The following is a 275,394-nucleotide window of genomic DNA, read 5'->3' on the forward strand; positions in this document are numbered from 1 at the left end:
TGAGAGACGCAACCATGGTGGAGGAAGGGGCCAAATGTTCACCGGGTGTCACGTCCTGACCAGTAAAAGGGGTTATTTGTCATTGTAGTTTGGTCAAGGCGTGGCAGGGGGTGTTTGTTTTGTGTGTTCGGTGTTTTTGGGTTTAGGTTCTATGTTATCTATTTCTATGTTTATATCTAGTTTTCTATTTCTATGTTGGGTTTTTGGCAATGACTTCCAATTAGAGGCAGCTGGTTGTCGTTGTCTCTAATTGGAGGCCATATTCAGTTGTGCTTGTTTCACTTGTGTTTTGTGGGTGGTTGTTTTCCTGTATAGCCTGTGTTAAATTAAGAAGATGAGCCCTATACCCGCTGCGCCTTGGTCCAATCCTTACGACGCCTATGACACCGGGGTACAGGAAGCTGCCATTGTAAACTTGGTTTTCGAAAATAATGAAATCAGATATCGAGAAACTCAAAGCCACATCATCCAAGACAACACCATATTCAACAACATTCAACGAGTCAGTCTGTCCACATTGGCTCGCATTCTCAAGCGAAACCAAATCAGAATGAAACAACTTTATAAGGTGCCGTTTGAGAGAAACTCTCAAAGAAACAAAGAGGTCAGACAAGCATATGTGGATGTAAGTACAATATTGAGTGCAGTACACTACACACAACATTGTTTCCCAGTGTACTGGATAACACCATATTGACTGCTTTTGTTCTTTGTTTTCAGGGAGTACTGGAAATGGATGCTCATGCAATCCCACATGAGTTCATCTTTATAGATGAGGCTGGGTTCAACCTAGCAAAGACCAGAAGAAGGGGGAGAAACGTCATTGGCCACAGAGCCATTATAGATGTTCCTGGCCAACGTGGTGGGAACATCACAATGTGCGCTGCCATCTCCAATACGCGTGTCCTCCACCATCATGCCAACCTTGGACCATACAACACAGCCCATATTCTCACATTTCTGGACAGACTCCACAACATTCTCATACCACCAGAGGGTATGAATGATGCAGACCATCAAAGAACCTGGTACGTTGTAGTATGGGACAACGTGAGCTTTCATCGTGCAGCCCCAGTCCAAAACTGGTTTGCTGACCACCCACCAATTCTCATGCAATACCTCCCACCATACTCACCATTTCTGAATCCCATAGAGGAGTTATTTTCGGCATGGCGGTGGAAGGTATACGACCGGCAGCCCTTTGTGCGCATGCCTCTTGTGCAGGCTATGGAAGAGGCATGTGATGAGATTGATGTGGGTGCAATTCAGGGATGGATAAGGCCCTCAAGGCGCTTCTTCCCTCGATGTCTGGCAAGGGAAGATATTGCCTGTGATGTGGACGAGGCGTTGTGGCCAGACCCAGCTGTGCGGCAAGAAGCTGCCTAATTATTTTTCTTGCCTCTTTTTAAAAAATATATTTTTTCTGCAATTTTCTTTTTCAGTTTACTGTTTTTTTGTGAGCATATTTTTGTTCAGTCCAATGTAAATATATCTACTGTGCATATGTTGCACTGACTTGTTTGGCGAAAAAAAAAATATATATGTTTCAACAGCATGTGGGTGTATCTGCAAATATTTCTGTGCATCTGAAGAATTTTCTACAATTTGAACTATTTTAGTATTATGGCACAGCATACTAAAGATGGAAGCGTACAAGAATTAACAAGTAAAAATTCTCAATATTAGATGCACACATTCATTTTATTTTATGACTGAAAATATTGATTAAAAAAGTAGATTTTGGTTTGTTTCTAGTGTAGCAGGTAGAATGCCATAATGATGCGACACGAATGGCAACACAACGGCTGTAGTGTAATTCTTTGTAAAGTATTTCTACTGGAACAACCATTTCAGTAATGGATTCAATATATCCAAGTAACAGATGAATAGTTTAGAATTTTTATTTTCATTTTTGTGTAACATTCAGTCATCAGCAGGCTTCCAACATTGAAAAAAAAAGTAAGAATTCGGAAGAACCTTAGTCACTCCAAAAGTGAACCACCCACCGTCAAAGGAACCCAGCGGTCGCGCCCCTCCCTCTCATACCCTCACCACCAGCTCCCACCACCCCCTTCCCCATCTGTCCCTCCCGAGCCGCGACACAGGATTTGCCACGTCAACTCACCCTCGCAGGAGCTCCACCCACACCTGCACAGCCAACCAACCAGGTAACACATACTGGTGTCTACCACGACAACAGCCAAAAACGCTCTGTTTATTCACAAACAGCCCAATGGCAAAGTCTGTCTACATCTGCAGGGTCTTCTACCAGTCAGAAGAGTTCTCGGTCCTTTGCACTACAAAGTTCTCGGAGTTTTGCACTACAAAGATGCTTCACAAATTTAACCGTATATCATGTTCTATAACTAATCAGATTGTGGTATAACTGTTATGTAACCAATTTATTGTTCCCCAATTTATCAATAATTTATAGAGAATAAACCCATTTCGATGATTTGTGACACATTTATATATTGCTGACAAAGCTATATATGAATTTATGAAACATTCGTAAGAACGTCAAATAAAGCAGAACCGAGTTCTCTCAGGAACCTTAAGAACTAAGGAATAACCATTTAAGAACCTTTTGTTCTCCAATGGACTACAGGCTAAGAAACCCAAGAGCACAAACAAAACAAAAATGTCCATTTCAGTTGCTAGGTACTGTATAAGATATGAAAATCTGGATAGCGCACAACCCTAGTCTACACTTTCTCTGATCTGCAATTATTCTGTTGTGTGCATAGAACTTTACTGCTCTCCAGTCCCTGTTTACTAATGCTTGGGGAGAAGCAGCAATGCATTTCTCACAGTCTTGTTTTCCAGGTGTTTTTCCTATTCAGATAAAGTTCATCAAGGAATCTTCAACTGCATCCTCCTCTGCTGACCAATACCTTTTCGATCCTTTGGCACCTTTGGAAAGAGATTACATTATACATGACTACATTATGCCACAACAATTTAAATAAAGGTTGACTACAAAACAGTACTTGAACCTCTCTATTAACTCTACAAGGGTGCAACTGTATATGCAGAGTGTGTTGAGGTTAAGTTAACAATCCCAACTAAATAACTACATAGGTAAGTGTGTGAGAGAAGAATGTGCAATGCTGACATCAAGGCAGGCTCAATCTGTATGGAAACTAGGTCCAAAAAATCTGTTTGCAATGTAAACCTTTTAATAAAAGTAACAAGTATTAAATCAAGTTCCCCCCCAAGAAAAACATTAGTAATCCTTCTGTGTTAACATCTATTCTAACACACTAATTCCAGATCTAATGTCTTGACTTGTGTCCAATCCAAACTGAACCGTTCTGTGATGGCATAGTTGGAAATACACTAACTGATGAAGACAGGATTGATCTGTTGTGAAGAGTTCTCCCCTTTCTTGTTGTAAAAATCTGTCTTATTTTACTGCATGGGATACATCATCTTGAGCCATGTTACTCACAATTTTCCATACCTTTTCGCTCAGTCCTTTAGCTCTAGCACAGAGTGCCTGTATTCTGGTTTTGCCAGGCATCTCCTTTCGAATGTTTCGTGCTAGTGTGCACCGTGCTACATGCTTCCACATAGATTTGCGTTTAAAGAGCCCATGGCAGGCAAAACAATGCTGATACTCCTGGTGATTGGTCTTGTCATCACTTGTTTGTTTACATGGTACCAAACCCCCTTTCCTTCTTTAAGTGCCTGAATGTTGTGTTAAACAGATAAATAACAAATAAAAGTAACAAATAATTAAAGAGCAGCAGTAAAATAACTGGTACAGAGTCAATGTGCGGGGGAACCGGTTATTCTCTTAGAAGTATTTGCATATCGCTTCTTTCTCTTGTTCTGATTCTCCATTGTCTTCTGAGGAACTTCTGCATCTCTTGTTAGTCTTCTTGTATTGCTTCTTTCTCTTGACTCCTGCTAATTTATCTAAACTAAATCAATCATCTCGACTAAATCAACGTGTTTACTGCTGTCCCCCCTTGTCTTTGGTTCTGAAAATTCATCCGAATTGCCTTCCTCTAATGATCCTGATGGCCCTCGGACATAATCATCTTCACTGTTGTCAATGCTGGTTATTGAGTCATCAGTCTTGTATCCAAACATATCTTTGGTCAACTGTATTGAAGAAAAAAAGTATCAGAATAACTAGACAGATAACACAAAGTATTTGGACACCGGCACATTTTGATTAGTTATGGCTCTGGGCCCTCTACTTTAGATTTTGTTATAATACAATGAATATGGGATGGAAGTGCAGACTTGCCAATCTTTGATTTACAAAGCTGATTCACAAGAACTTACAGTATGTGTTGGTGATGAATGACACTTTAACCTCCGTATATGCTGGCTGTTCTGATCAACAGCGGTGCATCATCCAACACATGGACTATCGACCCAGAGGTACTGGCAGCCTCGATGTCTGACATCTAAGGATACAACAAAATTATATTAGTAATGTGCAAATTAGGCAATAGGATATGAAAATGATTCAACCATCCCCAGTATCCTCATTCTAAACAACTGACAAACCTGAGCTTCAGGATGTTTTTAAATCCTATTTGCATTTACCCTCCACTAGACCCCTGGTTTCAATATGTGGAATAAAATGTAATGATAAGTGATTTCAGGTTTGTACTGCTGTGACGACATAGGCCTTGACATCGTCATTTTTCGCTTTGCAAAAAGCCTCAAGATAACTCATAATAAACTTGGGTTGCTGATATTCATATATTAAATAGTCTAAAGGACAAGTCCCTATAAGCCTTTGTCAGGAATCAGGACTAGGTTAATAAAGCCAATGCAACTGCATGTTTTACAAATGATAGGCTATCTTATTATAAAATGGCATTATAGGCCAACACTGTAGGCCTATTTCTTTGCCGGATTGGATAAGGTCTGCAATTGTCTTACATGGTTTGGCAAAATGGGCAAAACATGGCCTGGTCATGGATGAAAAGCACATTTTCAAAATGGGGTAGAACTGAGGGAACATAAAGCGAACCCCAGGATTTCAGCTTCCTGTGTTAGCCGTTGTAATCCTCTTGCTCTTGCTGCTTTTATTTGTAGATACTCACCCCAACAGGGAGTTATGGGGAAGGAGGTATAATCAAAATGTAAAAATTGTCTGCTTAATGCTTTTGAGGGAGCAGCAGAAAAGTTTATCCAGCCTGGGCCCCCTTGCTAGAATTGGTAGTTGTAGCACTAGTAGTAGCTATGTAATGGCACCAGTGTTGTAGTCGAGTCACTAAAGCATAAGTCATAGTCAAGTCACAAGTCCCTATGGCTAACTCTAAGTTGAGTCAAAGTCACCAATGTTTGCTCACGAGTCAAGTCACAAGTCCCTTTGGCTGAAAACAGTCCCAGTACTTGAATCCCTGTCCAAGAGTTCAAGTCTTAGACAATGGGTCCACATTAATTTAATATTAAGTTATTAACCCAGTCAGATAGTGGCAGGAGGAATTTGATCAATCATTTTTGATATCCCCTTTCTTTCTGTGCCAACAAATGTTTATATGCTACTGGTAAACCAGATTGTCAGCTAGCTAGCTAATTAGGTAACATGATTGAACATGGTGTAGCTGCACAGCTTCTCTATCTTTGATGTAGTCTAAACAGAAAATGACACACAGACAGACAGACTTTTATAAACTATAGTGAAGTCAGATAGTTGTGGCTAATGTTAACATTCTGTGGTCAACTGATCCTAGATCTGTGAAAAGGTCTATAGCAACATCAACTTGCTTTTTTTTGTAAAATCAAATCAAATTTTATTGGTGACATACATGTGTTTAGCAGATGTTATTGTGGGTGTAGTGAAATGCTTGTGCTTCAAGCTTTGACAGTGCAGTAATATCTAACGAGTAATATCTATCAATTTCACAACATATACCCAAAATACACGTAAATCTAAGTAAAGAATGGATTAAGAATATATATACATATATGTCAGAGCGGCATTGGACTAAGATACAGTGGCATAGTATAGAGTACAGTATATACATATGAGATGGGTGACGCAATATTTACAAACATTTAAAGTGACTAAGATACCGTAGAATAGTATAGAGTACAGTTTACTCATATGAGATGAGTAATGCAAGATACGGAGACATTATTAAAGTGGCTAGTGTTTAATTTCCTAAAAGTGGACAGTGATTCCTAATCTATGTCTATAGGCAGCAGCCTCTGATGTGCTGGAGATGGCTGTTTAACAGTCAGTGGTGTAATATAGAATACAACACAGTATATACATATGAAATGGGTGATGCAACATGTAAACACAATTTACAAGTGACTAAGATACCGTAGAATAGTGTGGACTGCAGTTTATACACATGAGATGAGTAATGCTAGATACGGAACATTATTAAAAAGTTGCCAGTAATTCCTAATCTATGTCTATAAGCAACCGCCTCTGATGTGCTAGTGAGAAGCTGTTTTTAGTCTCTCGGTCCCAGCTTTGATGCACCTGTACTGACCTCACCTTCTGGATGATAGCGGGGTGAACAGGCAGTGGCTCGGGTGGTTGATGTCCTTGATGATCTTTTTGGCCTTCCTGTGACATCGGGTGCTGTAGGTGTCTAGGAGGGCGGGAAGTTTGCCCCCGGTAATGCGTTGGGCAGACCACACCACCCTCTAGAGAGCTTTGCAGTTGTGAGAGGAGCAGTTGCCGTACCAGGCGGTGATACGGCCCGACAGGATGCTCTCAATTGTGCATCTGTAAAAGTTTGTGGGGGGTTTTAGGTGTTAAGCCAAATGTATTTGTTCAAGAAACGCTACACTACAGCAAAAAAATAATATATATATATAATTAACTAAATTGATTTGGAGGCAGCAGCCAATAAACATGTATACGCCCCTCATCCTGTCGCCGGCTTGCTGCCTTTTCTCCAAACAATCGCGCCTTCCAAACCATAGGCCTAGGCTACCACCAAAACATGATATTTTTGAGTATTGTCTAACCAATAAGCCTACAGTATGACAAAAAACGGACACTTGAATATTAGCTAAGAATTAAATTGTTGGTGTGTACTTCTGAATTTATGCTATGGAGAGTGGCAAGACCAATAATTTCAATGTATTAGCTAGAGGAGCCACACTAATGGCAGCTGTCCGAAAGGATCAGAGTGGGAATATAAAAGACGGAGACAAACATAAATGAACAGGCATTGCAAATTGACAAAATAGCTTAATTGTCACCCTAAATTCATGACAATCACTAGTGGAAAGCCTTCTTAGAAGAGTGGAGGCTGTTATACCAGCAAAGGGGGGCCCAGTCCATATTAATGTCCATGATTTTGGAATGAGATGTTTGACGAGCAGGCGTCCACCAATAGGCCTACATGCTGACAAAATGCACCATATGTGTGGCCTGCAAACGTACCTTTCTGGACCTTCTAAGATGTCGGAATAGACCCAAATGGATCAAAATTATAACATAAAAAGGACTAGTCTCAATGCAGTAACAGTGATTTTGGTATTGGAAAAACAATAATGTTTGAAAAACAATTATGTAAATCACCCTAAAACATACAATTTAGGTCAACAGCGTAGATAGTACGTAGACAATACTGTTTTGATAATAATATATTCCTCACTGTGTTGAAGCCAAGGTACAATAATTTTCTGGTCCAAAAATTTGGCCCATACATTTCTTATATGACTAATCAATAGCGAAAGCACAGAACGGTCTTGTGTTATCTCCATATAATAAAGCCTATCAGGCACACTGCAGTAGAAATGTAAAGCGATCGTCTAATCCATAATGTCCGTTATGTGGCTTAGCCCATTGCATCGTTTGAAAATTAGGTGGATACTTTGTAGAACTAGTTAAGCTACATGATTTCGTCAGACATGCCTGCAGCATTGACTGGCTAAATAGGTTGACTCTATAAATGTTACATTTACGCCATTTAGCAGATGCTCTTGTCCAGAGCAACTTAAAGTAGTGAGTATACACATATTTACAGTTGACATTTTTAGTAATTCAGCAGACACTCTTATCCAGAACGACCTACAAGAGCAATTAGGGTTAATTGCCTTGCTCAAGGGCACAACGACAGATATTTCACCTTTGTCAGATAGGGTATTTGAACCAGCAACCTTTCGGTTACTAATGCTCTAACCACTAGCCTAACTCTGGGGAAAAAGACAGTTAACATGGGGACAGTTTTAGAAGTCATCATTGTGAGCTGTACAGTAATGTGGGTTGGGCCTCTGTCGATAAGAGAGCGGCATTCTCTTTTACAAGGCAATTCTGCAAAAACTTTTTTTTTTATATTACTTCAATACTAAACTGAAAATTCAGTAATTACCAGACTCGCTCTCTGGACTGGTTGGCCTCAGAGTTCCGGCGGGTTTCCACCCTCCGGTTCTCCTTGAAGTTAGATCATTGTTGGACGGGGTAAAATGGTCCTGTAATAATTGTACTTGTTTTGATTAATTGTATGTATTATTATTTTTGTATTTATTTTGTAAGTCCTGTTCACAGGGCTCCCTTGTGAATGACACCTTGATCTCAATGGGATCTACCTGTTGAAATAAAAGTGAAATAAAAAATAAAACGTTATGCTGGCTGCTATGTCTAAGCAGCTGTGATGATGATGACTAAGGAATGAAAAATAATAATTGTCAAATGAATCCAAAGTAATCGAATCAACTAAAATATTTAACAGGTACTAAGCAATAAATTGGCACAACTATCATCGGGTATAAAACAAATATTCTGTGTTATTGCGTTCATCCCACTGTCAGTGTCAAGAAAACACAAGAGGATGGCTGAGGGAAGCTTGTATTATTATTTCTTAATGCATTTAGAGTTAAAAGAAATAATAGAAATCTAAAACAGTGATTCATTTTTAAATTTAGAACCAAAATCAAACCAATCCCAAAAAGTGTTAATAACTTTGCACTGGTATTCTGTATAACATGATATGATATTTAGCATTAAACATTAACTGATTACTAGAGTAGGCTGAATTTAAGAATGAAATTGAACATATTAAACTGATTAAAAAAGGATGGTTTTAACGCCCTTCTTGCTTTGTCAGTTGCAGTCAGTGACACACAGAATAAAAAACCCTCTCCTTTCTATGTACATCATTGTTAAATCACAAAAAAATCCCTGAGCCAGCTTCTACAGTCCAATCAGAAAAATCAAGATGTTCTCTGCCATCCAATGATAAAATACTGCATAACTAAATGTTCCCTATAGGGGGTTATTGATGTTCTCTGCTATTCAATTATAAAATACTGCAGTACTGTATGTTCTCCATAGGGGGTGCAAGATGGTTCTCATTTTGGGGCTCCCGAGTGGCACTGCGGTCTAAGGCACTGCATCACAGTGCTAGAGTCATCACTACAGACCCCGGTTTGATCCCGGGCTGTTCACAACCGGTCGTGATCGGGAGTCCCATAGGGCGGCGCACAATTGGCCAAGCGTCGTCCGGGCTAGGGGAGGGTTTGGCCGGGTAAACTTTCATTGTAAAATAAGAATTTGTTCTTAACTGACTTGCCTAGTTAAAAAAAGGTTCACATTATTTCTCTCAAATTAAGGTATAGCAATTCAAATACACCCACCCACAAAAATACCACCTTTTAAGGACCCTGACAGTTTTATTTGATTTACAAACCAAGCATATTAGCATGCTATTTCCAGGCAATTAGTGGTTTTCATCACGAGGACCATTTTTTGGACCTAAATTGTCCAAAGGTCCTAATATGGAAGATGTTTATGCAAGTGGAGGTCTCAATATGGACTCAAAAACAACACACACACACACACACACACACACACACACACACACACACACACACACACACACACACACACACACACACACACACACACACACACACAATCCAACCAAACTCTTTCAACCCAACCAACCCAGATCTTTCAAACCAAGTCAGCCAACCTCTAATTGAAAGCTCTGTCAAGGCTAATGTCTGTGTTGTGAGCAGTGTGTTCAGACTTTACCATGGTTAACCACGGCTCACAGTCTCTTTCTCTCTCTCTGCTCTCCAACAGGCTACACTCGTAGGCTACATTCAGATTTTGGGGGCACTAGAATTTAAAGGACAATTTTAATCGTTTTCCACCATGAGTGGCTGAAAATCTCTTCAACATGTTATACAATCATTTGTTTCGGCACCTATTGCCTTTTGTCAAATCATGTACCTCAGTTGGTCCGCAAAGTTACTTTTTTAAAACTTTTATTTTGTAGGTATGTTCTTAAAACTGCATCGTTGGTTAAGGGCTTGTAAGTAAGCATTTCACTGTAAGGTTCGCTGTTGTATTCGGCGCATGTGACAAATAACATTTGATTTGATTTGAGGTTGTGGCAATATTCTTGTAAGTGTCCGCTCCCATCCAGAAGTAATGGAACTCTACTTCTGCCCCACTGTGTCCCTTGTCACTGGATTAACCCCTGGCTATTCTGCAACAACAGAACTCAGGGAGGGGCTAAAGGGTCAGGATCCTGGACACAAGACTGACCCCTGACCTGTTGACCCAGGGGTGTTCTGGGACAGGGCTGTTGACAACACCCTTGTGGGGGAGGGATAAGTATACTGGTCACAGGGGCAAGAAGGGTTCAAACCAGCCAGGCAGGAACACAAACAGCCATGGAGGACAAAATCAGACATGGCTGATCAAATGGTCCAAAGCCCCTGTAACCAGATACATGCTGTAGTGACTTAAACGTCTTTGTAAATCATGCATTCATGTCATGCTATTGTGGTGGCAGAATTTGACAAGTTTTTCACTGAACTGTGCCATGCATTAATCAAAAAGTCCTATTTTTTTAATAGTGCAGTTCAATGACAAAGAGTGGAGCCATCCATTTGATCCAAACAGAATGGACAACACCAGCACCTGATATAATTGGTGGTATTTCATTCCACGTCAGCCATGAAGTGGGCACCAGATCGTTTATGGCCTCGCCCTTGCCAAAGCATGCATCTCCATAGGTTTTGGTGTTACGTGTGTTTTTGCCACCCCATGCTTCACTTGTGCCTGTGAGCTCTAAAGTGGCGGATAGCCTATCGCCACTGATGAATTTGTGTCCCCTGGGACTGGCTTGTATCACTGTGGGCTGTCAGCGCATATTTTACTCAATTTAAGAGAGAATGATTATCACCATTAACAATTCAATTATCTAGTGTGGTGGGTAGTGGTGGTAGCAGAACATCACTGATAGATAGAGGGTGATCAAATACACACCATTATCAAACACACACACAAGTCAGTTAAGAACAAATTCTTATTTAAAATGACAGCCAAACCCGGACGACACTGGGCCAATTGTGCACCGTCCTATGGGACTCCCAATCACGGCCGGTTGTGATACAGCTTGGAATAGAACCAGGGTCTGTAGTGATGCCTCTAGCACTGAGATGCAGTGCCTTAGACTGCTGTGCCGCTCGGGAGCCCAAATATAATATAAAAGGATCAAAGGATCTGTTACAGTATGGTGGGTCTGTTCTGTTCCAGCCCACTGCTCCCACTCAGCAGGAGAGGATGTCTAGCTCTTAGCTGGTACATTGGAAATCAATACCATACACCATAGATTTAAATGCAACATTGGAAGAAGTCAAACGAGTACGAAGAAAGCTCTGTCTGTGGACACCTTCATCTAGACTGTCTTCTCCTATCCTCAGTTCAGTGGAGATGACGGAGAGGAGGAGATGAAGCCACTTGTCCTGCCCTCCTTCTGGAGCTTCTTGCTGACTGAGGTTATGGTGCCCCCTAGAGGGTGGTAGTAAAAACAGAGAGAACCAATCTGCCTCTACTCCCGGCCTTTGTTTAAATACCACAGTAATCCCGATGACTGATAACTCATCCTCATGAATAATTATGGACAGTTATACTGATAATGACTGGCCTTTCAAACCCACTTTAATCTATGCAAAGAAATGCTATGTGTCTCAGCATTATCTATTTTTGTCCTCATAATTCAGTCCTGAAATATTGTTTTGGCCTGTTGACCTTTGTTTTCTTTAAAGGTGAAACACAATTGTATTACTGAATTGTGCAATACATTTTCATTAACTGTATCTTCATCCTAGCTCATTCCCACAGTTAGAAATATATTTGGATCAATAAAGGGCTTAGCATGTATTTGCACATTCTGACTCAAACTCATATCATTACTTCAAAATTAGCTCTCCAGTCAATTGTGGGAATTATCTCAGTGTTTGTTTAAGTTCTTTGCACACGTCACTCATGTGTTTGAACAAATCTTCTACAGACATTCATGCACAATTATGAGGAAAGTTCGTCATACATGGATTATTATCAACCATTGTCATAAACCTAATTGTATGCCATTATATCACTATATATGGCTGCATCAAAGCAGAATTGAGGTCTAGATACCTACTAGGCTGTTTTATCACTACCCTATAGGCACCTCTCAATAAATGATGGAATGTTTAAAAGTTTACTATTTTTACGTGACTTCTCTTGGAGGGGAGGCAGACTCATATCTACACTGGTTAATTCTTCAAGAGTAATCTGTAGCTTTGAGCTTAGTCGATGTCACAGACACATTCTATCATTATTCCCTCTGGGTTCCCTAAATTAATTGTAGATGTGTTGCCTACCCTGACAGTCACAGCTTTATTCTAAAATAAGATGCCAGAGAAAGGAGAGAAGGCTGCACTATCCACGCTCTCTCTATTTATCACTCTCTCTCTCATTCCCTTCCATCACTCTCCCTCTCCCCCTCTCTCTTCTCCTTCTCCCTCCCTTTTCCTCCTCCCACCCTCCATCCATCCAATTTTCTTCTCCTCCTCCCACCCTCCCTCCCTCCATCCATCCCATTTTCTTCTCCTCCTCCCACCCTCCCTCCTTCCCTCTTTCCATCCATCCCATTTTCTTCTCCTACTCCCATCCTCCCTCCCTCCCTCCCTCGATCTCATTTTCTTCTCTCCCTCCCTCCCTCCCTCCCTCAATCCCATTTTTTCTCCCCCTCCCATTTTATTCTCTCTCGCTCTCGCTCTCTTTCATGATGATGATGTGCTCCGTCCCTGTTGGCTGATGATTATCAAGGCAGTGTGTTGCTGTCTCAGCTCTGAGCTATATCAGACACCTCACCAGTCTCCACAGAACCCCCTAAAGGGGTGTCAGATCCCCCTCCTCCTCTTAGCAAAGATGTCCAATACCTAACCCAACAATCTACCCTCTCTCCATGTCACAAGGGACCACCACACATGCAGTAACACAGTGTTCACACAGAATATTGCCTTGGCTGAGGATTACAAAAGATGTCTCCAACAGTTGAATGTAGCCTAGGTGATATTAAAATATCAAAATAACTAATCTGCTTTGTCTTATCCAACTACCTGGAAACTCATAACAATTTGAAGTGCCCAATAATATAAAAAGTAGAAATGGTCTACATTGACATTTATGCATTATTTTGGGAAAACAACTCATCTAAATGTTTCCCTCTAAGTCAGAGAAAGTGAAAAAAATGTCATATTTTAGGCCTCATAGCATTTGTCTACATAAGATTCAGATCATACTTTGGTCAGCTTTTCAGAAAACCGCTCTTTATTAAAAATGAGTCGATTGAGACTCATAGCTCATAATCAACAGAGTGAACAAGGACAGCAGGCCTCTACTTAGCCTATGTCCCTCAAAACCCAAAGGTTGTTAAGAGGTTTCAAGGCATTCAGAAAATCAAGAACTGGCTCAAATGACTTATTATAGACAGTGTACACAAATCTTGCTTTTGCACCACAGACCCTAGCGGTTTTGGGTGTACCAATCCTGGCTGTAAACACCAGGCGAGCGTTAAACTGACTGACTACACTGTGAATACCATGCTGGTCCTGGCGTGGCTTCAGCTTGCCTTGTGGTCAGAACCTCCGCCCACACACTGAGACAAGCAACAGTTCATGAAGTCCAACTATTGCCACAAGAGGGTGATCTGGTGCCAGAGGCTCAGGCTAAGGAAAGAGTGGTAGTAATGAGCATTGTCCTTCTTCTCTCCCATGGGAATTTTTGGAGTTACTCTTCCTGGGGTCCAAACACATTAAGGCACTTACATTACATATAAAACAAAATATAAAACAATACATCATATAACATTATTACACCACTACATATCTAAAATACAAAAGCTACGAGTAATACCACCATACAAAAATATTACAATGTACGTATGTGTAGAATGTGTGTGCTAGCACTTATATGCGTATCTGTACCTTTGTGTTTGTCTCTTCACAGTCCCCGCTTTTCCATGAGGTGTATTTTTACCAGTTTTTTAAATCTGATTCTACTGCTTGCATCAGTTACCTGATGTGGAATAGAGTTCCATGTAGTAATGGCTCTATGTAGTATTGTACACCTCCCATAGTCTGTTCTGGACTTGGGTATTGTGAGGTGACCTCTGGTGGCATGTCTTGTGGGGTATGCTGGGTGTCTGAGATGTGTGCTAGTAGTTTAAACAGACAGCTCAGTACATTCAGCTTGTCAACACTTCTTACAATAGCAAGTAGTGATGAAGTCAATCTCTCTTCCACTCTGAGCCATGCGAGATTGACATGCATATCATTAATGTTAGCTCCCTGTGTAGTTTTAAGGGCCAGCCGTGCTGCCCTGTTCTGAGCAAATTGTACAAGTCCCTGACCACACTACTGAACAGTATTCCAGGTGCAACAAAACCAGGGCCTGTAGGACCTGCCTTGATGATAGTGTTGTTAAGAAGGCAGAGCAATGCTTTATTATGGACAGACTTCCCACCCATCTTAGCTACTGTTGTATCAGTATGTTTTGACCGTGTCAGTTTACAATCCAGGGTTACTGCAAGCAGTTTAGTCATCTCAACTTGCTCAATTTCCACATTATTCATTATACAATTTAGTTGAGGTTTAGGGTTTAGTGAAGGATTTGTCTCAAATACAATGCTTTTGGTTTTGGAAATATTTAGGACCAACTTATTCCTTGCCACCCATTCTGAAACGAACTGCAGCTCTTTGTTAAGTGTTGCAGTCATTTCAGTCACTGTATTTGCTGACGTGTATACTGTTGAGTCATCCAGTGGCATGTCATTAGTAAAGATTGAAAAAAGTAAGGGGCATAAACAGCTGCCCTGGGGAATTCCTGATTATACCTGGATTATGTTTGAGAGGCTTCAATTAATTATTTAACCTTGTTTCTTAGGCTACATATGTTAATATGGCATATTTTAATACTTTACTTGGAAGCTTATCAGAAGTAGACTTGCTCATGTTATTCATATTGGAGCTGATAGTGCATGGTGAGTTACACACAGTGGACGTCCTACTAGGGCACTCCGCTCAGTGCTAACAGTGTAACTCTGGTTCATATGCAGATGATTACTGTATACAATAGCTATAGGATCAACAGAGGTATACAGTGCTTTCGGAAAGTACTCAGACCCCTTGACTTTTTCCACATTTTGTTACATTACAGCCTTATTCGAAAATGGATTACATAAAATTAAAAATCCTCTTCAATCTACATAATGACAAACAAAAACAGTTTTTAGACATTTTTGCAAAAGTATACAAAATCAAAAAACAGAAATACCTTATTTACATAAGTATTTAGACCCTTTGCTATGAGACTCGAAATTGAGCTCAGGTGCATCCTGTTTCCATCTATCATCCTTGAGATGTTTCTACAACTTGATTGGAATCCACATGTGGTAAATTCAATCGATTGGACATGATTTGGAAAGGTACACATCTGTCTATATAAGATCCCACAATTGATGGTGCATGGCAAAGCAAAAACAAAGCCATGAGTTCGAAGGAATTGTCCGTAAAGCTCCAAGACAGGATTGTGTCGAGCAATCGGGGGAGGAGGGCCTTGGTCAGGGAGGTGACCAAGAACCCAATGGTCACTCTGAAAGAGCTCTAGAGTTCCTCTGTGGAGACGGAAGAAACTTCCAAAAGGACAACCATCTGCGCAGCACTCCACCAATCAGGCCTTTATGGTAGATTGGCCAGATGGAAGCCACTCCTCAGTAAATGGCACATGATTGCCTGCTTGGAGTTTGCCAAAAGGCACCTAAAAACTCTCAGACCATGAGAAACAAGAATCTCTGGTCTGATGAAACCAAGATTGAACTCTTTGGCCTGAATGCCAAGCGTCACTTCTGGAGGAAACCTGGCACCACCCCTACGGTGAAGCACCATCCCTACCATTTTAAAGATAAACATCTTGTAAATCCAACCACAGTGTACGATTTCAAAAAGGCTTTACGGCGAAAGCACACCACACGATTATGTTAGGTCAGCGCCTAGTCATAGAAAACCATACAGCCATTTTCTAGCCAAGGAGAGGGCTCACAAAAGTCAGAAATAGTGATTAAATCAATCACTAACCTTTGATGATCTTCATCAGATGGCACTCACAGGACTTCATGTTACACAATAAATGTGTTTTTTGTTCGATAAAGTTAATCTTTATGTCAAAAAATCTCAGATGAAATTGGCGTGTTATGTACAGTAATCATTGTCTCAAACAAACATCCTGTGAAATTTCAGAGAGCCACATCAAATTACAGAAATACTCATCATAAGCATTGATGAAAAATAGAAGTTTTATACATAGGATTAAAGATAAACGTATTGTTAATCCAGCCGCTGTGTCAGATTTCAAAAAGGCTTTACGGCGAAAGCACACCACGTGATAATGTTAGGTCAGCGCCTAGCCACAGAAAACCATACAGCCATTTTCCAACTAAGGAGAGGTGTCACAAAAGTCAGAAATAGCGTTAAAATTAATCACTTACCTTTGATGATCTTCATCTGGTGGCACTCCCAGGTCTCCATGTTAGACAATAAATGTTTGTTTTGTTCGATAATGTCCCTCTTTAAGTCCAAAAACCTCCGTTTTGTTGGTGCATTTAGATCAGTAATCCAAAGGCACAATGCGCGTTCTCAACATCCAGACGAAAAGTCAAAAAAGTACAATAAAAGTTCGTAGAAACATGTTAAACGATGTTTAAAATCAATCCTCAGGTTGTTTTTGTCACAAATAATCAATAATATTTCAACCGGACAAAAGCTTCGTCAATAGAAAAGGAGAAACAAGAAAGGTGCGCTCCCAATCCCGCGCTGGGCTCATGTCTGGAAATGTCCACTGTCCACTCATTGAAAGTGCTGTATCTCCCTCATTTTTTAGAGTACAAGCCTGAAACAATGCCTAAAGACTGGCCACATGTAGAAGAAGCCATAGAGATACTGAACTGGGTCCTAAGTCTTTGTATGGTGGATAGGCTTTCAATTGAAAAACAGCTTTTCAAAATAATAGTACTTCCTGGATGGATTTTCCTCAGGTTTTTGCCTGCCATATCAGTTCTGTTATACTCACAGACATTATTTTAACAGTTTTGGAAACCTTAGAGTGTTTTCTATCCAAATCTACTAATAATATGCATATTCTGGGCCTGAGTAGCAGGCAGTTTATTTTGGGCAATCTTTTCATCCAAAATTCCGAATGCTGCCCCCTACCCTAGTGAAGTTAACAGCTTCTACCCCCAAGCCATAAGACTCCTGAACAGCTAATAAAATAGCTACCCAGACTATTTACATTGTCCCCACTTAACACTTATTTTTCTTAAAACTGCATTGTTGGTTAAGGGCTTGTAAGTAAGCATTTCACTGTAAGGTGACAAATAAAATTTGATTTGTTTTGATTAGCTGAGCTGGTCTTGGGTCATTGATAAGTAATTGTCTCAATGCAGCCTTGAAATGTGTGGACAGAGTCCAGGAGAACAGATGATTTGGATGGACTCCTGTAGACTATCTTCTGTTTCCAGAAGTTGTCTAAGTTATCTATAAAAGTGATTCCAACAGAGCTACAGTAATCTTTTAGCCAGATGTGTAATGCCAGTAGCCTGCTGAATCTTTCACACCCACGGCCCAGCGATGGTACCGGACCTGAAATTATTGGCCGCTTTTTGGAACCTTTCAGTACTAGAATCAGTTCTTTAAAATCCATTTTCAGAAGTTCTGGGCTAGCCCTTCTGATGTTGTTTGACCCCACATGGACTACGACAGTGTCAGCTACCGGCATCTGTCGTGGAACGGTTGTAAGCATCCTTGTAATGTCCTGTTCTTGTGCTCCTGGGTAGCACAGGGTTTTTGCACTGGGAAACGAGATGTTTCTCGCCATAGAGCTGCCGATGATAACAGCTGGGGAAATAGCCGAGGAGGTCCAGCCGTTATTTTGCCTCGAGTGGTTTAGAAGACCCCTCAAGGACCGAAGGGTGGTGGGGCCCGATGGACCCGAGACGGGATGATGAATGGGCTGGTTTCTCAGGCAGCCTCATGGTCTGATGAGGGTGGGAGTTCTGAGGATCTGAACCAGAGGTAGAAGCCACTGGAGAGGGAGACAGAACAGAGGACGAAGGTGCAGGTATCTCCGGATCCAATCTCAAAACGGAAGCCCCGAAGGAAGAAGGCACCGGAACCTCTGGATCCAGGGTGGGAAAGCCGTTTCTGGTCTGTGTCTGGTCCGGGATTAACATATCCAAGGAGGCCCCTGTTGCCAGAGTATGCTTTCTTTGACTTCCATGGCGAGTGACATATCTCCATGGCTGTTTGGTAGGATTAAGAACAGGAACATCCCCTAATTCATCTGATCACCAGGGAAGGGGTAGAACCCTTCGTGAGGGATCCCTGCAGAGTACTGGCCAGTCGGCTGTGGAGAGCATCTGGCTACTGGGGTAGAAGAAAAATAAAAAGTAGGCGGACGTGGATTCCCCAGTAGCTTGTGTAGGTTCGCTACTTGTTTGCTAAGAGTAGCCACTTTGCCCTTGTAGTCCTCTGCAAGCAAACAGTTGCTACCTTGAAAGTCCGGGCGGTCCACATTGTCCGGGAATAAAGTAAAGTAAACACAGCTCCTGCAGCGTTGAAAACGTAGCGACCTCCATTTGAAACAGCCGAGCCAGCTAGGCCACAGAAGCTGTGTTTCTGTGTCTTTCTCTTTACATGGAATCTGTCAGGATCCCGGGACAGATGGTAGCGTACACAGCAACTGAGCCGCGGGACCCAAAATCCAACCCCCCCCCCCAAAAAAAGTATATAAAGTCACACTGTCACATCTTTACAAAAACAATAAACTGATAAACTGAGGTCTCTCGTTCAGCGTTCAATAGCGAATCAAGACGATACAGGAGGTAAAAGGTGAGAGATACTGACGTACATACTAGAGAATATATAATTTGTGTTATTGTGATGTCGTGTTTGATTGATCACGTTTGATTGAGGCTGTGTAACGGAGGAACAAAACACATCTATCCATCGTGGACAATAAATTAGTCAAACTTTGGACTTCAACCATTACCTCAGAGATTGATGTCTTTCTATACAGCCATAGCCCATTGCAATGCACTAAGACATACGGTAACTCTTCCTCTAATATTTAGCCAGGACACAGGGATACCACCCCAACTCTTATAATGATGATGGATAACCCACCCAGAAACAAGATGAAACATTAAAGCAAGTGGACGCAGACAGACAGACAGACAGACAGACAGACAGACAGACAGACAGACAGACAGACAGACAGACAGACAGACAGACAGACAGACAGACAGACAGACAGACAGAGAAAGACATGAACCACCACACACAAACACACATATCAGGTGGGTGAAGATCAGCTGAGGGGAGGAATGCTCAAAAAGATTATCTGGAACGGAGCAAATGGAATGGTATCAAACATATGGAAACCATGTGTTTAATGTATTTGATACCATTTCACTTATGCCACTCCGGCCATTACCACAGCCTGGTATGGCAACTGCACCGCCCTCAACCGCAAGGCTCTCCAGAGGGTGGTGCGGTCTGCACAACGCATCACCGGGGGCAAAATACCTGCCCTCCATGACACCTACAGTACAGGTGCATTAAAGCTGGGACCTAGAGATTGAAAAACAGCTTCTGTCTCAAGGCCATCAGACTGCTAAACAACAATCACTTACTCAGAGAGGCTGTTGCCTACACTGAGACCCAATCACTGGCCACTGTAATAAATGGATCACTAGCCACTTTAAACAATGACACTTTAAATAATGGCACTTTAATAATGTTTACATATCTTACATTACACATATCATATGTATATACTGTATTTTATACCATCTATTGCACCTTGCCTATGCCGCTCGGCGATCGCTCATCCATATATTTATATGTACATATTCTCATTCACACCTTTAGATTTGTGTGTATTAGGTAGTTGTTGGGGAATCGTTAGATTACTTGTTAGATATTACTGCACTGTCGGAACTAGAAGCACAAGCATTTCGCTACACTCGCATTAACATCTGCTAACCATGTGTATGTGACCAATAAAATTTGATTTGATCCTCCCCAATTAAGGTGCCACCAACCTCCTGTGGTGAAGATCCACCCATACCCCCTGTCCCAACATCCAGCACAATGTGACTGATCCTCCTCTGTTTTTTTTCATTCAATTTTTGGGGCTCGTTAACTGGTTCTGTGAAACCAAGGTTCGGTCCTGCCAACAGTTCCTCACCCACCCAGATTCCACTGACTGTGCGTATGTCACCACCAACTGGGTGAGATCATTGCCCGCTGCCTGCGTAGACTCACATGACATTATTGCCAATAGAAACCAATAACAAAACAAAGCCGTGCGATCCAGACTTGGGTTTTGCTGAAAAGTCCAGGATAAAAGGACTTTAAACTGAGAACAGAGACGATGTCTTTGCTGTAAAGTCTTGGAGTGTCTGGACTGTTTTGGGTGGTGTTCCCTTCTTTTTTGGCTTGACAGCTTCCAATTCCATTTTCTCACCTGCTCTGTAGACGCACACACACGCAATCACACAAGCACAGACGCACACACAATACTTTCACAACCCACCCATGGGCATGTAACACACATCCATATATAATGACCAATTTTCCAAAGTAATGGCATAGGATTGGTGGCCCACCCGAAACAGAACTGGAAACAAAAAAAGGGACATACAACATGGAAACTTTGTTGCTATGGTAAAACAAAACAAACTGTTGTGTGCAAACCGTCTGTCTGCTCCGTTGCCTCTGGCTATTCTCCAGTACAGGCTTTCAAAACACACAGACATGCTCAGGGTTCCTCCTGGAATCTAGTTCAAAACAAGGATGTGGGGAAAAAGAGAAAACAACAGGCTTGTGTACAGCAGGGTATGCAGTGCCTGTTGTGAAACTGATGAGTAGGGTCAAGAGTTTACACCGACCATGTGACCTGACTGGTAAAAACAACCCAACCGATGAGCACGGAGGGACCAGAGGAAGCAGTGGCGTGTTTCAGAGACCTCGTGGCTCCCTGTAGGAACGTGTGGCCGGGCCAGACGGAAAGACTCATTCCTCTTTCTCCTCCGTGTGTCATTCCCCCTCTACTCTGTGCTTTCCATTACTTGACCAATGTTTTTTCTAATAGTGTTCCAGGGGTTCGGTCAGCAGTCCAACCGCTGGAGGAAGTCAGAACCTCCTTTCTCTTTTTTCTTAGACTCCCCAGAGAGACACAGTATGTCCTGGGGGTCTATTCCAGATATAGTTTTAGTTAGGGGAACTACCTACTAAGAAGTTCAGTATTTATCTCAGTTCTTACCATAGTCATGAGCTTACTTCAGATGTACTGTATATACTGTTCCATTCAGCTGTATAGAGGTGTTCTGCATATCTACAGCAGCATGAGGTGAGCATGTCAAAAACCATAAACATAAAGAGAGTCACCATTAATTTCCTGTTAGTATGTCAGTTGAATGGAATTGCACAGGGTGTGAATACAGTATATGACATTGGGCTATCATGAATCGTTGTTAAATGGTCTTTTAAAGATGTCCTCCAGCGATTTTGGAACTTTTAGTTTTGAAAAGCAATATATCAAGTATAAATACAGTAAAGCTTTAAGGGCATTCAAGGAGTTGGTCTGCTGAATTTGGGATGTCATCGACCTCCCCCTTGCTTAAGGAACAATAGAGAACAAAAGAGGAAAGGCCCTCCCCACTTTTGTGCTATGTCATGACTTACCTGGACCACTTACCTGGACCACTTACCTGGACCATGTTCCTTTTATTAAGGAAACCAGGTGTTAAATGAGGTAAAAAGGAGATTGGTGGGTCACCTACAGGACGGTTGAGCTAACGTAGGCTAATTCGATTAGCATTATGTTGTCAGTAACAACAAAACATTTCCCATGACATAATTGTTGCTATGCCGAAACAAAACAAACTTTTGAGTGTGAACCATCTGTCTGCTCAGTTGCCTCTGACTGTTCTCCAGTACAGGCTTTCAAAACACACAGACATGATCAGGGTTCCTCTCAGAATCTAGTTCAAAACAAGGATGTGGGGAAAAAGAGAAAACAACAGGCTTGTGTACAGCAGGGTATGCAGTGCCTGTTGTGAAACTGATGAGTAGGGTCAAGAGTTTACACCGACCATGTGACCTGACTGGTAAAAACAACCCAACCGATGAGCACGGAGGCACCAGAGGAAGCAGTGGCGTGTGCCAGATACCTCGTGGCTCCCTGTCGGAACGTGTGGATGTGCCAGACGGAAAGACTCATTCCTCTTTCTCCTCCTCCTCTTTTCCTCTGTGTGTCATTCCCTCTCTAGAGTGCTCCTGTCTTTCAGGCCAGGAGTTCGGTCAGCAGTCCAACCGCTGGAGGAAGTCAGAGTCTCCTCTCTCTTTCTTCTTAGATCTCTAGTAATGGGAACTACCTACTAACTACCTATTAAGAAGTTCAGTATTTATCTCAGTTCTTACCATAGTCATGAGCTTACTTCAGATGTACTGTATATACTGTTCCATTCAGCTGTATAGAGGTGTTCTGCATATCTACAGCAGTATGAGGTCTTTAGTGCCTTGCGGTTGAGCAATTGCCATACCAAGCAGTGATGCAACTAGTCAGGATGCTCTCGATGGTGCATCTGTAAAACCTTTTGAGGATCTGAGGACACATGCCAAATCTTTTCAGTCTCCTGAGGGGGAATAGGTTTTGTCGTGCCCTCTTCATGACTGTTTTGGTGTCCTTGGACAATGTTAGTTTGTTGGTGATGTGGCACCAAGGAACTTGAAGCTCTCAACCTGCTCCACTATAGCCTCGTCGATGAGAATGGGGGCATGCTCGGTCCTCTTTGTCCTGTAGTCCACAATCATCTCCTTTGTCTTGATCACGTTGAGGGAGAGGTTGTTGTCCTGGCACCACACGGCCAGGTCTCTGACCTCCTCCCTATTGGCTGACTCGTCGTTGTTGGTGATCAGGCCTACCACTGTTGTGTCATTGGCAAACTTAATGATGGTGTTGGAGTCATGCCTGGCCGTGTCATGAGTGAACAGGGAGTACAGGAGGAACAGGGAGTCATGAGTGAACAGGGAGTACAGGAGGAGACTGAGCACGGAACCCTGAGAGGCCCCTGTGTTGAGGATCAGCGTGGCAGATGTGTTGTTACCTACCTTTACCTCCTGGGGTGGCCCGTCAGGAAGTCCAGGATCCAGTTGCAGAGGGTGTTTAGTCCCAGGGTCCTTAGCTTATTGATGAGCTTTGAGGGCACTATGGTGTTGAACACTGAGCTGTAGTCAATGAATAGCAATCTCACATAGGTGTTCCTTTTGTCCAGGTGGGAAAGGGCAGTGTGGAGTGCAATAGAGATTGCATCATCTGTGGATCTGTTAAGGCGGTATGCAAATTGGAGTGGGTCTAGGGTTTCTGGGATAATGGTTTTGAGAAATGCCTTTTCAGCTAGTCCAGTTTAAAAGTATAATTTATTCTAGGATTAGGCTTAATCTGTTCCCGCGAAACCGCCCCTATAGTATAGACTATTTTTTGCCTTTTATGAATGTGTTATTCAATGCATTTCCATTGGCTATAGTAATAAAGGCCAAATTCAATATTTTATCAAATAATTTTTTCATACATTTTTGGGACACCTAAATGGGTCCTAAAATTCTAAGTCAAATAGCTTAATGATCCAAAACAATTCCATATGTCAGTTTAGAACCCCCCCTCCCCCTCTCGACTTAGATTTACCGGGGTTAACCTCTTACATCTAGCGGAACATCTGCTCCAATATCCAATGATGGGCGTGGCGCGAAATACAAATTCCTCTAAAATCCGAAAACTTCCATTTTTCAAACATATTACTATTTTACAGCATTTTAAAGACAAGACTCTCGTTAATCTAACCACACTGTCCGATTTCAAAAAGGCTTTACAGCGAAAGCAAAACATTAGATTATGTCAGCAGAGTACCCAGCCAGAAATAATCAGACACCCATTTTTCAAGCTAGCATATAATGTCACAAAAACCCAGAAGACAGCTAAATGCAGCACTAACCTTTGATGATCTTCATCAGATGACACACCTAGGACATTATGTTATACAATACATGCATGTTTTGTTCAATCAAAAAACAGTTTTTTACATTACCATGTGACGTTCAGAACTAGCATACCCCCCCGCAAACTTCCGGGGAATTTACTAACAATTTACTAAATTACTCACGATAAACGTTCACAAAAAGCATAACAATTATTTTAAGAATTATAGATACAGAACTCCTCTATGCACTCGATATGTCCGATTTTAAAATAGCTTTTTGGTGAAAGCATATTTTGCAATATTCTAAGTACATAGCCCAGCCATCACGGGCTAGCTATTTAGACACCCGGCAAGTTTAGCCTTCACCAAAAATTGGATTACCTTTGCTGTTCTTTGTCAGAATGCACTCCCAGGACTTCTACTTCAATAACAAATGTTGGTTTTGTCCCAAATAATCCATCATTATATCCAAACAGCGGCGTTTTGTTCGTGCGTTCTAGACACTAACCGAATGGTAAAGAAGGGTCGCGCGCATGGCGCATTTTGTGACAAAAAAATTCTAAATATTCCATTACCGTACTTCGAAGCATGTCAACCGCTATTTAAAATCAATTTTTATGCAATTTATCTCGTAACAAAGCGATAATATTCCGACCGGGAATCTGCGTTTCGGTAAAAAGAGGGAAAAACAGAAATGACGGGGGCGGACAGTGCACGAGCATGAAGCCCTTTGTCCTCTGATAGACCACTTAGCAAAAGCGCTCGTGTGTATTACGTCATTCAGGTTTTTCCCGGGCTCTGAGAGCCCATTGGAGCCGTAGGAAGTGTCACGTAACAGCAGAGATCCTTTGTAAAGAATAGAGATGACAAAGAAGGGCAAGAAATGGTCAGACAGGGTACTTCCTGTACAGAATCTTCTCACGTTTTGGCCTGCCAAATGAGTTCTGTTATACTCACAGACACCATTCAAACAGTTTTATAAACTTTGGAGTGTTTTCTATCCAAAGCTAATAATTATATGCATATTCTAGTTTCTGGGCAGGACTAATAATCAGATTAAATCGGGTACGTTTTTTATCCAGCCGTGAAAATACTGCCCCCTAGCCATAAGAGGTTAATGTCTTTTATTGTGTATTTCACTGTTATATTGATTGGTGGATGAGTACACTTCAAATACAATTAGATTTAATTAGAGACAGTGTGAGAAAGATGATCCATGCATCATCCTCATGTATATCTTATGACTATATAACCATGAAACCATGGAAACTCTCTCTCTCTCTCTCTCTGTCACAAGACACTATGATTCGATTTCTTGATATTAAAACCACATGGGTTCCACAGGCTCATCCCTGTCTCATCTGACCCTGAATTTCACATTAACCTCTCAAGCATTTTTTCAAACAATTAACAGGCAATTAATTATGTCCCTCCTCTAGCCTTCTCCGATAGGCTACTGTGCTCACTTACAGTCATTCCAGACACTGAACCAAGCAAAACTGACAAAAGCCCCAGTAAATAATTAAGCCTCCCTCTCTACCAAAACCATGATAGTGAAATGTGTGTTTGATTGAATTGAGCTTATAGCTTCTTTATAGCTCTCTATGAATTTAAGTTCAAAACCCAGGGATGTTGGAGAATGTGTAGGTTACTTAGTAGCGCTTTTCCCCACACTCTTAGAAAAAAGGGTTCAGAAAGGGTTCTTTGACTGTCCCCATTGGAGAACCATTTTTAGTTCCAGGTAGAACCCTTTTTAGTTCCAGGTAGAACCATTTTGGGTTCCATGTAGAACCTTCTGTTGAAAGCGTTTTACATGGAACCCAAATACTTATATCAGGAACCAAAAGGGTTCTAGCCAGAACCAAAAAGGGTTCTTCAAAGGGTTTTTCCATTTGGACAGCCGAAAAACCCTTTTAGATTAGACAGCACTGTTTTAAACCTATTACCATGCTGACGAAAAAAGCATAAACCAGCATATGCTGGGGACTATAGTGCTGGTTTTGCTGGTGACCAGCCTTCATTGTGCTTTGTACACTTGCTGACCAGCTTCACTTGCTGGTGACATCATAAGCTGGCCACCAGCAAAACCACCATCAAACTGCTTAATTATTCAAGACAATAAATGACACACTGAGTGTATTGGGCATGGACTACAATGTGTCAAAAACGCATTCCACAGGGATCGTGGCCCATGTTGACTCCAATGCTTCCCACAGTTGTGTCAAGTTGGCTGGATGTCCTTGACCATTATTGATTCACACAGGAAACTGTTGAGCGTGAATAACCCAGGAGCGTTGCAGTTCTTGACACACTCAAACCGGTGCGCCTAGCACCTACTACCATACCCCATTCAAAAGCACTTGAATATTTTGTCTGAATGTCACACATCCACAATCCATGTCTTAATTGTCTCAAGGCTTAAAAATCCTTCTTTAATATGTTTCCTCTTCATCTACCCTGATTGAAGTGGATTTAACAAGTGACATAAATAAGGGATCATAGCTTTCACCTGGATTCACCCTGTCAGTCTATGTCATGGAAAGAGCAGGTGTTCATAATGTTTTGTACACTCAGTGTATATCATAAGGCCTAGTTTTTCCCTAATATACACTGCTCAAAAAAAGAAAGGGAACACTTAAACAACACAATTTAACTCCAAGTCAATCACACTTCTGTGAAATCAAACTGTCCACTTAGTAAGCAACACTGATTGACAATACATTTCACATGCTGTTGTGCAAATGGAATAGACAACAGGTGGAAATTATAGGCAATTAGCAAGACACCCCCAATAAAGGAGTGGTTGTGCAGGTGGTGACCACAGACCACTTCTCAGTTCCTATGCTTCCTGGCTGATGTTTTGGTCACTTTTGAATGCTGGCGGTGCTTTCACTCTAGTGGTAGCATGAGACGGAGTCTACAACCCACACAAGTGGCTCAGGTAGTGCAGCTCATCCAGGATGGCACATCAATGCGAGCTGTGGCAAGAAGGTTTGCTGTGTCTGTCAGCGTAGTGTCCAGAGCATGGAGGCGCTACCAGGAGACAGGCCAGTACATCAGGAGACGTGGAGGAGGCCGTAGGAGGGCAACAACCCAGCAGCAGGACCGCTTCCTCCGCCTTTGTGCAAGGAGGAGCAGGAGGAGCACTGCCAGAGCCCTGCAAAATGACCTCCAGCAGGCCACAAATGTGCATGTGTCTGCTCAAACGGTCAGAAACAGACTCCATGAGGGTGGTATGAGGGCCCGACGTCCACAGGTGGGGGTTGTGCTTACAGCCCAACACTGTGCAGGACGTTTGGCATTTGCCAGAGAACACCAAGATTGGCAAATTCACCACTGGCGCCCCGTGCTCTTCACAGATGAAAGCAGGTTCACACTGAGCACATGTGACAGACGTGACAGAGTCTGGAGACATCGTGGAGAACGTTCTGCTGCCTGCAACATCCTCCAGCATGACCGGTTTGGTGGTGGGTCAGTCATGGTGTGGGGTGGCATTTCTTTGGGGGGCCGCACAGCCCTCAATGTGCTCGCCAGAGGTAGCCTGACTGCCATTAGGTACCGAGATGAGATCCTCAGACCCTTTGTGAGACCATATGCTGGTGCGGTTGGCCCTGGGTTCCTCCTAATGCGAGACAATGCTAGACCTCATGTGGCTGGAGTGTGTCAGCAGTTCCTGCAAGAGGAAGGCATTGATGCTATGGACTGGCCCGCCCGTTCCCCAGACCTGAATCCAATTGAGAACATCTGGGACATCATGTCTCGCTCCATCCACCAACGCCATGTTGCACCACAGACTGTCCAGGAGTTGGCGGATGCTTTTGTCCAGGTCTGGGAGGAGATCCCTCAGGAGACCATCCGCCACCTCATCAGGAGCATGCCCAGGCGTCGTAGGGAGGTCATACAGGCACGTGGAGGCCACACACACTACTGAGCCTCATTTTGACTTGTTTTAAGGACATTACATTAAAGTTGGATCAGCCTGTAGTGTGGTTTTCCACTTTAATTTTGAGTGTGACTCCAAATCCAGACCTCCATGGGTTGATAAATTGGATTTCCATTGATTATTTTTGTGTGATTTTGTTGTCAGCACATTCAACTATGTAAAGAAAAAAGTATTTAATAAGATTATTTCATTCATTCAGATCTAGGACGTGTTATTTTAGTGTTCCCTTTATTTTTTTGAGCTATATAGTTGCTGCCACATCAGCCTGCAAGTCACATTATGTTGGCTTGCAAAGCACTGTTTAACCTCCCAAGGTCGATGTCCACACACCTGCGGAAATCTAATTAGCATAATACATGCGTCTCAATCCACCGAAACCGTTTGTCGCACTTCGACTTCCGGGACTTGAGATTCAAAATAAAATAACAAAATTATCCTTGTTATGACCTTCTTAAAACAATTCCATATAGTTTAGTAGAACCCACACTCACCTGGCTTAGTCAGGGTTTATGGGTTTATTGCTATTGTAATCCTGCCAGAGTGAGGAAATCCAACAATTGGAACTTTTATTCAGCCACAATCTCCATTCAGAATGACTGCCTGGTTTAGAAAGACAAATTGAGACTACTTAATCCATTGAAATAAAAAAAGTATTAAAATTAAAATGTATTCACTCGCTCTGGATAAAAGCATCTGCTAAATTAGAAATGTAAACTGGAACAACCATTTCAGTAAAAGGTGCAATAAGTCCACCTAACAGATTGGATTAGTTTAGAAAAAGGTGTTATTAATCTTTAATGGATCAATATACATGCAGAAAACCCAGATATTGGTTGCTTGACAACTCAAACCAAATTCTTCTGCAGCTCTATGTTCTCTACTGTACATACTTCAGTCTGAGACTGCCATTGTTTAAGTCATTTGTGGTGGTGTCAAAATGAGGGGTGTTGTACAAACCAACTCATCAGAGTATCAAAGTCAATGACGAATTTTGAAAACTGCACTTTACCCACAAATGTTTTCTGGATCTGGCCCAACCAATCAGTTTCTGGGACCAATCAGAATGGTTATGTGTTTGCGTTTTAGTAAACTAACGTAAAATAATAAAAGAAACACTTCCAACTAGATCCCTTACATATTGGTCTTGACTAGAATAAAAAAATCTGTCAGGGAGGGTCTCCTCTGCAGTGTTCAACCAATCCAGTAATAAAATATATAATAATAATTTATTATGGAAGAGGAGTTAAGATGGAGTGTCGCCCTTGTTAGCGTACCAAAGCAGAAGTCGCGTCACAGTCTCTCTTTCCATTTCCCCTAAAAATCGGAACATCTGTGTCACGATCGTCGTTGTAATCACACTCAGACCAAGGCGCAGCGTACGTAGAGTTCCACATCTTTATTAAATGAAACTCACAAAAACAATAAAGCGCAACGAACACGTGAAGCTATGGAGTGCTCACAGGCAACTACACATAAACAAGATCACACAAAACATAGTGGGGAAATGGCTGCCTAAATATGATCCCCAATCAGAGACAACGATAAACAGCTGCCTCTGATTGGGAACCATACCAGGCCAACATAGAAACAGAACAACTAGATAGAAACACCCTCCCTAGTCACACCCCGACCTAACCAAAATAGAGAATAAAAAGGATCTCTATGGTCAGGGTGTGACAATATGGTTGCTGGGTACTCAGCAGAGGTTAGTACTCAGATCCAGACTTGTTGCAGAGAAAAACGTAACGTTAACGTTCGTATATGTTGCGTAGCCAGAAAAAGATATTGAAACAAACAATTATAAAACTATAACTGCAATAGAGATTGTTGGGAAATGTGAAAATGATGGGTGTGGGTTTGCCAGCTAGACCATGCTGGTCAGACCAGCTTGACCAGCTAGACCATGCTGGACCAGCATAGACCAGCGTAGCTACGTCCAACTTTGTGATCAGAATTTGGGAATGACGTAGAGTAAGGCATTTGAGACAATTCTATAGCAATATAAAGTGGGAGAGCAGCTGTGCATTTGGACAATTAATAGACAATTAATAGACACTGCGGTAAATAAAACTGAATAAAACAGCTTGTCTCTTCCTGGACCGGAGTCTACGCAGACTGGCGTGCCAGAGCCAATCAGAGCTACAGTAGGCCTTTATGCAAATAAGTCATTTGCCACATGGGCCTACCATCATTCACTTTGAACTAGACTGTATGTTTACATGCAGTATCAAGAGTGCTACTTTAGATAATTAGAACGCATTTGCCAAAAGCCAAAAAATACACCTGAATGGATTTCTGCAAAAATTTAAATACCACAGGAGTCCTCTAACATTTGGGAACTTTACAGTCCTATTGATCAAACAACCATGAAAAGGTAGGCTCTCTATCCCTCAGTTATGTACATCAACAACATCAACAACTAATGCTACCCAGCGCAAGATGAGCTAAAATCTAACCAGGGAGCATTAGATAAACCCTCAAATATTTTCAGCTTGTTGGCCTTAAAGATTGCCCTAAAAAAGGATGGGGAATAATCCTGCTCCTCCTTTTGCAGCTTGCCTGCCAATTCATGCATGCATGGAAACTTGCCTGCCTGCCTGCCTATTTGATCATGCCAAATACATTTGATTGACAACTCAGGGTGCATTCGTTAATTGCCTCCAGTGTGTTAAAGTATGCTATAGGTCGTTCATAAATTCAGAGTGTTGTCAGATTGTCTGTTCGTAAATTCAGAGCGTTCTGCTCTCTGAGCTTTCAGAGCAAACACTGCACTGTTGACACTGGACGCTCTGGCCAAGGAGTTCTGGAAAGCCAAAAGGTTCAAATCATCTTACCCGGAACACGTCTTAACACTTGTAATTATCGTTTTTCACTTGTTTTTTTCAAGTGTCAAATGTCATTTTTTGTACAAGGTTTTTTTTCACCTGTCCAGTGTGTGTTTACAGGTGATTAAAACACTTGCTTTTTTAAAGTGTCAAAAGTAATTTTTCCATGTGTTCTGTACACCTGTCCAGTGTGCATTTACAGGTGATTAAAATGCCTGTTATGGTAATTTTTACACTTGTTCATAACACCTGTCCAGTTTGCATTTACAGGTTATTGGAACGCTTGTTATGGTCATTTTTACATGTGTTCATTACACCTGTTCAATGTGCATTTACAGATGATGTTAACACTCTAACTCAGAGACTCTGTCTAGAGTCTAGTTCCAGAGACTGGGTGGGCGCATTACATCCATCCAGCTCCCTTCCCCAGAGATATGGGGAAGAGGGCCAGAAAGGGCTGAGGCTGACCCAGGGAGTGGGGCCGACCCCCACCCAGGGCCACCACCACCAATATAGTGGCGGTGTCCTAACCCCGCCACTATATTTAGCCTGCACCCTGCATGGGCTGGGGTAACCCAGGGAGGGGGGGCGACCCCCGCCCACAGTCAAGGCCACCAGGGGCCACCACTAAATCCAGCCAACTCCCTCTCCCAGCTATAGAGAGAAATAGTGATGCCATATTTTTGTAGGCACTAGCTCCGCCATGGTTCGTTCGACAGCCAATTGGGTAAGGAATGGTGTTTTTGTAGTTGTTTTACGATAATTGCCGAAAATAACTTAGAGCTAACGTCACATTATGATTTTTTAAAGCATTTACAGTGGGGAGAACAAGTATTTGATACACTGCCGATTTTGCAGGTTTTCCTACTTACAAAGCATGTAGAGGTCTGTAATTTTTATCATAGGTACACTTCAACTGTGAGAGACGGAATCTAAAACAAAAATCCAAAAAATCACATTGTATGATTTTTAAGTAATTAATTTGCATTCAGTCAAAGAAAAACTATGGATAGCTAATTAAAATGTGAGATTTTTGTCCATGTGAGAAAAAAACATTATGACACTTTCCATCCACCAGATGGGATTGATTTGAGAAAAGTACCTACTTTTCCAAAACCCCATTTGTTTAATAAATAAATTAAAGCAATAATAGTCACTACACTTTCCAAACCACAAAGGCTGGATTAAAATGTTTTCTAAAAATGAATTTATAAAACTGTTAAGAACAAATTTTTATTTACAATGACGGCCTACCCCGGCCAAACCCTAATGATGCTGGGCCAATTGTGCGCCACGCTATGGGACTCCCAATCACGGCTGGTTGTGATACAGCCTGGAATCAAACCAGAGTCTGTAGTGACGCCTCTAGCACTGAGACACAATGCCTTAGACCGCTACGCCACTCGAAAGGAACCAAAAGGAGTTGGTGGTGGGCTTCTGGAGGGACTGACAGATTGATGTCGAAGGTGAGTTTACCTAGACGTAGTAGGAGTAGGTTTTATTGTGAAGTTTGCTGTCATAAACTTAATTATACACCAATTTACAATCACAGATAATAGTGAACTAGTAAAATTCTACACTAGCATAAAAGTTGTAAACAAATTCAATATGACTTTGGTGACTATGTAAGTACTTTTTAAACCTCCGGCTTTAGGCTGGATGTGTCAATGTGTAGTCCATACATATATAATCTATGAGGATAATTATTGTTTTACCTCAGTTAGCCATTGTTAGGTTCTAAATGAACCGAGTGAAACTCACAGATGATTAGTAAAGCTCAAACCAAGTCTACTCAAGGATCGAACAGCTGAACAGACAAAGACACCCTGCCACCAGCACAAGTATATATACCCCCATTTGGGTGAAGCATCCTCCTTCTCTCTAACTTTATTGCTAGGCAGGAAGTTAAGTGATGCGGACAATAAACTGTTCCTTCTCCCTTAATGTGACCTGACCTGACCTCGGCCCCTATTCTTCACTAAACTACATCTCTCCATCCTTATCAGTGCCTGCAACCATGTGATTGCCTTTTCTTTACTCAATACATTCCAAGCTTAATTGCCTCCACCATATACATTCCTCCTACAGATAACCATTAACTTCTGGTTTAGAAACCAATATTCAATACTCAATACTCAATATTTCAAGTTTAGGAGTCAGAAACCATCACCATGAAATTCCTAGTTTAAAAGGGGCTACCTTCTGAAAGCTGTGTAATTTTCAATACATTTTGACATTGTGGGCCAGCCCCCTAGCAATTTGAGTTACATCCAATGAGCTTCAGCCCCACGTCATTTGAGTAACAGTTATCAAGATGCACACACAGCGGAGAGATAGAGAGAGCAATGACGTCCTGCACATATCTGAACAGATATGACATAATACACCATTTTAGGGGACACATTTAGGCTCTTGGGTGCTACTTTCAGAACTACTGGCAAAAAGTGCAAATCTAAATGAGAATCTCTTTAATATAATAAAGTTTAAAATAAGCAATATATACAAAACAACAATAACACAAAGACAAGGTTTGGAAAATACAAGATTACTTGGGTAGACATTTACCTTACATTTTTGTCATTTAGCAGGCGCTTGTATCCAGAGTGACTTACAGGAGCATTTAGGTTGAACTGTTTTACTCAAGGGCACATAGATTTTTACCTTGTCGGCGCAGGGATTTGAACCTGTTATGTTTCTCTTACTGGACCAATGCTCTAACTGCTAGGCTACCTTCATTTGTTATGCTGTGGTAAATGGTATGTGCATTGATCAGTTTAGTGATGTATGGGATTGGAGAGTTCTGATAGCGGCCTGTCCATGTTATGGGACTGTTCAGTTTGTGGCTGTTGCGGGTTACCAGTCCAGAGACCTGCTGTCTGCTTGGAGAAAGCCATTTTACAACCTGGGAGCTATGCAGGGACTTAAAATGTGAGGCAGATCTGCTCCTCCGTTTGTTATAAATATATGATTGTGTTGAGGGCTTCACGATAGCTGGCGTATCAAATAACATTTTATTGTATTGGTCACATGCACATGGTTAGCAGATGTTATTGTGAGTGTAGCAAAATGCTTTTGCTTCTAGATCCGACAGTGCAGCAGTATCTAACAAGTAATATCTAACAGTTTTACAACAAAAACTAATATCTAACAAATTCTACAAAAAAACATAATACACACAATCTAGTAAAGGAGTGGGATAAGAATACAGAAGTATAAAATATATGGATGAGCAGTGACAAAGTGGCTAAGATGCAATAGATAGTAAAGAATAGATAGTGAAGGATACAGTATACAGTATATACATATGAGATGAGTAATGCAGATATATAAACATTCTTAAAGTGGCATTATGACCTGCCCAGGATTATTATGAGGCAGTATGACCTGCCCAGGATTATTATGTGGCAGTATGACCTGCCCAGGATTATTATTCAGCACCAATTGACCAGTCAAGGTTTGAGTGAGGCCAGGGTACCAGGCAGGGATTAGGTATATTTAATTACAACACAAATCTGACTGGCAGATAGTTTGGAGTTTTGTCTCAGCCATGTGACACGTGATTGAATTGAGATATTGACTGCAAACGAAGTGTTCAAAAAACATATATCAATTGTGTATGTTTTGTACCTCAAAAAGCACTTTACACTGACTGAATGGTAGCTTAATTTATCATTTTTCTTTTGTAGGGAGAGACACATTCATCAAGCCAGATGAGAGGGGAGAAACCATCACTCTAACTCTTGAAGATGTACTGGTTTTTGTCACTGGGGCATCAAAGATCCCACTGTTTGGATTTGATGAAATGCCAACCATCGAGTTCCTACAGAAAGCAATGTTGCGGGAACAAAAAACAATATTCCCAGAGGCCAACACATGTGTGTTAAACTTGTGGGTCCCTGTGCATGCCACTTGTGAGGACTTTATGAAGTGGATGACCTCCGGTATCCAACAGTCACCAACCTTTGGAAAGGCCTGAAAGAGGCACAGACAATCTGGGGTGCCGGCATGCAAGCTTAGGAACAACAGTCTATATAGAGGGGGAGAAGGGAGAAAAAAGGAACTGGAAAATGCGGGGTTCTTCATACAATTAATTGGATCTTAATTGATCCGTTTTCTATAGATTTTTGTTGTGGACTACACAAGATGTAAGTTGTGTGTTAACATTTCTATTTAGAATATAAAACTGTTTCAAAGTTAAAAAAATGTAAGGACCACAAATCCATGTGAGGACATGTATGCACTGGACTCCATCGAGATCTTGACATCAGGTATCCTGTTCAAGAAGGACGAGGACGGGATTTAGCCGTTCTACTTAGCTGAATGGCTTATGACCTCAGTCGTGGTTCTCTGTGAGGGCGTCAAGTGGCTGTCTTTCCACAGCAGCTTTGAGGTTGGAAAGTACTGTGCTCACTCGGACAGGCTAGGTTCAGGCTCTGCATAAGTCCACAATGGCACAGGCAATGCCTACAAGGAGGAAGCCAACAAACAGCAGGCATTGTGATCCCCTCTCTGGATGATCTCTTTCAATCAGTGCAGAATTGGAAGTCACGTTACTATGACAAGTACAATAAAAACAATATATACAAATCATACACAACATTTAATAACGTCTCTCTAAGGTCAGGGCGTGACAGTACCCCCCCCAAAGGTGCGGACTCCTGGCCGCAAAACTGAACCTATAGGGGAGCGTCCGGGTGGGCATCTATCCTTGGTGGCGGCTCCGGTTCGGGGCGTAGCACCCGCTCCGCCCACTGATCCCTCCACCTTTGTTTAACCGGACCATGGATCGTCACCGGAGGAACCGGACCGTGAATCATCGCCGGAGGCTCCGAACTGGAAACCCCCGCTGGAGGCTCCGAATCGGGGGACCGTCGCTGGAGGCTCCGAATCGGGGGACCGTCGCTGGAGGCTACGGACCGGGGGACCGTCGCTGGAGGCTCTGCGCCATGGATCATCACTGGGGGCTTCTTGCCATGGATCATCACTGGAGGCTCCGGGCCAAGGATCATCACTGGCGGCTCCGGGCCATGGATTATCACTGGAGGCTTCGTGCCATGGATCATCCCTGGAAGCTCCGTGCCATGGATCATCACTGGAGGCTTCGTGCCATGGATCATCCCTACAGGCTCTGGGCCATGGATCATCACTGGAGGCTTCGTGCCATGGATTATCACTGGAGGCTCCGGGCCATGGATTATCAGGCTCCGGGCCATGGATCATCACTGGAGGCTTTGTGCCATGGATCATCACTGGAGGCTTCGTGCCATGGATCATCACTGGAGGCTTCATGCCATGGATCGTCACTGGAGGCTTCGGACCATGGATCATCACTGGAGGCTTCTTATGTGGAGCTGGAACAGGTCTCACCGGACTGGGGAGACGCACTGGAGACCGGGTGCGCAGAGCAGGCACAAGGTATACTGGGCCGTGAAGGCACACTGGAGGTCTGGAGCTTAGGGCTGGCACAACCCATCCTGGCTGGATGCTTACTTTAGCCCGGCAAGTGTGGGGCACTGGCACAGGACGAACTGGGCTGTGCAGGCGCACTGGCGACACAGTGCATATAATTTTTTTGGGGGGCTGCCTCGTGCTTCCGTCGTCGCCGTGCTAGTTCCTCATATCGTCGCCGCTCTGCTCTCGCTGCCTCCACCTGTTCCCATGGGAGGCGAGCCCATCCGGCATGGATCTCCTCCCATGTCCAGGATCCCTTGCCGTCCAGGATGTCTTCCCAGGTCCATTGCTCCTGACCACACTGCTTGGTCCTTTGGTGGTGGGATCTTCTGTGACGTTCGTCGTAAGGAGGAGACCAAGGTGCAGCGTGGAAGGTGCTCATGTTTAAATTTTATTTATACTCAGAACACTAAACAAAATAACAAACAAAGGTAACCGACCATCACGTTCTGCAGGCTTTCACTCAGCAGTACAAAAACAAGATCCCACAACTGAAGGAAGGAAAAAGGGCTGCCTAAGTATGATTCCCAATAAGAGACAACGATAGACAGCTGCCTCTGATTAGGAACCATACTCGGCCAAACACAAAGAAATACAAAAACTAGATTGCCCACCCCACATCACACCCTGACCTAACAAAACTAGAGGAAATAAAACGTCTCTCTAAGGTCAGAGCGTGACAGTGTGTGCGTATTTGTGTTTAATATAATGGTGTTTAAATTCGTTTTTATGTAGTCTATTGACATATTCATGGTATTTATTTGAGGTGAAAGTTGTTGGTGAAGTTGTAGTTCTGAATACACAAATCATGGTTGCTGTTGATGAGATGGCAAAAAATACACAAACCTGGCATGCAAAACAACATTTAATTTCAATATCGTTCACCTAATACCTTTTTTGCACTATTGGTTAGAGCCTGTAAGTAAGCATTTCACTGTAAGGTCTACACCTGTTGTATTCGGCGCACATTACAAATAAACTTTGATTTGAACTTCGGTTAAGGTAAGATTCAGGGTTAAGGGTTTGGTTAGGGTAAGTGTTGGATCTTGATTAGTCATTTCTCTGTCCGAGCATGTCCTTATAGTCTCTCCCTGTTGAGACATATTGCTTGATGTTGTTGATACAGGAATGGGGAAAGGACAAAATAAAGTTTGATTTCGATTCTAAATGTTTTTTCTACACAACTGATTCCTGACCTCTTCGAACATCAGTTGTTGCCTGCATGTAGTGTAGAGTGCCACCTAGTTATGAAAATGCCTCATTAGGTGGACTGTTTAATACTCAATCAAGTCTGACATGTTAATCAAATTTACAACACAAAACAGGCACAGGAGGTTAGTGGCACCTTAATTGGGGAGAACAGGCCTTTCCATGGTAATGACTGGAGCGGAATCATTGGAATGGTATCAAACACATGGTTTCCAGGTGTTTGATGCCATTCCATTTGCTCTGTTCTGGCCATTATTAAGAGGCATTCTCCCCTCAAAAGCCTCCTGTGAAAACAGGGTATTAAGCTGATATGCTAAATATGTATAAGGTAGAGATAATGGAGAGAGATAGGAAATTAAGGAGGAGAGGGTATGTCAAGAGAGCATGAGTCGGAGTCAAACCCATGCCGACATGGGCATATGTGTGCAATGTATACTATGATGCTACAGCACTGGACCACCCCGGCCCACAATTAAAGCTGCAATATCTAACTTTCTGGGCAACCTGACTAAATTCACATTTGTATTCTTCCAGTTCTTTATTTTATTTTTGTACACCAGCTTCCAACAGCTGAAAATACAATCTTTTTGGTTATGGAAAATATATTTCACAGTGGTTTAGATGGTATAATTAGACTCTACATAAAAACTGGTTGTTTTGTCACATAAACTGACATTTATGTTAATGTATCTTAACTAGGCAAGTCAGTTAAGAACAAATTCTTATTTACAGTGAAGGCCTACACCGGCCAAACCCAGACAACACTGGGCCAATTGTGGCCACCCTATGGGACTCCCAATCAGTTGTGATACAGCCTGGATTTGAACCAGGGTGTCTGTAGTGACACCTGATGACGCAGTACCTTAGACTACTGCGCCACTCGGGAGCACCAAATAATTTAATTTCAACAACCAGGAAATGGCTGAGTGATTTCTGCATATTGCACCTTCAAACGCATAATTACCGATAGGTAATGGGAACTGTAATATATTATTTTTAATATCATGCATCTAACCTATAGGAATCATTAAGTGGTCGATGTGTATTCTGCAAATGCAATGCAAATATTTTGATAAAGACATGTAAAATCATATATATGGAAATAAAGAAGATGTATAAGGTATACATTAAAATAGTTCAGATTAATATAAAGACCATTAGCTGGTGCTCACACAGCAACACAATATTTGGAAGGTGTCCTAAATGTTTTGTACACTCAGTGTATACTATGTATTCGTGTGGTGTAAGGGCTGGCGGCCAGGACACAATGCTCAGACAATAGGTAATGTTCCTTAGAGCATTTTTTGTCTATTTTCACAAGCATTCACATATTATTCACTCTGGCAACACGTGTATTTTACACACTAAGTGAAATAGACATCAAAAAGTATGAAATAGTCACTAGACTTATATTTCAAGAAATAGTTTAATAAAAAATAAATGAAAGCTATATGTACAGCAAGTAAGATATTACATGTTTACTTCAATATTTAATCAAAAACAGCTATAATAATCAAATCTCAAACCACTTTTGAAATAGTCTATAGAACCATGCATTGCCGGAAGAGTTAACACCATATTAACACCACAGGTGCCTAAGGCATTAACTATTTCCTTGTAAGAAGTGTATTTATCCCCAGTATAAACAGTTGAAGTCGGGAACTTTACATACACAAAACTCATTTTTCAACCACTCCACAAATTTCTTGTTAACAAACTATAGTTTTGGCAAGTCTGTTAGGACATCTACTGTGTGCATGACACAAGTCATTTTTCCAACAATTGTTTACAGACACATTATTTCACTTATAATTCACTGTATCACAATTCCAGTGGGTCAGAAATTAAAATACTGTGCCTACTTGACTGTGCCTATAAACAGGTTGACAAATTCCATAAAATGATGGCTTTAGAAGGTTCTGTTGGGGTAATTAACATAATTTGCATCAATTGTAGGTGTACCTGTGGATGTAAACTGCTCAAAAAAATAAAGGGAACACTTAAACAACACATCCTAGATCTGAATGAAAGAAATAATCTTATTAAATACTTTTTTCTTTACATAGTTGAATGTGCTGACAACAAAATCACACAAAAATAATCAATGGAAATCCAATTTATCAACCCATGGAGGTCTGGATTTGGAGTCACACTCCAAATTAAAGTGGAAAACCACACCACAGGCTGATCCAACTTTGATATAATGTCCTTAAAACAAGTCAAAATGAGGCTCAGTAGTGTGTGTGGCCTCCACGTGCCTGTATGACCTCCCTACAATGCCTGGGCATGCTCCTGATGAGGTGGCGGATGGTCTCCTGAGGGATCTCCTCCCAGACCTGGACTAAAGCATCCGCCAACTCCTGGACAGTCTGTGGTGCAACATGGCGTTGGTGGATGGAGCGAGACATGATGTCCCAGATGTGCTCAATTGGATTCAGGTCTGGGGAACGGGCGGGCCAGTCCATAGCATCAATGCCTTCCTCTTGCAGGAACTGCTGACACACTCCAGCCACATGAGGTCTAGCATTGTCTTGCATTAGGAGGAACCCAGGGCCAACTGCACCAGCATATGGTCTCACAAGGGGTCTGAGGATCTCATCTCGGTACCTAATGGCAGTCAGGCTACCTCTGGCGAGCACATGGAGGGCTGTGCGGCCCCCCAAAGAAATGCCACCCCACACCATGACTGACCCACCGCCAAACCGGTCATGCTGGAGAATGTTGCAGGCAGCAGAACGTTCTCCACGGCGTCTCCAGACTCTGTCACGTCTGTCACATGCTCAGTGTGAACCTGCTTTCATCTGTGAAGAGCACAGGGCGCCAGTGGCGAATTTGCCAATCTTGGTGTTCTCTGGCAAATACCAAACGTCCTGCACGGTGTTGGGCTGTAAGCACAACCCCCACCTGTGGACGTCGGGCCCTCATACCACCCTCATGGAGTCTGTTTCTGACCGTTTGAGCAGACACATGCACATTTGTGGCCTGCTGGAGGTCATTTTGCAGGGCTCTGGCAGTGCTCCTCCTTGCACAAAGGTGGAGGAAGCGGTCCTGCTGCTGGGTTGTTGCCCTCCTACGGCCTCCTCCACGTCTCCTGATGTACTGGCCTGTCTCCTGGTAGCGCCTCCATACTCTGGACACTACGCTGACAGACACAGCAAACCTTCTTGCCACAGCTCGCATTGATGTGCCATCCTGGATGAGCTGCACTACCTGAGCCACTTGTGTGGGTTGTAGACTCCGTCTCATGCTACCACTAGAGTGAAAGCACCGCCAGCATTCAAAAGTGACCAAAACATCAGCCAGGAAGCATAGGAACTGAGAAGTGGTCTTTGGTCTCCACCTGCAGAACCACTCCTTTATTGGGGGTGTCTTGCTTATTGCCTATAATTTCCACCTGTTGTCTATTCCATTTGCACAACAGCATGTGAAATGTATTGTCAATCAGTGTTGCTTCCTAAGTGGACAGTTTGATTTCACAGAAGTGTGATTGACTTGGAGTTAAATTGTGTTGTTTAAGTGTTCCCTTTATTTTTTTGAGCAGTATATTTCAAGGCCTACCTTAAAACTCAGTGCCTCTTTGCTTGACATCATGGGAAAATCTAAAGAAATCAGCCAAGACCTCAGAAAAAAAATTGTAGACCTCCACAAGTCTGGGACTAATTTCCAAACGACTGAAGGTACCACATTCATCTGTACAAACAATAGTACACAAGTATAAACACCATGGGACCACGCAGATGTCATACCGCTCAAGAAGGAGACACGTTCTGTCTCCTAGAGATCGATGTACTTTGGTGCGAAAAGTGCAAATCAATCCCAGAACAACAGCAAAGGACCTTGTGAAGATACTTGAGGAAAACAGGTTCAAAAGTATCTATATCCACACTAAAACAAGTCCTATATCGACATAACCTGAAAGGCTGCTCAGCAAGGAAGAAGCCACTGCTCCAAAACCGCCATAAAAAAGCCAGACTATGGTTTGCAACTGCACATGGGGACAAAGATTGTACTTTTTTTGGTCCTCTGGTCTGATGAAACCAAAACAGAACTGTTTGGCCATAATGACCATCGTTATATTTGGAGGAAAAAGGGGGAGGCTTGCAAGCCGAAGAACACCATCCCAACCGTGAAGCACGGGGGTGTCAGCATCATGTTGTGGGGGTGCTTTGCTGCAGGAGAACCTGGTGCACTTCACAAAATAGATGGCATCATGAGGAAGGACAATTATGTGGATATATTGAAGCAACATCTCAAGACTTCACTCAGGAAGTTAAAGCTTGGTCGCAAATGGGTCTTCCAAATGGACAATGACCCCAAGCATACTTCTAAAGTTGTGGCAAAATGGCTTAAGGACAACAAAGTCAAGGTATTGGAGTGGCCATCACAAAGCCCTGACCTCAATTCAATAGAAATGATGTGGGCAGAACTGAAAAAGCGTGTGCGAGCAAGGAGGCCTACAAACCTGATTCAGTTACATCAGCTCTATCAGGAGGAATGGGCCAAAATTCACCCAACTTATTGTGGGAAGCTTGTGGAAGGCTACCCGAAACGTTTGTCTCATGTTAAACAATTTAAAGGCAATGCTACCAAATACTAACTGAGTGTATGTAAACCCACTGGGATTGTGATGAAAGAAATAAAAGCTGAAAGAAATCATTCTCTCTACTATTATTCTGACATTTCACATTCTTAAAATAAAGTGGTCATCCTAACTGACCTAAGACAGGGAATTTTTACTAGGATTAAATGTCAGGAATTGTGAAAAACTGAGTTTAAATGTATTTGGCTAAGGTGTATGTAAACTTCCGACTTCAACTGTACCTACCAGTGTGTGCAAACATTTGTAGATACAAGCATATAAATCCCTCTGCCGTCTGGTTTTGGAACAACATTTCCCGATATTGGAAGACACAAAGCAACTACTGTAGACTGTTTGGCTGGATGCATAGTCAACAGAGACAGTAGAAATGATCTCAGTAGGTGACTTCCCAAATATGGACATAAGAAAGTACAAAAATCAAGTATTATTAATCAAAAGCCTTAGTTATGTCATATGGGTTCATGATCTAATTGGTCAAGGAAGTGTCTCATTCTATTTGTATTATATGTTATTAGGGTGTTTTAATTCTTTATTTGGTCTACAGTGGTTGCTCCACTAAAAGTTTAGCAATTATGCTGCGGGATTTAGAGGTAATTTGTGGTTTAGTACGGTACCCTGCGTCACTACTTCATTGCTCCAGACCAGCGCAAGAGGGAGTTAGAGCACTGATTATACTTTTTTGTCATGAGGCGCTACTGTGTCTCTGTATTACTGTAGCCTACTCCCGACTAGTCACGTTGTACAGCACCTTAGTGGCGAGGTTCAAGGCACGAGCTTCAAAATACAACACATGCTAATACTTCTCTGACGCAATTGGCATTGTTTTCCAGAGCTAATAGAAGAATGTAGCTAGCTAGCTACTTAAGCATTGACTATAAAACCATAAATGTTATTAAATGAGTAACATTACATCGCATGTCCGCGGTTATAAGGAATATACACAAAAACATTATGCTACAGTAGAAACAACATAACACGACATGCAAAAACTAACGTAATAAGGCACTTACTTTGATAGAAACACACACATTTCCAAAGTTATTATTGGTAATGAAAACAACTTTGATTGCGATGCAGGCAACAGACGGAAAATATGAACACGTGCATGCAGGAAGGGAGATGAGTAAATGTCTGTAGACTTGAACTGCACAAACAATTGGGAAGTGTTTGGGGAATTTTGCCCGGGTCAGAAATGTCCCAAAAATTAATTGGTCCGCAAAAGTAAAAATTACTACTTTTATTTGAATGAATGAGGCGGAACACATCTCAATTGAAACTGTTATTAGAAAATAAAAAACTTGTTAGAAAATAATTTAAAATTGACAAGTTGAAAACAGCCTATAAATGAAAACAGGTTGCGTGCTTTGGTTTGAGGGCAGCGCGGATTAAATGTACTGTTACGTAACAATCACATTCTGGAATGGAGAGAACGTTCTAACATCACGTGCATAAAAAAACTCACGCTGGGGCGACCGTTAGAGATATTTGGAACTCACGCATGAAAGGGTTAACTAGGCAAGTCAGTTAAGAACAAATTATTATTTACAAGGACAGCCTATTCCTTCCTCCCGATCGGCTAAACTTTGAACATTGAGATATTAAATAAATGATAGAGACAAAGTCTTGAATAGAAAGAGTTTGTAAAAAGCCAGAAGGCTTTGGATGTGTTTGATGGAGGAGAGGAGAGCGATGTGTTGATAAAGGGAAGACAGATGGATATCTGTGGGTCAGGAGCTGAGGGGTGAGGTCAGTTCCCCTTAAGGGAGTAATCAGGGTTGCTATCTGGTTACCTTCTTTCCTGTGGAGCCATAAACTGTAAGGAAGAGGAGTGTCTTAAGTAGGATGCATATAAACTGTGATGTCTGAAATGTTTTGCTGTCTGATTTCAGCTGTACAGAATCTTTGGGAAAGATTAAACTTGGTTAAAGCTTCTCTAGTGTCCGTGAGTTATTTACTTTGACAAATAAGAACCTAACAGTTGGTGTTGTCGACAAGATTCACCACAATTTTTAATCAAACCAAAGAGTCCAGATCAGTGGAACAGGACCCGGCACAGAAAATAAGGAAGGCAAGCTCCTACACCTGTTACCACTCATTTTGACATCTTGGGGAGATGAGAATCGTAGGCTGAATAATTATAGAATAATTATTATCCGGGGAAGCCTGAGTTTATTCAAAGGCCTATTGTGTAACGACCGGTCGTAGCTTTATAGTAAATGGTAAGTCCCGGAAGGTAAACTCATACAGGCTGGTACCTGTAGGGTAAGTCCTAGGGGGTAACTCCCTAGTAGGTTGGTTCCTGCTAGTACTATAAAGTCAATAGTAAATCCCAGTGGATTAATACCTGTAATTACTATTAATATAGGGTGAGTCCCAGAAGGTAAGCTCACGCATGCTGGAACCTGCGAAGGGTGAGTCCTAGGGGGTAAATACCAGCAGGGTTGGTTCCCTGCATAGCTATAACGGGGTGAGAGCCTAGTTGTATTGGCCATAAAAGTGTGAATGGAAGGTTAGTTGTGTGCCCTGTTGGGGTGGTGAACCATGGCAGATTATGTGGAAACAGGAAGACAAGTGTGAATAATTTTGGTGATGTGTTATCGATAATAGGGATATTGGAGGAGATACGGCACAAAGACACAAAAACCTGTTAATAAGGGATGACAGTAACCTCAAATGGACTGTGAAATATGTATTGCTATCTTCATGATCTGGTAACCATCCTAGAGGTTGCCAGTAGAATAAGAGAGTATGGACTCATTAAGAAAATGTTTTTTTTTAGCAGTAACATTATGTTATGCTTTTTGACATTTGTCTTAGAGATGGTATGAAGGAAAGATTAATGTCATAATTCATAATGCATTGAGATACAGATTTTTCTTTACCAGGCCACTCATGACAGGAAAACAGGGACAAAGGGGGGCTGTATTGAGAAGACTTATGACCGGCAATAAAAGGTTGTTTATAAATGTATGTTCTAACAGGGGTGATGTGTGCGGAGTTGATAAACTGGAATTTGAGCCTTAGTCTCAAAGTAAGCACTGAGGTCAGTCATTTTAAATTCGGTTTAGATAAGTGCTAAAACATCGTTGTGATTGGGATACTGCGAGAGAGAACGGCTAAAGCACGATGAGGGGATGGGGCGCTGCTAACAGTTATGTGGCCGAGAGAGTTTCAGAAACGTATCATTAAGTGTCATCGTGAGGGGAGGTGCTTTGTTTGGGAGACTCGCTGGATGATAGCTTGGGACGAACATGAACGTTTTTTTTGGTATTACCCTGTATTAAGAGTTTATGTTACATCGCATCAATGAGTGGTGCAACGTTGTTAAACATGTACTTTGTTTCTCTTTTCTTTTGAAGTCAATATGTTTTTAGTTTTCGTGGAACAGGAGGGTGTTCATTGTTCCAGAGGAGGGAACGATTTATATTGACTAAATTGATTTGTGAATGTGTTAGTAGGTTTGTAAATGTAGAACATGCATTTGGAGTATAGTGTGTTATGGGTTAGATGTAATGATATAGGAGTATCATTCCCAGAGACTGAATATTGTTACAGGAGATAGCTCATAGAAGAAGGAGAGCAGCTAACTGTACACAATATGGGGATTTAATTGAATGTTACACATAGACAGATAATGGTGAAAGTAGAAGACATAGTGTTGTCATTTCAGACACTATTGTCAACTTTCAGTAATGAGTTTGTCACAGAAGGCATAACACTTGAAAGAATAGCAACCGATCCCTGTATAGAGGAGGCCACATCGCCAGAAGGGAAATTTGCTGTGATAATAGCATCACATCGCCTGCAGAGTGTGATTAAGAAACATGTGACTCAGAGTTTTGTGCGGTTGGATACTCTTCCAACACCACTTATCTCTCCCCCATTTCTGACAGATAGTAAACACTTGACATACCTCCCAGTAGATTGGGACCGAACCACGGTAAATGGTACATGTCAGAAGGTGGCTGCTTATCAACCGGTGGGGCCCAAAGTCTACACTGTAACAAAGGTGTTTACAAACGGGTGGGGGTAGATCAGCCTTGGGATGAGAGATGTGTACCTAACTTGAGCACAGGGATGTATTATCCGCAGGTACCAAATGTAGCAGAATACAGGAGATCAGTGGAGATGTTGGTGGCTAGAGACCAAGGGATAAATTGGGAAACAGGTAGGGGGTATCTGAAAGTTCAGTCCTAGACTTATCAGTAAAACACAAAGACAATAGGAGAGTAACAGAAGGAGCAGTAGTAGAAGCGTAGAATGCTATATTAATAGCATGAAATTGGACTACTGTGCAAATGAGGGGTATTGTGAGACTATAGTCATGGGCCATGTTGGAAGTAGCAATGGTTACTTTTGTAGCATTGTTGGTATAACAGTAGTGACAACTCATGTCACATGGATTGGTTAGTGGTAACTGGGGGACCGATGGAAGGACAGGGGATGCTGTTATTCAATTATCAGAAATGATGTTGTCAGGAAATAACCCATGTGTTGCAGTGTGTATATCCTCAGGTGGAACCAAGATATAACCAAGGGAATTCTGGAGATTGAGTGTACATCAAGAGACACCAGGCGGGGGTGTTGGAACAGCATTGATTTGAGAGACACACTACTTTGAACAGTACCTGCAGTGGTTAAGATCGTCATGTCTCTCCTTGGGGGTTGCATAGTTTTCACGTGAAGTGAGGTCCAACTGCATAATGGGTGAGTGAAGACACCATGACACAGGAAGCGGAGTGAGAGAGGGACTAGATTCCACTGTAAGACATACAGATGGGTTGGGTCTGGGAACTACTATAAACATCGTAGTTGGTTTGGGGTTTAGTTGTTTTATGGGTTAACGCATCATATGATAGAGGATAGAGGGGTAATTGTACTGTGAACAAAATGTTGAAGGAATTGATGTAAAAGCAGATACAGTGCTGAGTTCCCTCAAGAGGATGGAACGTGGATTAGGGATACGCACTTGCATATCAGGTGTCGTGCCTATCAGGTGAAATGGAGCAGATGGGGAACAAAGTGAAAATGACATGACTCGGGAACACCTCTCGGAACCTGGGGCCTAAAGGGGAAGACTGGGTGAAAGCATGAGGAAGCTTTTTAGAGCTTTCATTTTCGTTGAACTCAGCAGGAAATTATCCTGGAGGCATAGAGTCAGGTGAAGAGAGAGTGGGAATTGTCATTGTTTCAGACTTTGATTTTGTTTTCATGCATATATAAATATGCATAGCTTATCACATTGTTAGTACTGTTATGTTTTATGTTTTTTTGTTGCTTTCCAAGTCTTGTGTTATCACTCTCTTAGGAAAGTGGAGAAGGGGAAAGTGGAGAAGCCAAAGCCGCTCCATCTGACATATAACAAGACCGCAGATTCAGCTGGAATGGCATTTTGTTATGTGATGATAGATGGGAATAAATTGTGTGATCATAGTATAGAGGCCATAAATCTATGAATTTGTACACCTCGCGGTGACTGGTTGTTCATTGTTTGTTAATTTGTTTGTTTGTTTAATTCATGTTTTATAATCATTTGTTTGTTTTTTTATTCATATTTTATTATCATTGTTTATACATTTAAGTAATCTCCAAGTTTATGTAAAGTGAACATTAGGATGCTATAGTTCAAGAGGAAGGACTGTTGGAATCGGCTAAACAAAAAATGTTTTAACTTGATGGGGATAGGGGGCAGTATTTTCGGATAAAAAAACCGGATAAAAAAACATACCCGATTTAAACTGATTACTACTCTTACCCAGAAACGAGAATATGCATATAATTTGTATATTTGGATAGAAAACACTCTGAAGTTTCTAGAACTGTTTGAATGGTGTCTGTGAGTATAACAGAACTCATATGGCAGTCAAAACCCTGAGACAAATCCTAACAGGAAGTGGAAATCTGATTTGTGGAATCACTTTCAACCCTTTGCCTATGAAAGACACCGTGAGTTAGGATTCATTTAGCACAGTCTTTACAAAGTGGTTTGAGTCTTCTCCGGTAAAAACTGACCGAACGAGAGGCCTGGAAAGTTTGTCATAGAGGGAGGGCCATTACTACTATGATGCGCGTGCCCGTGGGTACTCTCTCGTTCCGAAACGTTTAGTAAGACAATGCAATCGTCCGCCTTGAATATTATTGAAGTTCTGATTGAAAAAGGCCCTAAAGATTTATGTTATACAACGTTTGACATGTTTGAACGAACGTAAATACATTTTTTTGCACATTCGTGAAGACAAGTCCCGCGCGCTTCGTACATTATGAGTAGCCATCGGAACGTGCTAACAAGAAGGAGCTATTGGGACATAAATTTTTAACTTTTTTGAACAAAACTACATTTGTTGTGGACCTGGGATTCTTGGAAGTGCCTTCTGATGAAGATAATCAAATGTAAGTGAATATTTACAATAGTATATTTGATTTTAGATGAGTCCAAGATGGCGCTAACCTGTATCGCCTGGCCTATTTTTCTGAGCATAGCACCTCGTTTATTGCAAAGTGTGATTTCCCAGTAAAGTTATTTTTAAATCTGGCAATGCGGTTGCATTCACGAGATGTTAATCTATAATTCTTTGAATGACAATATTATATTTTACCAATGTTTTCGAATAGTAATTTTGTAAATTGTAGCGCTGTTTCACCGGAAACATTTGAGGGAAAATATTTTCTGAACGTCACGCGCCGATGTAAAATGCTGTTTTTATATATAAATATGAACTTTATCGAACAAAAAAATGCATGTATTGTGTAACATGATGTCCTAGGAGTGTCATCTGATGAAGATAGTCAAAGGTTAGTGCTGCATTTAGCTGTGTTTTGGGTATTTGTGATGCATGCTAGTTGCTTTGAAAATGGCAGTGTGATTATTTTTGGCAGGGTACTCTCCTAACATAATCTAATGTTTTACTTTTGCTGTAAAGCCTTTTTAACATCGAACAACGTGGTTCGATTCAGGAGAGGTGTATCTATAAAATGGTGTAAAATAGTCATATGTTTGAGAAATGGAAGTTATAGCATTTATGAGGTATTTGTATTTCGCGTGACGCGACTCCACTGGCTGTTGACTAGGGTGGGACGCAAACGTCCCACGTTGCTCAGACAGGTTAAATTATCTAGTAATGCCAATATTGAAGACAATCAAATGCTTCTCAAAGATGCTCTCTGCTGGTCAAACTAACACTAACTTGCGTTAATGGTAAAAATGTCTGACAATTAAATAACATGCCATAGAATTCACAACTTTAAAGGAAGAACCACTGTAGTAAACAGTTCTAGAATAAATGACCCTTGTATTCGGGGGCAGTTCTCTCCATGCATTCAATAACACTGAACACGCAGTTACCAATGTATAAACTTCGCTATCACTGGGTCGACCTCAGCCCCCTTTGGCACTCCTCTTTACACTTGTAAAACAGACCATAACAAGCGTTCTAATCACCTGTAAATGCACACTGACAGGTGTAATGAACACATGTAAAATGTACACTGGACAGGTGTACAGAACACATGTCAAAATGACTTTTGACACTTGAAAAAAGCAAGTGAAAAATGATTATTACAAGCATTCAAATCACCTGTAAACGCACACCGGACAAGTGAAAAAAACACATGTAAAAAAAATTACATATGACACTTGATAATTACAAGTGTTAAGACCTGTTCCAGGTTAGACGATTTGAACCTTTTGGCTTTCCATAAGAAGTATTGTTGATCCAAGATTTACTATTTTTGCCTAAGTTTTCTGACACCAGTCGGGTGTTGCGTGTTCATCAGTTATTCTGCCCTCTTGCACACTCCTACGAGTGCTCTGAAATCAGAATAGTTAGCCAGAGTGAATTTACAGTTGCAAGAGATATGTTCAGCATAACTAGCTAGCAAAGAGATTCACATTTCTTGCTAGCTAACCAAATTACACCTGCATCGCTAGCTGTAGCCTCCGAAAAATTATATGAGTGGAAAAAGTCAGTCACTCACCCACTCCTCCAATGACATGACATCCTCCCAGCAGCTAGCTAGCTAACGTTAGGCTCCAGGTTTTTAGCTTGCTAAATAGCTACATAAATAGATACACTAGCCTATTAGCCACGTTATAACTGACTTGTGATCATTGCCCTTGCTAGTTTGTTTGTACAGTATTGACATTCCCAGCCTTAGTTACATTTGTCCGTTTTTGTCCAAAATATTGATGAAACTTAAACATTGCATCCCCGAATGGGTGGAGGGAGCAAACAATGTACAAGGCCAGCTGTGATTTACAACCAGTTAGAAATAATTTTTAGACTACCAAGAAATATATCAATCATGCATACTGAAGGACAGCCAATCAATGTAAATAATTTAAAGCAATATAGCTGCGTATGGTCAACTATAATTTTAGCACCATTTTTATTGGGACAGTGCCATGGTTTCTACTAGATAGCACAGCCATAACGTACAAATTGGCTACAGGCTACTGTAAAAATGTATGAAAACAAAAATTTGCGTTTTGGTCGTAATTTAATTTAAGGGTTAGGAATAAGACTAGCAGTGTGGTTAGGGTTAAGGTTAGGGTTAGGTTTAAGATTCGATTTTAAGAAAATCAATTGTAAAAATAGGTGGGTTTATGACTTTGTGTCTGCGTTAACTAATGACGACCCTGCGCCACCGCACTGCTTTGAGACAAACGTGAGGACTTTGTCTTGATAAATCAATCAATGTAAAAAATATATATTTTGAATATTTTCTTACAATTATGGCTGGGAAAATGTTAGCTATATTTAGGTGAGTGCCCATGATGATAATCTTTAGTCTAGTCTGCTCATATATTAGCACTGATCAGAAGATTTTGCTAGCAGGTTAAACCCAGTATAACAACTGGATTATTTTGCTTTTCACTGGCCTAGTAGCCTATATCCCGACCAAAAGCCATAGACTTGTCTGATAATCAATCAATGTAATTTTATTCACTGAATTTCCTTCTATAGGTCATATTTGGTTATTTGATCTCTGGCTGGGCAAATAAGTGGAGGTGGTAGGCCTAGCTCTTCTATTTGTTTGCTAATCTATCACTGATCAGACACTATTAGAATGCTATAATGTAAAATAAATTTAGTGTATTATTTTGCTATTGACTCGCACATAGGAAACTCCAGAAGCTTGCGGATGTTATGAAATATGAACACGAGATGCAAATCCTTTTTATTTTTTGTATATTTTTTAATATTGGAATATTTTTTTATGGGAATCATGTTGAAGCTACCTCCCTACTAGGAGTAGAATCTATGCCTTGTCTTAGCACATAGAAGAGAAAACAATTCAAAACATCTAACTGCAATAGAGCATTCTTGGAAATATGATAATGATGGTGGTGCAACAAGTATAATTTTTAGGTCTGGCATAGAACACATTTTACATCAGACTTAGAGTTACAACCCACTTACGACCAACTGATGCAACCAGCCCTCAAGGGGGTACAGTCTGACCCACAGGTGGTTTGAGTAAAAAAATAAGGGGGAAAATTGTTTTTTTTTGTGGTGGGGGGGCGAACTCAATATAATTTAAAATGACTAAAACCAAATCGTAACTGTGTAGAAATGATAAAGGACCTACATTTGTACAGTTTCTTTGCTGTGTCCAGCTCGCTAATAATCACAGAAATGAAAGCTAGAAAGTCAGGGAGCATTGAAGTTTCCAAAAACAATTTTTGGTAAATCTTGACGGCGAGGAAATATCTACATATCTTCAGTACGGACATCCGGACCTCGTTGAAGACCAATGCGGCCCCCAGGGCAAAATGAGTTGGACTTCCCTGAACGAGACCATGCTGGCCGGCTAGCATAACCAGCTAGACCATGCTGGTTGGCTAGCATAAACAGCTAGACCATGCTGGTTGGCTAGCATAACCAGCTAGACCTTGCAGGTCAACCAGCATAACAAGCTTGATCATGATGGTCAGACCAGCTCGACCAGCTAGACCACACTGGTCAGACCAGCTTGACCAGATTCAAACCAGCATAGACCAGCATGGACTAGCTTGAAAGGTATGCTGGTCTATGCTGTTTTTGTCAGCAGGGTACTACCGTCAGTAGACTGTGTAAACATTGTTTGATTGAATTTCACTTTCAGCGTGTCATTGAACCAGTCATTGAACTAAGCAACTGACTAAATTACTGCAACTAATGAGGTCTCTGGAGCTCTCTACTCAAACCATAATATCACCCAGCATCACTGACTTTCATTTTGACGTCCCAAAGAATATGAAACATTGTACACTGTGAGTTTTATATTTTACAACTCAGTTAATTTGCTACACCCCTGCTGTGTGACTTCCTTTGTTAACTTGGTAATGAGACTTTATAGTGAGATTGGACGCATTACAGCAGCACACTTGCCTTTGGCAGACCACAGCCAGTGTGGCACTAGCTAGCTCTGACCTACAGCCACAACAACAAGCCCTAGTGACATCAGCAAACTCCATTAGAATTAATTGAAAATGATGTCTGTTTACTTCCAGAATCAGCATGGTGGATGGCTGATTAATGGAGCTACCAGCAGCCTCCTAGACTGATCTTCAGCCCCTGCCTTTGTAAGGGAGGCTAGGCCAGGCCAGCAACAGCACAGACAATAAACACAATGTGGGCCAGTGAGGAAAACAACAGAAAAAGAGACACCCATACACACAAAACACAATACAACTGTATAGGCACTGATCCAGTCGGCAGACTGGGCAACTTGTATCCTCCACCACTTCATACTGGATGGGGAAAAATAAGATATGCAGTTACACTTTTAGTATTAAACTGTAAACATAGTCTGCAGTCGAAATATAGAATCTAAACTCTGTTGACACTAGGCCGTGGCAGATGTGGTCTTTGTGTGGGGCATGTTGGTGTATCACCAAGGCCAACATCCAGACCAGCCCCTGAAGCCTAGGGTTACTCATAATAAACCATTATGCATCTGAACAAACAGTAAGGAGGTGGTGGAAGGTGCAGCTATTTCTGATTCTCTCCATGTCTATGTCTATTTCTCTCTCTCTCTCTCTCTCTGGAAGACACTATGTGTTCCTGTTATGGTCTTAGGTCTAAATCCTGTTGTTTTAGGAAACAGACAGTGATATTTAATGCCTTTACTTTGAGTCATCTGATCTGCATTGCCTGTTAGCTATTGCATGCAGTCTGAGGTCCCATGCGTATAAAGTATAAAAATGGTTCACTCAATAAAACACACCCAGGAGAACTCATGAGTTAAACGGCTGGAAAATGGCAATACACTCTAAAACCATGAAACATGTGACACATTTATCATCTAAATGTCAATGTTTAAAACTTAAACATTAGGCATTTAGATTTGCCTATTAAGTGCTGTCATCTTAAACACATTCGTTTAGAATGCAAGATTAAACAAGAAGAACACCTATATCTCCCAAGTGTTCAGATTTTAAAACCCTTTCTGACATATAACAAGACCACAGATTCAGCTGGAATGGCATTTTGAAAGCCGCAGACCATACTATTTACCAAGATAGCTTTCATCTACATTTTTCGTAGTTGTCTATTTACCACCACAAACCGATACTGGCACTAAGACCACTACTCAACGAGCTGTATAGGGCCATAAGCAAACAAGAAAATGCACATTCAGAGGCAGTGTTTCTCGTGGCCAGTGATTTTAATGCAAGGAAACTGAAATCCATTTTATCTAATTTTAACCAGCATGTCACTTGTTTATTTAATTATTTTAACCTTTATTTATCCAGGAAAAGCCCATTGAGTCTCTTATTCAAGGGAGACCTGGCCAAAAAGGCAGCAACAATCAATACATTACAGAATAAAAAAATAGCACAATACAATACAATTCAACAACATGATCTCCCATCAACAATGTAAATTCATTCAGTGGCACTAACATATCAAGATGAAGCATGGATTGTAGACTGTTCCATGCCTCTGGTGCCCAAGACGAGAAGGCAGTCTTGACTAATACTGTAAATGTTCTGGGAACTTTATGTAGCAACCACCTAGCAGACTGGGAATGGTAACTGCTGGTGGTGAAGGAGACCAGACTACAGAGCTAAAGAGGGAGTTTACTCAAAAGGGCTTTGTAAATGAACACATACAAATGTAGCTTTCTGCGCATATAACGTGAGGTCCAACCCACCATTTGGTGTAAGGTGCAATGATGGGTGAGTGACTTAGCATTTGTAATAAATTGAAGGACGCATGAAAAACAGAGTCCAGTCTCTGTAAGACAGAGGAGGCTGGATGCATATACAACAAGTCACCATAATCAATTACAGAGAGAAAAGTGGCCGGAACAAGCTTCTTTCTAGCCATAACCTTGAAGCAAGCCTTATTACAAAAATAAAAAAATATATTTCAATTTAAGCTTCCTCACAAGATTATCCATATGAACTTTAAAGGACAACTTGTCATCCAACCATAAACCTAGGTATTTGTAGGATGACACATTTTCAATGGATAAGCCACCAGATTTGACAATGCTAACCTTCTCTGGCTGAGTGCTAGCTCGGGTAAAGGTAATTAATTTTGTTTTTTGTATATCCATGACCAGTTTGAGACCATAAAGGGAAGCCTGCAGTGACTGAAAAGCAGACTGGAGCTCTTCAACAGCGTGAACCAGAGAAGGAGCACATGAATATATGACTATATCATCTGCATATAGATGCATAGAGAGACCAAGTTCCTGGTGGTATTGTCATGATGGTCTCGTCGGAGTGTTTGCAAATTGTAGGGCATAAGGCGAAGATAATTCATTCACCCATTGATTGTTCAGCTTATTTCATGCAGGATGGCATTGGGTAAAGAGCAGGAAAAGTAACAGATACATAATGCTGGTTTTTAGAGGTCTTTCAGCACAGGTATGCAACAACCAGTAGACGTTGTGTAGAACGATGTAGATTTTCCCACGGGCCACGGTGCATCAGGTTTTTCAATCGGGCAACCGCTTCGCTGCTCCTAGCCTTCAGTGCGCACCTGCACTCGCGTAGCAGGCCTTGTGGGCAGACAGACGCTCCTGATTCGGTGCGCTCCAACTCCAAAAAGGTGTATGCTACAGTTTATGAGCGCCCCCCCCACCTCCCCAAAAAAGGCCTTCTCAACACATTTCGTAAAATGGAGACTGAGATCTAAAAATAATAGTTGTTATATAAAGCATCTACCTTCACATCAAAAGTGTTTGCTTTTGTAGACAGGATCAAGGTCATTAAAACATAAAAACTCAAATCTCAAGGATCATACAAAAGGACAGACTGATTGGCTGCCATCTTGGATTACCTGTGCAACTAGAATCCTCTGAATCCTGAGAAGCATGGGAGTGGGCGTATTTCTTCGTCCTTCTTACCAGCGGTGATTCTGGGCAGCTCCATGGTAAGAAAGGTGACCGTTCAGGGTGCAAAAACAATGTCTTATCCCGGCGCTCGAGTAAATGACATTACTAAGCTGCTCCCGAATGTACTACGCCAGGACATGGAAATTGATTCTATAGTAGTCCATGTGGGTATTAATGACGTTATGAAGGGCAGTTCTGAAAAGTTGAAACTGGAATTTAAAGAGTTGATTGACTCTGCTAAACACTAATAAAAGACCCATCATATCTGGTCCTCTACCATCTCTGAAAAGCGGCATTGAACGCTTTAGCAGGATTCTTTCTCTTCACAACTGGCTATGTGATTATTGCAGCTCAATGGGTGTAACTTTTGTTGACAATTTCGATACCTTTTGGAAACAAAACATGTTTTATAAGGAGCATGGGATCCACCAAAATCATTTGGGATTTTGGATCCTTTCACAGCACTATAAGGCTGTGAAAGGAGACAATGACTTATCAATGACTCAAGCCCAGCTCAGCTATTCCCTACCATTGTGACACAGAGTTGTCATAGTGCTTCAGCAATTGTACATTACAGCAGGGGCGTCAGTATACACAATGTAAGTAACCTAATTTATGTCCCGTTAACTGCCCTGAATGCCTCTACTGTTCCTACAGCTTTTGTATGCAGTCATCATGTGCCTGTGAACCAGATGTATACTATTAGCACTAAGTCGATGTGCCCAAAGAGGAAGTAAGTCCACTGTGAGCAGCTCACCCTGCACTAACATAAATAACATGAGCACATCTACTGCTGCTAAGCTTCCCAGTAAAGCAATGAAAGCAAGTAAGCATTCCAGAAAAGAAAAGAAAAGTAAAGAAAAGAGAAGAAAATTGCTCAAAATAGCCCACATTAATACACATTAATAGCCCACATTGTTAACAAACTATAGTTTTGGCAAGTCGGTTAGGACATCTACTTTGACTGTGCAATTAAACAGCTTGGAAAATTCCAGAAACTGATGTCTTGGCTTGAGAAGCTTCTAAAAGGCTAATTGACATAATTTGAGTCAATTGGAGGTGTACCTGTGGATGTATTTCAAAGCCTACCTTAAAACTCAGTGCCTCTTTGCTTGACATTATGGGAAAATCAAAAGAAATCAGCCAAGACCACAGAAAAAAAATTGTAGACCTCCACAAGTCTGGTTCATTCTTGGGAGCAATTTACATATGCCTGAAGGTGCCACGTTCATCTGTACAAACAATAGTACGCAAGTATAAACACCATGGGACCATGCAGCCATCATACCGCTCAAGAGGGAGATGCGTTCTGTCTCCTAGAGATGAACGTACTTTGGTGCGAAAGTGTAAATCAATCCCAGAACAACAGCAAAGGACCTTGTGAAGGTGCTGGAGGAATCAGGTACAAAAGTATCTGTATCCACAGTAAAACAGGTCCTATATCGACATAACCTGAAAGACCACTCAGCAAGGAAGAAGCCACTGCTCCAAAACCGCCATAAAAAAAGCCAGACTATGGTTTGCAACTGCACATGGGGACAAAGATTGTACTTTTTGGAGAAATGTCCTCTGGTCTGATGAAACAAAAATAGAACTGTTTGGCCATAATGACCATCGTTATGTTTGGAGGAAAAAGGGGGAGGCTTGGAAGCCGAAGAACACAATCCCAACCGTGAAGCATGGGGGTGGAAGTATCATGTTGTGGGGGTGCTTTGCTGCAGGAGGGGCTGGTGCACTTCACAAAATAGATGGCGTCATGAGGCAGGACAATTATGTGGATATATTGAAGCAACATCTCAAGACTTCACTCAGGAAGTTAAAGCTTGGTCGCAAATGGGTCTTCCAAATGAAACATGGACCCAAGCATACTTCCAAAGTTGTGGCAAAATGGCTTAAGGACAACAAAGTCAATGTATTGGAGTGGCCATCACAAAGCCCTGACCTCAATCCTATAGACAATTTGTGGCTGAACTGAAAAAGAGTGTGTGAGCAAGGAGACCTACAAACCTGACTCAGTTACACCAGTTCTGTAAGGAGTAATGGGCCAAAATCCACCCAACTTATTGTGGGAAGCTTGTGGAAGGCTACCCGAAACGTTTGACCCAAGTTAAACAATTTAAAGGCAATGCTACCAAATACTAATTGAGTGTATGTAAACTTCTGACCCACTGGGAATGTGATGAAAGAAATAAAAGCTGAAATAAATCATTCTCTCTACTATTATTCTGACATTTCACATTCTTAAAATAAAGTGGTGATCCTAACTGACCTAAGATAGGGAATTTTTACTAGGATTAAATGTCAGGAATTGTGAACAACTGAGTTTAAATGTGTTTGGCTAAGGTGTATGTAAACTTTCGACTTCAACTGTATGTGGTAGTGGTGTAGTTGCCTGAGGGCACTTGGTCTGCGAATGTATTGTAATATTTTTTAAATAGTATAAACTACCTTAATTGGGCTGGACCCCAGGAAGGAGTAGCTCCTGCCTTGGCAAATACAAACACAAATACTCCACACACAGAAACTCATACAAGGCCCTCCCTCACCCTCCCTTTGGTAAATCAGACCGTAACTCTATCCTCCTACTTCCTGCTTACAAGGAAAAACACAAACAGGAAGTACCAGTGAGGCGCTCAATACAGAAGTTGTCCGATGAAGTGGATGCTAAGCTACAGGACTATTTCGCTAGCACAGACTGGAATATGTTCTAGGATTCATCCGATAACACTGAAGAGTTTACCTCGTCAGTCACCGGCTTCATTAACCTGTTGGGGCTAGGGGGCAGTATTTGCATGGCCGGATAAAAAAACGTACCCGATTTAAACTGGTTACTACTCTTGCCCAGAAACGAGAATATGCATATAATTAGTAGATTTGGATAGAAAACACTCTAAAGTTTCTAAAACTGTTTGAATGGTGTCTGTGAGTATAACAGAACTCATATGGCAGGCCAAAACCTGAGATGATTCCATACAGGAAGTGCCCTGTCTGACAATTTCTTGTCCTTCTGTTGCATCTCTATCGAAAATACAGCATCTGTGCTGTAACGTGACATTTTCTAAGGCTTCCATTGGCTCTCAGAAGGCGCCAGAAAGTGGAGTGACGTGTCTTCTGTCTCTGGGCGAAGAACAGCAGGAGATTTTGTGAGTGGTCAGGCTCGGAACAGTGACACTGGAGATGCGCGTTCATGAGAATTCTCAATTTTTTTCTTTCAGCATTTGAATGAATACAATGTTGCCCGGTTGGAATATTATCGCTATTTTACGAGAAAAATAGCATAAAAATTGATTTTAAACAGCGTTTGACATGCTTCGAAGTACGGTAATGGAATATTTAGAATTTTTTTGTCACGAAATGCGCTCGCGCGTCACCCTTCGGATAGAGACCTGAACGCACAAACAAAACGGAGTTATTTGAATATAACTATGGATTATTTGGAACCAAAACAACATTTGTTGTTGAAGTAGAAGTCCTGGGAGTGCATTCTGATGAAGAACAGCAAAGGTAATCCAATTTTTCTAATAGTAATTCTGAGTTTAGTGAGCGCCAAACTTGGTGGGTGTCAAATTAGATAGCCTGTGATGGCCGAGCTGTCTACTCAGAATATTGCAAAATGTGCTTTCGCCGAAAAGCTATTTTAAAATCTGACACCGCGATTGCATAAAGGAGTTCTGTATCTATAATTCTTAAAATAATTGTTATGTATTTTGTGAACGTTAATCGTGAGTAATTTAGTAAATTTACCGGAAGTTTGCGGAGGTTATGCTAGTTCTGAACATCACATGCTAATGTAAAAAGCTGGTTTTTGATATAAATATGAACTTGATTGAACAAAACATGCATGTATTGCATAACACAATGTCATAGGAGTGTCATCTGATGATGATCATTGAAGGTTAGTGCTGCATTTAGCTGTGGTTTTGGTTTTTGTGACATATATGCTTGCTTTGAAAATGGCTGTGTGATTATTTTTGGCAGGGTACTCTCCTGACATAATCTAATGTTTTGCTTTCGCTGTAAAGCCTTTTTGAAATCGGACAATGTGGTTAGATTAACGAGAGTCTTGTCTTTAAAACGGTGTAAAATGTCATATGTTTGAGAATTTGAAGTTATAGCATTTTTGAGGTATTTGTATTTTGCGCCACGCGATTTCACTGGCTGTTGACTAGGGTGGGACGCTATCCCAGGGAAGTTAATTTACATATACTTGTGATGCTTATAATTATTATGCACGTTATTTTGATAGCCAAATTCATACTATTTCATCCTTCCATCTGGGGACAAAAACCTAAAAACTTTAATCAGTATGCCTAACAAAAATGGTTGCTATGCCGGCTGGCTAACGTCTTCTCATGTAGCCAACTAAAGCTTCAAACTCTACAGGTGGAAGGGCAGCAAACACTTCATTTTCATCTGTTTTCATAGTTTTTGTAATAACATTTAATTGGATATATCCATGATAATAATAGTTTTGCATGATTTCACCTAGATCAGAAAAGTTAGTTTGTTGACAGTATTCTCTGTACAGGGGCGAATTTCAAAAGTGAAACATTGTTTCCGAGGCTTTTAAAAATCCACCTTTCCAGAAACAAGTCTCTCACCATTGCTGCTTGCAATAGACCACCCTCTGCCCCCAGCTGTGCCCTGGACACCATATGTGAATTCATTGCCCCCCCATCTATCTTCAGAGCTTGTGCTGCTAGGTGACCTAAACTGGGACATGCTTAACAAGCGTCCCACCTAGCCCAGGGAAGTTAATAAGTGCATTGACGATGTGATCCCCACTGTGACCGTACTTACATACCCCAACCAGATGCCATGGATTACAGGCAACATCCGTACTGAACTAAAGGCTAGAGCTGCCACTTTCAAGGAGTTGGAAACTAATCTGCATGCTTATAAGAAATCCCGTTACGACCTCCGACGAGCAATCAAACAGGCAAAGTGTCATTACAGGCCTAAAATCAAATCCTACTACACCGGTTCTTATGCTCGATGGATGTGCCAGGGCTTGCAAACTGTCATGAATTACAAGGGGAACCCAGCCGGGAGCTGTCAAGCATCGCAAGCCATGCAGATGAGCTAAATGCCTTCTATACTTGCTTTGAGGCAAGCAACACTGAACTATGTATAAGAGCACCATCTGTTCCCGAAGACATTCACAAGCCGTGGGGCCAGATGGAATACCAGGATGCGTACTTAGAGAATGCACTGACCAGCTGTCAAGTGTCTTCACTGACATTTTCAGCCTATCCCTGGCCCGGTCTGTAATGCCAACTTGTTTCAAGCAGACCACCATAGTCCCCTCGCTCAAGAACCCCAAGGTAACCTGCCTAAATGACTATCGCCCTGTAGCACTCACATCTATATCCATGAAATGCTTTGAAAGGCTGGTTATTGCTCATATTAACTCTATCATCCCAGACACCCTGGACCCACTCCAATTTTTATACCGCCAAAACACATTCATAGATGATACAATCTCTATTGAACTCCAACCTGCTCTCATCCACCTGGACAAAAGTAATACTTATGTAAGAATGCTATTCATTGACTACAGCACAGCACTCAACAGCATAGTCCCCTCCAAGCTCATCACCAAGCTCAGGACCCTGGGACTGAAAACCTCCCTCTGCAACTGGATCCTGGACTACCTGACGGGCCGACCCCAGGTGTTGAGTGTAGGTAACAACACATACGCCACGCTGACCATCAACACAGGGGCCCCTCAGGGGTGTGTGCTTAGTCCCCTCTTGTACTCCCTGTTCACCCACGACTGCGTGGGCGTGCACGACTCCAATACCATCATGAAGTTTGCTGATGACACGACAGTGGTAAGACTGTTCACCAATGACAATGAGGCAGCCTATTGGGAGGAGGTCAGAGACCTGGACGTGTGGTGCCAGGACAACTACCTCTCCCTCAATGTCAGTAAGACAAAGGAGCTGATCGTGGACTACAGGAAATGGAGGGGTGAGCACGCCCCCATCCACATCGATGGAGCTGTAGTGGAGCGGGTTGAGTGCTTCAAGTTCGTCAGGGTCCTCATCACTAAGGAATTTACATGGTCCACACGCAGCCACACAGTGGTGAAGAGGTCATGCCAGCACTTCTTCACCCTCAGGAGGTTGAAAAGATTTGGCATGGGCGCTCAGATCCTAAAAAAGTTCAACAGCTACACCATTGAGAGCCCAGTACATCACTGGGCCTGAGCTCTGCCATTCAGGACCACTATAAGGGTGCTCTAGAACGGCTAGATGTTCTTTACTATTCGGCCATCAGATTTGCCACCAATGCTCCTTATAGGACACATCACTGCACTCTATAGTCCTCTGTAAACTGGTCATCTCTGTATACCCATCGCAAGACCCACTGGTTTATGCTTATTTATAAAATCCTCTTAGGCCTCACTCCCCCTTATCTGGGATATCTACTGCAGCCCTCATCCTCCACATACAACACCTGTTCTGTCAGTCACATTCTGTTTAAGGTCCCCAAAGCACACACATCACTAGGTCGCTCATCTTTTCAGTTCGCTACAGCTAGCGACTGGAACAAGCTGCAACAAACACTCAAACTCAACAGTTTTATCTCAATCTCGACAGTTTTATCTCAATCTCTTCATTCAAATAATCAATCATACACACTCTTACTGACAGTTGTGGCTGCTTTGCATGATGTATTGTTGTCTCTGCCTTCTTGCCCTTTGTGCTTTGTCTGTGCCAATAATTTTTGTCCATGTTTTGTGCTGCTACCATGTTGTGCTGCTGCCATGTTGTGTTGATACAGTACCATGTTGTTGTCATGTTGTGTTGCTACCATGCTGTGTTATCATGTGTTGCTACCATTCTATGTTGTGGTCTTAGGTCTCTCTTTATGTAGTGTTGTGTTGTCTCTCTTGTCGGGATGTGTGTTTTGTCCTATATTTTTATTTAATTTATTATGTTTAATCCTAGCCTTCTGCCTTTGGTAGGACATCATTTTAAATAAGAATTGGTCCTTAACTGACTTGCCTAGATAAATAAAGGTTAAATTAAATTTAAAAAAACAAATATATATTTACCATGCGGGGTCAGAGGAAGGCCCAAACAATTGTCAAAGACTCCAGCCACCCAAGCCATAGACTGTTCTCTCTGCTAATGCACGGCAAGTTGTACCAGTGCACTAAGTCTGGAACCAACAGCACCCTGAACAGCTTTTACCCCCAAGCCATAAGACTGCTAAACAAGACTGCTAAATAGCTAATAAAACGTCTACACGGACTACCAGCATTGATTCTTTTTTGCAATAACTCTCTTGCACTGACTCACTGGACCCACACACTCATACATACTTACACTGACACCCCAACACACACTAACACTATATATGCCCACACACAAATAACATGCGTACACATGCATACTGACGCCACATACTCACTCACTCACTCACACACTCACACACTCACACACACTCACACACTCACACACACTCACACACACACACACTCACACACACACACACACTCACACACACACACACACACACACACACACAACATACACTGCTGCTACGGTCTATTATCTATCTTGTTGGCTAGTCACTTTAGCCATACCTATAAGTACACTACCGTTCAAAAGTTTGTGGTCATTTACAAATTTCCACAAACTTGACCATTAAAATAATATAAAATTGGTCAGAAATACATTGTAGACATTGTTAATAATGTTGTAAATGACTATTGTAGCTTGAAACGGCTGATTATTTATGGAACATCTACATCGGCATACAGAGGTCTATTATCAGCAACCATCACTCCTGTGTTCCAATGGCACGTTGTGTTAGCTAATCCAATTTATCCTTTTAAAAGGCTAATTGATCATTAGAAAACCCTTTTGTAATTATGTTAGCACAGCTGAAAACTGTTGTTCTGATTAAAGCAGCAATAAAACTGTCCTTCTTTAGACTAGTTGAGTATCTGGATCATCAGCATTTGTGGGTTCGATTACAGGCTCAAAATGGCCAGAAACAAAGAACTTTCTTCTGAAACTCGTCAGTCTATTCTTGTTCTGAGAAATGAAAGCTATTCCATGTGAGAAATTGCCAAGAAACGGAAGATCTCGTACAACACTGTGCACTGCTCCCTTCACAGAAGAGAGCAAACTGGCTCTAACCAGAACAGAAAGAGGAGTGGAAGGCCCCGGTGCACAACTGAGCAAGAGGACAAGTACATTAGAGTGTCTAGTTTAAGAAACAGACTCCTCACAAGTCCTCAAACTGGCAGGTTCATTAAATATTACCCGCAAAACACCAGTCTCGACGTCAACAGTGAAGAGGCTACTCCGGGATGCTGGCCTTCTAGGCAGAGTTGAAAAGAAAAAGCCAAAAGATTAAGATGGGCAAAAGAACACAGACACTGGACAGAGGAAGATTGGAAAAATGTGTTATGGACAGACAAATCTAAGTTTGAGGTGTTCGAATCACAAAGAAGAACATTCGTGAGACACAGAAAAAATTAAAGATGTTGGAGCAGTGCTTGACGCCATCTGTCAAGCATGGTGGAGGCAATGTGATGGTCTGGGGGTGATTTAATGGTGGTAAAGTGGGAGATTTGTACAGGGTAAAAGGGATCTTGAAGGAAGGCTATCAATCCATTTTGCAACGCCATGCCATACCCTGAGGACGGCGCTTATTTGGAGCCAATTTCCTCCTACAACAGGACAATGACCCAAAGCATAGCTGGGGAGCAGGTAGCCTAGTGGTTAGAGCGTTGGACTAGTAACTGAAAGGTTGCAAGATCAAATCCCCAAGCTGACAAGGTAAAAATCTGCTGTTCTGCTCCTGAACAATGTAGTTAACCTGCTGTTCCTAGGCTGTCATTGAAAATAAGAATTTGTTCTTAACTGACTTGCCTAGTTAAATAAAATAAAAACTATGCAAGAACTATTTAGGAAAGAGCAGTCAGCTGGTATTCAGAAAGAGCAGTCAGCTGGCACAGTCACTGGATCTCAATCCTATTGAGCAGTTGTGGGAGCAGCTTGACCCTATGGTATGTAAGAAGTGCCTATCAAGCCAATCCAAATTGTGGGAGGTGCTTCAAGAAGCATGGGGTGAAATCTCTTCATAGAACCTCAACAAATTGACAACTACAATTGCTGCAAATGGAGGATTCTTTGACGAAAGCAAAGTTTGAAGGACACAATTAATATTTCAATTAAAAATCATTATTTATAACCTTGTCAACATCTTGACTATATTTCCTATTCATTTTGCAACTAATTTCATTTGTTTTCATGGAAAACAAGGACATTTCTAAGTGACCCCAAACTTTTGAACTGTAGTGTACCTCAATTTCTTCGTACCCGTTCACATCGACTCAGTACTGGTACTCCCAAATATAGCCATGTTATTTTTACTGATTATTGTTATTCACTGTGTATTTATTTTTGGAATAGGACCAGTAAGAGAGCAGTGGCATTGTCTGAAAAGAGGAGCAGGGCTGTTGGAAGCCCTTCCTGACTGGAGCTCCTTACCAGGCTGGGCTGTAACCTGAAGCAAAGGGGGGAGGGAGAGAGAGAGAGCGAGAGAGAGAGAGAGAGAGAGAGAGAGAGAGAGAGAGAGAGAGAGAGAGGGTGGAAACGATAGAGGGGGAAGAAACAAAGTCAGAGAGTGAGGGAAGGAAAGAGAGAGGGAGGGAGAAAGAGAAAGCAACAGAGGCAGAGGGAGAGAGAAAGAGGGTGATGTCAAACCAGCTGAGCTCAGAAAGTAAACAGAGCTCCAGAGTGCAGCATGCTTTCTGCGGTACGGGGACTGCAGCTGGGGGAAAGCCATGGGGGGACACCTACGCTCCCTCACACCGGCACCCACCACTCCCCCGGGACCCCTGGATCTTCCCTCTTCATCACCCTCTTCATCCTCATCTCCCTGCACCAGGGGCTAGCATGGCCCTACGGTAAGAGCCCCTGCAAAATCAGATATGTCTCTCTCTCTCTGTCTCTCCACCCTTCCTCCTGTCTTTATTTCTCCTTCTCTCTTTCTCTTAAAGGGCAGAAAGGCTTTCAGAGTGCCTTGTGAAAAAGAGCCATACAGTGAGATGTTAAGTAGAACATTTTGTAGAGGGAGGAAACAGAGTTTGTTGTTGGTTTGACTTAAAGAACCTGCTGTGGAATCCTGCTTTGGGATCCTGCATGAGTCAACCTCTTGGTGTTTTAACTTGTTATTGTCCACTTAAGAGTCATCACGCTCTTTCTTTCCTCACCCTTTACTTATTGTGAAACATGATTTCACATCTGCTGAGCGCTTTAAATTATTTAATTTCAACTGACCATCTCTTATCTGAGATATGTGCTGGATCCCAAACAAAGCCACACATTCCTTGTAAATAGATGGGGCCGTTCCGAGCCTGCTTATCATCCTGTTAAAAATTTGGCAGTATGTGTCTATTGACAGAGTGTTGTGGATGAGGTCTGCTCAGAAGCATCTGTCTATTGGCCCTCGTGACCATTTGAACCGCTGCAGGGTGTGTGTCATATTGGAGTGAATAATGCAGTCTCTGCTGATGTGTCTACCATACAGTGTCTCTCAGAACTTTCCAGTGAACTACACAGAGACTTACTAACTATAACTAGCACCTTCAGGTGTTATGGCAGTACAATAAAGCCTAATGTAAAACATTTTACGAGGTAGACTACAACCGTTTTAAACGCCTGTAATGAAGATACCTCCCTTCGGCGATGAGAGATGTGCCAGAGTTTACTACTTGCCTGATATTAAACAGCAATTACAGCAGTGAGGCTGACTCAGGCTATTTATGCACCAGTCGCTTCAAATTCGTTATACAATCAGTTGATGAAGGATGAAATCGGTTGAGCAAAACAGCAATCACTATGGAACTGTGCCTAGAGGGAAGGTTGTGGGTTTGATGGTTTTTCTTAAAGAGCAGAAGTGATTACACACTGGAGCCAAGTATATGGGGTAAGGGCAGTGCAAGAGAGGAAGTGTAAGAGAGCAAGAGACAAAGAGAGAGACAAAGAGAGACGGGGGGGCAGGAGAGAGATATAAAAACAAAGACAAAGACAGACAGATAAATCTTGTGAGAATCCTTAAGTCTGAGGCTCAAGCTGAGTTCAGTCAGCAACAGGCTGCAGGCTGCCTGGACATTCTTTCCTGTTAAATGTGGGGTTCTCTCTCCCCTGTGCTTCCAAAGGACCTCTGTACTTCTTACATATTTCGTACTCTCCAGTCAGTCAATGATGTCTCCTCACAGCTTATTTGGCTAAGATCCCCAGGAGCCTGGTTTAGGCTAATGGGTTGTTAGCAGTCATAAATAGAGACCAAGGTCACTGGCAGATAGAAGAGAGGGAGAGGGGAGAGGGATAAAAGGAGAAAGAAGAGTGGAGAAATAAGAGGGAATAGTGGAGAGAAGAAAAAAGGGGAAGGATGAGGGGTGAGGAGAAAGGGCAGAGTGGAGGTGGGAGATGTGAGAGGAGAAGAGTGTCACGTTGGTATACTGTAAATGGGTCGGGAGACAGGCACAGGAATGCGTAATTTGTTTTTTTATTAAGGCCAAATTACGGCGTGCCGTGTAAAGGCACGGGGGCGAAGACCAAACAAACACGTGACAAAACACAGGGTAGAAACCCAAAACAAATGAGCGAGGAGTACCTCGAATAAATAACACACGCGCACAATGATTAACACACGGGACGAGACCCGTAATCATCTGCGCAATCCACAATGGCACGAAAGCCAAAACGCACAGCACAGGTACTCACACGCACCAACGGACATTGTAACAATAATCGACCGCACAATGGAAACCAAAGGGCACACTTATACAAGTACTAATCAGTGGGAATAGGGGACAAGTGTGCGTAATGAAAGTTCCGAAGGGATCTGTGACAAAGAGAGAGCGATGGGAGAAGGATATGGAGAGTCTGCCATTGATGAGACAATGTTGGGGAAATTGAGCGTTTGGAAAATAGAATTTAATATTGTCTGAAAGAGTTCAGTTCAAGTCTCAAGTTAACGGAACACATGTTTAAAACAAATGTGCATATTTCAGGCTCCTGTTTGACCTAGATTTCAGTATACATTTTTAAACACGATACACCATTTAACAAAAGTGGATAATAGAGAAACGGGTGTATGTATTCAAATGGGCTTGTAGTTTCCTATCGGACAGATGTTTATTTAAAGCATTGCAGAGGTTGTCCATGGAGACCTATATTTGGGATCAGGATCCATATGTGTGAACAGAGCTACAGTATCCCCAACACACTCCATCCCACATACTGTACACCACACAGGAGGATGGTGGCACCTTAATTGGGGAGGATGGACTTGTGGTAATGACTGGAGCGGAATGAGTTGAATGGCATCAAATTCATGGCTTGATACCATTCCATTTCCTCCGTTCCAGCCATTATAATGAGCTGTCCTCTCCTCAGCAGCCTCCACTGGTACACCACAACCCCCAGAGGAGTTTCCTGTTCCACCGCCGCTAAATCGCTCAGACCCCAAAATATTAGTCATCTGCAGCCAGGGAGCACAGAGAGTCAGCATGCACACACACACGCACAAGCGCACACACGCACACACTACAGCTATTCTGCTTTGCGTACGGGGACAATTTGTTTGGTAGCAGATGCAATGTGTCATCTTATTGATAGTCAATGTTTCCTGCCACAACTGCTTATTTCATACAACTCAGACAAAAAGCCTGACACAACAGTGGCGAGGCCACAAGACACACAGCTCCTGAATCACAACACTTTCTGTGACATAAACACATGTAGCCATCAACAGGCAGAGAAATATGGAGATTTTTAACAGCTATGACAGAGCCCTGAATGCAGACGGCATTAATCTCTGATACGAAGTTAACTCACTGCTCAGTAAAGCTCAGCGCATCAGTTCTCTCGCTCGCTCACACGCATGAACACACGCATTAACACACGCATTAACACACGCATGCCCACACACTAGCTCTCTGTGGTTTCTGACTCTATTGTGATCTTAATGGTCCTCAGTTGTAGTAGCGGGCTTTATTTAAGGAGGTAGTCTACGGTATGGTGCCATTTTTAGAGTAGAGGACAGGACATATTTTTTTTGAGGGGGGGAGGGAGTACAGTACTCACAGCTGTGCCTCAAAGCATTTGGATGTGAAATCAGAGATGAGAGGAATGAAAAGAAGTGTGTGGACTTTTTATACACAACAAATAAAGAGACTGTAGAGCAACCATGAGTTTGACCCAAAAATTGACATTTATAGGGGGACTGCCATGAGTTGATATGAGTTGGCATGCTGCCAGGGCTGGAGTGCATGCTCGTTTATGGTCAATATTAGGATTTTGGCCAACAAAATTCTGCACAATAGGCATATTTTGTGTATCAGTAAGAGCAGCTACATATTGGACATGGTGTATCAGTCCATATGGTTTGTCCTTTATATACTACTTGTGTTTGTCTGATAGTGTATAATATTTCTGAAGGTCTTGTTGCTGTGTGAGACCTGTGGCATGGAGGGGGCAGTAAGGCAGCAGGGTAGCAGGGCAATAGGACAGGGCTCAGATACAGACATATCAGCACCTCTGTAGGTGTCACGCCCTGACCTTAGAGAGACGTTTATTTTCCTCTAGTTTGGTTAGGTCAGGGTGTGATGTGGGGTGGGCAATCTAGTTGGTCTATTTCTTTGTGTTGAGCAGAGTATGGTTCCTAATCAGAGGCAGCTGTCTATCATTGTCTCTGATTAGGAATCATACTTAGGCAGCCCTTTTTTCCACCTTTTGTTGTGGGATCTTGTTTTTGTGTTGTGCCTGTGAGCACACCATTACTTCACGTTTCGTTCGCTGCTGTATTTGTTTTGGTGAGTTTCATTTATTAAAACATGTGGAACTCTACGCACGCTGCGCCTTGGTTTACTCATTACAACGACGATCGTGACAGTAGGAGGACTGTCTGAGTGTATGTTCTGCTCCCAAAAACAATGATGTCAGCATCTGGATCCACATCAAAGCCGGATGGCACATGTTAACAACCTTACAACCTGTCTCTAAACCCAGCAATGGGATGGGGTGGGGGATGGTGTTTTAAAGGGGGAAAGGGGGTCTCCTCTCTCCACCAGGAGACAGGGTTTCTTTGAAGAGGCTCAGATTATTGCTATTTTGGTTTCCCCGGCTCCTTGACGTTCTTGTCGGAGCATATCTCCCACAACATCTGGGATGAAAAAAACAGATACCAATACATAAGGCAAGAGAAGCCACACAAACTGCACAGAGATCTGCATGCCTAGCCAAAAGCCTGGAAAAATAACTTACCGGGGAATTTTCTATTTGTTAGTGTGTTTTTCTTTTTTCTGTTCTAAGCTGTGAGCAGTTAGCACAATTGCATCGAGCTTGCAGGGCATGTTCACAAGCAACCCAATCAGAAATAGTCTGTAGGCTATGTGAGGAAAGAGACAAAGACAATATCACAAAACATGCAAGCATTTATTTCTTAATCAAGCTTGTTGTGTGGTAAGGGGTTGTGTAGGACTATCAGTGCCCTGTGCAGGAGAGATTGAGCCAAGCACAATCCATATCAGGTTGTTACAATGCACCGGTGTGGTTGTTGGCAGATCTGCATAATATTTGCATACAGATAATGGCCTCATTCTGTGATTGCCTGTGCACATAGAAAGGGAGCCAAAGAGACTATACAAGATTATGCAAACACAAACATGAAACCTGTGCCTTCAATTCAAAAGAGGGCAAACAAGGTAAGATTGACACATTGAAAGCCCAGACAGACAGTCTCAGGTTCAATATTTGATACCTAAAGAAAAGAGCCAGAAGAGAAAGGAGTATAGGAAAGGATTTGGTAAGTCTGTGCTATTTCCCTCACACTCTCACAATTATGTTGTCAGACTTGGCAATTGCAGAAAACACCTAATTTACAGATAATTAGTAACAAAAATGCATGCCGTAGGAAATTCGCACACATTTTTGCAGGGGTGAAGGTAGATCTAATTTCTACCCGGTACGGGGACCTTCTAAGTGTACAAAACATTTTTATAGGCCTAATCATAGAATTAGGCTATATAGAACCCTATTAATTAATTAGGAACTCTGTGGGCCTAAAAGTTAAGATTTTTATTAGATTAAGTTTTAATGTGTCATAAACACAACCAGTCAAGGTTTTCATCTGATTGTCAAAGAATTACTTCAAAAGCCTCATGTAGGATACCCGTGCACGGAGGTGTGTTCAAATATAGTTGACATTTTTTTATTTAACTAGGCAAGTCAGTTAAGAACAAATTCTTATTTATAATGATGGCTTAAGAACAGTTGGTTAACTGCCTTGTACAGGGGTAGAACAACAGATTTTTACCTTGTCTGCTTGGGGAATCGATCTAGCAATCTTTCGGTTACTGGTCCAACACTCTAACCACTAGGCTACCTGCTGCCCCTAATTTAAGCCTCATTTAGATGTTTTTGTGCTAATAAGTTCTGACACTTGGTAGGCAATTTGTTAGTCAACTTGCCTATAATTACATACATCCAGTAGGCCTACAGTTTCTCTTCTGTCATTAGCCTACTTGAAGCTAGTCTAGAATACTACGTAAATAAAGCCTTGCTCACCAGAATAATGTCATAAATCAATAGAATGATCAATGTATCATCAACAACCTAGTTGACATCTTTAGCCTGAAGTTTTCCCTTTCTCTGCTTCTCTCACGGAGCAAGAACGTTTAGGGAATGGGGAGATTTCCCTTGCAAAAATCTGTTTCACTGGTTTTAATAAAAATGAAAAGCCGTGAAAACGATCCAACATGTTCCTGATAACATTTCAGTTTGTTTTGGATGCATATTTTCTGTGGTTGAAAATGCAACAGCTTTTATGTTGCTGAAAGAAATTGCACATGTAGGCTACACAACACTAGTGCCAGAGTGCGAATTTCACCATGACATTCAGGACCTCTATTGAGACATGCAGTTTGGATGCTGGAATTCTTTTGGAGTGGACCAACATGCACAAGTTAGCCACATTTTTAAAGTGATTTGTTTGACAATTAGATGAAAATATAGGCCTATTAAAAAAACATGTTGGAACGTATTCACAGCGGTAAAAACAAAAGTTTGCTCCCTATACTTTCAATGCATTTTTCAGAAAAACGTGGGTAAATGGCATTTACTTGCATTTACCCTCCACTAGGCCTATACCACTACAGGTAGCCTACCCCTCTTAGACGAGGCAATTTTACACACATGAACACACGCAGAACAGGTAGCGTACATTCAATATAATACATTAGTTGAATCAAAACATGTTTTACACCCTAGTTCATATGTTGTCCATAATTCATGAATTACTGCTTGGAGTCCTCACAGATCGTGTGACATAAAACACTACTTTTCTTTCCTTACATTAATGATATGTACGACAGTATTGTTTGTCATTATTAAGCATTTAACAATTGAAGTAGAACATTGGACCCTGTACGAATCATATATCTTGGATATCTGGGAAAATGCACTGTAAGTGTATGCTGACTATGCCTATTTAACATTTCATTATGTTTCGCCGACAAAACAGTTCTCAAGGGCGCACAAATCCAAAATAATGTAGACCTATGCCATTGCAAAATCGAATGCTTCTAACAGAACATTGACATCTTCTAACTGAAAGAGTCACCTTATAGGCTTACTGTCATTAACACATAGCCTACTTGTTGGATAGATTGGATGCACATTGGTGTCTAGCTGTAAGCTAGTTGTGCAGTGATATTGTCGACCATCATCAGCTGATCCAGGAAAGAAAATAATAAAGCTAAATAAATGGTCTACTACACTGAACAAAATAATAAACGCAACATACAACAATTTCAAAGGTTTTACTGAGTTTCAGTTCATATTAGAAAATCTGTCAATTTAAATAAATGGATTTCACTTGACTGAGAATACAGATATACATCTGTTGGTCACAAAAGGTAGGGGCGTGGATCAGAAAACCAGTCAGCATCTGGTGTGACCACTCATCTTCGCATAGAGTCGATCAGGCTCTTGATTGTGGCCTGTGGAATGTTGTACCACACCTCTTCAATGGCTGCGCAAAGATGCAGGATATTGGCAGAAACTGGAACACGCTGTTATACAAGTCAATCCAGTGAAAATCAAAATCAAATCAAATCAAGCTTTATTTATACAGCACATTTCAGACTTCGAATGGAACGCAATGTGCTTTTTACAGGAAAAAATAAAAAACTATGAAAATAATAGCTGAAATATTTACTACACAACAGACATAACATAAAAAACAAAAGAATGACACAAACTTAACAAATAAAAAGAACCCTAAGGAAAGCAAAGCAAAAAAATACGTGTTTTAAGATCTCTTTTAAATGTGTCCACATTTTCAGCCCCCCTCAGGTTCTCTGGCAGGCTATTGCAGAAGCTGGGGACATAATAACTAAAGGCTGTGTCACGTCCTGACCAGTAAAAGGGGTTATTTGTTATTGTAGTTTGGTCAGGGCGTGGCAGGGGGTGTTTGTTTTGTGTGTTTCAGTGTTTTTGGTTTATGTTCTATGTTATCTATTTCTATGTGTTTATCTAGTTTTCTATTTCTATGTTGGGGTTTTGGCAATGACCTCCAATTAGAGGCAGCTGGTTTTCATTGTCTCTAATTGGAGGCCATATTTAGTTGGGTTTGTTTTTACATTTTACATTTTAGTCATTTAGCAGACGCTTTTATCCAGAGTGACTTACAGTAGTGAATGCATACATTTCTTCTTTTTTTTGTACTGGCCCCCCGTGGGAATCGAACACACAACCCTGGCGTTGCACACACCATGCTGGTGTTGCAAACACCATGCTCTACCAACTGGGTGGTTGTTTCCAGTATAGTCTGTGCACCTTACTGGACTGTTTTCGTTGTCAATTTATTTTGTTTAAGTGTTTTCTTCAATAAAGAAAGAAGATGAGCACTTTACCCGCTGCGTTTTGGTCCAATCCTTACGACACCCATGGCAGGCTGCCTCTCCATGCCTCTTGGTTCTTTGGGATAGTTAATAGGCCAGTACCAGAAGACCTGAGGAACCTACTGGCTACATAACTTAAAAGCATGTCTGACGTATTGGGGTGCCCAATCGTGTATGGATTTAAAAACCAATAGAACATATTAAATTGAATTCTAAAACTTACAGGCAGCCAGTGTGCAGAGACCTTAAAACTAGTGTAATGTGTGCTCTCCATCTGGTCTTGGTCAGTGCCCATGCTGCAGCATGATGTATGTTTTGCAGTTGACCAATGTCTTCCCAACAATGCTCAATTGGTGACATGTATGATGAGTATGCAGGCCATGGAAGAACGGTAATATGTTCAGCTTCCATCAATTGTGTACAGATTCTTGCGACATGGGTCTGTGCATTATCATGCTGAAACATGAGGTGATGGCAGCGGATGAATGGCACGACAATGGGCCTCAGGATCTCATCATGGTATCTCTGTGCATTAACATTGGCATTGATAAAATGCAATTGTGTTCATTGTCCATAGCTTATGCCTGCCCATACCGTAACCCCACTGCCACCATGGTGCACTCTGTTCACAACATTGACATCAGCAAACCGCTCACCCACACGACTCCATAGACGCTGTCTGCCATCTGCCTGGTACAGTTGAAAGCCGTGATTAATCTGTGAAGAGCACATTTCTCCAGTGTGCCAGTGGCCATCGAAGGTGAGCATTTGCCCACTGAAGTCAGTTACGACGCTGAACTGCAGTCAGGTCAAGACCCTGGTGAGAATAACAAGCACGCAGATGAGCTTCCCTGAGACGGTTTCTCAGTTTGTGCAGAAATACTTTGCTTGTGCAAACCCACAGGTTCATCCGCTGTCCGGGTGTGCTGGTCTCAGACGATCCCACAGGTGAAGAAGTCCGGATGTGGATGTCCTGGGCTGGCATGGTTACACGTAGTCTGCGGTTGTGAGGCCAGTTGGACTCGCTGTCGAATCTATAAAATTAAGTTGGAGGCGGCTTATGGTAGAGAAATGAACATTATATTCTCTGGCAACAGCTCCGGTGGACATTCCTGCAGTCAGAATACCATTTGTACAATCCCTCAAAACTTGAGACACCTGTGCATTGTGTTGTGTGACAAAACTGCACATTTTAGAGTGGCCTGTTTAATCAGCTTCTTGATATGCCACACCTGTGAGGTGGATGGATTATCTTTGCAAAGGAGAAATGCTCACTAACAGGGATATAGACAAATTAGAGAGAAATACTTTTTTTGTGCGTATGGAACATTTCTGTGATCTTTTATTTCAGCTCATGAAATATGGGACCAATTCTTTACATCATGCTATTATATTTTTGTTCAGTGTACTTCGGGCCACGGATGGCACAGAGAACACCAGTATCCGTGCTCCAACCTGAAAAACAAAGCAATGAGCGCTCTAAACATTTGACTGACAAAAGCAAACAAATCAATGGATTAATCTAATGCATTGGAATAAAGGCATAGACTATTTTTATCAAACGCATGGCAAACAACTGTCGAAAATGTGTAATTGCAATAAAAATCTATGCTAAAGGAGCTCAGCTGAGGCCGAAATGAGGCACTACTGGGATCCCGAGGGGCGCATTGGTCTAAAGTACTGCATCTCAGTGCTAGAGGCTTCACTACAGACACCATGGTTCTAATCTAAGGTGTGTCACAACTGGCTGTGACTGGGAGTCCCATAGGGCAGTTCACAGTGTTGTCCGGGTTTGGCCAGTGTAGGCCGTCATTGTAAGTAAAAACTTGTTTGTTACTGACTTGCCTAGTTAAATCAAGGTTAAATAAATGTGAAAAACTACTGAGTAAACAGGTTTAAACCATGACAGAGAGGTGGGGGTGTTCATTTCACTTGGAAGCCTTACTTTTCATATTTGGTGCACACACAAGAACACACACATACACACACACACACACAGTGAATTCACACCAGCCCTAATTTACATTTTACATTTACGTCATTTAGCAGACACTTTTATCCAGAGCGACTTACAAATTGGTGCATTCACCTTATGATATCCAGTGGAACAACCACTTTACAATAGTATATCTATATATCTTATTTATTTATTTTTATTTTTTTGGGGGGTGGGGGGGTGGGTTAGAAGGATTACTTTATCCTATTCCTTAAAGAGGTGGGGTTTCAGGTGTCTCCGGAAGGTGGTGATTGACTCCGCTGTCCTGGCGTTGTGAGGGAGCTTGTTCCACCATTGGGGTGCCAGAGCAGCGAACAGTTTTGACTGGGCTGAGCGGGAACTGTGCTTCCGCAGAGGTAGGGGGGCCAGCAGGCCAGAGGTGGATGAACGCAGTGCCCTTGTTTGGGTGTAGGGACTGATCAGAGCCTGAAGGTACGGAGGTGCCGTTCCCCTCACAGCTCTGTAGGCAAGCAACATATTCTTGTAGCCGATGCGAGCTTCAAATGGAAGCCAGTGGAGTGTGCGGAGGAGTGGGGTGACGTGACAGAACTTGGGAAGGTTGAACACCAGACGGGCTGCGGCGTTCTGGATGAGTTGTAGAGGTTTAATGGCACAAGCAGGGAGCCCAGCCAACAGCGAGTTGCAGTAATCCAGACGGGAGATGACAAGTGCCTGGATTGGGACCTGCGCCGCTTCCTGTGTAAGGCAGGGTCGTACTCTGCGAATGTTGTAGAGCATGAACCTACAGGATCGGGTCACCGCCTTGATGTTAGCGGAGAACAACAGGGTGTTGTCCAGAGTCACGCCAAGGCTCTTAGCACTCTGGGATGAGGACACAATGGAGTTGTCAACCGTGATGGCGAGATCATGGAATGGGCAGTCCTTCCCCGGGACGAAGAGCAGCTCCGTCTTGCCGAGGTTCAGCTTGAGGTGGTGATCCGTCATCCACACTGATATGTCTGCCAGACATGCAGAGATGCGATTCGCCACCTGTTATCAGAAGGGGGAAAGGAGAAGATTAATTGCGTGTCGTCTGCGTAGCAATGATAGGAGAGACCATGTGAGGATATGACAGAGCCAAGTGACTTGGTGTATAGCGAGAATAGGAGAGGGCCTAGAACTGAGCCCTGGGGGACACCAGTGGTGAGAGCACGTGGTGCGGAGACAGATTCTCGCCACGCCACCTGGTAGGTGCGACCTGTCAGGTAGGACGCAATCCAAGAGTGAGCCGCGCCGGAGATGCCCAACTCGGAGAGGGTGGAGAGGAGGATCTGATGGTTCACAGTATCAAAGGCAGCAGATAGGTGTAGAAGGATGAGAGCAGAGGAGAGAGAGTTAGCTTTAGCAGTGCGGAGAGCCTCCGTGACACAGAGAAGAGCAGTCTCAGTTGAATGACCAGTCTTGAAACCTGACTGATTTGGATCAAGAAGGACATTCTGAGAGAGATAGCAAGAGAGCTGGCCAAGGACGGCACGCTCAAGAGTTTTGGAGAGAAAAGAAAGAAGGGATACTGGTCTGTAGTTGTTGACATCGGAGGGATCAAGTGTAGGTTTTTTGAGAAGGTTAAAGCTAATGTCTCCCCTTGTAAAACCCACAAAATTGTTAGGCTACTATCCAATGTATGGTCTTTGCAGGTGTTGAGCTTCATGCCTCACGGATCTGTGTTTATAGGGCAGTAAGCCATATCTCTCTGCTTTGCATAATACCTGCTCATCAGGCACATGCCAAAGCACCAACTAGCAGATGTGCTGCCACTAAGGCCTGGCAAACAGTCAATAGTAGAGGAAGGGGTTGGGCTCCCCTCATAGATATGTGTTGTGCATTCCTGCATGGTCCAGCACTGACAGAAAGAACCCTTTTAGTCACACTCTGAGAAAACACAACACATTTATCAGCAAAACTCTGTTTCAGTAAACACAGTCTGTCTCTTTACACAGTATAAACGCAATATAAAGGAGATAGAGCAACTAGCTCTCACAGTCTCACGTGAGAATTAGACGTCATGTTTCTCAAACAGCAAATTTCAAAATGGTTGCAAACGTCAAATTTAATGTTTAAGTTTAAATGTATGCATTAACTATGACATCTTAAGTTTAAGCATTAACTGGTTAATGGTTAAGGTAAGGGTTAAGTTTTGGAATAGGCTTAAAATAAAAATCTCAAAACAACATTCTATCACTCGATTCCAATTTGCAACCTTTGGAATCAGAGGCAGATGCTTACATCCATCTACAACGCCCTACCAAAACCGAAACCTACTTGAAGGTAACAGCGCTCACTGTTACCCCTAGTGGCCGGTTTCCACGTCATCTCCCGACATCCTCAGACATGGATGGACGTCGAATACTAACTTGTATCACAGGTTATGTGGCTGGATAGAGACCAAAAATTCACAAGTTCGGCTTCTCACCATCTAACGAACATGTCGGAAGGGGTAGTAGTTGATGGAGTTTGGTATGAGGGTTTTGACGTGGATGGTGGTCTGTTAAGCCAGCCCCTGGTTTGCCCTATTGCTGGCGGGGACAGTCCCCGGTAGTGGCCCGAAGTGGAGCTGGCACCCCGAAAATGAACATCCAGCCAACTGGAGGGGTAAGTAGGGATTTTAGACTTCTGTTTGTTGAATGAGCGGGAAAGCGGTTGTGGGCGCTTTCCGGGCATGAAGATGTCTGGTGGCTGGATTGTTTGGGTATCGGCCAGACGGTGATGGTGGAAGTTAGCCTTGTTGTGGGGGAAAGAGGTGGAATCCCGTTGTGATTACGCCTGGGGCGACAAAGGGTTTGTTGGACATATCGGACGTGTGTTGGGTTTGAGCGGATCCAAGTGTTTTGGGCTTCAGATGTCCAATGGCCGAGGTGCTTGATAATGGCAGCGGCGAAGCCATTATGTCGTGCCATGGTAGCAGCTCTGATCCAGAAGAATTGGGAGCAGTAGAGGTGAGCAGGGTAACCGGCATGGGAGATGGTGGTCTTCAGGTGTGCCTGAAACCAGTGTCTGGTGATGGGGTGGCCTCTGTCTGTTATGAACAGAGGCTCATAAGGGGAAGAGTAAAGGGCGTAGTAGGAGGAGAGGGAATCAAAGTGGTTGAATAAGGAGGGTCTGTCTTGCTGTACTTGAGGTGGTATCGTATGGTTTCTGGGTCGAGAATAGTGAGGTCAGAAAAGCAAGGTTGGTGGGTTGGACTGAAGATGCATGCAAGGGTTGTGAATTCCGAGCAATGGAGGAACCCAAAGAACGCAAGAGTGAAGATGGCTTCCAGGGTCCGGTTGGTGTGGAGAGAAACGAGTCCTGTCCTGAGAGTGGTGATGCAGGCAGAGAGGATATCAAAAGGTGATGGGGAGCGGTGGTTGCCTCTTGCGGAGGCCCCTCAGTAGAAGTGCAGTCTGGGATGTGTGATGGCTGTGCAGGGGTATGAATGATGGCTGTGCAGGGGTATGAATACTTTGAGTATGAATTGCAGACCATTGAGTCCAGGTTCTAATGGTGGTGTAGGGGCAGAGGTGCTGGTGGGCGTACGTGACATAGGATAGGATGGTGGGAAGGTTGAAGTTGGGTAAGCAGAGTGCGTGCTGGTGGTGGAAAGTTCTGAAGGAGTTCCATGGAGTCCTGTAGGTTTGTAGGATGCTGGAGGCGAGGCCATGGAGGATGGTGGCTCTGGTTTGCTGGGTGAGTGTGTGGATGTCCAGTCTTGGATATCGGAGGGCTCTGACTTGAAATGGCGTGGTGGGAAGGGGGCTCAGGCATTCCCATGATGAGAGTGGTCACAGCAAGTGCAGCTTGTCCAGCTGGCAGGGACCTGGGCCCGGTTGCATAAAACAACTTAAGTGTTTCACTTAAGGATATAGCTTTCAGGAATGATTTCAGGGAATTGTTTAAGGGCGTTACATAGAGCCCATCAAATGTTTTCCTTAGGAAAGGGCATACTTAAGGGGTTATATGGTAATTTGAAGGCAGAAAGAGTCTCTGGTTACCATGGATACAACCTGATTCACTGACTGAAAGTCTTATCAAAGAGATCATATTTATTTAATTTACAGAGTAGGTACAGTACATTTGGAAAGTATTCAGACCCCTTGACTTTTTCCACATTTTGTTACATTACAGTTTTTTTCCCTCATCAAATTACACATAATACCCCATAATGACAAAGCAAAACAGGTTTTTAGAAATGTTTTCAATTTGAATTTTACAAAAAGCAGAAACTTTTTTGAAGCACCGTTGACAGCGATTACAGACTTGAGTCTTCTTGTGAATGACGCTATAAGCTTGGCACACCTGTATTTGGGGACTTACTCCCATTCTTCTCGGCAGATCATCTCAACCTCTGTCAGGTTGGATGGGTAGCATTGCTGCGCAGCTATTTTCAGGTCTCTCCAGAGATGTTCAATCGGGTTCAAGTCCGGTCTCTGGCTGAGAGACTAGTCTCAGAGAGACTAGTCCTGAGAGAGACTAGTCCTGAAGACACTCCTGTGTGGTCTTGGCTTTGTGCTTAGGGTCGTTGTCCTGTTGGAAAGTGAACCTTTACACCAGTCTGAGGTCCTGAGCAATCCGGAGCAGGTTTTCATCAAGGATCTCTCTGTACTTTGCTCCATTCATCTTTCCCTCGATCCATGATGCTGCCAAAATCATGCTTCACTTTAGGGATGGTGCCAGATTTCCTCCAGTCGTGACGCTTGGCATTCAGGCCAAAGAGTTCAATCTTGGTTTTATCAGACCAGAGAATCTTGTTTCTCATGGTCTGAGTCCTTTAGGTGCCTTTTAGTACACTACAAGCGGGCTGTCATGTACATTTTACTGAGGAGTGGCTTCCATCTGGCCACTCTACCATAATGGCCTGATTGGTGGAGTGCTGCAGAGATGGTTGTCCTTCTGGAAGGTTCTCCCATCTCCACAGAGGAACTCTGGAGCTCTGTCAGTGACCATCGGGTTCTCCCCCTATTGCTCAGTTTGGTCAGGCAGCCAGATGTTGGAAGAGTCTTGGAGGTTCCAAACTTCTTCCATTTAAGAATGATGGAGGCCACTGTGTTCTTGGGAACGTTCAATGCTGCAGAAATGTCTCGGTACCATTCCCCAGATCTGTGCCTTGACTCAATCCTGGTTTTTGCTCTGACATGCACTGTCAACTGTGAGATGTTATATAGACAGGTGTGTGCCTTTCCAAATCATGTCCAATCTATTTTCTTTAGCATAGGTGGACTCCAATCAAGTTGTAGAAAGATCTCAAGGATGATCAAAGGAAACCTGATGCACCTGAACTCAATTTCGAGTCTCATAGCAAAGGGGCTGAATACTTATGCAAATAAGGTATTTCTAAAAACCTGTTTTTGCTTTGTCATTATGGGGTATTGTGTGTAGATTGATGAGGTTTTAAAAAAATCAATTTTAGAATAAGGCTGTAATGTAACAAAAAGTGGAAAAAAGGGAAGGGGCCTGAATTATTTCTGAATGCGCTGTAGCTAGCTAGCCAGCTAGCTTTGTACCCATGGAGTGTGCACCTTCCATTGTTTAGCTAAGTAGCTACCTAGCTAGCTATACACCTAGCTAGCTGGTTGATGTTTTCCTTTTGCCACCAGGGCAGAGGAAAGCAACATGCAACTCCACAAATGCTGATTACATTGATATCCACACTGAATGAAGCACTTAAGGGACTGCATGGGCACCGTTAATGTAAGGGAGGAATTTGACTTAAAATCTTTTGTGCAACTGACTTAAAGTAAAAAATGCACTATGCAGAAATCACTCCGCCCTGTTTGCTAAAATTCGAAAAGTTTGCCTAATTTCAGTTTATGTGACAAAACAATCAAGTATAGTGTGGAGTATCAAGGTACCATCTAACCTGCTGTGAAATATATTTTCCATAACCAAAAATATAGCATTTTCAGCTGTTTGAAGCTGATGTACAAAACCGAAAGTAAAAAAAGCAAAAATTGGACTTCAGAACAGGAAGCACAGAAATAGTGCCCATAGAAAATATCTATCACTTCTTAGACCTGCTTTCAATGCGAATGAGAGATCTATAACTCACATTTTTATGTGAATTTGGTCAGGTCCCCCAAAACATTACATGTGGCAGCTTTAAGTAAATCTTAAGGGAAAAGATAAGGGGGAAATTTACTTAAGATGTTTTATGCAATCGAGCCCTGATAGTTTCTGGGATGGCTATGTCAGAAAATTCATCCCCTGAGGCAAAAATGTCCTCCTAAAAAGATTCCTCCTCATCCTTCACCGCCATCACCACCACCAACAGGATTTCCTGCTCTGGCTGCATTCAAATACTGAAGACAAGCCCATATATTAATTAAATGTGTCATCTGAAGCTTAAGCTCTCCTCCCGAAACTGTGTTATAAACTACACTAAATGGGGCAAGAAATAATATACTGTACACCCATGGCACTCCTGAGATCGTATTATATGATATACTGACATATTAAATCATATTATATATATGATACACTGTGGTATATTGTTTTGATATCACATGAATGTGCTTGGGGCAGCTTACCATTTGAGACCACAAAGCATGAATTTCAGCATCTCTAGAGGCCGGAGACGATGTGTCGATTGATATGATGACAATGCCAGACCAGCCATTAAACCTGTTGACCCTTTCTTGTATTTGCTGTAATGGCCTTGTTTATAGCTAAATCAAAGAGACTTTTATCTGTAGGTTCTTTTCAATGTGTTACCACATTTAATAGCATAAATGGCATGTTACAAACGACATCCTAAGTAGCCATGTTCCTAGTGCAAGTAACAATATTAATTAACCTATTCATCCCAGTTGCCCTGTAGGCCAATATAAATTACAGTATTTATAAAAATATGAATGGATTTTTTACCATTTAAAACATTATTTTAACGAGTAAATTAGTTTTTGCATTCTGAAGTTGCTACCCAATCAGCTGGTCGTTAAACTGTTCTCTTGTCATGTTTTGACCCAGTCGTTAGTTCTAATCATTCTATTCATTCGACGTTGCTACGCTGAACAAATCTTTGGCATGTAGCTAGCTAGCAGAGATTCATTGATGATGAGAGAATTAATGAAATTCTGAGAGTTTACAGTTTCCGTGGTGAATTATTTGTTTCCTGTTTATTTTTGGGATAGCTATCCTACTGGCATTTGTAAAATGATACTTTGCTGCACAGGTCATAGAGGCAGACAGGTAGGTTTATACAACCCCCAACTGTTGCAAACCAAACAGTAGCATGGAAAAATAATGTGTACAGGCATTTTTCCCCAAGGAAGATGAAGTTTATGAATTTCCTGCCTGGGCTGTGGGACAGTGGAATTATGAGATTAAAGGCCAGTTTATAATTGGTCTAATGACATGTCTGTAGACAATTAGAATACAAGTGTCACTGGTCAAAACGCATTTAATGTATACTCCGGAATGTCTGTAGACCGTCACTGCAATGGTCTTCCTTGTCACACAGACATGAAAAAGTATATTGTTGTGGTTATCGGACGGCCACAGCAACCAGAACAAATCCTCCTGTGCAGGCATTCTAATATTCTCAGATATAATTATCCACTTTTATTTCATCACAGTGTGGCAGTGAGTTATTTTCAGGAAGCTCGACATTACCTTGTAAATAATTATGATGTTCTGGGTTTATTTTCCTCTAATAATGAATAAAAGTAGCTTAGGTTAAGACATTGTCAGCTATGCTCATTATTTTAAATGGCTAGCCAAGTAGCTAACTAGATGGACTGTTAACCAGCCTTAACACTTCATGGTATTTTGCGTCCAGGATCCAAACAATCCATTTTATAATCTTGTGTAATTCACTTTATTCTTTAATCATATCAACGAGGATGACTATTTGACCGTTTTTACCGCCCTAGCGTCTGTACTGCTGTACATTGCTGTAGATCAGTGAGTGTAGCAGACGTTAGTCTGGGTGGAGTCCAGGTCCATAACCACGGGGGCTAGATTAGTCTACACAGACACTTAAAAGGTGCCATAGAAATCACAGGCTCCAGTCACTGTCGCCTCCATCATGGATCCCCTCCAGACTGCTGCTGGTAGTGAACTTAGTACCGAGCTCTGCAGAATATGAGACAACGACAAAGTAGACCTTCTACTGTGCTTCTTATAAAGAGTTCATTGTTGCTACCTTGCCGTCTAACCTAGATGCGTGAATAGAAAAACTGACTGGATATGTGAAAAGGTATTCAGACACTGCTGGAGGATAAATGGAAGTTGGTCAAATTGTCAAAACTGAATGCTGTAAGGCTGAGACGTGTTGGCTTAAACAAAATACACAAACAGGTCAGAGACAAAAATATTTAACATGGTTATTATGTTCATTCTGTGGAATGTGGTAATTTACAGTGAGCATGCCTCTGATGCGGTCTGGTTAAATGTATGAGTAATTGACTCCAGTAACAATGCTGGTGAGGCAGGCTGAATGTGGAGCTTTCTCAAATATCTCTACATGCTCTTTAACCATTTATGCTGAAGTCTTAAATGCAGGGAGAGACAGGGAGGAAAGATTAGTTAAGAAGAGAGAGAGAGAGAGAGAGACACGGTGTGACTGTGGTGAGGGTCATACAACCGGAGCTGGTGTAGAGAACTCCATGCTTCTGCTCCTCGAAAACCTGGCCCAGGCGACCTCTCCCTCCCCACATCCCGGTCCATCAGCCACCCTGGGGATCGGTCGAGGCGTGGGTCACTCCCCCTCTCATTTGTACTTCTCTTATGCTATCTCTCTCGGTTGCTCTCCCTGTCTCTTTCTCTCTCTATTCCCCCCCCCCATCCCTCCAAACGTGGCCATGCCGAGGAGGATGCTTGTGGTTTTCAGACTAGGAAATCCACAAAAATTTCAATATAAATAGACACTATGAGTTACTCATTTTTAGTAAGGGAGAAGCAGACAGCCAGTCAAATCTGAAGACATCATACAATACAGAAGAGACGAGTATGGATGAGAACAAGAGTACTGGGCCACATGTGTTTTGAACACATAAAACCATCTGGGGGTTATTGAAGGGGAGAGACAGGCTTGTTGAGCAAGGGGCTGGTGTTTACATGAGTAATAGCATCATACTGGAATTATACTGGAATCCTGAGGTCATAGACATTATGTTAATAATGCATGCCCTGTGTAGACTACGCCCTGTTTAGGCTACCCTCCCTGTTCTCACTGAGTAGAACATATTGTTTTGTTGTTTTACATTTGCAGTAACCCTTCTTTTCAGGGTTACCACAGCAATAATACGTCAGCCAAAGAACAATGGATCCAAAACAAAGAGTATTGCAAAATCACTCATTGATTTTTCCAAACAAAGTATGAAAGCAGCACCATTAACTGTCTTCACTTAGCACTGATAATACATTTGACCTGGCCTCTTATGTAATCCATTCTCAGAGTGATTAATATAGAATAGTATGCCATTCCTAAACTGTTCTTGGATGGCAGAGATTAGATTCTTAAGGAGAAGTGCAGATCTTCCCAGGAGTAGAATATAATTTATGAGTTAATTAATGTTACATGGCCAGAGAGTTGTGGGAACTGTAGGGAGTGATATCTAACGGCATTCCAGGACATCTGTACATCCTGTCCAGCTGACTGTCCTCAAACAGACTCTCACAGATGAATCAAAGCCTCAACACTAAGTCACATACTCTGGGTGTGTATGGGTGTGTGTGAATGTGTGGACTAAAACATAATAACATACTGCTGAGGTTGTTACCATGACACACCTGCACAGCAACAGGACTTCGGGTCAAAAAGAGGAGTCAGAGAGCTTCTTAATAAATTCAACAGTTCAGGCCTCATTTGCTGAATTTACACCTCATATGAAAACTGGAAACATTTATGTTGAAGTCTTCAATGCAGGGAGAGACAGGAAGAGAAGAGATGTTAGAGAGAGAGAGAGAGAGAGAGAGAGATGGTGTGACCGTGGTGAGGGGCGTGTGACCGGTGTGGAGTCTCTGGCGAACTCCAGGCTGCTGCTCGAAACCCCGGCCAGGCGACTTCTCCCTCCTCATGTCCTGGTCCATCAGCCTCTCTGGGGAGCGGTTGAGGCGTGGGTCCCCCCTATTGCCCTCTCATGTGTACTTCTACTTTTTCCACACACAGCACACGCTCTTGCACACATGCAGGCTTACTGAGCGGGCCCTAATGGAGCCAATAAGTTGTGTAAGGTGCGAGTAGTTGAATTCATCTGTGAGCTATTTTATCTTCATTTATAGGCTATTTGATATTTTTTTTCGAGTGTATCGATCGACCGACGGCCTGTACAGGTCCAGACTGATGCACTCATTTTTTTATTATTTTTAAACATAGTTAATAATTTAACATTTTAAATGTCTTTCTCTTTTGAGACTTTTGTGTGTTTAATGTTAACTGTTAATTTGTGATTGTTTATTTCACTTGATTTGGCAATGATAACATGTTTCCAATGCCAATAAAACCTCTTTGAAAGAGCGAAGAGAGAGAGAGAGCAAGAGAGACAGAGAGCAAGAGAGATTCTTTTTACTAAATTAATGTTCCTCATCATTTCTGGGTAACAATTAAGTTTCTTACTGTGATTGTTTTCAAATCAAATGGTTAGAAAAAAACGTAAATATCTTCTTAGCAAAGAGCAATTTCTCAAGCAAGAATTTGCTACGACTGTCTGGGAGTGGTCTGAGTGGGGGGGCGACTGAAAACTAGCTGTTATTACCAAATTAATGATGTCTGATGTAAAAGAAAATGACAAAACACACACAGATGAGCAGGCAGAGGTGGAAAATATGGATAGGATGTCCCCATTAAGTAAATTAATTGTGTAAATACAACTCCGGATCCAGTCTTCTCCATCACCCTCACTTTAATAAATACCAGCTATAGGCTGACAGGATAATGGAATAGTTCCAAAAACTCCAAGCTAAAACTTTAAAGTATTTGAAAGTGTCTGACTTATGTATTTGACCCTGATGTACTGGTTGGTTCCCAGACTACAAGTACCTATATAACCACTGTCCGGGCCCAGAGTGGAACGTCATGTGTCGGAGCTGCTGTGAGTACGACGTGATTCGCTGTAAGTGTCCCCTCCAGGGCACCCCCGTTGGCTACGCTGTGCCTTGCTGCCGCAACGCCCTCAACGAGTGTGACCCCTGCATCATCCACCCAGGTAAACCTGTCCAACACACCACCATGCTGGCTCAAAACCTGGGATGTCCATCCATTTTGGTTCTTTTGTCTGGTAAACCTGTGGAGGACTGGTTGAATGCATTCCTGCATGCTGTGTATTCGATTTTTTTGACAACAACATGGTCAGATACATTATACCTTGGTGCTGGATTTGTTAATACATGTTTAATTTGCAAAAATACACAGTATATGAGGTCATTCTACCAGTACATTTCTGAAATGTCTGCCCCTACAGTACCCGTTAGATCCAGCATCATGTCTTGACTGATGTTGTAGCCTCTATGCCATCTGCCTCCAAGGCTCTGTTATAAGCCTGGCAGACATACAAGAGCAGTGGTATGTCACCTAGATTGAAATGCAGTGAGTTTCGGCCAACCACATTAGAGAGCAATGCCTAAACCCAATTATTTTCCAGAAAATAGAGAGCTACATATTGAGAGACATTGTACAATCCATTAAATTTACTTTTACTTTCGTTGAGTGCATCCCTCTGTCGTGGAAATTACCACCATTGACACCTGAAGTCAATCTTAAATGAATCATTCTTTATTAACAGCAAGCTGGAGAGGTTCCAACAAACTCAATGCATGCACCATAGTACACGTCGGTCAGGAGCTCCCCCGGGCAGTCCCGTTAGTTCTCTTATATACTGCTTACACAGGCAAGTTATATTTGCATGATTTAGCTTATTCATTATTCATCATTAATTAATCATTAACATTTGGTTCATGCATGTGACCGACCAATACCTCATGAGCAGTGCTTAATTTGAGTCGGATCCTGCCGGAACAAGATCCGGCACCTCTCCGTTTTGGACTGTTTTATTCCGGAACCTAATTGGCCGGATCCGGTACCACTTGTGGCATGAAAAATTACTATAACTTTTTGCAATGTACAAGACCAAAGTTCAAGTTGTGGTGCCTCTTCGTTAATTCTCCTGCCCCCACAAAAAAAAACGTAATGTGAAAAAGTTGATTTTCAGCCTGGGCCTAATATTCTATGAGTTGATTTGGGTTGGGCCGGCCCGGGTTTATGGTTTGCGAAACATTGTAATGCTTTTTTCTGATAAAAACTAGTTCATTGCATCCGCCATGGAGCCCAGTTTCATAATATGACCATATTTCCCAGCTGCTTGCCGTCATTTTGAAGTAATCACAAAAAAACAGGCCTTATTTTAGGGCCTTTTTCACCATGCCAGCTCCTATTAGTTCTATTGAGCACCGTGGCACCAACTCGCCTTCCGAAAGTTCTATTCCCTACTTATTGTTCTACGTTACAATCTCCTCTTTGTAATTATGTAAGTGTGAGCAGCGAGCTAATTTGTAATCAATCACTAAACCAGAAATAGTCAGAAGTTTTCCTTTTTTCCCAACTTTCTCATTACGCAGACATAAGCACAGTTGACACCATCGAGGTGCAGATGTTTACTTTCTACACTAGTTGTTTTTTACCAGTTTCGTCCAACGAACAGATTGTAGTGGTAAAATAAAAAGGGATAAATGTTTTTGTGCCATTTAGGCAAAATGGAATTTTAAGCATCACAAAACAGGCTCTGCGAATGTTCGATTCAATTCATTTGCTATGGGCTCGCGCTAGTGTTCCAGTTTAGCCAACATTATTTTGCTGTTTTTCAGCCTTGGGTGAATTTTGACTCGTTCTATTGTCCAGCCTATTGTGTGAGAAGCGCGGCAATATCTCTCACATAACTAGAATGAGATTCACTGTCTATGATCTCTCTCTGCTCTGATAGACATGAGCCTGCAACTCTCATCCCTCCAGCGTTGCACTTCATCTTTATTTCCTTATAGAATCAAAGCTGCGCGAACGGTTCTGGAGGAACTGCACCACCCCCTGATAAATTCAAATAAATTCAAATACAAATAAAGTTATAGAAGTATTGCTGTCTGTTCAGAATTGCTGTCTGTTCAGAATGAAATCATTCAGAATAGCCTACAACACCATGAGAATCCCTGTAATTTAGCCACAGAGGATCAACATCTTGTTTTGAAAAATAGCCTAGCTGTGGATTGTAGCGCAATAACAAGGAATAGCCTACAGTCGGGAACACGCGGCAAATCTGTCAGTGAAAATACAACATGCAGACAAAACAGGCCTTTCGCAATATTTCAAATGCAGTCGAGGGAAAACACAGGTTGGAAAGCAATGACTCCTGCTGAAAAGAGAAGACTATGCTGGAACACTACCGAAATATTTGATCAACTTCCAAATATTGTTTTACAAAAGAGAGGGGGTAGGCTTTTGGCACGAGCTCATCAACAATCGGCAGTGAAACTGGAAAGCATTTTTAGGACTATAATTTCATCCTCATATTGTAGCCTACAATATAATGTCTCCACACACCTAGGCTTAGGCTATTGATGGATTCAAGACAAGGTCATTTTTATTGATCTCAGATTTTTAGATTGTCAGTGCCATTTCGATCATTTGTGCAGTATTAAAAAAGATTCTGACAAAGTCTAAAGTAAGATGACGTAGAATTGCATGAAATGTGTTTTTAAAAGGCCAACAATTTCATGGACCCTAGGCTACTAAAAATTATCCCCATGTGTGCAACTTCTGTAAGTGCCTCTACTGTACTCTACTGCTCTATGCCACTACCACAAATGCAATGATATGCATACAACGCTATACAATAAAGGAGATTTTTTTCTTATGCTTTCTGATACCTCAGAAGTCCCTAGGTCACCCCCCTCTAGCACTCACTTTTGTTCCGCACCTTCTGATTTACAAATTAAGCACTGCTCAAAAGGCTTCTTCTCTCCAAGCTGAGACCTTGAAACTGAGACACCCCTTTTGGTTCTCAAAACAATGTTCTGGGCGTACTGCCAAATTGCTTATACTGATTGAGAGGATTCCTCCCAGGCACGATCAATCAGTCAGTTGTATGCAACCCAGTCAAATTGGTTATTAGAAAAGCACAAACATAACATTTTCCTTCACACCTCTATGTTTGCTCTTCTGTTGTGTATTTACTCTGTGTGGGAGGTCTGTTGGCAATAATAAGGTTAATACAGCATAAATAACCTAAGAGGAAACATATTGCTGAAAAAGCCCAATGAGTAGATATAATATTTCACCACAAGTTGTTGCATGAATTATTGACCTATGGGAATATGCTAATACTTTCTCTTTATCAACATATATTCTTCATCTGCTTCATCTTCACATCACATGTACTCCTCGGCCTGAACTATTGGCCAGACACCCACACATTATTGACACAAACACACGCATGCGCATCCCTTTCCACCCTGAGGATACTGTATGGAGGAGGAGACATGGTAAAGTCATGTGATGTTTACACTGATACCTGTTGGTGTTTATATGTCCTGCTGCTGCATCCCTGACACCCATATCCCTGACTCCCAGCCTGTCCTCAGGATGTCTGCACTGCAGAGCACCACAGAACCCCCAAAGTGAAAATACATCTGAAACTCAGTCCTTCTGGGGGTTTTCTGGACATTTCTATTTCAGGAAGAACACATGTGTTTTTGTTGTTTTGTTACCCTGGTACAGTAGATGATGAGCCTGATGAGTTTAGCAGGACTGAGCTAAAGAGCAAACAGGCACTAAGGGGAATACAGTAAAGGTATGTGGCTGATTGTAACCGAACTGTCATTGGGAACGGTCAAACCAAGACTGTGACTGAATGCATCACCCTTATGTTGAAGAGGTTTTAGATGTTTTAGTGTTCAATCAGCACTATCTAACCTCTCACTCTTTGTCTCTTTCTCCTCGCATTCACCCTCTTTCTTTTCTTTTCTCTCCTCTCTCTGTCTTAGGTTGCAGCATATTTGAGAACTGTAAGCGGTGTAACAATGGGACGTGGGGGCCCAGAGATGATTTCTTCGTCAAAGGGAAGTACTGTGCTGAGTGTCGACCCGGCTGGTCAGGCGGTGACTGCTTGAGTGAGTGACTTCACTCCTTCTTCCATATACCTCTACCCACATTACCTCCCAGCATGGTTATGGGTAAAACTCACCCTTAACCACAGATCTAGGATCAGTTTACTTTATTCCCCCAGTTCAAACAAAAACCATTAGGGGGATTAAATAATATCTGACCCTGTATCAAGGTTATAGGCAACTTCTACTAGCTTCCCTTCCATGCCTATAGGCACATACCTTCTACCTACAACCCAGTTAAAACTGAACAAAATATAAATGCAAAATGCAACAATTTCTAAGATTCTACTGAATTACAGTTCATATAAAAAAAATCTGTCAATTGAAATACATTCATTAGGCCCTAATCTATGGATTTCATATGAATAGGAATACAGATACGAAATATTAGATAAATAAGCTTTTTATGCGAATGGAACATTTCTGTGACCTTACATGTTGTGTTGATATTTTGGTTCAGTGTACTATAGGAGAGACGTCTGGCACAACCGTATATTAGGTGGATGAAAGCCAAATGCCTCAGGGTTTTATCATTCAATGAGCTGAAATAACAAGTCAAGACACTGTTAATCAACATCCTGGAATCTCACAATACCATTTGATATGTCTTGTCTGGAGTATAGCTTTAACAATATGCAAATAACAAAATGTGCTGTGAGGCACAGGTAGAAAGACTTTTCATCAACAGCAGAAACTTGGCATGTATTTGTGGCTCTAGGCCGCAGGCCTGTGGTTTCTGCGTATTTTGAATATTTTTTCCAGCCTGCAGTTTTAATTTGTCTCCCACTTGAAATGTATTATTTTTTTCGTGTATTTTTTATGTGCTATCTAGAAACTAAACGGGTTCTTCGGCTGAGCCCATAGGAGATCCCTTTTTGCTTCCAGGTAGAACGATTTACACAGAGGGTTCTACATTGAACCCAAAAGTGTTCTACCTGGAACCAAAAATGGTTCTCCTATGGGGACAGCCAAAGAACCCTTTTGGAACCCTTTTCTCTACGAGTGTATACCATTTTCTCACTACGTAACTAGTAACCAACATGCAATTCCTGAACTCTACAAGGCAATAACATACAGTGTAATTTAAAAACATTTCTAAAAACATAATTCCACTTTGACATTATGGGGTATTGTGTGTACTGTAGATCAGTGCCTTCAGAAAGTGTTCACACCCCAAGATTTGTCGGACTAAAATGGATTTAATTGTCATTTATTGTTAACGATCGAGTGGAATAAATGATATATACTGTATATACATTGTTGTCCTTAAGCCATTTTGCCACAAATTTGGAAGTATGCTTGGGGTCATTGTCCATTTGGAAGACCCATTTGTGGCCAAGCTTTAACTTCCTGACTGATGTCTTGAGATGTTGCTTTAATATATCCACATAATTTTCCTACCTCATGATGCCATCTATTTTGTGAAGTGCACCAGTCCCTCCTGCAGCAAAGCACCCCCACAACATGATGCTGCCACCCCTGTGCTTCATGGTTGGGATGGTGTTCTTCGGCTTGCAAGCCTCCCCCTTTTTCCTCCAAACATAACGATGATCATTATTGCCAAACAGTTCTATTTTTGTTTCATCAGACCAGAGGACATTTCTCCAAAAAGTACAATCTTCGTCCCCATGTGCAGTTGCAAACTAGTCTGGCTTTTTTATGGCTGTTTTGGAGCAGTGGCTTCTTCCTTGCTGAGCGACCTTTCAGGTTATGTCGATATAGGACTCGTTTTACTGTGGATATAGATACTTTGGACCTGTTTCCTCCAGCATCTTCACAAGGTCCTTTGATGTTGTTCTGGGATTGATTTGCACTTTTTGCACCAAAGTACGTTCATCTCTAGGAGACAGAATGCGTCTCCTTCCTGAGCGGTATGACGGCTGCGTGGTCCTATGGTGTTTATACTTGCGTACTATTGTTTGTACAGATGAACGTGGTACCTTCAGGCATTTGTAAATTGCTCCCAAGGATGAACCAGACTTGTGGAGGTCTACAATTTTTTTCTGAGGCCATGGCTGATTTCTTTTGATTTTCCCATGATGTCAAGCAAAGAGGCACTGAGTTTTAAGGTAGGCCTTCATATACATCCACAGGTACACCTCCAATTGACTCAAATGATGTCAATTAGCCTATCAGAAGCTTCTAAAGCCATGACATCATTTTCTGGAATTTTCCAAGCTGTTTAAAGGCACAGTCAACTTAGTGTATGAAAACTTCTGACCACCTGGAATTGTGATACAGTGAATTATAAGTGAAATAATCTGTCTGTAAACAATTGTTGGACAAATTACTTGTGTCATGCACAAAGTAGATGTCCTAACTGACTTGCCAAAACTATAGTTTGTTTACAAGAAGTGGTTGTGGAGTGGTTGAAAAATGAGTTTTAATGACTCCAACCTAAGTTTATGTAAACTTCCGACAACAACTGTATATTTTTTTACATACATTTTTACACTAATATATATTGATTAGATACTGTAAGTATTCAACCCCCTGCGTCAATACATGTTTGAATCACCTTTGGCATCGATTACAGCTGTGAGTCTTTCTGGGTAAGTCTCTAAGGGATTTGCACACCTGGAGTGTAAGATAGTTTCCCATTGTTCTTTTAAAAAATCTTAAAGCTCTGTCAAGTTGATAATCATTGCCAGACAGCTATTTTCAAGTCCTGCAATAGAGTTTCAAGCCAATTTCTATCAAAACTGTGACTAGGCCACTCAGGAATATTCCATGTTGTCTTGGTAAGTAAACACTTGGCCTTGTGTTTTAGGTTATTGTCCTGCTGAAAGGTGAATTTGTCTCCCAGTGTCTGGTGGAAAGCAGACCGAACCATGTTTTCCTCTTGGATCTTACCTGTGCTTAGATCTATTCTGTTTATTTTTACCCAAAACAAAACTGCATAGTCCTTGCCAATGACAAGCACACCCATAATATGATGCTGCCACCACCATGCGTGAAAACACGTACTCAGTCATGTGTTGGATTTGCCCAAAACATAACACTTTGTATTCAGTATTACTTTAGTGCCTTATTGCAAACAGGATGCATGTTTTGGAATATTTGTATTGTGCACAGGCTTCCTTCTTTCCACTCTGTCATTTATGATAGGATTGCGGAGTAATTACAATGTTCTCCTATCACAGCCATTAAACTCTGTAACTGTTTTAATATCACCATTGGTCTCATGGTGAAATCCCTGAGCGGTTTCCTTCCCCCCTGGCAACGGAGTTAGGAAGGGAGCCTGTATCTTTGTAGTAACTGTGTATATAGATACACCATCCAAAATGTAATTAATACCTTCACCATGCTCAAAGGGATATTCAGTGTCTCCTTTATTTTATTTTTACCCATCTACCAATAGGTGCCTTTCTTTGTGAGGCCTTGTAATACCTCCCTGGTCTTTGTCATGAAATACACTGCTTGACTGAGGGAAGTTACAAATAATTGGATGTTTGGGGTATAGAGATGGGGTAGTCCTTTAAAAATGATGGGGTAGTCCTTTAAAAATCATGTGAAACACTATTATTGCACACAGAGTGAGTCCATACAACGTATTATGTGACTTGTTACTTTACTCCTGAACTTATTTAAGCTTGCCATAACAAAAGGGTTGAATACTTACTGACTCAAGACATTTTAGCTTTTCATTTGTAATTAATTGGGAAACGTTCTAAAAACATAATTCCACTTTGACATTATGGGGTATTGTGTGTAGATTTGTGTCACAAAATCTCAATATAATCAATTTTAAGTTCAGGCAGTAACACAACAAAATGTGACCAACCTGGTTGATTTGGTCTTATGTCGCAAAATTTGAAATTGTGTTTTTTTACATTGGATAAAAGAAGAGACTCAGAACTAGACACTGGATTAACATACACTACAGTTGAGGAACAATGGAAAAGTAATTCTGCTTTGAAAGTTGATACATTTGTAACCTCACTTGAATGTTTTGGTAAACCTACTGGAGAGCTCTCCTTTGTCTACACCCATTCAGCATCGTTCACACCCTCTTAAGCCTTAGTCCCACCCATCTCTTTAAGGATTCACATGTGAGGCCAAGTACTAAACAACCAAAGATTTCAAGGCTAAAGGCTGGTTTATACTACGCCTATTGACAGTTGTTGCAGTGACATCATGAACATGCTATTGTCGTCCGACATCAAACTTGTCGTTGTCGTTTTGAAAAAGTATAAACACAAAAACTACAGGCTGCATGACATCAGCAGCCTGGTGGTACAAAATAGCATAACTACTGTAGTGTATTTTAAAACCAATAAATCCACCCATTTAAACATGTATTTAGTGTATGTCAATCTAGCAAACCAGGCAACTAAAAGCAACTTTTCTAAACAATGTTTTGGTTTGTTTTTCGCTTGTTAGCTAGCTAGCTAGCTGGCTAGCCAGTTCAAATAATGACCATGCCATATAGCTGACAACATCTTCACTTTAGCTCATTTGTCTTCATTATTACAGAAAAATAAACTCACAACAAAATCATTATTGGCAAGTCAATTACAGAAAATAGCTTACAGGTGTGAGTGTGACGAAATAAAAGCAGGGCTTTCTACCGGAGAATTTTAGAACTTGGACACAGTCTCATTGACCAAACGTTATCTTGTAATTTGACTTTGGTGCAGGTCACATTCTTCACATTACCCTCTCTGGTAAATACATACTATATCAAATAAAATCTAAGTTGATTTGTCACATGCACAGGTCACAGAAGATGTAGTGAAATTGTTACTTGCATAGTAGAGCATTTTGTTTAGACATGTAGCTAACTAGCTAAATAATTAACCATAATCCCAACTCATAACGTTACTACCCTGCATGAATCTTCAGGTAGCTAACCATTCAGGTTCAACGTTGGTTAGCTAGCTAACATTAGGCTATAACTAGCAATGCAAATGGCTCTGGGATACAAATAATATTACTAGACAGATCATACACATAACATTAGCTAACGAGCCAGCCAGCTAACATTAGCTAGCTAGCAAGCTAACAGTATGTTTTAACTTCAAATGAAAACGATTTTCTGACAAAATTAGAAACGTATAATATCTGAAAATGTAGCTAGCTAGACTATCTTAACCGTATACATGGATGGACCCTTCTCCCTCTCTGTCACGAATGCCATGGTTGCCCTTAGTTTGAAGATGTAATCTGGAACCAGGTGTTTTATACAACAGCCTTCTGTGTGTTCCCTTTTCAACTCCCTCTGCGTATTTGCAATCAAACGGCAGAATTTCCTTCATACCCTTAGCTATCATACTTTAAAAATGTTTATGTTCAAATGCCTCTCCTGTGAAGTAGTGAGGTGCGACATACACCTAGTTCACTGAAATGAGTCACAAATGTGGAAAAAGTCAAGGGGTGTGAATACTTTCTGAAGGCACTGTATGAGCTACACAACACAATGATTTACTTATAATGAATAGAAACTGGCCAAATTATGATTCAAATGATCAACTAGTATGCTGTCTTACAGTAACATATAATTACATCAAGAAATAAAAAGCCTATTGCATTGCATAATTATGTAAAGTGTGAGCTCTGAGTGGTTCTTTTCCTGTTTACAGAGTGTGGAGGAGTGATCCGTAAACGTCAGGGCCACATAGTCCTGGAGAGTTACCCCACCAACGCTCGTTGTGAGTGGACTGTTCAGGTGGACCGAGCATTCACCATCGATTTCAGGTGGGTGTGACCAACCACGTATTTGACCTGGGTTGTCTCTGAACTTCAAGACCGAGTTAGTTCACTGAACTTAAAAATCTCTACGGGATTGGTGTCCCCATACCGGGATGGTTGAGCTAATGTGCGCTAATGTGATTAGCATGACGTTGTAAGTAACAGCAAACTTTGCAGGACATATGGGCAGAAAGCTTAAATTCTTGTTAATCTAACTGCACTGTCCAATTTACAGTAGCTATTACAGTGAAAAAATACCATACTATTGTTTGAGGAGAGTGCACAGCAATTTTTTTTAAATCAATTGATACATTCACCTCTGAAGGTAAATAATGTACTTACATTCAGTAATCTTGCTCTGATTTGAATCCTGAGGGTCCCAGAGATAAAATGTACCACAGTTTTGTTTTTAATAAAATCCATTTTTATATTCAAATGTAAGATCTGGGTTCTACAGTTTGAACCCCTGCTGCCTCTGGCTCCGCACCCATCTTGTCAGCCATCTAGATGTGTGAAAGTTAGTGTATAAGCTAATGATCCATCATGTATGACATTCCTGGGAGTGTGTAAACTTAAATGTTATATTACCATATCATTTTTGTATTTTCTCTATAGTTATGTACTTATAAATGTATCAATTTACCAATTCGACACCTTTGGGCAGACTTGATACAAAATATTGTCCAGTATTACAATGCTTCACTGGATCAATCTGAAACTTTGCACACACACTGTTGTCATCTAGTGGTCAAAATCTAAATTGCGCCCAAACTGCAATATTATATTATGGCCTTTCTCTTGCATTTCAAATATGATGGAACAAAAAATATTTAGAAAACTCATGTTTTTTGTTTGTATTATCTTTTACCAGATCTAATGTGTTATATTCTCCTACAGTCATTTCACATTTCCACAAACTTCAAAGTGTTTCCTTTCAAATGGTATCAAGCATATGCATATCCTTGCTTCAGGTCCTGAGATACAGGCAGTTAGACTTAGGTATGTCATTTTTGGCGAAATTTGAAAAAAAGGGTCAGATCCTTAGGAGGTTTTAATTTAAGCCTGGTGTTGCTCAATGACAGCTAGTTCTAGCTAGTCTAGCATTGTGAAACAATAAGTGTCACTTAGTCATATTTTCCTCTGACATGAAAAGGCTAGACTTTGGCCTCTCTGGTGACCATCTGTAATATTTATTAATACTTGACCCATTTAAGACTAATTTAATTTCAGTTTTCACAGTTCTATGAGAGGTATTTCATGGCCCAATGTCTAGACGAAGGTTGGAACCACTCATAGTCTTGAGGAAAAGTCATTGCATTTCATTTATGTGATGTATTTTTTCCAAAATACATAAAACTTTTTGACAGGCAAGCATATATTTGAGGGCTTTTATGATTAAAAAAATAGCCACATTGAATATTGAGCTGCATTCAGTCTGTTGGCACAATGCATAGTACATACAGTAATTGTTTGTGTGTTAAGATAAACAGTTCCATAGTAAAAAAATTGAATTTTTCACATACACATAAAGTTCCAGGTTAAACTACACAACCATGCCAAGCTCAGACAAGCTCTATGATCAGAAGACAAATGTGTCTGCAAGTACAGTAAAGAAATAAAACAGGTTTTCAGGCCCGCTTGGGCTATCGTCACACGACATGGTCTATCGACAGAAAGAGATTGATGAAATATCTCCAAGTGAAGAAATAGGGCCTCATACTGCTCTTTTATGAATTTATGACATACACGCCACATAAACCATGAATGAAATAGTGCTCCTCTCTGTTTCATGTGGCTCCGCTCATAGTATGATTAATGGAAAGTTATGAGTTTTGGCATCAGCCAGCTAAACCTTACTGGCAGGGCCATCTTCTATTTATTACTCACTACTCTTGGCTACATCGCGCTTATTTATTGCCGTACTAATGATGGACAACAACACACTCAGCGAGTTACACAACAACACACGCTGCACGCCAATACTTTTAAGGCCCTAAGATATTCCTGAAAACGAAAACCCAGGGCCAATTAGCACAAGCCCCCTTTTTTCTTAACTAGGAAAGTCAGTTAAGAACAAATTCTTATTTTCAAAGACGGCCTAGGAACAGTTCAGGAGCAGAACGACAGATTTGTACCTTGTCAGCTAGGGGATTCAAACTTTCAACCTTTCGGTTACTAGCCCAACACTAACCACTAGGCTACCATGCCGCCCTTGACGTAAGAGACTTTGATAACACTTAGGGGAACTTGGTATTGTGACAAAGTCTGATTTAAAATATGAAGTCAAATTCTCCTTTGTATGTCGAGCCAAAGATCTTAAATCTACAAATATATATTGTAAACTCACACTCCATCCAAATCCTTGTTTTCTGTATTCCCTGTACTGTTTCCAGCTGGCATCACTCACTGTTCTGTCCCAACACAAATCCAAGCTTGTTCATTAAAAGGATATATACCAATATGTTTCTCTCACCAAATATCCTATTCCCTTAAACTCCAATTAAAACAGGTCCCAAAGCCACACAGACCTCTGGATGACCATATATTCACAGAGAAAGCTGACGAAGCATGGTGGGAGTTGACATCAGTGTATTCACCAATCATACTATTTAGCTTGGCAGTGTGACATTTTGAGTTAATAAGCAATCATACATCAATGACACTTCAACAACTTACATTCAATCACTTACAATCAGACCAGTGTTAATACAGTCAGTCACACATGTTTGTATTTGATGACTGATTCTGAAGAATGAGATGAGATGTTTACAGGCATCAAACACACATACCATTTGTCACTGTGTTCAAAATATACAACTCTGATGGAAATCTGTGGGGATCCATATTGAGTGTTATGTGCAAATGTACTCTTAAAGTTAGGGTGAACAAGTCAAGTATCCCTAAGATGTTTCTAATAGTACTGAAGCTTGACTATTAATATAGCGTCTGTTTTCTATAACTGGACATGTGTTAACTCAAACATCCGTCGTTGTAAAATGTATGTCTAAAATATGTTCTGTTTTTGCAGCCTGTGTCACTAACAATTGTATCGTCATATCTTACATTTTTCATCTTAGCTCAAGTGCATTTTTATCCCATTAGTTCAGTACATACAGTAACAATTGTAGCTTTGTTGCCTCAAATTGGACAGCATTAGACATGATCTCAGCTGAAAGCCTTGCAGATTTATTTTTTATAACGACTCTGAGTCAATTTCTTTTTAGCATTGATCTCTTTTGCAGACGAGGGAAGCATAAAAAAAGATGACCATATGAAAAAGTACTCATCAGTGTTGCCTTGGTGAAAAGATTCCATATCCATAACAGATTTCGCTTCCACCACAATGGGAGGAATTTAAACATTCAATTCTCACCTCCATTTAAAAGGAAGTGAGTTGTGCAAAGTAGTGGAATCACTGTTCCAATCACTACTGCTGGCTGTAGTAAAATTCAGGGGTGTGAGATGGAGCCAGTAAAGCCAGGTAGGCGCTCCCTCTTACGGTTGCTCCAGGAAAACAAGGGATCTAGCAGGAAAGAAAGAGAAGCCTCCCTACTCAGAGTCAAGGGAGGCAATGAGGTGCAATAACACTCCATTTACATCATGTTTACCATGTATACCAAGTGAGAAATCTCTTAATTGGTTTTAAATGGAAAATCCAGGCCTGGTTACTGCAATGAAAACTTTCTGGCTGGAATTAACAGAGTGAGGGGATGACTGAATGGTATAAGTGACTAGCTGAAACAAACCGTGCCAATTGGCTTCCGTATACACACCTTTTAAATGTCACTGCAAGAGAATAGGTACGTTGTCAAAATACATACTTTTTTCACTTGCAATTTTTTAGCTGTAGACACATCTATTTCCAGGTTTATTCAAGGTGAGGAGATCAATTTATGTGGATTTGTGTCGCAAACCAACCCCCCAAACCCTATACTCCCATTAGTACTTCACATTGAGGTAAACTGTCAATACCACTAAATAAACTCAGTTGACCTCTGCTACAGGTACAATCATTTAGAACAGTCTCCCCAAGCTACTGCTAACCACCCTCCCTCTATCCCTTCCTCTCCACCCACAGGTTCATGATGCTGAGCCTGGAGTTTGACCATTCCTGTCGCTACGACTACATCGAGGTGCGTGATGGTGACAGTATCAACTCTCGTGTGATTGGTCGGTTCTGTGGGAACAACAGGCCTGCTCCAATCCAGAGCTCTGGCAACTCCCTACACGTCCTGTTTGTAGCCGATGGCTATAAGAACTTTGACGGCTTCTTCGCCACCTTCCAAGAAAGCTCAGGTAGGAACAGTACCTCCCTGAGTAGATTTAGTACCAAAAGTTGGCAAATTGATGAATAAGATCTGGGAATATATTGTGGTTTGCAAATATCCCATCATAAGTTGGGAAAGTTTAGAAAAATACTTGAGGGCTTCGGTAGCAACCTGAATGTTAACTTATGGCTGTTATGATAACTAAGCAGAGCACACCCTTATCAAACTCATTCCAGGGAATCCCTGCTTGGCAGCCTAAGAGAGAAACCACATAAGTACCAACTTAACCTGTCACTCAGCTCCTCATTCAAACCCAATCACCATGAACACACATGGTAACACAGTACACCAAGCACTCCACTGAAGCCAAAAAATACATACCACAGGCTACTGTACATTTTGGGGATGGGTGTTGGAGAGAATTTAAACACCACATGAACACATGAATTTAAACACCAAAGTATTTTCTCACCTGTATACAGTTTATACATTTTTTGCCATATCCCCAAAATAAACAATCCACTACAAACTTTGACTGTATTTCAGATCAATACTCAGGACATGTCAATGGTTCCTCTCCTGGTCTCCTTTGATTAGTGCAGATGAAGGGTGGGAGCGAGGAAAGCCTGCAATTATGTGTAGATTTTTTAACTACTGTTATGTAGCCCATGTAATGTGTCTAAGCCTCCTTTCTGCTCCTGTGTGTTTTCAGCATGCAGCTCCTCTCCCTGTCTCCATGATGGAACCTGTATCCTGGACACGTCCCACTCCTACCTCTGTGGCTGTCTGGCTGGCTACACTGGACAGAGGTGTGAGAATGGTGAGTACACTAAACTTTGGGTCAATCTATTCACAGAGGTGATGTGACTTGTGTTACTGGTGTCTTCCAGCTGTATAGTACAGTTAAAACAAAGACCTCAGACAACAAGCATGCAGAGTATCTATGTTGGAATTCTCCCATGACCATCTCTTCAGAGAGTCCCGTTACTGCTTATAACAATGAGTAAGTCACAATCACTGATCATCTCCCTATTCCCTACTGGTCATCTCCCTATTCCCTGCTGCCATCTCCCTCTCTAGCCCTGTGCAATCAGCAGCTGGGGAAACTGTGTCCCATGTCGACAGATGGACCATAAACCACTATGACCAACTGACAGAATTCTGACCTCATGAAACTGCACCTCACCATCTGAGTTTACTGTATGTATGGATAGTAAACATCTTGGAGAGAAAGACCGACCCAGAGCGAATGACGAGAGCGAGAGAGAGAGGCAGAGAGGAAGAGAGAGTGAGAGAGAGAATGACAGATATGGGCAAATGGAAAATAAGTGAGCAAGACTAAGCTAGGCTAAGCTTCCCACAGCCCATCTCAATCTGGGTCAGTCACCTGCCTGCCAACCAAACCATGCCATGCAGCCCTCTACCTCGTCCCGAGAGGGCTCCAACATGGCCCTGTATAGCTGGAGCTCCTTCTGTCCACAGCTTCACCACAACCCTGCTTCTTTATGGCCGTCTGGACTCAGGCCTAGGTTTCCTTACCCAGCATCACACCCCTCCACCCCGCCCCTCTCCTCCCCCCGGACCCTTTGAAAACAGCCCGGGGCAAGAGCCTTGTAATATTTTCAGGGCTAAAATTGAGTCTATACAACTAATGTTGAACGAAACTGCTTCTATAATATGAGGCAGCTTTTCCATTGGATGAGAGGAGATCATAAAACGCATGGGAGAAGTGGAGGGATGGAATTTCGTCCATCTGGTATTCCCGTGAGGAGGGATGGACTGCTCGTTTGTGTGGTAGATTTAGGATAACACTAATGTCGTATACAACCATTATCAGAATAACATGATTTCAAGAAAGGATTCTTTCCTAACTCTCTGTATATGTCCGATGCAGTCTTTATTTTAGACTAAGAATATTGAACCATAGTTTCCGAGACGTTGACAGGACATAGTGGTGAATTAATTGGGCTTCTTTAATCATAACATCCTCTGTTAGCATTCCTTCATAATGGCACTATGACTCATCCAAGTAGAGAGAGCCCAGTGGGAGACACTGGTGGAGATAGACAGACAGACAGACAGACAGACAGACAGACAGACAGACAGACAGACAGACAGACAGACAGACAGACAGACAGACAGACAGACAGACAGACAGACAGACAGACAGACAGACAGACAGACAGACAGACAGACAGACAGACAGACAGACACTGGGATGGGAGGACTTGGGTGTGGGCAAACAGAGGACATGATTGGTTCTCAATTCAACATCCCTATACATTTGAGATGTTTTTCCAATAAGAAAATGACTCAATAGGGTTGTGCACGTTTTTTCTTTTCCGTGTCTGGAATTCCAAGCGAGTTTTCCCTGTCCCGTCCCACGTGCGGCTCAACTGAAGGGTGGAAACACTGGAAGGCAGGGAGACAGTGATTATAGGGAGGGTTCCTCTGATGGTTTTGGACTACATTGCTGTCAGACCATGGCCAGAGAGAGGGAGAGAGGCATGGGTTGGGTCCTGCAATGCTATGCCCCAATAGCCACAGTAAGGCCAGTCATATAGAATGAACATAATAAGTCTGTGTAGGTGTGAGCATGTGTTTGTGCAGACATGTGTGTGATTGGTATTTAGCTTGGTTCCAGATCAGAGAGAGGGTACCCAATGGTGAATTACAAGTTGATGTGTGCTATTTGTGTCAATCAGGTTCTCTATTTCACAGTCGGGCATTGTCTGAACATTTACACACTATTCTATTTCAGTCGACCAACCCAAGCTGCATGCTACTAACCCATATCATAAAACACCCACTACCTTGGAAAATGGAACAGTTTAACTAAAGCTTATTTTTACTGGGAGTTTCTATTTATTCCTCCGTTCCAGACAGTGTTAACATCCCCTTGTGAGCTGTTCTCACTTTTACCAAGCCTGCTGAAATGATCTATTAATAAGGCAGTAAGATGTGGAGGCTATATTTATAACTTCTAACTACTCAAAAAAGTAATGCTGAGGAGGAAGAATGGGTTTGTGAGCTGTGAACTGGGTTCTGAGAGCCCTGAAGCTGTAGGTGGCTGTTCATAAGGTGTGTTAACACTTGATAATAATGTACTAATTCCGCACAGCAGTAAACGCACTTAGGTTATGTGAGCAGTAGCTGTGTGGTCTTTTCTGGCCAAGTGGGATGAAGTTGTGTTTAGGATTGGCAGAAGATTGCTAGCAATATAGCGGACAGAAGACGAAACACTGTAACAATGTGTTCAGAATGTGTGTGGGGTGGACTCCCGAGTGGCGCAGCGGTCTAAGGCATTGCATCGCAGTACTTGAAGCGTCACTAAAGACCCGGGTTCATTCCAGGGCTGTCCCACAACCGGCCGTGGCTGGGAGTTCCATAGGGCGTCATACAATTGGCCCAGTGTTGTCTGCGTTAGGAGAGGGTTTGGCCGGGGGGGGTGTTGTTTATATTTCAGTGTGTGTGCGTAGCACTACATTCTGAGGTCTCCTAATGTCTTTGTACATATGTTTTTGTGTCCTTCCAGTTGTAGGGTGCAGGAGGCCCCCAATACCTGTCCATGGCTCCACAGAGGGGATATTCCATCACTCAGGGGCGCGAGTCACGTTCCGCTGTGACCCTGGATTCGAGCTGAGGGGGATCCGCACCGCCATCTGCCTCCAGGATGGCACCTGGAGCGCCCCTGCCCCCCAGTGTGGTAAGAGGCCAGAGAGAGAGGGGCACAGCACAACGAAAAATGTAGATGCTTGGTGAAAAATCCAACCTGATTGACCTTAGAGACCTTGACACTGTAGGTTTGTTTTATACAATACATTTTGAGACATGTTAACACAACAGCTCCTCTAAGGAATAAACATATTTACAACTCATCTGCAAATTCAATAGTGTCTGACAATCTGAATCCCAGCATCACTGAGCCTACATGTTAGCTGTGATCCTCTGCAGTGCCTATGGTGAAATTATGTGCCATCCCAACCAAGCCTGTCCATGGAGACCACTTCCTAGTGTACGGGCCCAATGATGTCATCATAGCCCTGCAGTACCTGTGCTACCGGCCCTACAAGCTGAGCGGGACGCACCAGAGGACCTGTTTGCCCAACAAGACCTGGAGCGGATCATCCCCCACATGTGGTAAAGGTTAGGATCAGAGCAAGGCATGATGGGAATCAGAGTTTGGAGACAGTGGGAACAGGTGTTGATAGACATCAAAGGTGGACATACTATTATTAGGAATGACTTTGTTCTACATGACCAGGCAATTGAGAATATTTCACTAGTAGAATGTGTACAACCATTCAGAATGGTTAGCCAACTGTATAACAACACTTATTTCAATCCAGAAATGCACTTGTTTTCTCTCTTTTTTTCTTACAGTGAATAATACACTTGCTGAACCAGGCAAAGACAAAGGAAATGACAAAGGAAGAGATACAGAAAATGACAAAGAAAAGGATGCAGAAAAAGACAAAGACACTGACAAAGACATTGTAAAACCCAAAGACAAAGAGATAGACTATAATACAGGTATCAAAGAGGACGTGGCTGGTAAAGATCCAGACACAGGCCTGAGGAACACAACAGTGGACGGTAGAAAAGATGGTAAAGACAAAAACATAGACATTACTCTGGTTAACATCCCAGGACGAAACGAGGATAAAACAAGTGACAAAGAAAAAGACACTGGGCTAGATAAACCTACTGGAGGTACCAAGGATAAAGTGGACAGTAAAGAAACGGATGACATTGTAAACACAGTGGAGGGAGAAAGAGAAAATGACGTAGGGAAAACCACCGCAGACATAGATGGCAGTCCAGATACTGGGGGAGACACAGATGTGATACGGGAGATAGGAAAGACAACAGAGTTTCCTGGGATAATGGTGGTGGAAGATAAAGGACAGGAGGAAGAGAAGAAGAAAGAGGAACCAGTAGATAAAAGCAGTGATCCAAACACAGTGGATCCTAACGACGTAAAACCTAGGGGAGACACATTTGCCATAGATTACACTGAGTTAAAACCAAGGGGAGACACATTTGCTGTAGATTACACTGAGTTAAAACCAAGGGGAGACACATTTGCTGTAGAGTACACTGTTACGGATGTGTTTGGCACCAATGACATAGAGCAGGGTATGAATACAACAATGTCTAAAGACATTGTGAAGATTTTTATTCCAACTAGAAACAACAACACACAGTTCACCCCATATTCATCAGGAGGTCAGGAAACCGAGAGGCTGGTGGAAAAGCCACACAAAGATATAGGAGCAACTAAAGATATAGGCTCAACTAAAGATACAATGGCAAGTACAAGCAAACCTGAAGAGGAAAATACTGGAAAAGATTCTGACAAAACAACTAAAGAGGAGTCTGATGATGAGAAGAGAGAAAACCAAAGCATCAGTGGTAAGACTCAGAATCCCCCGAACACTTCAGGTGCATGTTGTACAATACACTGCATTATTGAAACAGATATTATAATGACCCTCAGCATCTTACAATTTGTTCTCCACTCTCTCGCTCACTCTCCACCTATCTATCTTACATTCTCCGCCTGCTCTCTTTCCCCTCTCTTCCCTCCGTCTCTCCTTCCAGAGGAGAGCTGTCCCCCTCTCCCACAGCTCTACCATGGGTACCAGCAGGTAGTGCCAGGGCTGGTGCCAGAGACAGTGGATTTCTTTTGTAATCACTCCTACGCTCTGAGTGGTGACACCAGACGCACCTGCCAGCCTGGCGGCACCTGGGGGGGCACTCAACCCCTTTGTGTGAGAGGTAGGCACTGATGTGTGTGCGAGTTTGTGTGTGTGTGTGTGTGTGTGTGTGTGTGTGTGTGTGTGTGTGTGTGTGTGTGTGTGTGTGTGTGTGTGTGTGTGTGTGTGTGTGTGCATCCGAGCGTGCATGCATGTGCCTCTACTTTGTGATTATCAACAAGGGACACACTGTAGCACCTGCCAGTTGAGCACTATTTTTAGCAGCCTCTAATCAACCCAACATTGAGAATGAAAGCAGCTGCCAGCCTGTCAGTAGGTATTAATGGGAACCCTGTGTGTGTTTGTCTGCAGCCTGCAGAGAGCCCAAGGTCTCAGAGCTGGTCAGACAGAGAGTTCTGCCTCCACAAGCTCCATCCAGGTATGTCTAACGACGTATAATATACCATGTTACAGAGCACACATAATAATACACATTATATAGTCTACATTTAATTCCAGACGTAAGCATTAACTAACACTATACTGTATATCCACATTGCCATTGAAATCATCATATATCAAAACCACATACATAAAACTAATAGTATATGTGCATAATCATATATCAACATCATTGGCACACCACACGAGAGAGACCATAAACACGATGTATGACCCTGATTAATGCACACATCACAACAGAAGACTTACAGTGAGGGGAAAAAGTATTTGATCCCCTGCTGATTTTGTATGTTTGCTCACTGACAAAAAAATTATCAGTCTATAATTTTAATGGTAGGTTTATTTGAACAGTGAGAGACAGAATAACAACAAAAAAATCCAGAAAAACGCATGTCAAAAATGCTATAAAATGATTTGCATTTTAATGAGGGAAATAAGTATTTGACCCCTCTGCAAAACATGACTTAGTACTTGGTGGCAAAACCCTTGTTGGCAATCACAGAGGTCAGACGTTTCTTGTAGTTGGCCACCAGATTTGCACACATCTCAGGAAGGATTTTGTCCCACTCCTCTTTGCAGATCTTCTCCAAGTCATTAAGGTTTCGAGGCTGACGTTTGGCAACTCGAACCTTCAGCTCCCTCCACAGATTTTCTATGGGATTAAGGTCTGGAGACTGGCTAGGCCACTCCAGGACCTTAATGTGCTTCTTCTTGAGCCACTCCGTTGTTGCCTTGGCCGTGTGTTTTGGGTCATTGTCATGCTGGAATACCCATCCACGACCCATTTTCAATGCCCTGGCTGAGGGAAGGAGGTTCTCACCCAAGATTTGACAGTACAAGGCCCCGTCCATCGTCCCTTTGAGGCGGTGAAGTTGTCCTGTCCCCTTAGCAGAAAAACACCCCCAAAGCATAATGTTTCCACCTCCATGTTTGACGGTGGGGATGGTGTTCTTGGGGTCATAGGCAGCATTCCTCCTCCTCCAAACACGGCGAGTTGAGTTGATGCCAAAGAACTCCATTTTGGTCTCATCTGACCACAACGCTTTCACCCAGTTGTCCTCTGAATCATTCAGATGTTCATTGGCAAACTTCAGACGGGCATGTATATGTGCTTTCTTGAGCAGGGGGACCTTGCGGGCGCTGCAGGATTTCAGTCCTTCACGGCGTAGTGTGTTACCAATTTTTTTCTTGGTGACTATGGTCCCAGCTGCCTTGAGATCATTGACAAGATCCTCCCGTGTAGTTCTGGGCTGATTCCTCACCATTCTCATGATCATTGCAACTCCACGATGTGAGATCTTGCATGGAGCCCCAGGCCGAGGGAGATTGACAGTTCTTTTGTGTTTCTTCCATTTGCGAATAATCGCACCAACTGTTGTCACCTTCTTACCAAGCTGCTTGGCGATGGTCTTGTAGCCCCTTCCAGCCTTGTGTAGGTCTACAATCTTGTCCCTGACATCCTTGGAGAGCTCTTTGGTCTTGGCCATGGTGGAGAGTTTGGAATCTGATTGATTGATTGCTTCTGTGGACAGGTGTCGTTTATACAGGTAACAAGCTGAGATTAGGAGCACTCCCTTTAAGAGTGTGCTCCTAATCTCAGCTCGTTACCTGTATAAAAGACACCTGGGAGCCAGAAATCTTTCTGATTGAGAGGGGGTCAAATACGTATATCCCTCATTAAAATGCAAATCAATTTATAACATTTTTGACATGCGTTTTTCTGGATTTTTTGTTGTTATTCTGTCTCTCACTGTTCAAATAAACCTACCATTAAATTTATAGACTGATCATTTCTTTGTCAGTGGGCAAAAGTACAAAATCAGCAGGGGATCAAATACTTTTTTCCCTCACTGTAGCTCTTTTTTGTGTGTGACAGAACCACTTTACCATGTGAAGCCCACATATAAATTACGACTATTCCTGGATCTTTCTTCCCAACAGCTAAAGGTCCCACAGCTTCTGTGCATGTGCAGGATTCTCTACTTTAGGCACAGTCTCTACTCTCTACTCGTAGAGAACGGGCTATTCTGGCAAATGGTGCTCGATCAAAGTTGAATCAATATCTGCAAGAACACATAATGATAGTATTGTACATAACAGAACCGAATATAATAGCATACTGTATTGCAACGTTACTTTAAGACAAAAATCACCACCTCATTTCCAATGACATTTTAGGATGATTGTGCGAATGGTCACATTTTTCTCTCATGCGCGCATAACTAAACAGTGTGCCACTAGGCAAAATATGTGCATTGATTGAAACAAAAGACAGGTAGCATATGCTACAGTTTGTTAACACTACCTGCTCTACAATTTGCTCACTGTACATCATTCAAAACAACACTGTACATAACTAAGAAGATCATTCACAATTGACAGTGAGAAATGTGAAGGGAGAGTGACCACACATTTTTGGGGAGTTAAGTAGAGGTAAAGAAACACATGCGCAGAAAATGATACAGATCTTTCCCGGGGTTCCAGGGGGGGCGGGACGGAGGTGGAACGGGGCGGTTACCTACAGATCCGCAGCCTCTGCCTATAAATGAACCATTTAAAAACGTAAAAGGAGTTATACATACTGCTAGCCTCTTTAGGTACATTATACACTAGTTTGTTTCTGTAAAGGCATCTCAATGGAACCCTCTTATCTCTCAGGAAGACCCCTGTGCATAAGCTCTACTCATCCTCTGGGTTTGTGAAGATGTTCCAGTCTGTCGGCCCCACCAAAGTTCCCCCAATGCTATCCCAGCTGCCCCAGGGGTTCCACCACCTCCACACTCACATTGCGTACGAGTGTGCCTCTCTCTTTTACCAGCACTCAGGCAGTGCACGCCGCACCTGCCTCAAGACTGGCAAGTGGAGCGGACGTCATGTCTCCTGTTCGCCAGGTGAGGGCAGCAGAGCCACATTACTTGATGTACATCTTAATATAAGGAAAGGTTTGTTTTGCCACCTAGGCATGCTAGAATTGCGCTTTCAAACCACACTTAGACACTAAGCAATCAAGAAAATTGGATTGAAAAAGTAATATTTCAGGGTGGGTGTGATGTGGAATAAGGTTTCCATACAGTATCAAGTGTTGTTTCATCACTCTGGCAGATCTGAGGTTTAATATCTTCCTTCCCCTTCTTTCCCACCCTTCTCACACCCGGCCACACTTTCCTCTCCACCCTTGTCTCTCCATCCTTCTCTTTTCCCAGTGTGTGGGAAGCACCCCACCTTTGACCCCCAGAGCCCGGCAGAGTCCCACTGGCCCTGGCTAGCCGCCATCTACCAACGCCCCACCAACGGAGCAGGGACCAAGCTGGACAAGAAGGCCAGCCTTGCGGGGTCACTAAAGAAGGGGACTGGAGCTGAATCAGGTGTTGGGGCTGGATCCCAGGGGCAGGATGAGCCCTCAGGCTGGCAGCTGGTGTGTAGCGGGGCCCTGGTGAACCAGCGGAGTGTGGTGTTGGCAGCCCACTGTGTGACTGAGCTGGGGAAGCTGTACCCTCTGGATGCAGCCACGGTCAAGGTGGTGATGGGAAAACACTACCGCAGTGACCTCCGAGAAACCAAGGGCCTGCAGCATCTCAGGGTAAGAGAGGGGATGGAGAGGGCTTAAGGGTGGGGAGTAGAGAGTGAGAGTGGCTAAATGGGTTAGTGGGTGGGGGTAGGCAGTGAGAGTGAGTTTGGAGAGAAGTAGGGAATGATGAATGATGTGATGGGCTGAGACCACCTGTATTCAGCCACACACTGCAATGATTAGACTGAAATACAGCTATGGTGTACAGTTCACCACACATGATGTTACACACTATAGGTACATTTTCAAGCCTTATGAGATGGTAAAAGCTCAAGGTCTACATCTATATAATACCAATGGCTGGATGGTTTTGAACCTGTGTCCAATTAAAATTTATAATTTCACAATCATTACATCATGTCTACTACATCTAGCCATGTAAAACAGCCCCATGTTTGTTTTTACGTTCAATCATTGAATAGGTGCCAGAAAGCTACTTTGACCGTAAGTAAACACCAATGTGGTTGCGCGACATAGCTAGTCTGGATCTAACCAACATATACAGTAGCATATTGCCATTTTGCAGTATATTGTAAATAATATGGTCTAATGGTACATTATGCGCTTTATAAAGGGCTGTCAATTAATATACACTACATTACCAAAAGTATGTGGACACCTGCTCATCGAACATCTCATTCCAAAATCATAGGCATAAATATGGAGTTGGTCCCCTTTTTGCTGCTATAACAGCCTCCATTCTTCTGGGAAGGCTTTCCACTAGATGTTGGAACATTGAAACATTTCTGTAAGGACCTCACTTTGTGCACATGAACATTGTCATGCTGAAACAGGAAAGGGCCTTCCCCAAACTGTTGCCACTAAGTTGGAAGCACAGAATCGTCAAGAATGTCATTGTATGCTGTAGCATTAAGATTTCCTTTCACTGGAACTAAGGGACCTAGCCCGAACCATGAAAAACAGCCCCAGATCATTATTCCACCTCCACCAAACTTTACAGTTGGCACTATGCATTGGGGCAGGTAGCGTTCTCCTGTCATCCGCCAAACTCATATACATCCGTCAGACTGCCAGATGGTGAAGCGTGATTCATCACTCCAGAGAACGTGTTTCTACTGCTCCAGAGTCCAATGGCGGCGAGCTTTACACCGCTCCAGCCGAGGCTTGGCATTACGCATGGTGAGCTTAGGCTTGTGTGTGGCTGCTCAGCCATGGAAACCCATTTCACTAAGCTCCCGACAAACAGTTCTTGTGCTGATGTTGCTTCCAGAGGCAGTTTGGAACTCGTTAGTAAGTATTACAACCGAGGACAGACGATTTTTACCCGCTACATGCTTCAGCACTCGGCGGTACCGTTCTTTGAGCTTGTGTGGCCTACCACTTCACGACTGAGCCGTTGTTGCTCCTAGACATTTCCACTTCACAATAACAGCACTTACAGTTGACCTGGGCAGCTCTAGAAGGGCAGAAATGATGAACAGACGAACAGACTTGTTGGGAAGGTGGCATCCTATGACGGTGCCACGTTGAAAGTCACTGAGCTCTTCAGTAAGGCCATTCTGCTGCCAATGTTTGTCTATGGAAATTGCATGGCTGTGTGCTCAATTTTATATCTGTCAACAACGGATGTTGCTGAAATAGCTAAATCCACTAATTTGAAGGGGTGCCCACATAATTGTGTGTATATATATATATATATATATATATATATATATATATATATATATATATATAGTGTATGTGCACATGATTGAGGAGTGTGAGTGAGTTGCCAGGTAACTAGCACAGCTAACGTCATTCCACTGACAGCCAAGCTGTCACCCTGCTGTTACGTTTGGCACAGGATCTCTATTCTCTCTACAGCTTTTCTTTTTTTGACACTGCCTTTCTCTCTCTCTATTCTTTCTCTTACCATCCCTCCTCTCCATCTCTGACAATTCCTTCTTCATTCTAACTATCCCTTCGCTCCCTGACCATCCCTGACCATCCCACCTGTACTGTTTCTTTCTCTGACCAGTCTATTTTCTCTCACTCCCTGATAATAATTTCTTTCTGTCTCTCTTCCCATCCCTCCTCTTTTCCTTCAGGTGGCCTCCATCTCTATACACCCCAACTACGACCCCCTGGTTCTTGACTCAGACCTGGCAGTGATCAAGCTGCTGGACAAGGCTCGTATCGGGGAGAAAGTCCTGCCCCTCTGCCTACCTGACACCCAGGGGGGAGAGGTGACCTCCAGAGAAGGGTTGGTGACGGGCTGGGCCCCCCTACCAGATCCCCGGATCGGGGAAGAGGAGCAGGCCAGGGTGGGTGTGCAGCACCTGGCCGACGTGGTGCCCTGCGAGCAGCAGTATGCCCGTAAAGGGGTGCCCGTGAGCGTCACGGACAACATGCTCTGTGGCCGCCAGCGACCCGACTACAGCCCATCTAACATCTGTCCCGCGGACACAGGGGGTATCCTGATCCTTCCTGCCCAGACAGGCTCTGCCCAGGACCCTTCTCTTGCCTCTCCAGGGGGGCGGGACAAGTCCAAAGGGGAGTGGCGGCTGCTGGGGTTGGTGAGTTTCGGGTATGACCAGGGAGAGTGTGACCCAGACCTGTTTACAGTGTACACACATGTGGCCAACTTTAAAGACTGGATAGAGAGCCATATGAAGTGACATCACAAGGATGTGACTCGCCCTGTATCTCTCTTTTCCTCCCTCTCTTCAACCAACAATTCCCTCTTTTTCTTCATCATTATTTCCCCTCTTACTTATATTTGCCAACATCTTTCTATATTCTCCCTCCTTCCTCCTCCCATCTGCCTGCTTCTTGTCATACCGACGCAGGGAGTGTGATCAGTAAAGATCAGAGTAACACTGAACTGTACAGTGCTCTGAGCTGACTTTAGAAGGCCCTAACACAAACTGATCAGGTAGAGCTGCCCTCCACTCAGCACAGTACTTCAGTGTTCAGGTTTTACCTTAAATTTGGTGTTAGACTTGAAAACGACCTGAAAACCAGTTCCCTGGGAAAAGCTGGTTTTCATTGTATTCTTTGATATGTATATATAATGTAATGTATTATTATTATGGCTTTGCACGTGGTTCAAGAGATGTACATATTGTATAGAAGGACATAAAAGTAATGTTGTTTTTAATTAAAGATATGTGGTTGTGTGTAAAGACACGGCGGTCTGGTTAGAGTTGTTCATCGAGTGTGGTTCTGTGAGCTTTCATCCAGCATTAATTAAAAGGATACCCATGTGATTCTACTAAATAGAGTTGAGAGAAAGGAACCTGGTGCTTGCTATGTAAATCAGACAGCCATTTGGCCAGGGCCAGAGAAAACCTATGAATTAATCCAGATCAAGTATGAACAATGAAGGGCTGCAATCGAACACCTGCAAATTGAAGTCATTAACAAAATAATTTATGTGCCTACACAGTTAATAATGTGTGTATAACGCAGTTAATAATCTTGGCGTTACCCTAGGATAGGGGGCGCCACAGCGCATTTTGAAAAAAATTTGTGCCCATTTTAAACGGCCTACTACTCAAACACAGAAGCTAGGATATGCATATAATTAATACTTGTGGATAGAAAACACCCTTAAGTTTCTAAAACTGTTTGAATGGTGTCTGTGAGTATAACAGAACTCATATGGCAGTCAAAACCCCGAGACCGATCGAAACAGGAAGTGGAATTCTGAATTGTGGACTCAACTTCACATCTTTGCCTATTAATCACACAGTGAGCTATGGTTCATTGAGCACTTCCTATTGCTTCCACAAGATGTCCCCAGTCTTTACAAAGTGGTTTGAGCCTTCTACTGTGGAAACTGACAGAATGACACGCTGTTGAAATTGGTCACAGGAGGAGGGCCATCACCATTATGACGTCGGCGGCCCTGTCTACCCCCTCCTTTCGAAACATTTTGAAACACAATGCAATCGTCCCCCTCGAATCTTATTGGCTCTCTTGTTGAAACAGGCCCTGAAGATGTATGTTATACAACGTTTAACATGTTTGAACGAACCTAAAAAAAATTCGAAGTGGCTGTCCCGCGGCCGACGAAGGATTTGGATACAGCCTTCAGACGCGCTAACAACAGCAAGCTAATGGAACATAAAGGATGGACTTTTTCGAACGAAAATACATTTGTTGTGGACCTGGGATTCCTGGAAGTGCTTTCTGATGAAGACAACCAAAGGTAAGGGATTATTGACAATAGTATACAAGATTAGATGTGATATGCGATTGTTCCAAGATGGCGCCGAGCTGTATTTACTAGGTAATTTTCTGAGTATCGCATCCCCTTTTATCGCAAAGTGTGATTACCCAGTAAAGTTATTTTTAAATCTGGTATTACAGGTGCATTCAAGAGATATTCATCTATAAATCTTAGAATGACAATATTACATTTTAAAAATGTTTTAGAATAGCACTGTTTCCCGGGATGCATTTGAGGGAAAATAGTTAGTCAACGTCATGCGCCGATGTAAAATGCTGTTTTTATATATAAATATGAACTTTATCGAACAAAAGAATGCATGCATTGTGTAACATGATGTCCTCGGTGTGTCATCTGATGAAGTTTGTAAAAGGTTAGTGCTGCATTTAGCTGTTTTTTGGTTATTTGTGATGCATGTGGTTGGTCTGAAAATGGCTATGTGGCTACTTTTACCATGTACTCCTCTAACATAATCTAATGTTTTGCTTTTCCTGTAAAGCCTTTTTGAAATCGGACGACGTGGGTCGATTCAGGAGAGGTGTATCTATAAAACGATATGAGACAGTCCTATATTTGAAAAAGAAAATGTATTACATTTCGTTATGCTAATGTTGATGGGAGTTTTTCGCTGGATGTTCGTCCCAGACCTTCAAGATTAAGTGTTGACCCCTCTGCAAGCATCTAAAGAGAAAAATTGGTAAGTAATCGATGGAGAAAGTGTAGTGTGAACATTTAGCCACAGGGTGGCAGTTTTAAAACATCAATTTATATGGATTTATGTGGAGGGATGCTCTTTGGTATTTTATTAGGATCCCCATTAGCTGTTGCAATAGCAGCAGCAACTCTTCCTGGGGTCCACACAAAACATGAAACATGACATAATACAAAAGATTAATAGACAAGAACAGCTCAAGGGCAGAACTACATCAATTTAAAAAAGGCACACGTAGCCTACATATCAATACATACACACAAACTATCTAAGTCAAATAGAGGAAACAGGCTCTGCCCAAAGCTCACAGCCAGAGGGATTGGGTATTCATACACACCAAAATGGTATTAACTCCACTTTCTCTCTTACAATGTCCACAACATCTACAAAAAAATGAAGTCAGAACTAGCCCACAAGCCCAGCACAGTTTTTGATCAGCTTGTACTTATCATGACCATATTTGTGTGATGTGTGTGATGTACTGTAAGTGTGTGTGTCCATTGTTCTCTGCTACACATTGCAGCACATCTACCTTCGCCCACCTTGCTCTTTCTTCTCACACTCTCTCGCTTGCACACACACACACACACACACACACACACACACACACACACACACACACACACACACACACACACACACACACACACACACACACACAGTGTCGGAAAGATGAAAAGATGAAGGGGTATTTCTACCACATTGGGGGAGCTGCTGTGTCTGTGATTGTGTTATATACGCTTGGGTTATGAGTCATGAGGATTCTGGGAAGGAGAATGAGCTGGTGTTACTGATGATGCTTAGGCTGGGGTGCCATCATTGTGATAGCACTTCAAAGCTTATGAAGAGTAAACAAGCAATCATTGCATATACTGTTTGTGTTTCAAATACAATAGTGGCCTCATGGCAATGTGAAATGGAAATGGCAGTGAGATGTCCATATTTCATTGTACAGGAATAGGAAGCATCTTGGGAGGTGTTTCGACGACATCTACAAGATTGCATTAGCAAGCTGAGAGACATCACATTGTAGAAAATCTGCTCTTGGCAACAATTACATCCTGACCATAGCCTTCCCTTGGACACTCACTGCCCTGGTAGGAATAGTCTGTACAAAGGATACTTGGAGGGAGATCGAAGTTCAATAAATCTTTTGATGGACGGCATCCTAGAGACAGTATACTTTCTCTTTCGCACAGGAACACGATTTATGAAAGCTTTTCTGTCCCCTTTCTCCTCCTGTTTACTGGAAATGGACAAGGTCCTCATTTAGGCCCTTAATTCCCCTGAGGAGAGAGCTCTTCTACCCCGGCTGAAAGCAGACGTATTCTCAGGCCCCTGTTAGTTCACAGGTCAACATCAGCATAGCCGGCCAACACTTCACCACAACTTGACTGTTCTGCTGGGAACTAGAGAATGACCCTGAGACCAGTGGAAAGCACCTGACAATGCTGAGAAAAGTGCTACGATGAGGGCTCTATAGAGTGTTTGCACTGAAGAGGCAGAGGGGCAAGGCACTTGACACCTGACGTAGGCCTACACAAAATGGCCGTTCAGAGTCCAGTTTCACAGTCAAACCAAGCTGTACTACGGATGCCACTAGTGCTGCGTGTTCTTTAGAGCAAAGAAAATAGATCCGCCTTGACTCGCTCGTTGGAGACTCCAGAGAGAGGGAATTAGACAACAAAGAGATCGCCTTCCTTCCTGTCGACATGAGAGAGACGTAGGACTAGTCTTGTGATGTTCTCAGGGTTCTGCTGTGTCCATGGAGACCGTGCATTTACATTTAACATCCCACTGGTGTTCTGTGATGTGTTTACGTCCCCTTGCTATCACTACCACACAGCCCACATATACACACACACACACACACACACACACAGACCACCACCACCACCCCCATCCCCACCCTCCTAGCCCCTGATCTACTCACCCTACCTGCCACCTCATCCTCTCTTCCTCCCCTCTCCATCTCCATGTCCACCCCATGCATGGCTATGAGGGGCTTTAGGCACCAAACAGAACACATATATTTCTCAGTCCTATACATGCGCAGACACATATACAGTACTTGCACACATAAGCACCTATATTCACATACTACTGTGCACATACACACACCCACACACACCAATTCTGTAGTGTATTTAAAGCCCAGTGTGTGATTTAACGATCACTCATTTATTTGCAGGCCTCTGACGAGGTGACCAGGCGGAGGTGACAATGTGATTTATTGGATCTTCGTTTATTTGGCTTCCACTACAGCAGAAACCATGCAATGGATTCTGAAGCTGGTTACTGCTTCTCAGAGAGAGAGTGAGAGAGAGTGAGAGACAGAGAAAGAGAAAGAGAGAGAGAAAAACAAAATTCTGAGAGAGAAGTCATGCAGAAGAACAGCTCCTGACTTGTTATAACTTTTTGCTTGTTTAGAGTGAGATTGACACGATTAATTGAGCAAAAAATGTATAGGTAATCAAATTGTACAACTGAAGATCAACACAGGAGGAAAATATTGACAGAGAGAGAGAGAGTTAAAAGATCAATCTTCATCGTGATAGCTAGCTAAATTCAAATCTGTCAGCTAGCTTACCGTCTAGCTCCAACTGTTTACTGGCGGTAACCATAGCAACATGGCCACTGAGGCAGCGCTAGCAGCACCAGCAGCAGCAGAGACTGAGAGACCCCCCCCCCCTTTTTGAATACCTAGCAGAAATCAAATCAGAGAAGGGAAGAATCAATTTTAAACACAGAATTCTGAGGGAGAACACAGAAACTTTTTTTGCCGACTGCTCATAAAACAGAACTGTTACAATACTGCCTGGCATACAGCTGTAACCAGGCATTTCAGCTATACCACAAAGAAAGGCATCCGCAAGGGAAGGCAGATCCACATTTTTGAGGACAGCGATAAGGACCAGGAAAATAGGTTTCTGACGGTAAACATGTACCAGAACTGCACTGTCATGGTCCAGGGCAGTGAGGCTGCACTCAGCTCTTTTGTGCAGGACTTTCCCACCCTAAGGAAGATCGCAGAAAGCAAAAAAGACAAGGACAGCACCCCGACCTCTCCGCTCACCTCAGGCACCCCAACAGCAGGACTATCCTCCCCCCAGACTGCCTACAACCACCAGAGCCAAGACCACACTACCATCAGTCTGCTGAGAGACAGGCTGGCTCTGTTAGAAGTATGGATTACTGAGCTGAAGGAGCAGCCCCCCAGCTACACCACCACCAGCCCAGACACAGAGCTTCTACAGGACCAGATGAACCAGTGCAGGACCCAGCTGAAGAACTCTGTCCAGGAGCTGAGAGAGAGCCTTGAGGAGGTAAAGGCCACCATGAGGAGAGAGATGGTGCAGGTAAAGGAGGAGATGGCAAAGGAGTTGTCATCAAGAGGGTGCTGCAGACTGTAGAGACTCCTAGAGAGAAGCTGCAGCCCCTCACCACCCCTAACAACCCCACTGACCCAGCTTTACCCACAACCCCCCCATACCGACAACCCTTTACCCACACCCCCAGTCAAAAAGGTGGCTCACATGCGGACACCTATGACAGAGAGAAGCTCTCTGAGCCCCCCTGACACACCCCCACACACCTCTCCATGTACACAGGCCCTGTGTACTCCAGCCACAGACCGTAAACGCACTAATCTGGTAAAACCCACTGAGGTGGCCATCCTCATTGACTGAAATGGGAAATTCATCCAAGAGGACAAACTCTTCCCCCACCACAAGGTGTGCACAATATGGTGCCCAAAAACACAGGATGACTTTGGCACACCAGGCCACATTATTATTCACACCGGCACCAACAACCTGATAGAGGAGCAGAAGAGAGTAGGCAGGATGTACACAGTGTTTTTGGGCACCAGATTTTGCACACCTTGTGTTGGGGGACGAGTTTATCCTCTTGGATGAATTTCCCATTTGAGTCAATGAGGATGCCAACTCAGTGGGTTTTACCAGATTAGTGCGTTCATGGTCTGTGGCTGGGGTACACAGGGCCTGTGTACATGGAGGGGTGTGTGGGGATGTGTCATGGGGGGGCAGAGAGCTTCTCTCTGTAGTAGGTGTCCCCATGTGAGCCTCCTTGTTGATTGATGGCAGCATTCGCGCAAAACTGAAAGCGCAAACCACTGCTTTTAATCAGGGCAAGGCGACCGGAAACATGACCGAATACAAACAGTGTAGCTATTCCCTCCGCAAGGCAATCAAACAAGCTAAGCTTCAGTATAGAGACGAAGTAGAGTCGCAATTCAACGGCTCAGACACGAGTGGTATGTGGCAGGGTCTACAGTCAATCATGGACTACAAAAAGAAAACCAGCCCCGTCGCGGACCCCGATGTCTTGCCCCCAGACAAACTAAACAACTTCTTTGCTCGCTTTGAGGACAATACAGTTCCACCAACATGGCCCTCTACCAAAACCTGCGGGCTCTCCTTCACCACAGCCAACGTGAGTAAAATATTTAAACGTGTTAACCCTCACAAGGCTGCCGGCCCAGACAGCATCCCTAACCGCGTCCTCAGAGCATGAGCAGACCAGCTGGCTGGTGTGTTTACGGACATATTCAATCAATCCCTATCCCAGTCTGCTGTCCCCACATGCTTCAAGAGGGCCACAATTGTTTCTGTTCCCAAGAAAGCAAAGGTAACTGAGCTAAATGACTACCGCCCCGTAGCACTCACTTCCATCATCATGAAGTGCTTTGAGAGACTAGTCAAGGATCATATCACCTCCACCCTACCTGACAACCTAGACCAACTCCAATTTGCTTAACGCCCCAATAGGTCCACAGACGACACAATCGCAATCACACTGCACCCTGCCCTAACCCATCTGGACAAGAGGAATACCTATGTAAGAATGCTGTTCATCGACTACAGCTCAGCATTTAACACCATAGTACCCTCCAAACTCATCATTAAGCTTGAGACCCTGGGTCTCAACCCCACCCTGTGTAACTGGGTCTTGGACTTTCTGACGGGATGCCCCCAGGTGGTGAGGGTAGGAAACAACATCTCCACCCTGCTGATCCTCAACACTGGGGCCCCACAAGGGTGCGTTCTCAGCCCTCTCCTGTACTCCCTGTTCACCCATGACTGCGTGGCCATGCACGCCTCCAACTCAATCATCAAGTTTGCAGACGACACTACAGTGGTAAGCTTGATTACCAACAACGATGAGACGGCCTACAGGGAGGAGGTGAGGGCCCTCGGAGTGTGGTGTCAGGAAAATAACCTCACACTCAACGTCAAAAAAACAAAGGAGATGATCGTGGACTTCAGGAAACAGCAGAGGGAGCACCCCCTATCCACATCGACAGGACAGCAGTGGAGAAGGTGGAAAGTTTTAGGTTCCTCGGCGTACACATCACTGACAAACTAAAATGGTCCACCCACACAGACAGCGTGGTGAAGAAGGCGGAGCAACAGTGCCTCTTCAACCTCAGGAGGCTGAAGAATTTTGGCTTGTCACCAAAAACACTCACAAACTTTTACAGATGCACAATCGAGAGCATCCTGTCGGGCTGTATCACCGCCTGGTATGGCAACTGCTCCGCCCACAACCGTAAGGCTCTCCAGAGGGTAGTGAGGTCTGCACAACGCATCACCGGGGGCAAACTACCTGCCCTCCAGGACACCTACACAACCCGATGTCACAGGAAGGCCAAAAAGATCATCAAGGACAACAACCACCCGAGCCACTGCCTGTTCACCCCGCTATCATCCAGAAGGCGAGGTCAGTACAGGTGCATCAAAAGTGGGACAGAGAGAGTGAAAAACAGCTTCTATCTCAAGGCTATCAGACTGTTAAACAGCCATCACTAACATTGAGTGGCTGCTGCCAACATACTGACTCAAATCTCTAGCCACTTTAATAATTAAAAATGGGATGTAATAAATATATCAATAGTCACTTCAAACAGTGCCACTTTATATAATGTTTACATACACTACATTACTCATCTCACATGTATATGCTGTACTCTATACCATCTACTGCATCTTGCCTATGCCGTTTGGCCATCGCTTATCCATATATTTATATGTACATATTCTTATTCATTCCTTTGCACTTGTGTGTATAAGGTAGTTGTAGTGAAATTGTTAGATTACTTTAGATATTATTGCACGGTCGGAACTAGAAGCACAAGCATTTCGCTACACTCGCATTAACATCTGCTAACCGTGTGTATGTCACTAATAAAATTTGATTTGATTTGAGCCTGGTCAACAGAGTAGCAGAAAGGGCCTCTGAGTGGTTCCCCAACTCCCACATCACCATCTCCACTCTGCTACCCCGCAAAGACTTTCATCCCCATACCATTCAGAAAGTCAATGCTGATATCACCAGAGGGTGTGGCCTACTCCCGAATGTGCATGTTGCTCACCACCCAACAATCACCCCAGAGCATCTGCACGACCACTCCCACCTGAGGAAGCAGACAGTAGGGATGTTTGCCAAGTCTCTAAAGGATGTGGCACTTGGTAGACAAACACCCCATGCCGCACTGGACAGAAGACCACCCAGAGACCCCTACCAGACCACTGCACCACCAAGGAGCCCCAGGCCCCCTCAACGCCCCACCAGACCCAGCGCACCCCACAGGCCCCACCCACCACCAGAGCATCACCACTTCCATCAGCTTAGCCAGACTGGACTGGGCCTAGCCTACTACCCCACACCAGACCACCACCTCTACCAGACCAGAGAGGAAGCCCCACGGCCCAGGTCTGGCCCCCCTCCACTCCACAGGGCCCAACAGCAGGACCAGCGCAGCTACGCGGAGGTTGTCAGAGGACAAGAGAACCCTGTAGGATTAAGTTAGATGAAATAGCTCCTCCAATACATTTGCACTAAACTGCACTAAACATACACGGATGCATGCATGCACACACACACACACACATACACGGATGCATGCACACACACACACACACACACACACACACACACACACACACACACACACACACACACACACACACACACACACACACACACACACACACACACTCCTTTTGTACTAAAAGTTTACTTGTTCAATGAATAGGAATATTTATATATATAACAGAAAAAATGTTAGCTGTTATCCTGTTTATCTCACTCTTAACAACTTATTAGTTAGTAGTTACTGTATTTTTGACTGCTATTCTTTCTTTTTGCAACATGACATCACTATCAGTTAGCATGTGGAACATTCAGGGCCTAAACTCATCAACCTTCGGACTGAAAAGTTTAGCACTGGAGTTCAACAAAAATCTTAAAGATGTTGACGTCATCATTCTGCAGGAGACATGGTGTAAGGTTGACATTGTCACTCACTGTCCCACAGGCTACAGAGAGGTAATTGTGCCATCACAGAAACACAGAACTGTCAATAGAGGCAGAGACTCTGGAGGACTGATCATTTGGCACAAATCCGAACTAACAGTTTCACATTTTAATTAACTTAATCATTATGACAAACATTATGACACCACTGTCATTGGTTACACTAATTGCACTGTGTGTCTACATAACCTGGTTCAAGTATTCATGAAATTACCCTGAGGAAGGCACAGTGATGCCGAAACATTGGTAAATATCCATTAAATTGCTGGGAGATTATACATGGTGTGCAACTTTCTTTATTTTGATAGTTTATAGTTTATTCGCCGTTAGTCAGCACCTCCACACAAACTATTATTCTGGGTGAGTGCCAGCTCATGTTTTTTATCTATAAATCTGAACTACAAAATCTAACTGATCCCCTTAAAATTGGTAAATATCACATTTGGTTAAAACTGAAAAAATAACTTGTACTGACAGAAAAATATGTGTTCCTTTGCGCAATATATATCTCCCCCTCAGAATCCCCATATTATTCAGAGGAGATCTTCCCCACCCTTGAGGAAGAGACGTGCCATTTCTAGGCCCAGGGAAATGTGCTCATCTGTGGAGACACAAATGCGCACACAGGAACACTACCTGATCTAACGACCACACGAGGGGACAGCTTTATTACAGACCATACTGTTTCTAACTGTCTTCATCTCCCCATAGAAACAACAGTGACAGCGCCGTCAACAAAAACGGAAGGGATCTGTTGCAGCTCTGTAGAAGCCTGGGTCTGTACTTTGTCAATGGTAGGTTATAGGGGGACTCTTTGGGGAGATTCACCTACTGCTCACCTCTTAGCCACAGTACAGTAGAGTATATGACTACAGACATTGACCCTTTCTCTCTCAGCTCATTCACTGTCAAGCCACTAACACCTCTGTCTGATCACAGCCAAATTACGTTGTTCCTCAAAAGAACAGTCATAGAAACAACCACACATTCACAGCCCAGTAAGCTGTACAACATCAGAAATTCATACAGATGGGCCCAAAACAGCACAGAAGAATACCAAAATATCCAAACAATCTTAGATAACTTTCTGGATACCACATTCACTCACAGCAGTAAAAAACATAAACTATATATTCAGGCAAACGGCAAAAGAAGCACAATTGAAATGGATAAAAATATATATTTTTTAAAAACACAGATGACAACTGGTTTGATGCAGATTGTAAAATTATAAGGACAAAACTTAGAACACTATCCAACCAAAAGCACAATAATGGTGAATTACGCCTTCATTACTGTGAGACTTTAAAACTCTATAAACGTACACTCAGAACCCCAAAAAAAACACAGTACAACAGCAAGCAGCTGACATTAATTGAGGAGTCCATAAACACAAACAACTTCTGGCAAAACTCAAAAAATCGAAACAAGAGCAATTAGCGATGCAAAATAGTGACATATGAACAACCCATTGTAAAACACTCTACAACACCGTTCAAATTGACACAAACGCAGAACAATGCCAAATTCATGAGAAGTTGAATGAATTAAAAAATGCTATAAAGGACAATCAAAATCCATTGGTCTCCCCAATTACTGACCAGGAGCTCTATAAGAAACTTCAGGCCCTCAAATTTAAAAAAGCATGAGTACCTGATGGCATCCTAAATGAGATGCTCAAACTCATTAGTGCAAAATTTCAATTGGCTATATTAAAACTGTTTAATTTGATCCTGAGTGTAGGTTATTTCCCTGACATCTGGAATCAAGGACTCATAACCCCAATCTTTAAGAATGGAGACAAATTTGACCCTAACAATTACAGAAGCATTTGTGTGAACAGTAACCTGGGGAAGGTTTTCTGTACTATTATAAATGTAAGCACAATGTCTTGAATGAAAGCCAAATTGAATTCATACCAAAACATCGCACGATCGATCATATTTACACCCTACACACCCTGATAGATAAACACATCCACCAAAATAATACCAAAATATACGCTTGCTTTATAGACTTCCAAAAAGCATTTTATTCTATTTGGCATACGGGACTGTTCTACAAAGTTATTGAAAGTGGTGTAGGGGTAAAACATATGACATAATTAAATCAATGTATACTGGCAATACGTGCAGCGTTAAAATTGGCAAGAAAATAACAAAATCCTTTAATCAGGGGCGGGGCCTTCGCCAGGGTTACAATCTGAGCCCTGCACTCCTCAATATTTACATCAACAAATTGGCCACTATAACACGATCCATGTTGTATACAGCATTTCCCATGAATTCCAACTCTTTCAACTTGCAACAAAATAATCTATGAAATCTAAAACGCTAAACCTTGTTTCACCCAGTCAAGTTTGGTTTCTGTGCAACCCTCGGACACTATAGAAGGCAATCAAAAACTGTTCATCCTTCTACATTATGTATTGGCTACACAACACTTATTTTAGCCCACGAAGGACAGACATCATTACTCACCAATGAGACAGGTGGTGTTCACTTGATTGACAGTCTCTTGGTCCAATGACCACCTATTGTTTTGAAACATAGCTAGCTAGATAGCCAATGAGTTGGGTTTTACGTGAGTATGTGATGGCCCTTTGTATGAGTAAAGGCCATTGTCCTAAGGCTGCGCGCAAAGCGATTCATTGCCCATCAAAAATCCACAGAACGCACAGGAGTTTACATTACGCATCGCTAGATAGTTTCTAAAAAAAAAAATCTCCAAATTTAAGAAGTACAACATGGCTGCTAAGACTATAAATGCTAAATTGAACTTCAAGTATACATATTTGGATGAGATTATTGCAGAAATTGACCGGGAGAGTGACTCGAGAAGTGACACGCATAAAAGATTGGAAGGAGATTTTTAGATCAGTAAATAAAATACATTTTTGCTTCTCGTGCTAATCCAGTTGTTTAAATGGTTGCATATTAATTTAAGATATTTGTCTTTGATTTCTATTTACGTATATATAATATATAGACCTGAGGCATACAATATATTAGTATAGTCTATGTGTGTTATTGCCCATTGATCCACATGTTTCATTATAGTGATTGTGTTCTCCATACTATATATAATACATGTTAATGGATCTGTGTTGTGTATTTGATGTATTGATGCAGTGCTCACCCACTGCTAAAATAAAGGGGAAATAAAATAAGTAATAGTAAACTTGAGTTCTAACATGTTTTTTTTATCCTCAATAGTGGTTGAGAGTAACATGACCTGTGGGAGCCACACCCACCCCCGCCTGACCTTCTAGAGGTGTGAAGTTAAAATAGTATCAAGAATATGCATATCCTTGCTTCAGGTCCTGAGCTACAGGCAGTTAGATTTGTAGGTTATTTTAGGAAGAAATTGAGATGATGTAAGGGCTACGTAACTGGTGGCAGGGAAGTCAAACGCAGGAGAGCAGAACTTGGTGAATAGCCAGAGCAGTTTAGAGAAACCAACTTCGGCAGAAGTCGTGACAGATGAAGGATCCAATCCTTAAGAGGTTTTTAAGAACAACAACAAACAATACCTTTACGACCTGCTGTTGTCATTCCCTTGTGAGAAGGCATTGTCAATGGAAGATCATTTGGTTCAAAGTGGCTGGAGAGGACTCTGTAATGAGAGAGAAATAATGATATGGAAAATATTAGCCTACAAGATTCAATCGAGCTATGTTTGCTTCATTTACATTTTAGTCATTTAGCTTAAGCTCTTATCCAGAGCGACTTACAGTAGTGAATGCATACATTTCCTGTGCTGGCCCCCCATGGGAATCAAACCCACAACCCTGGCGTTGCAAACACCATGCTCTACCAACTGAGCTGCTTCAGTTGCATCCCATTAATGTGCTGGAGACAGCTCTGCAGAGTTGTCACTAGCTGGCATAGCCACAATGTTATAATATCTGATTTTAAACCTAACCTTAAACAAACTGTTAACCCTGATGCCTAACCCTAAACTTAAATTAAGACCAAAAAGTACATTTTTGTTTTCTGAAATGTTTACAATATAGCCTATTTTGACCTTTGCATGACCTATCTATGGGGAAAATGCTCAGTTCTGCCTCCAGGACAAGACTTGATAACAATAAACATCAACCTGAGAAAGAAACGCAAAACTGGCACCAGACGTCATTCCTTGCACATATTCTGATCATCCTGACATGCTTAAGGTAACTTGGGGGAAATCGCCCCTGGGCAAGAACGGAGTGATTTCCTCTTAGTTGGCCTAGGTGCAAAGTCAGACTTGGCAATATTGTAAAAATTCATGAAAACAAACATTTGCTTTTTGGTCTTAATTTAAGGTTAGGGTTAGGCATTAGGGTTAACGGTGTCATTAAAGTTAGGGTTAATGTTAGGGTTAGGTTTATGACTTTGTGTCTGTGCCAGCTAGTGACCACTCTGCAGAGCTGCCTCCAGAACAAGACTCATGACAAGAAATGCTAACTAGCTAACAAGCTAGAAACTAACCAAAACAATGTTTAGAAAGTTGCTTTTAGTTGCCTGGTTTGTTAGATTGACATATACTAAATTAATTTTTAAACAGATGGGTTTATTGGTGTTAAAATACACCAGTTACGCTGATGTCATGCAGCCTGTCGTTCTTACATTTTCATAGCTGTCTATTTACCAACACAAACCGATGCTGGCACTAAGACAGCACTCAATGAGCTGAATATGGCCATAGGCAAACAGGACAACGCTCATCCAGAGGCGGCACTCCTAGTGGCCCGGGGACTTTAATGCAGGGAAACTTAAATCCGTTTCACCTAATTTCTACCAGCATGTTGAATGTGCACCCAGAGGAAATAAAACTCTAGACCACCGTTACTCCACACACAGAGATGCATACAAAGCTCTCCCTCTCCCTCCATTTGGCAAATCTGTCCGTAATTCTATCCTCCTGATTCCTGCTTACAAGCAAAAACTAAAGCAGGAAGCACCAGCGACTCGGTCAATAAAGAAGTGGTCAGATGACGCAGACGCTAAGCTACAGGAATGTTTTACTAGCACAGAGAGAATATGTTCCGGTAGTCTTCTGATGGCATTGAGGAGTACACAATAAGTTCCTCGATGACATCGTCCCCACAGTGATTGTACATACATACCCCAACCAGAAGTCATGGATTACAAGCAACATCCACACTGAGCTAATGGGTAGAGCTGCCACTTTCAAGGAGCAGGACTCTAACCAGGAAGCTTTTAAGAAATCCCGCTATGCCCTCCGACTAACCATCAAACAGGCAAAGCGTCAATACAGAACTAAGATTGAATCGTACTACACCGGCTTCGACGCTTGTTGGATGTGGCAGGGTTTGCAAACTATTACAGACTACAAAGGGAAGTGTAACAGTGTAGGTTCCGTCCCTCTCTTCGCCCCAACCCGGGCTCCGCTAACTAACTAGCCATTTCACATCGGTTACACTCACCCCCCCCTTTGACCTCCTCCTTTTCCGCAGCAACCAATGATCCGGGTCAACAGCATCAATGTAACAGTGTAGGTTCCGTCCCTCTCTTCGCCCCAACCCGGGCTCGAACCAGGGACCCTTGCACACATCAACAACTGACACCCCACGAAGCATCATTACCCATCGCGCCACAAAAGCCGCGGCCCTTGCAACGCAAGGGGAAACCCTACTTCACGTCTCAGAACGAGTGACGTCACTGATTGAAACGCTATTAGCGCGCACCACCGCTAACTAACTAGCCATTTCACATCGGTTACAGAAGCACAGCCGCGAGCTGCCCATTGAAACGAGCCTACCAGACGAGCTAAATTACTTCTATGCTCGCTTCAAGGCAAGCAACAATGAAGCATGCATGAGAGCATCAGCTGTTCTGGACGACTGTGTGATCACGCTCTCCATAGTTGATGTGAGTAAGAACTTTAAACAGGTCAACATTCACAAGGCCGCAGGGCCAGACGGATTACCAAGACGTGTACTCTGAGCATGCGCTGACCAACTGGCAAGTGTCTTCACTGACATTTTCAACCTGTCCCTGACTGAGTCTGTAATACCAACATGTTTCAAGCTGACCACCATAGACCCTGTGCCCAAGAACACTAAGGTAACCTGCCTAAATGACTACTGACCTGTAGCACTCACGTCTGTAGCCATGAAGTGCTTTGAAAGGCTGGTCATGGCTCACATCAACACCATTATCCCAGAAACCCTAGACCCACTCCAATTTCCATAACTCCCCAACAGATCCACAGATGATGCAGTCTCTATTGCACTTCCCTTTCCCACCTGGACAAAAGGAAAACCTATGTGAGAATGCTATTCATTGACTACAGCTCAGCATTCAACTCCATAGTGCCCTCAAAGCTCATCACTAAGCTAGGACTAAACACCTCCCTCTGCAACTGGATCCTGGACATCTTGATGGGCCGCCCCCAGGTGGTAACCGTAGGTAACAACACATCCGCCATGCTGATCCTTAACACTGGGGCCCCTCAAAGGGGTGTGTGCTCAGTCCCCTCCTGTACTCCCTGTTCACTAAAGACTGCATGGCCAAGCACGACTCCAACACCATCATTAAGTTTGCCGACGACACAACAGTGGTAGGCCTGATCACTGACAATGATGAGACAGCCTATAGGGAGGAGGTCAGAAACCTGGCATTGTGGTGCCAGGATAACAACCTCTCCCTCATTGTGATCAAGCTAAAGGATATGATTGTGGACTACAGGAAAAGGAAGACCGAAAACGAGGACATTCTCATCGACGGGACAGTAGTGGAGCAGGTTGACAGCTTCAAGTTCCTTGGTGTCCACATCACCAACATGGTCCAAACACACCAAGACAGTCGTGAAGATGGCACAACAAACCCTATTCCCCCCCAGGAGACTGAAAAGATTTTGCATGGGTCCTCAGATCCTCAAAAAGTTCTACAGCTGCACCATCAAGAGCATCCTGACTGGTTGCATCACTGCCTGGTATGGCAACTGCTTGGCCTCCGACTGCAAGGCACTACAGAGGGTAGTTCGTAAGGCCCAGTACATCACTGGGGCCAAGCTTCCTGCAATCCAGGACCTCTATACAAGGCGGTGTCAGAGGAAGGCCCTAAAAATTGTCAAAGACTCCAGCCACCCTAGTCATAGACTGTTCTCTCTGCTACCGCACGGCAAGCGGTACCGACGCACCAAGTCTAGGTCCAAAAGGCTTCTTAACAGCTTCTTCCCCCAAGCCATAAGACTCCTGAACAGCTAATCTGTACCGGTACCTCCTATATATAGTCTTGCTACTGTTATTTTACTGCTGCTCTTTAATAATTTGTTATTTAAATGTTTTACTTATCTATTTTTTACTCAACACTTATTTCTCTTAAAACTGGTTAAGGGCTTGTAAGTAAACATTTCACTGTAAGGTGCATGTGACAAAAAAAAATTATTTGATTTGACCAATGATATCCACCTGTCATGAATCATTACTTTATGTCTGAGTGAAGACCAGATGTCCCCCGTGGGACGGTTGAGCTAAAGTAGGCTAATGTGATTAGCATGAGGTTGTAAGTAACCAGAACATTTCCCAGGACATAGACATATCTGATATTGGCAAAAGGCTTAAATTCTTTTTACTCTAACTACACTGTTCAATTTACAGTAGCTATTACAGTGAAAAAATACCATGCTATTGTTTGAGGAGAGTTTTTTCTTTGTATTATATTTTGCTATATCTAATGTGTTATATTCTCCTACATTAATTTCACATTTCCACAAACTTCAAACTGTTTCCTTTCAAATGGTATCAATAATATGCATATCCTTGCTTCAGGTCCTGAGCTACAGGCAGTTCGATTTGGATATGTCATTTTTGGCGAAAATTGAAAAAAGGGGACGGATCCTTAATAACAAAGTTTTCTAATCCAGACAAACATACCATATGATAAGTGTGACACGTGGAGTTTTCAATCAGTAACAGGGAGGGCTAACACAAGTAGTCAGGTTTCAGGCAAGGTTATGACTGTGGTTCACCCGACCAACTCTGCTACACTGCAATCACCTTTGATTTAGGCTACTGCATCTCTCCACAACTACCACAGAAATTGATACATTAACTGACATTTCCGATTAAGACAACAACGTGACCCACTGAAATTGGTGAGCAATTGAATTTGAATTTGGTCGAATTAGCCTGCTGAGTTAAAGAAGGCAGTGGCTTTGGGAGTTTTTAGATCTCGGGCAAGGCTGCTTATTGCATGAGCCGTGTTTACCAAATAACCGCCAGTCATTCTAACCTCCAAATATAACCTTTACTGCTTCAACAGAAAATAGTGAACTTGTTGTTAACCCCACAATTACTACACCTGACCAGATACTGACACCCTCCAACAAACACATGCACAATAGCTTGTGAGTGTGTTATATGAAGGTAAAATTGTTTAACATTAATATAGATATATAGGCGGGGGCGTCGAGATTGTATCTTCAACCAACGAGGATCGGCATTCCAAAGCACGAGACAGAGAAGAAAAGGGGTGAACAGGAGGAGGGGAGGTGGGGGAAGTGAACGCGCGAGAGAGCGAAGTGAGGCAGAGCTCATTCAGTCGGATTGTTGAGCACCGGAGCTCCACGGATTACTGTGATAGAAATCCGTCTGTTTGGTTTCTGTTGCTGCGCTCGCTCATGCCCTGGGCGCACTGAGGGCTCGGCATTTCAGTGGTTGAACATCTCTGAAGCGGATGCGCGAGACCCCGAGAAGGGAAAAGAAGAGACTGAAACTTATTTTCCAATAACTCCGTGATTGAAAATAAAGGTGAGAGGCGATTATTATGCATGTACATTACATGTTTACAGGACATGAGCTTTTGCCTTTAAAGGGGATAATAATAATAATATAATTGCAGTAGTAAAAATACATGAATGACAAATTATAATTATGATGATCAGCCCACGATAATTAATGATATAGGCCTACCTGATTATTTGATTATAGGCTAATTACTATCATTATTATAATTATTGTCACTATCATTATTCTTATTATTATGTCCATGCTTTTTTACACCAACTTAAAGTAAAGTCTTAATGTGGTCAGCCATCATATGGTCCAAACGCCCATATACTGCATTTATAATGGTATGGTCAGGAACAGTGTTGGAGCGCGCTCCTCCCTTAAACAATGGTCTGCACTTCACATTACGCGCGTGGGCTCAACAGGTGCACGTGGAGTCAATTTTAGGCAGCACATCAATCTGCACTTCCTCTAGACCCCAAAAAACATCTGCCAATTGTTACATTGTCTTCACATTGTTTTATATAGGCCTAATAAAGGATTAACCTGCAACTAAAAGCTATAATTCAAGATGTGTTTCTGTAATAAAACACTCTCATCTAGTCTAATAGTGAGTCGCCAATGTTTGCAGACAATGTGTGGTAATTACGTCACGGTATGTCGTGTATCTGGGGTTCAAATTGCGTTGATATAATCATTCTACCTAACGTCTCCACCGCTCCATACCTCTGTGCCAAATCGCGCGTCTTGCACGAGCTGCATCATATTTGTTGCGCCGCGCAGCATTCCCACGTGTGTGGCAGGTAGCCTGCCAGGTCTTACTCAACCCGAGACAGAGAGAACAATGAAGAGAGATCATTGATGGGAAGTTTGTTTTAGTGTTTTATGTCTGAGCTCTTCTAGAGATCATTCAGTATTTTATCGGTGTTCAGTATCTTATCAGTTGTCCATGAGCTAATAAGTAGTCTACTACATGGCCATATCCGTTGTGTTTGGTAAGCAGAGTTATCTTGCATTGACTATGAGTTATAAAGGCTTTGTTTTCTCGGAGCCTACCTGGTCTGTTGTTACTGTAGCCAAAGGATGGGAAATTTGCTGCCATCAAATCAATATATATATATATATACAGTACTAGTCAAATGTTTGAACACATCTACTCAGGGTTTTTCTTTGTTTTTACTATTTTCTACATTGTAGAATAATAGTGAATCCATCATAACTATGAAATAACACATATGGAATCATGTAGTAACCAAATAAGTGTTAAACAAATCAAATATATTTTATATTTGAGATTCTTCAAAGTAGTCACCCTTTGCTATTGGCATTATCTCAATAGTGATAATAGTAAAACAAAAGAAAAACCATTGAATGAATGGGTGTGTCCAAACGTTTGACTTGTACTGTACCAGTCAAAAGTTTGAACACACGTACTCATTCCAGGGTTTTCACACACACACACAAAAGTGCTATATATTTACCATTTACCACCCCTTCCTTGAACCAATCACTTCACACCTCCTCCCCTCATTCAATTGCGCACTCATGCTCGCAAGATTTGGTTGGGGGCCCCCCCACCTCATGGGCAAAACATTTTAATGACCCACCACTTCTTAACGGTGGAGAGAAACAATGTTTTAAAGTACATTTCCTGGAATTATACACATGTTGCCATGGTGCATAGAGAAAATGTTGCATTTGTAAAGAAAGTTTTCTGCAATTTAATTCATTTTGCCATGGGGTGGAGAGAAAATTGTGCAATTGCATAACACATTTCATGCAATTCTACCCATTTTGCCATGGGGTGGAGAGACATTTTAGCGTTTTTAATGCTAATTCCTGCAATTCTACACATTTTGCCATTACTTATGCCATGTTTATATGATATCTGAGTGCCATTGACGAGCAAAATCAATGCGGCCGCGGGAGTCCACACACACACATACACACACACACACACACACTCGTCTCCATGGAAACATACTCTCTTGGCACGTGATTGCCTTCACATTACTCTGACAGCCTTTCGTTTGAACACAACCAGAGGACATGTTTCCAGATGCAACATCAATCACTGCTTGGGTGATGTTGGTGGTCGAAGCCGGGCAGAGTGGAGGTGTCTGTCAGGCCTTCAGGGGCTTTGATAAATGCATGTAGAAGATTATCAGTTAATGTTTCATCCTCCAGTGGGAGTCAGTCGGTAGGGATAGTGGCTTGCTGGAGCTTGTGTCTGCAGGCCAGGATCTGGTAAAATTGTGGCCGCGTAATTGTAGGGAGAATATGGAGGGGAAAGTGTCCATGCGTCTAATATGTTTTGTCCTGAGCCCGGAAGCTGCTCTCATAGACTGAAGCACTCGCTGGCTGCTGCCATACATACAGCGTGTGTTTGCGTATGTGTCTTCAGTCTCTGCTTCTGGGAGGGGTAAACACATGTAGGGGACAAGGGAGATATAAAAATGAGCTCATGAAGGCACATTGGGAATATGGGCGGTATAGGGAGTAGCTGCTCAAATGAACCAAAATGTACAATCCTATATGCTTTTTTTGCCCTAATTGATCGCTCTTTAATGTATAGCAAGAACATAGATATGTAATATAGCAGTTATCCAACTAATATTTTCTAATCTTTTCTACTCTAATTGAAAAAGGGTGCCTTCCCCTGTGATGCTGTGGAAGTAGGAGGAGAGGAATTCCACTGGACAATTAAGGGCGGCTAGACTGGGAAAGGCCAGATGGTGGATTGGAGATAACCAATAAACAAGAAATAACTCAAATAAATGAAACGGCTTTCACGCTGGTGCAGATGTTGTTAAAGAAAGACTATACATTAACATCAACACTAGGTTCTCCACATGGGGTAGACAACAAAGCGTTATTTTTGTTATATCAGCCAGGCTCATTCACATGGCACAAATATTACTCACATTTGAGTGTGTGTGTGTGTGTTCACTTGGTAATAGAGCTCAGGTAGAATGGAGGGAAGTGATACACTTTCATTTTCTGGCAGTAGAGGAGAGAAATGTATATATGAGAGAGAAAGTTAGACAGGGAGAGAGTGAAAGTGAGAGAGAGAGAGAGAGAGAGATGGTGAGAGGGAGAGCGAGAGGGAGGTATAGGGTACACAGAGTGATCTATCAGGTATTTTATTTGGAGGAGAGGAGATAAATGGGCGGAGGGGTGACAGTGGTGTTGGTGGTGGTGGGTTGGAGGTTGGTGGAGGTAGAGAGACAGTGGGACACTGTTTGATGCTAGGCGTAGCTCTGTGTGCTGAGAGGGTGAGGCCATGAGGGGGTTGCAGGGCAGTGCCAGCCACCTAGACATTAGGCATCTGTTACCTGTCACCTGCCAGGGGTAGTCAACCTCTCTCTCTCTTTGCTGCTTCTCTGAGACACAGCCAGACCTGGGAAAGACTGCTACTGAAAGAGATAGCGAGAGAGAGGGTGTGGGGGCTAGGGAAGAATAGAAAGAAAGAGACAGTAAAATATGCAGTATAGGTCAAGATGAGAGGGAAGGAAAGCAAAGATGAGAAATTAGAGTGTGCATTTATATGTGTGTTTGTGTGTTTCCATTCATAGAGCTTCACTGTGGGCTCGCTGGCATTCTGTAGCATCTAGCGCTTGAGTAATCCTCCTGGGAACATGCAGAAACTGCCAAAGTATAATCCAACTCCCTTTTCACCGTTCACCACCCTCTTCTCTCTATATCTCCCTTTCCTCTCCCCTGCATATACTGTATCGCACTCCCTCTCCTGTCCCGTCAAACTCTGTTTTTCTTCCTCTACTCTCCCCTGTCTATCTCTCTCTCCCTCTAATGTCCCCTGTCTATCCCTCTGTCTCTGTCTCTTCCTCGAATCTCCCCTTTCTATCTCTGTCTCTTTCTCTAATCCCCCCTGTCTCTCGCTCTGTCTCTACCTCTATTCTTCCCTGCCTATCTCTCTCTCTTCCTCTAATCTCCCCTATGTCTCACTCTTTCTCTCCCTCTTATCTCCCCTGTCTATCTCTGTCTCTCCCTCTAATCTCCCCAGTCTATCCCTCTGTCTCTTCCTCTAATCTCCCCAGTCTATCCCTCTGTCTCTTCCTCTAATCTCCCCAGTCTATCCCTCTGTCTCTCCCTCTAATCTCCCCAGTCTATCCCTCTGTCTCTTCCTCTAATCTCCCCTGCCTATCCCTCTGTCTCTTCCTCTAATCTCTCCTGCCTATCTCTCTGTCTCTTCCTCTAATCTCCCCTATGTCTCACTCTTTCTCTCCCTCTTATCTCCCCTGTCTATCCCTCTGTCTCTTCCTCTAATCTCCCCTGCCTGTCTCTCTGTCTCTCCCTCTAATCTCCCCTGTCTATCCCTCTGTCTCTCCCTCTACTCTCTGTCTCTTCTCTCCTGTCGCTTTCTCTTTCTCCCTGGTCACCCTGTTTCATCATCCCATCTGTTTTTTGCCTCTCTCGTTCTCTCCTCATCTCCTTCTGTCTTTCTCACTCTTCCCCTGGTCCTTCAATTTCATCAATCCATCTCTTTCCTTTTTTTCTCCCTCTCTTTTACTTTCTTCCTTTTCCCTCACTGACACCTTTCTTCCCTTTATCTCTAGTACTCTACACTACTATTATTCCTATCTGCTTTATATGACTCTCCCTTTTCTAAAGGATACTTGCTATTTTTGCAGCTGAAGTCCTCCCTGAGAAAAAATGCTAGCCCTTTCCCAAGGGTTGCACAAACAAAAGCCCTTTTCCTCGCTCCTTTTCCCTCTGTATGACTGCACCACAACAGACACACAGGCATTCACCAGCCTGCCTACCCACCTTCCTGTGTACCGTCCTGCCTACCTGCCTACTCGCCTGCCTGCCTGCCCATGGTTGGCACACTAATAGATCTCCGCTGGTCATAGCGAAAAACATTTTCTCTAATTTAGAATATCTATTATTCTGGGTCCCTGTGGATAGTCTGTGTAGGAAAGAATCTAGTCCCAATTGTGTTTTTCATAACTGTTTGCTGTTTCCTCACCTTCTCTCAGCAGTTTGATTCTGTTATGAATAATGAATCCCTTGAGACTTGCTTTCAAGTTTTTCCTAATTATCCTAAACTGTGCTTCTAGGAAAGATGAATGGTATTACAGCTCACAATTCTTCTAAATATAGTGTGATAAAGCTATTGCTAACACAAACAAGCTGTTTTGGTTTTATCTTCCCTGGTTTGGTGTTCAGGAGAGGGGCAAAGTACACAGGTGGACAGTTGTCACATAGAACATGTCTTACTGTAGAACATTACAGCACTGTAGCTGAAATGTTGTATATCCTTTCCTTTTAGAGAAAAATAGACATGTTTCCCTTAGGCATATATTTTACAGTAGTCTGCCTTAGCTGAATGTTATAGTAATGGCTAGTGAAATTGAATGTACTTACAATTTGTAGGCTAGCTGATAACGGTAAAGGCCCAAAAAAGGTAGGAAGTTACAGCTGCAAAGTAGGCCAACTCTGAGGTCAGATCAAATGTCAGTCTAGAATGTCCCTTACAAACATTGAGATAGCCATCTGCGACAAACTCTTGCAAAGTGTATAAAATGTTCAATATTCTATAGTTCTAGTGGAATCTTACTGCTCTCTGAATGATTTCAAGATTTCAAATGCGCTTCTCTTGAAAGGCATCCTGTTGTATGACTTAGATACCCATCAAAGCCCCATATACTACCCACCACTGCGACCTGTATGCTCTCGTTGGCTGGCCCTCGCTTCATATTCGTCGCCAAACCCACTGGCTCCAGGTCATCTATAAGTCTTTGCTAGGTAAAGCCCCGCCTTATCTCAGCTCACTGGCAGGACCCACCCTTAGCACACGCTCCAGCAAGTATATTTCACTGGTCACCCCCAAAGCCAATTCCTCTTTCGGCCGCCTTTCCTTCCAGTTCTCTGCTGCCAATGACTGGAACGAACTGCAGAAATCACTGAAGCTGGAGACTCATATCCCCCTCACTAGCTTTAAGCACCAGCTGTCAGAGCAGCTCACAGATCACTGCACCTGTACATAGCTCACCTGTAAATAGCCCATCCAACTACCTCATCCCCATACTGTTATTTTCTTTTATTTATTTTGCTCCTTTGCTCCTTCTCTACTTGCACACTCATCTTCTGCACATCTATCACTCCGATGTTTAATTGCTATAGTGTAATTATTTCGCCACTATGGCCTATTTATTGCCTTACCTCCCTTATCCTACCTAATTTGCACACATTGTATATATACTTTTTCTATTGTATTATTGACTGTGTGTTTGTTTATTCCATGTGTAACTCTGTGTTGTTGTTTGTGTCGCACAGCTTTGCTTTATCTTGGCCAGGTTGCAGTTGTAAATGAGAACTTGTTCTCAACTGGCCTACCTGGTTAAATAAAGGTGAAATAAATAAAATAAAAAATCTCAAGGACGGAAGCCCAAGATTAATATTTGTATGGAGGGGGTGGCAGGGGTGGGCTGGGGGGGGGGCTAGTACAGACCAGGGATGGGTTATAGTGGTCAGTATTCACAGAAGCAATGTGAATGGCTTGCCCCCGCTCTCTCTCTCTTCAAACCCCAAACCACCCACGATCCCCTTGGCACCCGCTCCAGCGGAATTCAGGTCTGCGGAGGGTGCACTCTTTTTGTTCCTTCTCTTGGCACCAAAGCCCATGCCACTGAGAACAATCCCCCATTGTGGGGAAACAAAATAATCATCATTATTAAAGCACATTAAGGAATCATTAAAAACAAATGGAAGAGCTCATCCGAAAAATTGTCCCAATATGTAGCACATCAGACTCCGAGCGGCCATCAGATGGACACAGCATTGAGAGTGGGCGTTGTTTTTTGGCACTCACTCTCTTGCACATAAATCAAGCTGTTGGTGAGTACCATATCTTGTTGGTGATAACAGACGATTGGTTGGAGTTTTATGCCATAAATAAAAAATTATACTATTCAGCATATACAGATGTAGCATTTTAATTTGATCGCCCTGTTTTTTGCAGGAAATGTCCTGAACAGCAGTGTATTTGAGGTTTAAAAAGGTTTCTAAAGTTTTAATTTCCACTTCCACAAAAATGTATCAACACCTACACAAATATCCATTAATGATAATCCACACAATAGTTCACATTTCCTGTTGCTGCAGGATTATTTTCCTGCTGTGAGAAACTGGTCAAATTAAGATCCTATATATGTAAATGTTATTGTAGACAGTAGGAACCCAGTCCCACTAGGCCATCCTGTCTCTCTCCCACCAGTGAAACCACTCAGCAGGGAACACAAGAGGTGTCTCCACAGCCACTTGGGAGCTGTACAAAAATAATCTGACAAACAATATCTGACCACTCTCAAGCACTGTGGTCCAAGTCGGTAGCAAACGGATCGTGAAAATCACACACCTCCTCTCCTCCTCCATCAACGCCCCCTCGCTCCATCTCTCCCCTCCTTCCTCTTGCTTTCCTCCCTTTCTCTCTCCCCCAAATCCTCAATTTAGTGCCGTAATGGTCCTGTGAGGCAGGTTTGTGTGCTGTTTTGTGCAGCTCAGGGGGATCGGTGGGCATTAATGTCCCTCTTGACTATGTAAATAGCCAGGGCTGTGGGAGCACAGAGCTGAGCTGCCACTTGTCTGCTTAATTGCAGAGAGCTCCATCACTTTCAGACACTCCGGGAGCCAAAAGGGGGACATGCCTGAGAACTTCAGCACCAAGTACAATGGCCACACTCTGAAGAGTATCCACGAAATACTGGGCCCACCTCCCTCTCCTTCCGGAGGTCCCCCCTTTCCATCTTTTTACCCCTACTCCTCTCCCCCGAACCCCTAATACTTCACTATCATCCCTACCCCATAGCCCCCAACCTCCCTTGTGTACTCCCCTCTCCCCTTCCCACCCCCATACCTCAGCCTATCCCCAAACCGAGCCGATGGAGCATACAGCCCCATTTTGTTTACCTCACTGCTTTTCCAGCGGAACACACAACAATCCCCTTCATTGCCTGTTTGTCAGCCCCCTTTTCAGAACTAAAAGACAAGAGTGAGGGAAAGAGAGGGCGAGAGAGAAAAAATACACAAAAAAACAGAAGAAACAATTAAAAACCTCTTGTGAACCCTGCAATATAGCGGTTTCCCAGCCCTGGGGCCTGTGAACTAACTTGGAGGCCTCTAAAGGGGTCCATTATGCCAGCAGGGCTGGCGTGTTCCAAGAGCGCCTCGCCTCAATCGCTGACCAACACAGAGGGGGTTTTGTTCCAGGTTTCTTGGCTCACCACACCATGTACTGGTTAATTAGGACCTGCATTAATGTATCTATCCATCTGTCCACCTACAGTAGGCCTCGTTACTCCACTGCCCTCTCTGTCTAAACCTTGCCCACTCCACCTGTAATTTTAGAAGGATTGTTAGACACATTTGGAATTGATAAGTGTATCGTGTGCTGCCGTGGGTATTGTATAGTATTGGAGTAGGGAGAGGCAATGGGAGCAACTGAATGTGTTGTCTCCATAGTTGAACTGCAAGTCAACTAGGGCTGTTGTGGTCATGAAATTTTGTCAGCCGGTTATTGTGTCCAAAAGCCTGCCGTTCTCACGGTAATTGACCGTTAGTTAACATAAACGCATTTTGCATCTCCAGGCCTCCGCCATACAAGCTGCATACAAGCCACTGATACAGGCCTTTGGAACATCTACATTTCAATAAGTCTAATAAATCATTTTAAAATACTGCATCACAATATATCCATTATTGGAAACATCATATGAAGAAAATGTATTTCAGAAGAACAGAATATGAGTTGGCCTACTGTATGCTACAGTATCTGGCTATGCTCCATGCCATAGGCTGTAGGCTTTTTCATTTAGCTGACAAGATATGCTTATAAGTCCTGTGCCATTATTTGATATTATATGATTTTATAGTAAAAATAATGTAATTAAGCTGAGCTGAATAAAAGAGAAAGGATATGAAGGGGCTATGTTGAGCGTAAAAGTGATCACTTAAAACAGGTCCTACAGTATATGCTAGATTTTGAGTTATTTGGCAACTTTAGTTTTGAAAGATACAAACTTTCGAATGTCTTAGAAATCAACACATATATGGGCTGCATGGTGCGAATTACAGGCTATTGATGATTTGAGAAAGTCGCAAAAAAAGGTTGTGCTCTGTTCCTTGCCTTAGGCTGCACAGCTGTTCTCTCATCAAGTGATCATATTTTCACCCATCAGACTATTCTTAATTTAAACTTGTCTTTACTAATATATGAAATCTGTTCGGGAACATCGATATAGTAACATGTTTTCACAAACGAAACACATTTCACTAAACTGTTGACAGCCCACTTGAGAAAGGAATAAAGAAGAGAGAGGAGGTGATGGAAATGCACGGTGGTGAGATATTCTGCATCTGAAGGTAATGTGTCAGCCTATTAATTATATCAAAAAATGCCCTATTAGCAGGCTTTTCAAAATCAAATACAAATGCAATATAATTGTAGGCTAACTATGTAAGTCGCCCTGCATAATCAATGAACCATCAGCATCGCCTAGGCCTATACGTTCTCTCTCTGACTCATGGATAGAACATTTGGAACGTAGAAAAAGGTAACCAGTCCATCCAGTATGCATAATAATACAGTCCACACTCAAAGATGATTGCTCCAATTCGTTTAATTTTGGAGTAGAGGCTACCAAAGACATCTTAAATCAGTTTTATTTTATGTTTTTCTGGCATGCATAATATGCTGTAGGCTACGTATTGTATAACAGAACAAACATAGTCATAACTCAGGGTTTTCTTCGGGCTTGGGCTCATATTAGCCTATGCGTAGGCATAAGCTTTAATATTCATATGGGTGTTTTGAATTAATCATCACCTTAGAAAGTGCTGTCCATTTCATTGTGTTAGGCTTTGAAACAACATTCACAACGACCATGTTTTACACTCAGTTTCAACTTGCTGTTGAATTTCTTTCTTCAAACTGATCATCACAGTGATGTGAGTTTTAAAAGCCATATACTGTTTTTATGATAAGTGTTTGATGTGATTTTTGATTGCATTTGCATTGATGTCAGAGTGGTTAGAGGGACAATAGAGCCCTGAGTACCAAGCCATTAGGACCTGATGGTTGTTAGCAAGTTGTGTACTACCAAAGCATGTCCAGAGGGCATAACAGGAGAATACAGTGACTGCCGGTTAGGCGGTAATATGGTAACCGCAACTGTCCTAATCTGAACTTCATGTTGAGACGTGTGTGGCCCTCAGGGACCCTCCAAGTGTTAGCCTTCTGTGATGTGCACTTTCCTGTGTATCTGTTCCACAGCAGGTGAGGACTTTTTTCTCATGCTAATACAATAGCTAGCAGCTAGTCTTTGATGAGAGGGATGCATGTTTTTTTACAGTATAGGCTCTAGGCCAGGATACCCCAACTGGCAGTGGTTTTATTTGGCCCCCCAAGTTTTCTGAGATGTTTTTTTTTTTTTCATTGTTGGACATACAAGATTGTAAAAACACCAGGAAATCGGCTCCCAAGTGATTTTTATTTTGGAAATCTGTTCCCAAATATTCCCAGCATAATAGAGAGACAAATGTGGGCTCCCAAGTGGTGCAACGGTCTAAGGCACTACATCTCAGTGCTAGAGGCATCACTACAGACCCTGATTCGATATATATTATATCTGTTTGGGCTTCTTGCATTCAATTTGCAGTCTACAAATTATTTGTAATTATGTTCCAGCCCCCGACCATCGGCTCAAGAAAAAAATTGTCCTGCGGCTGAATCTACAGTAGTTGATGAGTCCTGCTCTTGGCCTTCTTATGGTTGGATGGTTTGAGTGTAGATGGCCCACTTATGGGGTGTGAACTGTTTTCTTATAATCACCTTTAATGTGCAGATGTAAAGGTTTTCATACAGTTTACACTGAAGGCTGTTATAAACTCCGGGAGTTGACATGACAGCAGTAAAAATGTATGCTATCCATGTTATTGTATTGATTGATACTTTATCAATCCTTTTAATTAAATGTATGGACTGTGCTTGCAACCATATACAGTGCCTTCAGAAAGAATTCAATTTTCCCTTGACTTATTCCACATTGTGTTGTTACAGCCTGAATTCAAAATGTATTAAAAATGTTTATTTTTTCTCACCCATCTACACACAATATTCCATAATGACGTAGTGAAATATTAGCAAATGTATTGAAAATACATTTTATTTACATAAGTATCCGCACACCTGGGTCAATACTTTGTAGAAGCACCTTTGGCAGCAATTAGAGCTGTGAGACATTCTGGCTAAGTCTTTTAGAACGTTCCACACCTGGATTGTGCAGTATTTGCTGATTATTTATTTATTTATTTTTTATGTCATGCTCTGTCAATTTGGTTGTTGATCATTGCTACACAACCATTTTCAGGTCTTGCCATAGATTTTCAAGTAGATTTAATTCAAAACTGAAACTCGGCCATTCACTGTCTTCTTGGTAAGCAACTCCAGGGTAGATCTGGCCTTGTGTTTTTTGGTTATTGTCCTGCTGAAAGGTGAATTAGTTTCTCAGTGTCTGGTGGAAAGCAGACTGGACCAGGTTTTCCTCTAGGATTTTGCCAGCACTAAGCTCTATTCCATTTCCATGTCCTAAAAAACTCCATTGTCCTTAACGATTATAATCATACCCATAACATGATGCAGCCACCACTATGCTTGAACATATGGAGAGTGGTACTAAATAATGTGTTGTATTGCATTTGCCCCCAAAATAACACTTCCTATTCAGGACAAAAAATTGCTTAGCTAAATGTTTTGCAATATTACTTTAGTGCCTTGTTGCAAATAGGATGCATGCTTTGGAATATTTGTATTCTGTATAGGCTTCCTTCTTTTCACTCTGTCAATTAGGTTATTATTGTGGAGTAACTACAGTGTTGCAGATTCATCCTCAGTTTTCTCCTATCACAGCTATTAAACTCTGTAACTGTTTTAAAGTCACTATTCCTTCCACTCTGGCAACTGAGTTTGGAAAGACGGCCTTATCTTTGTAGTGACTGGGTGTATTGATACACCATCCAAAGTGTAATTATTAACTTCACCATGCTCAAAGGGATATTCAATGTCTTATTTCTTTATTTTTATCCATCTACCTATATGTGCCCTTCTTTGCGAGGTGTTGGAAAACCTCCCTGGTCTTTATCGTTGAATCTGTATTTGAAATGCACTGCTCGATTGGGGGACTTTACAGATAATTCTATGTGTGGGGTACAGAGATGAAGTAGTCATTAAAAAGTTGTGTTAAAACTATTATTGCACACAGAGCGAGTCCATGCAAGTTATTATGTGACTTCTTTAAAAAAAAAAAAAGGATTTTCACCCCTTTTCTCTCTCCAATTTCGTGGTATCCAATTGGTATTAGTTACAGTCATGTCTCATCGCTGCAACTCCCGTACGGACTCGGGAGAGGCGAAGGTCGAGAGCCATGCGTCCTTCAAAACACAACCCAACCAAGCCGCACTGCTTCTTGACACAATGCCCATCCAACCCGGAAGCCAACCGCACCAATATGTCGGAGGAAAAATCGTACACCTGGCGACTGTGTCAGCGTGCACTGCGACCGGCCCGCCATTATGTGACTTGTTAAGCAAATGTTTACTCCTGAACTTATTTACGCTTGCCATAACAACGGGTTTGAATACTTATTGACTCAAGACATTTTAGCTTTTCATTTTTTTATGAATTTGTAAAAAAGCTAGTCTATACTAGAGCTATTAACCTCCACCTAACAATTATCATCAAAAACATATGTCAATAACATCTCAATGAACTAAAACAAGAGGCAACATTCATAAAGTATAATTGGCTTAACAGCAAATCTGTATTATTTAACATAGTAAGTAGAATTGTACTCACTTTTAGGAATGAGTAATTGTTTACAAGTTACTAGCTATCCACATATTTTCATCTTCTTCTGTGGTTTGGTAACTTCCTCTCCTTCTACGAATTTTGTCCGGACTGAAGGGTTGTGACTACATGGAGTACAGCTATGACCGGCAGTGACTTTTCGTAGCAGGTTAGGATAGCGTTTTAGATAACCCTAACACTAACACTATCCCTTTTCCTAACCTTAATCTAATTATCCTAACCTGCGGTATTAATTATCCTAACCTGCGGTATTAATTATCCTAACCTGCTGTGTATATTATCCTAACCTGCTATGGAAAAGTAACTTCCTGTCATCACTTCCACCAACTAGTCAAAACCGGACTGAAAAAGACCCAGAGTTTGCAAAAATTCTAAGTATGACAGTCATCTTGCAACAGAGCCTTCAACCGCATTGCGACATCGTGGAAGCTAAAGTGCTTGACTCAGATCGCATATATGTTATGTTAGAAATCAATTATACACTGTGTTGTTGGAGAACAGCTGGACATTTACATAGAAAGCTGTATTTGACAGAACTGAGAACAGCGCAGGGAATCACACACGGTTCTGTTGTAAAATGGGATTACTTTAGGCTGATGTTTTTGGCGGAATTTCTGTTGTGTGCCTTAACTCTCAGCTTGAGGGTTTAACACTCTCTGAGAGGATTCCCTGGGTGTACAGATTACATACTCAAGTATCAGACACTTGACAGGGGAAAAATACATGTAGCTTAAATGTAAGTAATTACAATTGACTCACACTGGTTTAGTTGACATAAACAGGCGGGAAGAAGCTCTCCACCCAAGCCCCTTCTCTCTATTTTTCGTTCTCTTTCTTTCTCTCTCTTTCTCTCAAAAGCATTCCAATACTGCTGAAGAAATATTTGGATAGTTTGAAAAAACATGCAGCGAAAAATGATGTGGAAAGAAAAACAATGAACTGGGTGCCAGCCACCTCAGGGCATTTCACAAGGTGCAGCAGTCGGCAAAAGGCTTCCCAGGCTCCATCACAACAAAAAGTTTGATATGCCAGTAGACTGTAGACTAGTATTATGCCTATTCTTATACAGTCTTGGGACCTACAGCCTACTTTATAAAATCCTGAATTAAGTGTTTGCCATCAGTGTTTTTCATGTAGAAGGCCTGTTTTCACTGAAGGTTCACTGTACTGCTAGAGTGCTGTTCTACCAAATGTGGTTCTGAAAGGACAGTGAGCGGCTGTAGCGTTTGCCATGGCTCTGAAAGGACAGCAAACTTGGCATTACAGAAAGTGCGCTCTGAAAAAAGTAGTCAAAAAGCACAGGCTTGCCAACGCCAAGCAAATCGAGCTTACCCCGTAGGCCCAGGCCTAGGCACTACTTCAAAAGGCTAGACAAAAGTTGCAATTTCTCATTTCATATATCCCCCATGTTTTTTTGTTATTGTTGATTGAAAGTCGCAGTGCTAGGCTAGTCATTAGGAAAACATTTGGGTATCGTCCAGCTAGACTTTCCCCCCTAAATTCAATAGCTTTATTAGTATGCTCTCAACTATTTTGCTCAGAAACCAGTTGAGTGTTCCAGATTTTTGGCCAACATGATCTTTGCTAAGAAAATTGATTTCTTATTTGTTCAGACACATCAGCACAAGCAAGACAATGGTCAGCAGCATATCTGGTACTTATCAAATAGACATAGAAGCAGATAAGAGAAACAGAGAGATAGCCTATGTGTAGAGATTAGAGAATGAGAAAGGAAGGAAGAAAGAGAGGAGAGGAGTCTCAGGAGCTGAGTCTTGCTACTCCACTGACAGATCCGTCACACTTTTCTGCCTCCCTGATACCAGCCCTCCCCTCCATCCTTCTCTCCCCACAGTGCTAGCAGGCATTGATCTGCATCCTGGTTTAAATGTATTATCCAACACAGACACAGTGTCACAATTAGAGACAAAACGATTCATGAATACTTGATGCCCTTACTGCCAACATCTATTAGTCTGGTTGGCTCCATAGAGTTTACACAAGTAGTTCACAGTACTGCATGCTCAGTTTCCACCTTGTGTTGTACAACTACTGTGGCACTTGCTATTTAGTGAGCATTACATTTCTGTCGGTAGATGACATATGGTGCTTCTGTAGGTAGGTATCTCTAGAGTAATGTAACGGTAGCAGTATGATATAAGTTGTGTCTGGAGGAATCTGTAGTACAGTCTGTAGATACAGAGCAGCTGGTAGATGACAGAAACTGTCTGCACTAATGAAGCACATCCTGTAGAAGGTTTGTATAGACACAATGTGTATAATATGTGGAAATCTCTGGGGCATTGTGAAGACTGTATATGAGTGGTTTCAGATGGAGTTGGATGTACTGGCTATTACAGTATGTATGCTAAGTTATAGCATAGTGCTGCCAGCATATGATGTAATGTGCATGTCTATTTGTGTGCCTGCACTTGTGTGTGTATGTATGTCAGTGTGGAGGAATGCTGTGTCTCACTTGACTCTGAGGTAGTGTGATTGTATTTGGATTTATTAGGGATCCCCATTAGCTGCTACTCTTCCTGGGATCCAAACATATTAAGGCACTTACATTAGACATAAAACAAAGGATAAAACAGTACATCATATAACATTATTACACCACTACATATCTACAGTACAAAATGTATAATATGTATAACTGTGAAGAGAACAAAAGGAGAGGAGAGTGAGTCTGTGGGGTGAGAAGAGTAGAGGAGAGCTGAGCTGGGTCTGTAGTGTTTAATTAGAGATTGCAACCCTTTCACCCCTCCTTGTATGCCCAGGACCCGACAGAAGGAAATTTATGGCAATATGTATGCCGCTGACAGTATGAGTGTGTGCGTGTGTGTGTGTGTGTCCGCATACGGTGTGCACATTTGAGAGTGTGGCAGGTGAGCCTAGTGATGTATGAAACAGAAATTGTTTTGTAAGCGCAATAATCAAATTTCACGGGGTGAGCCCTCTAACACAGATGTCAGCCTCTTCTGTAACCAACAGATGTAATTCCATGCTGGATCCCTCAGATTCAAATAAACATACACATAAATACTCCTTCTCCACTTCAATTGATTGCTTTAATCTGGCCTCTCTACCCTTGAACCATCCACTCCCACTCCCATTCCCCTCCCTTCCCTAATTTCTCCTTCCCCTCTATATCTTTGTCTCCCAACCTCTCTTCTCCTCAAGCCGTCTATCTCTACCTCCCTCCTTCACTCTCTCATTCGCTCCCTTCTTCGCTCCCTCATTCGCTCCCTCCTTCACTCCCTCCCTCTCTCCCTCTCATTCCAGTAGATCTGTGCAGTGTAGCGGGTGTAGGAGGGGGTGGGCCTGCCTTCCTGCCTATCTGCCTTCCTGATTTAATGAGGTCCTATGGGGATTGGACTGAATCCATCAAAAGCTGCGCTCCTCTCCTCTCTGCCATACAGCCAGCTCTGTTAAACAGATGTGCCGGCGATAATGATAGCAGCACTGTCTCATACCCAGCATGTGTAAATGCAGGGGTGGGGAACAGGAGAGAAACGAGAGGAAAGAGAGAGAGGTGAGAAAAGGGGAGGAGAGGCGCTCTAGCGTAGAAACAAAGCTCTTCTCTGATTAAGCGGAGGGAATGTGTGAGAGGAGAGGAGGGGGGGAAAGGGAGGTGCGATAAGGGAAATCTCCTAGATTACAGATTACCTGGGGTGAGAGATGAGAGAATACATGTGGAGGGAGGTGGAGGGAGATTGGGGGAGAGATGGAGAGAGGAGGTGAAGAGGTGTTGGGAGAATTGGGGAGAGATGGACAGAAGTGGAGGGAGGTGGACAGGTGGTTTGGGGGAGATGGAGAGGTGTAGGGAAGTGAAGAGGTGGAGGGAGATTGGAGAAGAGATTGAGAGGGATGGAGGTACAGTAGGTGGACAGCCCAGACATTAAATCCTCCTGGTGTCTTTGTGAGAGCTAACAAAACCACAAGCTGACAGCAGCATCAGACCATAAAAGACTGGGAGAGAACCGAGAAGCGTGAGAGATGGAAATGGAGAGAGTTTATTGTTAATTAGGATCTATGGGAAACGGAGAGAGAGAGATAAAGAGGAGAGAAGAACATAGGAGAAAGAATAGGAGGTGGAGAGAGAGAGGATTGCAGGTAGAGGGAGAGCATAGTAAAAGGGAAACAGGAGAAAAAAGAGAGATTCATTCATTCCTTCACTCACTCACTCACTCATCCACTGGGAGAATCTCAATTGCATACTCCTCTCTCCTCGCTTCCTTCTCAAAATCCATTGGAGGAGAAGGTCAGAGTGGAGGGACCTCTGGCTTCTCATCCAATAGTTTTTGAGAAGGAGGTGAGGAAAGAGGAGAGAGGACGCGAGGGATTGTAACTCACTCACTCTAACTCACCCTTACTCACTCTCGTTGTCTTTCTCTCAGCCAGCTCTGCCTCTGTCTTTCTGACCATCCCTCACACACAGACATAGAGTTAAGTAACAGCAGTGGGCCTCAGGATTCCCAGAAGTTTCTCATTATGGGTACAAAGAGGTGGCCCAAACAAAGGCCTAACCTCCACACTGTGCTGGGACGCACACAGAGAGGTACGTAGTATGGTTCAATCATGCCTTGTTACCAGGATGCTGATAATGCTTCCCTGGGTTATTTTTCTTGCAGTCAAATTACCAAATTGCCCTCATGGGTGGAATATTATTAATATTTTTTATAATTTCATAATTAATAGACATACTTTTTTTACGTCGAAAATCTGGTGTGTCTATGTCAAACGGTTTCATTATATTTCAGTTTTCTGTGATGTATATAGAGTGTAATATTGGGACGCAAACTCAAAATGTAATAAATGTCAACTCCATATCTGACATGGTACAGGTGTCTTCTTTTTTTAAGCCCATAACCACGTGTGTGAGGTGTATACTTTTGTTGCAAAGTAGATTTGTTTACGACTACCAAGAAACACTCTGTGTGACCCTGATTCATCCCACTGACGTGAAAGGTTATTGTAGCATAAGAGAGGGTTTGATGTGAAACAGCACAATGAGTTACAGTATCTCACCTTAGTCTTAGAGAGAGAACCTCAACCCACCCATCTGATGTCAGTTTAGAAAGGAGAATCTGATGAGTGATTGTTTAACTGAGAACGTAATAGAGAAAGAGTTGTGGCACACTGTATTGTGTTCCACTTGGACAGGCCTACAGTACCCTGTTTTCATCAGAAGAATCAGGGCAGGATTTGCTCTCACATAGACAAGTGTGTATAAGTTGCCTCTGCATGTCACTGTATTTAGCACTAAACTACATCCACATGGCATTGCTGTGTGTTTATAGTGCCTAAACGTGTTTAAAAACGTAAGTGAGTTTTGGAACAGGGCCATGGCAAGGCTTTTTGACAGGACTTAGCCTTATCACACATCACAGGCCTGGTCACAGGACCTAATGGGGCAATAAGGCTGTCAACCTGTCAGTTAAGAGATGTTGATTTCACCTTTATTTAACCAGTTAGGCCAGTTGTGAACAAGTTCTCATTTACAACTGCGACCTGGCCAAGATAAAGCAAAGCAGTGCGACAAAAACAACAACACAGAGTTACACATAAACAAACGTACAGTCAATAACACAATAGAAAAATGCATGTACTGTGTGTGCAAATGTAGAACATTAGGGAGGTAAGGCAATAAATAGGCCATAGAGGCGAAATATTTACAATTTAGCATTAACACTGGAGTGATAGATGTGCAGATGATGATGTGCAAGTAGAGATACTGGGGTGCAAAAGAGAAGGAATATAAATAACAAAATGGATATGAGGTAGTTGGGTGTGCTATTTACAGATTGGCTGTGTACAGGTACACTGTAAGCTGCTCTGACAGCTGATGCTTAAAGTTAGAGAGTGAGATATAAGTCTCCAGCTTCAGTGATTTTTGCAATAAGTCAATGTTGAAGTCATCTCATATGTGTACATCCAGGATCATTTGACAGGGTTCACAATGAGGATGATATGCAGTTGGTCATGTGAACTACAGACAGAAAATGTAGGTGTGTGTGTGTGACAGAGAGAGAGAGAGAGAGAGAGAGAGAATGTGTGTGTCTACGTGCATGGCCTTGGTATTGCTGACGTGGACTGTCCTCTTTGTCCAGTGCAGTGGAACATCTTGACCAACAGTAACCCTAGATAAGTTGCTAATGTCAAACACACACAAACACACACACAAACACACACACACACACACATTTCTGACCTGTATTTCATTAATGGGCAACTTTCCCTTAGAGGCTTTGAAGGCTCTGTTGCATACAGTAGCTGCAAGACTTCACTTTTGGAGAACTGGTGGCTTTGACTGGCTTGAAGTGATCCCTTATGTGGCAATTATCTCAGAGGATTTTCATAGGCCCTCAAACTTGTTACAACAGAGACAAGTCAGTGGTGCTCCCCTGGGTCTGGGACTGCCTGTCTAGAGGTGTTTAGAAGATGAGCTCTGAGGAGATTTGATAATCACAGCCACCTGCTGGCTAATCTGCTGTGTGCGTGTGATCTTGCTCTGGCTCTGATAATATGAAGGAGCCGGGGGCCACAAACAGGGTGAAATGTTCAGGAATCCAGAGTTCAATTTGTTCTGGTTGGCTACTAGAAACCATTATGTCTGCTTCTTTACATAAGCATGGACATTTCACAAACACATTAGTTGCAAACTTACTCTGTCATGCCATTTTAATTTCATTTTGTACAGGGATGCCAAATAATTATAATTTTTTATTTATTTATTTAACCAGGTAGGCTAGTTGAGAACACGTTTTCATTTACAACGGCGATCTGGCCAAGATAAAGCAAAGCAGTTCAACACATACAACAAGTTACACATGGAATAAACAAACACAGTCAATAATACAGTAGAAAAGTCTATATACAGTGTGTGCAAATAAGGTAAGATAAGGGAGGTAAGGCAATAAATAGGCCATGGTGGCGAAATAATTACAATATAGCAATTAAACACTGGAATGGTAGATGTGCAGAAGATGAATGTGCAAGTAGAGATACTGGGGTGCAAAGGAGCAAGATAAATAAATAAATACAGTATGGGGATGAGGTAGTTGGATGGGCTATTTACAGGTGGGCTTTGTACAGGTGCAGTGATCTGTGAGCTGCTCTGACAGCTGGTGCTTAAAGTTAGTGAGGGAGATATGAGTCTCCAGCTTCAGTGATTTTTGTAGTTCGTTCCAGTCATTGGCAGCAGAGAACTGGACGGAAAGGCGGCCAAAGTAGGAATTGGCTTTGGGGGTGACCAGTGAAATATACCTGCTGGAGCGTGTGGTACGGGTGGGTGCTGCTATGGTGACCAGTGAGCTGAGATAAGGCGGGGCTTTACCTAGCAAAGACTTGTAGATGACCTGGAGCCAGTGGGTTTGGCGACGAGTATGAAGCGAGGGCCAGCCAACGAGAGGGCACAGGTCGCAGTGGTGGGTAGTATATGGGGCTTTGGTGACAAAACGGATGGCTCTAGCATCTCATAGCATCTCTACCTGCTCTATCTCAATACAGTCAGTAGTTTTGTTTGGCACAATTGCTTGAGTGAGGGTAGAGAAGAAAGGCATTGTTCATAAGAATATGTTATTATGAGAACTTTGATCAACTAGCTAGATATCATTTTACATTCGAGTGTATGAGGATTCGCCCACTCAGAGGTACAATTTCAAACTGTAATATCAGATATTCTCTTTTCCACATCATTATCAGCATCTCTCTGAGCGGTTTTGAGAAAGTAATTTAGTTGTTTCCTCAACCGTAACCAAGAGGTTGTCTATGCTTGACCGACCATGTACATGTTAGAGAATCTATTCGCCCTATCCACTTAATGGAATAGGTAATCAAGACTCTGTAACAACTTCCACCTTTCCTCCACTTTGTAGACTGTATCTCTCTATTCCTATGCATGGTACAACCTCAAGTGTTTGCTAAGAGGTACATTTAAGCGTGTTTTTTCACAGGCATCCAGGCCAGTGTGTGATCCCATCTCCCATTCCCACTACATGGCAAGTGGCTAAGAGGCTGGTAGGGAGGGAGGCCCCCGAGGGGTGAACAGATATCCGGGGCCTACATGGCCCAGCTCCAGTTATCTCTAACTCACAGCTACATTGTGATGCTCCAGTCATGAGAACGGGCATCGGACCCCTTGGAACCCACTGGGAAACTGCAGTTCCATTTACATCTCCCTGGTCCTCCCTGGCCCTCCCTGGCCCTCTCTGGCACCACATGCAATATAACCAGCAGCACACTGGAGAGTCTAAAGAAGTAGTCTAAAGCAAAAACTCACAATGTAGTGAGATTCACACGAGCCTTGCCTTGCGTGCTATACAGACATTTCACTGCATTGTACGGTATGGAGTACTGTTGTACAATCTATTGTGCTGTTTTGAATTGGGATAGGTCTTTGGTGTGTGAGAGAGGTGGTGTGGGAAAAGGCTAGTTAAGCTGTGTGTTTAAAGCTGTTTAAAAGGCTGCTGCCATAGTCTCTGGGTGTATCTGATGGCTCTATTACTCACTGCGCCTTGAGGTTTTACTTTCTTTAGTTGAAATGAGAATCCGAGGTGCCTACTGCCTCCGTTAATCTATCAAGTGTGTGTGTTTGTGTGTGTGTGTGTGTTTGTGTGTGTGTGCAGCAGCAGCCAACGAGCTTCCTCTCTAGTCTCTCTTCCACTTCTCTGTGGTGCGTGGTGCGTTGCTAGGACAACTCCTCTGGGTGCTGGCTGCATCGCTACGTCTCTCTCAAAGCCGGAGCTTGGGGAACCTCCTCGCCCCGGGAACGCAGCATAAAATTGGAATAATCGCTGTCGATTATGGTACACAATGGCCTGCTGCTTCTGAAAGATTCATTCATTCCGGAAAAATAGAACTGTGGAGGGAGGGGGAGGACAAGGGGGGGGGGGCAAGAAAGGGGCACCTCACTCCCCTCTCCGCTCCTCTTCTTTGCTCTCCCACGGTGGGCATAGGCATGACATCAGCAACCCTCAATGGGACTGGCTTTCTGGACATGCCCGCTGCCCCCCTCCAACCCTCCATACCTCCCTCCCTCCCCTCCCTCCCCTCCCTCCCTTTCTCGCCCCTGCCAGCTTGGACCCAGTGCTTGGCTGGGCGACTTGGGGCCAACACCACTGTTTGCGTGAGAGACAAAAGCCCCTCAGAGGGAGAAGAGGGGAAGCGGAGTGCTTCACATGGTCCCAGCCAAGAGCAGGGATGGCTGCCTCCCTCCGCTCTCCTCCTAGCAGGCCTCTCCTTTGGCTTGGTGGTGGTGGTGTGACTCCCGTATGCCTGTATCGTCCTCTCCCCCTCCTACCTCATCCCCAAAATGGTCTCTTTCCTCTCTGAGCTAGAGCTCTTTGAAAGAGTATGACATGTCAAGGGATTTGGGATGAGTGATTTCTCACGCCACAACCTCTATTGACAGTGATTGCATTCCCCTGGCTTTTGTTGGGCTGATGGCCATACGTCTGGGAGAGGAATAGCTTTCCAACACATTTCCTTCGTCAGATCTAGAATGATGTAGTACTGCTCTATAGGTTGTGTAATCCCATGCTGCTGTGAGACGGGACAAATCAGTATGACACCCAACTCTAGAGGTATTCTCCTTAGTCTGTGAAGTCGACTTTCAGTCTGAATGCAGTAATAAATCAGTTTTTGATATTGACCTCCTAATGTTCCATATGGCCTAAAGTTTCCCTGTCTGTCACATATGGAAACATGGTTTCTATTTTTATATCAATCTGATGGATAAACTATTATATAACATTAGAAAATAAATATACAGAGACTGAAAAACAGCTTCTATCTCAAGGCCATCAGACTGTTAAATAGTCACCACTAGCCGGCCTCCGCCCAGTACCCTGCCCTGAACTTTAGTCTCTGTCACTAGCCAGCTACCACCCCATTACTCAAACCAGCACCTTAAAGGCTGCTGGCTATCTACATAGAAATGGAACACTGGTCACTTTAATAATGAAACACTGGTCACTTTAATAATGTTTACATGTTGTTTTACTAATTTCTTATGTATATACTGTATTCTAGTCAAGGCCTATATTTAACTATTGCTGTACATGTACTATTCTATCCTATGTATTCTACAGATATATTACATATTATATACATATACTGTCCATCATTTCTATACATCCCATCATATATATTTATTTATACTCTGGACTCCGACATTGCTCGTCCTAATATTTATACATTTCTTAATTCCATTCTTTAACTTTTTAGATGTGTGTATATTGTTGTTTATTGTTAGATATTACTGCACTGTTGGAGCTAGGAACACAATCATTTCACTACACCTGCAATAGCATCTGCTAAAACAATTTGATTTGATATATACAGTTCTTCATCTCATGTACATGGCAACGTACAGTAGTGCATGTACATGGCAACATTCTGACGCATATACAGATACATTTTAGGATTAAAAGTTGATCAGTAACCATCATGATGGGACTTATTCCCTCTATATTGTATATTGACCACTATTTTCCTGCATAAAGTTAATCCCTTTTGACCTCCGCATAACCAGGAAGCAGAGGACAGCTGATGCAACATTTCCCCCTGCGGCAGTATTGAGGCTGCTGGTTGACGTACACTGTATATGGTCTGATGACATAGCTGGACACTGCTTCCCGTTAACGTCTCATCCTCTGACCATGACGTCAATGTCAGCATTATATACATCAAATCTTCAGTTAAACATTAAGAAGCTTAAGAAGCACTGACCATGCCATACCATTAGAGAGCTCTCCTTTCTCTCAGTCTCTCTCACTGGCCCATCCAGAGGATATGAAGCCCAGACTAGAACTTGATAACCCGGGGGGGATTACAGCTAAAACCAGCCAATACGGAATCGATGGAGGAACCCCCCCCCCCCCCCCCCCCCCCCCCTAAACTGGACTGTTGACTCCTCCCTCTAGCCCCCTGTGTGCTGTGTGTGAGTCTGTGTGTGTGAGAGCTTGTGTGTAGTTCCTGTGCACAGTAGCCTGGTCCACTTCAACGGTAGTGACAGACATCAGGACTGACTGCAAAGCTTTGGGCAGTGTGGCTGAGGTGGGATGCTTGTCTCTCTCTGAATGCTAACAAAATGTTGCTGGCCTACTGTGAACTGTAGCTGAGTTTTTGGAAGATCCAGTTGAATTACACAGAGGTCAATATGCTGAGATGTGTTGTCTTCCGACGTACTTACGACAATGTCAGGAGCACCAGTGTATCCACGTTGTCTTTCTACTGGCTTATTGACTCTTTCTGTACAGCATAGCATGAGGCAGAATTTTATCTAACCTTGGTCAGTGTACATAGCACCCAGATAGCACATACTGCTCTGAGAACCATATGTTTCTATGGTGGGAATTCCAGTACCTCAGCATAACGTTTTCTAAAAACCATAAGAAAACATGAGTAACATTCAAAGAACGTTCTAAGAATGTAATGTAAAAACATATACTCAGTGTCAACAAAACTCTCTCTATCCTCTATCTTGTTAAGTGTTGTCAGGTGTGTACACTATGTCCTTTAATTGGCCACACATGCTCATAATGAGTGCTTTTTTCCCCTTTGAAATTTGGTCTGTTTGAATAGACTAAAATGAACAGTTTTGTGTGAGTAAAAAAACAAACATCACATGCTAGTTCCATCCTGGTGGCACAGTGGACTAATTCCATGGATATAAAACAGAAGATCGTAGTTTTGAATCTCACTAACGCTGTGCCACAATAATAGAGAAATGTGTTTGCATGATTAATGCCTAAGCAAATGAACTTTCAAGTGTATTTGGAGTTCAAAACAGTTCAGCTAAGCCAGCATTGTTATTAATAGTCTTATTGAAGCATGTTCTCAGAATGTTATTTAACCCTTGTGCTTGCTGAAAAAAAATGATGTCCACTGTGGTATGGGTCAGATTGACCCACACAGTTTAAACACACTCAAGACAGTCAAAGAATCAAGTTAAAACAGCCAACACTTTATTTTGTCTTGTCAAACCTTTCAGAAAGAAGAAATACAATAACATTTTATTTCAAAAAATATTTAAGAACTATTTGTTAAACATATTTCCTTTCTCACAAACAAGTATTTTCTGTTTGGAGATCATTTTTGAGTCTGTGTCAGAGATCTGCTGCTCTCGCACTGAGAAGGAGACGTTTGAGAAAGCTCCTTTTCAGCCAAACATAATTATAAGAGTGCAGCCAGAACCAGTCTAAACAAAATACATCAAATACACTTGTTTATTTTGGACCTGTGTAAATATCTATACACATGAAAGCCCCCTGGTCAAAATGATCCACAACATCATGTTTGTATACAAAATCTACACAGACATTCCACAACACATCATTTAATTTCATGGAGAAAAAGAGAGGTTAACTAGTATTTTAGACAACTCAAAAGTGGAAATGGGTCAAATTGACCCACAACATAATAGGAGGGTTAATTACCTTCAAATAACCTATAATTTCCGTTCTCAGAACATTAATAAAACCTCCCAGAAAGACTTTCAAGGAACCATAGTAAAACGCTCTCAGAAGCTCCCTGCAACCGAAAAATGTATGTTTCTAGAACAGGCAAAATGTTCACTTCCGTTCTCAGAAAGAAAGAAAAAACATTCAGTTTCACTGGTCAGGAAACCTATTTCTTCATTCCCAGAACCAATGGGAAACCAAAAACATACATACCACAGATGTAGTAAGTGCATTCCTGCATTCCTCTGCTCATCTCTTTTCATCTCTGGCACATTGATCCTCTTCTTGATCAATGAAAGGGTAACTGTTGGCTGGTGCCTCCAATGAGCAGAGAAAACATGCTCTGTGGGAACATGCAGAGGTTTCAATGTGTCTAGTACATTTTCTATAGGCTGTTTATACTCACCTGATAGGGATTATTGTCATAACAATTGATCCTAACTGGTACAAAAATCAAGTCCAGGAAACAGAAATATATTTTTGCATGGAAAGATCAGACCTGTGACCTAGTGTTCTAAATCATTATGCACAATGTGACGGTACTGTCTGTGCCTGGAAAGAGATTGTCTATAGGCCTAAAGGTGGGTTCACATGGCATTAGCCATAAAGTGATATGATCACAGATGGCATATGTCTGGCCAGGGTGGTTCAACCTTAATTCCATTACAGAGGAACTAAAGAAAAACAGAAAGGGGATGTTCAGGTTTTTATGGCTACTGTCCTCATGTACACAGAGAGCTGATATTAATAATATGCATGTCAATCTCTCCTGGCTCAAAGTGGAGGAGTGATTGACTTAATCATTACTTGTATTTATGAGCGGTATTGACATGTTGAATGCACCGAATTGTCTGTTTGAACTAATGGCACACAGCTCAGACACCCATACTATAAGGGCAGAAGGCGAGACCCAAATGCAGACACAGGAGGCAGATGGTTGAGCTCCGATATTTATTATACCAAAAGGGGTAGGCAAAAGGCAGTTCGGGGTCAGGCGAGAGTTCATAAACCAGGTCAGAGTCCAAACAGTACCAGGCGATAGGCAAGGTCGAGGTCAGGACAGCCAGGGGTTCATTGAACAGGTCCGAGTCCAAACAGTACAAGGGGATAGGCAGGCTCGAGGTCAGAACAGGCAGAGTGGTCAGGCAGGTGGATTCTACATCAGGACAGGCAAAGGTCAAAACCAGGAGGGATAGGAAAAAACAGAGACTGGGAAAAATAGGAGCTAGGAGAAACGCTGGTTGACTTGGCAAAACAAGACGAACTGGCACAGAGAGATGGGAAACACAGGGATAAATACACCGGGGACTAATGGGGAAACAGGAGACACCTGGAGGTGAGTGGAGACAATCAAAAAGACAGGTGAAACAGACCAGGGCATGACACATACATACCTCAGAAGACATGCCACAGGAGGTCTCTTCACAGTCCCCAAGTCCAGAACAGACTATGGGAGGCGCACAGTACTACATAGAGCCATGATTACATGGAACTCTATTCCACATCAAGTAACTGTTGCAAGCAGTAAAATTAGATTTAAAAAACAGATATAAATACACCTTACGGAACAGCCGGAACTGCAACACAAACATAGACACAGACACATACACACACACGATAACATACGCACTATACACACACGTGTTCTGTAGATATGTGGTAGTGGTCGAGTAGGGGCCTGAGGGCACACATAGCCTCCCTGTGGCTCAGTTGGTAGAGCATGGTGTTTGCAACGCCAGGGTTGTGGGTTCGATTTCCACGGGGGGCCAGTATGGGGGGGAAAAAAATATGTATGAAATGAATTGAAATGTATGTAAGTCGCTCTGGATAAGAGCGTCTGCTAAAATGACTAAAATGTAAAAAAAATAAATGCAGTGTGTTGTGAAATCTGTGAATGCATTGCCTTGGCAGCAGCTTATGGCGATCCATAATAAATACAAATACATGTCACCTCTCACCTACAGTGTATCAAGCCTTTAATGGCCTAGTAAGAAGTGGACCTACTAAGAAACCCAATGTCCTTTTCATGATTAATAATACCAGCATTTATGTGTGACAATGCACCTATATCCTATGTGGCAGTAAAATGATAGACAGCCTACTGTCACATACTGAAATGTCACCTTTCCCCATGTGTTCTGATGACACCAATGTGAAGTTAGATGTGCCCAAAATATACGGATATGGACAGACAGGGTGTTTTCTGTTGCAAAATGAATTTGCCACCAATGCAGGATAATGACGCTGTCGTTCAACCTGCCATTTCCAGGGTTAAGTCATTGTCATGGTAAAGAAGTGAACGTGATGGGAGGTGTTCACTGATATACAGGCATCCGCCATATCCTACTGTATCACAGTGAGTGATACATGCCTTAGCTTAGTGACTGACACCTTCACATCACCTGGGCCAGCAGCCACTAGCTACTGTTCTGAACTCAAATACTCTGACCAGGCCTCTGAGTTCCAATTAAATCAAATCAAATCAAATGTTATTTGTCAAATGCGCCGAATATAACCGGTGTAGAACTTACCGTGTAATGCTTACTTGCAAGCCCTTAAATGGATCGGACCCTTTTTTTCAATTTTCGCCTAAAATGACATACCCAAACCTAACTGCCTGTAGCTCAGGACCTGAAGGAAGGATATGCATATTATTGATACCATTTGAAAGGAAACATTTTGAAGTTTGTGGAAATGTGAAATGACTGTAGGAGAATATAACACATTCGATCTGGTAAAAGATAATACAAAAAAAAAACATGCATTTTATTTCAATTTTTTTTTTCATCATCTTTGAAATGCAAGAGAAAGGCCATTAAATCACATAGTAATTTAGGTGCAATTTAGATTTTGGCCACCAGATGGCAATACATCGTTTCCGACTGATCCAATGAAGAATTGCATTACTGCACAAAATGTTGTATCAAGTCTGCCCAAATGTGCCAAATTGGTCAATTTATACATTTTCAAGTACATAAATATAGAGAACATACAAAAATGATATGGTAATAAAAAATGTACCGGGTATGGTGGGTGCGGGGCCAGACACAGCAGGGGTTCAAACTGTAGAACCAAGTTTGTACATTTGAATATAAAAATTGATTTTATCAAACAAAACTGTGCTACATTTTATCTCTGGGACCTTCATGATGACAAATCAGAGCAACATTACTGAATGCAAGTACATTATTTACCTTCAGATGTGAATGTATCAAACCAGTTGTGTGATAAAAGTGTTTTGTTGCTGTGCACTCTCCTCAAACAATAGCATGGTATTTAATAGCTACTATAAATTGGACACTTCAGTTAGATTAACAAGAATTTCAGCTTTCTGCCCATATAAGACATGTCTATGTCCTGGAAAGTTGGCTGTTACTTGCAACGTCATTCTAGTCACATTAGCGCATGTTATCAAGAACCGTCCCGGTATAGGGACACCGATACCATAGAGGTTAAAAAAACCCTCTGCATTGTTGGTTAAGTAAGTAAGATTACATTTTTTATGAATAAACTAAAGTAAAAAAAAGTAACACAATAAAATAACAATAACCTGGCTATATACAGGGGGTACCGGTTTCAAGTCAATGTGCGGGGATACAGGTTAGTCGAGGTAATTGAGGTAATATGTGACCGACTGGTTCGATTCAGTCTTATGTAGCAAAATTTGAAATTGTGTTTTTTACATTGGACAAAAGTAGAGAATCAGAGCTAGAAAATGGTATATCATACACTACAGTTGAGGAACAATGTGAAAGTAATTCTGCTTTGAAAGTTGATAAACTTGTAACCTCACTTTTGATAAAATGTACTGAACAACCAAAGACTTCAAGACTAAAGGCTGGCTTATACTACTGGTGTGTTCGTAAATTTAATCTGAAGTGCCAGTGTGCTCTGCAGGTTCATAAACTCAGAGCGTTGTCAGATTGTCAGTTCGTAAATTCAGAGCGTTTTGCTCTTGGAGCATAAGGTTGATCCGAGCGTAGGGTAGTAGAGTTGAGTAGCGTTCTGACCTAACAACAGCAGTCAAGCACCCAAGCTAACTTGGTGTTGGTAACTACAACTTTGTTACTTGAAAAAAATGTATTATGCTTTTTTTGCGAACGTTTCATGACACCAGTAATATTCAACGGGTGCTGAGCGTTTGTAAATTCGTCAGTTATTCTGCGCTCTGGCACACTCAGAAGAGAGTGCTCTGAAATCAGAGTAGATAACCAGGGTGAATTTACCAGCTACGTCTATCAACAGTTGTCGCAGTGACATCATAAACATTCTATTGAAATAGTTACTTTCATGGTGGAGTCTTTTGTTTAGACATGTAGCTAGCTAGCTAAACAATGAACCATAATCTCAACTCATAACGTTACTTCCCTGCATGAATCTGCAGGTAGCTAACCAACCAGGTTCAATGTTAGCTAGCTAACATTAGGCTGTAAATAGCAATGCAAATGGCTCTGAGATGCGAATAATATTACTACACAGATCATACACGTAACGTTAGCTAGCTATCCAGCCAGCTAACGTTAGCTACATAGCTAACAGTACACTTTAACTTGAAATGAAAACAACTTTCTGACAAAATTAGAAATGTGTAATATCTGAAAATGTAGCTAGCTAGACTTTCTTACCCGTATACATGGATGGACGCTTCTCTCTCTATGTCACGGATGCCATGGTTGCCCTTAGTTTGGAGATGTAGTCCGGAGACAGGTGTTTCATACAACAGCCTTCTGTGTGTTCTCTTTTCGACTCCGTCTGCATATTTGCAATCAAACGCCAGAATTTTCCCCATCTCCTTAGCTATCATACTCTAATTCCACTGATTTCAAAACTCAGTCCTCCAGAAAGTGGAAACACTTATGCAGTTCTACTATGTGATATCTTTCAAAAAATACACGTTAGAAAGGATTACCTACACATACAGACCAGCTCATATTATAGACTAAAGTGGGCTACATGGCAGACCAATCCACACTCATCTCTCGGCATATCCAGCCCACTCATTACCTCAGCCAATCATGGCTAGTAGGATGGTTGCTGACTTTTTCCGTGGCTAAACCAACTAGGCTTGCAATTTAACAATTTTATTTGTATTTACAGATGGCATACACGTTTGTAATTAAGACACATGAAAGTTCACATGTTCCAGGAGGCATTTCTGTCCAAAAATAGATTTTGACTAAATTGAGAACTTTTGTCCAAATCACTGTTTCTCAGTTCTCTCCTCATGGACCCCCAGCCGTTAGAGAGTTTGATTCAACTTGTCTATTAACACAATCATAACTCCTATGGAATTGTAACAATACAATATGGCTAACCAGAATAACAAAACGTGTTCTTCATAAAGTTATTTGTAGAACCTTTGAGATTGAGAAAGATACATGTTATGTAAAGATAAATGTTATGTAAAAAAAAACATTAAAAAGGTTTCTATATACTGTAACACCAAAAAGGGTTGTAATGATAGCAGAACACTTTTTGGTAATGATAGCAGAACCCTTTTTGTGATATAATCTCTTTTTAATCGTTCTTTATAGAACCTCAGGAAATGGTTCATTATAGCACCATAAAGGTTTCATTCAGAACCTTATGTTTTTTATAGAACCTTTGAAAAGGCATTCGATATAGCACCAAAAATGGAACTGCTATTGTTATCAGTCAAAGAACCCTTATTTGGCACTATATAGAAACATGTGTTTTAAGTGTGTGTTCCTATCGATTGGTCCAGCTTACCACCTACATAAACATTATGCAACCCTATTTTTACAGCGTTAAAGCGGTCATGTAATACAATCTAATGCTCTTTATAAAAATGTTTAAGCAATGACCGGTTTAGATCTAATGTCATCGTTCACCCTTCACTCTACTTTTAAAGTCTCTAAAAAGCTTTGAAATAAGCCCCTCGTTTAGAGTCAGAAGAAAATTTGAACATTAGGAACTCTCATCCTAAACACCAGCAGTCAAATGCACACAAATACTCTATAATGCAATCAAAATCAGCCAGAGGCCAGGGAAATGCCAACTTGAGACAAAACTCCCCAGGGAGGTTCCCAGTGAGGTAATGGGAGGGGGACTTTAATGGTTAACTGATTTCAGCTGACTTCTACAGCAGCCCAGAGGAAAACACAGGTTCCCCTTGCAGTGTGCCACGGTCGCCCCCCTGAGCCTTCACTGAGAGAAGATGTAGGGAAAGAGGGGATGTAGAGAGGTGGAGGAGACAGTCTATAATAGGGCCTATTGGAGATGATGGGAAAGGGTACAAGAGTAACAGACAGACTGACTGATTGTTTGACCTCATCTGGACCATATGCAGGATCTCTCTTCCTTTCATTATATCACACATTCTTTCTCCACACATCCTTCTCCTCTCTCTCTCTACCTCATATTTGCAATATTTCTCCATTGTATGTCCTGAGGTTCCACTCAGTATGTCCTACAAGAACTTAAATGGAACTGAAATGGGGCTTATGACCAGTAATTACCAGTCTGTCTATACTCTGCAATACTGTTATGGTCACAAACAGTAGCAGATGGGAGGATAGCATGTAGATGTTTTAAGTATCCTAACTAATTGAATGGGAAGTGATTGCTCATTTGACCAGTCTAAACAAGTTGAGTCTATTTGTGTTGAGTTGTGAGTGTGTTAATTGGAAAAATGAGAGTAGAGGAGAGGCAGCTGTGGCTGTCACACAACACTTGCACAGGGATTGAGGAGAATGACATGTTGGGAAAGAAAAGGATTAGTTGGCTGGAGAGCAGAGGCGTCATGCCCGTAGTGGGCACAAAGGCATGTACACAAAGATTTTTTTCAATATCATTTTTGATAACCAGCCTCACAACCGCAGACCAGATGTAACCATGTCAGCCCAGGACCTCCACATCCTGCTTCTTCACCTGCGGATTGTATGAGACCAGACATCCGGACAAGAATTTCTGTACAAACTGTCTCAGGGAAGCTCATTTGCATGCTCGTCGTCCTCACCAGTGTCTTGACCTGATTGCAGTTCGGCGTCATAACCGACTTCAGTGGGAAAATGCCCACCTTCGATGGCCACTGGCACGCTGGAGAAGTCTGTTCCTCACAGATGAATCCCGGTTTCAACTGTACCGGGCAGATGGCAGACAGCGTGTATGACGCGTCGTGTGGGCGAGCGGTTTTCTGATTTCAACGTTGTGAACAGAGTGCCCCATAGTGACAGTGGGGTTATGGTATGGGCAGGCATACAGTAAGTTACAGACACCAAACACAATTGTATTTTATCAATGGGAATTTGAATGCACAGAGATACCGTGACGAGATCCTGAGGCCCATTGTCGTGCCATTCATCCGCAGCCTTTACTTCATGTTTCAGTATGATAATGCACGGCCCCATGGTCCCAGTTCCTCCATGGCCTGCATACTCACCAGACATGTCACCCATTGAGCATGTTTGGGATGCTCTGTATTGACGTGTACAACAGCATGTTCCAGTTCCCGCCAATATCCAGCAACTTTGAAGAGGAGTGGGACAGCATTCCACAGGCCACAATCAACAGCCTGCTCAACTCTATGCGAAGGCAAATGGTGGTCACACCAGGTACTGACTGGTTATATGATCCACACCCATACTTTTTTTAAAGGTATCTGTGGCCAACATATGCATATCTGTATTCCCAGTCATGTGAAATCCATGGATTTATATAAACTGAACTGTAACTCAGTAAACATTTTGAAATTGTTGCATGTTCGGTTTATATTTTTGCTCAGTGTATGTATATATTTTTTAACTATTATCTCTAGTAAGTTGTTCCTTCCAAGGTGCACCACGGAGCAAAGATATGCAAGACAGGACGCTAGATACTCTAGTGCATGCAGACAGTATCGTCAGTGAAGGAGGTGAGCGAGTGTTGCGTGACACACGGCATTTGATTGGAATTTTGTTGCCGGTGATAGGCAGGACTCACAGGAGGTATGTTTGTAAATTAAGTTTATCAAGCTATGTAGCATATTGATTTCCTTCTTGATTAACAAATACAATGAACATGTTTTGTTGTTTTACTATAGTACTAGCCACCTACTATAGCAATTTCACATGAACTCACATGAACTCACATTAAGCATCTCCAATCCAAAAATACATCTAGAATCGGATTCCTATTTCGCAACAAAACATCCTTCACTCATGCTACCAAACATACCCTCGTAAAACTGACTATCCTACCGATCCTTGACTTTGGCGATGTCATTTATAAAATAGCCTCCAACACTCTACTCAGCAAATTGGATGCAGTCTATCACAGTGTCATCCGTTTTGTCACAAAAGCCCCATATACTACCCACCACTGCGACATGTATGCTCTCGTTGGCTGGCCCTCGCTTCATATTCGTCGCCAAACCCACTGGCTCCAGGTCATCTATAAGTCTTTGCTAGGTAAAGCCCCGCCCTATCTCAGCTCACTGGTCACCATAGCAGCACCCACCCGTAGCACGCACTCCAGCAGGTATATTTCACTAGTCACCCCCATAGCCAATTCCTCCTTTGGCCGCCTTTCCTTCCAGTTCTCTGCTGCCAATGACTGGAACGAATTGCAAAAATCACTGAAGCTGGAGACTCATATCTCCCTCATTAACTTTTAGCAGCAGCTGTCAGAGCAGCTCACAGATCATTGCACTTGAACATAGCCCATCTGTAAATAGCCCATCCAATTACCTCATCCCCATATTGTTATTTCATTTTTTCTGCTCCTTTGCACCCCAGTATCTCTACTTGCACATTCATCTTCTGCACATCTATCACTCCAGTGTTTAATTGGCCTTCCCTGTAGCTCAGTTGGTAGAGCATGGTGTTTGCAACACCAGGGTTGTGGGTTCGATTCCCACGGGGGGCCAGCACAGAAAAAAATGTATGAAATGTATGCATTCACTACTGTAAGTCGCTCTGGATAAGAGCGTCTGCTAAATGACTAAAATGTAAATGTAATTGCGAAATTGTCATTAGTTCGCCCACTACGGCTTATTTATTGCCTTACCTCCCTAATCTTACCTCATATGCACACACTGTATATAGATTTTTTTCTATTGTGTTATTGACTGTACGTTTGTTTATTCCATGTGTAACTCTGTGTTGTTGTTTGTGCCGCAAAGTATCATTGTACATATTTAATTAAAATGACAATTGAACAGTTCGTGGTATTCTCAGATAACCTATGCAGAGAAATACACTTTTTTTTTTACATAGAAAAAGGCGTAATGATTATGGCTCTAGATTGCAGGACAAAGCTGTTTCAGGTGTTTGAAAAATGCTAAATGTTTCTAACTGCCTCCCTCATGACCCCCCCCCCCCCCCCCCGTCGTCACATACTTTGTGCCCTCTCTAAAATAATGATGCCTCTGCTGGGGAGAGTGACATGTCTTTGTTTCTCACTTCATACATCTGTATTATGTCATTCCCAATCCACTGTCCCAGCAATTTGTTTTTAATAAAACATCAGTCAATTATTTTACATACAGAGACTACAGCAAACCAAAATTAGTTCTGGGAAAGTTCCCAGAACATTTGTTCGGTCACAGCCAATGTTCTCATAACACAAAAACTGTCCAGTTGGGTGATGATTATAGAGTGTTTGTATAAAACATTCACCTGATGTTGCTAGAATGTTCCTAGAACACATTTAATCTGTTCTTTAAGCCTCTGCGCCAAGCTGTGGCCTTGTGCATTTTTTTCAGTCAGATATGATCAATCAGGACTCAGAACATAATTTCTGGGTTATTAAAATGTTCCCATCCTCTTCATATATTGTGTACTTGTAACACTGTAATTTATGATTCTCTTTCTTCATCATGTGTTGAAAGTCTTATGAAATGTGATTTTAGTTGGATCTGGCTTCCTTTAAATAACTTGTATTCTTGTGTATTCATATGCTTCTTAAATACAGACTCAGAAACTTCAAACTAAATCAGAAAACCTTTTCTCAATTTCAAAATAACATTTCATAACACTTTCAACGCATGTTCTTGCAACATCAGCTGAATGTTTTATACAAACATTCTACAATAATCACCACAAATGGACAGTTTTTGTTTTATGAAAACATTTGTTGTGACCTTACGAATGTTCTGGGAACTTTCACATAACCAATTTTGGTTTGCTGGTAAAACATTAATTATACATTGTGCATTTACATTACCTGGAATCCTAATGTGAACTTTTGGGGAATGTGCTGTGGTAGTTACAGATGTTATGCTCAACATTTTAGTGAATGTTAGGAGAACATTCCAAAGATATTTCATTTAAAATAAAACAATTTAAATAAAAACATTTTGTCATCAAAAACATTCTCTGAATTCTCATTCTCTGAATGTTTTGGGGATGTTATCATCCTAAAGTTAGATAAAACTAGAACCTAATAATGGGAATCTTAGCTAATGTTCTGGGAATGCTCCCGGGTTTGCTGGGATGATTGTTTCACTTGTTATCATATGCCCATTGACTCTATTAAGGAAGTGTGACAGTTCATAGATGACAAAAAAGGACAAAGAGGAAACAAACTTTGACTGTACCCCTGGGGTTAGCAGTACCACAGTCACAAATACACAGAGGGTGTCCCAGATGCCTCAATAGACCTCTGTTCCTCACATCCTTACCATCATGGACAGTAATGGCTGAAAGGACTTGATAGACTTCCACCTCATCATCATTTATCAAGTATTTTCAGAGTTGTAGAGAAAAAGAAGTACAGAACACAGAAAGAGAGCAATGTAGCTAAGATTCTTTATTCTCTTGTAGGACGAAGCCAAAGTATTAGTTTTTTCTAAACTACCTTATAGGTTCAATGTTGCACAATAGGACACCATTAGAGATTTTTTTATTTCACTAGACAAGTCAGTTAAGAACAAATTCTTATTTACAATGACAGCCTACACCAGCCAAACCCAGACAACTCTGGGCCAATTGTGCACCATCCGATGGGACTCCCAGTCATGGCCTCTTTGTGATACAGCCTGGTTTGAACCAGGGTGTCTGTAGTGACACCTCAAGCACTGAGATACAGTGCCTTCGACCGCTGCGCCACTCGGAAGCCCAGTGCATTAGACTGAATCAGATCAAGTGTTAACCGGCGATAGCCGACACCCACATAGCTGATGTTTTGGCGATGTCAGAGGTGTAACTGCGTTGGAGCTGTCAAATTGGTGAGAAGCTGCTCTTGATCATTGTCACAAAGCCCCACCTGACCCTCTTGCGTTAGAAGTTCAGAAGAAGAAAGCCTAGGCTATATAGAAATAATAATGTTCAAAATTACAATTATTTAATGTCAGCCTAATCAAGGTGTAGGTTACATCTCACATTCCAGTGTTCAAACTTGTAAACAAAGCTGAATGGTGTTTTTCTAAATGCGACTTAATGTACGCTTTAGGTAAAAGGACAGGAGCTGCTTGTGGATTTGACAGCTCTAACACAGTTCCACCTCCAACAACGTCAAAACAACCGATATGCGGATGTCGGCTAAAGCAGATCTGATTGAATAGAGCACTAATTGGACACACAGGCATGCATATACGTACACACACAACAACACACGCTAAGGAGAAGACTGAAGAAAGGCAATCTCAGCCTCTATAATGATGTGTTTAAGGCTTGGCTACAGGATAAAGCAGCTGGCACACAGATGGAGCAAACACTTCCACTTATTCATTTCCTATTTCATACGTGTGAAATGCAGAAAGGACATGTAAACACCATGCACAGGCACACATTAGTCATCATCACGGCTGTTATTATAGCTTTTTTTAAATGACAGAACTAAATGAAAAGTTAGTCACAAAAAAACTATTGCTTTTGTTTGTTGGAGAAATCATATTAATTTAGAAGGAAATGTAATAAAAATTGCATTTATTTGACAATGTAATTTTGAGAGCGCTACAGCATGAATGCTCTTAGTAGAATTTTCCCTTTTCCTCTCTTTTCATTACATTTTATTTTTTTATTTATTTCACCTTTATTTAACCAGGTAGGCAAGTTGAGAACAAGTTCTCATTTACAATTGCGACCTGGCCAAGATAAAGCAAAGCAGTTCGACAACATATAAAAAACACAGAGTTACACATGGAGTAAAACAATATACAATCAATGATACAGTAGACAAAAATAAGACTATATACAATGTGAGCAAATGATGTGAGATAAGGGATAAGGGAGGTAAAGGGAGGTAAAGGCAAAAAAAACAAAAAACCATTTAGACCGAGGGCGACGGGGGAGTGGGGAGCGGTGTCAAGAAGGCAGGAGATTACCCACTGGGCACACACTGGTTAAATCAACGTTGTTTCCATGTCATTTCAAGGAAGTTATGTTGAACCAACATTGAATAGACGTTGAATTGACGTCTGTGCCCAATGGCTATTCTGTTATGATTAACTATGAATGGCACTCACATTAGTTCTCCTGTCATAGTGCTAGCCAATACAAGATGGGATCTAAAACGTACAGATAAGAACCCTCTGATTCAGCAGAATAACAAATTAGAGCAAGTTACAAAGTACAGTAATAGTTACAGTATACAGTCACAGGCACTAAAATCCAGCCTATTTCTCTCTTTCTCTTTCTTTCTCTCTCTCTATCGCTCTCTCGCTCGCTCTCTTTCTCTCGCTTTCTGTTTCTCTTTCTCGCCTTTATCCCTACTCTATTCTTCTCTCGTCCTCTCTCTAATGAGATAGTCAAATTAAGCAGTTAAGGGAACCCTCTTTTCTAAGTGTGTAGTGATGGCACAAAAAAAAAATTGTTAACATTTAGTTAACATTTGCCTCAAGGTTACAGTCAAAAAAGGTTTGGAATAAAGTTGAAATACTCCATAGACTGGACTGCCAAGTGAATACAAATATTGACTTTATCTGACAGCTCAGGGACTTGACTTAAAATGCTGCCTCAGATAACAAGACCCTGTCAACAACCGATCTAAGTCTCCAAAATACACCATCTGTTCTGATTAAACAGACTTTGAATTCCCTGCCTCTGAGGGAATTCAGTTTTTTAATCATCAGCTCACAGCCCCTCTACCATTCGTCCTCCATCTGTTGGCTGTCGAAGTAACCCTGGGCAGCCTTGTCATGAAAACCTGCTAGGCAACAAGCATCACTACGGAGATACCAGAGAACTTATTGCATGACCTGAGCTTTTAATGTGCTCTATGGATTTAGCACGTATCCCATGATCATTCAGATGATCTCACATTGTCTCCTGATGCTTTAAAAGGCTGTGTTGCACTTGGGGATTGTTAATATATATTTTTATTTAACTAGGCAAGTCAGTTAAGAACAAATTCTGAACAGTGGGTTAACTGCCTTGTTCAGGGGCAGAATTACATATTTTTACTTTGTCAGCTCAGCGATTTGATCTTGCAACCTTTCAATTACTAGTCCAACACTCTAACCACTAGGCTACCTGCCACCCCATATTTTATAATAAACTCTAGAGACTCAATCTAATCCAGCCTCCTTCCTCACCCTCACAATATGAAGACAGTCGCAATGGCAATGGCTTCTCCAAACATGTGACTGCATGGGCATGGCAGATGCACGTTATGCATATTTAAATAACTAACTCTCTCTCCCTCTGTCTGTCTCTCTCTCTGTCTCTGTCTGTCTTTCTCTCTTACACAGTGCCAGCATCATGCCTAAGCAAGTGGAGGTGAGGATGCATGAGAGTCATCTGGAGCCCATAGAGGCCAGGCCCAGGAACAAGTGTATCAGCTGCTTCTCTTCTCTCTTCAAGAACCTGCTGCTCACACTCACCGTGCTCGGTCAGTACCATTGTCAGCTGTTTTACCAAGCACACGATCACAATCTCTCTTTCACTCTCTTTGTCTCTCTCCCTCTCTCTTTCACTGTCTTTCTCTCTCTCTCTCTCTTATGTCTGTCTGTGTATTCTTGTTTGCCTGCATGTCTGCCTATCCATAAACTGTATAATGACAAAGATGAATTTCTTACTTGATATATCAGAGCCCATGATGTGTTTCAAACATCTCTTGAGACACCAACGGTTTAACGTTGAGGCAGAGAAAAAGACAAGCATGGGGTGGGTTACACAAAAGGCACTTCTGACAGATGACACGGTTCAGTATTCTGGCCAGATGTGCTCTGTCCTGTTATGTTAGTGTCCAGGGCAATGGAGAGGAGAGCAGCAGCCATCTGTGCTGGCCCAGCAAGCCAGGTGGCATGTGCCCTGATCTTCCCTAGCCCAGTACCACCTGGTGCCCCCTCACCACCACCACCTGGCACCCTCCCTTCCCTTATGTGTAGAGTGAGCCATAGATAGATATAGACTCTGATAAGGATTTTTCTGCAGTTCAGGTCATGTGGTTAGGAACAACTCCTGGCCCTAGTCATGTGTAATGTGAGGACATAGCAGGGAAGGATATGATAGTAATTTATTATAATGGAATGATGGGCAGAGTGGTAGTGATGCTAAAAATCCCCTTTTTGTTTCAGGTCACAGCGATTTTGTTTGCATTCAGTGGTTTTATGTGTGTTCGAATGAACACGTGTGTGAAAATAAATGAGTGTGTGTGTGTGTGTGTGTGCGTGTCTGTGTGTGTGTCTGTATGTCTGTGCATGCGCGCATGTGTATTCATAATATATACAACAGACCATTTGGCAGAACACTTTCATAGCGGCTCCCTTAGTGGCATTAATAATCTGCCATTATGGAAATTGCATAAGGGCTTGGATGAGGGGTTGGGAGGGGGTTAGAGATGTAGGATGCTCCATGCACAGGAAAACAAATGCCTTCCTCATCCAGCAGGTGTGCAGCATCAGTAGGGTGAGGTTACGTTTCTGAAGCTGTGCGTGAATGTAAAACAGCTGACAGATATCTGTGAGGTTAAAAGGCTTGAATTGCCCCTCTCAGGGCCTGTGATCTTTGGCAGGGATCTAGCAGCAGAGGAAGTGCAGCCTACGGGGGGTGTGGCGTGGATTGGGTCTGGGCCTAGCCTTGTCAGGCTTGAGCAGGACAGAGAGAGAGACAGAACCGGGGACAGGGACAGAGACTGACCACAGGGCCAGTGTGCAGACGGGACTGCAGGGGGCAGGAGCATTTAGAGTTCAGCTCTCACTCTGGGACACAGGGGGAGGAGGGGGTTGGGGTGGAAGGACACGGCTAGAGAGGTTGGGGTGTTGGGGGATCGGGGGCTAGTTTTCTATCTAGGATACATGTAGATTGGATTTGTGAAGTGGGTTAGGAATGTTTTCCAAGGTTGAACCATGGGAAGCAAAGGAGGTCTGGTGGGGTTGAGGGCACATGGTGATAAGGTCAGGGCCATTGTAGAGTGGAGTGTGTTATTTTTTTCCTCAGGACTCCCCTTGCTTAAAGGCCTACTCCATATACTGGAGTATAGTGAGAGTGATATTATCATACCCTGATGCTAACTGACTGTTTCCTAGAAAACCTGATTCGGAGGGAATAGAGATGCTCCTCCAAGCACTGTGAGAACCTCTCCCTTTCTGAAGCTCTGACTCCTCCTCTGTCTTCAAAGAGACCTACTCTTAATCTTCTATCAGACTCTATCAGCCTCTCTCACACTGGGACTCAATTCTGTCTCCCCCATCCACACCTACCCACTGGCCCCTACACATGCAATCCACAGCCTCTCATAACCAGATCCAGACTGATAAATTAATACACAACGAGAAGCAGCAAGTTAAGGCAGACCTATGGAAATGAAATGTTGTTATTGTTTGTTAATATTCTTATAGATGCCTTTATATCATAATCAAGTCTTATTTGGAAATTATTCTCATTATCTCCAAACTCTCTCCGCACAGTTTTACAACATGTTTTCTAAATGGAGAAAGTCCTTATCACCCCGGACCTTCTCACAAGGGAGCCAGACACAGCACTCTTGGGTCACTTCCCAATCCCACCTGTTCTTAACTCCTTGGCCTCTGAGTTAGGGACCTCTTGCCTTCCCTGCACTAGGGTTATCATGAACACTGTGGCACACAACCTCCTCACTACTGCTTTCTCTCCCTCTGCACTGCTCTCTGTCTCTGGTCTCTATGTAGTATTGGTTCCCCTCTCCTTTTATGATGTCTCTCTCATTCCTCTGGCTGCAGACATAGGGGATTCCCTCTGTATGTATTAGCATTCTTTCACACCCTTCCCTCTCTCTCATTCTCCAGGTGTGATTCTGGGGGCTGTGTCTGGGATGCTGCTTCGTTATGCCTCTCCCATCCACCCAGACATTGTCATGGTGATTGCCTTCCCTGGAGACATCCTAATGAGGATGCTGAAGATGTTGATCCTGCCTCTCATCATCTCCAGTTTAATCACAGGTATGGTATGGTACAGTCATGGGTTCAATATAGGAGAGAGGACTACTGTTTTTAAATACAGTTTGTTCAGTTTATTATTTATTAGTATCAATCATCATCTTTCACTTTTAGCACTTCAAAGCAACTTAATAGGCCTATACTTATTCCACACTGCTATAACAACACATATTTAATCTGAAAGAGGAAAAAGGCCAGGTTTAGAAGTGCTTGTTTTGGCTGTAGGTCTGGCTGGTCTAGATGCCAAGTCTAGCGGTCGCCTGGGAACAAGGGCTATGGTCTACTACATGTCCACCACGGTGATTGCTGCCGTGCTGGGAGTCATCCTGGTGCTGGCCATCCACCCTGGAGACCCCAAAATGAAGGAGCAGCTGGGAGATGGCCAAAAACACGACGATGTGTCCAGCCTGGATGCCTTCTTTGACCTCATCAGGAACCTATTTCCTGAGAACCTGGTGCAGGCCTGCTTCCAACAGGTAAAATACACTACAACACCCACATTTATTTAACGAGGTGAGTCAAATTTTAGCAAATGTTTTTAACAACAATGGCCTGGATGAGACAGCTAATAAGGGCCTGGATGAGGCAACCCCAGAACAAGTCTTATGAAGACCACAATGACTTAAATGTTTTTGTATTTACATCCTTAGCTCCTTGTCACCAAAAGTTAAGATGGGTTGAGACGTAAGATATTAAGGACTTGTCTGTGTTCTCTTGTCCCACCTCAGATCCAGACAGTCACTAAGAAGGTGGAGAAGGTGATTGAGGAGGACGTCAATGCCACCACCACCCTGCATGGGCTCCTGTCCAACGCCACCAAGGAACCTGAGTTCATCATCAAGAAGTCCCTCCAGTTTAAGAGTGGCATGAACGTGTTAGGTATGGTGGCTTCTCTTTTGGACCAGGCCGCAATTGTTTCTACAACCGCCCAAATGAAAGGAATTGTGCATATAACACTTTTAAAATTGTCTTTACTTATTTGTCTGAGAATAAACCAGTTCATCAGATCATATCACACTTCAAGTGAGCCCTGGGTGCAGCTAATTCTGTCTCACTAACTGTAGCAGATTTTTATTCATCATAAAAACAACTTCCCCATTCACTATCATCTTCTGTCTTCATATCTCTCCTTGAGCCCATTTACTCTACTCAATCCCAGCTGTGATTCCCTATCCTGACTGTGTGATGCAGGTGTGATTGGCTTCTTCATTGCCTTTGGCATTTGCATGGGGAAGATGGGAGAGAGGGCCAAGCTCATGCTGGAGTTCTTCAACATCCTCAACGAGATTGTTATGAACCTGGTCATCATGATCATGTGGTAAGAGATCTTTAGCCTTTCAAGCCCATTCTATATGGACTTACGGTAGCCATAAAAACCAGAGGAGGCTGGTGGGAGGAGTTATAGGAGGATAGGCTCATTGGGTGGCAGGTAGCATAGCGGTTAGAGCATTGGGCCAGTAACCAAAAGATCGCTGATCCGAATACCTGAGCCGTCAATGTGACAAATATGTCGATGTGTTCTTGAGTAAGGCACTTATCCCCTCATTTGCTCCAGCACCTATCTGGTGTATGTGACAATAAAACATATATTTGTTATTGGAATGGCTGGAATGGAATCAATAGAACGGAGACAAGCATGTTTGATGTGTTTGTTACCGTTCCATTTATTCCATTCCAGACAATAAAACGAGCCCGTCCTCCTATAGCTCCTCCCACCAGGCTCCTCTGATAGAAACATGCGTCTAATTCACAAGTATTTTTATGATTGCGTTTGGTAATCCGGTATATATTGTAGACGTTGACTGAGAAGGATACTGTACCTCTTTTTCTTCAGAGTGTATACAGTATTAAACACAGGAGGCTGCTGAGGGAAGGACGGCTCATAATAATGTCTGGAAGGGAGTGAATGGAATGGTATCAAACCGATGGAAACCACGTTTTTGATGTGTTTGATACCATTCCATTTATTCCGTTCTAGCCATTACTGTGAGCACGTCCTCCCCAATTATGGTGCCACTGGCTGGCTGTGGTTTTAAACCTCTCCTCTGCCCCTAGGTACTCTCCCTTCGGTATCTGCTGCCTGATCTGTGGTAAGATCATCTCCATCGATGACCTGGAGGTGGTTGCTAGGCAGTTGGGGATGTACATGGTGACTGTAATTGTGGGCTTGATCATCCACGGAGCCATTTTCCTGCCCGCCATCTACTTTGCCATTGTCAGGAAAAACCCCTACACCTTCTTCATGGGCATCTTCCAGGCCTGGATCACTGCCCTAGGGACAGCCTCCAGGTAAGGGCCACAACATTGCATGCATCAAACTATTTACATCTAACTGCTGTCACTGTAAATGTACAGGTAACTTTTCATAGAAATATTATAAAAAGAGTAATATCTTTCATATCACATACGCAGGCTAAACATTGTGGAATAATGAATGCAACACCGTGACTCTCTCATACTGTAGCTGTGTTTGTCTCTGTCAGTGCTGGGACACTGCCTGTCACCTTCCGTTGCCTGGAGGAGAACTTGGGAATCGATAAGAGAGTCACCCGTTTCGTGCTCCCAGTCGGGGCCACCATCAACATGGACGGAACCGCCCTCTATGAGGCCGTGGCGGCCATCTTTATTGCCCAGATGAACAACATTTATCTGGATGCTGGTCAGATTGTCACTGTCAGGTACAGACTGCCATAAAACATACAGTTCCTTCAGAATGTATTTATACCCCTTGACTTATTCCACGTTTTGTTGTGTTACAGAATTTAAGATGGAATAAATATAGTTTTTTCCCACCCAACTACGCACAATAACCCATAACGACGAAGTGAAAACATGATTTAATACATTTTTGCTAATTTATTGAAAATTATAACCAGAAATTTCTCATTTACATAAGTATTCACACCCATATGTCAATACATGTTAGAATCACCTTTGGCAGCGATTACAGCTGTGAGTCTTTCTCTGTAAGTCTCTAAGAGCTTTGCGCTCCTGGATTGTACAATATTTGCTAATTTTTAAATGTTTTATTCTTCACTCTGTCAAGTTGGTTGTGATCATTGATCACAACCATTTTCAAGTCTTGACATAGATTTTTTCAACCCAATATAAGTCATAATGGTAACTAGGCCACCCAGGAACATTCAATGTCGTCTTAGTAAGCAACTCCAGTGTATATTTGACCTTATGTTTTAGGTTATTGTCCTGCTAAAAGGTGAATTTGTCTCCCAGTGTCTGTTGGAAAGCAGACTGAAGCAGGGTTTCCTCTACGATTTTGCCAGTGCTTAGCTCTATTCTGTTTCTTTTTATCCTAAAAAACTCCCTAGTCCTTGCCGATGACAAGGACACCCATAACATGATGCAGCCTACACCATGCTTAAAAATATGAAGAGTGGTACTCAGTGATGTATTGTGTTGAATTTGCCCCAAACATAACGCTTTGTATTCAGGACATAAAGTTCATTTCTTTGCCACATTTTTTCAGTTTTACTTTAGTGCCTTATTGCAAATGGGATGCATATTTGGGAATATTTGTATTCATTCATGGAGAAATCCCTGAGCGGTTTCCTTCCTGTCCAGCAACTGAGTTTGGAAAGACGCCTGTATCTTTGTAGTGACTGGGTGTATTGAAATAACAAACAAAGTGTAATTAATAACTTCAACATGCTCAAAGGGATATTCAGTGTCTGCTTTTTTTTTACCCATCTACCAATAGGTGCCTTTCTTTGCGAGGCGTTGGAAAACATCCCTGGTCTTTGTGGTTGAATCTGTGTTTGAAATTCACTGCTCGACTGAGGGACCTTACAGATAATTGTATGTGTGGGGTACAGAGATGAGGTAGTCATCATGTTAAACACTATTATTGCACACAGAGTGAGTCCATGCGACTTATTATGTGACTTGTTAAGCACATTTCTACTCCTGAACTTTTTTAGGCTTACCATGACAAAGGGGTTGAGTACTTATTTAATTTTTTGTTAATTTATAACAATTCTAAAAACATAATTCTACTTTGACATTATGGAGTATTGTGTAGGCCAGTGACATAATATCACATTTTAATCAATTTTCAATTCAGGCTGTAACATAACAAAATGTGGCTGTGAATACTTTTTGAAGGCACGGTACTTTCTGATCAGGGTGGGAATTTCACTGCCTACCTTATCAATGTAAGTAGTGACGTAAATTACATCAAATTTAGGGGACACTGTTATTCAAAGACACTTACGGTTACCATACATAGTTATGTGTTTGTGGATTAGGCAGGAATGGAGTACTCATCCTCAGGGATGCCAGTCCAAAATATCCTGAATCCCCATATTATTATTGCAGTCACACCAACTCACTCTGAACGTGCTTCATGAAGTAACTGCACCCATTAGCCTCAAGTGCAGTTTGGTTAATAGATACAGTCCTTGGCCTTTGGACTTTTAAATTGAATCTATAGAGCAGTTTTAACCATGAACTGGTTTCTCTCCTGTCTATCTTTCTCCCCATGCAGTCTGACAGCTACCCTGGCCAGTGTTGGTGCGGCCAGTATTCCCAGTGCTGGACTGGTGACTATGCTTCTGATCCTCACTGCAGTGGGCCTGCCAACTCAGGACATCAGCCTGCTGGTTGCTGTTGACTGGCTCCTGTGAGTGGATCTGCATTGCTAGTGATTCAGAACCAAGTTAATGTAATCATATGTATTCAAAGTCAAGGAACTTATTGTGGGAATGGCAGGTAGCCTAGTGGTTGAACTAGTAACCGAAAGGTTGCAAGATCGAATCCCTGAGCTGACAAGGTAAAAATCTGTCGTTCTGCCCCAGAACAAGGCAGTTAACCCACTGTTCCTAGGCCGTCATTGAAAATAAGAATTTGTTCTTAACTGGCTTGCCTAGTAAAATAAAATGGTGTATACAGTATATATACCATGCTCTCAACAATAGCTGATTTTTCTTACCCCTATCCATCCCGTTTTCTGATCTCCACACAACACTTTGGTGTATTCCCACCCATTCCTTTTTTTCCTATCCCAGGGACCGGTTCCGTACCTCAGTGAACGTGGTGGGAGATTCTTACGGCGCGGGCATCGTGTACCACCTGTCCAAGGCTGAGCTGGACGAGCTGGACGCTACACATGGCAAGTCAGATGACATCGAGATGATGAACAAGACCTCGTCCTACTATGATGACCTCAAGAACCACCACGAAAACAACTCCAACCAGTGCGTCCAATATGCCGCTCACAATTCAGTCGTGGTAGATGAGTGCAAGGTACAATTCATGCTTGCGGACATAGAGACTGGTATATAGCTGCCTAACATGCTGCATGCTGCACTGCACCTTTTCTTTTCTCTCTTCCATTTTGCATGTTTGTATATGATGCCAATGTAAATACATACACAGTTATTTTAAGAAGAAACAGAAAGAAAAAAAATACATGTGTATATATTTCAGTGTGAATTCGCTTGGAATATCAGCTTTTGTGCAATATTTATAAGAATACATTCTAAACTTGCAGAATATATTTCTATTTAAGTAAATACCACAAACAGCTTATGTAAATACCCAAATAATTGCAAACCAGAAAAAATGCACCCACAAATATGAGACAGTGTCACTCACAAGTGCAAATCCAAATCAGTGGGCTTACCCTAATTCCCCCTCCCACCGCCACCTCCCCCACTCATCACCCCCCTTCTGCCACCACCTCCCCCACTCACCACCCGGCTTCATTCCCTCCCTTTCAACCTGCTGGGGTTAGATCTGAGAGAGAGGGAAAGCCATCTAAGCTGTACATGCAGGTTTCACCACTATCTCTTTCCCCAAATCCCTTTTCAAATTATGGGGTTTAGGCTCTTTCTCCGGGCTACTTCAGAGGCTGTGCTGGATTATTCCTGCTGCTTTCTAGGCTTCGTTTATCAATTTGTGATCAAATTAGACTTCATAGGGTTTATGAGAAAACACTGTAGATGTGCATTCTCTTCATACTCTGTTATATCCATTAAAATGACTTAAATTCCTCTGTCTAACTGTATCATTTTAAAGGGATGTCATATAATTGCAGAGAGAGTGATACAGTGCTTCATTAGCTCTACATTTTATGACTGAGCCCTGGCACCCTCCAGACTGGGACTGAGTCATTCTCAGTCTTTAGAGATGAGATGCTTTTGCATTTTCAGACCAGCTATTCTTGCTCATTGTGAGAAATCTTGTGAAATTGGAAGATACAATGTAGCTCACGATTAATCTGAAACAGTAACACTTTGAATCCACTGTTTGAATAGATCAAGGCCGTTGGCTGCTATGATGTGGAGGAATTTGGGCTGCTTATTTTGTAGAGCAGTGGGCCCTGCTTTCAAAGGGCCTACTGATGAACCCATTCATTTATTACAGGATCAAGGGTGTTGCTTAGCAACACGGAGGCCCTTGCACTCCAATGGTCTGACCACAACAATATACTGTATTCTGACAATTTTGTATCCATCCATTAAGCTAGCAAAGCATGGTACAAAGGCTGTTTTCTTCCAATATTTTCTCTCTTTATTTTCTTGTATGTGGTGGGTGTACATAAACTAACTCAAATAACTTTTCTAACATTTATCCAAAGACGCAAACCATTGTAGAACGCCTTGCAAAATAACTTGTACAGACTAAAACATAACATTGCACTCATTTTGTAGTATTTTGTACCTTGTTTTATTTGTATCTGTTTTTGTATTTATAACATTTTATATACCGATCTTCTATTTTAATTTAATCACTCTTTTCGCAGAGCATTTTCCTGCACAGCAGGAAACACAAATTGTAGCGTAGGCAAGGTTGAAAACATTTGTAATTTTAACTCAAAAATTTCAGACTGGATTTGATAAATGTTTCCAGGGGTTGGAACCAAAATAATTTTCCAATCGTTTAGTTATGAACAAAACCATTATTTGTTTCATTTAGTTCCACTCTTACGACCTGCAAAATAAAGTTCTGAACCAGTTCAAATCCAAATAAAGTACCGGTTTATAGCGTTCCCTTCTGTTACTTTTTAAACCTGTATTTTTTTTACGTTAGCTCTACATTGAATTACTTCACCAATCAGTGCAAATAGATCAGCTTGCAATAGAGCGGGCAACCTATAGATTTGTTTACATGCTCGATGACAAGTGTAGGGCGTGAGATGCAACTGGAATTTTGCGGTTGGGGAGAGAGCGAGAGAGGGTGGAGGAGGAGGCTTGGTTTGAAGTGCTGGGCATCTTGTTATGACATGCATTATCTAAATTAGGCCCACAGAATTATACCTATGGTGGAGCGGCTTCTATGGAGGAACTTTGAATGTCTTTGAACTTCCGAGTGTTGGCTTAACGTTGGACCAGAGCTAGCTAGCTAGCTAACAAGCTTGTGTGTGCAGAGAGGCACCAGAATTAAAAACACTTAGTTAATAAATCCAATGTGAAGAATGATAACTATATTATATGTAACTAGCATGGAAAAGTTTCCAGGTTGCGCAGCAGTCTAGGGCACTGCATCGGAGTGCTAGAGGCATCACTACAGACCCGGGTTCGATCCCAGGCTGTGTCGCAGTCGGCCGTGAATGGGAGACCCATGAGGTGGCGCACAATTGGCCCAGCGTCTTCCGGCTTAGGCGAGGGTTTGGCCAGCCAGGATGTCCTTGTCCCCATCACGCTATAGTGACTCCTTGTGGCGGGCCAGGCGCATGCACGCTGACACGTTGGTGCAGCTGGCTTTTGGGTTAAGCAAGCAGTTTGTCAAGAAGCAGTGTGGCTAGTCGGGTTCGTGTTTCGAGGACACATTGCTCTCGACATTCGCCTCTCCCGAGTCCATATGGGAGTTTTAGCAATGGGACAAGACTGTAACTACCAATCAGATATCATTAAATTGGGGTAAAAGGGGTAAAAATAATTACAGCATGGAAAAAGTTATTCTTCTCATTCTTCTCTAATTAAAAATCTCTCCCTAATTTCCTAATCACGCTTGTAACGTCAGTAAGCTAGAGTAGCTTAAGCTTCGGAGGGGGAGGGGTAGGTAGCCTACACGCGCACACACACTGGCAAAGATTTTCAGCTGGCAGGAAGACACTGGAATGAGTTTCTAAGTGACAGAGTGAGGGCTTTACGTAGGCGCCTTATTGCGTTTTTTGTGGGACTAAAAAAATTGGTCCCGGAATGTAAAATAACATTATTAACCGGTTCCCATGCTTTTAAAATAACGGTTCTGTTCCGGAACAGAGCACTTTAGTTCCTGGTTCTGATTCTTTATTATTTATTTATTTATTTGGTTTTTGGTTCTGTTCCCTAAATCGGTTCCAACCCCTGAATGTATCAACCCCTACAAAAATGTCTATTCATTATAATCCGCATAATAATTCACATTTCCTGCGGCTGAATCATTATTTTCCTGCTGTGAGAAGCAGGGTCAAATTAAGATCCTCTGTATTTCACTGCATGTTAAATTTGTGATTATATGTTGATTGTTCTCAGGTCAGTAAAAAGGTCTGGTGCTCGTTGTTAAGACAGACCCCCGTGATTCCATCAGCATGATCCTCAGTGATTGTCCAGGTCTTCCTGATACCTTCAGTATACACCTATCTTTTATATTGTGATCAATCATATCATTGGAGCACAGAACCAATTGTTTCATTATGATAGTCTTTCGTTGATATTTTGACACTTAAAACAATTGGAAAAGTACAATTTGAAAGTAAAAGGCTTTAAGTATATAATGTAGGTGCAACAAAATGCAAACCAAATAATCAGAGTAGTTCTACAGTTCTTCTGCTGCCTTTGCTCCAAAGTATTCAGTCCAGGTCATGAAGCATGCACTGTGCCTGTTTACATAGATGTGTAAACCTGCTGTTTAGATGTCCATGGTGATTGCTTTCAGGTAACCTCGACCACTAATGGCTCTACCGCTGCGGCGACCATGGCGGAGTGCATGCTTGTTGAGGAGGAACCCCAGAAACGTGAATAAAGCCAGCACACAGATCCCCAGTTCCACATGCTTTCCTATCTGGTGAAAAAAAGAGTCATGCGAACAAAACTACTTATTGTCTTTTTTTATGTAGTTTTATTTCTTTTTTGAAATGTTTGTATTAGTTCCTACAGTGTTTCTAACCGTCTATCTGACTGACTAAGAGGACTAATACTAATTCAGTTATCGGTGAGACGATAACAAAGGTATGTTTGACCTGTTAGAGCACTAATGCGTGCTTCATAGCAAACATTTGCACAACATAAATTTTTCCTAGAAATATATGCATCCTGCATCTATAAGAGTACTGCATTCAAAGCAGGGGGAGGGTCAGAGTTTAGGGGAGTAACAATGGAACAACAGTCCTCCAGAATGTGATGGTAGCTGTGAGTTTGGTACTGGCAATTTGGCAGTCTAACAACAGACAATGTGTGGAAGATAAGAGTGTGAGTCATGCTAGACTGAAGGAATGCCTGTATCAAACTTTACATTATTACACACGTCATTACTATTACCAATGATACCACAGTAGGCATCTGTTGAGCCCTGGCCCCTTTTTCCTCACAAGTTAACCTTTGACCTATACCTGACAGAGCCCATGTGACCTATCTGAGTGTCTTTGTTACCTGATATTACCCACATTCCCCAGGGGGAATTAGGGTGGTGATACTGTAGAATACAGAGACACATACCTATAAGGGCAGGGTCTGCAGCCTGAGCCTTACTCCACAAGCACATGTTCTCTGGAATTCAAAAGCACAAAACACATACGAAACATGGAACCTCTACTTCCCTTTTTTATTGTAATACGTTCTTTTTTCTACTGTAAGGGAAAGGGACTTCTTAAATGTCGCTTCTAGCTTCTAGTGTGAGATTATATACTGTATTTGTGTGATTTGGGTGTGTGGCTGTGTGTGTATGTGTGGATGGGTTGGGGGTGAGAACATGACATATCTCCCCAGTTACTAATAGGGACCAAACAGGCATATAATCAATCAAGCCAGAAGCCTTTGAAACACCTCCATGACTTATTGACGGTCATTTCTATCGTCTTTCGGGGTTTCTTACTCTGTACACAATCTATTTGTAGCTAACTCCAAGTGAAGATCGTGTCTCATTACTCATTTCAACTCCTACAAATGATATACCAAGAGGTGCATAAAGATCTCTTCACGCAATTACTGCAATGCCTCAAACAGAAAAGTAAAGGTGAAATTTGTCCCCAGATACCAATATATCAATAGCTTCAGTTCAGGGATGTTTTTCATATAAATTAGTCCAAGTACTGAAGTGTAGGAGGTATTTATCAGACCCCTCTCCCTTCCACTGAAGCTATCAATTTGATTATCTGAGGCTAAAAATAATGAGAACCAAGTGTAAATTGTGAAGGCTCTAGGAAGATATCTAGAACCATGATTAATATGCCAAGTAAAGCAAAAATCAAGTTGTTCTAAAACTGAAAACAAATGTAATACTGAGAAGTACAAATAGCACAATTGCAGCTTTGAGGATGAAAGAGTTATAGATCATTTTTTAGCCATTTTTGACACAGGTCTCTTTTCACATTTGACATTTGTAATCGAAGAACCCAATAAAGGGGAACTATACTCAGGCTGTAGCATTAACTCCTTGGCAGGGAAAGATACACTTTCACCAAGCCCTCAACATGTTTACCTGCTCATGAAAGAAAATAGGATATTGATACTTGCCTTTATATAGCACAACTTAAATATGAAAGCTGTGACTTTGAACACATCGACTGTTTAACACCTTGATATTTTTTAAAGAGAATTTTTTTTTGTATATCTTGCACCTATATGACAGAGACAAAGTTTCCCTTTACAACTATTCCTAAGTAAGCTACTTTAATTGAGGGATTATTTTTAGCACACAGAAATTTGCCAATTTTTCCAACTTTACCATTCCAGTCACTCCAATTTTCTTGGCTTCCCTTAGTGCCTGAAAGTACAAACACACATATATTATCCAAGATGCCACAGAACAACCATAGAAGTTAAAAAAAGTAATAAGACCGCAAGTTTCAACAGGTTGATAACTCACTGCACAACTAGTGGCCAGTTGGCAGTATTTACATCCTAAACTATTTTTATCCACCCCAAGAGTGGGGTCTCCTTTGTGAGTAAACAGCCTATTACCACAGACAATGATGACTGTTCTCAGAGACCCTGAATGCTGCAGCTGTGTGTATCATTGGTCTCATATTGTTACTAATGTATAGCAGTCATCTTGGTGCCTGAAAATGGCCACTACAAACATGGCAACAATAAGGTAGGAGAATTCTATCCCCCTAATGGAACCAAACTGGCTAAAAAGAGAAACCCACATGAAGTTAGATCACTGGCTGCTAATCTTTAATACATGTATGTGACTGTATGAGAGACGTTTTGTGCAGGTGAGGCGTTCTGCAGGTGTGGATGTAATTTCTTTATCTGTGTCGTGTCCTGCTCTATGGTCTAGTTTTGTTTATTTTGTTCAATGACAACCTTGCTTTGAAGATGTTAACTCCAAACTGTGCAGTCAGTTTGACCGTTATAACAATGCCGATTAAAGTAACACTAGAAAACTTAACAAGCATTCATAGTGCAGCACACGGTCATTTAGTTACCTGAAACACTTTCTCAGTCAGAATATCAATGCCACTTTGTTTTTGAGCTTGTATAACAAAGTGTGCTTCTCTACGCCACAGCACACAATGGTGTTCTGCTGTAAGAGCTGCATGGACACTGCCATCACACACAGACACACAGACACAATGCACAGACACACACACACACCCATGCCCGCACACACACACTTATGCACACACACGCATGCACACTCGCATACATGCACAGTCGCACACAACACATACACACATCCGACACTTGCATGCACACACACACACAATTAAACCTGGAAGGTCACCACACACATTCTAACATGCAATGAGTGAGATGCTGAGCACAGCACTAAAACCCCTGATGGCCCTAGGGCTAGGGCCTTACCTTTGACCTTGTGACCTTCAGGAATTTGTCCTCCAATAAGGAGAGGATGCAGACCAGTGTGTCACCATAGGGATTGAGTGTTGGAACACTATTATGTTCAAACTCACTGTTGTAGGAGCATGAAGTTAAACATGATGGTATTTGTTTTGCACCACTATCTTAAAAAGCATGATATTGAAGTGCCTCCTTGCACTTTGTGTACATATTGAAGGTAACAAATATTTTGTTTTATTTTTGGGAGGGGGGGGTTGACATGGTATGTAGGAATAGAGATTAATTGCTGTGACAGTTTTTTGTAATCCTCTAGAGAAATATGATCTATGTTCTGAATAAAAATAGATTCGTCAAAATGTCGAGAAAATAATGTGTAAAAAATTGCTTATTATTATTTGTTAATAGCTGTTAACTAGTTTTCTCACTTAGCTGCCACACATCAATATATACATATCTTTTTTTGTATCTAATGTAAGCGTTTTGAATGTTTGTTCCATGGAGATATAAGTTGTGTCCATTCATTTTCATTGTGCATACATGTTCCAGAGATCACAATGATTCTGAAGCGCACAATGTTGAACTGGAAAGACAAACAGAAGGAGGAGAAACTATCTAATTAAAAAAAGGAGTCCATGTGGGGTGATGTGCTGTTTCTAAGTTGGTGAAATGTGGATGTTATCATGATTAGGGTTCCAGAGGAAGAGGAAAAGGTCAAATTTACCATTAACTAATGAAACAAGTACAGCTTAGCTAGTTCATTATGACTAAAATAGCAAATCTGATCAGAATGTCTGGCCTTGCACCTAACAAAATATAGCTCCTCATGTGGTCACCCAGATCCTGTTCCAGGAATCATCTAGACTTTCTACCAGAGAACACCACACTCACCATCAGTGTCCGCCTCCTTGTCGTGTGCTTTATGCATCATATTGTGGTAACTACAAGACATACATATTTACACCAAACAGTCATAATTCATGTTTAGATTATTCCTCACAGTTAGAGACAGTAACTGTAATGAGCCCCAGTGCCATATCCATACACTAGCCTCTGTCTATCCAGAACTATCAACCCACCAGCACCATTTCATAAACCTATCCAGACACATATTGGTAAATTTGCCTTTTTGCCTTTCTTCATTTTCATCACAATTGTTTGCACACACACAAACAAACCCAATATTGAGTAAAGAGGATGTTCAAATGGAAATGGGTTGGCACAGTATTTCTAAGATGAGCCAGTATATCTTCAAGTCTGTATTCTACAGAAGTCTCTGTCTTTCTGATAGGTTCCTCCTGAGTAGACCTGATAACCTTTCTCACTCCTGCCCTACCTTTCGCTCCCTCGCTTACTGTTCTAGGATGTCCCTTATTTGTAAATCTGTTGCTGTAATTTTGATGTAAAGGGAGAGAGTATGTCTGGGAGACAGAATATTACAAAATAAAGACAAAAAATATCTGAATTATTTTCTTTACCAGATCTGTGGTATAAAAGTATGTTCATACATATCAATAAGTGTTGTACCATTGGTGTACATACGATTATGATAACTAATAAATGTTGATTCATAACTAAATGTGGTCTGTCCTTTTAGATTTTTTGATGAACACAACTTACAAGACTGACACTCACATTGAACTGTATATGTGCTACCTTCATACAGTCTTCTTGACTATCAAGTGATCACTTTTCATGGCATACTATACTGTACTCTGAGGATTGACTTAAGGTCAGTTGACACACACACACACACACACACACACACACACACACACACACACACACACACACACACACACACACACACACACACACACACACACACACACACACAGACACACACACACATTATGAATAATTCACTGCAGCCTTTTGCTTTGGCTCTATTGGACCCCTGTCTCTGTGTTGCTTCTCCAATTAAACCTCAGTAATTATGTGCCCTTTCCCCACATCTCAGAGAGAGAGAGAAATAGACAGCAAAATAGAGAGAAATAGATTGACAGGGGGAACAAAACCTAACACCAGCATAACAAAGGTGATTAATTCATATTATATTGATGAACATTGATAAATTGTATGGACACATTTACTTCATGTACAGTACTGTATTTCTCTGCATTTCTGTCACAAACTGGACACCAAACACACAAAATGGAGGAGTAACAGAAAAGGAAATACAGATGAATAACAATACGAACTGAAAAATAGATGAGCACAACTGGTGTAAAGAGATCAGGACACTTTTCTATAAGGACAGGACACACCTGCCTCACACATGCACCATATTAAGTTTAATTATAAACTGGGTGGTTCGAGCATTGAATGCTGATTGGCTGACAGCCGTGGTATATCAGACCGTATTCCACGGGTATGACAAAACACTTATTTTTACTGGTAGAAAGAAGAGGAAGGGAAGCGCTACTAAGGTACACAATAGTACATTTTGGTAGACCTATTTTTACTGCTCTAATTCCGTTGGTAAACAGTTTATAATAGCAATAAGGTACCTCGGGTTTGTGATATATGGCCAATATACCACAGCTAAGGGCTGTGTCCAGGCACGCCGCGTTGCGTCGTGCAGAAGAACAGCCCTTAGATGTGGTATATTGACCAAATATCACACCTCCTCGGGTGTTATTGCTTAACCATAAAATCGCAGTGCAAACAACAGAAGACAAACCAATATCATGACACACATAATACTTATAGTTTAAAGCATGTGATGAAGGAATTACAGATTGCAGGTGAGAACCAAATGATCAGTTTCCGAACTACTTAGAGAACATCCTTACTCTTGTGTACTGTCGGTATGTGTGTGTTGCACAACGTGAAGGGAATTCCAGCCATGTGTACTTTCGCTTTTGCTTACGTCTCACAACTTCCCTAAAGGGAAAGTATGTGTGTGTATAAAAGGCTGATCATCAATGAGGAGCTGAAAGATAGGATAGACAGAACCTGGTAAACCTGAGCAGGATGGTTCAGACTTACAGACAAGCTGTACTTTAATATTAACACCATGGCAGAAATGTTAGTATTCTCTGCCCTGCAGAAGTCTTCCTACATAACAGAGCAGAGTGGAGAGAAGTTGGTGGTTTCTGAGCAGGCTAGGAGGACAACCAACGAGATACTGGAGGATGCTTTGGAGCAGCGCTTCTATGTCTTTCCAGTCAGCTTTGGCTACAGCTGGTCAGAGCCCTTGGGCTCCTACCATTTCTGCTGCATCCCAATGGAGACGCTCCTCAGGGACCTTCTGCAGATGATGAAGGAGATGAGCTTCAGAGAGGACTCAGACCCTGGGGAGAGTGAGACCTTTGCCTACGTCTGTCCCGAAGACGGGTACAACTTGGTCCATTGTGCAAGGAATTCTGGTCAGCACCAGATGACCTGTGCCAGGATTCTAAACCAGGCACCCTCATCCACGAGGTGTCCCACCTGCTGGGAACAGAGGACATCACCAATGATCTCCTTGCTGTGGAAATCATTGAGCTCTATGGAACATTGCTGGGAGGTTTCCATTGCATTATAGACGAGGACAGCAAGGGACACTTTCGAGAGGAGGTGGCCCAGGTCAATGCCAACTGTCTGGAGCATGAGTTTGAGACCATTATCAACCACAAAAAGAGTTACCAGGATGGTAGATACACATGCTGTGAGGAGACCAAGAGGAGCTCAGTCTGTAGATCCAGATCTACAGCGCATTACTATTTTTATCAGCACTTTGGTTAGTATGGCACCAAGAATGTTCCTTCTTTTGCTCAGGCATGGACTGTCTATTCTAAAGAGCTAAATATACTGTAGTTTATGTCACCAGTAAATGACAGCAAGTATGACAAATGCAAATGTTGATTAATCACAGGTAATAATCGTGCACAGAAGATAATAAAGCTTCAGCATAGTTGTCATTCTTGTTAATATTTCTTTTCTGCAGAGGATAAGAGTAAGGAAATGGAAGAGAAGCTTCTGGAGTACCAGAAACCAGTCCAACGTCCTGATGTTCACAATGGGACAGTGAAGTATGCTAAAATAAGGAGCAGCGCTTGCAGGAAGTCTCATACACCCCATCCTTAAATTATAGAAAAATAACACTGTTTTATTTATGATGATCGTAGCAGTATTATAGCCTACAGAAGGAGAAGATTTAAACACAGCATATCACTGTCATTCTGACTAAGAATAAAATCAAAAAGCAAACATTGTACTTTCATCTTTCTTTCTTGTAAGGTGAGGTTCTTCTGACAAGGTGATCTCAGGAGTTATAGAACTTTCACAGAAAATTGAGGGCTAGGCTTGTGTATGGACATCTAACATCAGGATGTAGTAGTTCCCTCTTTTATAAGAAACAATGAAACAGTTTACTGGAGCCGCACTTAAGGCATTCAACAAACCTTACAACAGGTACATACAGTAAGACATTCCATGAAGCTAGTTATAATAGGTGTCATGACATGTAATGTTAAATGTAAAGTGTTACCAAAATAAACCGTAAATTCCGGACTATAAGCAGCAACTTTTTTCCCAGGCTTTGAACCTCGCTGCTTAAACAATGACGCGGCTAATATATGGATTTTTCACGCTTTCAATGTTTTTTTCACCAAAAACACATTCTGTGACGTGCTCAGTTTTTTGCCGGCATGAAGCTTTCATTAGACCAATGAAATTGCCGAACGGGTTAAGGTCAAACAACTTTTTTGTTTACTGTTTAGATTAAATCGAGCACTCTCAAACTTCCCATCATTCTGATTACGGTAGTCATTTTGTCACCCTCATCATGGCAAAGACATGGAGAAATGCATATGATGCAGCTTTCAAGTTGAAGGCGATTGATCTGGCTGTTGGAAAAGGAAATAGAGCTGCTGCATGGGAGCTTGGTCTTAATGAGTCGATGATAAGACATGGGAAACAGCAGTGTGAGGAATTGACTCAGTGCAAAAAGACAACTAAAGCTTACTGCAGTTTTTTTTTTTTCACAGACGTGTTTCGTTAAAGCCTATTTATTTTTGTTACAAGCTGTGTTTCATTAAAGACTATTTATTTTTGTTACAAGCCGTGTTTCATTAAAGCCTGTGTAAACTTAATTTGTTTCAATGTACTGGTAGGCACCTGCGGCTTATAGACATGTGCGGCTTATTTATGTTCAAAATAATATTTTTTTTTAAATTCAGTGGGTGCGGCTTATATTCAGGTGCGCTTAATAGTCCGGAAATTTCGGTACCTACGTGCCTTCAGAAAGTATTCACACCCCTTTACTTTTTCCACAATTTGTTGCGTTGTGTTTAAAATCGATTTGTGTCGCTGATCTACACGCAATACCCAATAATGTCAAAGTGGAATTATGTTTTTAGAAATATTTACAAACAAATTCAAAATTAAAAGCTGAATTGTCTTGAGTCAATAAGTATAGATCTAACTTCATTAGATTATGCATATATACTGTAACTTTTGCTAAAAGACAAAATATTACGTCAATGTATCTTAAAACATATTTTGCTGGAGTTACTTAAAAAGTTGAGATGAGACAGATGACACTTTGAATCGAGCAAGACTACTGGCATCCAGGGAAACTGTTAAAACAAAAATATTGGTGACAATGTGGTTTAACCCTGGGGGACATTTCACCCCAAGCCACCCTAATGTTTGACATGCTTTTTAAATGACTACCCCATATCTGTACCCCACACATACAATTATCTGTAAGGTTCCTAAGTCGAGCAGTGTTTTTCAAGCACAGGTTCAACCACAAAGACCAATAAGGTTTTCCTTTGGTTCGCAAAGGCATGTATTGGTAGATGTGTAAAAAAAGCAGACATTGAATATCCCCTTCAACATGGTGCAGTTATTAATTTTACACTTTGGATGGTACAGTATATCAGTACACCCAGTCATTACAAAGATACAGACACCCTTCCTAAATCATCTGCCAGAGAGGAAGGAAACCGCTCAGTGATTTCACCATGAGCTCAAAACAGTTACAGAGTTTAATGGCTGAGATAAGAATTAACTGAGGATGGATCAACAACATTAATGACAAAGTGAAAAGAAGGAAGCCTGTACAGAATACATGCATCCTGTTTGAAATAAGGCACTAAAGCAATACTGCAAAAAATGTGTAAAAGAAATTAACTTTTTTTCCTGAAAACAAAGTGTTATGTTTGGGGCAAATCTAACACGACATATCACTGAGTATCACTCTTCGCATTTTCAAGAATGGTGGTGCCTGCATCCTGTTATGGGTATGCTTGTCATCGGCAAGGCCTAGGGAGTTATTTTACAACTAAAATAAATGGAATATAGCTAAGCACAGGCAAAATCCTAGAAGAAAATCTGATTCAGTCTGCTTTTCAACAATAACCTAAAACGCGAGGCCAAATCTACGCTGTAGTTGCTTACCTAGACAACATTGAATGTTCCTGAGTAGTATAGTTACACTTTAGATTTAAATCGTCTTGAAAATCTATAGCAGGACTTGAAAATGTCTGTCCAACAATGATAAACAATCAATTTGATAGAGCTTGATGATTTAAAAGAATAATGGGCAAATATTTGTTCAATCCAGGCGTGTAAAGCTCTTAAAGACTTACCCCGAAAGACTCAAAGCTGTAATTGCTGCCAAAGGTGATTCTAACATGTATTGACTCAGGGGGTTGAATACATATCTAATCAACAAATATTTGTGTTTTATTTTCCATTAATAGATTAAAATATAAAATGTTTCTTCCACTTTGACAAAGTATTTTGTGTAGATCTTTGACAATTTAGTCAATTTTAACCCCACATTTGTAACACAACAAAACGTGGAATAGTCAAAGGTTGTTAATAATTTCTCAAGGCACTGATACTATTTTAGAATATTAGTTGACTTAGCTGAAGTAGCTATATGAGACGGGTTTAACCTTTCAAGATGTAATCACAGACACGTACAAGAACATGGCCTTTCCAGCCTTCAAAATGGCTGTCTTTGTCTTACTGTCTCTCTGTCTTGCCTGGGTAAAAACATACTCTTGCATCATGACTGGGATACCATGGCAACCATACTTTCTCCTTCTCCCGAGCAACCCCTTTTCTCTCCATTCCCTCCCTCCCTCCTGCCCGCTGAATGAACACCACAATCAAACATTTCCTCTATACACATTTATTTCATCCATGACTTTACACATATTTTCTCATTAACAATGTTTAATTAATTCATCATTACACACTCCTACCCTAATACATTTTCAAATTTTCCTCAAAGTGAATCAAATGAGAGCAAGACCAGAGAGGAACAAAAACAGAGGCAAAAAGCCACACAAAAAAGCTGGGACACACATTTGTCATGCCGCTTATTCAAAAGGCATGACAAATGTACTCTCAAACTGATATGGGAGGATTCATAATATCCACAGACAATCACACATAAAAGTGATTTGCCTATGAAAGAAAGAGACAGCATAAAGATTATTATGTAATCACATGGAGGTGTGGAGCAATGGGCACATTGGGACCTGGATCAGTATGGAGACACAGAGCTCCAAGCCAGAATTAATCAACCTCCCTCTCTCTGGTGCACATAACAGGGAGAGCCACAGAAATATGATGGCCTCTGCTGCTTTGTTACAAAGGAGCCCAGAGAAGTAGAATCCAGGGTTGTGCTTGGAGTTCTACTGTTCTGCCCATTACTGTAATATCTGTGTCAAGATCATGTGTTGTTGTCAGTGTGTCCAGCCAGATCAATTATTTTGTCAGTGAGGGACACAGTCACTCCTCAGGATTGTACATTGATTTTCATGTTGGCCGTTAACAACAGTTATTAGGTTCCATCACAGTGTAATGCATTACTACACAATGCTAGGTCATTGTAAACGGCACATTTCTGTCAATATAGCATGAGGTGACGTATATGGTAAGTACATGTGATACGTGTACTCCAACATCCACATCTGACCATTGCATCTATTCTCCGAAAGCTGTTGATATTCCATACAATCCTGTGCGCTACTCAACATGAATGTATTATTTATACAGACCATGTTAATAGACATCATAAAAAAAAGGTATTTAAAATGCACAGTCTTGAATACTATACAGGAAGTTGATTCATACAATATCTACTCTGACTATTGCAAATGTTCTATCACAATTGAAGACCATAGGTTCTGAATTTGATTAAATAATTCTCAAATATGACAGCTTTTATTTACTCATTAAAGGGCATTGCATGCCAAAAAAGATGAATGACAACTGTTGCTAAGGCATTTGGAAAATACGTGTACATTATATACAGAAGCAAAAATAGAAAGAAAAATCCAAACTGCATAAATTAAAATACTAACATCTCGTTGTGTTTTCTTGTAAAAAACAAAATCCCAATCCACATGAACCAATTGAAATATACAGAAGGGTAATATTGAAAGAAAACAGGGGAAGAGCATAGACATCAGTGGGCCACAATGTCCCACATTTAACCATCCATAATAAACAATATTAATCCCATGAACATCCAGCCAAATTACTTGATGACGTCAGTTTCGTTTTCACATTTCTGCGCGCCTGTTTTTCCAACTCAATGCCTCAAAAGCTTCAAGTGACACACTATCAACAATGTCCTTCCCCTCAACCTAAACCTCAACCTCCTACTGGTCTTGGTGGGCAAACCAAGACCCCCACCCCCCACCTTTAAGAACTCCCACCCACACTGACATACGGTACATACTGTGCATACACAAACACACACACACCTCACACACACACACACACCTCACACCTCACACACACACACACACACACACACACACACACACACACACACACACACACACACACACACACACACACACACACACACACACACACACACACACACACACACACACACACTGAGAGACAGGCAAAGGACAGGGCCAGTTTCCGATGTTGCACCTTAGTAACAAGGTGGGACAAACCAGCCATTCTCCCCAGAATACAGCAACAGAATCAATAGAGTATTAACCATCCCTTACATTTACAAATCCCCCACCCAACCCCAGCTGGCATGTTCAATGTGTCTGTCTGCTTGGTAGCAGGCCAAAGTGTCCATCTCCACCCCCAGTCAGACCTTCTCTAGTCCTGCCCCAGTGTCAGCACCCCCGTAGCTACTCATCTTTATCTATCCTTCTGTCCCCCTCTCTCTTTTCCTCCTTGTCCTCCTCCTCTCCTCTCTCATGCCAGCTGTCCTTTCTCTGGGGACTCATCCAGTGTGATAACGGTGAACTCCTCTGTGTTGCAGTTTTCCTGGATCTTCTCTTTGTTCATCAGGGTCACCATCTCCTGCTCTCTCTCCTGGGCCCGGGAGCTAGCCACGGACACCGCCGCCCCATTCCCGTCACTACCATCCTTGTTGGTGATCATCAGGGTCTGCTGCTGACCGCACCAGCTAACAGACAGACAGAGAGAGAGAGAGAGAGAGAGAGAGAGAGAGAGAGAGAGAGAGAGAGAGAGAGAGAGAGAGAGAGAGAGAGAGAGAGAGAGAGGTCAACACAATAGGATACTGACACCAGCTAACAGACAGAGAGAGGGAGCAGTGAACACATTAGAATACTGTCACCAGCTAACAGACAGAGAGAGGGAGCAGTGAACACGTTAGAATACTGTCACCAGCTAACAGACAGAGAGAGGGAGCAGTGAACACGTTAGAATACTGTCACCAGCTAACAGACAGAAAGAGGGAGCAGTGAACACGTTAGAATACTGTCACCAGCTATCAGACAGAGAGAGGGAGCAGTGAACACGTTAGGATACTGTCACCAGCTATCAGACAGAGAGAGGGAGCAGTGAACACGTTAGAATACTGTCACCAGCTAACAGACAGAGAGAGGGAGCAGTGAACACATTAGCATTAGGATACTGTCACCAGCTAACAGACAGAGAAAGGGAGCAGTGAACACATTAGGATACTGCCACCAGCTAACAGACAGAGAGAAGGAGCAATGTACACAGTTCATTTTCGATCAGAATTCCAATTGGTGAAATGAGACCTACCTCTTCCGCTTGGCCACAGCAGCACACACGAGGAGAATAGCGCCCACTGCCACAACCACTCCCACAATGACCAGCCAATCTGCACAGAGGAAAGAAATGAGAAAGGTTGAATAACATTAATAATTCATGTCTATAATGTTTCTCACTTGGAGGTGTAGCATATGCCCCTTTACAATGCAAAGTGCTTTGAAAAGTGCTATATAAATTAAATTGTTTGCTCAATTATTAATACTTTATGAATCCATTAAACCAGTGGTTCTCAACTGGTTTTGCCTAGGGACCCAAATTAAACCAGGTGGTCTCAGTCATGACCCAATATTCGCATTGCTAAAAAAGAATCGGCAAAATACAATCTGGAAAAATATTTGTAATGCTATATTGATATTAAATGTACCAACTGTATGACAAGGGAACAACATTCCCACCTCTTTCATTGTCAATAACTACATTTTGCCCATATTATTGATGTTGACTGTTAATAAACTCACTGATTTAAGACCACACATTCAACCATAACGGTGCTAATAGCGCTATACTGAAAATACTGTGATTGAAGATAAATTGTTTAAACATGTAAGTTCATTATCATTTCTACACACATTCTACCTGGTTTAAGTCATTTCAAGTTCAGACTGGGTTTTCTTTTCATAAAAAAAACTCAGACACCTGCGACCCACACAAAACCTCCTGCGACCCAAATTTGGTTTACGACCCACCAATTGAGAATCACTGCATTAAACCATGTAATACATTGTAATTACATGGCCATTATTCAACTAATCACTCATGGCATGTACAACAATAGTATTAATACTACTGGTAGAGATATTAGGGGTAGTGGGCCACTCACCAGGTGTGCTACTATTCTCCTGCCCGGCTGGAGTAGGGGCTACTCCCTCACCTGGATTCATCCTCCCCCTGGGAATGGGCTGATCTGGGACTACATGGGGAGAACAATGAGATGCAGTGTTAAACAAACATCTCTGATGCCTCACAAATGAATTACACATAGATGTCAACTGGTGTCATCAGATGCCATACACGTCCACCCAGGTAACACACACAGAGCCCCTGGAGAGAGCGCAGTAGACCCCAATAATAGTGCTTGGTTATCACACTGAAGTGTGATGAAGACCTGTGTCAATCTTGTCAATCAGACAGACGGCCTGGGTATGAGCACTGACAGACTGTGATTTAGTGCAATATCATGTGATGATGTAGAACACTATTATGTGATGACTAGGAATCATGTGCTACAACAGGGCTGATGTTATAGCTGTGGAATGAACTGAACCTACTAAGGAATGTGGAACTGTCTCGTTGGGGCAGAGTTGGCACCTGAGAGCGAATGCCAACATTTCATTGCAAAGTAATTGATGAGTTATTGTTGTTTTTAAAGTGACATTGTGCCAAGTGTTATAATGAGAACAATATGGTAAACTCCCCATAACCTTAGCACAGAACAGAACAGTTTATCTGATTATTATCTCATAGGGTAAATCAATGCCACCCTATTTCTCACACAGGGCTCTGGTGGAAAGTAGTGCACATTTTGGGGTGTCATTACCCCCATAGCAATACATCCTCTACCAGATTGATCCCTACGTCCACAGTTCCTACTGTGTCTCCTGTCCTATCCCTACGTCCACACTTCCTACTGTGTCTCCTGTCCTATCCCTACGTCCACACTTCCTACTGTGTCTCCTGTCCTATCCCTACGTCCACAGTTCCTACTGTGTCTCCTGTCCTATCCCTACGTCCACACTTCCTACTGTGTCTCCTGTCCTATCCCTACGTCCACACTTCCTACTGTGTCTCCTGTCCTATCCCTACGTCCACACTTCCTACTGTGTCTCCTGTCCTATCCCTACGTCCACACTTCCTACTGTGTCTCCTGTCCTATCCCTACGTCCACACTTCCTACTGTGTCTCCTGTCCTATCCCTACGTCCACACTTCCTACTGTGTCTCCTGTCCTATCCCTACGTCCACACTTCCTACTGTGTCTCCTGTCCTATCCCTACGTCCACACTTCCTACTGTGTCTCCTGTCCTATCCCTACGTCCACACTTCCTACTGTGTCTCCTGTCCTATCCCTACGTCCACACTTCCTACTGTGTCTCCTGTCCTATCCCTACGTCCACACTTCCTACTGTGTCGCCTGTCCTATCCCTACGTCCACACTTCCTACTGTGTCTCCTGTCCTATCCCTACGTCCACACTTCCTACTGTGTCTCCTCTCCTATCCCTACGTTCACACTTCCTACTGTGTCTCCTGTCCTATCCCTACGTCCACACTTCCTACTGTGTCTCCTGTCCTATCCCTACGTCCACACTTCCTACTGTGTCTCCTCTCCTATCCCTACGTCCACACTTCCTACTGTGTCTCCTGTCCTATCCCTACGTTCACACTTCCTACTGTGTCTCCTGTCCTATCCCTACGTCCACACTTCCTACTGTGTCTCCTGTCCTATCCCTACGTCCACACTTCCTACTGTGTCTCCTGTCCTATCCCTACGTCCACACTTCCTACTGTGTCTCCTGTCCTATCCCTACGTCCACACTTCCTACTGTGTCTCCTCTCCTATCCCTACGTCCACACTTCCTACTGTGTCTCCTCTCCTATCCCTACGTCCACACTTCCTACTGTGTCTCCTGTCCTATCCCTACGTTCACACTTCCTACTGTGTCTCCTGTCCTATCCCTACGTCCACACTTCCTACTGTGTCTCCTGTCCTATCCCTACGTCCACACTTCCTACTGTGTCTCCTGTCCTATCCCTACGTCCACACTTCCTACTGTGTCTCCTGTCCTATCCCTACGTCCACACTTCCTACTGTGTCTCCTGTCCTATCCCTACATCCACACTTCCTACTGTGTCTCCTGTCCTATCCCTACGTCCACACTTCCTACTGTGTCTCCTGTCCTATCCCTACGTCCACACTTCCTACTGTGTCTCCTCTCCTATCCCTACGTCCACACTTCCTACTGTGTCTCCTGTCCTATCCCTACGTCCACACTTCCTACTGTGTCTCCTGTCCTATCCCTACGTCCACACTTCCTACTGTGTCTCCTGTCCTATCCCTACGTCCACACTTCCTACTGTGTCTCCTGTCCTATCCCTACGTCCACACTTCCTACTGTGTCTCCTGTCCTATCCCTACATCCACACTTCCTACTGTGTCTCCTGTCCTATCCCTACGTCCACACTTCCTACTGTGTCTCCTGTCCTATCCCTACGTCCACACTTCCTACTGTGTCTCCTGTCCTATCCCTACGTCCACACTTCCTACTGTGTCTCCTGTCGTATCCCTCCTTGTCTCCCCCTCTACTTCTAAACTGTCTCATTGGATCACAGGTGTCAAACTCATTCCAAGGAGGGCCGAGCGTCTGCAAGTTTTCGCTCACCCCTGTACTTAATTTATGAATTATGGTCGCTAATTAGTAAGGAACTCCCGTCACCTGGTTGTTTACAGTAGGTCTTAACTGAAAGAAAAAAACTAAAACCCGCAGACACTCTGCCCTCCGTCGAATGAGTTTGACACCCCTGCATTAAATAATCAAAATACAGAAATACATCTAATGAATAAGAATCCAATTATAATGTAATGAATAATAAAAGGCTGTGGGCCAGCAGTTGTTATATTATAACACAACTTGGGGGTCCTCTTGCTTACACTATTCACTATTCAAGACTTAAGTGAATCTCAGTGGTGCAAAGTAGTGCACAAACACACCATTATTAAGATAGATTTGACTGAATGATTCAGTGCTACAAAATACAAGTTGATGGCCCATAGGAATACGCTATAGGAGCATTCAACCCACATATTAGCTACTGTATTAAAAGGGTCTGTGTATTACATTAAATCACTGGATGCAGAGATTGTTTATATAGAGGTATTGTATTGAGAATTTGAGCCAGTACAGATGGGGAGTTGAGAGGAAGAGTCATGCTGAGGCACAGCCAGTGGTGTACTAGTGCTCCTCTCTTTCTCTCCTCTCTTTCACACTCTCCCTCATCCGGTCACAAGAGGGGGAGCCTTCTTCAAACAAACTCCACAGAGGAGAGGACACACAGAGAAAGACAAACTTTCAAGCCTCCATGGAATATTTCTTCATGAATGGTGGTCAATCTGAGTGCTTATTTTATTTGAAAGTGGCATCAAACTACAACTTTACCATTTGTTTTTTAGATTTACATTTACAGATTCTTCTTTCAGCAACCAGAGCTGACTATGCAAATGATTCCTTGCACTTGAATATTTGTATATACAGTTGGATATAGTTTTTATAACTAGTGCCAGATGTCTTCTTATATAACTCTAAATGCACACGGATATTACATTACAAACAAGAGTGGAAATGGGAGTTTTAATCCACAATCTATTTCACACACCAACACCAGGGGGCGAGGTTAGTTCTTTAATTTCCCAGAGTCGGACCAAACTTTGCTGTGTGTGGATGGTAGGCTATTTGTTCCAAGAATTCTTCTCTGAGTTCTCAGACTTAGCACTTTCAAGATAATGTAAAGGATACTCACTTTTTATGTAAAGATAAAAACAGGTAAAGATGGTGCTAGTTATTACAGTCAGAGAAGACTGTATTAGAGATTGAATGATAATGTGGAGAATGATGAACACGGAGATGTATATTTAGAGATTGATATGATTAAATTAATCACCTTGAAAGCACAGATTTTTGAGTCGCCTTGGAAACAGTAGTACAGTATAGCCAGAGGGCAGTGATGTTATAGAGATATGTGTTGTCGTGATTCTGGCTAGACTCTGCCAGTTATTAAATGGCTTTGATTAATGATACGACTGAAGATGAACACATCAGTTGATACATCTTTAAACATTTTGTAAAACTTTTAAAACTATTTCTGTCATTATAGATGAATGTCATAGTATTAAACGTTTCATCATGGAGATGTCAATTTTTTTGGTGGTGATTATATTTTTGTTTACAAAAACGTAGCTAAATACATCTTTGTGTGGAAGCAAAAAAGGCTATTTGAGATAAACACAGAATGTATCTTTAGGTTAGGCTTCCTAACCAAATTCCACCAATTTCCTCTCTCTGGGGTGTAACCAGGGGTCTAAAGAGGAACACCTCATGTAAACATTTATACATACCACACTGACTGGACAATGGTTGCTGGTTCAACATTTTGCAGCAGCAGCAGAATGATTGGCATCTGCATTAGGACCACAATGTACTGGGGGACTTCCTGCCCTTGAGTATCACAACTGCTATTTTTAGGCTCAGGGAAAGCTTTTGATTCATCCTGTCACAGAAATCCTATATGAAAAGTATGATTGTTGCAGGGTAATGCCAGGCACTTGTTTTGTACCTCTTATGTTTCTCTGTTCTGACATGATATATGATTTACTTGAGATGTATTTGTATTTTAAAGTGTGCCAATTAAATTAAATACATTGTCATTATAATTGTTCATGATAACAAACTGAATGACAAAGCAAAGCAAAAAACAGTATTCTGTATGTGATATTATGAATGTAACAAACATAGTAATTCCTTACCCCCTCCCCCCTCCTCCTCCTCCTGCACATTCTCCTCGCTGGCTGAGCCCTGTGGTTCTCCTGGCTGTCCAACAGGTGGTGCAATAGAAGAGGCCCCCTCCTCAGTGACAGTCGGTAGCATCCCAGACCCGGTGGTGTCCTCCATCTCAGTGGCCAGCACCCCAGTGTGGCCGGCTGACTGGGTCTCATCCCCCTCAGTCTGCTCTTCCTCCCTGTCAGGGCTCTCTGTGGCTGCCCCCTCTGAGGCCTCACCCTCAGCCCCTGATGTTGGTTCCTCTGGGCTAGCCTCAGTGGATGCAGGTTGGGTCGGGTCCACTTTCTCAACTACCTCAGTGGGGCTCTCTGCTCCCTGTTTCTCAGGTGCGGAGGTGGTGTCCACTGTGTCAGGCTCTGTGCTGGTTCTGTCCTCAGGCTGGGCTCTGTCCTCTGGGGTTCCCTCTGTGGTCTCTGGCTGTACCTGGTCCTGGTCCTCCACCACTGCTGGGGCATATGTCTGGATGTCTGTCTTCTCCTCTGGGACCTCCACTGTCTTAGACTGCTCTGTGGCTTCACCTGTGGGAAAACAGACCAGAAAGATGCATGAGCCCAGTTCTGATATTAAAACTATTATAAAACTATAACTATATAAAATTATAACTATATAAAACTATTATTCACAAAACACATCCCCTCATTCCAAGAGGTTATCCAAAATCTGTCAAGGTTGGATTGGTGAAAGCAATGGGGGGTAGACATGCTTTCATCTGTCCAATCACCTACTGTATAGATCAGTGATTACCATAAAGGGATGGAGAAGTGAAGGAAGCTTGTGGAGACTAGAGAGACAGCCCTGTAATTGACCTGGAGATGAATGGCCTGTCAGGTAGGTGATTGATGGCTTTTGTTTGTGTCTGCCAAGACTGCCTGGCCAGAAAGTTTCCAAGTGGATATCATCACGGTGATAAGCGATCTCACGCCTATCTTTTGACATCCATTATGTAACCTATGACATCATCTGTTGTGTACCAGAGTGTAATGATCTGTTTACCGGTCATTACAACGAGTTACACAGTCATTTCCACATGCATTTACTGTACTGTTTCTGTAGGAAATGAGAACATGGAAGATCGAATTACCAATAAATCATATCATATAAAAGATGTCTGTTGAGATAGCAATACATATCTATCTCCTTATTATTAAGACTGTGGTTTTCAGTACCGTAAATTCCGGACTATAAACCGCAACTTTTTTCCCAGGCTTTGAACCTCGCGGCTTAAACAATGACGCGGCTAATATATGGATTTTTCCCGCTTTCAATTTTCTTTTCTCCAAAAAAACACATTCTGTGACGTGCTCAGTTTTTTGGCAGCATGAAGCTTTCATTAGACCAATGAAATTGCCGAATGGGTTAAGGTCAAACAACTTTTTTGTTTACTGTTTAGATTAAATCGAGCACTCTCAAACTTCCCATCATTCTGATTACAGTAGTCATTTTGTCACCCTCATCATGGCAAAGACACGGAGAAATGCATATGATGCAGCTTTCAAGTTGAAGGTGATTGATCTGGCTGTTGGAAAAGGAAATAGAGCTGCTGCACGGGAGCTTGGTCTTAATGAGTCGATGATAAGACGTTGGAAACAGTAGCGTGAGGAATTGGCTCAGTGCAAAAAGACAACAAAAGCTTACTGCTAATTTTTTTGTTTTTGTTACAAGCCGTGTTTCGTTAAAGCCTATTTATTTTTGTTACAAGCCGTGTTTCGTTAAAGACTATTTATTTTTGTTACAAGCCGTGTTTCGTTAAAGACTATTTATTTTTGTTACAAGCCGTGTTTCGTTAAAGCCTGTGCAAAGTTCATTTGTTTCAATGTACCGGTAGGCACCTGCGGCTTATAGACATGTGTGGCTTATTTATGTTCAAAAAAAAAAATAATGTAATTCAGTGGGTACGGCTTATATTCAGGTGCACTTAATAGTCCGGAAATTACGGTATATTTGTCCTATTTCACACATGTGCAAGTGTATATTAATACGCATATGTGAATTGTGAATTTGTTTTTTGCATATCCCACTCCCCCTGAGACACCCTCGGCGATCACAGCAAGGCTCTGCCATTATCAACAGCAACCCTGGAGGAAGTAGGGTTAAGTAAAACAATTTAACTGCAAAAGTGGTTAAATTGATAGATATTGTGACACACCCCTTGAATTCAAACAGTGTAGAATAATGCATGGGTGGAGGAGGTGGGCCACATAAGCAAGGTTGAGTGTGTCCTTCAATGGGTAAGGAGACAAAGTAGCCAGTGGTGGTTGTAGTTCTCAGGCCTGACCAGCTTGCACAGCTAACTGGTCAATCTGAGCAAGCTACAGCGATGAGTGTAGTATCCTTCCTGTGTGACTGGCGGGGTATTGGGGCTGTGGAGTGATCAGTTTCCATTTCTACAGTTTGCTTGCATACCAAAGAGACCCTTTGACTAACTGGAATATTATCTCAGCCTGAATGATGCTGGGGATACTCCAGTAGTGGAATGGTTGGTTGTCTGGTTGTGAAGGACAGTCTGTGAAAGGGCTGTCACAAACAGACTTGCCTTTAGATCTTTCCAATGCATAGTTGGCCTCTGGAAGGAGTTTTTTTTAAATGTCGGTCCTACAGGTCACGAAGGTCCTACAGGTCACGTTCCACATATTTATTTTATATTCCTTTGGAAGTCAGGTATGATTATAATTTGGCCGATATTAACTGTGGGTGGTTGGCATTGATTACAGACTGGGGCAAGCCCAGCAGGAGTTGTGGAGAGTGACATGAGGGTGACCTCAGGTTACTTAGAGGTTAGTCAAAGTGTAGCTAGGTCATAGACTATGACTAAGAAGTGTTGGTTGTGAGGGACATAGCACAGCTCCACACACATACACACTACCATTCAAAAGTTTGGGGTCAGTAAAAAATGTCCTTGTTTTTTAAAGAAAAGCACATTTTTCTGTATATTAAAATAACATCAAATTGATCAGAAATACAGTATAGACATTGTTAATGTTGTAAATGACTATTGTAGCTGGAAACGGCAGATGGAATATCTACATAGGCGTACATTATCAGCAAGAATCACTCCTGTGTTCCAATGGCACGTTGTGTTAGCTAATCCAAGTTTATCATTTTAAAAGGCTAACTGATCATTAGAAAACCCTTTTGCAATTATGTTAGCACAGTTGCAAACTGTTGTTCTGATTAAAGAAGCAATACAACTCTCCTTCTTTACACTAGTTGAGTATCTGGAGCATCAGCATTTGTGGGTTCGATTACAGGCTCAAAATGGCCAGACACAAAGATGTTTCTTCTGAAACTCGTCAGTCTATTCTTGTTCTGAGAAATTAAGGCTATTCCATGTGAGAAATTGCCAAGAAACTTAAGATCTGGTACAACACTGTGCACTACTCCCTTCACAGAACAGAGCAAACTGGCTCTAACCAGAATAGAAAGAGGAGTGGGAGTCCCCGGTGCAAAACTGAGCAAGAGGACAAGTACATTAGAGTGTCTAGTTTGAGAAACAGACACCTCACAAGTCCTCAACTGGCAGCTTCATTAAATAGTACCCGCAAAACACCAGTCTCAACGTCAACAGTGAAGAAGCGACTCCAGGATGCTGACTTACTAGGCAGAGTTGCAAAGAAAAAGCCATATCTCAGACTGGCCAATAAAAAGAAAAGATTAAGATGGGCAAAAGAACACAGACACTGGACAGAGGAACTCTGCCTAGAAGGCCAGCATCCCAAACTTTTGAATGGTAGTGTACATTTGAAGGTGATCCCTCAGCTTTGATGGACAGTAAAAGGTTTGCAGAGGAGGTGGAGCTTGTCAAACATGGTGCTCAAAGACCACTATCTCACAGTCAATCCCCATCCACAGTCAATTCTAATATGGATGTTGGGATTACTGCAGTTTCCCAGACCAATGCATGATTCACGTGAGTCCAGTTCAGGTGCCACATGGGCTGGCAAGCCATTGTTGTTAGCAAAATAGGTACATATGAGGACAATGAACGGCAGGAATTTCCAGATGGCATTTTGGCTGTTGAATGGCCTCCTGACATGTGGAACTCCAGTTCCATGGTCTCTAGTAACTGCCTAAGGGAAGGACTGACGGTGGAGTGGGCCTATCAAGGAAAGTTCAGGGAAAGTTAATGTTTAGCCCCAATAAGTTTATGGCATTTCTTGTCTATGATTGTCAGGCTATGTTGGTTCATTGTAGTGAACACCTACCTTGTGTGCTTGTCATGTGTGGTAGCATCCTCCCCATACAACATACAGTGAGGGAAAAAAGTATTTGATCCCCTGCTGATTTTGTACGTTTGCCCACTAACAAAGAAATGATCAGTCTATAATTTTAATGGTAGGTTTATTTGAACAGTGAGAGACAGAATAACAACAAAAAAATCCAGGAAAACGCATGTGAAAAAATGTTAGAAATTGATTTGCATTTTAATGAGGGAAATAAGTATTTGACCCCCTCTCAATCAGAAAGATGTCTGGCTCCCAGGTGTCTTTTATAGAGGTAACGAGCTGAGATTAGGAGCACACTCTTAAAGGGAGTGCTCCTAATCTCAGTTTGTTACCTGTATAAAAGACACCTGTCCACAGAATCAATCAATCAATCAGATTCCAAACTCTCCACCATGGCCAAGACCAAAGAGCTCTCCAAGGATGTCAGGGACAAGACTGGAGACCTACACAAGGCTGGAATGGACTACAAGACCATCGCCAAGCAGCTTGGTAAGAAGGTGACAACAGTTGGTGCGATTATTTGCAAATGGAAGAAACACAAAAGAAATGTCAATCTCCCTCGGCCTGGGGCTCCATGCAAGATCTCACCTCGTGGAGTTGCAATGATCATGAGAATGGTGAGGAATCAGCCCAGAACTACACGGGAGGATCTTGTCAATGATCTCAAGGCAGCTGGGATCATAGTCACCAAGAAAAAAATGGGTAACACACTACGCCGTGAAGGACTGAAATCCTGCAACGCCCGCAAGGTCCCCCTGCTCAAGAAAGCACATATACATGCCCGTCTGAAGTTTGCCAATGAACATCTGAATGATTCAGAGGACAACTGGGTGAATGTGTTGTGGTCAGATGAGACCATAATGGAGCTCTTTGGCATCAACTCAACTCGCCGTGTTTGGAGGAGGAGGAATGCTGCCTATGACACCAAGAACACCATACCCACCGTCAAACATGGAGGTGGAAACATTATGCTTTGGGGGTGTTTTTCTGCTAAGGGGACAGGACAACTTCACCACATCAAAGAGACGATGGACAGGGCCATGTACCGTCAAATCTTGGTAGAGAACCTCCTTCCCTCAGCCAGGGCATTGAAAATGGGTCGTGGATGGGTATTCCAGCATGACAATGACCCAAAACACAATGCCAAGGCAACAAAGGAGTGGCTCAAAAAGAAGCACATTAAGGTCCTTGAGTGGCCTAGCTAGTCTCCAGACCTTAATCCCATAGAAAATCTGTGGAGGGAGCTGAAGGTTCGAGTTGCCAAACGTCAGCGTCGAAACCTTAATGACTTGGAGAAGATCTGCAAAGAGGAGTGGGACAAAATCCCTCCTGAGATGTGTGCAAACCTGGCGGCCAACTACAAGAAACGTCTGACCTCTGTGATTGCCAACAAGGGTTTTGCCACCAAGTACTAAGTCATGTTTTGCAGAGGGGTCAAATACTTTTTTCCCTCATTAAAATGCAAATCAATTTATACAATTTTTGGTATGTGTTTTTCTGGATTTTTTTGTTGTTATTCTGTCTCTCACTGTTCAAATAAACCTACCATTAAAATTATAGACCGATCATTTCTTTGTCAGTGGGCAAACGTTCAAAATCAGCAGGGGATCAAATACCTTTTTCCCTCACTGTAACTGTCACCAAGTCAACATACAGTTGAAGACAGAAGTTTACATACACTTTAGCCAAATACAATTAAACTCAGTTTTTCACAATTCCTGACATTTAATCCTAGTAAAAATTCCCTTTCTTTCAGCTTTCATTTCTTTCATCACATTCCCAGTGTGTCAGAAGTTTACATACATTAGGATTTGGTAGCATTGCCTTTAAATTGTTTAACTTGGGTCAAACATTTTGGGTAGCCTTCCACAAGCTTCCCACAATAAGTGGGGTGAATTTTGGCCTATTCCTCCTGACAGAGCTGGAGTAACAGAGTCAGGAAGACCCTTTTGCAACCAAGTTTTAACTTCCTGACTGATGTCTTGAGATGTTGCTTCAATATATCCACATAATTTTCCCTCCTCATGAAGCTATCTATTTTGTGAAGTGCACCAGTCCTTCATGCAGCAAAGCACCCCACAACATGACGCTGCCACCCCCATGCTTCACTGTTGGGATGGTGTTCTTCAGCTTGCAAGCCTCCCCCTTTTTCCGCAAACATAACGATGGTCATTATGACCAAACAGTTCTATTTTTGTTTCATCAGAGCAGAAGACATTTCTCCAGGAAGAACGATCTTTGTCCCCATGTGCAGTTGGAAACCGTAGTCTGGTTTATTTATGGTGGTTTTGGAGCAGTATGACGGCTGCGTAGTCCCATGGTGTTTATACTTGCGTACTATTGTTTGTACAGATGAACGTGGTACCCTCATGTGTTTGGAAATTGCTCCAAAGGATGAACCAGGTCTATAATTGTTTTTCTGAGGTCTTGGCTGATTTCTTTTGATTTTCCCATGCTGTCAAGCACTGACTTTGAAGGTAGGCCTTGAAATATATCCACAGGTACACCTCCAATTGACTCAAATGATGTCAATTAGCCTATCAGAAGCTTCTAAAGCCATGACATAATTTTCTGGAATTTTCCAAGCTGTTTAAAGGCACAGTCAACTTAGTGTATGTAAACTTCTGACCCACTGGAATTGTGATACAGTGAATTATAAGTGAAATAATCTGTCTGTAAACAATTGCTGGAAATATTACTTGTGTCATGCACAAGGTAGATGTCCTAACCGACTTGCCAAAACTATAGTTTGTTAACAAGAAATGTGTGAAGTGGTTGAAAAAAAGAGTTTTAATGACTCCAACCTAAGTGTATGTAAACTTCTGACTTCAACTGTATATTTTAATAGCAATATAATAGCTTTTGGTTTCTAATGCTATCAGATTACAACATGGCTTACAAGACTCTAGGAGACAGAACACGTCTCCTTCCTGAGCAGAAGGAGATATCACATTTACACACAGTAATTATTCAGACCCTTTACTCAGTACTTTGTTGAAGCACCTTTGGCAGTGATTACAGCCTCGACTTTTCTTGGGTATGACGGTACAAGCTTGGCACATCTGTATTTGGGGAGTTTCTCACATTCGTCTCTGCAGATCCTCTCAAGCTCTGTCAGGTTGGATGGAGAGTGTAGCTGCACAGTTATTTTCAGGTCTCTCCAGAGATTTTTGATCGGGTTCGAGTCCGGGCTCTGGCTGGGCCACTCAAGGACATTCAGAGACTTGTCCCAAAGCCACTCCTGCATTGTCTTGGTTGTGTGCTTAGGGTAGTTGTCCTGTTGAAAGGTGATCCTTCACCCCAGTCTGAGGTCCTGAGTGCTTTGGAGAAGGTTTTCATCAAGGATCTCTCTGTACTTTACTCTGTTCATCATTCCCTTGAATGATTCCCTCAATTAACTTGATTAACCTGTTCCCCCTCAAATTGACTCGGTACCGGTACCCCCTGTATATAGTATCGTTATTGTTATTTTATTGTTGCTCTTTTATTTTTTGTTTATTTAGTTAATATTTTTCTTAACTCTTATTTTTCTTAAAACTGCATTGTTAGTTAAGGGTTGAAGGGCTTGTAAGTAAGCATTTCATGTTAAGGTCTACACCTGTAGTATTCGGCACATGTGACAATACAATTTGTTTTTGATTTGATATATATACAGCACCAGTCAAAAGTTTGGACACAACTACTCATTCAAGGGTTTTTCTTTATTTGTACTATTTTCTACATTGTAGAATAACAGTAAAGACATCACAACTATGAAATAAAACATATGGAATCATGTTGTAACCAAAAAAGTGTTAAACAAATCAAAATATATTTTAGATTCTTAAAAGTAAGTGATTTGAGGGCTTTGATGACAGCTTTGCACACTCTTGGCATTCTCTCAATCAACGTCACCTGGAAATAGCCTTTACACTGCCTGGAGGTGTTGGGTCATTGTCGCGTTGAAAAACAAATTACAGTCCCACTAAGCCCAAACCAGATGGGATGGAGTATTGCCTGAATGCTGTGGTAGCCATACTGGTTAAGTGTGCCTTGAATTCTAAATAAATCACTCACATTGTCACAAGCAAAGCATCCCCACACCATCACACCTCCTCCTCCATGCTTCATGGTGGGAACGACACATGCGGAGATTATCTGTTCACCTACACTGCGTCTCACAAAGAAACAAAAATATCTAGTTTGGACTCCAGACCAATGGACAGATTTCCACTGGTCCAATGTCCATGGCTTGTGTTTCTTGGCCGAAGCAAGTCTCTTCTTCTTATAGGCGTCCTTTAGTAGGCGCCCATAGGGCAGCACAGAATTGACCCAGAGTCGTCTGTGTTTGGCCAGTGTAGGCCGTCATTGTAAATAAGAATTTGTTCTTAGCTGATTTGCCTAGTTAAATAAAGGTTAAATAAAGGTTAAATATATATTTTTTGAAGTAGTGGTTTCTTTGCAGCAATTTGACCATGAAGGCCTGATTCACACATTCTCTACTGAACAGTTAATGTTGAGTTGTGTCTGTTACATGAACTCTGTGAAGCATTTATTTGGGCTGCAATCTCAGGTGCAGTTAACTCTAATGAACTTACCCTCTGCAGCAGAGATAACTCTGGGTCTTGTGGCGGTCTTCGTGAGAGCCAGTTTCATCATAGCGCTTGATTGTTTTTTCGGCAGCACTTGAAACTTTCAAAGTTCTTGAAATGTCCGCATTGACTGACCTCAATGTCTTAAAACTTCTTAAGGATAGTCCCCTTTTTTAAAATTTTCGCCTAAATGACATACCCAAATCTAACTGCCTGTAGCTCAGGCCCTGAAGCAAGGATATGCATATTCTTGGTACCATTTGAAAGGAAACACTGTAAAGTGTGTGGAAATGTGAAATTGAATGTAGGAGAATATAACACAGTAGATATGGTAGAAGAAAATACAAAGAAAAAACCAACCAGTGTTTTTTTACCACCATCTTTGAAATGCAAGAGAAGGTCACTGTTATAGCCATCACTCTGGTAATTTCGATAGTGTCCACAAGATGGAAGCAGTGTATGTGCAAAGTTTCAGATGGATAACTTGAAGTATGAGCGAACAACATGACATTTAGTGTGAAGTCACCCAGGTACATTTGGGCAAATCGTTGAGAAGATATTTGCATTCATATTACATATTTCTGCAAGAATATCGTAAAATCTGCATACTTGGACTTTGATTTAGCTTTTCCAGTATTAGTAGCCATATAATAAGTTCAACATTTGCAAAACAACCAGATTTCATAACTTCCTAACTCTGAAGACATTTTGTGACAGATACAGGGGTTACTCCCGTAAAGCCCAGTTCATTGCCTATCCAGCTAGCTTTGTTTGACCCCGATTGGTGCTTATTTGACAAAGTTAGAGTTGATCAAGTGAAAACCACCCGCGTCATCGGTGTGCCATGAAGGCGTCGCTCTCTGACCAGATTTTGTGTCCTATAGGATATACTACACCCCTAATGATATAGTGATGTCTGGTTACATTCTAGGATCTCTGAGGAATACATACAAACGTGATTTGACTGGTTGAAACAACGTTTAGGGTTAGATTTTCACAGATCCCTTTCTTTGCAAATTGAACGAGTGGAAATACAAACTCGATCGTGCATGTTATATGGACCTTTTTAGGATATGAAAAAGGATTTTATTTAACAAAACGACACTTCATGATATCTCTGGGACCCATTGGATGATAAATCAGAGCAAGATTTCAGAATGTAAGTACACATTTCACCTTCAGAGGTGAATTTATCAAACCTATCGCGGTGAAAAAAGTGTTTTGTTGTTAGGAGCTCTCCTCATACAATAGCATGGATTTTTTTCGCAGTAATAGCTACTGTAAATTGGACAGTGCAGTTATATTAACAAGTTATAAGACACTTATATGTACCGGCCTTTGTTGTTTCTCTAAAATCTGCGATCGTGACACAAGACGCTGCATGATTTACAATTGTCCCGCCTGTCCCTAAAAAGTTTTAAGTTTGCTGAAAATAAACGCACTTGACAGTGAGAGGACGTTTCTTTTTTTGCTGAGTTTATATATATATGTATATATGTATATATGTATATAAAATCATATTCCTCCACAAATAATTCCCAGATCAATACTTTAACTTGCCCGAATGGCACCAGAACATCAATATGAAATGTATTTAGAATTTTGATCTAGCAATACGGTATGTTAATAATAAAAGCAGATTTACTTACCTCGGTGGAGACCCTAAGAACCTCAAGAGTTAACCAATCCTGTGAACAGGTTAGGCAACGCAGGTGTCTATACTTCAACAGCAAAGTTAGATAAGACAGAAGTTTACGAAGTAGGATCTTGTAAACAAAAAGGGAGTATTGTAAAGATCCACGGGTCTTAAGCGATAGTGTAAACCTTGTGACAGACTAGCCTCCTGTCCAGGGATTGTACTTGTACAAGAAAGCTGTCATATGCTACAGAATCAGGAGGCTCCTGCCCCTATGGGCTCGGACAGGGCTTACTTATTAGATAGTGTAGCTGCAGATTGGCATACTGTATGAAATACAGAGGAGATGGAATATGTCATGATTTTGTTGATTCTCTTGATTGTGTTGTTGATAATGTAGATGGTGAAAAAGACGGGACTGACCTGCAGCATCAGAAGCAAGGTCTCCATCTGTCACCTGAACACTCTCTGGTCCTGTTGAATCAGGGTTGATGGCCAAATCACAGTTCTTCACAGACAAATCTGTCAAAATCAGAGGTTGGGATCAAGGATCAGAAATGAAGCAAAAATGCGCAATTGTCTCCAGCACATGTTACTGTTCAAGTTCTAAGAATGGCAAGAATCATTAAGATGTACAAGTATTTTAGTGATTGTCTCTCAAGGAGCTCTTGCCAAACCTGGTCAATATGAACTATGAACTATGAAAAAAGAAAAACTCACCTGATGCATGGAAACAGAAGGCATCAAAGGGTTGGTCCGGAGCGTCATGGTGGAAGAAGACTCCTGTCATGTTGTTGGCACAGTTAACATGGGCCTTCTGTCTGAGGATGGTGGTATTTCCGTTGCTGATCCAACCATATCTAAAATCAAATATTAGCATTTGAATTTCACGTGACTGTGAATACAGATATGCATATGTTGGTCACAGATAACTTTTTTTTAAATGTAGGGGCATGGATCAGAAAACCAGTCACTATATGGTGTGACCACTAGTTGCCTCATGCTGCGCGATACATCTCCTTTGCATAGAGTTGATCATGCTGTTGATTGTGGCCTGTGGAATGTTGTCCCACTCCTCTTTATTGTCTGTGAAAAGTTGCTGGATATTAGCGGGAACTGGAAAACGCTGTCGTACTCGTCGACCGATAGCATCTCAAACATGTTCAATAGGTTACATGTCTGGTGAGTATACAGGCCATGGAAGAACTGGGACATGGGTCTTGCATTATCATGCTGAAACATGAGGTTATTTTTTATTGAACCTTTATTTAACTAGGCAAGTCAGTTAAGAACACATTCTTATTTACAATGACGGACTACCCCGGCCAAACCCGGCCAATGCTGGGGCAATTGTGCGCCACCCTATGGGACTCCCAATCACGGCCGAATGTGATGGAGCCTGGATTCGAACCAGGGACTGCAGTGACGCCTCTTGCACTGAGATGCAGTGCCTTAGACCGCTGCGCCTCTCGGGAGCCTTGAAATTATTTTGGGGGATGAATGGCACAACAATGGGCCTCAAGATCTCATCACGGTATCTCTTAACATCGAAAAAATGCAAATGTGTTCGTTGTCCATAGCTTATGCCTGCCTGTACCATAACCCCACCGCTACCAAGGAACAATCTGTTCACAACGTTGACATGAGCAAACCGCTCTCCCACACGACGCCATACATGTGGTCTGCGGTCGTGAGGCCGATTGGACGTACTGCTAAATTCACTAAAACGAGGTTGGAGGCGGCTCATGGTAGAAAAAACAACATTAAATTCTCTGGCAACAGCTCTGGTGGACATTGCTGCAGTCAGCATGCCAATTGCACACTCCCTCAAAACTTGAGACATCTGTGGCATTGTGTTGTGAGACAAAACTGCACATTTTTGAGTGGCCTTTTATTGTCCCCAAAACAAGGTGCACCTGTGTAATGATCATGCTGTTTAATAAGCTTATGGATATTCCACACCTCAGCTGGTTGGATTATCTTGGCAAAGGAGAAATGCTCACTAACAGTGATGTAAACAAATTTGTGCACAAAATTTGAGATAAATCAACTTTTTGTGCATTTCTGGGATCTTTTATTTCAGCTCATGAAACATGGGACCAACACTTTACATGTTGCATTTATATTTTTGTTCAGTGTAATCTACTACACGACTGTTGCTTTTTGCTATGTCCTTGTACTTTTCTAAATAGGTAATTAAACACTAAAGTAGTAAAAAAGTAATTAGTATTGACACAGTCAACCAAAACTGCTAGAAGTGTTTAGGTTGAGATAAGGAACATGATAAAAGGTTACATAATAATACCATTTCTTGACCATTAGCGTTTTGGTTTTAATTTAGAGTAGGTCATTCAATGAGTAAGTAGTCTACTACAAATAAAAAAACACATGAAAGATTTACACTTCCGTTTTAATATACATGCTAGGATACCACACACATCCAATACATTGCTTGATTCTAAATGGTACGCTCGTGTGGATATTGGAACAGTGACTTAGTCTTATGGAGTCCTTTTGCTGATTTCCATTTAATTATTTACCCGTTGATAAAGCACATCATGTGGGTCCTAAGAGGACACTGTGTAGTCATAAAGATGGATGGGTGACCTCACCTACAGGTCTCTAGGCCTTGGGCGTGGGCCTCGGTGACCTGTTCCTTGCTGGCGATGGTGCCGCCCAGGCTTTCACACAGTTTCTTGGCCAGGCCAAAGGTCAACGAGTAGCGAGCTTCTCCCTCCACGTGGAACACTCCAGCATGGCTGCAGCTACGGGACTTTATTATAGCTGGGGGAAGGAAGAGAAGGTGAGAGAGAGGTTAGTATTGAGGAAATCAGCCTGTGAGACACTGTGACTGCATGGCGGACATTTTGTAACTATGAATTTTAAAAACTGTATAATATTTAGACTTCGTCAAAGAAAATGAAAGAACACAACGAAGAAAGGTTACTTTTCAATATGTTCTGAAAAGAACTAGGCATTCACTAGCAACGTACATAGCAACAAGACCAACTGGTGACAGACAAAACAGATAGGTGAAATCAATTAATTTCCCCTGGCATTAGCAGTAAAGTTGGCGTTCACAATAAAGTTCCCATCACAAATTTGGGTTTACAAGAAAATTTAAAAACAGTTAATCCAAGTTCCCTTGTAATTATGTTATTTCAACCACCTATTGTCAGAAACATAATTATGTTGCTTTTCTAAAACTTCTTAACACTTATCGTTGTTGAATAGGGGTCTTGGGAAATACCTCTGAAATCAGTAGCTAGTTCTTCTAGTATATCACTCAACAGTAAATTACAAATATGGGACCAGTTGTGACCTCACTGTAGCTCTGACGTACTTGTATTTATCCAGCACTATCATAACCTGAGTACCTCTATATAAATAGTAATGTCTGTTAGCTTTGTCTTTGTTATCTTTTTCACCTGTATAAGTCTACATTTAAGCTTTCAACACATTGCAATACATAGAGATTATGCAAATAATGTATACAATTAGTATGCATGTGCTCTTGAGTTTCGCTTCCTATAAACAGACACATGTCCCAGCCTATACTTCAATAAATACCAACTGGCCAGCTGCTACAGTCATATTCACTGGTTTCCCGTAATAGTCTCTTTACAGTTCATTCATGCTTGGTTTTACAAGGCTTTGTAGAGGCCTATTTTGAGGCTGTTTTACTGTAAAATTAAACATATTTTGCACATTTGAATAACCCTAACTGCCATTATAAAGTTGTTGAGTTCGTTGATTGCCATTGTGTCACTCAGCATACATATAACTATGCTCCTAGACAATAGACAGCATACAGACGAATACAACTCATCTTACAAATGTATTCAAGCTAGTCATGTTCGTACATTTTCCTATGAGTTATTACATTTCATAATGGTTTCGATGCAGACTAAGTGCTGTAAGATATCATGTAATATATCACTCATATATGTAATATATCACTCGTGTTTTAACCTCAGTATGGTTCTGTTTCACAATATTTTGTTTCACTGGAGTAAACACACACACACATACGCACATGCACGAATGCACACAACCATAAATCATGAGCACAAGTTTCTAATTATCTGTCATGTCATTGTTCATTGTCGCTTCAGGGCTATAACACACAATGCCTTCAGAAAGTATTCATACCCCTTGACTTTTTCCACATTTTGTTGTGTTACACAGTGTGATTAAAATTGATTTAATTGCCTTTTTTGGTCAAGGATCTACACAAAATATTCTGTAAAGTGTCAAAGTGGAAGAAGAATTCTAACATTTTCTTTTAATTCATGGAAAGTAAAACACAAATATATTTTGATTAGATACATACAGTGCCTTGCAAAAGTATTCACCCCTCATGGCTTTTTCCTATTTTGTTGCATTTCAACCTGTAATTTAAATGGATCTTTATTTGGATGTCATGTAATGGACATACATAAAATAGTCAAAATTGGTGAAGTGAAATGAAAAAAATATTTTAAAAAAATGAAATGGAAAAGTGGTGCATGCATATGTATTCACTCCCTTTGCTATGAAGCCCCTAAATAAGATCTGGTGCAACCAATTACCTTCAGAAGTTACATAATTAGTTAAATAAAGTCCACCTGTGTGCAATCTAAGTGTCACATGATCTTTCACATGATCTCAGTATATGTACAGTACACCTGTTCTGAAAGGCCCCAGAGTCTAAGCAAGGGGCAACACCAAGCAAGCGGCACTATGAAGACCAAGGAGCTCTCCAAACAGGTCAGGGACAAAGTTGAGGAGAAGCACAGATCAGGTTTGGGTTACAAAAAAAATATTTGAAACTTTGAACATCCCACGGAGTACCATTAAATACATTTATTAAAATGTTTTAAGAATAAGGCACCACAACATACCTGCCAAGAGAGGGCCGCCCACCAAAACTCACGGACCAGGCAAGGAGGGCATTAATTAGAGAGGCAACAAAGAGACCAAAGATAACCCTGAAGGAGCTGCAAATCTCCACAGCGGAGATTGGAATATCTGTCCATAGGACCATTTTAAGCCATACACTCCACAGAGCTGGGCTTTATGGAAGAGTGGCCAGAAAAAAGCCATTCCTTAAAGAAAAAAATATAGTTATGCACGCTCAAGTTTTCCGTTTTTATTCTTCTAATTTCAGGTTTGTTTCACAATAAAAAATATTTAGCATCTTCAAAGTGGTAGGAATATTGAGTAAATCAAATGATACAACCCCCCTAAAAATCAATTTTAATTCCAGGTTGTAAGGCAAAATAAATAGGAAAAATGCCAAGGGGATGAATACTTTTGCAAGCCACTGTATTCAACCCCCTGAGTCAATACTTTGACAGTGATGACAGCTGTGAGTCTTTCTTGGTAAGTCTCTAAGAACTTTGCACACCTGGATTATACACAATGTTTGCACATTATTATTTTTTAAATAATGTTGTCTTGGTAAGCAATTCCAGTGTATATTTGCCATTGTGTTTTATGTTATTGTCCTGCTGAAAGGTGAATTTGTCTCCTGATATCTGTTGGAAAGCAGACTAAGACAGGTTTTCCTCTAGGATTTAGCCTGTGCTTAGCTCTATTGCATTTATTTTTATCATAGAAAATTCTGTATACCTTGCCAATGGCAAGCATACCCAGAACATGATGCAGCCATCACTATGCTTGAAAATATGAAGCTGTGATGTGTTGTGTTTTTACCCCAAACCTAACTCTTTGTATTCAGGACATAAAGTTGTCTTTAGTGCCTTATTGCAAACAGGATGCCTGCTTTGGAATATTTTTTTTCTGTACAGGCTTCCTTCTTTTCACTCTGTCATTTAAGTTAGAATTGTTGAGTAACTACAATGTGGTTGACCAATCCTCAGTTTGTCCTGTCATGGCTATTAAACTCTGTAACTGTAACGATTGGCCTCATGGTGAAATCTCTGAGAGGTTTCCTTCCTCTCCGGCAACTGAGTTAGGAAGGACGCTTGTATCTTTGTAGTGACTAGGTGTATTGATACACCATCCAAAGTGGAATTAATAACTTAACTGTGGAATTGAATCTGATTGAATCTGTGTTTGAAATTCCCAGCTTGACATTACAGATAATTGTATGCGTGGGGTACAGAGATGAGGTAGTCATTCAAAAATCATGTTAATTAAATACTATTATTGCACACAGTGAGTCCATGCAACTTATGTGACTTCTTAAGAAACATATTACTCCTGAAAGTATTAATCAGTTCCTAGGCAGAACAATGAAACTGTGTACCATCCAACAGTTGAATGTGTAACTATTAGTGATCCATCAATAATCAAACTGTCATCATAAGAGATTAAGGAAATGTACTGAATGCAGAGAGAAGTGTCCAGTTTCTCCTTTTCTCTCCTGTGGTTCCCCTAACAGATAACATTGTTCTACTGTAAAATGAGGGACACACCACAGAGAATAAACACTATTGTAATTATCCTGGACATCATCTAATTTATTTAAAAGTGTTGTTGTGATTGCCGTTTTTTTAATGGTGTTCAGGAAGGTTTTAACTGTGTTTCTGTGAGTTACAGGTAGAGTCAAGTTACAGTGCCTTCGGAAAATATTCACACCCCTTGACTTTTTCCATATTTTGCTGTTACAGCCTGAATTTAGAATGGATTAAATAGAGATGTGGTGTCACTGGCCTAACAACAAAGTGGAATTATGTAATTTTTTTTATTATTAAAATGAAAAGCTGACATTTTATGGCAAGCCTTAAAACCTGTTAGGGACAGACGTTCCGCTAGCGGAACGCCTCACCAATATAAAATGGTATAGAGTGGCGCGAATTACAAATACCTCAAAAATGCAAAAACTTCCATTTTTCAAACATATGACTATTTTACACCATTTTAAAGACAAGACTCTCCTTTATCTAACCACATTGTCCGATTTCAAAAAGGCTTTACAACGAAAGCAAAACATTAGATTATGTCAGGAGAGTACCCTCCCAAAAATAATCACAAAGCCATTTTCAAAGCAAGCATATATGTCACAAAACCAAAACCACAGCTAAATGCAGCACTAACCTTTGATGATCTTCATCAGATGACACTCCTAGGACATTATGTTATACAATACATGCATGTTTTGTTCAATCAAGTTCATATTTATATCAAAAACTGCTTTTTACATTAGCATGTGATGTTCAGAACTAGCATACCCACCGCAAACTTCCGGTGAATTTACTAAATTACTCACGATAAACGTTCACAAAAAACATAACAATTATTTTAAGAATTATAGATACAGAACTCCTTTATGCAATCGCGGTGTCAGATTTTAAAATAGCTTTTCGGTGAAAGCACATTTTACAATATTCTGAGTACATAGCCCGGCCATCACGGCTAGCTAATTTGACACCCACCAAGTTTGGCCCTCACCAAACTCAGATTTACTATAAGAAAAATTGGATTACCTTTGCTGTTCTTTGTCAGAATGCACTCCCAGGACTTCTACTTCAACAACAAATGTTGTTTTGGTTCGAAATAATCCATAGTTATATCCAAATAGCTCCGTTTTGTTCGTGCGTTCAAGTCACTATCCGAAGGGTGACGCGCCGGCGCATTTCGTGACAAAAAAATAAAACATTTTCCATTACCGTACTTCGAAGCATGTCAAACGCTGTTTAAAATACATTTTTTATGCTATTTTTCTCGTAAAATAGCGATAATATTCCAACCGGGCGACGTTGTGTTCATTCAAACGCTGAAAGAAAAAAATGGAGTCGTCTCGTGCACACACGCCTCAGTGTCATTGTTCTCAGAAGGACCACTCACAAAAACCCCTGCTGTTTTTTGCCAAGAGACTGGAGAGCTCTCATTCCACTTTCTGGCGCCTTCCTAGAGCCAATGGAAGCCTTAGAAAATGTCACGTTACAGCAGAGATGCTGTATTTTTGATAGAGATGCCCTAGAAGGAGAACAAATTGTCAGACAGGGCAGTTCCTGTATAGAATCTTCTCAGGTTTTGGCCTGCCATATGAGTTCTGTTATACTCACAGACACCATTCAAACAGTTTTAGAAACTTTAGAGTGTTTTCTATCTACTAATTATATGCATATTCTAGTTTCTGGGCAGGAGTAGTAACCAGATTAAATCGGGTATGTTTTTTATCCGGACGTGAAAATACTGCCCCCTATCCCAAACAGGTTAACTCATTGGACAGAACAGAGAGTTCTGGGAAACTATCTTCTGTCAGTGAAACCAAACAAGAGGCAACTTCACTTTTTTGAATAGCAAATGAACAGGATGTAGCACACACACACACACACACACACACACACACACACACACACACACACACACACACACACACACACACACACACACACACACACACACACACACACACACACACATAATCATTATCAGATTTCACATGTACACACTAAGGTGGATTTCCAATCACTTTTCCACAGTCAGTTGCTAGTTGAACAGCACATTTGCATCTGGGTGAGAATCTATTCTGTGACAATCATCCAGAGTCTTGTGACATAAAGAAATGAGAGACAGAAACAACAGATTATGGGCAACCAAGTGGGAATTATGTGACCTTGTCTCTGCCCTGTGACCTTGTCTCTGCCCTGTCTCTGTATTGACCCTTTGCGCTTGTCAGGACCGGTGGTCAGTATGGAGGCCTACAGAGAAGGGTCTTCAGAATACTTTGAAATAACATAGATATTCTCGTTCTGATGAAGTTTGTAAAGATAGTGAGAATATAATTTATAGAAATATTCAATACATTTTCTTAGAATGTCAGGCCTTTTTATCTACAGACTGCAGAAGCATGGACATCATGAACACACACACACACACACACACACACACACACACACACACACACACACACACACACACACACACACACACACACACACACAGGAAATCACACCCCGGCTATTCTATTTCCATGATGCTTGTTGACACAGGATAACCATGGCGACAGGCACAAACATTAGTTGTGAAAGAGGTGCGAGCGAGCATCATGTTGAGTCTCGTGTCTCCAGGTTGTTGGGCACTGGCAGAGCAACAGGGCACGAGGATCAGTGTATAGGGACACGAGGGACCATGAGAGAGAGAGGTCCCCAGGGCTGAGCTGCCCGACTCAGTGAATGTCTACATCTCTCTATCTCCCTCCGTCTCTCTCTCTCTTCTCATGGGTTTGGTTATACACAGCTGTGAACATCAATAGACACACTGAATTATTCAGTTTAACATCTGTTCTACTTCTATATATCACCACAACTCTCAGACATATCACTCTACTCCAGAGAGAATTGATGAACACTGGAGGCTCAAGAGCATGGGGACTCTTAAGTAAACCTAGATCATATCTTATGATTCTTGAGGAATCAACATGATCAAATATTTTATGGATTTGTTGTTGCAACTTGTTACAGATTGGATAGAGAGATCACCATATTTTTGGTATGTGTTTTTCTGGATTTTTTTGTTGTTATTCTGTCTCTCACTGTTCAAATAAACCTACCATTAAAATTATAGACCGATCATTTCTTTGTCAGTGGGCAAACGTTCAAAATCAGCAGGGGATCAAATACCTTTTTCCCTCACTGTAACTGTCACCAAGTCAACATACAGTTGAAGACAGAAGTTTACATACACTTTAGCCAAATACAATTAAACTCAGTTTTTCACAATTCCTGACATTTAATCCTAGTAAAAATTCCCTTTCTTTCAGCTTTCATTTCTTTCATCACATTCCCAGTGTGTCAGAAGTTTACATACATTAGGATTTGGTAGCATTGCCTTTAAATTGTTTAACTTGGGTCAAACATTTTGGGTAGCCTTCCACAAGCTTCCCACAATAAGTGGGGTGAATTTTGGCCTATTCCTCCTGACAGAGCTGGAGTAACAGAGTCAGGAAGACCCTTTTGCAACCAAGTTTTAACTTCCTGACTGATGTCTTGAGATGTTGCTTCAATATATCCACATAATTTTCCCTCCTCATGAAGCTATCTATTTTGTGAAGTGCACCAGTCCTTCATGCAGCAAAGCACCCCACAACATGACGCTGCCACCCCCATGCTTCACTGTTGGGATGGTGTTCTTCAGCTTGCAAGCCTCCCCCTTTTTCCGCAAACATAACGATGGTCATTATGACCAAACAGTTCTATTTTTGTTTCATCAGAGCAGAAGACATTTCTCCAGGAAGAACGATCTTTGTCCCCATGTGCAGTTGGAAACCGTAGTCTGGTTTATTTATGGTGGTTTTGGAGCAGTATGACGGCTGCGTAGTCCCATGGTGTTTATACTTGCGTACTATTGTTTGTACAGATGAACGTGGTACCCTCATGTGTTTGGAAATTGCTCCAAAGGATGAACCAGGTCTATAATTGTTTTTCTGAGGTCTTGGCTGATTTCTTTTGATTTTCCCATGCTGTCAAGCACTGACTTTGAAGGTAGGCCTTGAAATATATCCACAGGTACACCTCCAATTGACTCAAATGATGTCAATTAGCCTATCAGAAGCTTCTAAAGCCATGACATAATTTTCTGGAATTTTCCAAGCTGTTTAAAGGCACAGTCAACTTAGTGTATGTAAACTTCTGACCCACTGGAATTGTGATACAGTGAATTATAAGTGAAATAATCTGTCTGTAAACAATTGCTGGAAATATTACTTGTGTCATGCACAAGGTAGATGTCCTAACCGACTTGCCAAAACTATAGTTTGTTAACAAGAAATGTGTGAAGTGGTTGAAAAAAAGAGTTTTAATGACTCCAACCTAAGTGTATGTAAACTTCTGACTTCAACTGTATATTTTAATAGCAATATAATAGCTTTTGGTTTCTAATGCTATCAGATTACAACATGGCTTACAAGACTCTAGGAGACAGAACACGTCTCCTTCCTGAGCAGAAGGAGATATCACATTTACACACAGTAATTATTCAGACCCTTTACTCAGTACTTTGTTGAAGCACCTTTGGCAGTGATTACAGCCTCGACTTTTCTTGGGTATGACGGTACAAGCTTGGCACATCTGTATTTGGGGAGTTTCTCACATTCGTCTCTGCAGATCCTCTCAAGCTCTGTCAGGTTGGATGGAGAGTGTAGCTGCACAGTTATTTTCAGGTCTCTCCAGAGATTTTTGATCGGGTTCGAGTCCGGGCTCTGGCTGGGCCACTCAAGGACATTCAGAGACTTGTCCCAAAGCCACTCCTGCATTGTCTTGGTTGTGTGCTTAGGGTAGTTGTCCTGTTGAAAGGTGATCCTTCACCCCAGTCTGAGGTCCTGAGTGCTTTGGAGAAGGTTTTCATCAAGGATCTCTCTGTACTTTACTCTGTTCATCATTCCCTTGAATGATTCCCTCAATTAACTTGATTAACCTGTTCCCCCTCAAATTGACTCGGTACCGGTACCCCCTGTATATAGTATCGTTATTGTTATTTTATTGTTGCTCTTTTATTTTTTGTTTATTTAGTTAATATTTTTCTTAACTCTTATTTTTCTTAAAACTGCATTGTTAGTTAAGGGTTGAAGGGCTTGTAAGTAAGCATTTCATGTTAAGGTCTACACCTGTAGTATTCGGCACATGTGACAATACAATTTGTTTTTGATTTGATATATATACAGCACCAGTCAAAAGTTTGGACACAACTACTCATTCAAGGGTTTTTCTTTATTTGTACTATTTTCTACATTGTAGAATAACAGTAAAGACATCACAACTATGAAATAAAACATATGGAATCATGTTGTAACCAAAAAAGTGTTAAACAAATCAAAATATATTTTAGATTCTTAAAAGTAAGTGATTTGAGGGCTTTGATGACAGCTTTGCACACTCTTGGCATTCTCTCAATCAACGTCACCTGGAAATAGCCTTTACACTGCCTGGAGGTGTTGGGTCATTGTCGCGTTGAAAAACAAATTACAGTCCCACTAAGCCCAAACCAGATGGGATGGAGTATTGCCTGAATGCTGTGGTAGCCATACTGGTTAAGTGTGCCTTGAATTCTAAATAAATCACTCACATTGTCACAAGCAAAGCATCCCCACACCATCACACCTCCTCCTCCATGCTTCATGGTGGGAACGACACATGCGGAGATTATCTGTTCACCTACACTGCGTCTCACAAAGAAACAAAAATATCTAGTTTGGACTCCAGACCAATGGACAGATTTCCACTGGTCCAATGTCCATGGCTTGTGTTTCTTGGCCGAAGCAAGTCTCTTCTTCTTATAGGCGTCCTTTAGTAGGCGCCCATAGGGCAGCACAGAATTGACCCAGAGTCGTCTGTGTTTGGCCAGTGTAGGCCGTCATTGTAAATAAGAATTTGTTCTTAGCTGATTTGCCTAGTTAAATAAAGGTTAAATAAAGGTTAAATATATATTTTTTGAAGTAGTGGTTTCTTTGCAGCAATTTGACCATGAAGGCCTGATTCACACATTCTCTACTGAACAGTTAATGTTGAGTTGTGTCTGTTACATGAACTCTGTGAAGCATTTATTTGGGCTGCAATCTCAGGTGCAGTTAACTCTAATGAACTTACCCTCTGCAGCAGAGATAACTCTGGGTCTTGTGGCGGTCTTCGTGAGAGCCAGTTTCATCATAGCGCTTGATTGTTTTTTCGGCAGCACTTGAAACTTTCAAAGTTCTTGAAATGTCCGCATTGACTGACCTCAATGTCTTAAAACTTCTTAAGGATAGTCCCCTTTTTTAAAATTTTCGCCTAAATGACATACCCAAATCTAACTGCCTGTAGCTCAGGCCCTGAAGCAAGGATATGCATATTCTTGGTACCATTTGAAAGGAAACACTGTAAAGTGTGTGGAAATGTGAAATTGAATGTAGGAGAATATAACACAGTAGATATGGTAGAAGAAAATACAAAGAAAAAACCAACCAGTGTTTTTTTACCACCATCTTTGAAATGCAAGAGAAGGTCACTGTTATAGCCATCACTCTGGTAATTTCGATAGTGTCCACAAGATGGAAGCAGTGTATGTGCAAAGTTTCAGATGGATAACTTGAAGTATGAGCGAACAACATGACATTTAGTGTGAAGTCACCCAGGTACATTTGGGCAAATCGTTGAGAAGATATTTGCATTCATATTACATATTTCTGCAAGAATATCGTAAAATCTGCATACTTGGACTTTGATTTAGCTTTTCCAGTATTAGTAGCCATATAATAAGTTCAACATTTGCAAAACAACCAGATTTCATAACTTCCTAACTCTGAAGACATTTTGTGACAGATACAGGGGTTACTCCCGTAAAGCCCAGTTCATTGCCTATCCAGCTAGCTTTGTTTGACCCCGATTGGTGCTTATTTGACAAAGTTAGAGTTGATCAAGTGAAAACCACCCGCGTCATCGGTGTGCCATGAAGGCGTCGCTCTCTGACCAGATTTTGTGTCCTATAGGATATACTACACCCCTAATGATATAGTGATGTCTGGTTACATTCTAGGATCTCTGAGGAATACATACAAACGTGATTTGACTGGTTGAAACAACGTTTAGGGTTAGATTTTCACAGATCCCTTTCTTTGCAAATTGAACGAGTGGAAATACAAACTCGATCGTGCATGTTATATGGACCTTTTTAGGATATGAAAAAGGATTTTATTTAACAAAACGACACTTCATGATATCTCTGGGACCCATTGGATGATAAATCAGAGCAAGATTTCAGAATGTAAGTACACATTTCACCTTCAGAGGTGAATTTATCAAACCTATCGCGGTGAAAAAAGTGTTTTGTTGTTAGGAGCTCTCCTCATACAATAGCATGGATTTTTTTCGCAGTAATAGCTACTGTAAATTGGACAGTGCAGTTATATTAACAAGTTATAAGACACTTATATGTACCGGCCTTTGTTGTTTCTCTAAAATCTGCGATCGTGACACAAGACGCTGCATGATTTACAATTGTCCCGCCTGTCCCTAAAAAGTTTTAAGTTTGCTGAAAATAAACGCACTTGACAGTGAGAGGACGTTTCTTTTTTTGCTGAGTTTATATATATATGTATATATGTATATATGTATATAAAATCATATTCCTCCACAAATAATTCCCAGATCAATACTTTAACTTGCCCGAATGGCACCAGAACATCAATATGAAATGTATTTAGAATTTTGATCTAGCAATACGGTATGTTAATAATAAAAGCAGATTTACTTACCTCGGTGGAGACCCTAAGAACCTCAAGAGTTAACCAATCCTGTGAACAGGTTAGGCAACGCAGGTGTCTATACTTCAACAGCAAAGTTAGATAAGACAGAAGTTTACGAAGTAGGATCTTGTAAACAAAAAGGGAGTATTGTAAAGATCCACGGGTCTTAAGCGATAGTGTAAACCTTGTGACAGACTAGCCTCCTGTCCAGGGATTGTACTTGTACAAGAAAGCTGTCATATGCTACAGAATCAGGAGGCTCCTGCCCCTATGGGCTCGGACAGGGCTTACTTATTAGATAGTGTAGCTGCAGATTGGCATACTGTATGAAATACAGAGGAGATGGAATATGTCATGATTTTGTTGATTCTCTTGATTGTGTTGTTGATAATGTAGATGGTGAAAAAGACGGGACTGACCTGCAGCATCAGAAGCAAGGTCTCCATCTGTCACCTGAACACTCTCTGGTCCTGTTGAATCAGGGTTGATGGCCAAATCACAGTTCTTCACAGACAAATCTGTCAAAATCAGAGGTTGGGATCAAGGATCAGAAATGAAGCAAAAATGCGCAATTGTCTCCAGCACATGTTACTGTTCAAGTTCTAAGAATGGCAAGAATCATTAAGATGTACAAGTATTTTAGTGATTGTCTCTCAAGGAGCTCTTGCCAAACCTGGTCAATATGAACTATGAACTATGAAAAAAGAAAAACTCACCTGATGCATGGAAACAGAAGGCATCAAAGGGTTGGTCCGGAGCGTCATGGTGGAAGAAGACTCCTGTCATGTTGTTGGCACAGTTAACATGGGCCTTCTGTCTGAGGATGGTGGTATTTCCGTTGCTGATCCAACCATATCTAAAATCAAATATTAGCATTTGAATTTCACGTGACTGTGAATACAGATATGCATATGTTGGTCACAGATAACTTTTTTTTAAATGTAGGGGCATGGATCAGAAAACCAGTCACTATATGGTGTGACCACTAGTTGCCTCATGCTGCGCGATACATCTCCTTTGCATAGAGTTGATCATGCTGTTGATTGTGGCCTGTGGAATGTTGTCCCACTCCTCTTTATTGTCTGTGAAAAGTTGCTGGATATTAGCGGGAACTGGAAAACGCTGTCGTACTCGTCGACCGATAGCATCTCAAACATGTTCAATAGGTTACATGTCTGGTGAGTATACAGGCCATGGAAGAACTGGGACATGGGTCTTGCATTATCATGCTGAAACATGAGGTTATTTTTTATTGAACCTTTATTTAACTAGGCAAGTCAGTTAAGAACACATTCTTATTTACAATGACGGACTACCCCGGCCAAACCCGGCCAATGCTGGGGCAATTGTGCGCCACCCTATGGGACTCCCAATCACGGCCGAATGTGATGGAGCCTGGATTCGAACCAGGGACTGCAGTGACGCCTCTTGCACTGAGATGCAGTGCCTTAGACCGCTGCGCCTCTCGGGAGCCTTGAAATTATTTTGGGGGATGAATGGCACAACAATGGGCCTCAAGATCTCATCACGGTATCTCTTAACATCGAAAAAATGCAAATGTGTTCGTTGTCCATAGCTTATGCCTGCCTGTACCATAACCCCACCGCTACCAAGGAACAATCTGTTCACAACGTTGACATGAGCAAACCGCTCTCCCACACGACGCCATACATGTGGTCTGCGGTCGTGAGGCCGATTGGACGTACTGCTAAATTCACTAAAACGAGGTTGGAGGCGGCTCATGGTAGAAAAAACAACATTAAATTCTCTGGCAACAGCTCTGGTGGACATTGCTGCAGTCAGCATGCCAATTGCACACTCCCTCAAAACTTGAGACATCTGTGGCATTGTGTTGTGAGACAAAACTGCACATTTTTGAGTGGCCTTTTATTGTCCCCAAAACAAGGTGCACCTGTGTAATGATCATGCTGTTTAATAAGCTTATGGATATTCCACACCTCAGCTGGTTGGATTATCTTGGCAAAGGAGAAATGCTCACTAACAGTGATGTAAACAAATTTGTGCACAAAATTTGAGATAAATCAACTTTTTGTGCATTTCTGGGATCTTTTATTTCAGCTCATGAAACATGGGACCAACACTTTACATGTTGCATTTATATTTTTGTTCAGTGTAATCTACTACACGACTGTTGCTTTTTGCTATGTCCTTGTACTTTTCTAAATAGGTAATTAAACACTAAAGTAGTAAAAAAGTAATTAGTATTGACACAGTCAACCAAAACTGCTAGAAGTGTTTAGGTTGAGATAAGGAACATGATAAAAGGTTACATAATAATACCATTTCTTGACCATTAGCGTTTTGGTTTTAATTTAGAGTAGGTCATTCAATGAGTAAGTAGTCTACTACAAATAAAAAAACACATGAAAGATTTACACTTCCGTTTTAATATACATGCTAGGATACCACACACATCCAATACATTGCTTGATTCTAAATGGTACGCTCGTGTGGATATTGGAACAGTGACTTAGTCTTATGGAGTCCTTTTGCTGATTTCCATTTAATTATTTACCCGTTGATAAAGCACATCATGTGGGTCCTAAGAGGACACTGTGTAGTCATAAAGATGGATGGGTGACCTCACCTACAGGTCTCTAGGCCTTGGGCGTGGGCCTCGGTGACCTGTTCCTTGCTGGCGATGGTGCCGCCCAGGCTTTCACACAGTTTCTTGGCCAGGCCAAAGGTCAACGAGTAGCGAGCTTCTCCCTCCACGTGGAACACTCCAGCATGGCTGCAGCTACGGGACTTTATTATAGCTGGGGGAAGGAAGAGAAGGTGAGAGAGAGGTTAGTATTGAGGAAATCAGCCTGTGAGACACTGTGACTGCATGGCGGACATTTTGTAACTATGAATTTTAAAAACTGTATAATATTTAGACTTCGTCAAAGAAAATGAAAGAACACAACGAAGAAAGGTTACTTTTCAATATGTTCTGAAAAGAACTAGGCATTCACTAGCAACGTACATAGCAACAAGACCAACTGGTGACAGACAAAACAGATAGGTGAAATCAATTAATTTCCCCTGGCATTAGCAGTAAAGTTGGCGTTCACAATAAAGTTCCCATCACAAATTTGGGTTTACAAGAAAATTTAAAAACAGTTAATCCAAGTTCCCTTGTAATTATGTTATTTCAACCACCTATTGTCAGAAACATAATTATGTTGCTTTTCTAAAACTTCTTAACACTTATCGTTGTTGAATAGGGGTCTTGGGAAATACCTCTGAAATCAGTAGCTAGTTCTTCTAGTATATCACTCAACAGTAAATTACAAATATGGGACCAGTTGTGACCTCACTGTAGCTCTGACGTACTTGTATTTATCCAGCACTATCATAACCTGAGTACCTCTATATAAATAGTAATGTCTGTTAGCTTTGTCTTTGTTATCTTTTTCACCTGTATAAGTCTACATTTAAGCTTTCAACACATTGCAATACATAGAGATTATGCAAATAATGTATACAATTAGTATGCATGTGCTCTTGAGTTTCGCTTCCTATAAACAGACACATGTCCCAGCCTATACTTCAATAAATACCAACTGGCCAGCTGCTACAGTCATATTCACTGGTTTCCCGTAATAGTCTCTTTACAGTTCATTCATGCTTGGTTTTACAAGGCTTTGTAGAGGCCTATTTTGAGGCTGTTTTACTGTAAAATTAAACATATTTTGCACATTTGAATAACCCTAACTGCCATTATAAAGTTGTTGAGTTCGTTGATTGCCATTGTGTCACTCAGCATACATATAACTATGCTCCTAGACAATAGACAGCATACAGACGAATACAACTCATCTTACAAATGTATTCAAGCTAGTCATGTTCGTACATTTTCCTATGAGTTATTACATTTCATAATGGTTTCGATGCAGACTAAGTGCTGTAAGATATCATGTAATATATCACTCATATATGTAATATATCACTCGTGTTTTAACCTCAGTATGGTTCTGTTTCACAATATTTTGTTTCACTGGAGTAAACACACACACACATACGCACATGCACGAATGCACACAACCATAAATCATGAGCACAAGTTTCTAATTATCTGTCATGTCATTGTTCATTGTCGCTTCAGGGCTATAACACACAATGCCTTCAGAAAGTATTCATACCCCTTGACTTTTTCCACATTTTGTTGTGTTACACAGTGTGATTAAAATTGATTTAATTGCCTTTTTTGGTCAAGGATCTACACAAAATATTCTGTAAAGTGTCAAAGTGGAAGAAGAATTCTAACATTTTCTTTTAATTCATGGAAAGTAAAACACAAATATATTTTGATTAGATACATACAGTGCCTTGCAAAAGTATTCACCCCTCATGGCTTTTTCCTATTTTGTTGCATTTCAACCTGTAATTTAAATGGATCTTTATTTGGATGTCATGTAATGGACATACATAAAATAGTCAAAATTGGTGAAGTGAAATGAAAAAAATATTTTAAAAAAATGAAATGGAAAAGTGGTGCATGCATATGTATTCACTCCCTTTGCTATGAAGCCCCTAAATAAGATCTGGTGCAACCAATTACCTTCAGAAGTTACATAATTAGTTAAATAAAGTCCACCTGTGTGCAATCTAAGTGTCACATGATCTTTCACATGATCTCAGTATATGTACAGTACACCTGTTCTGAAAGGCCCCAGAGTCTAAGCAAGGGGCAACACCAAGCAAGCGGCACTATGAAGACCAAGGAGCTCTCCAAACAGGTCAGGGACAAAGTTGAGGAGAAGCACAGATCAGGTTTGGGTTACAAAAAAAATATTTGAAACTTTGAACATCCCACGGAGTACCATTAAATACATTTATTAAAATGTTTTAAGAATAAGGCACCACAACATACCTGCCAAGAGAGGGCCGCCCACCAAAACTCACGGACCAGGCAAGGAGGGCATTAATTAGAGAGGCAACAAAGAGACCAAAGATAACCCTGAAGGAGCTGCAAATCTCCACAGCGGAGATTGGAATATCTGTCCATAGGACCATTTTAAGCCATACACTCCACAGAGCTGGGCTTTATGGAAGAGTGGCCAGAAAAAAGCCATTCCTTAAAGAAAAAAATATAGTTATGCACGCTCAAGTTTTCCGTTTTTATTCTTCTAATTTCAGGTTTGTTTCACAATAAAAAATATTTAGCATCTTCAAAGTGGTAGGAATATTGAGTAAATCAAATGATACAACCCCCCTAAAAATCAATTTTAATTCCAGGTTGTAAGGCAAAATAAATAGGAAAAATGCCAAGGGGATGAATACTTTTGCAAGCCACTGTATTCAACCCCCTGAGTCAATACTTTGACAGTGATGACAGCTGTGAGTCTTTCTTGGTAAGTCTCTAAGAACTTTGCACACCTGGATTATACACAATGTTTGCACATTATTATTTTTTAAATAATGTTGTCTTGGTAAGCAATTCCAGTGTATATTTGCCATTGTGTTTTATGTTATTGTCCTGCTGAAAGGTGAATTTGTCTCCTGATATCTGTTGGAAAGCAGACTAAGACAGGTTTTCCTCTAGGATTTAGCCTGTGCTTAGCTCTATTGCATTTATTTTTATCATAGAAAATTCTGTATACCTTGCCAATGGCAAGCATACCCAGAACATGATGCAGCCATCACTATGCTTGAAAATATGAAGCTGTGATGTGTTGTGTTTTTACCCCAAACCTAACTCTTTGTATTCAGGACATAAAGTTGTCTTTAGTGCCTTATTGCAAACAGGATGCCTGCTTTGGAATATTTTTTTTCTGTACAGGCTTCCTTCTTTTCACTCTGTCATTTAAGTTAGAATTGTTGAGTAACTACAATGTGGTTGACCAATCCTCAGTTTGTCCTGTCATGGCTATTAAACTCTGTAACTGTAACGATTGGCCTCATGGTGAAATCTCTGAGAGGTTTCCTTCCTCTCCGGCAACTGAGTTAGGAAGGACGCTTGTATCTTTGTAGTGACTAGGTGTATTGATACACCATCCAAAGTGGAATTAATAACTTAACTGTGGAATTGAATCTGATTGAATCTGTGTTTGAAATTCCCAGCTTGACATTACAGATAATTGTATGCGTGGGGTACAGAGATGAGGTAGTCATTCAAAAATCATGTTAATTAAATACTATTATTGCACACAGTGAGTCCATGCAACTTATGTGACTTCTTAAGAAACATATTACTCCTGAAAGTATTAATCAGTTCCTAGGCAGAACAATGAAACTGTGTACCATCCAACAGTTGAATGTGTAACTATTAGTGATCCATCAATAATCAAACTGTCATCATAAGAGATTAAGGAAATGTACTGAATGCAGAGAGAAGTGTCCAGTTTCTCCTTTTCTCTCCTGTGGTTCCCCTAACAGATAACATTGTTCTACTGTAAAATGAGGGACACACCACAGAGAATAAACACTATTGTAATTATCCTGGACATCATCTAATTTATTTAAAAGTGTTGTTGTGATTGCCGTTTTTTTAATGGTGTTCAGGAAGGTTTTAACTGTGTTTCTGTGAGTTACAGGTAGAGTCAAGTTACAGTGCCTTCGGAAAATATTCACACCCCTTGACTTTTTCCATATTTTGCTGTTACAGCCTGAATTTAGAATGGATTAAATAGAGATGTGGTGTCACTGGCCTAACAACAAAGTGGAATTATGTAATTTTTTTTATTATTAAAATGAAAAGCTGACATTTTATGGCAAGCCTTAAAACCTGTTAGGGACAGACGTTCCGCTAGCGGAACGCCTCACCAATATAAAATGGTATAGAGTGGCGCGAATTACAAATACCTCAAAAATGCAAAAACTTCCATTTTTCAAACATATGACTATTTTACACCATTTTAAAGACAAGACTCTCCTTTATCTAACCACATTGTCCGATTTCAAAAAGGCTTTACAACGAAAGCAAAACATTAGATTATGTCAGGAGAGTACCCTCCCAAAAATAATCACAAAGCCATTTTCAAAGCAAGCATATATGTCACAAAACCAAAACCACAGCTAAATGCAGCACTAACCTTTGATGATCTTCATCAGATGACACTCCTAGGACATTATGTTATACAATACATGCATGTTTTGTTCAATCAAGTTCATATTTATATCAAAAACTGCTTTTTACATTAGCATGTGATGTTCAGAACTAGCATACCCACCGCAAACTTCCGGTGAATTTACTAAATTACTCACGATAAACGTTCACAAAAAACATAACAATTATTTTAAGAATTATAGATACAGAACTCCTTTATGCAATCGCGGTGTCAGATTTTAAAATAGCTTTTCGGTGAAAGCACATTTTACAATATTCTGAGTACATAGCCCGGCCATCACGGCTAGCTAATTTGACACCCACCAAGTTTGGCCCTCACCAAACTCAGATTTACTATAAGAAAAATTGGATTACCTTTGCTGTTCTTTGTCAGAATGCACTCCCAGGACTTCTACTTCAACAACAAATGTTGTTTTGGTTCGAAATAATCCATAGTTATATCCAAATAGCTCCGTTTTGTTCGTGCGTTCAAGTCACTATCCGAAGGGTGACGCGCCGGCGCATTTCGTGACAAAAAAATAAAACATTTTCCATTACCGTACTTCGAAGCATGTCAAACGCTGTTTAAAATACATTTTTTATGCTATTTTTCTCGTAAAATAGCGATAATATTCCAACCGGGCGACGTTGTGTTCATTCAAACGCTGAAAGAAAAAAATGGAGTCGTCTCGTGCACACACGCCTCAGTGTCATTGTTCTCAGAAGGACCACTCACAAAAACCCCTGCTGTTTTTTGCCAAGAGACTGGAGAGCTCTCATTCCACTTTCTGGCGCCTTCCTAGAGCCAATGGAAGCCTTAGAAAATGTCACGTTACAGCAGAGATGCTGTATTTTTGATAGAGATGCCCTAGAAGGAGAACAAATTGTCAGACAGGGCAGTTCCTGTATAGAATCTTCTCAGGTTTTGGCCTGCCATATGAGTTCTGTTATACTCACAGACACCATTCAAACAGTTTTAGAAACTTTAGAGTGTTTTCTATCTACTAATTATATGCATATTCTAGTTTCTGGGCAGGAGTAGTAACCAGATTAAATCGGGTATGTTTTTTATCCGGACGTGAAAATACTGCCCCCTATCCCAAACAGGTTAACTCATTGGACAGAACAGAGAGTTCTGGGAAACTATCTTCTGTCAGTGAAACCAAACAAGAGGCAACTTCACTTTTTTGAATAGCAAATGAACAGGATGTAGCACACACACACACACACACACACACACACACACACACACACACACACACACACACACACACACACACACACACACACACACACACACACACACACACACACACACATAATCATTATCAGATTTCACATGTACACACTAAGGTGGATTTCCAATCACTTTTCCACAGTCAGTTGCTAGTTGAACAGCACATTTGCATCTGGGTGAGAATCTATTCTGTGACAATCATCCAGAGTCTTGTGACATAAAGAAATGAGAGACAGAAACAACAGATTATGGGCAACCAAGTGGGAATTATGTGACCTTGTCTCTGCCCTGTGACCTTGTCTCTGCCCTGTCTCTGTATTGACCCTTTGCGCTTGTCAGGACCGGTGGTCAGTATGGAGGCCTACAGAGAAGGGTCTTCAGAATACTTTGAAATAACATAGATATTCTCGTTCTGATGAAGTTTGTAAAGATAGTGAGAATATAATTTATAGAAATATTCAATACATTTTCTTAGAATGTCAGGCCTTTTTATCTACAGACTGCAGAAGCATGGACATCATGAACACACACACACACACACACACACACACACACACACACACACACACACACACACACACACACACACACACACACACACACAGGAAATCACACCCCGGCTATTCTATTTCCATGATGCTTGTTGACACAGGATAACCATGGCGACAGGCACAAACATTAGTTGTGAAAGAGGTGCGAGCGAGCATCATGTTGAGTCTCGTGTCTCCAGGTTGTTGGGCACTGGCAGAGCAACAGGGCACGAGGATCAGTGTATAGGGACACGAGGGACCATGAGAGAGAGAGGTCCCCAGGGCTGAGCTGCCCGACTCAGTGAATGTCTACATCTCTCTATCTCCCTCCGTCTCTCTCTCTCTTCTCATGGGTTTGGTTATACACAGCTGTGAACATCAATAGACACACTGAATTATTCAGTTTAACATCTGTTCTACTTCTATATATCACCACAACTCTCAGACATATCACTCTACTCCAGAGAGAATTGATGAACACTGGAGGCTCAAGAGCATGGGGACTCTTAAGTAAACCTAGATCATATCTTATGATTCTTGAGGAATCAACATGATCAAATATTTTATGGATTTGTTGTTGCAACTTGTTACAGATTGGATAGAGAGATCACCATATCAATGGCAAGAGCACTCTTCCCACTATAGGCACGACATGACTTCCAGTAACTTAATTTCAAACAGCATCCTATATCTGTCAATATTCAAAATGATGCTCAACTGTACCCAGAGGGGTAGGATGCCTAAATCTAGATGCTGTTTAAGAAATAAGTCACGTGATAGAAGAGAAAATAGGGAAATGCTCTGTTGGCAATGCAGATTGTGTTGCAATGAGAATATTGCCTTCAATACATTTGATAATGAGCTAGTAGTAATAAATCTTATCTTGTCTTATTAAAAAAATTAAGTAATTCTCACTCTTAGGAAAACCAGATATGCATCTGAGTCACTTCAAATGTTCACACCGACAATGAATTGTTTTATCATTTCATATGTATCTCATTATAAGAGGATCTATCGCCAACCACGTGACAGTTTTACTGTGGATGGTGTCGACCATCTTAATACAATATTTTCGTTTTTTTGGACACATATTTAACCCCTTATTTATTAGATTTATTTTATATGATTGTATTTAACTTTTATAAAACAATGCAAAACATACACATACAAATTATTACATCTGTCACGACTTCTGCCGAAGTCGGTCCCTCTCCTTGTTCGGGCGGCGTCACCGGTCTTCAAGCCATCGCCGCTCCACCTTTCATTTTCCATTTGTTTTGTCTTGTTTTCCTGCACACCTGGTTTTCATTTCATCATCATTACTATGTGTATTTAGCCCTCTGTTCCCTCCATGTCTGTGTGGGGTATTGTTTATTGTCGAGGTTGGCACGCTTCCGGCTGGTTTACGCCGGGTTTTGTGTTATACCCGTGCTTTATGGCAGCCGGTACTTTGTACTTGGGTTTTGTACTTTGTGCTGCCTTACTTGTTCTTTGGGCATTTGTTTTGTGACGCGGTTGTGTTCTGTTATTTTGATTGCCTAAGTAAAGTGCTTTGTCCACTCATCTCTGCTCTCCTGCGCCTGACTTCCATGCACAAGCTACACCCACCATTGACAACATCACACAAACATCAGTACATCACACCTTCCCAGACCCACTAGCCCCCACCCCATCTCCAGCAGCCTTATCACTTTCTGCACATGGCCTCAACCTGCACAATTTTGTTTCTCTCCATTGCACAGGCTCCTGAAATGTTCAAATAATAAAGCATTTGACCTTTCCATTGTGTGAACGACTGAGGATTGGTTGATTTCCAGTTTAAGTATATGTTTTTTAAAGATACTTTATAAGAAGAGTATCGTCCAACCCATCGGGTATCTCACTGCACCCTCATATGTTATGTCTTGAAATATCCAGACAGAGGAATTAATATTATATTTACAGTACATTGCAATACCTCTGACATCCATCTTAACTCCGCCCGTAACTTTTGACCTCTTATTGTTTGTTGGCACAAAACTATCTCTATACTTCCATTCATTTGTATGGTTTACCTTCTGAAGAATCCCGTGACACAAAATGGAGAATGCCATCATGTTTGTGAGAGTCTCATCTTTCCATAGTGTGGTCATACTAGTGTGTAGGCAAAACCGTTCGGACGTTACAGCCAGAAGTTGGCACATCAGCGAAACCAACTTCGGACTAGTCCCGTGGGGCTTGTGGTGGTCAACATTCAGAATGTCTCATGGTCTGACAAACAGATGCATTGGACTGAGACGCAGCCCATGCAAAAAACATATCTCTAGATTAAACGGACAAATTGTTATTATTATGATTTTTCTCAACTTTTACCCATTTTTCTCCCTAATTTTGTGATATCCAATTGCTAGTTTCAGTCTTGTCCCATCGCTGCAACTCCCTTACAGACTTGGGAGAGGCGAAGGTCGAGAGCCATGCATCCTCCGAAACACGAATCTGCCAAGCTTGACTGCTTCTTGATACACTTCTCGCTTAACCCGGAAGCCAGCCTCACCAATGTGTTGGAGGAAACACCATCCAGCTGGCGATTTTGAAAGGGATTTTTTTATTATGTTACTTAGACTGACGCACACCTAAAGATTTTAACACAGAACTCTATAAAAGGAACAAGACACATGCAGATTTTATGTTTTTAAATTGCTGACAAGTAAGTGTACCAGAGTAACATGGTCTCAATGCCTACACTATTTTACATTGCTCTATGTTTCGATGCCTCAGTGATTCACCACTTGTGTGTCTGACAATTTGCTTTGATCTTCTACCTGTCTGACTGCAGTCTGCTTTGACAACAGCACAGAGTTGTAGAGAGTCATAGCATTGAAGTAGTTCAATTATCAACCCGGTACGTTAACTGATGACGTATCACATTTTGAAAATGAACATTTAACATTTATGGCATCAGTAAAACTGCCTGGCCCAGCACTTTGGTGAATACCATAGTACTGGCAGAAAGAGGAGGTTGAGCAGGAAGTTAGTTTACCGTTAGTGACGGTTGGGCTCGGAAGGTGTAGCTGTAGCTGTGTGTTCACCAGGGAACTCTGCATTAGAGGAAAACACACGCATGCATGCACACACGCACACACACTGCCCAGAGTGGATCAAAGTGAACACAGCATTAGGATGGCTGAAAAGAGAGGGTAACCAATGAGTCAGAGGTGTTACCATTAGCATGCAGGGAGAGTGGCCATGCACAACTTTGTCATTCCAAGATCCTGCTATTCCAAAGCAGTGACTCTCGAAAAGATGCTATTGTCAGTTAATGGACTTGAAAGGGCCAGAGGCCACAGAGGGTCTGGAAATACAGAGGCTGCTAGTTGGGAGAAAGGGGAGCTTTTACACAGTGCATGCCAGAATCTCCAGCTGCACTGACTGGAACAGACAGGCTATTCTCTTGTCTCTCTCCTGTAGCTATACACAGCAAATTACACCACACACACTGATACACGCTGATACTCTTGGCCTCCAACACCACACTCAATGATACACTGGCCTCCAAACCAACACACACTGATACAGTGGCCTCCAAACCAACACACACTGATACACTGGAATCCAAACCAACACATTGTGATTCACTGGCCTCCAGACCAAAACACATTGATACACTGGCCTCCAAACCAATACACAATGATACACTGGCCTCCAAACCAAAACACACTGATAGACTGGCCTCCAACCAACACACACTGATACACTGGCTTCCAAACCAACACACTTTGATACACTGGCCTCCAAACCAACACACACTGATACACTAGCCACCACCACGAGTACCACACGAACTGGTACACTGGCCTCACATCCAAAACATCAGTCAAGTTGCAGTCTGTGCTCTGTCTAGCTACATCTTATCAGACCTGAGAGCCAAACAGCTTGCTCTTTATCAACTATGTCTGATTTCCTCAGACGCATATCTCTCTCTTACTATCTTTCTCCCTCTCACACCCCCCCTCTCTCTCTCTGTGATGTATGTGTTTATTAAACTCTCTCTGAGAAACAACGCCACAGCCACAAATATAGACTGTCACCATACATTTCTGCAAAATCTCTCTCAAGACAGTGCAGAGCCAGCATGTTTGTTATGGCCAGCCCTCACTCTGCTGGTTACAGGATCCACAGAGCCAATAGACCGGTGATACAGGTGAAACATGAGATCCCCCCCCTCACACAAAACTCACCCAGGCAAAGTCACCTGAAGGACTGTTTCTCCTTTTTATTTATTTTTATTTCACCTTTATTGAACCAGGTAGGCCAGTTGAGAACAAGATCTCATTTACAACTGCGACCTGGACAAGCAGCACGACAAAAACAACAACACAGAGTTACACATAAACAAACGTACAGTCAATAATACAATAGAAAAGAAAAATATAAAAATCTATGTACAGTGTCTGCAAATGTAGAATAGTAGGGAGGTAGTCAATAAATAGGCCATAGAGGCGAAATAATTACAATTTAGCATTAATACTGGAGTGATAGATGTGCAGATGATGATGTGCAAGTAGAGCTACTGGGGTGCAAAAAAGCATAAGGGTAAGTAATAATATGGGGATGAGGTAGTTGGGTGTGCTATTTACAGATTGGCTGTGTACAGGTACAGTGATCGGTAAACTGCTCTGACAGCTGATGCTTAAAGTTAGAGAGGGAGATATAAGACTCCAGCTTCAGTGATTTTGCAATTTGTTCCAGTCATTGGCAGCAGAGAACTGGAAGGAAAGGCGGCCAAAGGAAGTGTTGGCTTTGGGGATGACCAGTGCAATATACCTGCTGGAGCACGTGCTACGGGTGGGTGTTGTTATGGTGACTAGTGAGCCGAGATAAGGCGGGTCTTTCCCTAGCAAAGACTTATAGATGACCTGGAGCCAGTGGGTTTGGCGATGGGTATGTAGTGAGGGCCAGCCAATGAGAGCATACAGGTCGCAATGGTGGGTAGTATATGGGGCTTTGGTGACAAAAAACGGATGGCACTGTGATAGACTACATCCAGTTTGCTGAGTAGAGTGTTGGGGGCTATTTTGTAAATGACATGGCCAAAGTCAAGACAGCAGAGGTGTATTTAGAGGGCAAGTTGGTCAGAATGATATCTAAGAGGGTGCCCATGGTTCCAGATTTAGGGTTGTACCTGGTAGGATCCTTGATAATTTGTGTGAGATTGAGGGCATCTAGCTTAGATTGTAGGATGGCCGGGGTGCTATAAGAGGTTAAGCATGTTCCAGTTTAGGTCACCTAACAGTACGAACTCTGAAGATAGATGGGCGGCGATCAATTCACATATGGTGTCCAGGGCACAGCTGGGGGCTGAAGGGGGTCTATAACAAGCGGCAATGGTGAGAGACTTGTTTCTGGAAAGGTGGATTTTTAAAAGTAGAAGCTCGAATTGTTTGGGCACAGAACTGGATAGTATGACAGAACTCTGCAGGCTATCTCCTCAGTAGATTGAAACTCTGTCCCCTTAGGCAGTTCTATCTTGTTGGAAAATGTTATAGTTAGGGTTGGAAATTGCAGGATCTTTGGTGGCTTTCCTAAGCCAGGATTCAGACACAGCTAGGACATCCGGGTTGGCAGAGTGTGCTAATGCAGTGAATTAAACAAACTTAGGCAGGCTTCTAATGTTAACATGCATGGAACCAAGGCTTTTATGGTTACTTAAGTCAACAAATGAGAGCGCCTGAAGAATGGGAGTGATGCTGGGGGCTGCAGGGCCTGGGTTAACCTCTACATTACCAGAGGGACAGAGGAGGAGTAGGATAAGAGTACGGCTAAAAGAACTGGTCGTTCAGTGCGTTTGGAACAGAGAGTAAAAGTAGCTGATTTCTGGGCGTTGAAGAAAGGCATAATGTACAGACAAGGGTATGGTAGGATGTGAGTACAGTGGAGGTAAGCCTAGGCATTGAGTGACGATGAGAGAGGTTTTGTCTCTAGAGGCACCATTTAAGCCAAGTGAGGTCACCACATGTGTGGGGGTCTGGAACAAAAGGGCTAGCTAAGGCATATTGAGCAGGGCTGGAGGCTCTACAGTGAAATAAGACAACAATCACTAACCAAAACAGCAATAGACACGGCATATTGACATTAGGGAGAGGCATGTGTAGCCGAGTGATCTTATTATCCAGTGAGTAGCTAGGTGATCTGGAGGCACAGCGATTCAGACAGCTAGCAGGCCGGGGCTAGCAGGCTAGCAGATGGGCCTCAGAGGGACGTCGCAACGGAAGAGCCTGTTAAAACCCCATCGGACGGTTACGTTGGCAGACCAGTCGTGATGGATTGGCGGGGCTCTGGGTCGGCAGCAAAGGGTCCAGGCCATTTGGCAAAAGAGGTATTGAAGCCCAGGAATTGTCTGATGGATCTCTTCAGCTAGCCGGGAGATGGGCCTAGCTCAAGGCTAACTCCTGCCCCTCTTTCCCCCCTTTCTCTATCTCTCTCTCAGTGACCCGTTCATTTTCCCCCTTATGTCTTTCAAAGACTTTTAGCTTATAGGCTCCCAAATCTTACATCAAAATTGAGAGAACATTTTAGTGGATAAATCCACAATACAACCTTTTACATGTGTCTATCCTAACCTCTGAACACTTACATGATTACCGACTTGCAGTGAAAGCTCACAGACATCTCTGTGAAAAAATAGACTTAGCTACAGCTGCTGTATTGGTCCCAGATACAAAATGTAGTCTGGTTGGGTATTACAGATGGTCAGGCTTGCCTCATGCAGTAAGGATCTGTATACATTTCAGAGAGAGGCCTTTGGAGCAGCTTTCACTTGGCTACAAAGACTTCAGTGTATATGAGCAGGGAAGAGAAGGAAGGGGGCGGGGGTACAGCCTGGCTACTCGGGAACCTGAGACTCACAGAGAGGCTTTAAATCATAATTAATAGGTTTAACAGCGTTCTTGAAGATACAGTAGTGCTGAAATACGAGGTACCCCCGTTTATGATCAGTTTAAATGCCGATCAGCTTCTGACTGAGAGAAGGGGCCACCAAAAGTACTGGAGAGAAAGGGAGAGACGGAGGAGAGGAACGGCTCAACTTAGTGGTGGCCAGCTGTGAGGCCTACGTGTGATTGGTTGGTAGAGAAGGGTAGAGAAGGGTATAGGAGGGTAGAGGGGTATTGGACAGGGGCCAAACAAGTGCCCATGCAGATCAGATGGCAGGTGACGGTAGTCCCAGCGTGCATGGGCACAAGGCCTCTTTGTGAGGCCCTAGTGCTGGTCCACAGGAACCCCTCACCACCCCTCACCTATGAAATAGACACCCAGAGTTACGGGAGGGGTTGTTACGCCAGGGGAGCAAATACAGCCACAGGCATGGGCTGGTCTCGGTGAGGAGTGTGTGCGTGCATGCATGTGTCCAGCCTGGACGGACACAGCCTGCTCTGGCCCTGTGCATACCTGTAGCCATCTGATCAATCAGGCCATGTCTAACGTGCTCTGAGGAGCGGAGTGAAGCTGGCCAACTGCCAAGACGCCCAGAGCAAACAACCCAGCAATGGGAACAGCCGTATTAATGCCTAGCTCATATTTCTGTAACGTAAGCATTATGCATGGATGTCGTTTTGTGCATGTGTGTTTGTGAGCTAGTGTGTCTAAAGCAAAAACTGCTTTTGAAAAAGTATATCCATTGGACGGCCGCATTATCCAGGGGCTAGGAGAGCAAGTATTTTCTGAAGGTCAAATTTCAGGGTCCTATTGCTTTGGTCATTTACAGAACCATATGTGGATTGGATCCACGATCATGGGAGAGGCCTTGTTAATGGGTTATTGGTTTACATGGATGTCTGGACTGCAGCACATTTAGGGTTCAAAGACTGGGCAGGATGAGCTGTAACTACCCCAGGACTCAACTCACCAGACACCCAATTACTGTGAACACACACATAGATACACACACACACACACACACACACACACACACACACACACACACACACACACACACACAGCTATCATCTTCATACAACCCTTCATTCCCTAAAGTTAAACCAAGAGGCAAAAACTTGTAGGAATACACAGGGGAAATGTGAACACACACACATACTACCCTATAGCTCCTCTTTGTTTGTCTTTAAACTGGTCAGATTTACAGCTGCACGCTGGCTGTGCTTTGGCACAGAGCCAGAGAGGAGGCACAGCGAGATCCCTCCCAGACAAGTCAGAGAGCGAGACTAACCCAGACCTGTTTGATTCAGCACCAACTTCCCCTTGTCAGAAAGATGCCGCTCTGAGACACAAATCCAATCAAGAGCCCTTACTGAAAGCATGAGGGAGCGAGAGACAAAGAAAATGAAAGACAGCGAGAGAGAAACAGAGAGAGCGAGAAAGAGAGAAAGGTAGAGGAATAAATGAATATCCTTAGAAAATGCAGCGTAAAAGCACGGCAGCATAGATCTCAGCTGTGGTCAGACAATGAATAGAGCTCTTTCGTATCCTCACATTGATTGAAGTGCAGATAGATGCTTTCTGAAGGCTACAGTGGCCATACAATACCAAGATAACCGGCTGAATGCATGAGAAATGAGCAGCTGCCTGGCATGGGCTCATTGTTCTCCTCCCTAACACACTCAGTGGTGAGTGTGTATGTGAGCGTGTGTGTGAGAGAAAGAGAGAGAGAGAGAGACTTTCTCCTTTGTGTCTGTGCTGTCATGAGTCTCAGACTGCCAGACGTAAGCCTGTCTGTGCTAGTGTAGCCTAGCGCACACCGCTTTACTGGCGTCTACTCATCCATTCCACAGGCACTGCCTCAGCCTATCGTACTCTCTTTTTACACACACACACACACATACACACATACACACGCTATACATGCTCATCAAGTGCTGAGAATGAAAAAAACTATACTGTCTCGCCATAAAATCTACCAACAAAGAAGAGTGTTTCCAGGCTGAAAGCAGAGAAAAAAAGCCCCAGACAAAGAGGTGTCTGCTGGGCAGAGCAAGATGCACACCCTCACCTTGAGCCGGTTCCAACCTGGAGGAGGCCAGTAATCCAAAGGTAACCCCCAAGAGCAGAGTCCACATCTTGGTCTTAGCGTCTGGCGATGGCTGGGTGAGTTACTGGATGAGTAGGAAGTGTGTATCTTCTCTGTGTCAGGAGTGAGTGTGGGGGGGTGTATATGTGTGTGTGTGTGTGTGTGTGTGTGTGTGTGTGTGTGTGTGTGTGTGTGTGTGTGTGTGTGTGTGTGTGTGTGTGTGTGTGTGTGAGAGAGAGAGAGATAAAAAGAGAGAGAGGGAGAGTCCGGTCCTCTAAAGGGAGTGGGTGTCTGGTAGCTATTGGAGCTGAGACAGACTTTGTCCAACTTTTTTCTATTCTGTGTGAGAGAGGGTTTCTGAGCCTTGTGACAGGCAGATTGGGGAAGAGGGTGGTGCATGTGTGTACACACCCTTCTGCCTCTCCCTCTCTTGCTCCCTCCCACCCTACCTTGCGCAGCCTCTCTCCATTTTTTCTCTCAATCGCTCTTTTTTCTCTTTCCTGTCACTGTCTGCTTCTTCAGTTTTTTATTAGCTTGGAAGGTACCCCTCTCTTGTGTTTTGCTAACTATCCCCTTTCCTCTCCCCCTTCTCTCCCTGTTCTACCTTTCTCTCATTCTGTCTATGACAGCAACAGTTGCTGAGAGCGCATCTGGTCTTTTGTTTTCTCCCTGCTCTGCTTTCAATTAATATCCGTTTCCTTCCCTCTCTCCCAAAAAAATCTAAACCCCCCTCCAATCTCAACAACCACAATGATACATTGATTGCCACTATGTCATCGGATGAAATATAGATCACTTCTACTCTTACCATGGGCTTTGTCTCAAGCTAATACCTATCCTAGTCTCTTTTCACTGGTAGGTGAACTGGAGGTATTTCAGCCATATTCATATTGCTTTCACCTAGCTAAGTCCTATAGATCAGTGGTCAATGAGAATTCAAGGAGAGCCTAATGAGACAGAACCATGAACAGACTGACTACATAAGCATGAAGGGAAACTACATTGATGTTCATGAAGATTTGTTCCAGCTCAAGTCTCAGCTGTGAAGGGCTAAAAATAGCTTTGACCTCATGTTAGATAGAATTTAGATGGCATCCATGCCATGATTAAAGAAGCTGTCAATGGGAGTTATATTAACACTATGTTCATATTTAGCTTCCAACTGAAAAGACCCAGGTCATTTCAGGTCTAAAGATAAGAAATCAGACACAATCTTTGTTCATGTTCAAGTCCTTGGTCCTTTCAGTTCTAAAGGAAAGTACTCTGGCAAAATCTTTGTACATTGCCAAGTAAGTACCTACAGCAGGTCAACAACATGAAAGATGGAGGCCTATTGTAGTTGTCTTGTTTTCTGCTTCTCAACCAAACACGTATAGAGAATGCTGTAATAGCCCAGCTGATGGCCCAGCCGATAATTTCCAGTAATCCATTGCACCTTTCAGGATAATAAACTAAACACGTGTATATAAAGTAGGTTATGTGAAACACCTTGAAAATGTGATTCTTCAATCATATAAGGTACATTCCCCTGTGCATTTATTTGGACAGTGAAAATAAAATGTTTAATTTGCCTCTATACTACAGAATTTTGTATTCGAGATCAAATGTTTTATATGTGGCGACAGTACAGAATGTCACCTTTAATTTGAGGGTATTTTCATACATATCTTTTTAGAAATTAATGCACATTATGTATCTAGACGTGTCACGCTTGTCGTCGTAGAGAGAAAGGGACCAATACGCAGCGGGTTGCGTGCTCATCATCTTAATTTATTAAATAAATGTGAACACGTGAAAACAAGAAAACAAAGAACGACTAGTGCCAGTTTCACAGGCTATACATTCCCTAGCAGTGCGAAATACAACTACCCACGAAACACAAAGACAAACACACCATGCTATATAGGACTCCCAATCAAAGGCAACTCAACACACCTGCCTTCAATTGAGAGTCCAACCCCAATCAACTAGACATAGAAACACAGACATAGACCAGTGACAAACCCCATAAACATACATCAACTACCCTCTGCCACGTCCTGACCAAACTACAATAACCAAATATACTCTATACTGGTCAGGACGTGACAAGACGACCCATTTGAATGTGTCATACATGTTGGTACAAATGTACTTATAGTGTATTAAATATAGTAAAATGTTTAGTATTTGGTCCCATATTCCTAGCATACAATGACTACATCAAGCTTGTGACTCACAAACGTGTTGGATGCATTTGCAGTTTGTTTTGGTTGTGTTTCAGATTATGTTGTGCCCAATAAAAATTAATGGTAAATAATGTATTGTGTCATTTTGGAGTCATTTTTATTGAAAATAAGAATATAATATGTTTCTGAACACTTCTACATTAATGTGGATGCCTCCATGATTACAGATAATTATTACTGAATCGTGAATTATGTTGAGTGAGAAAGTTACAGATGCACAAAGATCATGCCCCCAAAACATGCTAATCTCTCACCATTACCAATAACAGGGGAGGTTAGCATTTTAGGGGAGTTATGATTTGTTATATCTCTATTCGTTTATCCTATATACAATACATAATCTATCAATGTGAGGTAATAGAGCGAACAAGTGAGAAATAAACCACCGTGTTCAGTTCATTAAGGGAGAGATAAAGAGAGCATTGTTATGGTTTATCTTTATCACACCAAATAAAATATGATGGTACAGAGAAATATGGCTGTAACTCCCACCATCTCGATGACAGCTCTATAGGATTGGCCTTATTACAGGGAGAGGAAACAGCGTGGGAGTGTTGTGAATGGCAAATCACCCTCTAGGTATTTGCTGTGTAAAAAGGTAAAGTTTTGACATGCTAACAGTAAAACAGTCAGGATTGTGTAAAGCAATAATATGGCAATAAAACAAAGTGTGCAAGGTGTTGCGTTACACGGTGAATACAGTGCCTTCAGAAAGTATTACTACCCTTTGATTTACTCCACATTTTGTTGTATTACAGCCTGAATTCAAAATGGAAAAATTGATTTTATTTATCACCCGTCTACACACCATACCCCATAATGAAAACTGAAAACATGTTTATAGAAATCTTTGCTAATTTCTTGAAAGTGAAATACAGAATATCTAATTTACATCAGTATTTACACCCCTGAGTGAGTCAATACTTTGTAGAAGCATCTTTGGCAGCTATTACAGCTGTGAGTCTTTCTGGGTAAGTCTCGAAGAGCTTCCCACACCTGGATTGCTGTTGCCCATTATTGTTTTTAAAATTCTTAAAGCTCTGTCAATTTATTTGTTGATCACTGCTAGGCAACCATTTTCTGGTCTTGCAATAGATTTTCAAGTAGATTTAAGTCAAAACTGTAACTTGGCCATTCAGGAACATTCACTGTGTTCTTGGTAAGGAACACAGTGAAGATTTGGCCTTGTGTTTTAGGTTTTTCTCCTGTTTAAAAGTGAATTAATCTCCCAGTGTCTGGTGGAAAGCAGACTGAACCAGGTTTTCCTCTAGGATTTTTCCTGTGCTTAACTTCATTCAGTTTCTATTTTATCTTGAAAAACTCTCCAGTCCTTAATGATTACAAGCATACCCATAACATGATGCAGCCACCACTATGTTTGAAAATATGGAGAGAGTTACTCAGTAATGTGTTGCATTGGATTTGCCTTAAACATAACACTTTCTATTCAGGACAAAAAGTTCATCCCTTTGCCACATTTTTTGCAGTATAACTCCTATGACGGCTATTAAACTAGACGGCTAGAAGGCTATTAAACTCTGTAACTGTAACCATTGGCCTCATGGTGAAATCCCTGAGTGGTTTCCTTCCCCTCTGGCATCTGAGTTAGGAAGGGCGCCTGTGTCTTTGTAAAGACGTGGTTGTATTGTAATACAACATCCAAAGTGTAATTAATAACTTCACCATGCTCAAAGGGATATTCAATGTCTGCTTTTTTTATTTTTACCCATCTACCAATAAGTGCCCTTTTTCTGAGGCATTGGAAAACCTCCCTGGTTGAATCTGTGTTTCAAATTCACTGCTCAACTTACATATAATTGTATTTGTGGGGTACAGAGATGAGGTAGCCATTAAAAAGTAATGTTAAACACTTATTGCACACAGAGAAAGTCCATGCAACTTATGTGACTTGTTAAGCACATTTTTACTCCTGAACTTATTTAGGCTTGCCATAACAAAGAGTTTGAATAAGGCTTTGATTTCTTGTCACACAGATGGAAAAGGACCCTACTAAAAAGGAGGGGTTGAGTGAAGCTGTCTGTACAATATATATATATATATATATATGTTCAGAACTTTTGTGAAACAGCACAGGTGCAAAAAGATATGGCAAAATAGAAATCAAACTTGATGGTCTTCAGAGATAGATGGAAGGGGTTGATGGAAGTTGAAGGATGAACAAAAAAGAAATAAGATAACTATTGTAAAATACATTGTGTACGTAAAGTATTGTACTGTATAAGATGGAAGTAGAAGCCTAAGTGTTGTTGTCCATTAGTTTTCTCCATTTAGGGGAGGGGTGGTAGGGTGATGGGAAAATTATATATCAAAATATTTTTTTGAAATATATCTATAAACTGGGTGGTTCGAGCCCTGAATGGTGACTGACTGACAGCCGTGGTGTATCAGACAGTATACCACGGGTAAGACAAACATTTATTTTTACTGCTCCAATTACATTTGTAACCAGCTTATAATAGCAATAAGGCACCTCTGGGGTTTGTGGTATATGGCCAATATACCACGGCTAAGGGCTGCATCCAGGCACCCCACGTTGCCTCGTTCATAAGAACAGCCCGTAGCCGTGGTATATTGGCCATATACCACACCACCCCGTGCCTTATTGCTTAAGTACAGTGGGGGAAAAAAGTATTTGATCCCCTGCTGTTTTTGAACGTTCGCCCACTGATAAAGAAAGGATCAGTCTACAATTTTAATGGTAGGTTTATTTGAACAGTGAGAGACAGAATAACAACAAAAATATCTAGAAAAACGCATGTCAAAAATGTTATAAATTGATTTGCATTTTAATGAGGGAAATAAGTATTTGACCCCCTCTCAATCAGAAAGATTTCTCGCAAACTCTTAAAGGGAGTGCTCCTAACCACAGCTTGTTACCTGTGTCCACAGAAGCAATCAATCAATCAGATTCCAAACTCTCCACCATGGCCAAGACCAAAGAGCTCTCCAAGGATGTCAGGGACAAGATTGTAGACCTACACAAGGCTGGAATGGGCTACAAGACCATCGCGAAGCAGCTTGGTGAGAAGGTGACAACATTTGGTGCGATTATTCGCAAATGGAAGAAACACAAAAGAACTGTCAATCTCCCTCGGCCTGGGGATCCATGCAAGATCTCACCTCGCGGGGTTGCAATGATCATGAGAACGGTGAGGAATCAGCCCAGAACTACATGGGACGATCTTGTCAATGATCTCAAGGCAGCTGGGACCATAGTCACCAAGAAAACAATTGGTAACACACTACGCCGTGAAGGACTGAAATCCTGCAGCGCCCGCAAGATCCCCCTGCTCAAGAATACATATACATGCCCGTCTGAAGTTTGCCAATGAACAACTGAATGATTCAGAGGACAACTGGTGAAGGTGTTGTGATCAGATGAGACCAAAATGGAGCTCTTTGGCATAAACTCAACTCGCTGTGTTTGGAGGAGGAGGAATGTTGCCTATGACCCCAAGAACACCATCTCCACAGTCAAACATGGAGGTGGAAACATTATGCTTTGGGGGTGTTTTTCTGCTAAGGGGACAGGACAACTTCACCGCATCAAAGGGACGATGGACGGGGCCATGTACCGTCAAATCTTGGGTGAGAACATCCTTCCCTCAGCCAGGGCATTGAAAATGGGTCATGGATGGGTATTCCAGCATGACAATGACCCAAAACATACGGCCAAGGCAACAATGGAGTGGCTCAAGAAGAAGCACATTAAGGTCCTGGAGTGGCCTAGCCAGTCTCCAGACCTTAATCCCATAGAAAATTTGTGGAGGGAGCTGAAGGTTTGAGTTGCCAAACGTCAGCCTCGAAACCTTAATGACTTGGAGAAGATCTGCAAAGAGGAGTGCTACAAATCCTTTCTGAGATGTGTGCAAACCTGGTGGCCAACTACAAGAAACGTCTGACCTCTGTGATTGCCAACAAGGGTTTTGCCACCAAGTACTAAGTCGTGTTTTGCAGAGGGGTCAAATACTTTTTTCCCTCATTAAAATGCAAATCATTTTATAACATTTTTGACATGTGGTTTTCTAGATTTTTTGGTTGTTATTCTTTCTCTCACTGTTCAAATAAACCTACCATTAAAATTATAGACTGATCATTTCTTTGTAAGTGGACAAACATACAAAATCAGCAGGGGATCAAATACTTTTTTCCCCCACTGTATGTATACAGTACCAGTCAAAGGTTTGGACACACCTACTCATTCAAGGCTTTTCCTTAATTTGTACTATTTTCTACATTGTAGAACAATAGTGAAGACATCAAAACAATGAAATAACACATATGGAATCATGCAGTAACAAAAAAAGTGTTAACCTCTCTAGGGTATGTGGGACGAAATCGTCCCACCTACTCAACAGCCAGTGGAATCCCTTGGCGCGATATTCAAATACCTTAGAAATGCTATTACTTCAATTTCTCAAACATATGACTATTTTACACCATTTTAAAGACAAGACTCTCGTTAATCTAACCACACTGTCCGATTTGAAAAAGGCTTTACAACGAAAGCAAAACATTAGATTATGTCAGCAGAGTACCCAGCCAGAAATAATCAGACACCCATTTTTCAAGCTAGCATATAATGTCACATAAACCCAAACCACAGCTAAATGCAGCACTAACCTTTGATGATCTTCATCAGATGACACTCCTAGGACATTATGTTATACAATACATGCATGTTTTGTTCCATCAAGTTCATATTTATATCAAAAACCAGCTTTTTACATTAGCATGTGATGTTCAGAACTAGCATATCCACCGCAAACTTAAGGTGAATTTACTAAATTACTCACGATAAACGTTCACAAAAAACATAACAATTATTTTAAGAATTATAGATACAGAACTCCTTTATGCAATCGCTATGTCCGATTTTAAAATAGCTTTTCGGCAAAAGCACATTTTGCAATATTCTGAGTAGATAGCTCGCCATCACGGGCTAGCTATTTTGAACCCCACCAAGTTTGGCCCTCACCAAACTCAGATTTACTATAATAAAAATTGGATTACCTTTGCTGTTCTTCGTCAGAATTCACTCCCAGGACTTCTACTTCAATAACAAATGTTGGTTTGGTTCAAAATAATCCATAGTTATGTTCAAATATCCTCTGTTTTGTTCGTGCGTTCAAGACACTATCCAAAGGGTGACGCGCCTCGTGACAACAAAAATCTAAATATTCCATTACTGTACTTCGAAGCATGTCAACCGCTGTTTAAAATCAATTTTTATGCAATTTTTCTCGTAAAAAAGCAATAATATTCCGACCGGGAAACCCTGTTTTCGTTCAAAGACAAAAAAATAAAAACATGGTGTCGCCTCGTGCACGCGCCCCAGTCTCATTGTTCTCTGATCGACCACTATCCAAATGCGCTACTGTTTTTCAGCTAGGTGCTCCAAAGACATCATTCACCGTTTTGCCGCTTTCTGAGAGCCTATGGGAGCCGTAGGAAGTGTCACGTTACAGCAGAGATCCTCAGTTTTCAATAAAGAGAGTGTAGAAGCCCAAGAAATGGTCAGAGAGGGCACTTCCTGTAAGGAATCTTCTCAGGTTTTCCCCTGCCATATGAGTTCTGTTATACTCACAGACACCATTCAAACAGTTTTAGAAACGTTAGGGTGTTTTCTATCCAAAGCCAATAATTATATGCATATTCTAGTTTCTGGGCAGTAGTAATAACCAGATTAAATCGGGTACGTTTTTTATCCGGCCGTGCAAATACTGCCCCCTACCCTAGAGAGGTTAAACAAATCAAAATGCATTTTTGATTTTAGATTCTTCAAAGTGCCTTGATGACAGCTTTGCAAACTCTTGGCATTCTCTCAACCAGCTTCATGGGGTAGTCACCTGGAATGCATTTCAATTAACAGGTGTGCCTTGTTAAAAGATAATTTGTGGAATTTCTTTCCTTCTTGAGCCAATCAGTTGTGTTGTGACATGGTATGGGTGATATACAGAAAATAGCCCTATTTGGTAAAAGACCAAGTCCATATTATGTCAAAACAGCTCAAATAAGCAAAGATATATGAAAGTCCATCATTACTTCAAGACATAAGTGCAGTCGCAAAAACCATCAAGCGCTATGATGAAACTGGCTCTCATGAGGACCGACACAGGAAAGGAAGACCCAGAGTTACCTCTGCTGCAGAAGATATGTTCATTAGAGTTACCAGCCTCAGAAAGTTCAACCCAAATAAATGCTTCAAAGAGTTCAAGTAACAGACACATCTCAACATCAACTGTTCAGAGGAGACTGCGTGAATCAGGCCTTCATGGTCGAATTGCTGTAAAGAAACCACTACTAAAGGACACCAATAAGAAGAGAGACTTGCTTGGACCAATGAACACAAGCAATTGACATTAGACCGGTGGAAATCTGTCCTTTGCTCTAATGAGTCCAAATTTGAGATTTTGGGTTCCAACCGCCGTCTTTGTGAGACGCAGAGTAGTTTAGCAGATGATCTCTGCATGTGTGGTTCCCACATGAAGCATGGAGGAGTTGTGATGGTGTGGGGATGCTTTGCTAGTGTCACTGTCTGTGATTTATTTAGAATTCAAGGCACACTTAACCAGCATGGCTACCACAGCATTCTGCAGCGATACGCCATCCCATCTGGTTTGAGCTTAGTGGGACTATCATTTGTTTTTCAACAGGACAATGACCCAAAACACACATCCAAGCTGTGGAAGGGCTATGTGACGATGAAGGTGAGTGATGGAGTGCAGTATCAGATAACCTGGCCAATTGAGATGGTTTGGGATGAGTTGGACTGCAGAGTGAAGGAAAAGGTGCCAACAAGTACTCAGCATATGTGGGAACTCCTTCAAGACTGTTGGAAAAGCATTCCAGGTGAAGCTGGTTGAGAGATTGCCAAAAGTGTGCAAGCTGTCATCAAGGCAGAGGGTGGCTACTTTGAAGAATGACTGCAATTTAAAAAAAATGTAATCGACCCCTGCAAAAAGTTCCAGTAATTACAATCCATGTAATAATTCACATTTCTCTTTTCTGCGGGATTATTTTCCTGCTGTAGCAAACTGGCTGAAATTAAGATCCTACATCTGTATCTGCAGATATTTTTCAATTTGAATTCGGATTAGATGTTTAACAAAGTTTTGTGAAACGGTAGTCACATAAAAAACTAGGAGATTTTACTGTCATTCTGTTACTCAACTTTGCATCTGCACTGTTCCTCAAGTAAATGTGTTTAAGTAAAATCTATGTCTCTAGGCATAAAAATCCTTCTTTATTCTGTGTCCATTTACACTGATTGAAGTGGATTTAACAGGTGACTTCAATAAAGGGTTCATAGCTTTCACCTGGATTCACCTGGTCAGTCTATGTCATGGAAAGGGCAGGTATTCCTTATGTTTTGCACACTGAGTGTAGAATGTTGTAGTATACTGTAAAATACTATATACAGTAATATACACAAACAAAACACTATAGAAATGTAAAAATACTACAATCTGCAAAAACTATAATAAATACTACAGTATTTCATTTCCATATACAGTGCCTTGCAAAAGTATTCATCCCCCTTGGTGTTTTTCCTATTATGCCCTATTTTTATTTGGATTTCATGTAATGGACATACATAAAATAGTCAAAATTGGTGAAGTGAAATTAAAAGAATTACCTGCTTAAAAAAAAGAAAATGGTGGTGCGTGCATATGTATTCACTCCCTTTGGTATGAAGCCCCTAAATAAGATCTGATGCAACCAATTACCTTCAGAAGTCACATAATTAGTTCAATAAAGTCCACCTGTGTGCAATCTAAGTATCACATGATCTGTAACATGATCTAAGTATATATACACCTGTTCTGAAAGGTCTCAGAGTCTGTAACACCACTAAGCAAGGGGTACCACCAAGCAAGCGACACCATGAAGACCAAGGAGCTCTCAAAAACAGGTTAGGGACAAAGTTGTGGAAAAATACAGATCAGGGTTGGGTTATAAAAAATAAAAGAAAACTTTGAACATCCCACGGAGCACCATTAAATCCATTATTAAAAAATGGAAAGAATATGGCACCACAACAAACCTGCCAAGAGAGGACCGCCCACCAAAACTCACGGACCAGGCAAGGAGGGCATTAATCAGAATTAAAAAAAGAAATAAGCAAACACATTTGGTGTTCGCCAAAAGGAGTGTGGGAGACTCCCAAAACATATGGAAGAAGGTACTCTGGTCAGATGAGACTAAAATTGAGCTTTTTGGCCATCAAGGAAAACGCTTTGTCTGGCGCAAACCCAACACCTCTCATCACCCCGAGAACATCATCCCCACAGTGAAACATAGTAGTGGCAGCATCATGCTGTGGGGAAGTTTTTAATCTGCAGGGACTGGGAAACTGGTCAGAATTGAATGAATGATGGATGGCGCTAAACACAGGAAAATTCTTGAGGGAAACCTGTTTCAGTCTTCCAGAGATTTGAGACTGGGACGGAGGTTCACCTTCCAGCAGGACAACAACCCTAAGTATTCTGCTAAAGCAACACTTGAGTGGTTTAAGGGGAAACATTTAAATGTCTTGGAATGGCCTAGTCAAAGCCCATACCTCAATCCAATTGAGAGTCTGTGGTATGACTTAAAGATTGCTGTAACACCAGCGGAACCCACCCTACTTGAAGGAGCTGGAGCAGTTTTGCCTTATAGAGACATAGCCCAAAAGACTTGCAGCTGTAATTGCTGCAAAAGGTGGCTCTACAAAGTATTGACTTTGGGGGGGTGAATACTTATGCACGCTTAAGTATTATTTCTTGTTTGTTTCACAATAAAAAATATTTTGTATCTTCAAAGTGGTAGGCATGTTGTGTAAATCAAATGATACAAACCCCCCAAAAATCTATTTTAATTCCAGGTTATAAGAAAACAAAATAGGAAAAATGCCAAGGGCGGTGAATACTTTCGCAAGACACTGTAGTCTGACCATTCCCCTCGCTACATCCCTCGATCGTGGGCTTCCGAGTGGCGCAGTGGTTTAAGGCACTGCATCTCAGTGCAAGAGGCGTCACTACAGTCCCTGGTTCACATCCGTCCATGGTTGGGGAGTCCCATAGGGCGGCGCACAATTGGCTAAGCGTCATGCAGGTTTAGACGGGGTAGGCCGTCATTGTAAATAAGACTTTGTTCTTAACTAACTTACTAGTTAAATAAAGGTTCAATAACAAAATAAAGAAGTGTAGTACGCACTATAAAATGTTGTAGTATATACTACAGTATTATCTGCAAACAAAACACTAGTAATGTATGCATTAACACTACATTTTTTAACTCTAGTAAATACTACAGTATTTAATTAAAATATATGTTGCCCATTTCCCTCCCCCATATCGCAATTTGTGCCAAGAAAACCTACATGCTAAATATTGACCATATATAGTGTTCCCTACAGGTTATAGAAAAGAAGGCGAAAGCATCCATACAGTATCTATGTCAAATATTATAAAACAAAATTGTTATAGTAAATATTACAGTAACATCTGCAAAAACCCTAGTGTAAATACTACTGAATACTACAAAAACACTACACCAAATACTACAATATACTATAATCTGCAAAAAAACAACATGAATTACTATGGAGGGGATGAGTTAAATGAGATAGACACATTTCAGTTGAATGCATTCAGTTGTACAACTGACTAGGTATTCCTTTACAGTTCTTTTACTACAGTATTTACATTATATTGTAAACACTACATTATACTACAGTATACTACAATAAATACTATATTATTTAGTGAGTATTCAGTGAATACTATACTATTTATACCATAGTATACTGCAGTATTTCTTCATGTGGGTGGAGGCATGAATGTGAACATCTGTAGACTGAACTTCAGGCTGTGACGTGTCTTTCACTGCAAAAGACTGTTGTAATTGGTTAAAATTAAGTGGTGTTGGAGGGCCAGTAGGAGGCACTATTTCCTCCGGTCTAAAAAAATATATAATATCCCAATGACCCAGGGCAGTGATTGGAGACATTGCCTTGTGTAGGGTACCGTCTTTTGGGTGGAACGTTAAACGGGTGTCCTGACTCTCTGTGGTCACTAAAGATCCAATCAAATCAAATTGTATTTGTCACATGCGGCGAATACAACAGGTGTAGACCAAGATGGCGCCGACAGATAGTCTTCTAGCTCCTAAGCAACTTTACAGTATTTTTGAAAAATGTGTTATTTCTTATAATATTAGCCCAGAATTTTTGTTGGGTTTTTGCATACAGCAGGAAATAACTTTTGAATATCAGAGCAGCGGTAACTCACCAGCATTTGTACGTACCCCCAGGGCAATTTGACTGATTTCAGAGGCTGATCCAAAACACTGCCGGCGGAGAAGAGGTATTCGGATTGGAATTCTAGTCCGACTAAGGAGGTGCGCACACATTTACATTTACATTTAAGTCATTTAGCAGACGCTCTTATCCAGAGCGACTTACACCACCCACCACTCCCAAGTATATTACTCACTAACGTTCAGTCTCTGGATAATAAAGTTGACGAGTGCAGGGCGAGGATTTCCTTCCAGAGAGACATCAGGGATTGTAACATACTCTGTTTCACGGAAACACGGATCTCTCGGGATATACTGTCTGAGTCCGTACAGCCAGTTGGGTTCTCAGTTCATTGCGCAGACATGAATAAAGATATCTCCCCGGGAAGAAGAAGGGCGGGGGTGTGTTTCATGATTAACTACTCATGGTGTGATTGTGATAACATACAGAAACTCAAGTCCTTTTGTTCACCCGAACTAGAATGCTTCACAATCAAATGCTGACCGTATTACCTCCCAAGAGAATTCTCTTTGGTTATAGTCACATCCGTGTATATTCCCCCTCAAGCCAATACCACAACGGCCCTCAAAGAACTACATTGGACTCTATGCAAACTGGAAACCACATATCCTGAGGCCACATTTATTGTAGCCGTGGATTTTAACAAAGCTAATCTGAGGAAACACAACTGAAATTCTACCAACACATTGACTGTAGCAATCGATCTGAGAAAACATTGGACCAATGCTTCTCAGCTTTTCGAAATGCCTACAAGGCTCTCCTCCGCACTCCCTTCGGCAAATCTGATCACAACTCCATTTTGCTCCTCCCTTCCTATAGGCAGAAATGGAAGCAGGAAGTACACGTGCTACAGACTATTCAACTCTGGTCTGACCAATCGTAATCCATGCTTCAAGATTGTTTTGATCACGCGTACTGGGATATGTTCTGGGTATCCTCTGAGAATAACATCGATGTATACCTGGATATTGTGACTGAGTTTATCAGGAAGTGTATAGGAGAGGGTGTACCCACTGTGACTATTAAAACCTACCCTGACCAGAAACCGTGGATAGATGACAGCATCGCGCAAAACTGAAAGTGCGAACCACCGCATTTAACCATGGCAAGGTGACTGGGAATATGGCCGAATACAAACTGTAGTTATTCCCTTCATAAGGCAAACAAACAGGCAAAACGTCAGTACAGCAACAAAGTGGAGTCGCAATTCAACGGCTCAGACACAAGAGGTATGTGGCAGGGTCTTACAGACAATCACAGACTACAAAGGGAAAACCAGCCACGTCGTGGACAACAACGTCTTGCTTCTGGATAAGCTAAACACATTTTTTTCGCCCGATTTGAGTATAACACAGTGCCACCAATGCGGCCAGCTACCAAGGGCTGTGGGTTCTCCTTCTCCATGGCCGACGTGCGTAAGACATTTAAACGTGTTAACCCTCGCAAGGCTGTCCCCACCTCGCAAGGCTGTCCTTCCCTGTAGCTCAGTTGGTAGAGCATGGTGTTTGCAACACCAAGGTTGTGGGTTCGATTCCCACGGGGGGCCAGCACAGAAAAAAATGTATGAAATGTATGCATTCACTACTGTAAGTCGCTCTGGATAAAAGCATCTGCTAAATGACTAAAATGTAAAAAATGCTTCAAGATGTCCACCATTGTTCCTGTACCCAAGAAAGCAAAGGTAACTGACCTAAATGACTATTGCCCCATAACACTCACTTCTGTCATCATGAAGGACTTTGAGAGACTAGTCCAGGATCATATCACCTCCACCTTACCTGACACTCTATACCCACTTCAATTTGCTTACCGCCCCAATAGATACACAGATGATGCAATCACCATCACACTGCCCTATCCCATCTGGACAAGAGGAATTCCTATGTAAGAATGCTGTTCATTGACTATAGACATTTACATTTACGTCATTTAGCAGACGCTCTTATCCAGAGCGTCTTACAAATTGGTGCATTCACCTTATGATATCCAGTGGAACAACCACTTTACAATAGTACATCTATATCTTTTTTTTTGGGGGGGTAGAAGGATTACTATATCCTATCCCAGGTATTCCTTAAAGAGGTGGGGTTTCAGGTGTCTACGGAAGGTGGTGATTGACTCCGCTGTCCTGGCGTCGTGAGGGAGCTTGTTCCACCATTGGGGTGCCAGGGCAGCGAACAGTTTTGACTGGGCTGAGCGGGTACTGTGCTTCTGCAGAGGTAGGGGGGCCAGCAGGCCAGAGGTGGATGAACGCAGTGCCCTTGTTTGGGTGTACGGCCTGATCAGAGCCTGAAGGTACGGAGGTGCCGTTCCCCTCACAGCTCCGTAGGCAAGCACCGTGGTCTTGTAGCCGATGCGAGCTTCAACTGGAAGCCAGTGGAGTGTCCCGAGGAGCGGGGTGACGTGAGAGAACTTGGGAAGGTTGAACACCAGACGGGCTGCGGCGTTCTGGATGAGTTGTAGGGGTTTAATGGCACAGGCAGGGAGCCCCGCCAACAGGGAGTTGCAGTAATCCAGACGGGAGATGACAAGTGCCTGGATTAGGACCTGCGCCGCTTCCTGTGTAAGGCAGGGTCGTACTCTGCGAATGTTGTATAGCATGAACCTACAGGATCGGGTCACCGCCTTGATGTTAGCGGAAAATGACAGGGTGTTCCCCTGGAGGAAGAGCAGCTCCGTCTTGCCGAGGTTCAGCTTGAGGTGGTGATCCGTCATCCACACTGATATGTCTGCCAGACATGCAGAGATGCGATTCGCCACCTGGTTATCAGAAGGGGAAAGGAGAAGATTAATTGTGTGTTGTCTGCGAGGGGAGAAAGAGGTCAAAGCATAGGGTAGGGCAATGTGAGCCGGACCAGCGGTGTCGTTTGACTTAACAAACGAGGATCGGATGTCGTCGACCTTCTTTTCAAAATGGTTGACGAAGTCATCCGCAGAGAGGGAGGAGGGGGGGGGAGGGGGAGGAGGATTCAGGAGGGAGGAGAAGGTGGCAAAGAGCTTCCTAGGGTTAGAGGCAGATGCTTGGAAGTTGGAGTGGTAGAAAGTGGCTTTAGCAGCAGAAACAGAGGAGGAAAATGTAGAGAGGAAGGAGTGAAAAGATGCCAGGTCCGCAGGGAGGCTAGTTTTCCTCCATTTCTGCTCGGCTGCCCGGAGCCCGGTTCTGTGAGCTCGCAATGAGTCGTCAAGCCACGGAGCAGGAGGGGAGGCCCGAGCCGGTCGGGAGGATAGGGGACATAGAGAGTCAAAGGATGCAGAAAGGGAGGAGAGGAGGGTTGAGGGGGCAGAATCAGGAGATTGGTTGGAGAAGGATTGAGCAGAGGGAAGAGATGATAGGATGGAAGAGGAGAGAGTAGCAGGAGAGAGAGAGCGAAGGTTGCGACGGCGCAAAACCATCTGAGTAGGGGCAGAGTGAGTAGTGTTGGAGGAGAGCGAGAGGGAAAAGGATACAAGGTAGTGATCGGAGACTTGGAGGGGAGTTGCAGTGAGATTAGTAGAAGAACAGCATCTAGTGAAGATGAGGTCAAGCGTATTGCCTGCCTTGTGAGTAGGGGGGGACGGTGAGAGGGTGAGGTCAAAAGAGGAGAGGAGTGGAAAGAAGGAGGCAGAGAGAAATGAGTCAAAGGTAGACGTAGGGAGGTTAAAGTCACTCAGAACTGTGAGGGGTGAGCCATCCTCAGGAAAGGAACTTATCAAGGCGTCAAGTTCATTGATGAACTGTCCAAGGGATCCTGGAGGGCGATAAATGGTAAGGATGTTAAGCTTGAATGGGCAAGTGATTGTGACAGCATGGAATTCAAATGAGGAGATAGACAGATGGGTCAGGGGAGAAAGAGAGAATGTCCACTTGGGAGAGGTGAGGATTCCAGTGCCACCACCCCGCTGACCAGATGCTCTCGGGGTGTGCGAGAACACATGGTCAGACGAGGAGAGAGCAGTAGGAGTAGCAGTGTTTTCTGTGGTGATCCATGTTTCCGTCAGCGCCAAGAAGTCGAGGGACTGGAGGGTAGCATAGGCTGAGATGAACTCTGCCTTGTTGGCCGCAGACCGGCAGTTCCAGAGGCTGCCGGAGACCTGGAACTCCACGTGGGTCGTGCGCGCTGGGATCACCAGGTTAGAGTGGCAGCGGCCACACGATGTGAAGCGTTTGTATGGCCTGTGCAGAGAGGAGAGAACAGGGATAGACCGACACATAGTTGATAAGCTACAGGAGAGGCTACGCTAATGCAAAGGAGATTGGCATGAAAATTAACTAAACAACTGGGGAAGCGAGAGAGCAGGGCCTCCCTCACTAACAATTCACTGAAACACTAAAACGCTAAAATATAACTTTTCTAGCTACCACTAGAAATTAAAATTGATGTAAACTACAGTGGTTCAATGTTTCCAGGAATAGGCTCAAACTTAGTTTATTCCGCTAGATAACTTGGTACAGTATTCTTCTGTGAAAACCCACCTAGTGCACCGTGTCCTATGACGCCGTAGCTAACTAGCTAACTAGCATGCTAGCATCCTATAAACACACGGTTAGCACCAATACTTGGTAACAACAAGCTACCAATGGATCATTCGTGTCCGTGTCTAGTTCATAACGCAGAAGTAATTACACGTTGGCTAGCTAACACAAAGTCAGTCCTGCTGGCTACACAAGTGGCCTACACATCTCGAATGTTCAGAAAGTTAAGCTTAGGTTGCAAAAATCTTATTGACTAAAAATGATACAGCTAGCTGGTAGGGTTACCTAGCTAGCAGTGGGCGCGTTGTAGACTATGTTAGAAAATGTAGCTGGCTAGCTAACCTCGATAGTTACTCTGTACTACGCCTTGATACAAAGACAACTATGTAGCTAGCTAACATTACACTAGTCAAATCGTTCCGTTGTAATGTATATAGTTTCTACAGTACTGCTAATTGGTAAAGTTGGCTAGCTAGCAGTGGCTGTGGTGTTATGGTGTTGACGCCGTTTCGAAAACGGCGCAAACGAACGAATACAGCTGGCTAGCTAACCTTGTTAGTTCCTCAGAGCTACATCTTTATCCTTGATACAAAGACAGCAGATACAACTATGTAGCTAGCTAACAATACACTAATCAAATCGTTCCAATGTAATGTAATGAAATGTAATATTACCCGCGGAGCGAGGTGCAGCACGGCCACTCACTCCAGCATCCGGGAATTGCTCAGCATTCGACACCATCGTACCCTCCAAGCTCATCATCAAGTTCGGAGCCCTGGGTCTGAACTCCGCCCTGTGCAACTGGGTCCTGGACTTCCTTACGGGCCTCCACAGGTGGTGAAGGTAGGAAATCAGATCTCCACTTCACTGATCCCCAACACTGGAGCTCCACAAGGGTCGTGCTCAGTCCCCTCCAGTACTCCCTGTTCACCAATGATTGCGTGGCCATGCACGCCTCTAACTCAATCATCAAGTTTGCAGACAACACAACAGTAGTAGGCTTGATTACCAACAACGACAAGACAGCCTACAAGGAGGATGTGAGGGCACTCAGAGTGTGGTGTCAGGAAAACAACCTCTCACTCAACTTCAACAAAACAAAGGAGATGATCGTGGACTTCAGGAAACAGCAGAGGGAGCACCCCTCTATCCACATCAATGGGACAGTAGTGGAGAAGGTGGAAAACTTCAAGTTCCTCGGTGTACACATCACAGACAAATTGAAATGGTCTACCCACACAGACAGTGTGATGAAGAAGGCACAACAGCACCTCTTCAACATCAGGAGACTGAAGAAATTTGCCTTAACACCAAAAACCCTCACAGACTTTTACAGATGAGAGCGTCCTGTCGGGCTGCATCACCGCCTGGTACTGCAATTGTTCCGCCCGCAACAGCAGGGCTCTCTAGAGGGTGGTGCGGTCTGCCCAACGCATCAAAGGGGCCAAACTACCTGATGTCCAGGACCCCTACAGCACCCGATGTCACAGGAAGGCCAAAAAGATCATCAAGAACAACAACCACCTAAGCCACTGCCTGTTCACCGCGCTATCATCCAGAAGGCGTACAGGTGCATAAAAGTTGGGACCGAGAGACTGATAAACAGCTTCTATCTCAAGGCCATGAGACCGTTAAATAGTCATCACTAGCACCTTATATATAGACTTGAAATCACTGGCCACTTTAATAATTGAACACGAGTCACTTTAATAATGATTTACTCATCTTTACTCATTTTGCATTACTCATCCATCTCATATGTATATACTGTATTCTATTCAACTGTATTTTAGTGTATGCTGCTCCGACGTTGCTCATCCAAATATTTATGTATTCCTAATTCCATTCCTTTAGTTTAGATTTGTGTGTATTGTTGCGAAATTGCTAGATAATCCTTGTTAGATATTACTGCACTGATGGAGCTAGAAACACAAGCATTTCGCTACACCCGCAATAACATCTGATATACATGTGTATGTGACCAATTTTTGATTTGATTTATCATGAAATGCTTACTTACAAGCCCTTAACCGACAATGCAGTTAAAAAAAATTGCTAATAAAAATATTTACTAATAAACTAAAGTAACAAATAAAAGAGCAACAATAAAATAACAATAACAAGGCTATATACCGGGGGACCGGTACCGAGTCAATGTGCAGGTGTAACAGTGTAGGTTCCGTCCCTCTCTTCGCCCCAACCCGGGCTCGAACCAGGGACCCTTGCACACATCAACAACTGACACCCACGAAGCATCGTTACCCATCGCACCACAAAAGCCGCGGCCCTTGCAACGCAAGGGGAAACCCTACTTCAAGTCTCAGAGCGAGTGACGTCACTGATTGAAACGCTATTAGCGCGCACCACCGCTAACTAACTAGCCATTTCACATCGGTTACACTCACCCCCCTTTTGACCTCCTCCTTTTTCCGCAGCAACCAATGATCCGGGTCACGGCACCAATGTAACAGTGTAGGTTCCGTCCCTCTCTTCGCCCCAACCCGGGCTCTAACCAGGGACCCTTGCACACATCAACAACTGACACCCACGAAGCATCGTTACCCATCGCGCCACAAAAGCAACGCAAGGGGAAACCCTACTTCAAGTCTCAAAGCGAGTGACGTCACTGATTGAAACGCTATTAGCGCGCACCACCGCTAACTAACTAGCCATTTCACATCGGTTACACAGGGATATAGGTTAGTTCAGGTAATTGAGGTAATATGTACATGTAGGTAGGGGTAAAGTGACTATGCATAGATAATAAACAGCGAGTAGCAGCCGCGTAAACAAATGGGGGAGGGGTTCAATGCAAAGAGTCATTTGATTAGCTGTTCAGCAGTCTTATGGCTTTGGGGTAGAAGCTGTTATAGAAACCTTTTGGACCTAGTCTTGGAACTCCATACCGCTTGCCGTGCGGTAGCAGAGGGAACAGTATATGTCTAAGGTGGCTGGAGTTTTTTGCAATTTTAGGGAGTTCCTCTTACGCCGCCTGGTATAGAGGTCTTGTAAGGCTTGACGCTTGGCCCCAGCGATGTACTGGGCCGTACGAATGCAACCAGTCAGGATGCTCTCGATGGTGCAGCTGTAAAACTTTGAGGATCTGAGGACCCATGCCAAATCTTTTCAGGCACTTATTGTAAGAGTAGGGGTGTTAACCCCGGTGTCCTGGCTAAATTCCCAATCTTGCCCTTATACCATCATGTCCACCTAATCATCCCAAGCTTCCAATTGGCTCATTCATCTCCCTCCTCTCCCTTGTAACTATTCCCCATGTCATTGATGTATACAAAAATTTGTTCTCAGTCAACTTACCTGGTAAAATAAGGGTCAAATATATAGTACCAGTCAAATGTTTGGACACACCTATTTTTACTATTTTTTCCATTGTAGACATCAAAACTATGAAATAACACATATGGAATCATGTAGTAATCAAAAAACCATTTAACAAATCAAAATATGTTTTATATTTTATATTCTTAAAAGTAGCCACCCTTTGCCTTGATGACAGGTTTGCACACTCTATTATTTGTATTATTTTTTACCCTGTTTTCTCCCCAATTTCGTTGTATCCAATTGGCAGTTACAGTCTTGTCTCATCGCTGCAACTCCCGTATGGACGCTGCAACTCCCAGGTAAAGTGAAGGTCGAGAACCGTGCATCCTATGAAACACAACCCAAACAGGCCACACTGCTTCTTGACACAATGCCCACTTTACCCGGCAGCCAGCCGCACCAATGTGTAGGAGGAAACACCATGCACCTGGAGACCGTGTCAGAGTGCACTGCACCTGGCCTGCCACAGGAGTCCTTAGTGCGCGATGGAACAAGGACAACCCTGCCGGCCAAACCCTCCCCAAACCCGGACGACGCTGGGCCAATTGTGCGCCACCCCATGGGTCTCCCGGTCTAGGCCGGCTGTGACAGAGCCTGGACTCAAATCCAGAATCTCTAGTGGCACAGCTAGCACTGCGATGCAGTGCCATAGACCACTGCACCACTCGGGAGGCCAGGTTTGCACACTCTTGGCATTCTCTCAACCAGCTTCCTTAGGAATGCTTTTTCAACAGTATTGAAGGAGTTCCCACATATTCTGAGCACATGATGGCTGCTTTTCCTTCACTCTGCAGTCCAACTCATCCCAAACCATCTCAATTGGTTTGAGGTCCGGTGATTGTGGAGGCCAGGTCATCTGATGCAGCACTCCATCACTCTCCTTCTTGGTCAAATAGCCCTTACATAGCCTGGAAGTGTGTTTTGGGTCATTGAAAGCACAAACCAGATGAGAATGCCTATTGCTGCATAATGCTGTGGTAGCCATGCTGATTAAGTGTGCCTTGAATTCTAAATCAATCACCGACCGTGTCACCAGCAAAGCACCACCACACCACCACACCTTCTCGTCCATGCTTTACGGTGGGAACCACACATGTGGAGATCATCCGTTCACCTACTCGGTTGGAACCCAAAATCTCAAATTTGGACTCATCAGACCAAAGAACAGATTTCCACCGGTCTAATGTCCATTGCTCGTGTTTCTTGGCCCAAGCAAGTCTCTTCTTATTATTGGTGTCCTTTAGTAGTGGTTTCTTTGCAGCAATTTGACCATGAAGGCCTGATTTACGCAGTCTCCTCTGAACAGTTGATGTTGAGATGTGTCTGTTACTTGAACTCATTTATTTGGGCTTCAATCTGAGGCTGGTAACTCCTTTTCCAAAATCTGCTTTTTTCTAAACAATTGTGGAATGAACTTATCCTCTGCAGCAGAGGCAACTCTGGGTCTTCCTTTCCTGTGGCAGTCCTGATGAGAGCCAGTTTCATCATAGTGCTTGATGGTTTTTGCAACTGCACTTGAAGAAACGTTCAAAGTTCCGGATTGACTGACCTTCATTTTATTTTATTTTATTTTTGTTATTTCACCTTTATATAACCAGGTAGGCAAGTTGAGAACAAGTTCTCATTTACAATTGCGACCTGGCCAAGATAAAGCAAAGCAGTTCGACAACATACAACAACACAGAGTTACACATGGAGTAAAACAAATATACAGTCAATAATACAGTAGAAAAATAAGTCTATGTACAATGTGAGCAAATGAGGTGAGATAAGGGAGGTAAAGGCAAATAAAGTCCATGGTGGCAAAGTAAATACAATATAGCAAGTAAAACACTGGAATGGTAGATTTGTAGTAGAAGAAAGTGCAAAGTAGAAATAGATATAATGGGGTGCAAAGGAGCTAAATAAAATAAATACTGTAGGGGAAGAGGTAGTTGTTTGGGCTAAATTATAGATGGGCTATGTAAAGGTACAGTGATCTGTGAACTGCTCTGACAGCTGGTGCAGCTAGTGAGGGAGATAAGTGTCATATAAGTTCATGTCATAAAATAATGATGGACTGTTGTTTCTTTTAGCTTATTTGAGCTGTTCTTGTCATAATATGGACTTGCTATTTTACCAGATAGGGCGATCTTCTGTATACCACCCTACCTTGTCACAACACAACTGGTTGGCTCAAACACATTAAGGAAAGCAATTCCACAAATTAACTTATAACAAGGCACACCTGTTAATTGAAATACATTCCAGGTGACTACCTCATGAAACTGGTTGAAAGAATGGCAAGTGTGTGCAAAGCTGTAATCAAGGCAAAGGGTTGCTACTTTGAAAAATCTCAAATATGAAATATATTTTGATTTGATTAACACTTTTTTGGCTACTACATGATTCCATATGTATTATTTCAGAGTTGTGATGTCTTCACTATTATTCTACAATGTAGAAAATAGTAAAAATAAAGAAAAACCTTTGAATGAGTAGGTGTGTCCAAACTTTTGACTGGTGCTGTATATATTTTTTTGTAAATGTGGGGTTGGAACCAGTTCAGGGAACAGAACCAAAAACCGTAACAAATAACAAAATGTTTCAACTGTCAGAATCAGAACTGGGCACGAAAGAGATCTATACAGGTGATCTACAACAGAACTGTTGTTTTCAAAGTATGGGACTCGGTTAATAACATTATTTTACATTCCGGGCTTTCTTTCCAGTCCCAGAAAAAATGCAACAAAGCAGCTATGCAAAGCTCTCACTCTGTCAATCAAAAACTAAAAACTTCTTCCATTGTCTGCCTGCCAGCTGGAAATCTTTACCAGTGTGTGTCACTAGCGGTTCTGGGGGGGGGGGGGGGGGGGGTTGGAGTACCCCTGTGACAACAATTTTGGACCCCCTTGTGGCCACCCTACATGTGGAGTATGAAATAATTTTTACATAACACATTTTTGCTATCGTTCTTTTTTTACATCCGTTATTAGACAGTGGCAATGATGATGATTATGAACATGGTATTTTGCCTGCTAATGCCTGCAATGCAGTGAAGAAAACGATATGACAACAATAACGTCTAATGTATCTGGCCCCTTAACAGTACAACTGGCCCCAGCTTGGCCCCCACAGTTGAAATGGTCTACAATCGCCACTGGTGTGTGTGCACATGTAGGCTACCTGCACCTACCCTTCCGAAACTTAGGCTACTGACAAGCATCATCACAAGCGTCGTCAGAAGATAAGGAAAGATATTTTTAATTTGAGATGAATGGATTTACTTTTTCAATGCTAGTTAAGAATACTATTAGTTATCACATTTCACATTGGATTTACTAACTACAAAAACGTAAGACGTGTTTTTAATTCTGGTGCCACTCGGCACACACAAGCTTGTTAGCTAGCTAGCTTGCTCTGGTCCAACATTAAGCCAACTCTCTGAAGTTCAAACACATTCCAAGTTCGTCCATAGAAGCCGCTCCTCCGTAGGTATAATTCTGTGGGCATAAATCAGATAATGCATGTCATCACAAGATGCCCAGTGCTTCAATTGCATCAAGCCAAGCCTCTTCCTCGACCCTCTTTCACTCCCTCCCCACCCGCAAAATTTCAGTTGCATCTTGCACCCTACACTTGTCTTTCCATCACGTATGTAAACAAAGCTTGCCCGCTCCATAGCAAGATGCTCTATCCGCACTGATTGTTGAAGTCATTTAATGTCGAACTAAATGTAAAACCATTATGATTTCAGAGATTTAAAAAGGAACAGAAAGGAATGATTTCAATCGTTACTTTTTGTGGGGTTTGAACCAATTCAGAACTTTATTTTGCAAGTGGAACAGTGGAATGGAATGAAAAAAAATATTGATTGGAAAATAATTCCGGTTCCAACCCCTGGATGTAATACACAAGAAGATGATGTGGGAGAGTGAATAAAGTGTGATTAATGATGGGATCAACTTGAGTGAGGCATACTGTGCTGTAGGCTAAGAGGAGCTAGCATGAACCACAGTGACTAAAGCAGTCTCCATCCGTCTCCACCCCTCCCTCTTTCTCTGTATTGTACTTTACCTCACACTTCCTCAACATGTTATTTCCTGTTCAGCCGTTGGCATGGCAACACATTTTTGTTTGTTTTCTCTGGTAATGACAGGGTACAAAGCAAAAGCAGATAACGAGACGCCCACATGCCCACACAAAACACTCATTTGTGATCTCATCCAAAGAGCTGGAGGTAATGAAAGTGCACTTACATGCATGAAAAGACTCCCAGGACTGGAGTTAAGACAAAGAAATATGAAGATTAAATATACAATCTGTATAAACTAGCATGTAGTGTTGAATATGTATCGGAGATAGAGAGAGACAGAAGCAGAGACAAAGAGGGAGAGCGAGCTAGGCTGAGCTCTAGACCACCAAGCCTAGTTGAGTTACCCTCCAGAGAACAATAGTTGTCCTAGTTTCTCTCTGTGGGGAGACAACAGTGACCCACACGGAAAAGACGGTCCTGTCCTTCATGGGCGTGCTGGGCCTTTTGTGTCATATTTGTTGTTGTCAACTAAGGTCTTTCAAAGCACTTAGGCACACAGTGATTGTCATGGCCAAATGTAGCACAAACAAAAATGTCTGACAAAATGTCAACAGTGTAGCACAATGGAATACTTCAGATGCTCAAACAGCAAACCATTTCACCTGTGCTTACCTGTTTATCTTAGTCAAAAGTACACAGGAACTTGCTCAAGAGTGAACATGGCCTTTGACTGAGAGGATAATATTTCTCTAAAAGGGGTCAATTTCATTTCATTGATGTCTGGGATATAAACCCTTAAGGAATAATGAGAGACAGGTTGACAGACAGCCAGTCAATAGAACTAGAGAGAGAGAACAGGGAGAGTGATATAGGAGGGAGAAGCAGAAAATCAGAGACAAAGAAGAAAGTATTGAGCTGTCTGTGAGCATTCTCAATAATTTAACCAAAAGCCCAACAAATCCAACTTGGTTCTGTTCTGGCTCTCCACATGACGTAAGTATGAGTAGAATAGGAGCACAGGAGGTTAACTGGTGTGTGGCAGGCGAGCCTAAACCCCCAAAATGTACTGGCTGAGTCAGCCAGTACACATCCAGTAAGAGTTTCCACCACTCTCATGGGTTTGCTCACAAGCACACAGACAGACAGACAGACAGACAGACAGACAGACAGACAGACAGACAGACAGACAGACAGACAGACAGACAGACAGACAGACAGACAGACCCTCGTGGTCAATACTGCTTGTGGTAACGGCCTGGCCGACTAATGGCACTTCCTCAGCATTCCACTCCAGCAACGTGCCTTTTTCCCTTGGAGCAGCGCATTGATAGGAATGTGGCTTGACACGATTGCAAGATGTCCATATATGTGCAGAGGGATGAGAAAGCTGGTTTCACCAACCATTAAACTATGAGGGCAAAGACTCTGGTGAGGATGAACTGTAAGTTAGAGTTGGAGTAGTGGACTATACCTTTGTCACATTGTCAGTAGTGAATAGGCAGATGATATTACCCCTTGTGGTGATTAAAACAGGCTACTCATTAAACAGGTATCAGTTAATCAATTAGAGGGAATAAGTAAGGAGGACATGACCTAGACAAGCCTCAGTGAGATCAACTCTTTAGAAAATACCATCAAGAGCTCGGATTCTGTTATATCAAAAACCATCAAAGCAAACTTATCATTTGATCTGTATTTTCTCTTTCTGGTTAAGATGTGAGCTTTAAGGACGATAGTGAGGAAATGGAACCATGTTGGTTGCAGTGGTGCAGTTTCCTGTGGGGATTGGTTAACCTCTCTCTACAACCACTTAAACATGATGTGATGTTTACAGCATGAGCCACAATGGTCTCTGTGTGTGTATGTGTCTCTCTGTGTGTACGTGCGTACCTCGTGTGTGTGTGTGTGTGTGTGTGTGTGTGTGTGTGTGTGTGTGTGTGTGTGTGTGTGTGCGTGCGTGCGTGCGTGCGTGCGTGCGTGTGTGTGTGTTTATGCGGCCCTCTGTCTCTGTGTGTGTGTACCTCTGTGTGTGTTTAGAGAATGGGATAGGTCAGCCCTACCTCACCCCTGCTCAGTTGACGCAGCAAGGTCAGAGCCAGAATGAACCGACTGGGCCGAGCATCATGGGAGCATGACTGGACTGCTTCAAAAGGCCTGGCTTTGCTCTACAATAAACAGAGAGAACGAGGGGCTTGGCTGGTGTTTGGGAGACGGGACGGTTCGGTTCGGGCAGCCAGGTGAGTCTACTGTATGACCAGCTGGAATGTCCCGGTGTCATTCACCTCTGGGTCATACAGTACATACTCAGAGGAAGACAAAGAAAGTCACACACTGTTACACTCCTATTTGATGCATAGGTGAACCAATCGCAACAATATTTGGGCACAATGTGCTTTCGTCATACTTAGAGAGTCATGACAGTTAAGCCCACAGGTGCAGTGGTATAGCGCTTAAATGCCACCAAACCAGAACCCCTCCCATCCACTACCAATGAATAAGGAAATGGTATGGTTGAGGGGACTGTTTAAAGAAATTACTAAGAAGGGACACACCAATATAGAAAGGGAAGTGTTTTTTTGACAGATGACAGATTTTCAGCATACAGTTTCAGTAGCCACCTGTTAGAATGAGTGATTTAATAAAAGGAAGCAGAAGTAGTGAGGGACGAGGGGAGGGCAGAGGAAATCCTGTCCACAATGGTTAAATACACTTGAGCGTGAGTGTGAATGGGAATGGGCCTTTTACCAAGTCTGATGATCATTCACAAAGCCTGCTCACCCAGAGGAGTGTGTGTGTGTGTGTGTGTGTGTGTGTGTGTGTGTGTGTGTGTGTGTGTGTGTGTGTGTGTGTGTGTGTGTGCATGTGTGTGTGTGTGACAGAGCGAGCTGGCCACAAAAGACGTCTAATCAAACAATATGAAAACAAAAACAATATAGGCAATATCGCTCGTTGGATTAGTTCTATATGATGGACACAACTCTGGCAAATTTTAAATGTGACAACTTCTTTTACTGATAAATGCGATCTTTCATATTGTTTTCTGTGGCAACTGTGGTATTTAAGATTGAAAAATGTGCCTACTCGTCAACAATGTCCATTAATTACGAGGAGATTGCATATCAAACACTAGGCTAGGATCTAGCTAAATAGTTTGTTGCTAGCAGACCTGCCAATATGACAACGAACTGTCCTGTTATCTGGTTTTAATGGCCTCTGATATTATAGGTTTGTATAAACGTAGCGTGGGCATCCTGATATTATAGGTTTATATAAACCTAGCGTGGGCATCCTGATATTACAGGTTTATATAAACGTAGCGAGGGCCTCCTGATATTATAGGGTTATATAAACCTAGCGTGGGCCTCCTGATATTATAGGGTTTTATAAACGTAGCGTGGGCATCCTGATATTACAGGTTTATATAAACGTAGCGTGGGCCTCCTGATATTATAGGTTTATATAAATCTAGCGTGGGCCTCCTGATCTTACAGGTTTATATAAACGTAGCGTGGGCCTCCTGATATTACAGGTTTATATAAACGTAGCGTGGGCCTCCTGATATTACAGGTTTATATAAACGTAGCGTGGGCCTCCTGATATTATAGGGTTATATAAACCTAGCGTGGGCCTCCTGATATTATAGGGTTTTATAAACCTAGCATGGACCTCTGATATTATATGTTTATATAAACATAGCGTGGGCCTCCTCTGAAAGGCCTGGATTTGTTAATGGTCCAATGCAGCCATTTTTATCTCAATATCAAATCATTTCTGGTTAACAATTAAGTACCTTACTGTGATTGTTTTCAATTAAAATGGTAAAAAATATATATATATATTTTTAGCAAGAATTTTGCTACAGTATGACTATCTGGGGGTAGTCTGAGTGGGGAGGGGAAAACTGAAAACAAGCTATTGTTGACAGAGATTTGGAACTTTTATTTGGCCCCCCAAGTAATTTTTTGGAGAGGTGACATAGAAGACTGTAAAAACACCAACAAATCAGGTCCGTGATTTTAATTTTGGAAATCTGTTCCAAAGTATTACCACACATAATAGAGTGATATGTGATAGTATACAAGTGTAAGCAAGTTTTGAAATGATTATGTTTTAGTCAAATATTATATTTGTTTGGGCTCCTTGTGGTCAATTTGAAGGTAACAAATTATTTGTAATTATGTTCTGGCCCCCTGACCATCTGCTCAGGAAAAATGGCCCATGGCTGAATCTAGTTGATGATCCCTGGTCTATTATCTAATTTACCGCCTTGTGATGTCACCACCAGGCAGGCCAAAACTCCATGCCACCAAAACAGGCAGATAGTTCTGGATATTTCTACACTAAAAGTGCATTATCATAATTCTCATGATTTCACAGTATTTTTCCAACATCATGGTGTGGAATTATACACTTAGTGGTCTGTTCATGAAAATGGTTTGCTCCTACATACAATGAGTCACATGGCCGTGTCTTGCTAAATAAAGCAGGCAGACAGACATTAAAGCATTCAGTTACTGTTTGATTGATTGTTAGAATGGGCAAAACGAGTGACCTAAGCGACTTTGAGCATGGTATGATCATTGGTTCCAGGTGCGCCGGTTCTAGTATCTCAGAAATGGCCTGCCTCCTGGGCTTATCATACCGAGAATTGTGCGTCAAACAAAAAACTTCCTGTCAGTGGCAGTCCTGTGGATGAAAACAGCTCGTTGATGAGAGGTCGAAAGAGAATGGCACGAATCGTGCAAGCTAACAAGCAGGCCACAAACAGGCAAATAACAGCATAGTATAACAGTGGTGTGCAGAACAGCATCTCGGGAACGCACAACTCGGTCCCTGTCATGGATAGGATATTGCAGCAGACAACCACTACGGGTTGCACTCCTATCAGCTAAAAACAAGAAGCAGCAGCTTTAGTGCGCACACGATCACCAACACTGGACAATTGAGTGGAAAAACCTGGACCTACGAATCCCAGTTCCTGTAGCGTAATGCTAATGGCAGAGTCAGGATTTGACGTAAGCAGCAGTAGTCCATGGCGGTGATGTTGGTGGCGGTGATGTACAGTAACTGTGTGGGGAATGCTATCCTGGCACACTGTAGGTGCCTTGAAACCAATTGAGCAATGTTTGAACGCCACACCTTGCAGAATCCATTCCCCAAATAGTTCAGGCTGTTCTGGAGTCAAAGGGGTGTCCAACCAGGAGCTAGATGGGTGTATCTAATAAACTGGCCATTGAGTGTATATAAAACAGGGATTTCACACTTTTGACTGCACTGGGCCTTTAAGATATGAATGTATGGTTCACTGCCTTGATAAAGTTAAATGGGTGAGGGACAAGGAGGAGTAAGACAGAGGGAGAGAGAGGGATGGGCTAGGGTGGTATTGAGTAGAGTGAAGGAGTTTGTCCCCCTCTCTCTCGCCCTCCCTCCAGTCAGAATTTTTAATCAATACCTCCCACCCTTCCTCCTCCACTGCCCACACCACAGTGAGTAGCCTGCCTCACCTGCATGTTCCCCATTGGGTCTGTACTCAAACCACTGCATTCTGTTAGTCCATTCTGTTAGGCTCCAAGACACTCCAGGTCACATACACACACACGCCCTCAAGTTGGATCAGAAGGACATCTGGACACTACTATAATAGACAAGCCATCACACCATGAGAGGATTTGCCCTCTTCTGTCTCCATGGCAACTGCCCATGGTACTACTGATGTCACGTGATTCACCATGCTGTGTGTCCGTGAGTGTGCCCTCCAGCCATACACCCCAGTAACTATAACATGCTGGCCACCCTCATTTCATCAAAACCATGTCCTTCTAAAATAGCCAATTGGATGTGTTCCTCTGCAGCGAGCGGTCCCCGGCTCCAGCCGTTCTGGGTAATGAGATTGGGCTGAATGACAGAGACTTGCAGCCTCCACTCAAGGAAGGAAATGTCACTCCGTGGTAGGATGCCGCAAAATGTCAGAATCTGTCCTGCCAGGGGGGTTTACAGGGATGAAATTCCTATTGGCATTCTGGAACACTTTCTGACTCCCAGATAAAAGACAGTCCCGCTGTTTGTCAATAGACCAGGAAGGTTGTGATTTGTGTACCATTGCTACATGAGTTACTATTAGCTGTGTGAATGTAACCACGATAGCAATGCTTCCACCTGTCTAGTGCCAAGGTTTTGTGGTCTTAGCCTTCTCTGTCTGGCATCCCAACTAGAGTCGTGAAAGGATGTGTACACCCCTCTCCCAGAGCAGAGACCACCCCCTTTCTCCCTCCTTTCATCCCTCTCCTCCATCCCCATGAATCCCCCTGGCATGTGAGCCTGTCTTTGATGGACCTCTCCACATCCGCTCCCTTTCTCCTGTGGTTCTGTCGAGTCAGGCCTTTGGCCAGATCTAATCTATGGGCCGATGGTTCTCGGAGGGGAATCAAACCTACCGTATCTGCCTGCAGCAGCTGCTACCTCCCCTGTATCCATATATACACACGATATACTAGGCAGTACAATGAAGGGAAAATGAGACCATTACAATGGACTGGATTACATTTTCAGTAAAACGAGATTGGCAGAGATGAGGAAGATTATCTTGGCTGGTGCAGAGATACAGTAGGAGGATGTAGGGTAATAACATATGGCTTCCTGTGTAAAACGCAAAGCTATATCTCATAAAATGACTTGCACATATGCTGTATACATAAAAGATCCTATGGTATGTCAATATGAGAAATAATAGCGAACCCCACTGAATATTTTGATGGCTTTTCAGGGTTGTGTGTGAGTTGGGGACAGTGGGAACAGAATAGCTGTCATTCCGTAACAACAAACAAAATGTATATTTTCCTCCTATTGTATCTACTTGGTTATAACAGGGGTGTTTGTCCCTCTCTCTCTTTTCACACCTTCCATCGCCATGGTAACTAGGAGACAGTGGCTGGGTGTGCGTGGAAATGGGTGGAAAAACAGTGGGCACACTGTAGAAAGCAGCTGTGTGGTGCCAATTGCCTGTATGCCCCCTGCACCCCCGCCCGTCTATCTCCCCCCACTCACCCTCCCTCTCAAAATAGAATGCACACATCTTTCCTTGCTACCACAGCAACGGCTCAAGCCAACTTCAAAGGAAGAACAAAATGTTCTCTCACCGCAGGTTGTATGCAGTGTAAGGGATGAAAATCAGCACTGTCACCGGTGAAATAGTGGGAGGGACCCTGGGTTTTGCCTTGATGTTGCCTTCTGGGAGGGGGGGACTCTTAATTGGATCCTGGTAATTGTAACCAGTATAGTATGAGTGGAGGTCAGGTTTCATTTGTATGTTATTTTCTCATTCACTTGGCATACCATAGCCCTTTCTGAGATATTGAATATATAGCTAGTCTGAATTTCCTGTATCTACAGTAGATAGAATCAGTCATTTCCTGAAAGTAAGGACATATATAAATTGGAACACTTCTAGTGTGTCCAATGACACTATCAATATCCCACACCTTTTCTTAACCCTAACAGAGCTCTTTGTGGCCCTAACAGAGCTCACCTTCGTTACATCAGAGGTTCTCTATGTAATTCTGATTGGAGATCATAGGCATTCCCTGATTCGTCTCAGCCCCACGTGAGACATCACATGCTCTGCGGGATGGCACTGGGACCTGTTCAGTACACAGAACATAACAAATGCATTGAAATAGGAGGTCATAGGTGGACTTGTCCAATGAGAACTCTCATTTCCTTAGAGGCCCTACTCTCCAACATTTCTTTACATGCTACCTATCCCACAACACACTACTTACCTACAGAAGAACATGTATTTGTTTTAGGATACAGTGCCCCACCAGTGCTGAGACACATAAATAGCTTTTCTAAACATACACTACATGACAAAAAGTCTCATTGCAAAATCATGGGCATTAATATGGAGTTGGTCCCCCCTTTGCTGTTACAACAGCCTCCACTCTTCTGGGAAGACTTTCCACCAAATGTCGGAACATTGCTGTGGGGACTTGCTTCCATTCAGCCACAAGAGCATTAGTGAGGTCAGGCGCTGATGTTGGGAGATTAGGCCTGGCTCGCAGTCGGCTTTCCAATTCATCCCAAAGGTGTTCGATGGGGTTGAG

At 42.1% G+C, this 275,394-nt stretch overlaps 4 protein-coding genes across 6 annotated transcripts; 2 read left to right on the forward strand and 2 right to left on the reverse strand.

Annotated features, from left to right (window-relative positions):
- Positions 1–65,362: 65,362 nt before the first annotated feature.
- Positions 65,363–113,491, forward strand: LOC115197310 (inactive serine protease PAMR1). 2 transcript variants are annotated; one of them, XM_029758700.1, is made up of 14 exons: positions 65,363–65,608; positions 86,552–86,728; positions 90,552–90,677; positions 96,257–96,371; positions 100,444–100,661; positions 101,346–101,453; positions 104,169–104,339; positions 104,588–104,779; positions 105,017–106,048; positions 106,238–106,414; positions 106,705–106,771; positions 109,453–109,685; positions 109,998–110,374; positions 112,411–113,491. In XM_029758700.1, exons 1-14 carry the CDS (start codon positions 65,446–65,448, stop codon positions 112,978–112,980), a joined length of 3,726 nt encoding a protein of 1,241 aa, XP_029614560.1. In that variant the 5' UTR covers positions 65,363–65,445; the 3' UTR covers positions 112,981–113,491. The 2 variants fall into 2 exon arrangements, with proteins under 2 accessions (XP_029614560.1, XP_029614562.1); XM_029758702.1 differs by having other exon boundaries at positions 104,588–104,773.
- A 17,611-nt stretch (positions 113,492–131,102) lies between these two features.
- Positions 131,103–186,515, forward strand: LOC115197311 (excitatory amino acid transporter 2). Of its 2 annotated transcripts, none has more exons than XM_029758703.1 (11): positions 131,103–131,347; positions 170,310–170,449; positions 172,827–172,979; positions 173,202–173,452; positions 173,705–173,855; positions 174,168–174,294; positions 175,032–175,265; positions 175,460–175,654; positions 177,478–177,612; positions 177,998–178,235; positions 181,854–186,515. In XM_029758703.1, the coding sequence occupies exons 2-11, from the start codon at positions 170,320–170,322 to the stop codon at positions 181,938–181,940; spliced, it is 1,701 nt and encodes a 566-aa protein (XP_029614563.1). In that variant the 5' UTR covers positions 131,103–131,347; positions 170,310–170,319; the 3' UTR covers positions 181,941–186,515. The 2 variants fall into 2 exon arrangements, with proteins under 2 accessions (XP_029614563.1, XP_029614564.1); XM_029758704.1 differs by having other exon boundaries at positions 131,106–131,347; positions 177,998–178,186.
- Positions 186,516–192,052: 5,537 nt separating this feature from the next.
- Positions 192,053–213,733, reverse strand: LOC115197312 (uncharacterized protein KIAA0754). The gene is made up of 7 exons (XM_029758705.1): positions 213,554–213,733; positions 211,662–211,801; positions 211,365–211,463; positions 200,478–201,029; positions 195,783–195,872; positions 194,933–195,011; positions 192,053–194,327 (listed from the first exon to the last, which is right to left on the reverse strand). The coding sequence occupies exons 2-7, from the start codon at positions 211,729–211,731 to the stop codon at positions 194,114–194,116; spliced, it is 1,104 nt and encodes a 367-aa protein (XP_029614565.1). The 5' UTR covers positions 211,732–211,801; positions 213,554–213,733; the 3' UTR covers positions 192,053–194,113.
- An 11,201-nt stretch (positions 213,734–224,934) lies between these two features.
- LOC115197313 (CD44 antigen-like) lies at positions 224,935–243,294 on the reverse strand. Its single transcript, XM_029758706.1, has 4 exons — positions 242,916–243,294; positions 227,720–227,891; positions 225,828–225,967; positions 224,935–225,629 (listed from the first exon to the last, which is right to left on the reverse strand). The coding sequence occupies exons 1-4, from the start codon at positions 242,980–242,982 to the stop codon at positions 225,406–225,408; spliced, it is 603 nt and encodes a 200-aa protein (XP_029614566.1). The 5' UTR covers positions 242,983–243,294; the 3' UTR covers positions 224,935–225,405.
- Between the last annotated feature and the right edge of the window lie 32,100 nt (positions 243,295–275,394).

The sequence above is a fragment of the Salmo trutta genome, chromosome 7, assembly GCF_901001165.1.
Source record: "Salmo trutta chromosome 7, fSalTru1.1, whole genome shotgun sequence".
Classification (NCBI taxonomy): Eukaryota; Metazoa; Chordata; class Actinopteri; order Salmoniformes; family Salmonidae; genus Salmo; species Salmo trutta.

Excerpts from the sequence above, each read along its gene's own strand:
- LOC115197312 (XM_029758705.1), bottom strand. The coding sequence starts at position 211,731 with ATGACAGGAGTCTTCTTCCACCATGACGCTCCGGACCAACCCTTTGAT. Across the intron at positions 211,464-211,661 it reads CTTCTGTTTCCATGCATCAG|ATTTGTCTGTGAAGAACTGT; the intron begins GTGAGTTTTTCT and ends TGATTTTGACAG. Across the intron at positions 195,012-195,782 it reads GGAGAATAGTAGCACACCTG|ATTGGCTGGTCATTGTGGGA; the intron begins GTGAGTGGCCCA and ends TCCTCTGTGCAG.
- LOC115197311 (XM_029758703.1), top strand. The coding sequence starts at position 170,320 with ATGCCTAAGCAAGTGGAGGTGAGGATGCATGAGAGTCATCTGGAGCCC. Across the intron at positions 177,613-177,997 it reads GTTGCTGTTGACTGGCTCCT|GGACCGGTTCCGTACCTCAG; the intron begins GTGAGTGGATCT and ends TTCCTATCCCAG. Across the intron at positions 178,236-181,853 it reads TCGTGGTAGATGAGTGCAAG|GTAACCTCGACCACTAATGG; the intron begins GTACAATTCATG and ends GATTGCTTTCAG.
- LOC115197310 (XM_029758700.1), top strand. The coding sequence starts at position 65,446 with ATGCTTTCTGCGGTACGGGGACTGCAGCTGGGGGAAAGCCATGGGGGG. Across the intron at positions 104,780-105,016 it reads ATCCCCCACATGTGGTAAAG|TGAATAATACACTTGCTGAA; the intron begins GTTAGGATCAGA and ends TTTTTCTTACAG. Across the intron at positions 106,772-109,452 it reads CCTCCACAAGCTCCATCCAG|GAAGACCCCTGTGCATAAGC; the intron begins GTATGTCTAACG and ends CTTATCTCTCAG.
- LOC115197313 (XM_029758706.1), bottom strand. The coding sequence starts at position 242,982 with ATGTGGACTCTGCTCTTGGGGGTTACCTTTGGATTACTGGCCTCCTCC. Across the intron at positions 227,892-242,915 it reads CAGGTTGGAACCGGCTCAAG|CTATAATAAAGTCCCGTAGC; the intron begins GTGAGGGTGTGC and ends TCCTTCCCCCAG. Across the intron at positions 225,968-227,719 it reads CAAGGCCTAGAGACCTGTAG|ATATGGTTGGATCAGCAACG; the intron begins GTGAGGTCACCC and ends ATTTGATTTTAG.